General features: G+C 56.8%; 9 protein-coding genes across 24 annotated transcripts; 5 read left to right on the top strand and 4 right to left on the bottom strand.

The window, feature by feature from the left end:
* The first annotated feature begins 349 nt into the window (after positions 1-349).
* Positions 350-32,441, top strand: POU2F2 (POU class 2 homeobox 2). 10 transcript variants are annotated; one of them, XM_047077963.1, is made up of 16 exons: positions 350-373; positions 8,207-8,272; positions 8,377-8,411; positions 8,551-8,607; positions 12,313-12,429; positions 12,695-12,973; positions 25,792-25,897; positions 25,986-26,077; positions 27,679-27,840; positions 28,075-28,216; positions 28,307-28,455; positions 28,557-28,733; positions 30,008-30,074; positions 31,305-31,506; positions 31,651-31,724; positions 31,977-32,441. In XM_047077963.1, the coding sequence occupies exons 2-16, from the start codon at positions 8,215-8,217 to the stop codon at positions 32,306-32,308; spliced, it is 2,049 nt and encodes a 682-aa protein (XP_046933919.1). In that variant the 5' UTR covers positions 350-373; positions 8,207-8,214; the 3' UTR covers positions 32,309-32,441. The 10 variants fall into 10 exon arrangements, with proteins under 10 accessions (XP_046933919.1, XP_046933920.1, XP_046933917.1 ...); XM_047077964.1 differs by lacking the exon at positions 350-373 and adding an exon at positions 989-1,044 and having other exon boundaries at positions 27,727-27,840; XM_047077961.1 differs by lacking the exon at positions 350-373 and adding an exon at positions 989-1,044.
* A 9,333-nt stretch (positions 32,442-41,774) lies between these two features.
* Positions 41,775-47,289, bottom strand: ZNF574 (zinc finger protein 574). 3 transcript variants are annotated; one of them, XM_047077958.1, is made up of 2 exons: positions 47,149-47,289; positions 41,775-44,742 (listed from the first exon to the last, which is right to left on the bottom strand). In XM_047077958.1, exon 2 carries the CDS (start codon positions 44,720-44,722, stop codon positions 42,032-42,034), a length of 2,691 nt encoding a protein of 896 aa, XP_046933914.1. In that variant the 5' UTR covers positions 44,723-44,742; positions 47,149-47,289; the 3' UTR covers positions 41,775-42,031. The 3 variants fall into 3 exon arrangements, with proteins under 3 accessions (XP_046933914.1, XP_046933915.1, XP_046933916.1); XM_047077959.1 differs by lacking the exon at positions 47,149-47,289 and adding an exon at positions 45,038-45,915; XM_047077960.1 differs by lacking the exon at positions 47,149-47,289 and adding an exon at positions 45,592-45,915.
* A 4,419-nt stretch (positions 47,290-51,708) lies between these two features.
* On the top strand, positions 51,709-105,415 carry GRIK5 (glutamate ionotropic receptor kainate type subunit 5). The gene is made up of 20 exons (XM_047079165.1): positions 51,709-51,864; positions 55,347-55,475; positions 55,781-55,945; positions 58,231-58,328; positions 58,425-58,590; positions 60,569-60,747; positions 62,223-62,276; positions 62,379-62,540; positions 64,115-64,267; positions 64,665-64,769; positions 64,853-64,960; positions 72,261-72,464; positions 86,744-86,857; positions 87,054-87,163; positions 87,560-87,733; positions 97,905-98,070; positions 99,363-99,588; positions 101,380-101,508; positions 101,603-101,724; positions 104,987-105,415. The coding sequence occupies exons 2-20, from the start codon at positions 55,397-55,399 to the stop codon at positions 105,413-105,415; spliced, it is 2,943 nt and encodes a 980-aa protein (XP_046935121.1). The 5' UTR covers positions 51,709-51,864; positions 55,347-55,396.
* A 3,815-nt stretch (positions 105,416-109,230) lies between these two features.
* Positions 109,231-129,659, top strand: ATP1A3 (ATPase Na+/K+ transporting subunit alpha 3). The gene is made up of 25 exons (XM_047079100.1): positions 109,231-109,245; positions 109,940-110,162; positions 110,218-110,279; positions 114,613-114,702; positions 114,835-114,894; positions 115,019-115,222; positions 116,338-116,451; positions 116,564-116,698; positions 117,411-117,528; positions 117,669-117,937; positions 119,156-119,354; positions 119,438-119,547; positions 119,631-119,765; positions 122,146-122,338; positions 122,667-122,842; positions 122,928-123,064; positions 123,391-123,541; positions 123,647-123,815; positions 126,219-126,373; positions 126,450-126,573; positions 127,295-127,440; positions 127,947-128,077; positions 128,723-128,824; positions 129,300-129,391; positions 129,631-129,659. The coding sequence occupies exons 1-25, from the start codon at positions 109,231-109,233 to the stop codon at positions 129,657-129,659; spliced, it is 3,339 nt and encodes a 1,112-aa protein (XP_046935056.1).
* Positions 129,660-135,008: 5,349 nt separating this feature from the next.
* Positions 135,009-138,000, top strand: RABAC1 (Rab acceptor 1). Its single transcript, XM_047077957.1, has 5 exons — positions 135,009-135,177; positions 135,488-135,700; positions 135,998-136,095; positions 137,584-137,685; positions 137,767-138,000. The coding sequence occupies exons 1-5, from the start codon at positions 135,122-135,124 to the stop codon at positions 137,853-137,855; spliced, it is 558 nt and encodes a 185-aa protein (XP_046933913.1). The 5' UTR covers positions 135,009-135,121; the 3' UTR covers positions 137,856-138,000.
* A 36,060-nt stretch (positions 138,001-174,060) lies between these two features.
* Positions 174,061-178,887, top strand: ERFL (ETS repressor factor like). Its single transcript, XM_047077955.1, has 5 exons — positions 174,061-174,174; positions 177,042-177,276; positions 177,635-177,830; positions 177,949-178,066; positions 178,435-178,887. Exons 1-5 carry the CDS (start codon positions 174,108-174,110, stop codon positions 178,881-178,883), a joined length of 1,065 nt encoding a protein of 354 aa, XP_046933911.1. The 5' UTR covers positions 174,061-174,107; the 3' UTR covers positions 178,884-178,887.
* Positions 178,888-179,845: 958 nt separating this feature from the next.
* ARHGEF1 (Rho guanine nucleotide exchange factor 1) lies at positions 179,846-198,062 on the bottom strand. Of its 5 annotated transcripts, none has more exons than XM_047077952.1 (32): positions 197,902-198,008; positions 195,072-195,213; positions 193,512-193,554; positions 193,346-193,429; positions 192,773-192,886; positions 190,512-190,610; positions 190,270-190,312; positions 189,826-190,072; positions 189,361-189,390; positions 188,985-189,084; positions 188,743-188,839; positions 188,631-188,666; positions 188,360-188,497; positions 187,566-187,671; positions 187,065-187,076; positions 186,351-186,518; positions 185,923-186,068; positions 184,334-184,480; positions 183,866-183,948; positions 183,520-183,645; positions 183,316-183,430; positions 183,120-183,220; positions 182,848-182,925; positions 182,508-182,583; positions 182,260-182,427; positions 181,644-181,731; positions 181,423-181,509; positions 181,057-181,127; positions 180,882-180,968; positions 180,436-180,605; positions 180,234-180,336; positions 179,846-179,936 (listed from the first exon to the last, which is right to left on the bottom strand). In XM_047077952.1, exons 3-31 carry the CDS (start codon positions 193,539-193,541, stop codon positions 180,253-180,255), a joined length of 2,931 nt encoding a protein of 976 aa, XP_046933908.1. In that variant the 5' UTR covers positions 193,542-193,554; positions 195,072-195,213; positions 197,902-198,008; the 3' UTR covers positions 179,846-179,936; positions 180,234-180,252. The 5 variants fall into 5 exon arrangements, with proteins under 5 accessions (XP_046933908.1, XP_046933906.1, XP_046933907.1 ...); XM_047077950.1 differs by having other exon boundaries at positions 195,083-195,213; XM_047077951.1 differs by lacking the exon at positions 197,902-198,008 and adding an exon at positions 196,686-196,959 and having other exon boundaries at positions 195,083-195,213.
* A 1,124-nt stretch (positions 198,063-199,186) lies between these two features.
* On the bottom strand, positions 199,187-202,829 carry CD79A (CD79a molecule). Its single transcript, XM_047077949.1, has 5 exons — positions 202,698-202,829; positions 200,801-201,124; positions 200,437-200,555; positions 199,775-199,843; positions 199,187-199,645 (listed from the first exon to the last, which is right to left on the bottom strand). The coding sequence occupies exons 1-5, from the start codon at positions 202,774-202,776 to the stop codon at positions 199,526-199,528; spliced, it is 711 nt and encodes a 236-aa protein (XP_046933905.1). The 5' UTR covers positions 202,777-202,829; the 3' UTR covers positions 199,187-199,525.
* Positions 202,830-206,748: 3,919 nt separating this feature from the next.
* On the bottom strand, positions 206,749-214,663 carry RPS19 (ribosomal protein S19). The gene is made up of 6 exons (XM_047077948.1): positions 214,644-214,663; positions 214,102-214,172; positions 213,711-213,811; positions 208,349-208,532; positions 207,764-207,818; positions 206,749-206,811 (listed from the first exon to the last, which is right to left on the bottom strand). The coding sequence occupies exons 2-6, from the start codon at positions 214,170-214,172 to the stop codon at positions 206,785-206,787; spliced, it is 438 nt and encodes a 145-aa protein (XP_046933904.1). The 5' UTR covers positions 214,644-214,663; the 3' UTR covers positions 206,749-206,784.
* Between the last annotated feature and the right edge of the window lie 5,760 nt (positions 214,664-220,423).

The raw sequence follows: 220,423 nt of genomic DNA, 5'->3' as shown, positions 1-220,423 counted from the left end.
AGTCCTGCGCCTTTGTGTGACCCTCGCAGGTGTGCGCGCAGGGGTGGGGGTGGGGGGGGCGGGGAGGGGAGCGGAGGGAGGGGCTTCCTCCTCCGCAGCCGGCCCCTCCCTCCGGCCTATTGGCTGGGCGCTGCCGCCCTCTGGCGGGCGCGGAGGGAAATGCTGGGCCGGGAGCGCAGTTCCGTGAAAGGCCAGTGGGCAGTCTGTCAGGGGACCCGGGGCTCCCCTCGCCCAAACCGCCTGGGGCGCCCGCATTTGCCCCTGGTGGACATCTTGCCACTCTGGGCCAAGCGGCCCTTCCTCTTCGCCCTCACAGCCACTGTCCCAGGGCACCGCTTCCTTCTCAGTGGACGGACGCCTCACCTGAGGACAGGTGCGTGGCTGGGTACCTCCCTTTCCACAGCCTTGCGGGACACCCACCGCGAACGTCACTTGCTGTGCTTCTTGGCTTCAATGCTTCTTGGCTCTGGGCCCTTGGGGAAGCCACCTCAGCTCTCAGGTCCTCAATCTTTTCGTCTGTAAAATGGGGCAAATAGTGATCATCCCAAGAGATGATGCCTGTCAGGTGCACCTGTCAAGTGTGGCATTGGGAAAGACCCCAAAAAACTTCTAGCCAGGGTTTAGTGTTGTTGTTGTTGTTGTTGTTGTTGTTGTTGTTGTTGTTACGGGCCCACCCTTTCTCCCAGACCCACATGCCCTGTTCCAGATGTGTTTGCCCTGGTGGAGGCCGCTGAAGGGCTGGGGCAGCTGTTGCAGGAACCTCCTGGAGACCCAGTGGGAGGATTCAGCTCCTCGAGCCTGTTGCCCTCCACCCCACTACCCCCACTGCCCCAACACACACATGATTTGGGGTCCACCGCCTCCTGAGGTGGGCCTTGGGGCCAGAGTATTTTCCCTTCTGAAGGGGGCGGACCCTGTGGTTTCCTCCCTGGGTGACTTCCGGCTGAGAGGGCTTGGCCCCCAGAGAGGGCGGGGAGATGACACAGTTGTTCCCCCAGCCCTGCGGGGCGGGCAGCACGGTTCACTCCAGCATGGGGGCTCCAGGTAAGGGGCCTGGGGCCAGCACCCGCTGCCGGCCCTGCCCTTCCTCCTTAGCTGTCTCCTCTGCACTTTCGCTCTGTACCTCAACAGCTCCCCCGCTCCCACCCTGGGTCCCCGCCCTCAGCCCTCAGCTCTTCTTTCCCCTTCCCTTCCACTCCAGACACCTGGGGGCTTCTGTCCTCCCCCCCACCTATCTCCGCTGCAGTGTTCTGAGGGCTCTAGGGGAGGGAGGATGGAGCCCAGTGTTGGTAGCAGGCTCTTATAAGGAGGACCAGTGGGTGAGGGCTGCGAAGGGCTGGGAACACTGAGCTGCAGGGCTTTTGGTATGTGCGTTTCTGTGCGTGTATATGTGAGTGGTGGTTCTGAGTCCTCTGAGTGTGACTCATGTGTCTGTGTGTGAGGGTCTGTTGTGTGTGGCACTGTGGGCTAGCCTTGGCAATGACCTCTTGGCTCACTGCCTCACTTCATTTGTCCAGATATCACCTCCTCAGGGAGGCCTTCCCTGATCTCCCCGTCTGACTTGGCAACCAATCCCACCATTCTCAGACCCCTTGCCCTGCTCTGTCTTTTCTTTATGGCACTTATCACCACGCAAAAATGTATTATGTGTCAGCTGACTGAGTGAATGTTGTGTGCCGGGCACCCTACAAGGTGATTTGTATTTGTTGGCTCCTTTGGTGAAATGTGTCTATCTCTTCATAATGATAGCTATCTCTCAGCAGTGCTGACGGGAGAGTTAAACGAGGTAATACGTGTAAATGCTTAACACGGTGCCTGGAACACAGCAAGCGTCAGTACTTGGTGATTGTTTCATTTGCGGCCATGTAAGCATGACTGTCGGCTTGTGTCACATTTGCGAGTGTCCGTGGGGATGGGTCTTGATTTGGCATGTGCCATCCTACGCGCATCAGTGTATGTGCAGGTATCCCTGTGGCCCTTCAGCAACGTGTATTTATTGAGCACTTTCGTGTTGGGTGTTGGAAACACAACGGAAACAGGTCTGTCCTCCTGGAGTTCCCGGTGGGAGAGATGGACCTGTTGCCAGAAAGCGGAGGGAGCACAGGCAGAGGGGTCGGAGGCACGGGGAACTGTGGGAGCCCAGAAGACTTGCCCAGCTGGGCCAGTGGGGTGTCAGAGAGGGCTTCCTGGAGGAGGGGATGTCTGGGCTGAGATGTGAAGGATGAGTGGGTATGAGCAAGGCAAAGGAGGTGAGGGAGGGGGTTGACGTGGAGGGAAGACAACTTGCAGGATGGCACATGATTATTTATCGGGGTGACTCTATGTGCAATTATGTATATGTGTGGGTGCATGTGCAGTGTAGATGCAGAGCTCCGAGCTCTGCTCCACCACTGACTCCTCCCTGTCTGGGGTTGAATGGGGGCCTCGTGTGTGCTAGGTACTGAGTTAGACCCCCTACTTGGGATCTCTCACAGAACTGCCCTGCCTGGGAGGCCCGCCTGGGTTCCCTGCCTGGACATGAATGAATACACTGCGTGGCCTTGGCCAGATCACTTGGCCTGCCTGAGCTCAGGGTTTGGGAGTCCCCCCTGGCCATCTCCCAGGATGAGCTGATTCTAGGCATGTGAGTGTCTACACGTATGTGTGTATGTCTGTCTGAGTGACCTGGGTATGGATATGTATGCACACCTGTGTGTGTCTGTGTGTCTATCTGTGTATCTGTCTGTGAGTGACTCTGGATGTATGAGTGTGTGCACATCTGTGTGTATCTGAGTAACTCTGGGTGTGTGTGTGTGTGTGTGTGTGTGTGTGTGTGTATGTAAACGCAGGTGTGCATGCGCATGTCTGGGTGTGTGTTTTGCATATCTACCCGTGTCATTGTGTCTGGGCATATGTCTTCTCTACAAACATCCCGACCCAGGATCTCTGCACACCTGTCCCTGTGTGTGTCTGCATGATCTCTATCCTTGTCTGGGGCCCTGCCTGGCTGAGGCTGTGGTGTGTGTGTTCCGTGGCACAGCTGTGGGGCCACCTCTCTTGTTGTGTCTGCTGCCTGTATCTCCATCCTTCCCTCCTGACAGCTCAGAAGTGTTCACTCCCTTGAGGCCGCTCGCTCGGGGACAGACATGGGGTGGTGGTGGGGGGGGAGGTGCGGTGCTGCTCCTACGGAGGCAGGGACTGGGCCAGCTGGGCCCACAGAGGTTCCCGGCAGCGCAAACCCTGCCCACAGGGGCTCCCAGGCCACAGCCTTGATTGAAGCCGGCTGTGAAGGCAGGAGACCCAGGGGACAGGCCAAGAGGGGCCAGGAGGGGTGAGGGGCAGCCCTTGGGCCCTCTATATTTAGCCCCATTTTCGGTAAGTGCTAACGAGAAGCTGGCCCAAGTCTGCTAAAACCGGCTGGGGGAAATGCAGAGGAGAAGTGAAAGTCCGGAGAGGGAGGGGTAAGGGAGGGGTGGGGAGGGCGGAGGGGACCCAGAGTCCCAGGCCTGAGGCAGTGGGGCAAGCGAGTGTGACCCCAAGGGTGTGGGTAGCCCTGGGTGTGTCTGACCCCAGGATGGTAGGATTCAAGGGGCCCGCTAGGATTCTGCATCGCTTTTTCCTGCCTGGTCCTCTAAAGAGTTACACACTGCCAGGGATGAGAGAAGGGAGGGGTGGCTATGGCCATATAACCAAGCAGCCTTTCTGTGTGAATGAGGCTTTGAGATGGATTTTGGAAGGTGCAGGGAGCTGGAGCATATTAGAATCACCTGGTGGCGGTGGCGGTGGTGGTGGCGGTGGCGGTGGGGGCTTTTCAAAATCCAGATGCCCCGGTCTTACCTTGTCCCAGTGAAAGCAGAGTGTCTGAGTGGGAATAGGCGTCAGTATTTCTCCAGAGCCAGGAGAGAGGGGCCTGGGCCGAGGCTGGTAGCCTGTAGGATGGGCGCCTCAGTGGGCCTCTTAAGGGGATTGCCAATGTCCTGGAGTGTTAAGGCATCATTTGGCTTTGGATCTGTGGTGGAAATGGAGTCCCCTATTCATGCTTGGTGGGGATGAGTCTATGAAACCCTTTTCTCAGATTGGGCTCTGATGGGGGAGGAAAGAAAAGCGAGACAGGCTTGGGTGAAGGGCGACACTGGCCATTTTGCCGTCAGCCCAGCCAAATGCTGTGGGGGTGCCCAGCTGTGTGGGAGTCAGGGTCGGGGAAGAATTAGGGACAACTATGGAAACAGAGTGGTGGAGATTTCTCCTTAAGCCATCTTTGCCTCTTCAGCCACTGTCCCTGCAGAGGAGATGTTACCTTAAAGGTTTAGATGGGAGTTGCTTGGGGATTGGGGCTCAAGGTCAAGGTGGCAGGTGGCAGCAGGGAGAAAGGCTTGTCTGGGACAGGTTTGGGTCCTGGCCTGCCGGAGATTCTTGCATGCATTAGTGTTATTATGACACCAGCCTGGGCTCTAAGGAGTTCACAGTTTGGGGCAGGGTGAGGCCATTGCCCAGGGAGTCAGGGTGTGTTAGGGGCACGGGGTTCTCAGACAAGAGACACCAACCACCTGAGGAGGCATGGAGGACCTCACAGAGGAGGTGACGTGTGAGCTGGGACCTTAAAGAGGAGCAGGGGTTTGCTCTTAGAGAAGAAAAGGTCACCAGGTGGGGGAAGAGCAGAGCCAAAAGCCTGGAGCGATGGGGGAGATCAGGGCCTCGGGCCCCCCTTGTTCACTCGACCCGCACGTCCTGGGCTGGGCAGTGTTGGGGACCCCAAGATGAGTCAGACCTGCCCTCAAGGGGTTCCCAGTCTGATGGGGGAGACCTGTTGGGGCCCAGATGGCTACAGCCTCTAGGACAGTCACAAGGGGAGACGCTGGGCCAGCAGGAGCCAGGGTGGAGGGGGCCACCGCCATAGACGACAGAACCTGTTCAGGGTCCTGAAGGATGAGTAGGAGGTCGCCAGGTGGCCAGAGTGAGGAACAGCCTTCCAGGCAGAGGGATCAGCCCACACCAAGGCCTCAGGAAATGTGTTAAATGGCAGAGGGACAATAGAACAGAGGCAGGAACAAGTAAGAGAGAGAGGTGCAGGGAGGGACGTTCGGCCAACATTTATAACCCATTCTTCTAAGCTGGGTGATGCCAGGGACCCAGCAGTGAGTCAGACCCGGCCTGCCCGCCCTCTGGTCTGGTGGGAAAGGACTAAGACACAGAAGGTCACAGCCCTGTGGGCTCAGGGCTAGGACAGTGGGAGGGCATGACCCTGGGAGGCTGTATCATTTTCCCAGGGCTGCCATAATGGGGTACTGCAGATGGGGTGGCTTAAACAACAGAAATTCATTTTCTTGAAATCTGGAAGCTGAAAGTCCAAGGTCAAGGTGTCAGTGGGGTTGGTTTCCTCTGAGGCTTCTCTCTTTAGCTTGGGATGCCCATCTTCTTTCTCCCTGTGTCCTCACATGGTCTTTTTTCCTGCGCGTCTGTGTCCCAATATCTACCTCTCACGAGGACACCAGTCATATTGGATTAAGGCCCACCCTAATGGTCTCATTTAACTTAATTACCTCTTTAAAGACCCTATCTGGGCTTTTCTTGAGGAGATAGGGAGCTGTGGAAAGGTTCAGGGCCAGGTTGTAGGCAGGATCTCCCTGGGGAAAGATGGACGACACTAGTTGGAAGGAGGGGCCAGGAAAGGGGGTTGGGGCAGGGGTTTCAGGGATGCTAGACGGGGTGGGATGCCGGACCACACTAGCATTAGCAGTTGCCTGGAGCTGGGCCAAGTTCAGGGCCCTTTAGAGGCAGGGTTAGGCTGGACCTCTGCCTTTGATATCTCAGAGGCAGGAGTGGGGTCTCCGCGCCTGGCACCAGCACCTGCTGCGTCCTCCTGTGTCTCTCAAGATCATTATCCACTCATGCCCCTCCTAGTGCCTGGAAATAGGACCTGAGCTCCCGTGGCATCCTGGGCACCTGTTCCCCACACCTCCTTCACCAACCTATGCCTTAGTAGGACTGTGTACTCGTTTGTTTGTTTGTTTGTTTGTTTGTTTGTTTGTTTTAGCTTTTAATTTTTTTCTTTTTTGTGTGTGAAAACATACATACAATAAAGTGCTCAAATTTTAAGGGTGCAGCTTGATGAATTTTTACATATGTATAGATAGAACCACAGAGCCACCCGACAGATCATGATACGGAACATTTCCAACACTCTGCAGGCTTCCCCACACCCTTTCCCCGTCAGCATCCCCCCAAAGGTACCCATAATCTGACCTTGGTCACCTGATATCATCTGGCCTGTTTTCTGAGCTTCCCGTAACTGGAATCCTACTGTCTGTCTGCTTTTGTGTCTGATGTCTTTTCCTTGGTGTCACGCCTGCAAGATTCAGCAGTGCGTGTGATTCAAGAGCGTGTTCTTTCTCTTGCAGTGGAGTGTTTCGTTGTATGGGCATACCACATTGTGTTGATCCACTGACGGGCCCTTGGGTTGTTGCCAGTTTGGGGTCATTTCGAAAGGGTTGCTGGGTACATGTGCCCATGGGCCTGGTGGGCAGGATGCCCCTCTCTCTCACATGGGCACTCGGGAGTGGATGTGCTGGGTCCTGGGGGGGGGGGTGCCTCCCCAGCTTTCCTGAATTGTGCTTATATCGATTCACACTCCCACCAGCAGTGTGTGACCTGGCTTTTTAATCAGGAATTTTAAAGCCGAGCAGCGTTTCATGTCAAGTAACCCTCAATTGCAAAATTCCTGGACATTTTTTTTTTCAGTTGCTGAGGATGTCCTAGCTACTGTAGCTGGCCTTTTTAAAATACCTTGGGTGCAGAACCCACTTGAGTTGGACAGCCCCTTTGATAGGGTGGCATCGTGTTTTAAGGCAGGGATGTGGAGTGAGTTGTGGGGGAGACCTGCTAGTCAGATTCAGGGTCAGGAGAAAGGTCTGAGGTCAAGCTGGGAGTCAAGGTCAGATGAAGGACTCGGACCATCGGGATAGGAGTTGGGATTCAGGATGGGTAAGGGGATTGAGAACGGATAGGGCAGAAGCCCAGGTTTATGTAGGGTCTACCCGGGTTGGGTTTCCAGTCAGTGTCAGTCAGGGTGAACTTGAATAGGGGTGACAGCTGGAGATGAGGTGGGCGGAAGTCACAGTGGGGTGTTGGCGGGGCGGGGGGGGGGGGTCCAGTAGACCATAGCAGTCCTGATTAGAAGTGTGAACCCTGGAGTCATGCAGACAGGTGTCCAGTCAGGGCGCCTCTGCTGTCTCACTGGGCTCTTGGGCCCTCACTTTCCTCGTCTATAAAATGGGGGTAATATCAGCACCAACTGTTACTGTGAGCCCTGAATCATCCTTAACACTGTGCTTAGCACTGGTAAACGATCACCTTTCCATTGCCAGCATCAGAGTGTTGTGAGGACAGAGCATCGCTTTGCCTCCATTGCTTTCTGTCCCTGGTGCTAGCTTGCTGCCTGTCACCTCCTGTCATTTCCTGGGTTTATGGGACTGTAGAATGGGATTGCATTTGTACAGTGGGACACCCAGGCTGGATTGGGGTGTGCAGTTGGGATTCAAGGCTGAAGTCCAGGTGAGGCCTAGGATTAAGTCCAAGGACCAGGTCAGGGGCAGAGCCGGATGCAGTTGGAGTCAGTCGGAGTTCAGAGGTCAGAATGGGGCTGCTGGGCCCCGTGTGCCGAATGCAAGAAGGGAGGCCAGGAGCGGGAGGCCGGGTGGGAGTGAGGTGTGGACGGGAACGTTGTGGGCTGGAGGAGGGGCAGAGATCAGAAGACTCACTCCTTTGGGGACGCTGCAGTCCTTCACACCCCCAGGCCCCACTCAGAGTGGAAAACATGTCTCATCCGAAACCTGGTGAGGCAGGACGGGCGCGCCTCGGGAGGAGGCCCAAGGTTGACTCGCTCCTGTGGAACATCACCCACCTCCTCCTGGGCACCGAAGCCTTCTCACGACCACCAGCTACCTCCCACCCCGCCCCAGGCCTCACGGGAGGTGGCCCTCCCTGTGCCACCTTCTGCAGGGGTGAAAAGGATCAGGCAAGACCCCCAAGGCCTGAAGGCCCTTTCTTGTCCTGCCAGAGGAGGGCAGAGGCCCAGTAAGGAGGGCATGCCTCCTCAAAGAGGCACTTGCAAGGTGGCAGGGGGTGCGGGGGATTTGGGGAGAGGCTGGGGTGGTGCTGGAGGGGGGGCCCTGAGAGCCCTCCTGGCTTCCCCCCTCTCACCCCACTTACATGCCTCTTCTGTCCCCAGAAATAAGAATGTCTAAGCCCCTGGAGGCCGAGAAGCAAGGTCTGGACTCCCCGGCAGAGCACACAGGTGGGTGGGGAGGGGAGCAGAGAGAGCAGAAGCCCTGCGTGGTGGGGGAGCTGCGGGGATGTGGGGGGCACAGGTGACACCTCACTCTTTCCCTCTTGTTGCAGACACTGAAAGAAATGGACCAGACACTAACCATCAGGTCCGGAGGGAGTGGATGGGCAGGAGGGGTGGGGAGGGGGAGAAGGGAACAGAGGTGGCCCCTGTGGGCGAGGGGCGGGGTGTCAGAAGCTGCTTCATCTCATTCGTCCCATTCCCCCAACCCAACTTTTTCTTCACAGAACCCTCAGAATAAGACCTCCCCGTTCTCCGTGTCCCCAACTGGCCCCAGCACCAAGGTAAGCACCTATCAGAACCGCCAGGATGGGGGAACCGGGAGGGTGTCCTGTCATGGGTGGTGGTTGGTATCGGGGACGGGGTCCCACGCACCTTTGTGGGCCTGGGGCCTGAAGGGCACGGAGCCCCAATAACTCGGTGACAAGGCTCCTCTGTCTCCTTCTCACACTCAGGCTCCCGCCCCAGGCCTGTGACTCACCCAGGCTCCTTCCCCTTCCCTGGGGGGGTGGGGGTGGCCAGGGAAATCCCCCCCAGAGCCCCAGGGCGATGAACAACAGGAAGCTGAGGCCCCGCCCCCATCCCAACTTCCCTGACAGGGGCCTGCCCCACCCCAGCCCCCCAACACACACATTCAGGGGCCAGCCAATGGAGGAGGGTAAGGGGGAGGGGGGCAGACCCAGTAAGAATGGCTAAGGATGATGGGGTATCTGGACGTGGCCAGACAGAACAAATCCCTAATCCACATGGGGCCCTGCCTACTGCTGGGCATCGTTGGGCTTCCTGAGGTGTCTGGGGCCCAGGTCTCCACGCTCCAGCCTGGTGGAGGCAGCCGCAGGTCCAGAGGCCTGAAGGCAGCATGGAGGGCACGCGCGGGGGTGGTCCTTGGAAGGACTGCTGACCCTGGCCAAAGGTAGCAGAGGGATGGCATTGGGAGCCGAGAGCTACTCTGTGACCATGGGAAAATCACTGCCCACCCACCACCACCGCTGGGCTTCTCAGTTTCCTTTTCTCTAACATGGGGGCTATCGGATTGGATGGGCTCTGGGGCCCCGGGTGCAGCTTAGTGGGTGGGTATCTCGTGCTGAGTGAGTTGGACAGGGCTGAGGGGAGAAGGGGTCTGGCTCTGGCCTCCTTCCCTCTGATCTCGGGCACAGTTCTGGCCTTAGCTCTTGGAGCAGAGTGTATGTCCATTACCCCCACCCTCTCCTTCCCCAGCTGCATTTTTTGCAGCCTCTCCTAGTCCCACCGCAGCCCTGCTTCTCCATGGGGAAACCAGTGGGGCCCTGGGAAGGAAGGATTCTCGCGGCTCTTCCCCAGCCTGGACCCTGGTTCCCGGAGAAAGCCCGAGGCAGAGAGGGCTTTGGCCTCTGACTCCAGGCCTCTGTCCACACTACGTCCTGTTCTCCATCTCACTCGGCCTCTTCTGTGTTAGTCTTTCCCCAACTGCAGTGATTCATGTGCTCCCATCACGATTTCAGACACATCCATACACCGCTGTGTACCATTACTTACATCACAATTTTGTTAATTGGCTTCATTTAAAAAAATATTTTATTATGGAAAATGTGAAGCAGATAACAAAGGAGGAAAAAAAGAGAGTAGCATGAAAATAACCCCCCAGGTACCCATCGATCAGCTTCAACAATTTTCAGCTCATGAACTGGCTTGCTTTTTCAACAGCTAAATACATTTTTTTTAGCGGAAATTTCATGAATGGAAAACCAGAATCACTTGCCATGGAAATAAATACAGTGATTAAAAAAAATTTTTTTTTTATGTTTATTTATTTTTGAGAGAGAGACAGAGCGTGAGCAAAGGAGGGGCAGAGAGAGAGGGAGACACAGAATCCAAAGCAGGCTCCAGGCTCTGGGCTGTCAGCACAGAGCCCAACGCGAGGCTTGAACCCACGGACAATGAGATCATGACCTGAGCCGAAGTCGGATGCTTAACCGACTGAGCCCTCCAGGGACCCCAGTGATTTTTTTTTTTTTAAGTAATATCCACGCTCAATGTGGGGCTTGAACTCATGACCCCAAGATCAAGACTCAGTGTCTTTTGACTGAGCCAGCCAGGTGCCCAATACAATGATTATTAAAATGTACCCAGAGACTCTTGCCTGTCAGGTGTAAGCCTGAGGGCTTTCCTTCTTTCCTTAAAAAGGGAGATGAGTCATGCTGGGGACAAGGCCTTAGAGCCATCCTAGCACCTAATGGAGACTTTCTCAAGAGAACCAGAAGGAATGAATGAAAGAAACCTGAAAGAGGACCAATATTCTGACCATGTTGGTGTGGGTTGGTTTTTTTTTTTTTTTTTGGTTTTTTTTTTTTTTTAACATTTAATTAAAATGTGACATACACAGAGATCTTCAATGTATGGCTCTGTGGATTTTCACAAACTGAACACCCATGCAGCCAGCACCAGATCAAGAAGCAGAACATGACCAGACTTCCAGAGGCCCTTGATTCCCTGCCGGGGACGGCCACTGGCCTGGCTTCTAACACTCACGGTGGCTCGATGCATCTCGGCGCCCCTTAAACTTCCTGACGTTTGTATCCGTACCCTGGGACACTCCACTCACCCTCTGTTATTTGGCCTTTTCCCCGACCTCTGTCTGTCTCAGTCTGCATTCCAAATGCCACACCCCTGCCAAGCTGTTGGGTCACCTCGCAGCAGTTGCTTTCCCTCTCTGGACTCCCTTTTGCAAAATGGTGCTGGGCCATTGGGCTGAAGGATTAGGGATCATCCTTTCAGCCCGGTGTCCCCTCTGGGCCTGAGCGTGTGATTCTTCAAGGCATACCTCCTCCTACCCCCACACGTCCTTTACCAACAGCCCAATCAGGCAAGTCCACCGTGGTCTGGCTTTCTGTCTAGGAGAGGAGGGAGGCCAGGACTGTGTCGGTCTGTCCTATGCGTTTGATGCGAGAGGCATCCACATCCCACACCGAGATGAAGGAGGGGCTCAGTGGACTTCTGGGGTGGAGGCTGAAAGGTGGCAGCATCTGGGCCACATCTGGCCCTCATATGTGCTTTGCTGGTCTTGCCAGCGATTTTGGTTTGTTTTTAGGGTTTTGTTTGTTTTTTTTTTTGGTTTTGCTTTAGATTTTATCTATCTATCTATCTATCTATTTATTTTTATTTTAGAGAGAGAGAGCACAAGCAGGGGGGAGGGGCGCAGAGAGAGAGAGAGAGAGAGGGGGGAGAGAGAGAGAGAGAGAGAGAGAGAGAGAGAATCCCAAGCTGGCTCTGCACAACAGCAGAGTACCGATGGGATCATGACCTGAGCCGAAATCGGGAGTCAGACGCTCAACCCCCTGAGCCACCCAGGCGCCCTGTGTTTTTGTTCTCGATTTTAAAATGAGTGATTGGTGGGAGCAGAGCGGGAGCTGGGCAAGCTTCTCCTTCGGGAGGGCTGCACACCCTGCCTGCGTACCCCATCCTCATCTGTCCGGGTCACCCATTTGCACTGTCTGCCTGTTTCCACACTCGTTTGAATTCCAGACCCATGTTCTAAGGTGGTGATTTTTTTTTTTAATAACCTGAGACCCTTTCTTCCAGCGAAGTCTTACTCCATTAATAAGAGATGCACCTGTAGCTAACGCAGATGAGGGGTGTGGGACCCAGAACTCTACCCTTTGATGTTCCGAGTCCCCTGCTGGCACATTTCCCATTTTACAGATGGGGAAGCTGACCCCCCAGAGGGGAAAACTGCTCCCCAAAGGTGACCCTCTTCCTGTAGGGGGTTTGGGTGCAGGGAGTGTGTTAGCCTTATGTGATTGCTGAGGACACTGAGGCCAGAAAGGCGGCCTAAGACCCCCGGCCGGTCAGTACAGGGTCTTGCCTCTATACCCCGGTCCACTCCTCCTCTGCCGGCCGGCCCCAGGCTGCTGTTGCCACACACGTGCCCTCTCTTTGGTTCACAGGTGGGCATTCTCTCTGGCCTCCACTTAACATTCTGGGGTCCCGGACCCTGCCTCTCTCCCCCCCAGATCAAGGCTGAAGACCCCAGTGGCGACTCAGCCCCCGCAGCACCCCCGCCCCCCCAGCCAGCCCAGCCGCATCTGCCCCAGGCCCAACTCATGTTGACAGGCAGCCAGCTAGCCGGGGTAAGTACTCGGGGAAGCACGGGCACGTGGGCAGAGACCAGCCACCCCCCACCTGTTACAGGACCGGTGGCATGGGGTGTCCCGCCAGGACTGCGGCCGCGCTCTCGCGCCTGCCTCCTGTCCCCCTCAGTCGTCCTGCAAGACTTGTGCCCTAACCTGCTTGGCTCAGGCACTAACCCCTCTCTGCCTTCTCTGCTCCTCCCCACACCCCTCCCCGGCACCCCACCCCCCTGCCGCCCGCCCCCCCCGCCCCCCACCCCCGCAGCTCACGGCGCTGATGCCGGCTCAGCAGCAGCTCCTCCTGCAGCAAGCCCAGGCCCAGCTCCTGGCCGCAGCCGTGCAGCAGTCCAGTGCCGCCGCGGCCGCTGCCGCCGCCTCCTCCACCTCCTCCTCCTCTTCCTCCTCCTCCTCCTCTGCCTCCTCCTCGACCTCGCAGCCCCCGGCCTCCTCTGGGGGAGGCGACCTGCCGCCACCACAGCCTGCCAGCCAGCCCCCCGGGACCCCACAGCTCACCCTGTCCCAGCCCATCCAGCTCACAGCACAGGTAAGGGCAGCCCTGGGGGGGGGCCCACGGCCTCCAGCGGACGATGCGCAGAAGCCCGGCGTGCAGGGGGCCGGCCGGTCCACAGGGGCCGACCGTTGGGACCACCGGTGTGTGCCAGGCAGTTCCCAGCAACCCCAGGAAGCCTTGGGGGATGCTGCCCCCCATGTCTCGGTGGGGAAAAGCGAGGCTCAGAGGGAGAACATCCCCCGTGTGATGGAGTGTCCGGCTAAGCGCTTTCTGTGTATCTTGGTGGGGTTCGTCCTCGATTTACAGCTGAGGAAACCAGGGGACTCACCCCCGTGGAAGGGTGCCCATGTGGGCACAAAAAGGAAAGGCTGAGACTCTGAACTAGTGCCCGAAAATGTGTGCCCTGGAGGATCCAGTGAGAGACTCTCAGAACGGGGGCCTGTGGCCACTGGGTCAGGGAATGCTGTGTCCTCTCTGGCCATTCTGGAGACTTTGGGTACACACTGAATCATGAGTTAGTGGCTGTATTTGTTTCCTGCGGCTGTCATGACAAAGCCCCACAAACTGGGTGGCTCTAGGGAGAACCCCTCTTTGCTTCCTCTAGCTTCTGGAAGTACCAGAAATCCTTGGTGTTCTCATAGCTGGATCGCTCCAATCTCTGCCTCCATGGTCATATGGCCACCTTCTCTCTGTGCACGTCTGTCTCTGTGTTCACACTTCCCACCGATCACTGGATTAGGGCCCAATGACCTCATTTACTTTGATTACATCTGCAAAGACCGTGTTTCCGAATACGGTCATTTACTGGCACTGGGGGGTTAGGACTTCTGACGTATCTTTTGGGGAGCCCTGATTCAACCCATGATAGTGGCCAAAAAATTTCCCATAAGGATAGTCGGAACAGAGTAGGAGTTGAGCAGGCTTCCCCTCCTGACAGGCCTGCACTCTCCACCCCATTCACACTTGCCCCTGTCACCCATTTGTGCTGTCTGCCTGGGTTCTGTAAACATTTGAGTCTGTAGCCCGTGTTCCAGGGCAGTGAAGGTCCTGAGAAGTCCTGCAGCAAGGAACCTTGTTTGACTTCCCTCAGCCCTGTGTTTCCCACAATGGCTGCTCCTTGGGTTGCTTTTCTTTCTCTCTACCCACCCCTTTCCATGAAACCCCAGGGCGAGATGCTGTCTACACAGAGGTGTCCAGTACCCATAAGGTTATTCCCTTGACAGAGTTCAGCTTCCAGCAGGCCCGTTCCACTACTTACCAATGCTTCCAGGTGAGACGGTCCTTAACGCTGAGCTGGTATCTGCCTTCTTAGGGCTTCCTGCCTCCGGGCCTGGTTCTGTAGAGATACACACAGCAATCTGTGCCCGCTGCCCCGTGACGGCTCTTCCAAACTTAGCCTCACAATGGCTGGCTCGCCATGGTGACTGTAACTAGAGTCTGGCAGGTGCTGTACTAACGGTGACCTCCTTGAATCCACAAATCCTCATCCTGGCCGAGGTCACCCGGTGAGCACAAGGGGCAGGATAGCCCTGCAGCCAGGCCTGGGAGTCCAGGGCTCTAACCATAGGACCCGGGGCCGCTGCCTTTAGCTATTGTCCCCAGCTTTCCCGCTCTGGCCACCAGAGACCCCAGCAGCAGGAGGTCGCCTCACAGCACCTGCAGTTAGTTCTTCACGGAGCAACACCAAGGCTCGGGGCTCCTCACTAGGTCCCAAGTATCAGTGCCCCTGCTCTGTTCTCCTTTCTACCTGGAAGTCGGCTCCCTCCCTTTACCTGGACAGCTCCTCTTCAGCCTTTAAGCCTCAGCTTGGGAGTCCACACCTCCAGGAAGTTTTCCATGACTTCCCTCCCTCCAGCTGGTTTATAATCTCCTGCCTCCTGCCTCCTGCCCCCTCTGGGAGTCCCCAGCCCTTTCCTCTCCTTCTGGCCTTAATCACCAGTGCTGTGTCTGAAAATGCCTGAGGAAATATCTGTGGAAGGAACAAAGGCCACAGGGAGGGGGAGGGAGAGAGCCACCCAGTGCAAACTGGCCAAGCCATTCCCCCTTGGGAGCAGGAGGCATTCCTTCTGTTTGTAAACTCCTAGAACCACCTCCCCCAAGTTCCCTGCGACCCAAGGACCCAGCGACCCAGGCTGTAGCAAGCTAGTCCTCTGCCACCTGCTGTTCCGCCCAGTCTCTGATTCTCAAGGACGCCTCCTCTAACCGTCCTGCCAACCCCTTCCTCTGGCTCCTCCCTCCCCAGCTCTGATCTGCTCAGTCCTGTTGTCTGCAATTGCAAAGCCAGGACCAAGAGTTTGTTTTCTGGGAGTTCTGTCACCCTGTGACCTCATTTCCCCAACAGACGAATGTTTATCCCCAGTTCCAGGCACCATGCCGACCAGGAACAACCCGGAACGTGGGTACCACATTCCTCCTGTGTTACTGCCTCCCTGCATCCACAGTCATTCCACCCCTGGGCTTGACCCCTCTCCTCAGTCTATGTCTCTTGGGCCTGCCAATTCTACTTCCCATGACTGCTCAGCTCTGTCCTATGGTCATTTCACAGACATTTCCTAGCCCCCTGTGTGTCAGGCCCTGGCGGGAAGCTAAAGACTTAGAAGTGACTCAGACCCTTCCTTGCCCCCCAAAGCCTCCCGGTCTTGTAGGGAAACACACACCAATGAACCACTAAGAAATGTTTTACTTGAAAAATACTAAGAAAGTAAAAAACACCCCTAGCCCTATCACTTTAAAATTACATAATGTACTAAGGGAAAGTCCCCCATCCGTCCCTGTACCACCAGCTTCCAAAGTAGTGTCAGTTAAACAGTTTGGCAGGAACCTTCCCTGCATTTTCCTAGCTAGTACAGAGAAAGGGACAATTATAACACACTTTTATAATTTGTGTGTCCAGCGCTCAGTATGATGCTTTCCACCAAAGGGGCCACCTGGATGTTTACTGAATCAATGAGGGATGTTTTGCTGCAGCTTTTCAATCAAGGGTAGGGAAGACATCTCTCCAGGGGAGTAGTTCAGACTGTCTGGGGTAGGGGTAGACATTGATTGAAAATTTACATTAACTGTTAAAACATCATTTTGTATTTGGAAGGGAATAAAAAAATCCCTATTTTCATGATATGACTATGGCAAATAAAGCTCGACAAGATCTTTTAGGCTGGCAGGCCCTACTGAACAAAGGTTTCCCAGAGAAACCGACTGGGTGTGGTGGGAGTGTGGGAAAAGACAGGTGACCTGTGCCTGAGGGAATCAGAGAAGGCTTCTTGGAGGAGGTGGTGCCTGACCTGAGCCCGGACAAGTAGGAGTTTACCAGGTACACGGAGTGGAGAAAGCTGTTTCAGGCATGGAAGGTAAAATGAGAGAGTAGGGGGGGCTCCGGGAGGCGGGGGTGGGGGGCCGGCAGTGGAAGACAGCGCAGGATGAGCTAGGAGGGGTGTCAGCTAGACCAGACTCCCCTCCAGGTGGCTGAAGACGTAGAAGGGGATATTTGGCTCAGATCACTGAAGAGGCCCAGCCCCAAACTCTGTCTCTTTTTTCATTCTGAGGCAGGCAGAATGGGTGCCGGCACTTTTAGACTTGTTCCCACCGACCAGGGTTGAGTTAGTGTCCTCAGCCACTGCCCCCCAAGGAGGTAGGGTCAGCCCACTTGGGCCATGTGACCTGAGAATGGGGGAGGGCCAGTCCCCAAGAGGAAGAGATGGCTCCTGAGGCTTGGAGAAGGGGCAGCAGGTGCCAGGGCAGCCAAACCTGGAGGCGTGTCGTCAGTGTACCCACAGGCCCCTGGCGGCCAGGAGCTGGGCCGAGGCGTACCAGTCACTCCACAACTGGTTGGGGTCTGCTGTTGCTCATGTATCCTGGAATTTTAACAGGAGGCAGCACGGGATGTAACACACAATGTGCATGTAGGTGTTTCTTCTCCCCGTCAGATGGGTCTCAGCTTTTTGGTGTCCCGCCCCAATCTCTGGGACTTCCTGGGCTCCACGTGGCAGGGCCAACCTTTGGGGGACGGGGGCGCACAGAGAATCCCACACTAGAGACAGGCCACCTCTGTCCATATCCCTTCCCCCCAAACTTTAGGGCTTCCTGTAGGGAAGTGCCTGGAATGACAGAGTCATTCACGCATGAATGAACCAGCACTTATGAAGCACCTTGTGTATGCCAGGTGCCCGTTTGTGGCCCCAAGGGGACAGCTGTGAACAAGGCAGCAGTGGCTGCCCTTGAGGACCTTATGTTCTAGTAGGGAGCAGAGAGTAAACAGGTAAACAAACGAGCAAAACAAGACCACTTTAGAGGAAGCGTACTAAAGAAAATGAAGTGGGCTGGTGTCAGAGAGGGAGGAGGCCACTCTTAATGGGGTGGCCAGGGAAAGTTTCACTGACAGGGTGGCCTTTGAAAGCTGAGGTCTGAATGAGTCAGTCAAGAAGAAGCCATGGGGAGAACTTGGGAAAAGGCAACAGCAAATGCAAAGGTCCTGAGGTGGAAAGCAGCTTGACATCAGGGCACAGAGGAAAGTGGTATGGCTAGAGCAGAGCAAGTGAGTGGAGGACAAGTTAAGAGGTGAGGGGGAGGCAGGCGGGACCAGGTTTTGCAGGGCCTTGTAGGGCAGATCAAGGAGTTTGGAATGTTTACCAGGGAAACATTGACGGGAAGCTGTTGGGGGTTTTAAGCAGGTGGGTGGCATGACCCCACTGACCCTCTCCACAGCTCCCTCTGGCTGCCACGGGGAGAATGGACTGTGGGGGACCAGAGTAGAAGCGAGGGGCCCAGTGGGAAATCCTTGCAGCGATGCAGGTGGGAAATGAGGGTGATGATGGGGTCTGGGATGCTATTTTATACGGATAGGATAGATGAAGGATGACTCCTAGGATTTGGGCTTCAGCAATCAGATGGTGGTGAGGGAGCTTCCTGAGTTGGGGAAGACAGGGGAGGCACAGTGTGATTTGGAGGGCTGGAGTAGGGAACCAGGAGTTTCCTTTTGGACACAGCAGGGTATAAAGAGTCTATTAATCATCCAAGTGGAGACATCAGATAGGCAGACGGACATCTGAAGCTGAAGCTCGGTGGAGAGGCTGGGTGTGGACAGCTCACAGCTGCCGGGCAGAGGATGGGGTTTCCTGCCCTTGAGAGTTCATGATCCGGTGGGGTGACGTGGGGGGAGTGACATGGGGGTGCAGGGCTAGCAAACGCTTGTGCTCGGGGAGCGTGTTGTGATTTCCCAGACACCTTGCACATGCTAATATTACTCGGGCCTCAGAGCAATCCTGTAAACAGTTAGACATTATTAACCCCATTTTGTAGATGAGAAAACCGAGGCCCTGAGAAAGATGTGACTCAGTAATAATGACTACCATTTACACAGGCCCGCTTCAGTGAACAGAGATCGGGCTAAACACGCTATGTGCATTGTCACGCTGAATTCTTTTAAGAGCCCCGTGGGGTAACTGAGACTTAAACAGGGGAAGGGGTGCCCAGGGTCCCACAGTGTGTGAAGGACAGGTTTCCAGGCCTGTGCACTGTCCCCCTATATAGTTAAGGAGGCCGAGGCCCAGAAGAAAGAGCTGGCTTCCCCCGAGTCACACAGCTAGAAGCAGGCAACAGGGCTGAGACTCAGAACCCCCCGGTTCCCAGCCGGCAGGGACCCTTGCACCCCTCTGACTTCCCTCCCACCCGATGTGGGAGCTCCCGCGGCACAGTTCCGGGCAAGTGGGGGTGCAGTTTCTCCCCAGTGGCTCCCAGGACAGGTGTTCTCTGCCTTCCCACGCAGCCCACTCCACCACCGGGTGCCCTGACACGGCTCAGAGGGTCGGGAAGCCCATCCTCATGCTGAACACGACTGATGATAATGTAGTTTACGTGGTCCCCAGACACCCCCTTCCTGTCCTCCCTGCTATGGACTTGACAGCTGTCCATGTCTTGGAATGGGGTGTCCAGAACTGGCCATGGTGTGCCATCTCAGGGGTGACTGCTGAGTGAAACGCAGACACCATCCCAGGCTGGGTGGCTGCCAGAGCATGTGTGGGGGCCTGCAGTTGGGGGATGGGGAGTCTGCCCTGTGCGCTGGAGTGAGGCGCTGCACCTGGGCCCACGCGGCCCAGTTCCTTTTAAAGGCTTTCTCTCCACCTCCCTCCACCCCCAGGTGGAATTGAGTCCAAACAGGAAAATGGACAATTGCCCTCCGGTTCACCCGTGAGTCACATAAACTGTCAGTCTTTCTGCCCAACTGTGGCCAAGATCTCAGTGCGTCAAAACGCAGCCAGTCTGCTCTGAGACTCCACCGGTCTGTCCTAGGTTTTACTCATTCACTCGTTGGAAATTCACTGATGGCCTGCTGGGTGCCTGTACTAGGGTGGAGGTGATCAGAACGCAGTGATGAACAAGAAACCCAAGAAACCATCTCTTCCCTTTTCAGCGTTGGCGGGGTGTGCTAGTTTTTCTCACAGGTTAGGGACAGAGCCACTAAGTATCTTGGCCAGGGGCCCTTCCCCGGTTCTCTCCACTTCCTCTAACCTCTCTACCAGCTTGACTTGGTCGTAACACGCCCCCAAGTGGCTTCAGATTGCTCGCTGCCTGTAGATTGTGGAGAAATGGGGCCTCCTACTGGCTAACCCCAGTCCTGAGACAGCACAGCACCCAGAATCTTCTCTCTTTCTCCCATTCTGTAATTTCTTCAGTCAGCAAATGTTTAGTGAACATCTACTATGCCCGAGCGCCTTTTTGCATGGAGAATACAGTGAGGAATAAGGCAGACAAGTCTGTGCCCTCTCCAAGCTGGTGCCTGCTCATAGCTGATAATTGCTATAAAGGAAGGAAAAGAGTATGATGTAATAGACATTGAGGAGAGGAAGACTCATCAAAGCAGGTAGAGAAGGGAGGCTTCTCTCAGGAGGGGGCATTTTACAGAGACTTGAATGATGAAGAGGGGCCAGTCATGTGCAGATCAAGAAGAGGGGGTGGTGGACAGCATGTGCAAAGGCCCTGAGATGGGGATCTCTTCTGGGTTCAGTAACAGAAAGAACACTAGTGTGACTGGCTTAGAGTTAGGGAGTGAGAGTTGTGAGAGACAAGGAAGGCGGGGTCATGCAGGGTCAGGGCAAGGAGTTGAATTGTTTCAAATGTGATAAAAACCAGTAGAAGCTTTATTGTTCAATTAACATTTCAGAACAGGAACCTCCTGGAGGGGGCTGTGGATAGAATTCCAGGGAGTCCATGAACTTGGATGGGAAAAGCTTATGTCTCAATTTTTTCTATCCTCTAACTGCAAATGTTGAATTTCCTTCTATTATGAATATAGACAGCAGACCACAATAGCATTAGCAGTACTTGGACTTTGTATAAGTATTTGGACAATGGAATACAAAGATATTTCGATACACTTGTCACAGATCCCTTAAAGTAATTGTTTTCGTTCATCATCACTTTGAAATTACAGTAGTCATCAGATGTACTGCTTGACCTTGTTATTTAATGTGCTGTAAAGAAACCCAAAGATTATTATTATCTATTCAAAATGTTTGATGATTTTTTCAATACAGTTGATTTCCTATGAAATCCTATGTATTTCATTTTATGCACTTTTTATTAAAAATTTTTAATATTTATTTTTGAGAGACAGAGAGAGACAGGGTGTGAGCCAGGGAGGGGCAGAGAGGAAGGGAGACACAGAATCCGAAGCAGGCTCCAGGCTCCCGACTGTTAGCACAGAGCCCAACACGGGGCTCAAACCCACGAACCGCGAGATCATGATCTGAGCTGAAGTCGGACGCTTAACCAACTGAGCCATCCAGGCTCCCCGTTTCACGCATTTTTTTTTTAAAAAAGGAGGTTTTTTTTTTAAAAAAAAGGAGGTTTTAAGAAGGAGCCAGTAGGTTTTGTCAGACACCAAATAATTCAGAGCACAAAAAAGTTTAGAACTTTTAGCACTTGAAGGTATATCGGATGGTGGAGAGGAAGGGACGGAGAGTGTCGGGACTGATCCCTAAGTTTCTGGTCTGAGTAACAGTGAATGGGGGTGTGTTTGGGTTTTTCATTTGGACTTCTCACCATGAGACCTTTTGCAAATTGGGTGCATTTCCCCCTCCCTTTTCTTCTCCCTGCTGATTCAGAAAGAAATCTGCAGATACCTCTCTTTTAGATGTCTGGGGAGAAAGTGGGATTTTCACTGAGTCACACTAGGGAGACAGAGTAGTTAACAAATATTGCAATCAGCAAGCTAATCAGAAGAACACTGGTAATAAGACTTTATTTCTGGCTTTATTCTTGGATTCAGTTCAGTGTGCATTTAATGGGGGCTTGCCAGACTGTTGAGGGACAGGGATGCAAGAAAACTAAGACATGGCCTCTGCCTTCTCGAGTTTCAGTGTAGCAGAGGGAAAACTGTATATAAGCAAATGCATTGCAGTTTAGAGCAGGGTGGGTTCAGTTTGTGGGGCCTGATGTTTATACGAGTTACAGGGCCTTAAATTTTTTTTAATGTTTATTTATTTTTGAGACACAGAGCTCAAGTGGGGTAGGGGCAGAGGGAGGGAGGGAGACACAGAATCTGAAGCAGGCTCCAGGCTCTGAGCTGTCAGCACAGAGCCCGACATGGGGCTCGAACCCACAAACTGTGAGATCGTGACCTTAGCTGAAGTCAGACACTCAACCAACTGAGCCACCCAGGTGTACAGGGCCTTTCTGAGAAAAAGAAGACAAAATTATGAAACCAAAATTAGGTATGGGGACTGGGAAGTGTTCTTTGTAAAGGAAAGGGGCTGAATCCCAAGCTTCACTCACTTGGGGGCCAGGCCCCATGTGGAAGGGAGGCTGCCATGTGAGTTATCAGGTGGAGGAGTCTTGGAAGAGAAGGCAGAATGGACAGTTTCAAAGGACAGAGTATTGGGACTTCAAGCCCCTTAAGCCGAATTCTTAGATGACTGGCAGCTAGAGTGACAAAGCAAGAGGTCAGGAGCATTTGGGTACTCTGTCCACTTTCCGAAGCACATGGAGAAGGCAGAGGCCTTTGCAGTAGACAGGGAACTGCCTCGAACAGTCGAAACAGGAATGGTTGGATAAACAGGGATGTTGGGCAGAAGTGACTGTTCAATTGGGTCAGTGGGTGTGGGACAGCTTTATTGCTTTATGTATGCTAGGTAAATGTTCAAAACTCGAGTTACGGAAGGATTTACAGTCTTGCCAGTTTCTGGTGTAGTTTTCCAGGTATAGTCTACGCATACCCAGGGAATACCTAGATATACTTTAAAACACACACACACACACACACAGCAGCAGCACATCATACCCTCTGTCATGCCTCTTGAGCTCTCCACTCAACAGGACATCTTGGAGATTGTTCCATATCAGGACACAAAGAGTGTCCTCCTTCTTTTTCATGAATGCATAGTATTGCACCATAAAGATCCACCCTAATTCATTTATCTATTCCCCACTGCTGTGCATTCAGCTTGTTCCAACTCTTTTGCTAAAACACTGCAGGCCGCTAGGAATATCCTTCTAGAGAGATTACTTTGCACAAGTGTGAATGTATCTCTAAGATAAATTCCTAGAAGTGGAATGGGTCAAAGGGTATATGCCTTTGTAATTCTGACAGACATTGCCAAATTATCTTCTCACCAGTGACGCCTAAGAGTGTTTGCTTCCTCATACACCCTGACACAGCATGTTATGCACTGCCGTTCTCTCTGTTGATCTGATAAGAGAAAAAAAAAAAGTATCTCAGTGCAGTTGTAGCCATATTTCTCTTCTTGTGAGTGAATCTGAATGTTTTTTCATTCATTTGTATTGAATGTATTTTGTATTTGCTGGGCAATCACCAGACCTGTTGGCCAGATTACTATTGGATTGTTAGTTATTTTCTTATTGATTTGTAATCACTCTTTATATGTTGAAGAAATGAACCCATTTGTGTCAAGTTACTTATGTTTTTCCTCAGACATTAATTTCCAAAGACATTAAATTGGTCTTTGGAATAATAATAGCATTGGGAGGAATTGAGGGTCATGAGTCATCCCTCTGTTTCCCCGAAGGCAAAATAATGTCACTCTAAGTGACATAATTTTCAACTGCGCATAAAAGTTGTTGAATAAATTATGAAGCATCAGTGTTGGTTCATTCAACAAATATATGTGGAGTACTTACTGGGTGCCAGATGCTATTCTAGATGCTGAGATTATAATGATGACCAAAACCATCAAGATCACACTCTTGTGGAGCTGACTTACCAGTGAGGGAGATGCACTGTGAAAGCGTAAACAGAAAAGGAGGTACCTTGAGATAGTGATAAGTCTTATAAAGGAGGTGAAATGGAGGTAACAGGAGGTATGGTGGTGGCTGGTTTAGATTAGATGATCAAGGAGGATATCTCTGAAGAGGTGATTTTACATGAGGACCTGAGTGACAAGAAGGGTCCAGGAATATAAGAACTAGAACTGCCTGGCAGAGGGAACCTTTGCACGTGCAAAGGTCCTGAGGTAGGAAGACTAGGACAGGTTTCAGTATTAAGGACCATAGAGATCAGATGAATAGTTTTTATTGTATTGTTCCGGCTACAAGAAGCCATTGGAGTGTTGTGTATGTGTGTGTAAGGGGGTCTTGCTTTTTCTTTTGGAAATGTTCAAACCTAAAAGTAGAGAGTATGATATAAGGAACTGCATGTACCTTCACCCAGCTCAATAGATATCAACATTTTGCCAATCCTGTTTCGTCTATCTCCTCACTGGAGATGCTGGATTTTTTTTTCTCTCCCTCTTTCCCTTAAAAAAAGGGGGCACCTGGGTGGCTCAGTTGGTTAAGTGTCCAACTCTTGGTTTCGGCTCAGGTCACGATCTCACAATTTGTGAGTTCGAGCCCCACACTGGGCTCCATGCTGACAGTGTGGAAGCTGCTTGGGATTCTCTCTCTCCCTTTCTCTCTGCCCTTCCCTTGCTCGCTCGCTCTCTCTCTCTCTCAAAATAAATAAATAAGCATAAAAAGGTTTTGAAATTTTTTCATTGAAGTATAACAAATACTAAAAGTGCACAGATCACTGACACTCACAAACTGAGCACACCCATGTAACTCGCACCCAGATTGAGAACTGTATATGGCCAGCTCCCCAGGAGCCCCTGGGATGCCTTCTAACCTCCACCTCCCAAACTTCTATCATGCAAATGGAACCATACAGGATGTTCTCTATCATGTCCAACTTCTTCCACGTATCATGTTTGGGAAGTTTATAGTGCTGTGTGTTCTTATAGATTGTAGACTGCCCTTCTCGTTGTTGTTCCAGTGAATCAGTTTATTTACCTATTCAATTCTTTTTTTTTAACGTTTATTTATTTTTTGAGAGACAGAGAGAGACAGAGCATGAGCAGGGGAGGGGCAGAGAGAGAGGGAGACACAGAATCCGAAGCAGGCTCCAGGCTCTGAGCTGTCAGCACAGAGCCCGACGTGGGGCTCGAACCCACAAGCAGTGAGATCATGACCTGAGCTGAAGCCAGACGTTTAGCCAACTGAGCCACCCAGGCGCCCCAACCTATTCGATTCTTGATGGGTACTTGGGCTTTCTTCAGGTTTTGGCTATTACAGATGGTTCTGCCGTGAACATTATGATACATGTCTTCTGGTGAGCACACATATGCACTTATGGGGGCTTATACCCTGGCGTGGCACCACTGGGTCATGAGGCAGGCGTGGGCTCGGCTTTCATAAACAGTGCCAGTATTTGTCTGCTAGGGCTGTCCTACCAAATGACTACAAACTGGCTGTCTTAACAGAAATTTAGGGGCGCCTGGGTGGCTCCGTGGGTTAAGCATCGGACTCTTGATCTCAGCTCAGGTCTTGATCTCAGGGTTGTGAGTCCAAGCCCCTCATTGGGCTCCACACTGGGCGTGAAGCCTATTTAAAAACAACAACAACAACAAACCGTAGACATTATTCCACAGTTCTAGAAGCTCCGAGTCCCAAGCTAGTGTGTTGGCAGGTTGGCCAGTCTTCTCTCTGGGTCTCTTCACAGTGCCTGCCCTCTGTGCATGTTTGTCTCTGTGTCCACACTCCCCCTTACCCTATAGATACCTGTCATATCGGATTAGGACCCATCCTGAAGACTTAGTTCTACCTTGATCATCTTGACCTTTTCCTCAGCTTGTTTACTTCCTAGGACATTAAATTGGTCTTTGGAATAATAATAGCACTGGGAGGAATTGAGGGGCATGAGTCATCCCTCTGTTTCCCCGAAGGCAAAATAATGTCACTCTAAGTGACATAATTTTCAACTGCGCATAAAAGTTGTTGAGTAAATTATGAAGCATCAGTGTTGGTTTATCTGACAAATATACATGGAGCACAAATATATGTGGTTCACATATATGTGAACCCCTCCAGGGTTCTGGGGGTTAGGATTCCTACCTATCTTCTGAGGGGAGGACACAATTCAAACCATAACATTACCAAAGAATCTTCCAAAGTGGTTGAACCAATTTACTCACTCACTATTTGCTGGAGTGTTTTAAAGGTAATTCCAGACATGATTATCATTTGCCTTGAGTGTTTTAAAAAGGAGGGAAGAGTTGGTCTGATTTACATTTTTAAACGATGCTATTTGTTCTGTGGGAATGTAAGACAAGGCAAATATTTCTTCAAGAAAGAAAAGGTAAATAAAGAGCGAGCCCTCCCGGGACAGCCCAGATAGGACGCTCTGGTAGCCACGGGGTTGGGGGAAGCCTCCTGGGTGGCCTTAGCTCAGGGGCGCCATTCAGAGACCAGGTTCTATCCCTCGCTGCCCGCTGCTCGCTGCCCGCTGCCCGGAGCCAGGGCAGGCCATGCAGATGGGGCCGGGCCGGGACTCAGGCTGTCTTTCTGTCCACCCCCCTCCCTGCCAGGACATACAGCAGCTCCTCCAGCTTCAGCAGCTGGTGCTTGTGCCGGGTCACCACCTCCAGCCACCCGCTCAGTTCCTGCTGCCGCAGGCCCAGCAGAGTCAGCCAGGTAAGGTCCCACCAGGATGGGTCCCTGACGATGTTTCCACAAAACTCTCCCTCCCCCCTCACCCCGTGCATTCCCCTTGTCTCTCCAGGCCTGCTACCGACGCCAAATCTCTTCCAGCTACCTCAGCAAACCCAGGGAGCTCTTCTGACCTCCCAGCCCCGGGCCGGGCTGCCCACGCAGGTGAGAATGTCCCCCCGCGTGTGCCAGGCTGGGTGAGCAAGGGTGGGAAGGAGAGGGCCTCCTCTCCCTTTGACCCTCCCCACAACTATCAGGGCCAGGACAGGAGTCAGGAGATCTGGGGTCCAGCCCTGCTGTGCCACTGATTTGCTATGGGACCTGAGTCAAGCTGCTCTCCCTGTCTGGGTCAGCTTCTTCCTCCACAGAATGAGGGGAGTCAGCCAGGCCAGTGGCTCTTAGCCCTTTCAGACACATGGACTCCTTTGAGAAACCTGATGAATGATTTTGATCTGACCCCTGCTGTCCCAAAATGCACACGTGCCTAAGTACACAAAAAACCTATAGGCTGTGGCCTGGCCTTTCAGTTTGCTGACTGGCTTCTAGACTTTAATAATAATCCTTCATGATTCTTTACGGATTTCAACGCTCCCTCCTACCCATTTTTTTAACAGTCCTTTCAAAAAATATGAACAATTTCAGAAAGCCCCCCAAATGTACGGACTAATACAGGGCTGAGCTGCAATTCTGAAATCCAAAATGCTTGGAAGACCAAGCTGTTTTTGTAATGTGAGACCAGAAGTCATTTGGCTGCCAAACCCCTCTGGACCTAGGGCAAGGAGTATGGCTTTCCTTCCTCCCTCCTGTGTGATAGTCCTGCTTTGCTGGGGGCTGTTAATGTGTTCAATTATGGGGTGATGCCTTGACCCTGATGGGGGGGTCACCTTATTTCTGATATGTGCCCATGTAGGCTTTCTAAAATCTGCAAAATTTCTGAATTCCAAAACACATCAGGCCCCAGCATTCAGGTAATGGATCAAGGATTTTTGTGACCAACGTGGCTGCACTCACCACCTGCTTCAGATCTTTTATTTTTAGGGAAGTGAAGCATTCCAGAGAGAGAGAGAGAGAGAGCAGTTGCTTCTTTGTAAATCCCCCAGTCACCCTCCCCATCTACTTTAAAAAATACTTTCACTTTAAAAAAGTAAAAATAAAAATACTTTCACTTAATTTGTAACCTTGAACCGGATTCTCCCAATAACCCCATGGGTTCAGTAGAGCAGCCACGATTATTTCCATCCTGCAGAGGGGAAAACGGAGGCCCAGGGAGATTTTAAGAAACTTGCCTGAGTTACCCTGGAATTCGGTAGCACAGTGCTTGATTCCCTGCCTGAGAGAAGGATAAAACCATGGCCCGCATCCCACCCCCCCCCCCGGGGGGGAAAAAGCCCTGAAATAGTTCATAGTTTTTGAAAGGGGTGTTAAAAAAAAATGGGTAGGAGGGAGCGTTGAAATCCGTAAAGAATCATGAAGGATTATTATTGAAGGAGCTGGCTGCTCCTTTCTGGGAGTTTGCAGGCTGGGGGTGGGGGTATGTGCAGAGAGTTCCAGGCAGTGAGAGGACCCTAGTGGAGAAGCAGAGTGTCTCTTTGCTGGGGACTGACAATGAGTGTGGATCAGCCTCCTGGGGACAGGTAGAGGAGAGTGAGCAGGAAGAGGCTGGACGGCAGGGAGGGAGGGAGGGAGGGAGGGGGAACCGCGCAGCCGTTGCTGAGCCCCATCCCGGTCCTCGGCCCTGCATCCCACCCTCCTGCCGACCCCACCAGGCCGTGACCCGCCCCACGCTGCCCGACCCGCACCTCTCGCACCCGCAGCCCCCCAAATGCTTGGAGCCACCATCCCACCCCGAGGAGCCCAGTGACCTGGAGGAGCTGGAGCAGTTCGCCCGCACCTTCAAGCAGCGCCGCATCAAGCTGGGCTTCACGCAGGTCTGGGGCCACCGGGCAGGACGGGCTATGGGCAGAGGGTGACCGGGCCTGGCCAGGTGGTGGGTGAGGCACGGGCCACGCCTCTCTTGGGCACCCGCTACCCAACTCCTGAGCCGGGGGGCGTGGCCAGGTGGTGGGCGGGCCGAGAGGCCAAAGTCGGCTAGTGGGCGGGGCCAGGGTGTGGCCCAGAGGTCTGGCCCTGACCGCCTTCCCATTCCCTCCTCACTGGGCCAGGGTGACGTGGGCCTGGCCATGGGCAAGCTCTACGGCAACGACTTTAGCCAGACGACCATCTCCCGTTTCGAGGCCCTCAACCTGAGCTTCAAGAACATGTGCAAACTCAAGCCCCTCCTGGAGAAGTGGCTCAATGACGCAGGTTGGGATTGCGCTGGGGCTCCCAGAGCGGGCGGCCGGCTGTGCGCGCGGGAGGCGCCCTCTCATGCTCCCCGTCTCCTCCCGGACACAGAGACTATGTCTGTGGACTCAAGTCTGCCCAGTCCCAACCAGCTGAGCAGCCCCAGCCTGGGTTTCGACGGGCTCCCCGGCCGGAGACGCAAGAAGAGGACCAGCATTGAGACAAACGTCCGCTTCGCCTTAGAGAAGAGTTTTCTAGCGGTGAGACCCCGGCCTCCAGGGCGGCCCTGACGGCCGGCGGGGATGGGGGCCGAGGAGGGAGGGGGTCGGACCTGCGGTTAACGGAGCCCTTCTGCCCGCAGAACCAGAAGCCTACCTCAGAGGAGATCCTGCTGATCGCGGAGCAGCTGCACATGGAGAAGGAGGTGATCCGCGTCTGGTTCTGCAACCGGCGCCAGAAGGAAAAACGCATCAACCCCTGCAGCGCAGCCCCCATGTTGCCCAGCCCGGGGAAGCCGGCCAGCTACAGCCCCCATCTGGTACCGAGAACGCTTCTGGGGGGGTGGGGGCATAAAGCTCTGGCAGGCTCTGGGAGACCCCCGCCCCTAGGCAGGCGCTTCTGTGAAGCCAGGCCTACTTGGTGGTCCACAGTGCCTGGCACGGAGGCAGGGAGACTCACCCTTGGGGACCGTCTGTCACATGGATAAAGCATAGTCACACAGGGACACAGTTTCCAAGGAACTGCGGTCTTATGTGAGAGATGCAGGCACCCGCAGACACACACCGACATAGCCAAAAACAGTTATCACCGGGCGGGGCCTCACAGGGATGGATCCCAGGTAGGGGATGGAGGTACTCCCACACACACAGGTTCACAACCACACAGAGGCAGGCAGGGACAGCATTACATACTGAGTATACACTCAGGCCCACCGCAGCACGCAGACCCACTCGGGATCAGACACACTGGGACACCCTTTCATTGCATCTAGTGTGGAAAGGGCTGCGACACTACAGCGAGGAACAAGGGGCCCAGAGGAGCGTCCCACCCCTCCCTGGTATGGAGGAAGAAGGGACCATCCGAGCTGAGTTATAAAGGACAAGGGAGAGGTAGCCAGCCCCGTGAAGCCCAGGCAAGGGGCTGCTGTGCAAAAAGGCCTGGAAGCCTGGGTGTGCTGAGCCCAATCTGAGGAACTCCAGTGCAATTTAATGTGGTTGGAGTGGGAATGTATATGTATATGAGTAGGGGTAGGGGATAGGCGGGGGCCAGACTCCCAAGTAACATGCTGAGGAGCTCGAACTTGAACCTTAGGCGGTGAGGAGCTGAGGAAGAGTTTTGAGCTGAGGAGGGAGAGGGTCACATTAAGAATGAGGTTTCTAGAGTTGATGGAAGCATGGGACTGGAGGCACGGAGGCCAAGAAGGAGGCTGCTGGGTGGTTCCAGAAAATCAAGGCAATGTGACATCCCAACACTCTGATGCAGAGACACCCCTGGTCATCATAACCCCCCCCACACACACACACATACACGTGCACGCGTGCACTTCAGACCTGCAACTGGTTGGTGTCAGAAGAGAGGTGGGGGAACACTCTCAGTTGATGATTATTTCCTCCCTGTGGCTCAGGATCACTTAGGAAGATGCTAAGATAGATATGATGGAAAGAACTTGGCATAATACAAGCATAGCATTGTGCCCAAAGCCCCTTCTCTCCCCAGCCTGGGGGCAGATGAACGGGGGGTCTTACCGTCAGAGAGTATCATGGGGGCTGCTGGGAAAGTGGCCTAACCATGCCTTCTTTCCTCTCTCCCCAGGTCACACCCCAAGGGGGCGCCGGGACCTTGCCATTGTCCCAAGCTTCCAGCAGTCTGAGCACAACAGGTCAGGGAGGGCAGAAGCCCGTGAGGGGGCATTGGGAGGACACGGTGCAGGCACCGGTTTTTCTAGTGGCTTAGGGTGCCTGTGGGCCTCAAGGCTGAGCTTGGGGATGAGGGAGGCAGGGGGCACAGAGGGGAGAGAGTGACCTTACCCCTCCTTGCGGGAGCAGTTCAGCTTTCATCTGCTCCAGGATTTCATATGAGAAAAGCTTGGGGTTGCTAAAAGTTGAACTTGGGTTCTGTTCCTGACATTTTAAACTATGTGAACTCCAGAAGTGACTTTACCTCTCTGAGCCTCAGTTTTTTATAAAATTATTGTGAATGTATAATACCTACAAAGCTATATACGTGAATATGTACATATAAGAGTGTGTATAAGTATTTGGGTGTGTGTAATACACACACACATATACACACGGCTACTTGTGCATAAAGCCCCCCTTGCTGCCTTCCTGGGGCAGGGCATGTGTAACAGGAGCCTGGCTGGCTCAGGCAATAGAGTAGCTCTTGATCTTGGGGTCGTGAGATCGAGCCCCGCATTGGGTGTAGAGATTACTGAAATAAATAAAGTAAAAAAGGGATAAAAGAAAAAAAACGCCATATTGATTTTTCTCATGTTAAGAAATAATAAGTGGAAGTTTATAAAGTAGTAAGGGTGTGCCTGGCACTATCTAAACTCTTTAGAAAGAATATTAACTCACTTTATCTTCAGGCCCTTTTAATGAAGTAGCTTCTATTATTATGCCCATTTTCCACATCAGGGAACTGAAGACCAGAGAGGTAAAGGCACTCGTCCAAGGGTACAGGTGGGGCATAACAGTCAGGAAATTGCTGCCTTGGCTGTCTGGCCTGAGTCTGGGCTCCGAGCCCCGTCCTCCTCGGCGCGCACAGCCGCAACCCCCTGCCTGGCCCCCAGAGGGAGCCACAGGGCGTGGTCTTCAGGGCGCCCGGTTCGGTCCGCCGGAGAGGGGGAGCCGGCGCTGAGGTTCGGGGCGGGGTTCGCACCGCGTGAGCGCACTGGGCACAGGGCTCGGCTCAGTGCATGGCAGCTGCTCACACTGCGATTAGCGGTTGCTGTCACCCACCGGGGCTGTGGGCAGAGAGGGCGGGAGGCCTGTCTGTTCCTCCGGAGGAGATACGAGCTGGGCCGCAAGACGAGCCGGAGTCGACCCGGGGTCCTCTGAGGAGGACGAGTGGAAGCTCAAGTCTCCATCTCTCTGTCTCTCTCTGGCAGTTACTACCTTATCCTCAGCTGTGGGGACGCTCCACCCCAGCCGGACAGCCGGAGGGGGTGGGGGCGGGGGCGGGGCCGCGCCCCCCCTCAATTCCATCCCCTCTGTCACTCCCCCACCCCCGGCCACCACCAACAGCACAAATCCCAGCCCTCAAGGCAGCCACTCGGCTATCGGCTTGTCGGGCCTGAACCCCAGCACGGGGTAAGTGGACGGCTGCAGTTAGGGAGGCTGTGGGGAGAGAAGCAGGGTCGCCGCCACCGCTGCTTCCCGGGTGGGAGCCGCGCCCCAGTTCTGCCGCCCGGCGGGTCCCTGCCCCTGCTAACGCCTCTGCTTTGCCTCTTGCAGAAGCACAATGGTGGGGTTGAGCTCCGGGCTGAGTCCAGCCCTCATGAGCAACAACCCTTTGGCCACTATCCAAGGTGCGTGCTGCCTCATGTCACTCCCATCGCCTCCAGCCTGGCCCCCTGGGGCCTCGAGCCCCCCCCCATTGCTGCTCCAGCCATGCCATCCTGCCCCTGCTCACTGCATCGCTCGCCTCTTCATACCCATCTCACCTTTGGGGAAGGTGTGAGGGGTGCTGATGGGGATCAGTGGGGCAGATTGGAAGACGGGACGCTGCGGGCAGGATGCCAGAAGGCGCCCCCAGCCCAGCTTCTCTCTCTCCCCACCAGCCCTGGCCTCTGGTGGAACCCTGCCCCTTACCAGCCTTGACGGCAGCGGGAACCTGGTGCTGGGGGCGGCCGGCGCGGCCCCGGGGAGCCCCGGCCTGGTGACCTCGCCGCTCTTCTTGAACCACGCTGGGCTGCCCCTGCTCAGCGCCCCGCCTGGCGTGGGCCTGGTCTCGGCAGCAGCTGCGGCCGTGGCAGCCTCCATCTCCAGCAAGTCTCCAGGCCTCTCCTCGTCCTCCTCCTCGTCCTCGTCCTCCTCCTCCACTTGCAGTGAGGCGGCAGCACAGACCCCTGGAGGCCCCGGGGGCCCCGAGGCAGGGTCCAAGCCCGAGTGAGGGCCCACCTTGCCTCCCCTCCTACTCCTCTGACCCCCACCTCAGTCCCCCGCCTGGGAAGAGGGCGAGGAGGCCAGCAGTGGTGGGGCGGAGGGTCCTTGGACAGGAGTGACAAGGGAGGAAAGACCAAAAACAAAAACAAAAAACCCCAACTAACCAAAAAAAAAAAAACACACACACAAAAAAAACCCAAACAAAACACACACACAAAAAGAAAGAAGGAAAGAAAATGAAAGAAACCAACCAACAAAAAAGAAACCAAAAATAATCACAACAGAAACCAGCTGCCCCAAAGGAACCAGAGGTGAAAAACAAAAACCAAAACCAAAAATCCCCCAACAAAACCAAACCAAAAACCAGTTGCGAGCCAGACCTCAGTGTGCTCACCCTCACCGCTACGACACCAAATACGAACCCCAGCCAGGGGCAGAGAAGCCTCTGCAGGGAGGACCTCGCGCCGAGCCTCTGGCTGTGGGGCCAACCCCCAACGTTGCCTCCCCCAGTGGGGGCCAGAGAAGGCAAAAGAGAATGTGCCAGCCTCCAGCCCCAGCCCCCAGCCCTGGGCCAGTGAAGACGGGGCACAGCCTGGGGCCGATGGGGTGGGCCCAGAACCACCCGCCAAATGTTCTTTTCCAGAAGGTGAAAGAGAAAGGGCCTGAACAACCTTACACCAAATATTCAGTAGCTTCATCCAAAGGATGTACAGAATTTTTAGCGTTGCGCTCAACAGAATGTGTCCCTACCATGTGTCCCCCCTTTCCCTCGACCCCCAACTCTCCCCACCTGGGCAGGGGGTCTCGCTTTAACCTCCTCCCCTCCCCCAGCCAGGGGAGAGTTCAGGGGCAGGCCTGGGATGACTTTTCAGCCCTTGTACCTCCCCCCTTTTCCCTTTGAAGGGTGGGCTAGGCTGTTTTGCGAAGTTCTAGCTCTCACATGTCCCCCCTCAACTCTGTCACCCTCCTCTGCTCTGGAATCTACCCCCCTCCCCAGCCCAGGGGAAGGTGGAAGCTTCAGGCAAGAGGGGATGAGGTGAGGGCATTCAAGTTGTCTTTTTTTCCATCCTCGTCTGTCAGTTTCCCTGAAAAAAAAAAAAAAATTCATATTCCAGTGCCTATCCGTGGGATCCTTCACGTTCTTTGACATTGACCAGAAACCAAAAAGAGAACTCACCTCGCTCTTCCCACCCTGTGCCCCTCTGATACTGGCAGATGCCTCTTCCTCTCCCCCCCCCACACATATATATACACGCACGCACCCCAGTGGTGGGGTTCCTCGAGGTGGCATCCCCATCAGGGTCCATGTGGCGGGGACAGTGCCATGATCTGTGGTCCCCATCCGAGAGGGCGCTGTGGTGGCCACCACTCCCACAAGACTTCCCTCGAGTGTTGGCTGGACCCCTGTTTGCCCAGCCCTGGACACATCTCGACGGACAGAGGAGAGACATCGCTGGGAGCCACTTTTGCCCTCCTGCTATTGTGGAGGCCAACAAAGTTTTGAACCAAAAAAACAAAAAAAACAAAAAAAACCAAACAAACAATAAATTAAAACTAGAAAAAAAAAAGAATTTATAGATATATATATATTTAAGGGAAAGAAGACGAGGACTCTTCAAGAATAAGAAGGAGCCGCGAGGTGGAACCAAGTCCCTGCGCCAGTGGTCCAGGCCCTTGGTCCCCAAGGCGGATGGAAGGACAGACGCTTCTTTCTCTTCACAAATACCTCATGGACGTCGTCTTCGGGAAAGCCGGAGGGGGAGGCTGGGGCAGGGCCTGTCCCTCAGCCAGGGCGGATGGAAGCGGGTGGGCAGGGCTGAGAGAGGGCGGTCAGGGACAGGGGTGAAGAGCCCCAAGCTCCCTGCCCCCCAATCAACTGAAAAAGCTTTAAAACAAAACAAAAGAAAACAAAACAGGAAGAAAGGAATGAGAAAGCAAAAAGAATGGACGAAGGAAAACGAACAAACTTTCGGGCGGTTTGATTCCTCCTTTGATTTCTTTTTCTGTTCTCTTCAGTCTGTTCTCTCTCTGCTTTCCTCTCTCCCTCTTCCTTCGCTTCCCTCTCACCCCTCTCAATCCCCACCTTGCTGTGTCTCTCCTCAAACCAAAGTGTTGCTGTGAAGGACGCGAGCCATGGAAATCAGAGGCCTGGCCCCCGCCGGGCAGCGCACACGGGAGCCAGAGGGTGCCGCTGGACACTCGGAGGAGAGGCGGACGCCGCCCTGGGCCCCGAGGCCTCAGCGTTCTCCCTTTCTTTCTTGTCTCCCTTCTCCCACCCGGGAGATGAAACTGTTGGGCTGGGCCACGGAGACGGCAGAGACTCGGCTGTTTCGGGGGTCTCGGGGTGCCTTGTCTGGGCAGCGGCGGAGTGGCCGCCCCTCCCGCCCTGGCACCGCCGGGCCTGGCGTGCCATCGACCCGTCCTCGCCGGAATGTAAGCTTCTCCGCTGAACCGACTCCCTGCCCTTACCCTACCTCTGAGTGTGTCCATTTTTATTTCCTGAAGAGAAGGGACTGGCGAGAGGGCCTGGGCCCCAGCCCAAGGGTGGAGAGGGGGGCCAAGGGCTCCTGAACAGATAGGAAGGACATTTGAGCAGAGCAAAGTGAAAGGAATTACGACCAAAAACCCCTCCGAGAAGACAGGCAGCATGGAAGGCATGGTGGAGATGACTCAGACAAAAACTATGATTCTAGACCAAAAAAACAAAAACAAAAACAAAAAACACACAAAAAAAAAAAAAACCAAAAAAAAAAAAAAAAGAAAAAGAAAAAAAAAAAAAGGAAAGAAAATCCAGGACTCACCACCACCCACTTCATCCTGCTTCCTCCCCATCAAGTCCTGCCACCTGGGACCTCTCCCCCACCCCGATGTGGGGGGAGTGGGGCAGAGAGGAGAGGAGGAAGCAGGGGGCAGGGATGGGGCCGATGCCCTGACACTGGTGGAGGGACCCCTGTGCAGCCGGGGGTGGTGGGGACCCTCCCCATCCAACCCCCATAACTGGGAAAAGAAAAACAAGAAAAAAAGAAAATTCCTGGGAGGGGAAAAATAACCAAATCCCAAGCTTTAACTACAGCTGTGAAACCAAATATTGGGAAGGGGGTGGGAGGGAGGGAGGGGCAAGTGTGCCCCAGGTCTCCCCCCTGGGCCCCCCTCCCCCGAGGACTCGAGATAAGGCACCAAATACCTCATAGAACTTTAATGTTAAAAAAAGGAAACCAAATATCGTTGGCTGGGGGCCAGCCAGGGCAAGGGGCTGGGGGGCTGGAGAGAGCCAGGGTTGGGAAGGTAATGGGGGAATTCATGCCCCCCACCCCGCTCTGCCCCTTCCACTCCAGTACCCCCTGTCTCGACTCCGGGAAACAAAACTATCTCATCGTTTTTATTTTGTGGTCTGTACAGAGCCTGTGTCCGTGTGTCTGTGTGTGAGCGAGAGAGTTGGGGGGCTGGGGAACTTTATGTGGAGGATGGGGAGGGAGACCCCAAACCAGGCTCTGGGCTAGGTGAGATGTCTGAGGTGGGGGGCCAGGGGCCTGGGCTAGAAAGAGAGGAAGATGAGTGGATTGGAGAAAGGGGGAGCCTTCTGAATTTCTCTTCTCCCCAGCCCTGACCTCCTACTTGAGGGAGGGACAGAGAATGGGTCTACCCTAATGGTGGGCCTTTTGTGCCAAAAAAAAAAAACAAAAAAAAAAAGAAAAAAAAGAAATGCCAGTAACTAAAACACCTCTCTCTGTTCTCTTCTGGGAGGGTGGGGGCTGGAAATGGGAGGGAGGGGCTGGGGGTATAAGTGGGGGTGGGTGGAAATGGGGAACCCAAACCCTGTATGAGTTGAGGCTAAGATCAGGAGTGGGGGGTGGGGGAAGGGTATGAGTTTCCCAGACATCTTCTCCCTTGGGAGGGCCAAGAGAGGGTCTCCAAGCCCCTTGCCCTGGGAAGACAGGGTAAGGGATTAGCCAAGTAGGCGACTGACCTCTTGACCTGACTAATTTCCTGGCCCACCCGAATCCCAGGGTGCCTCTCTCTCCCTTTAGCCCAGGGTAGGGGGAACTGAGTGAGAGAGAGAGAGTGAGACAGACTGAGCAAGATTGAGACACGCGGGCCCCCACTGGCCTCTGAGTGGGAAAGGCAAGTGCGAGAGATAAAGGCCTCCAAGAGAAAAAAGAAACAAACCAAAGATTTAACCATTAAAAAAAAAAAAAAAAACCCACAGACAACTCCGCTACCTTTTTATACGTTGGAAAAAAAAGTGAAAAAAATTAAAAAATAAAAATTAAAAAAAATACACAAAAACTCCAAGCCGCAGTTCCTGCGTGCGGTTTGAACTTTGACCTCAGCAGTCTCCAAAGCAAGATGACGATGACAAAGGCGAAAAAAAAAAAGAAAAAATAATGTATATTTTTAAGTATTTGTCCTTGAAATGTTAGCTCCTTGTTAAACAAACACAAAAAGGAGAGCAAAATCTAGAGAGAAGTGTTGCTGGGACGGAGACAACTATTTACTATGTCTGTGACCCCTCCCTACTGCCTCCCCATCCTCTCCTCTATCCCTGCTGCCCCTCCCCCAGCCTGTCCTCCAAGCCCAGGGGCTCAGTATTTATTTATTTACATAATTGCAGGGTGACTGGGGGCCTCTCTCCACTTGTAGAGAGGGCCTTTGGATCATGGTGGGGTGGGAAAGGGGCAAGGAGTCTTTGGGGGAAAAGCAGGGGCCTGATCTTTGATCAACTCCTCTCTCTGCTAGCTCCTTTCTGGCTTCTTATCCCACTGCTGCCACCACCAGCTCCCAAATCCAAGCCTGGAATAGGGCAAGATGACCACCCACCTTGTAAAGATCTGAGTGGCTCAGCCCTTTCTGGGGTGGGTGTCTCTCACCTACTCATTCAGATGACCAGGTTGGAATGGGGAGGGGTGGAGGTGGCTAGTAGTGGGCAAGGGAGACCAGGAAGGGCATCTGGAAATTGAGTAGGCCCTGGAGGAGACCTGCCTTTCATCCGTTCTCAGCAAGTTAGCCCCACTTTCAGTTCTGTCTGACCCCTGTGTTGGTAGCCCCTCCCTCCCCATCCTGTCCCCCCCACCCTGTCTCTTCTCGTGGTAGCGGGTTAGCGTTTCAGTGTTCTTAACTCCAATCTGCTTGTTCATTGTACAATGTGCTTCTTTTAAGGCCCCATTTTTGTAACTTGAGTGTGTCATTCATCTGAACAACATCAAAAAATAAAAAAGTAAAAACTGTACAGAGAGAAACGCTGCCTGCTCTCCCTTGGTCTCCTCTGTGTTCTGGGAAGGGTGGTGGGTACATGTGTGCTATGGAGGGGAGGGCTTTACTTCTGTCCAAACAGTAAATGTTTCAGAAGGAGGGCCCAAACCAGGTTCTCACGAATCAGAAGACCTAAGTCTCAGAATTTAGGATGAATTCAAACGTCTGGATTCGTTTCTCAGTTCTGCCATTTTATAGATATGTGACTTTTCATATATAACCTTCGATGTCCTTCTCATCTGTGGGGTTTGTGGAATTAAATGAGATGATGATGTAATAAGTGCTTAGAACAGATCTCTAGCACACGGTCTTCAATAGATGAGAACTATGGGAAAGTCAGGAAACCGGTGAGTCCTCCCCCACTTCCATCCCCAGAGGACCAGCAAGACCCTTTCAAAACAGTCGACTTCGAAGTTGTCTGGTGGTCCAGGGCACGCTCTTCTTCAGAGTGACATGAACTCATTCACTCAAATTTTTGTGCCCAGCTTGACTACGTCAATTGGCAAGAACAACGGCTTCACAGGCCAGGCCACGGGCTGATCCCCACGACCTCACCACTGAAAATCAGAAACGGTGTCAACAACTGGGTTTTCTCACTGGCACCATGTCACCTTGTCATTGTTCCATCCTCTGATGTACGCTTGGCATACGGATGCTGGTATTCTGCAAACTCAACTGTAGGGGATGGGGGAGACAGGAGAAAGGAAGAATTGAAGAGGGGCTGGATCACTTGGACGAAAAGTATTAATTAGCACTGCCTCGTTTGGGCAAGACTGAAAGAATAAAAAAGCACCTCCCCGGTTCCCAAGGTAAGTCTGGAAGGATGGGGAAGTGGGATGTTGGTACAGAGGAAGGTCATTTGGTCCAGCCCCTTCCTGTAGGGTCGTGCGGTCAGAACCATACAGACTTAAGTTCCTTGTCACCCAGGCTATCCAGTGACGAGCACAGACAGCACACCTGAGAGCACTCTTTAGAGTTGAACTTGCATCCACTTGCAGCCCCGTGAATGTGCCCGGCGGCACCACATGCCCTCCCTTGTACAGTCGTACTCGGGCCTCTTGTCAGGAGCATAGCAGGCACTAGAGGACCACCATTCTGTTCCCTTGACATTTCTGCATAGGCAAGCCTTCCACATCCAACTAAAAATGGATGATTCAGGATCTTTAGAGTGATCAGCAAGTCGCCTGCATCAGAATTGGTGTTTTTATTTACGTTTAAAGATTTTACTTTTAAGTAATCTCTACACTCAATGTGTGCTTGAACTTATAACCCTGAGATCAAGAGTTGCACACTCAGGGTGTCCGGGTGGCTCAGTTGGTTAAGCGTCCGGCTCGATTTCGGCTCAGGTCGTGATCATGCGGTTCGTGGAGTTCTGTGCTCTGTCAGCACAGAGCTTGCTTGGGATTCTCTCTCTCTGCCCCTCACCCTGCGCTTTCTGTCTCTCAGAATAAATAAACTTAACAAGTCACATGCTCTACTGAGCCAGCCAGGCACCCCAGAATTGGTGTGTTTAAAATGCAGATTCCTGGATCTCATCCACCCGTTTGCTGGATCTGAATCTCTAGGGGAGGGGGGCCTGGGTGGCTCAGTCGGTTGAGCGTCTGGCTTCAGCGCGAGTCATGATCTCATCGTTCACAAGTTCGAGCCCCATGGGCTCTGTGCTGACTGACAGCCTGGAGCCTGGAGCCCACTTCGGATTGTGTCTCCCTCTTTCTCTCAAATATAAACATTAAAAAAATCAATCTCTAGGGGAATTGCCTAATAAACATTAAAGTTCAAGAACTTTTGCCTGCCCAGGGCGCCTCAGTCGTTAAGCATCGGACTTTGGCTTAGATTGTGATCTTACAGTTGGTGAGTTGGGAGTCCCACACTGGATGAGCTTGAGCCCCGCTTCGGGTAAAAACACAAGCCCCGAGTGAGCCCCACTTCTCTCTCCCTCCTCTCTGCCCCTCGCTCACTTGTGCCCCCACCAAAAAAAGAAACTTTGCCTAACTCAAAACCCAGCATCCAACAAGGGCTTGATTAGTCCACCGTTTTGTTTAATTTTTATTTATTTTTCAGAGAGAGAGAGAGCAAGAGCAGGGGAGGGGCAGAGAGAGAGGGAGACATAGAATCCAAAGCAGGCTCCGGGCTCTGAGCTGTCAGCACAGAGCTCAACGCAAGGCTCGGACTCACAAATCGAGAGATCATGACCCAAGCTAAAGTCAGAAGCTTAACCGAATGAGCCACCCAGACGTCCCATGCCACCCTTTTTAAGACAGTAGTAGTTCAACTGAGGACCATCAAGTTTCAGCAGAGTGACGGTGAACAATGAGTCTTGTTTTCATTTAGAAGCTCTGAAAAAGAACCACAATTGAGGAAGGGTGATCATCCCACAGTCACAGAGCCATTCTTCTCTGCTGAATCTTGGAGTCAACCAGCACTCTCAGGGTCCGCCCCCACCCCCACCCCCTTCCTGTCCCTTTTGACTTAACCTTATCTTTATCTGGTTTGGCAAGGATAAATCCTCCAATTGTTCTAAGCACTTATTCGATAGGACTTTCAGGATGTTGCAGCTCTTCTTGAGGAGGCAGTTTGAGAATGAACCTTTACGTGGGGATTAAAGGGGATCTAGCATGCTGGGCTAAGATGGCTTGAGTCCTTTCTGCAGGGTATGAGGTCACTCAAAGATGGTGCCCACGAGCAACACGCTCTGAAACAACTACTTAACACATAATTGCTCTTCATTAGGAGCTGTCTGGTTGTCAAACAGGTTGAACTTTTATTTTTCCTTTTTAATGTTTATTTTTGAGAGAGACCGCGTGAGCAGAGGAGGAAAAGAGAGAGAGGGAGACACAGAATCCGAAGCAGGCTCCAGGCTCTGAGCCGTCAGCACACAGCCTGACGTGGGGCTCCAACCCAGGAGCCACGAGATCATGACCTGAGCCGAAACCGGACGCTCAACTGACTGAGCCACCCAGGGGTCCCTGAACTTTTTGCAGTAAAATGAGGCTTATGTAGTAAAATCTCTATTACTGGTTACGAGATTTGGCTTCTAGCTCTGGTCTACCACCTATGTGGTCTTGATAAGTCTTCCCTCTCTCAATCTCTCGTTTTCACCTGAACATAAGACAAAACCAATGTAGGTCTCTGAGCCCAGTGCCCAGAGGCGACGGGGCTGTTGAGGGGGTGTTCAGAGTAACAGGGTCTGAGTGGACAGCTCTCAGGCCTCCCTCTTCCTGGTTTCCATACAAACGGTTTCCCTTCACCTCTCATTTATTAGGGTCCCAAATAAGAATTTTCTCCAACACAAAGACTGAAATGACTTTGGCGGGGCTTATTTTTCTTGGGCTGCGGCTCAAGCAAAGCAACTGGACATTCCCACCAGTCACCATCATCCTTCTCGACCGCCCTCTCCTAAGTAAAAGGCATTAGACTGTGGAGAAAAGCAGAAGGGTGATAAAACCAGATGAAACTAGGCTTAAATTCAAGCTCTATCCTATGTGGGTTGGATGACCTTGGGTAAATCACCTCACTGCTTCTGACTTCAGACTCCTTCCCTGCAAAATGTTCCCCTCACAAGAGGAGTATGATTATGATAAACATGTAAGTACTAGAAGTAAACTAGACGTTCAAATACCAGCCAGTCACTCAAACCACCCCTCTCCCCACGTCTACTAGTTAAGACAGAATCCCATTCTAGGTAGGTGTCAAGGCAGCTCCCCTTATGAGGCTGTCCACCCCCAGAATCGGAGTTCTCCAACTCCACAGCTGGGTCTGGTCCCAGGAGCCACCTTCTTCTGCCCTGGAGATCATACCTTTCGGACCTGCGTTTGCCCTCAGGGATCCAGTGAGACAACCAGATGGCTTTGAGGGAGATGGCTCACATCAGGCCAAGAATGGGGGTGCAGAAGGGGCAAAAAGAAATCTGAAGACTTTTCCCAATGTTCCTGCCACCAATTGAAACAGCTTCAGGCTTTTCTATGGGGCTGTGGGGACCTCTAGTGGCAAGACAGCTACGCTTCTTCCCCTGGAGCACCAGGGTGATATCCCCGCTCCCTGAGCCACACCCTTGGACTCCACGTCCTCTTTCCACTCAGCAAATGTCCACTGAGCTCCTACCACTTGCCAGGCCCTGTTCCAGGTGCTGAGAACACAGCCATAAAAGCTCAGACCCAAGAACCTGGGCTCATGGCTCCCAAATCCCACCCCACACAGCTGGGCCAGACAGAAACACATAAACGTCCAACTCAGTCTTTATTGACTGTTCCATCTTGGGACCACCAGTGCTAAAAGGTGGAAGGTGGGGGGGGGCACCTTTACGCACATCAAGGACCCCAGAGCAACCCCCTCACAAGAGAGAATAAATCCAGTTACAGAACTTACACGGCTGTTGGGAGAGATGGAGAGAGGGGCACGGTATCTACAGATTTGAGGGAATGCTGGAGGAGGTTCTTCAGCAACGGGACATGGCGGTGCTGAAGGGGGAGAAGGGACGGGGTCAGCCGCTGATCTGGACCCCCTCGGCCTCAGCCAGAGGGTAGATCTCGATGGCCTCCACCAGGGGCAGCGCCTCTGCCGCAGTCTCCATGACGGCCAGCCCCACGGCAGCCTCCGCCTCTGCCAGCTGCTGGCGCACGGCGGCCTGATGCTGCTGCTGGTGGGTCTTGCGGTGTTTCCACAGGTTGGAGAAGGAGCGGTAGCTCTTGCCACAGTCTGGGCACGAGTAGGGCCGCTCACCTGTGTGAATGCGGCGATGCTCTGCCAAGCGCATGGAGATGGCGAAGGCCTTGCCACACACCTCGCAGGCAAAGGGCCGCTCGCCTGTGTGCAGGCGCCGGTGGTCCTTCAGGTGGGTGCTCTGGCGGAAGGCCTTGCCGCAGTCCGGACACGGGTACGGCCGCTCGCCCGTGTGGATGCGCCGGTGTACCTGCAACGACGTCTCTGTACTGAACAGCTTCTTACACTCGCTACACTCCAGGCCCCGGCGTCGGGCCGGGGCCGCGGGGGCCGCGGGGGCCGCGCCCCCCAAGGCGGTCGGGGCGGCCACAGGCGTGCGAGCGGCCCGAGGGGCCCGAGGGGCAGGGGGCTCCTTAGCCAGGACCTCTCCGGGCCCGGCAGCCGCGTGCGCCGCCTCGTGCGCCTGCAAACGGGCAGCCGAGCCCACTTTCTTGCCGCAGGTGCCGCACTCGAAGCGCCGCGGGGCCTGTGCGGCAGCAGCCGCGCAGCGGTGCTCGCGGAGCCGCAGCGAGGAAGGGAAGGCGGCCCCGCAGGATGGGCAGCGGTGGGGCTGGCGCCCAGCGTGGGCCACGAGCTGGTGCACCTCCAGCAGCCGGCGCAGCAAGAAGGAGCGGGGGCACTCGCGACACTTGTAGGGGTACTCGCCCGTGTGGTGGTAGCGGTGCATGAGCAGGCGGTAGGGGCGGTGGAAACGCACCCCGCACTCCTGGCAGCGGTAGGGGAAGTGCTGGGCGTGCACCAGGCGATGCTGCCTCAGGGTGGAGCTCTGCGTGAAAGCCTTGCCACAGTCCCCGCACCGGTAGGGCCGCTCCCCCGTGTGCGTGAGCCGGTGGCGTGCCAGGTTGGCGGGCGAGTTGAAGGGCTTGGAGCAGTCCGGGCAGGGGAAGGGCCGCTCGCCCGTGTGCGTGCGCAGGTGGTTACGCACGTGAGACTTCTTCTTGAACATCTTGCCGCAGATGCCACACTTGTGTCGCCGCTCCAGCCGGTGCACGAAACGCTGGTGCCGGGTCAGCTGCAACGCCTTGCCAAATTCGCGGCTGCACAGGAGGCAGCGGTAGGTGCCTGGGGCGGCGGGCCCTCCCGGGCTCTCTTCGGTCACAGGGGGCTCCGGGGCGTCTCCGTCTCCAGTCTCTGCTGCGGCTGGCTCAGGGAAACCGATGACAGGCTCCTCTGGCGGGACTGGTGTTGTGGGCAGAGGGACACCCCCGGCCCCGTGCGTACGCCGATGATACAGGAACTTGGTGAGGTTGACAAACGTCTTTCCACACGGACACGAATGCAGAGGATTCGGGGTGTGGGCTCGCCGGTGGGCCAGGAGGAGGGCCTCGGTGCCAAAGGCCAGGCCGCAGTCCACGCACAGGAAGTGAGACTCGCTGCTGTGGTCTCCAAGGTGCTGGTCCAGACTGGAAGGGCTGGGGAACACACGACTGCACAGAGGGCACTTAAAGACACCCTCCCGGTGACTCCGCAGGTGCTGCTGTAGCTGGTGAGGGGAGAGAAAGAGCTGGTCACAGGCGGAGCAAAAGAGCTCCTGGGCGGCCGTCCCGCCCGGCTCTCCGCTGTTGTTCCTGCGGGCCTTGCGCCCCCGGCGATCGCGCCCAACGGCTTCACCGTTGCGCAGCTCGTAACTGTGGTCAGAGGACGGCAGGGGATCAGGCTGAGACGCGGGCACCTCTGCAGGGGACGGAGTCAGGGTGTCCTGCTGCAAGGCAGGCTCCTCGGCCTCCGGGGCAGGAGCAGGGAAGTGGGTGGCCTGGTGTTCCAGGAAGTCGGCCGGAAGCTGGAAGAGCTGGGAGCACTCGGAGCATTTGTAGAGGAGCAGCTCCACCTCAGTCACCACCTCAGCGGTGGTGGCAGCAGCAGAAGGGACAGCGGCCCCCTCCCCACCCTCTTCTGCCTTGCGGTATGAGTGCTCCACAGCCACGCGGGCCTGGCCCACAGGGGGCCCCAGGACAACCGGGGACCCCAGGACAACCGGGGCCGGAGGCTTGGTGGGAGTACCCCGGAGGTGCGTCTGCCGGTGGTTCAGCCAGAGCTCCTGGCTGGCGAAGAGAGCCTTGCAATCCACACACTCGTAGTGGATGGTACTAGAGCTCAGGGCAGGTGCCTTGGGTGGTGGCTCTGCTGGCACTGCCTCCTGGGGAGCCATCATCTTCAGGTGCAGCTCCTGGTGCTCCAGAAGCTGGCTGGGCGACATCAGCAGCTGCCCGCACTCTAGGCACTGGTACTGGCTCTCCTGCACCAGGGTCTGATAGAGGCCCGTGCCGGAAGCTGCCTCTGTGGCTACAGTGACTCCAGGGTCAGCCACGCCCACCAGCTCAAAGTGCTGCTGAGGCACATGGGAGTTCTGGTGCATGAGCACCTCCTCCAGGGATCCATACAGCTGGTTGCACTCAGAACAGACATAGCGGTGCTCAATGTACAGGACCGTCTCCTCCGACTCCTCAGTCATGGTGGCAGTGAGGCCCTGGGCTGTGAAAAGAGGGAGGTGGAGACAAAGCACAGCTAAACTAGCGTTTCTTCAGTCCTTCCCAGGGACGATTCCTTCCCTTCATCACCCACCGAAACCTTAGATGTACCTTACCCTCGGACTTGTTTCCGTTTTCCACTCCCACCCCCCCACCTAACAATCCTTCCTCTCCTGCACACACAAGACCAAGCGCAACACCTCCCAGCGGTCCCTTCCCAGAATCTACCCTCCTCACCTCTGAACCAACACGCATCAAACTCCACCCACCAGATCCTTATAACCTGTCCAACCCCTCACCTCCCGTGCCTCACAGCTGGCCCACAGCCACGCACATCACACAGGAGCCTGTGTCTTCTCCACTCAAACCTCCTTCCACTGACTTCCTCTTCTTACCAACTTGCTACCCCATTCCCGCTCCCAGGTGCCCGGGAGCGTCCTCACAGGCCCTGACCGTTGCCACTTCTCCCAGCCTCACTCCCCCTTTGTTCCCTCCCCCAGGTTCCTGACTTCTATTTACACCCAGAGGACTGCCACAGGGGCCCGCCACTTTCAGGGCCTTCACAGGGTACAGTCCCTCTCCTTTACCCCCAACATCTAGTATACACGGTCTCTCCCTCTGGTGCCCAGACTCCTCAAACTCTCCCTTCCCTCAATCAACTTGTCTCATGTTGGCCTAACCCATCACATTTTACACTTTTTCCCCCTTCACCACTCCCCATGATACCCAGATCCCCGACTTCAAATTTCTCTCTATATACCAAAGCCCTCTCCTACAACCCAACCCCCATCCAGATTACCCAGCCCCATTTCAAAAGCACCTAACCCTTTCTTCACACCTGGATTCTACTCACCACCCTAATTCAAGACACTCTTCACCGTAATTACCTCTTCTTTACGCTGAGACCTCACCTACAATCCTTATGTCCTCTCCGGTACCCAGATCCCCTCTTCACATTGACTTAAATGCCTCATCTTCATACACAACCACCCCAACCACTATGGGGATACCCACACCCCTCTTCATGTCAACTTCAGCTCCTCTTCTTTACAAAATGACCCACCCTAACCCATCTCAGGGATGCCCACATACCACCTTCACATCAACTTAAACCCTTCCTTACAAACCCACGCCAGGGACACCCAGACCCTCTTTCGCATTATTAACCTAGTATTTTCTTATTTGCAAAAAAGACCCCACCCTCCCTCCCTAACCCATCTAGGGACGCCCAGATCCCCTCTTCATATCAACCTAAGCCCCTCTTCTTTGCAAAAAGGCCAAACCCACCCTAACCCACTCCAGCGATAATCAGACCTCCTCTTCATTAACAACTTAGTTTCTCTGCTTTGCAGAAAGATCTCTGCAGAAAGATAACGCAATCCAGGAATATCCAGACTACCTCTCACAGAGCCTTAAAACTTTCACGCATACTTTTCCTACTACCCAAAACCCCTTTAGAAATACTCATACCCTATCTTACTATTACAACGAATCCCTCCAGCCCCCAACCCAGAGGATAGCCAAACCCCTCTTCCTTACACCCAGAACCCTCTCACCAGCTTATTACCCCGGGGATACCCAGACCCCCAACTTCTTGTCAGCCTAACATCTCATTCTCATTCCAGAGATACCAAGACCCTCCCCCATCCAGCACACCGATACCCAATTCCTATTCTTCATCTGACCGAATTCCCTACTTTTCAAAACATTACCTCTACCCAACCTATCCTGGGGACACCCACCCTTTTTACATAACATAACCCTATGCACAGAGACTCCTCTCAGCCCATTCCAGTGGTATCCACCCCCCTTTGATTTAACTCCTTTTCACGTTAACGTAACCCCATTCTCCACACTCGGACCTCGCCCTCAACTCTAAATCTCCCCTCCAAGGATATCCATTTGCTACCATCTTTTCACACCAAATCCCTGTCACTGGTCTGATTCCTTACAAGCATAACTAGGTTTTCTCTTTATGTTAACTTCATTACCTCTTTCCTCACGCCCTACCCCCCTCCCCGGACACCCAGGCCGCCTCTAACCTTCCACCCCACCCCCCTCCGGTCCTAGACGGCCCGCGGCCAGACCGTGGCCCCGATGAGCCTTGGAGCCTCTCCTAGAGGCAGCCCAAACGCCTCCCTTCCCACCCAGGCCCCTCCCAGCCCCTCGCCCGAGCCTCGCCCCTCCTCACTGGGACCGTCACACGACTCTAGCCCCTTTTACCACCCCCGCCCCCGGCCCGGCCCCCGCCCCGCCGCCCGCGCGCCCGGCCGGCCGTTGGTGCCGCTCCGCCCTCCCCGCCCGGCGCGCGTCCCCTCCGGCCCTCAGTGCGCAGGCGGGGTGGCACGGGGAGGCCAGGAGGGGGGGAGGGGGAGCCAGGCCGGCTTTCCGCGCGCCCGCCCGCACTCACCCGCCTCCGCCGTCTCGCACGCCCCGGGCCCAGGCCCGGGCCGCAACTCCCCTCGCGCGGCCACCCTAGCGCTGCGCCCTCTCTAGCTCCCGCCGTAGCCTCTCGTCTGCTCCGCAGCCTCGCTCTCGCCCCCAATCGCCCTCAGCAACGCCCCGCCTACCTTCCTTCTCGGCCGCTCCGCGAACGGCCGAACGCGCCCAATCAGCGCCTGACTGGCTCCTGCCGTTCGACCAATCGACGCTCACGTCTCTGAGCCTTGGGCCAATAGTATGGATCGTCGGGATCCTTCGCTGTGCCCAACCAATCCTCTAGCGATGTTCCCTCACCGGCCAGCCCCGGGGTTGATAGTGCCCGCCCCCTTAAGCCCCCTGGAGGATGCGCCTCCTCCAGCTCCTCGTCGACTCCGCCTGACGCCTGAAGGAGGGAGGGCCGCGCGGTGACGTCAGGCGGCGGAGCGAGACTGCGGGCGCCATCTTGGGGGCGCCGGGCTGGAGTCGGGTCGGGGTCGAGTAGGGAAGTCGGAAAAATTGAGGCACACGACACCCAGAGGGTGGGGGTGGGGGAACTGTGGCACTGGAACCGCGGCGGAGCGAACGGAGAAAGTGAAGCATCATCAGTCAGCGCGAAATGGGGAGGGGAAACTGCAGCAGCGAGCACATGGAGTAAAAAGGGAAACTGAGGCTCCAGACTCGCTTCATTAAAAAGAGGAACGGAAGCAACAAGAAGGAAGGGGAGAGAAGCCGGCGGACTCTTGAGGAAGGGGGGAAGGGAAATGTCAAAGGAGAAGCGAGGAGCGAGGGAATCTGAGGGAACAAGGAAAACCTGAAGGAGAGGGGAGGAAATGGGGAAAAACGAAAAGCAAAGAGAGTTTCATTTAAGAAACGGGGAGTGTGGGCGGGGTGGGGGGAGAAAACCTGAAGGACGACTAGGATGAAAACCTGCAGAAAGTGACCCTGTAGGAGACGGACTCTGCTTCCTTCCAAGGTGCCTTCCTTCTGCGCTGACCCAGGGGTTCTGGCCATCACTACTCTCCCCCTTTGGCCAACCTCAGGGCGTTGGCCTCGCACTGTTACGTTCTAGAGCTACCCTCTGAACCAACCCATGGACAGGAGCTTCAAGAGATTCTCTGTACTAACTGCTTCCCCACCCCCACCCCCACCCCATTTCTCAGAGGAGTAAACTAAGTCTCGAGGAGTTGGTCATTACCTTCCTGAAGCTAAAAGCTACTGAGGGACTCCCAAGCACTGAGTAGGACCTAGGTGTGACTTCTCAGTCATCACCTTTGTGGTGTCCTTCGGTTGATTTCTAACTGGCTGTCCTAGCTTTCCACTAAATTGAAATCCCTAACACCAAGCCAATATAATTATACCAAGCTGTCTGGATTGAAATCCTGACCCTGCCATTTCCAGCTGTTGTCTTGGACAAGCTAAATCCCCTGTGCCTCTGTTTCCTCATCTGTGAAATGAAGGCCCTAACCCCTGCCTCATGGTTGTGGGGCACAGAGTAAAAGCTGTGTGGGAATTGTTTTCATTAGGACCTCAAGAAGCCCAGAGAAGTTAAGTAGCTTGCCTGTCCTTTGGAGGAGACAGAGCCAGGGTTCCAACCCAGGAGTTGACTCCTGGTCTATGCTCTTGGTTCCCCCCCACCCCCCAGGCTCTATTGCCTGGCAGGTGGATGTCCTGTCCTGCGGGGCATGTTGAATGGATGAATGCAAGAAGCAGAAGAAAGAAGTTGGTGGGAATGTGTGAGCTCCAAAGCTGGTAATCTGCGTTTGCCATCAGGGTGAAATCCCCTGGGGTGGGAGCCAGAGAACCTGGAAGTTAGCCTCAGGCTTTGATAGGCCCCGTGCACCTGGGCAGGTTCTCACTCCTGCCAAAGCCCCCTTTTCTGCCTGAAAATGCAAGGGTCCAGCTTGGCGTGTCAGGCCCCTTTCTGCTCAGACCTTCTGCTTGGACTTTCCAGTTTATCTGGGTTGACTAGGATCTTTCTCTTCTGATGATACATGAGCAGGCTGAGCCCTGGGTCAGTCTTTGTGCAGGTGGTGGCATGGGACTAGATTTCTGGGGTAGGTTTATTTTACAGAGGATAGGCATTCTTTTTGGGGGGGCCCCTGCATAAACAAAGGCCTATAGGCTGGCATGAGTCTGGGCTTTCAGGCTTAGCTGGAGCTGAGGGTGGGTGTTGGGGGACCATGGGTGTTGCCCACGTAGGGTGAGGAAGTGTATGCAAAGTTGGTGGTCCTTCAGGATGCCGTATATGTGTCAGACGTATGTCAGGGATGCTCCATATGGGATGAGGGCTTCCTATGCTCAGCTGGTGTAAGGGTTGCCATGTGCTCTGTGTGTGTGTGTGTGTGTGTGTGTGTGTGAGAAAGGCATATGGTCACGTGTGCTGGGGGGCTGCACGTGAGTGTGTCAGTGTCTCCTCCCCATCACGAGCATTGGGGGTGGTGGTGAGTCACGGGCTCAGCCTTCAGCGCCAACTGTCATGTTCCTTCCCCCCAAATTTCACCCCCCCACCCAGCCGTGCACCACCCACCCCCACTCCGAGATCTGTGTCACTGCTTCTGTCTTCCATCCCCCTGTCCTGCTCAGCTCCCTCTGAGATGCTGCAGTGGGCTCCCTGGAAGGGAGTCTCCCACTTCTGGCTCTGCCCTCCAGTTCCTTGCCCTTTCCCACTGCCTCTCTGCTCAAGTGGTAGCTAGAGAAGGAAGGCCTCTTCGCCCCACCCGCTCATGTCTTGGGTGCATCACGTCTCTATGCATTATAGAGAATTCCCATACTTGCCGCCCCATCTCTTCTCCTCCATGGGGCTATTTCTACTTCTGGGGGCTTCTCCCTTGTCTCCAGGAGTTGGCTGCTCACGCCTTAGGGGACCTCTTGTGTCCACACGTCCTTGTGTTTACGGGTTCCTGGTATCTGTACCCACCCATCCCCATTTCTGTGACCTTCTCCCACTTTGCTTGGCCCGCCTCCCTGTCTCTATGATATGCATTCTTGTTTCCATTTCTGCGGGCCTCTCCTCCTGTCTGTGGCCTTCTCCTGTCCCCGTGGACCACTTCCTATGTCCAGGGAGTGCTTTCTGTTCTCATGGGCCTCTCTCTATCTTCCTGGGGGACTCTCTCTCTGTCCACCAGCTGCCCTCATCTCTGAGGTCCGTCGCTGTCTCTGGTCTGCTCCCATGCCTCCATAGGCTTTTTTCTTTTTTATCTGGGCTTTTCCCCTGTTCTTGTCCTTGTGGGGTTTGTGGACCTTGGCCCACCTCTGTGAGTTTTGATGGCTGTCTTGCTTTTCCTCTGCATTTTTCTTCATCTCTGTAGCCCTCTCCCCCCAGCTCCATGGCCTTCTCCTCAGGTCTCCCTGCCTCTCATCTCCGTGAGCTCCTGGGCAGGGCGGTGGCATGGTGGTGGAGGGGGTGGCCCGGGGTGGGCCCTCCATCCAATGCAGCGCCTTCCCCTCATCAGCATTCTCCTCGCAGGCCCCCCAGCCCCGACCAATACGGTCTCCCCCTCCCCCCCCACTCCCTTCCCTCCTCTTTCTCCGCCTGCTGCCCTCCCTTCCTCCTGCCCGCCCTCCTCCCTGCCTCCCTCCCTCCCTCCCTCCCTCCCTCCCTCATCTCTCTCCCCCCCGCCCCGCGCTCCAGGACCCAGCGCGGGCGGCGGGCGGGCAGGCAGGCAGGCAGGCAGGCGGCGGCCTCGGAGGGGAGAAGGAGAGGTGGTGGCGGCGGCGGCGGCGGCGGCGGCGGAGGTGGTGGTGGTGGTGGTAGTGTTGGCGGCAGTGGCGGTGGCAGCAGTGGCGGTGGCGGCGGTGGCCGGCAGCAGGGAGGCAGGCCCAGCTGGGGACCCAGAGCCGGCGGCTGCGCCTCGCAGGGGACCAGGAGTCCGTGGCCAGGCCCTCCCACTGAGGCCCTGCACCGGGCGCCCCCGGGACACCCCACCCTCCTCTGCCTTCCTTTTCCACCTGCTCCTCTCCATCCTTCCCTCCCTCCTCCTCTCCCTCCTCCCCATCTCTCCACCTCACCGCCTGCCCCCTTCTTGGCTCTCCGGGTCTCCCAACACCCCGTCCTCCCCAGCCCCTCCACCCCTCGGCTTCTCTCCGCCCCTAGCATGCTTTTCCCGTGGGGGCTGAGGGCTTGAGGACTCCAGGCCCTTGCCTCATCCAGGGCAGGGCCAAGGCTCCAGGGGGGAGGGGGGAAGGGGTGGCCCCCTCCCCCCAATCAAGCCCTCCCCTCCCCCACTCCTCCTGATGGCCGGCTTCCTTGTCTCCAGCCAGTCCTCGCCCCCCGTGGCCCCCCCAGGCCGGCCCGGCTAGGGGAGGGGGCGGGGGCCCTTTCCTGGGCCGGCTTCCCCCTCCCCCGGCTTTGCCTGTGCCCCCCTCCCTTCCGTTTTCACCTTCCTCTCCTCCTTTCCTCCCTCCTTCCCCTCCATTTGCTCCTTCTCCCTCTCCTCTCTCCCCTTCTCTCCTCCATTTTCTCCTTTCCCCTTCCTCCCTTCCCTGGCCCGCCCTCTCCTCTTCCACCTGTCCTTCCTCCCCACTCCGGGGAGCCCCCGTTTTGGATTAGTTGGGGGCCACTGCCGGAGGCGGGGGAGGGGGCCCCGTGGACTGCCCTCTCCCCCCCCCCCCCGCCCCCGGCCACACCACCACCCAGCGCCAGAGCATCTCCCCGTTGTCTTTCTCGGGCCTCGAGGGAGCCCAGCCCTCCGTCCCACCAGGATCCGTGAGTGTCTGCAGGGCGGGGGTTGGGCTCGGGCCAGCCTGGGTCCTGGAAGGCTGGGCTCACGACCGTCTGGTGGGGCCCCCACCTCCCCCTGCCCCCCTCCACGAGCAGGGGCCTGCCCTGTGCCTCCCCCGTCTCCCAACCTCTGTTCACCTCAGCCTCTCTTCACCCTTCTTCTGGGTGCACAGCTCAGCTTGTCCCCAGCCCCTGGGGTCCTGAGGGGCTGCCTGGCTCTTACTTGCGGGCTCACTCCTTCTCTGGGACTCCTGGCCAGTCTCCGCCCCTGCTTTCTCCAGCCGCGGTCCCACGGCGACCGGTGACCGGCTCTGTTCTCCCTCTGTTTCCGCCTCTCTTCTTTCCTCATCCTTTCTGCCTGCCATCCCTGTCCCATCCGCTGTCCGTCTCCTGGAAATGTCTTTCCTTTTTTTTCCATCTCCATTTCGTGTGTCTCTCAGGCCTCTCTCTGACTCTGTCCAACTTCTGTCTCCTTTGCTGTTAGCCTAACTCTTTCTTGTTGTGTCTCTGTTGATTCTCTCTCTCTCTCTCTCTCTCTCTCTCTCTCTCCCCCTTTTTCAAAACTCCCCTGCATCTCGTCTGGCTCTTTTGGAAGCACCCACAGGTTTGGCCCTCTATCCACTTCTCTCCATCCACGCTTTGCTCTGCCTGTGCCCCTGCTCCCCTGTCCTCCTCTGCCCCTGCACTTGGAGCCTGTCTTCCTGTTCACTTTTCTGCTTTCCTCCCCCAGATCCACTCTGGGCCTGGCTCCTTTCTCCTCAGCCGCAGCCACTCCGTGGTCTACTTTGTCTTTTCCTTGGTGGTCTCACTCACCCCCCATCCTCTGCTCACTTCTACGTCCTGGCCTGGCCTTTTTGTCCTCATCCCTCCCCATGCCTCGGGCCTTGTGGGCTCTGGGATTGACCACCTCCTCAAGACACCCTGGCGGGTGCATCTCTGTGTGGACTGGCCCCCTTATGTGGGCACTCACCCTGTCCCTGCCTGTGCCCCTCGCTCTTCCTCCCTGCCTCCATTTCCCTCCCTGGCCCTCACTGCCCCTTCTAGTGTGTGTCTGCCCCACTCGCCCCTCCCTCTTCTCTAGGTCTGCTGCGTGGCTCCTGCATACATTTTCTCCGGCTCTCTTTCCAACTAGCTCTCTCCCTTTGCAGAGTTTTGCGGATTTTTCCCCTTCCTGCAGTCTTTGCACCTGTTGTGTTCTTGTGTGTTTGCCCTCTCCCTCACCCCACTTGTCTCACCGATTTGCCTTCTCACCTTGGTGATGTCTTGCCTTCCTGTCTGTCTGCCTCCCCTGGCAGGGCCCCTCACTCGGCTCCTTCTGCCTGGTTGGCTGCTATGCTTCCACCTTTATTTGGCTTTGCCTAAGTGTCTGGGCCTGTGGGGCTCAGGCCTGCCCGATTCCCTGCCTCTGCTACCTCGCGCTCTCTGTCTTGTCTCCGTTTCCTTTGGTGTCTCACTTCTAGGCGCCCTGCGTGGGTCCTTCTCTCTCATTTAGCCCCAGGTACCTCTTTTTGGTCTGTCTGTCTTTCTGTCTGGGCCTTCCCGTATGTCTTTGTCCATGTGCTGTCCCAGACGCTGGCCCTACACTCTGTGTTTCTGCTCCCACCCATGTCTGCCACCTGTGGGACCCTGCCCTCTGGTCCCTGTCTCTCCCTCCGTCTTCCCTGTCTCTAGTCTCTGTTCCCTGGTTTGTCCCCAGAAGCCCCTGATGTCTCGGGATGACCCCCCTTCAACTCTTGCCTCTCTCCAAGCCCCGCCCTCCACAATCCTCCCCCTGAGAGTTCTTCCTGGTCCCCCAACTTCCCTTGCTCCTCCACCCTTGAAGTCTTCACTGTAGATCCGGATTACCATCTGCAGCCCCCAGCCTGTCCACCATGCCCTCCCACCCCTCAGCCTGCCTTTCCCAGAGGCCCTGAGAGAGGGAGCTGCTCAAGGTCACGTGGGAGTCAGGGGCAGAGCAGAGACTGTTGGCTCTCCTGCTGCCATGGCCTAGGTTTTCCTGGCCACCAGGATGGTCCAAAATCTTGCACTGTGCCTCTACCCTCCCCTGACAGGTTTCATTCTGCTGTCTCACTACCTTAAGCCCTCCATCCATGGGGATCAGGTGGGGTGCAACGAGACCCCTAGGCTCACCTCACAGCACTCTGGGCCTCACAGTGATGCTCTCTCCTGGAAGCCCAACGCCCCTTCTCTTGGGGCACGGCTCTCGGCCAGGAGAAGCCGTGCATCCAGCCAAACTCATCCCTGCCTGGGGGGTGCCCCATAGAAGGCTGGGGTACCTGGAGGACTCTAACTCACTGGTGTTGGAGCCGTCTGGGAAGCAAAGATGCACTGTCTCCCCCTAATCCTCAGCTCCCCTGAGCAGGGTGGGGGGCTGTAGTCTGGCACCTGCTTTGGCAGACAGCAGCCTCCCTGCCTTACTCTTCCCTTCCAGCTCTCTCTGGTGGCATCTCAAGTGGGCTTGTGTCCTCTCTCCGTTCTCTGTATTTCCTGTTCTATTCTGTGTCTCTCTTATGCCTTGATTTCCCTCTCTGCTGCCTGCCCTATGCTCCTCTCCCCACCCTGACCTTCCTCCGTCTCCATGGCTCCCTGCCTTCCTGCCTCATCCTTCCTCCTTGCTCCTAGTCTGTCCTTCCCTACCCAGAAACTCCGTTGTCCTCTTCATCTCTGTCCCCGCTGTCTTCTTGTCTTCTTGTTCCCTTGTATTTTTGTCTGTTTTTTTCTCTTTCTCCTTTCCTGGGTGTCTTTGTATTTTCTTTCTCTAAGCCTCTCTTCCTATTTCTGTCTCCCTGTTTCTGTCTTCTCTTTCTTTACTTTTTTTCTTTCTTTTTTTTTTTTTTTAGCTCCTTAGCTGCCTCGGGTCCATCCATCTGTCTCCATCTGTGTGTCTCCACGTGTGTCTCTGTCTCTCTCCATCATTCCCTCTCTCCTCAAGTTTCCTTAACTCCCGGATACTCTCCCCTCCAGACCCCGGATGTCCAGGCCACTCTCCCCACGGGATTGTGGGAACCAGGGACGTCAGGAAAGTGGCAAGTGAGGCCTGGGATGGGGTTGCCTAGCAACCACCGCATCCTCTCCAGCCAGTTTCTGTTGCCTAGTAACCGCTGCCTGCCCAGAGACAGGGGCGGGACTGGGTGGGGGGTGGCACTTCCTGGTTTCCTACTGGGGTGGGGATGGTCCCTGGAATTTGCTCTTACTTGAGATCCCTCCCATTTTGGTAGCTGTGAATGTCCTCTAGCCATGCCTGTCCCACTCAGTGCCGTGAGCTCCTCCCCGGTAGTGCTCCTCAGAGCCTGAGCTTCCTTCGTATCAATGCCTTTGGTGTTGTCAGCTTCTGACAAGGGCAGGGCCTTTCAGCGCTCACTCACAATGTCCCGGGGTCTCCGGTCACCACCCCATCTAGCAGTCCTCCAAAGGGCTCTGAGGCCCCCACCTCAGCAATCTCCCCATGGGTGGGGGGCTCCCTGCAGGTGGCGAGTGGGGGCCGCGGCAGCTGCGTCCCCATGAGGAGGGGAGGAAGATGCCGGCTGAGCTGCTGCTGCTGCTGATTGTTGCCTTCGCCAGCCCCAGCTGCCAGGTGCTCTCATCACTGCGCATGGGTGAGGCCCTACAGCCCCTGCCCCGCCTCTGCAGAGACCCTCCCAAGCCTGCCCATCCCTCAGGACCCGGGAATCTGGGCTTCAGGTCTCAGCTTTCCTCGGCGACAGGGAACAGCAGCCCCCAGCGCCTTCTCCCCCCGCCCGGACCCAGCAGTCCAGATCTCCAGCTGTGTCCAACCTTAGATTCAGGAGTCTAGACCCATATCAGCATCCCCACCCCTACCTTAGAGCCCAGGAGTCCAGGACCCCAGCCTCTCCTTTCTCAGGACCCAGGAGTCTGGTCCCCAACCCCCGTGTCCCCTCAGCTGCAATCCTGGACGACCAGACAGTGTGTGGCCGCGGCGAACGTCTGGCCCTGGCTCTGGCCCGGGAGCAGATCAACGGGATCATCGAAGTCCCAGCCAAGGCCCGGGTGGAAGTAGACATCTTTGAGCTTCAGCGGGACAGCCAGTACGAGACCACGGACACCAGTGAGCAGGGCCACAGGGGGCGTGGGGTGAGGCAGGGCAGGCTGGTAGCCCTCGGTCTGTCCCTCAGCTCCTGGCCTCCTCAGCTTGCTTGCTTTGTCTCCTTCTAGCTCCACCTGCCCCTTCCTTCATGTCTGCTCTGCTTTTTCCTTTCCAGAGATGGTGCTGCCGAGCACGGGGAGGTAGGGAGGGTGCCAGCCCCGCTCCTGCCTTGTAAGAGCTGAGAGCCTCATTTGAAAGATAAACTCATGGCTGGCTGGGGACACAGTGCCCAGAGCTGAGTAATGAGGGGCCTGGACAGTGAGGCCAGGGGGCCTCAGGGGCAGGAACAGTGAAGGCATTCTGGAGAGGGCTAAACCAAAGTTCTGAGGTCTGAAAGGCAAGCAGGATATAGAAAAAGTGGCATTGCTCAAAGTATGCCCTGTAGAACAGCAGCCACATAGTAGGGGTGTATACGTATTTGTTGGATACTGACAGACTGAGCAAATGTTAATGGGTATCTCTTGAACAAATGTGTTGGGGTCGTATACCTCAGGAGATGCTGTCTGCAATGTGTCTTAGATTGGTTTTCTTTCTTACAGGCCTCATCAGAGCCTTTGTTATATTCACGTGTGTTTCATATTAGCGAGAGGGAGAATGGGGTACAGTGTTTCTTGTACTTTTCTGACTGGCGCAGCACAGAACACAAACTGGGAGAAGCTGGGATGGAGGGTGAGGAGGTAGATGGTGTTCCAGGCATATGCTATAGTCTGGAGCTGGAGCAGAGGAGGGGGATATATGGAGCCAAAGAACAGGGTGTGGGGTTGAGCCTGTCCTGGCTACCTGGACTCAGGACATGCTTGGTGAGATCATGAGAGACTTTGGGGCTGAAGTGTGACAGCAGTGGGAGGTGAGGCTGGGCAGAATGGCGGGCCAGTTCAAAGAGGCGACAGTGGCAGGCTAAAAGATGTCACCTTCACCTGTAGGCAGAAGGGGGCCACCAATGGGTTTAGGTCAGGGAGCGGGCTTCTGGAAGGTGAATCTGGAGGCTAGATTTGGGTGATCATGCCTGAGTTGGCATGCCTGAGTTGAGAGCCCTAAAAAGTAGGGCAGGGGAGAGAAGGGGAAAGATATGAGAAAATTTGAGGACAAAAGAGACAGGACTTGGTGACTAATTTGTCTATTGAGAGAAGGATTAAAGGCAAGGATTGTTTCTAGATATTTGGTCTGCACAAACGGGGCCTTCAGTAATGTGGAAGGCACAGAAGAATCAAGTTTAGAGGAAGGTAAGGCATTTAGTTAGGATGCTTTTAGTTGGATGTGGCAGGAACCCACTCAGTCTGCCTTAAGGGAAAAAGAGAATTTATCAGCTTATAATACGAAAAGGCCTAAGGACTAATTTCAGGCATGGCTAAATCCAGGTACTCAAATGATGTCCCAGGACTATTTCAGGCATGGTTAGATCCAGGCGTTCATATCATGTCCCAGGAAGCTCTCTGTCTTCATCCGTGGGTCCTGTTTTCCTCTAAGTTGGGTTCGTTTTCAGGAATACCCTCCCTAACTGGTGGCAAGACGGCCCCAGTAGCTCAAAGCTTACATCTTACCTGTTTAGCAAACTACGTAATAATTGTAGCAGAAACCTGGGGAAGGCTCTTGATGGCCTGCTTTGAGCCCGTCCCCATCTCTGAACCAATCACTGTGGCCAGGACAGTGTGGTTCTGTGATCCTGGCTTGGGTGCCAGCCAGTCCTGGGAAACATATGGTTCCCTGAGGAGAAGTTAGGGTTTTGCCATGAGAATGGGCACCGGGCAGGCAGAAAAAACAGCTTCTGCCTCCCAGTCTTTGAGACGCGCGCAAGTTCAAGGGGAAAAAAGAGAAAAAAAAAAAAAAAAAAAACAACACAGAAGAAAGAGGAGCAAACGAAAGCCACAGGAGAGCGGTGTTTGGGATGTGGGGTGGAGAGGGGCCCTCGCTGTGGTTGTGGGGTGGAGGGGCTGTGAGGCGTTGTTGGAAAGGAGGAGTGAGTGAGACAGAGGCTGAGGAGCCGGGCGTTAGCTTTGCAGCCAGGAGGTCCCTGGTTTTTCCTCTTTGTTCTTTCTTTGTTTCTCTCATGGTCTAACCCATCCCTCTTGCCATTTCTCCCCATTTGTCTCTGTCTTGTCCACTGCAGCGGGTGGGACCGGGGATTGGTCCTCTGGGTCCGGGGCGGCCAAGGGGGATCGGGCAGCTCTAAGGATCGGATGTGCTCCCGGGCCAGGTGGGGACAGAGAGGAAGGTCCCTGACCGCGGTCTCTTCCCACCCCTCGCAGTGTGTCAGATCCTGCCCAAGGGGGTCGTGTCCGTCCTGGGGCCCTCGTCCAGCCCTGCGTCTGCCTCCACCGTGAGCCATATCTGTGGAGAGAAGGAGGTGAGCAGAGTGTGGGACAGGGCAGGGGTGGGTCCCTGGGAGGCGAGGCTGGGGAGGAGGCCGCAGGATAGAAGCAAAGCCTCCTTCTTTGTCCAGATCCCCCACATCAAGGTGGGTCCCGAGGAGACACCCCGCCTGCAGTACCTGCGCTTCGCGTCCGTCAGCCTGTACCCCAGTAACGAGGACGTCAGCCTGGCCGTCTCCCGAATCCTCAAGTCCTTCAACTACCCCTCGGCCAGCCTCATCTGCGCCAAGGCCGAGTGTGAGGGAGAACTGGGTGTTTTGTTTTTATTCCCCCAAACTCCCCTGCCCGAGAGATCTGGTCTCCCGCACGGCACAGGCTCCCCTGGTCCCCACCATCCTTCCCCGTCAGGAACCCAGACCCCCCCCCACCTCCCCCGAGAGACCATTTAGTCAACAGATAGTAACTAGCACCTATGTGCCAGGCCCCTGCGAGGCCCTGGCGGTTCTGCACTAGGTGTGGTCCCGGATTGGACTCCAGGGTCCGTGGGGGATGCTGTGGCCGAGCGGTTGTGATGCAGAGTGATCCATACTCTGTCAGCGGGCAGGCGGGGTGCCGTCGGAGCACGTAGAAGGGAATCCTACCCGGGTCTGAAAGTTCAGATCCCGTGTCCCCGAGAAAGGGGCCTCTAAGCTGGACCTAAAGGCTGGGGAGGAGTTGGGGTCAGGAAGAGGGGAGGGTGTGGCAGGGCAGGGGCCGAGGGCCCAGGGAACGTGGCCGCTTTGAGAGGCTCAAGGATGCTTCCAGGGAGCCCGGTGCCCAGTGTGGGAACAGGGGAGCAGCGCGTGCAGGAAGCATGACCACGCAGGGCCCTGCACCTCTGCCCGAGGATGATGGCGGTGGTGCAAGTTTCCCACGCAGGGCGGGGCGGGGGACAGGCCGGGTGTGTGTCGCAGGAAGAGCGCTGGCTGCAGCAGAGAGAACTGACTGGAGAATGCCACGAGCTATGGCCGGGAGGCCAGAGACAGGCAGAAAGAAGGGGCACTGGTTAGGTATCTGGTGGTGGTGGCAGGCCGGAGAGGCCAGGATGGGTTTGAGGACCCACGAGGGAAGGGAGAGGGCGCCGTCGCTGTGGTGACTGGGTTCCGCCTGAGGAGGAGGAGGAGGAGGACAGAACGGTTAGGTGGAGGTGCAGTTGGGGTCGAGGCGTCTCGGAGACCATCAAGTGGAGATGTCCGGCAGGCCGGTGGGTTTGTGGGTGGGGTGCACAGCTGGAAAAAGAGTGAGGGCCGTGCTCAGTAACTTCCAGGAGAAACTCTTCTTTCAAAAGGTATTTACTGAACACCTGCCACGGCCCAGACCTTGTTCTGGGTCCTGGGGCTAGAGCGGTGCGTGTGCGAGCCAGGCCAGAACCCCTGTCCTTGTCAGGCCTGCTGTCTTGTGGGAGAAGCTAGGAAGTAGTAAGTCCTCCCATTCGAGATGGGATGGTGATCACCTCCTCGAGGTGGTGATGTTTGGGTAAGAGATCTGAAGGTGGAGAGGGAGGGAGCCGCATGGGGGTCCAGGGAGAAGAGGGAACAGCTAGTGTAAAGGCCACAGGGCAGGAGCGTGGCCGTGGCGTGTGCGAGACAGGTCAAGGGGATGGCGAGGGGTGGGTGGGTGGAGTGGGGCCCGGGGGCTGTGAGGATGCGGGCCTCCACTCTCAATGGGCCAGAGCTGTTAGACGGTTTGGGGCAGAGGAGGCACACATCTGTTCTACACGCTTGTGACTGCTGTGACGGGGACGGACGTGGGGACAAGTGTGGCTGTCATAACAGGTGAGGGAAGGCAGTGGCTTAGGCCAGGGTGGTGGCGGTGGTGCGGCACGTGGGGTCTGCTGCACTCTGCAGATAGAGCCTGGGTGGGTTGGGCGCATCTGGGAGACAGAAAGAGAGGGAGAGGGGGAGAGAGGGAGAGGGAGGGAGGAGGCCGGGCTGCTGTCCGGGTTTGGGCCTGAGTGGCTGGCAGGCAGGTGGTGGCTTGGGTGAGAGGAGTGGAAATGTGGCTTGCGTGAGTGAAGTTTGAGATCCCCGTCACACGTCCCAGCGGCGGAAAGGTGGCAGGGGACAGGTGTGTGGAGGTCGAGCACAGGGTCCACGGGCCCAGTATCCCAAGAGAGCCAACCACGCTCTGGGCAGTACAGCCCTCGTCCCCTCCTGGGCTCCCCTACACTGGAGGAGGAGGAAGTCACCCTGGGACACTTACAGGGACCCTAACCCGGGCCCTCCTGCTCCCCCAGGCCTCTTGCGGTTGGAGGAGCTAGTGCGTGGCTTCCTCATCTCCAAGGAGACGCTGTCAGTGAGGATGCTGGATGACAGCCGGGACCCCACGCCGCTGCTCAAGGAGATCCGCGATGACAAGGTGTCCACCATCATCATTGATGCCAATGCGTCCATCTCCCACCTCATCCTCCGTAAAGTGAGTCCCCCAGTCTCTGTCTCTCTACAGGGTCGGGGCAGAAGCATTGGGTGACAGAGCAAGTCGCCCAATGCCCACGGGCCTCAGGGGTCACACGGTAGAGACCCGCTTCCTACGAGCGGATGATAATCGTGAGGTTTGTCTCAGCTTGGCCACTTCGCGGTCGCACCGGTGGTCGGGCCTTGGACAGTCACCTCCCCTCTCTGTGCTCAGTCGCTGCCTCGGTGGGTTGCCCTGAGGGGTAGTGAGTGGATGGTGGGGAAGCACTTGGGACAGACAGGTCCTGGCCCAGAGTAGATGCTGGTGCGGGGAGCTCCCTGTCATCTGCACTGAGTGCCCGTCCTGCCGCGTGGAGGCACTTTGCACGGACTCTTTAATTTGGCTCCCACCCAGGCTGCGGGGCAGGCGTGATGACCATTTTGTGGATTAAGAGGCTGGAGTTAAACAGGCTGGCTCAAGGGCGCCCGGGAGGGGGTAGCACCGGGGCCTGCCACACACCCTCCAGCAGTGACCCACATTCATTAATCATTCATTGCTTCCCTGCTCTTAATTCGTCCTCGTAATCTAATCTGTATTATTTATTTTTCTCCAGTTTTCTTTTTTCTTTTTTTTTAAATTAAAACCATATGTCACTACTGATTGTAGTGTACAGGAAGAAGCGTGGACAGAATCCATAGGGCCCTTGAGGCAAGAAGTTTTAGAGAAAAGGTTTCGTGTTCGGAAGGCAGGCAGGCCTGGGCTGGGGTCCCGCGAGCCGAGCCGAGGGACCCGTGGTCACTCTCCTCTCGTGGAATGGGCTGTGAGCCTCACGATAACAGCTCCTGCCACTCGGCCGATGCTGGCTGGTGCCATGTAATGTTCTAATGACCGTAGCGGGGACAGGCTCGGACACCGTGGCAGGAGAGGCCTTCTAGTTTTGTTTGCCTCAAGGACTGTGAAGAAAGGGGCTCCAAACAGGCATTTTGAGATTCCAGTCGGTTGCCTTTCGCTGCGATGTGCTTGTAAAGATGGCGGGGGGGGGGGGGGTTATCTGGCCTGTGACCAAGCTGGGCCCCACATAGTAGCAGCCCCAACTTGGCTTTGCGGCAGCGCGGGGAGAAGCTTAAAGTTGAGGTTACCCTCCCGGCCTGTCCTGTTTCTAAGGCGTCCCTTTGCCTGTCTGTCTCCAGAAGGCAGTCTTGTAAGTGCCCTCCAGGGGGATGCAGGCATCTGGGGGTGCCATTCTCTCCTCCAATAAGGCCTTCCTTCCACCCAGGTCGCCTGTCCACTGGTGCAGCATCAGGGAGCAGGGTCTCCCTCTGCCCCCGCGCGGCTCCTTCTCCCTGTCTCCGTCTCTGGGTGTCTGTTACTGTGTTTCCCATGGGTGTCTTCACTAGGCCTGTCTCTAAATCTCTCTTCCTCTCTTGGCGTCTCCTCGCTTCTGCCTGTGGGCCTCCGCCCCTCCTGTCGCCTCTGTGCCGCCCCATGTCCTCCAGGCTTCAGAGCTGGGAATGACCTCAGCGTTTTACAAATACATCCTCACCACCATGGTGCGTACCCCAACGCGGCCCCTCCGGCCCCCACCCCCCTCCCAGGGTGTCTGCCCCATGTGGGGCCTGGCCCCAGGCCTCACCCTTTCTTCTTGGCCCCAGGACTTCCCCATCCTGCACCTGGACGGGATCGTGGAGGACACCTCCAACATCCTGGGCTTCTCCATGTTTAACACCTCACATCCCTTCTACCCCGAGTTTGTGCGCAGCCTCAACATGTCCTGGAGGGAGAACTGTGAAGCCAGCACCTATCCAGGTCCCGCGGTGAGCACTTCTTCTGTACTTTGGTGAGATGGTGCCAGAACCCTCCAGCGCCCCCACTCACTTTCCAAGTACCTACTGTGAGGCCTCACATTGTGGCCCCAAGATAAGTCTGATCTGTTTCCTCCTCTGTACCTCCCAGGCTGCCCCAGCCACACTGGCCTCCTCCAGGTGCCTCTATGGCCCTAGCACATGCCCACCCCAGGGCCTTTGCACTTGCTCCTCCCACTGCTTCATATGTGCTTCCCCAGAGAACTAGCGACTCACTCCCTCATTGCCAAGTCATTGCTCAAACATTCCCTCAGTTATAAGACCTTCCTTGGTCCCCACCATAAAAACGAGAAACTCCCTGCTAATCAGCTCCCTTCCGTACTGTATTTTTCTGCACAGTACCTGTCCTTGCATATCTAATTCTCTATGTTTTGCTTAGATACAGATACGGATATCTAGACCGTAAGTTCCATGAGTGCAGGGTTTTCTTTCTGTTTTCTTTGTCTTTGTATCACCAGCACCTAAATCAGCCTGGCCCAGGGTAGGTGTCCAATAATATATGTTGAATAAACGCAAACATACAAAAGGTACACACTTAGGTGTATTCGTTCACAGACGTTTAGTCCTGTGCCAAGATACCAAGGCACTCCTACCGCATAGAAACGCACGTGGACACTGAGCCATGCAGTCAGGCGGTGCAGACATAACGTGGGTAGAGGTACATTTGAGTGTGCCCCTGCAGCTGTCTACACAACACAGATATTCAGACCTTCACACCAACCTAGCGAAGACACTCCCGCAAACACACACACACACACACACACACACACACAGATGCCCCATGTCCTCAGTCACAGCTCGGTGCCCAATTTGTATCAAGCGTTCACTGTGTGCCGGGCAGTTTTGAACTCTGACACGTATTACCTTCTTTGGTGCCCACGTTAGCCTGTGGAGGCAGAGATGACAATCATCCCCATCTTACACGGGAGGACACTGGGGTTCCGAGCAGGGTGGGGACTTGGGCCTCCCGTAGGAAATAGGAGAGCCGGGTCTCCAGCTCAGAGCCGCCTGCTTCCCAGGCGCAGGCTCACAGCCCTTATGCTCGCCTGCCTCCTAGATGCCACGCCCACCCTGGCACTTTGCGTGTAGACAAACAGGCACTTTCGTCCAGCCCCCACACACGTGCGCCCAGCCATAATCAGGCTGTGGCCCTCTTCCCACACCCTGCATCCTGCGTCAGCCACGCTGATGCGGATTCCCGGGCACACCCTGAGGCCCACCAGCATCCCCCTGTGGAGGTGACGCGGCTGGCCATCCAGCCCGTCCCCAAACAGGCGCAGGGCTGCATGATTCAGGAGGAGCTATTCCCACAAAGCTACGGGCAGCATGCACGTTTTTCCCGCTGCCACCTGACTCCCTGAGAAAGACACTCAGGGGCCGGTCCTCACTGCCGACCTGCACCGTGTCATGCTCCTGGAGAGACGGGAGTTGTCTGAGGGCTTGTGGGTAGCACCACGGGGGCGTTGGGGCCCCCTGCCTGAGCTGCCTCTTCCTCATCCTCGCTCTACCTCTGCCCCCCACCCCAGCTGTCGGCGGCCCTGATGTTTGACGCCGTGCACGTGGTGGTGAGTGCCGTCCGGGAGCTGAACCGCAGCCAAGAGATCGGTGTGAAGCCGCTGGCCTGTACGTCGGCCAATATTTGGCCCCATGGGACCAGCCTCATGAACTACCTGCGCATGGTGAGCGGGGAGCGGGGAGGGCCGAGGGGGCAGGGCCGTCCTTCTCAGGCTGGGACACTAACTGTGTCCACCCTGTGGCCCCTCTGCCCTCTCCCCCGCTACCAACCCCACCCACCTCCTGCTGTCTGTCTCTGGGCCTCTTCCTCCTCCTCTCCTCCATCTCTCCCCTCTGGACCTCCCTCTCCCTGTCTGCACTGCCCTCCCCCTGCATCTTTGTCCCATCTCCTTTCTTTTGCTGGCGTGTTGTCTTTCTCGTTTAACCGCGGTCCTTCCTGGTCCCTCTCCCTCTCTTCTTCTTCTCTGTCTCCTTCTTCTGTGTCTCCATCTCTCTGGGCTTCTCCCGCCCTATGTCTGGGCCCCTGCCACCCCTCCCTCTGCCCGCCTCCCGCCCTGCTAGGTAGAGTATGACGGGCTGACCGGGCGGGTCGAGTTCAACAGCAAAGGGCAGAGGACCAACTACACCCTGCGCATCCTGGAGAAGTCCCGGCAAGGCCACCGTGAGGTGAGCAGACCCGGGGACGCTCCAGAGTCCTGATGGGGTGGGGGCAGGGCCGGCGTGTGCTGATGGTACCTTCTCTGCCCCAGATCGGGGTATGGTACTCTAACCGGACCCTGGCCATGAACGCCACCACCCTGGACATCAACCTGTCGCAGACACTGGCCAACAAGACACTGGTGGTCACGACCATTCTGGTGAGTGGCCCTGGGGGGGGGCAGTAGGTGGAGGGGCCTTTCCTGAGCAGTGCCCCAGCCCAGTCCTAGTGAAGGAGGAGGATCCCTTGGCTCACACCGCACACAGACCAGCAGGGAATGTGACCCATGCACCCAGCAATCCTGATTGTGGCCAAGGTGTCACCGGCCTAATCGCTGCTGAAACACGGGAGGGCACAGGCTCCGCCAGCTGGCTGTCGCACGGCAGAGATAGGAATGACTGCGGTCGTGGGGATTCCACGAGGCTGCACAGGTAGGGCGCCTCACACAGTGTCTGGCCCCCAGAAGTCACGGTCGCTAGAGTGGTCATTTTGCCACACTTGCCAACTGAGTGTGTTGACACGTGACAACTTAATATCCATCTTGAAGATGTGGAAACCAGGGCTCTGAGTGGTGAGGCACCTTGCCCCGGGTCCCATAGCAGGTACGTGGCAGAGCCAGGGCGGAAGTCACGTCCCTGAGGCTCCAGAGCGTGATCCGTAGCCGCCGGGCTCTGCGTCTCCAGTCCTTTTGTACTTGAGCACCAGCCAAGGACGTGGTCCTGTAGCCCCCATGGGTGCTGCTTCTGTGCTTAGCAGATCAGAGACCGGGGCGGGGGGGGGGGGGGGGGGGCGGGGCTTTGTGCGTCAGCGACAATTTACAGAGCACCCTGTTCTGCACCAGCCGCTGTGCTGGGCCCTGTCCAGGCACTGCTCTGTAAACCTCTCGGCTGCTCCATGAGGTTTGTCTTATTTTCCTCATTTTGAAGGTAAGGAAACAGGTCACAGGACAAATCCCAGCTGGAGCCGAGCGACCTGCTCGGAGCCTGTGCCCCCTCTCCCACACCCTGCCACCTCCCGCTGGGCACAGTGGGCCACCGGGGGGTCCAGCAGGGGGTGAGGCACAGGACCTAGTGAGCTGGAGGCGGCCCAGAGCAGCTGGGCCTGGAGGCTGGTGTGCCAGGCAGCCGTGCCCTTCAGAGCAGCCAAGTCCCTGGCCTGCTGGCACGTGCCATCTATGAGAGCCCCTCAGTAAGCCCGCGAGCTGGGCCGGCTCCTAGCCGTGGACGCGGAGGCTGAGAGGATTACCACAGGTTCCGCAGGACATCAGAGGCCCCCTCGAGCAGCGCGGCGCAGAGCTGTTCTCTCTGCCCCTAGGGGACTCCTGATCTAATGTGGACCTCGTGTCCCCCTGGAGAAGGGCCAGTGAGCCTGCTGGGGAGGGACAGATGGCCCGCAGACGGGAAACCAGACACTTTGTAACAGCCTCACTGAGGGGCCCTGAGGGCCAGGCTGGGCTGGCTGGGAGAAGTCACACCTCCCTGCGTGGGGGAGTGTGGTCAGATCCAGAGGCTTCCTGGGGCCAGAAGAGACAGGGTCCTAGGTGGGAAGCAGGGACAGAGGTCAGGGAGGGGATGTCAGGAGAGCTGAGCCATGACCCTGGAGGCCTCATCTCTCTCTCATACTTGTCTCCCCTTTTGTCCAAGAGCCAGTGTTGTTTTCTTGCTGACACTTAGGCTTCTCTTGATGGATTCATTCATTCATTCACCATTCATTCATTCATTCCACAAATAGTTACTGAAGTTACTGTGCACCAGACCTTACACAAATGCCGGAAGCACATGAATAGTCACAGATGGTCTTGTGGTTTCCTTACTCTTGGGTGGCACTGGGGGAGGGGATCCCAGTCTGATGGAGGAGACAGACCTGGACATAATAATTCCAACACAGAATAATGAGGGGACCCCCCTCCCCCCGAAGAAAGAAGGAACTGATTCAGCTTCAGAAGGTTTGAGGAAAACGTCACAAAAGAGGTGGCCTTAGACAGGGCTTCAGAAGCTGTGAAGGCGGTGCACCTGGGTGGTTCAGCCGGTTAAGCGTGCGACTTTGTCTCAGGTCATGATCTCACGGTTTGTGGGTTCGAGCCCCGAGCTGGGCTCTGTATTGACAGTGCAGATCCTGCTTGGGATTCTGTGTTCTTCTCTCTTTCTCTCTGTCTCACTCTCTGAAAAATAAACAAACATCTAAAAAAAAAACAAAAAGAAGCTGTATAGGAGTGGGGAGCACACAGAGGGAAGGGCCGGACATCCCCAGAAGCATGAGCTATAGGAGCAGGGGGCCTTAGGAAATGTTTGCCGGACTGGATGTGGAGGTGGTGGCCTCATGTGCACAGCTGGGCCTGCCCATTTGTTCACCGGTGTTTTCTGACTTGTATTCCCGCAACAGGGGCTGTGGGGAGGGAGGGGGAGCTGATGTGGGGGTTGAGGCTGGCAGAGGGGCTGGGTGTGAGGGAGCAGGGAGAGCAGGGGGAGGTCGAGGTGGAGGGGAGGCTGTCCGGGGGTGAGGCCTCACTGCTCCGGAGCCGAGAGGGTGGCTGGTACCACGATTGAGAGAGGCCCCACAGGGAAGCTAGGGTGCAAAAGAAGGGCCAAGGTGGGGCACCTGGGGGGCTCAGTCAGTTAAGTGTCTGACTCGGTTTCAGTTCAGGTCATGATCTCACGGTTTGTGAGTTCGAGTCCTGCATCGGGCTTTGTGCTGACAGTGTGGAGCCTTCTCCCTCTCTCCCTCTCTCTCTGCCCTTCTTGCACTTTCGTGCTCTCTCTCTCTCTCAAAATACTAAACTTTAAAGGAAAAATAAATAAATAAAAATAAAATTAACAAAAAGGCCCAATGAGGCAAGGCTGTGCAGGGCTCTCCCTCAGCCTCCAGCCCCTCTCCCTCCTGCAGAGTTTTCCCAGAACACTTGGTGGACCCTGTGATGGTCTTCGTCAAGCTGGGACATTTCATCCTTCTCTTTGGTGACTCTGGGGTCGGTCAGCCCTCACTCTCCTCCTGACTTCACCCCCTACCGCTTCAGGTAGTCTATACCTTCATCTATAAAATGGGTCTAATAATCCCACCTTGAAGGCCTGTGGGAGGATTGCATGAGGTAAGAAAGCCGCCTGCTTTCCCAGCATGAAAGGCATGCTCTCCTTGCATCCTTGATGAGATAGCACCCGCCATGGCTGATATCTCAGTGCTGTGCCAATTCTTGGCTTCTGTTAGTCTTCCCGACAGCCCTGAGCTCGGTACCCTTCTGACCCTCATGCCCACCATATTGTGGTTTTCATTTCCATTTCCCATTTCCCTAACAGGCAGGTTGACCACCTTTTTTGCGGTTTGTTGGCTATTTGACAATTGTCTTCTTTTTAAATGTCTATTTATTTATTTTGAATGGGGGGGAGGAGGAGGGAGGCAGGGAGGGGGAGAATCCCAAGCAGGCCCCGAGCCGTCACGGGGCTTGATCTCACAAACTGTGAGGTAATGACCTGAGCCAAAATCACGAGTTGGACACAACCAACTGAGCCACCCAGGCGCCCCAACAGTCTTCTTTTGGAAAGTCCCCCATCCAAGTCTTTTTTTGTTTTTAATTTAAAAAAAATGGGGATATATGACCTTTTTACTGATTTGTGAGTCATTTCTATTTTCTGGATACAAGTTCTCACCAGATACGTGTAGTGCAGATATCTTCCCCTTTGTGGCTTGCCTCTTCACTTTCAATCTTCTGGTGAAAGGGGAAGATTTTTAATTTTACTAAAGTCCATTTATCCATGTTTTCTGTTCCTTTTTGATTAATGCTTTTAGAAGTTATCATTTTTTTTTACTGTTTGTTTATATTTGAGAGAGAGTGTGTGTGTGTGAATAGGGAAGGGGTAGAGAGAGAGGGAGACACAGAATCCAAAGCAGGCTCCAGGCTCCGAGCTGTCAGCACAGAGCCTGACGCGGGGCTCAGACTCACGAGCCATGAGATCATGATTTGAGCCGAAGGCAGACGCTTAACCTACTAAGCCACCTAGTTGCCCCGATGCTTTTAGAATTTAAGAATTCTTTGCCTACCCCAAGGTCATGAAGATAGTCTTCTATTCGTTTTCTAAAAACTTAATCATTTTACCTTGTACGATTAGAGCTACAATCCACATGAATTTGATTTTTATGTACCATGTGAGGCAAGGGCTCAGAATATTTATTTCACGTGGATGTTCAATTGAGCAGCACATTTATTAAAGATGACCATTCTTTCTCCTTCACCAGTCTCACCTTTGTGATAAAGCATCTTCTTTTTTAATAGTAAAGATTTTACTATTTTTAAGTAATCTCTACACCCAATGTGGGGCTTGAACTCACAACCTCGAGATCCAGAATTGCACACTCTGCCCACCGAGCCAACCAGGTGCCCCTCAAGTATCTCTTTATGTGTGGGTTTCCAAGCTCCCTGTTCTATTGTCAGTTTGTCTATCTTTGGTCCCATACTACATTGTTTCAAATACCATAGCTTTAAAGCTTATTTTATTTATTTATTTTTTTAAATGTTTATTTATTTATTTATTTATTTATTTATTTATTTATTAATTTTTGAGAGAGAGAGCACGGGCAGGAGAGGGGCAGAGAGAGAGGGAGACACAGAATCTGAAGCAGGCTCGAGGTTCTGAGCTGTCAGCACAGAGCTCGATGCAGGACTTGAACCCACAAACTGCAAGGTTGTGACCTGAGCTGAAGTCGGATGCTTAATTGAGCCACCTAGGTGCCCCATCAAATACCATGGCTGTAAATTAAGTATTAATTAATACCCAATAGGGTCAATTCTCCAGTTTCTTCTTTAGGATTGCTCTGGCTTTTCCTGACCATTTGTGTTTCTGTATACATTTAGATATCCTACTTCAAAAAATTTTAATATTTTAATATTTAGTATTACATTTTTTAATTAAAACAATTCATCATATCAAGGAAGACACACAAGTTAATACAAACCTATGTAAAATAGAATCCAAACAGCACATGCGGGTGGGGAGTGAAAAGCCAGGCTCCTTCTCCCTCCAGGCGCCCATTTTTTCCCTCAGAGGCCACATCCTTCCAGAAGCTTCTATGCATGTACAAGCACTCAGTCTTTCCTTCACAAAGAGTAGCATATTGTACACGTTGTTCTGTGGCTTTTTTTTTTCTCTTAATATATCCGATAGAACTTGTTATTTTAGTAGTTGCCTAGGAGTCTTTGATGACATCAATAATCTTTTTAACCTGTCCCAAATTAGGCTGTTGCAGTCTTTGTTCCCACCGGGAGCTGTGCTGCCATGATTCTGTCGGGCGTACATTTTATGTACAGATGCGCAGCCATTTGTGGGATGGATTCTCAGAATCAGACTTAGCACCAGCCCACTGTCTGCAGTACTTCCGCAGAAGGCTCTGAACAAGTCTGAAAACCCTGAATGAGCGGCTCCATAAGACCCTTGCTTCTGATGGTCTGGGGCTCCCTGCTGAGTCCTAGATCATTGTTTTCTGATCTTGACTTCTGTTCACAGGCCCCAGTCTCTGTTTCTGACCTTATTAAGCTCAGACCCTGATCCTGAGACCTTGAACCCAGATCACCACCCAAGCGCCTCAGCCTTGAATTTGGAGATCAGCTGAGCCCTGGTGGAAGGAACAAGGGCTTCACTGAACGTGCCCGGGAACCGGGTTTTGAGCCCCGGCTTCGCCCCACCTTCCCTCCCCACTGCCCTGCTTCACCGCCGCGTAGCCTTGGACAAGACACATGACCTCCCTGAGCTTCCCTGCTCTGTATATCGAAAGAGCTTGGGGAGAACCTCCCAGCTCTAATGCTGGGTCCGGCCTGGGTCCTCCGTCTGTCTGGCTTCTCCCATGCCGCTCTCTGGTTCTGTCCACCTTGGTTCTGTCTTGCACGGGGCTTAAGAGCAGACCTCTGGAGTCAGACCAGCTTGTCCGTCTTGGCCGCTTACTACTTCACTTCTTGGGACCTCAGTGTCCTCATCTCTAAAACAGAGGTAATAATATCGACTTCCCACGCCGACAGAATAGCTGTCACACAGCAAGCCTGCAAGAAATTCTAGCTACCGCTGCTATTATTAGGATTATCTCACATTCCTACTCCCAGTTCCACAGTTTTGGGCTTGGAAAGGCAGCTTCGTTGGAGAGTGAGAAGCACTGATTTCCCTCCATCCCACTACCCCCCAGCTGTGGGGCTTGGTGTGGTCCCGGAATCCAGAGCCTATAATAAGACCTGGCCTCATCGTCCCTGTCGCCGTGTAACCAGTCGCCTCACTTGACCTCTGTGAGCCTCAGTTTCCACATGTGTAAAATGAGTCTGATGATGCCTCCGGTGTGAGGTCAGTGCCAGGAGTTAAAGCGATTCTTTCCTGCGAGCACATGAAGTGCAGGGGCTGGGCACATAGCAGGGATTCCGTGGGAGGTAACCATTGTGGAGATTCTTGCCAAGACCTCCCCTCCCCCCCACCTACCCCTGCCGCTGTGTCCTGAGTCCTAACTTCCTTTGTGCCTAAGTCTGAAGTGACACTATACAAACACCCGTTCAGACAATAACCGTGTCAAGATAAGATTCCCTTTTTGCTGACATCATCTTCATATGCCTCGTCTTACTAGCCCTTTGGCACATTTCCTCTGCCTTTGTGCTTATTTGGTGCACTGGGGGTCAGTAAGGTGTGCTGGAACCCCTCAGAAATAAGCATCAAGGTAGCAAACCTCTGCACAGTCTCAGGTTATTTGTTTAGCCTGCAAAGCATCACAAGGATTGGTATTTGAATGTGTGTGGCTGTTAACCTTTGTAATCAGGACGTTTTACAAAACAGCCGAGGTTTCCAACATTCTTGACATTGGGCCATCTGGCATCTCAGGCCTGCTTCCCTGGTGGTGGTGGTGGTGGTGGTGTCGGCTGGAGCTAAGTCCTGGTGGCCCTCTGATCCCGTGCTAGCTCATCAAGTCAGTTCAGTGGGTCGCTACTGGTCGTGTAGGAAAGCGAGGTAGAGCAGGACAGAAAATAATCAGGGTGTGCTGCCCTTAGTCACTAAGGGTATGGACCATTTCAAGGAACAAAGTCTATTTAAGTGCCTGTGTGCGCGCACGCATGTGTGGTTCGCATTGGAAGGTAAAATGTATTTCTTACTGTGAGGTCCTAGTCAGAAATCTGAAAGCCCCTGTTCCAGTTTGGCACAATCTCCCAACAGTGTGATTCACTCTTAGGTTACTAACGCGCCTCCCCTGGTAGGCATTTGAGTTTGAGACGATTGAGCATCAGGTTGGCTGGTGGAGATTAAAACAGCTCCCCGTGATCTGCCAGAGGGGAAGCCCCCAGCGTCTGTGGCCCTAGCTTCCAGGCCCACTCCGCACCCTGAGCGTTTGTGCGCAAGGAACGGAGGCGGTGACTCCATCCCGCAGCGCGGTGGATTCCTGATCCGCGCTCCCCCAGCAGCCGCTGGACGCCCGGGCCCTGACCTCGCTTCTCTGCTGCTTCCCAGGAGAACCCGTACGTCATGCGGCGGCCAAACTTCCAGGCCCTGTCCGGGAACGAGCGCTTCGAGGGCTTCTGCGTGGACATGCTGCGGGAGCTGGCTGAGCTGCTGCGCTTCCGCTACCGCCTACGGCTGGTGGAAGACGGGCTGTACGGGGCGCCGGAGCCCAACGGCTCCTGGACGGGCATGGTCGGCGAGCTCATCAACCGGGTACGGCCGGGCCGGGTCTGGGGAAGGGGCGTGGCCCAGGTGGGTGTGGGGAGGCCACCAGCCAGTGGCACTTCAGCCACTGGCGCCTAACAAGAGGTGCGCCGTGTTGCTGTGCCTGGTGAGCACCATGGGGCAGGCGCGGTGTGGGGGATGAGAGGCGATGTGTCACCTCCAGTGGCCTGCTTTGCCTTGCCAGATGCTCCCCTAACGCCACCTTGGCTTAGCTGGCTCTCAGAGATGTTTTGGGTGCACAAAAAGAGACATGGAGCTGGAATCGGACAAAGACTGAGGGGGTCGAGAGGGGCTTCCTACAGGTGGCAGGGCTGGGCCAGGAGGACAGGGGTAGCGCTCGCTGGTGCACTGTGCCCCGCACCTGCTGGGAGGGCCTCACACATGGCAGACATCAGGGCTGCCTGTTGAACTCATTTATTGAGCACCTACTGTGTGCCTTGCACCATGCTGGGCGTAGGCTATAGCAGTAAGCACAGTGGACCTGCCTGGACCCTGCTCTCAAAAGCTTAGGGTGTCCTTAGGATGCAGGAACGCAGATGACCACAAGACAGCCTTTGGGGCTGTGACGGAGAAAATTCAGAGAAGGGACCCAGAGGAGGCTTCCGACCCAGCCAGGCATCCAGGGAGGCCTTCCCAGAAGAGGTGACACCCAAGCAGATTCCCAAGGTGTGTGAGGCAGTCAGCAAGGTGAGGGGATATGGGAAGAAGGGAATGTGTTCAGAGAAGAGGAAATGGCATTTATAGAAGGGGAGTCAGGGTGAGAGAGAATGGGGTCCCCTGGAAGGGCCTTGAGTGTGGGTGGGATTTGGATGAAGGGGAGGAGGGGAGAGAGGCAGGGGTGTGGGAGGTGGTAGGCAAGGGTGCTGTGGAAAGAGTATTTTGTTGGAGTCAGACCAGTCTGGGTTTGAATCCTCAGGTGAGTTGTCTCTCTTTCGTGAACCTCTGTTTTTCCCTGCCTAGGATGGGGATAAGGAGGCCTCATGGGTCTGTCATGAGGGTTTTGGGAAACAGGGACAGTACCGCACGTGTTGTTTGTCAGAGGCAGGAGGACTCAATATGTGGTCCCTCCTTGTATTTATTCTAGGCAGGAGAAACCATGTAGGTGAACACCTGGGGGCAGGACTGTGTCCTGGGAGACAGGCCCCAGGCTTGCGGCTCGCCTAGGGCAGGTGCACAGAGCAGGGACCTGTGGCCACGAATAGTCACGGAAGCCTTGACATTGGACTTGGCTGAGGACATCCAGGATCCTCACCCTCCTGTCTCCTCCATCCCATAATTCACTGCATCCAAACCCCTGAATGTCACCAAGGTAGACTTGAGAAGGCCACTTTGCTTAACAAGGGCATTTATTCCTCAGGGCACTGATTTTCAAAAGCTGTTTTGACTGCAGAACCTTTTTTCCCAATTGAAAGCACTCTCAGAACCCTTGGACAAAGCCGAATAACTCTGGTGGAGGCAGAGTGGGGGTGTCCCTGGAGTCCTGGTGGCTAGGTCTCTCCCCGCCTCACCCCAGGGGCAGGCCCGAGGCACTGCCCCACAGCTGCTAGCCTGTTTGAAAGCTTCTGTCCTGGGTGGGTTTGAAGGGCCTGAGGCCAGAAACTGAGAAGACAGGGGGCAAGGAGAGCTGGTGGCCCAGCTCCCACCAGACTGGCCTGCTTCCCCATGACCTCCATTTCCACATCCTGGTCCTCAGTCATGTAGGCTCAGAACCATTCATTCATCGGTGTCCCCAGAAATAAGCAGATTCTAGGAGAGTAGCCCCTGACTTAACCCCCAGGGCCTCAGGCCTACCTGAGGGGAGGAGGCTTTGGCCTGATGGTGTCATCTGGGGCAAGCATAAGACAGAGGCCAGGAGCTTTTCTGATGGGCTGCTGTGATTGTGGTCCCGAGTCCTGTTTGAATCGTGGCTTTGCGGCCTATTAGTGGTGTGACCTCGGGGAAGTTACTCAACTTCTCTGTAACATCATTTCTTCAACAGTATGATTGAGGAAATAATAGTCACTAGTACGCACAGCTGTCACAAGCATGAAACGAGTTATTCCTGGGGCTTAGAATAGGGCCTGGCAGGTAGTGGGTACTATAATTATGTGCTCTATTCTGTATTCTTTTTCTTTTTAAATTTTTTATGTTTATTTTATTTTTGAGAGAGAGAGAGAGCACGCAAGCGGGGGAGGGCAGAGAGAGAGGGAGACACAGAATCTGAAGCAGGCTCCAGACTCTGAGCTGTCAGCACAGAGCCCGATGTGGGGCTCGAACTCACCAACCGTGAGATTATGACCAGAGCTGAAGTTGGGCGCTCAACCGACTGAGCCACCTAGGCACCTTTCTATTCTCTATTCTTATTAACGTTCTTCCTACCAGCCTGGCCAGCACGTGCATACATTCACGTGTTTGTTCTCAAACCAGCTAGCATATACCTGGGCCTACTGTGTGCCAGGCCTGTGCTGTACCCTGGGGATACAGTGGCCAGGCCTGGCGTTGCTATTACTGAGCAGGTTAAGAGTTGGGCCGTCAGTAGGAGGTTCCTGGTATGTGTCCCCAAGGTTTCAACTGGCTCAAGTGAGGAAACCGAATCACTCGGGCTGGGGGGTCAGCAGGATGGCCTGCAGGGGGGGAGGGGGATGGCAAAGGGGGGACAGGGGGAGGGCTCGGTGACTGCCTGGGGCGGCGGACGTAGGAGAGAGGACTGAGCCTCTCTGTTGCTGGGCAGCTGGGTGACGGCGGTGACATTTAGGGAGAGAACACTGGAGGAGGAGCAGGCTGGGAACACGAAGGGTGGGCGGGGCTTGGCCCTGCAGAGGCTCAGCTGCCTGCCTGCCTGCCGTGGGATGGCCAAGTACACGGAGATTCGTGCGGTACTCGGGTTCTCCCGGCCGCAGCCGCAGCAGCAGCCTCTGTTGACTCCACACCACACGCCGGAGGCTTTTCAAGTGTTACTTAATGATCCTAACAATCCCTGTCCTCCCACTGCTGCTCTGGGGCTCAGAGGCGAAGGGATTTCCACACCGCCCTCCCCTCCCACGGGGCTGCAGCCAGGTGCCTCCGACCTCGGGTCCTTCCCAGACACCCAGCAGGTACTTGGAAAGCTCAGAGTGGACAGGATGATGCCCACGCACGCTGGCTTTCTGAACTGTATTAACCCCACCCCATGAGGAGGGCCTGGTCTCAGCCCAGTTTTCTCTAATGGAGAGTGAGGCACCAAGGTCCCATGTCTAGGCCACACGGCTAGTGACCGGCAGAGCCAGGGCTGGCCCCCAACAGGCTGGCCCAGAACTGATGAGTGACTTCCAGATGGAAGCCAGCCCGGGGCACCGGAATCTTCCCAGTCACCCCACCTGTCCCCAGGCCAGTCTTGAATTCCGGTCCGTTTATTCCACCCAGTGGCCACTGCTGGAATTGGCCTTCTCCCTGGCCTCACTGTCGTGGCCGTGAGTTCAGGCCCCGGCCCCTCGGTTCCTCACTGGCCTCTTGGCCTCCCAGCTCTCTCCCTTCTGGTTTGTCCCCCAGTAGGATCTTCTACAATGCCAGTCTGACCTGTCACTCACACGTTGTAGCCATAGTGCCCCACACCATAAAGTCTGTGCCCGCAGGCCCCGCCCTCAAGGGCAAAGCAGATATCTTAGGTTGGTCCAGGGAAGCAGACTCTGATGTGGAGATTAGCAGGCAGGAGGCCCCCTTGGAAACCAGCCTTGTGAGGGAGTGAAGGAGCCGGCCTGGGCAGAGTTAAGACTCTGCAGTTACGACTGGCCCTGTGGGGGCGGAGCTGGAGCTCTGGAGCCGGAATGGCCTCAAAGACAGCCCCCGAGGTGAGGGGCAGGACTTTATATGCCCCTCCGGCCTGTCATTGGAAGGGGCTGTCCTCAGGGAGGGTCAGTGCCTTGGGCGAGGAAGCTCTTCCACCCACAGAGCTGAGAGGGATCAGCCACCAGCACCCTTGGCAGCTGGGGCAGTGAGTGCCCCATCCTGAGGGACGGTCGGGGTGGCCTCCGTGGAGACCCCCTACGGCCAGGAGCTAGTTACAGGTCAGGCGGAGCCAGCCTCAGGTGCCCACGTGATCCCTGCGCAACAGGTCGCCTCTCTGAACTCAGTGTCCTCTCTTGAAATGGAGATGAAATTACTGCTGTCACAGAGTCTTGTGGGGAGTGGGTGAGGGAGAGTACAAGGTCCCAGAGCAGAGCCTGGATCACGGGGCCTTGCGGGTAAGGAGTTTGGATGTTATTTTCTGTTTTCTTTTCTTCTTCCTTTTGATATTTATTTTTAAGAGAGAGAGCGTGTGCGCACATGTGCGAGCAAGGGAAGGCCAGAGAGACAGGGAGACAGAGAATTCCAAGCAGGCTCTGTGCTGTCAGTGCAGAGCCCGATGTGGGGCTCAAACTCACGAGCTGTGAGATCATGACCTGAGCCAAAGTCAAGACTCAGGCGCTTAACCGACTGAGCCACCCGGGTGCCCCCTGGATGTTATTTTCATTGTGTGTGAAGCCAGTGGAAGGATTGACGCAGGAAATGTGATGTGATCTCATTTGTTTCTGCTTTATTTGTTGAGGTAAAATTCGTATCACGTAAAATGAACCATGTTAACGTGTATAACTCAGCGGCATTTAGTATATTCACAATGTTGTACAACCACCACCTCTTCCTAGTGCTGAAACATTTTTGTGACCCCCAGAGAAAACCCCATACCCATGAAGCAGTCAGCTCCCATTCCCCCTTTCCCCAGCTCCCAACAACCACCAGTCTGCTAACCCCTGCCACCAATCTCTCTGTCTCCCTGGATTTACTTATTCTAAATATTTCATGTAAATGGAGTCATCCAGTATGTGGCCTTTTTTTGTGTGGCTTCTTTCACTCAGCGCCACGTGTTCAAGGTTCAAAAATGTTGTAGCATGGATCAGGACCATATATTCCTGTGTAGGGCTGAATAATGTTCCATTGTACGGACATATGACCTTAATTTTCGAATCATTTAAAAATGATCGCTCCGGCTGCTCTCTTGAGAAAGAGCGTAATGGGAGAAGAGTAGACCCAGGATGGTCCATTTAGAAGTCCACTGGAGGGTTCAGAAGGCAGAAAGAAGGTGGCTTATACTCCAGTGCTGGCCATGTTGGGTGTGCTCACGAGGGAAAGAGTCAAGGGTGACTGCGGGATGTGGCCTAAGCAGCTGGGTGGGTGGTGAGTCTGGTTTCCCCCATGGGGAGGACGTGGGAGGAGCTGTTTGGTGGATTTGGGGAAATAAGAGTTGTCTCTGGGCATGGGTTGTTGGAGGTGACTCTCTGAAATTCAAGAGGAGAAATACGGATTTCATTGTGCAGCTGAGCATGAATTATTTAACTCATCCCCTGTTTGGGTGGTTTCCAGTTTTTGCTAGTGTAGACAATGCCACCATCAACTGGGCTGTGGATCTGTGGGTGTCTTCCTGGAGGATAAACTCCAAACAGCGGAAGCGCCGGGTCAGAGAGCGTGAACGATGTTGTTTAAGCGGAGACTGCCAGATGGATGTTCGAAAACGTTCCGCCAATTTGTATTCCCACCAGAAGTGCACGAGAATGTCAGATTTCCCACACTTTTGCCAGCAAGAGGTATTATCAATCTTTAAAAAAACAAAAAAACAAAAACAAACCCAAAAAACCTCTGCCGATCAGAAAGGCCAAAAATAATACCTAAATGTTTCGACCTAAACAGAGTGTTACATAGCTGTATACTAATCCCCATGTGGAGAGACTGTGATTTAGCGAAGCATTTTTTTTTTTTTGTATTTAGTTGTTTTCAGGTATTTTTATTTGTCTTTATGCACCCAAGCACGGTCTGCATTGCAGCTGATTAGAACTGATTCTCTGAATAGAATGACTAGGTAAAAGAGGAGGTCCCTTCGTATGGCTTTTGTTCTATATTATCCAGCCGCTTTCCGGAAAAGCTTACAGCAGTTTCTATACAGGCTCCCCCTCCCACAGAGGGTTGTGATTGGCTTTTAGATAGACAACCCACACCCTTGCCCCGATGCCTGCTGTCATTTTAATTAATTAATTAAAGTTTTTAACGTTTATTACTTTTGAGAGAGAAAGAGCGAGCTTTGTGAGCCGGGGAGGGGCAGAGAGAGGGAGACACAGAATCCGAAGCAGGCTCCAGGCTCTGAGCCGTCAGCACAGAGCCTGACGCGGGGCTCAAACTCACAAACCGCGAGATCATGACCTGAGCCGAAGTCAGACCCTTAACCGACTGAGCCACTCAGGTGTCCCCCACCATCATTTTTATAGATGGCGGATCACTTTGATTTTTCCTGGTGGACCGCAGCAGGCCTTATGTGGTCAGGTGATAGATGGAGTCTGAGCCAAGCTCCACTCAGAATGGGTCCGATAGGTCCTCAGACCCACCCTGTGTTTTCCATGGTCCCACTCGTATAATTGCAGCCAGCGGAATCCCACACTGGCTCACTGACCCGTGGAGTCGGGGCCGTTACCGTAAAAGAACCGAGCGGAAGCCCCTAGAATTCCCCGTCCTTCCCAGGATAGTAATCCAAAAGCAATTCTACGTCCTTTGGGGGAATTGCAGAGATTAGTGCCGCCGTTAACGGCTTGAAAGAAGCAGAGGTAGTGATCTCATCCCCAGTCACCTGGCCGGTTCGGCCTGTGCGGGAGGCAGATGGATCTTGGACAAGGACTGTGGATTATTGTAAATGTAATCAGGCGGTGACTCCGATTGCGGTGGCCGGACCAAATTAAGTAGCTTTGCTGGAGGAAGTCAACACAGCCCTTGGCAGCTGGTGTGAGCTACTGACCTGGCAAATGCTTTTTTTCTCCATAACGCTTTCTGAGGTCCACCAGGAGTCTTCAGTCTTGCCTCCGGGTGATACCTGTTTCCTTGCTTTCTGCCATCACATAGGCCACAGAGAACTTGATGTTGACAGTGCACCCGGGGTCACGCTTGTCCGCTCCACTGGCAATATTACACCGATCAGATCTCGTGAGCAGGAAATCGCATTTAAGGGGGTTGGCAGTCAACGTGCTGTTGACATCAGCCGGTCAGGATCCAATCTGGAGACAAAAATAGCACCAGGTACTTGAATGGAATCCCAACAGCTACTTGAACAGAGAGGATCTGGTGTAAAGAATTGTTACCTGAATGTAAAGTTGTTAACCAGATAACTGGAAGGGTAGAAAGCGAACTAAGGGATCACAGGGTGGCAGGAAGTAGCCACCGTCCTGAGGGCCTAAGGGGACAGGGGAAGAAGTTGGAAAGATTAACACTTAGAAACTCAGCCAAAGGGCCCCACGGAGCTGAAACTCAGACTTCTGAGGAGGGGGTGCTGTTTGTCTGGTACTGGTGACGTCGGGTGGGGTTGGGGATTTGGGGATAAGTTGTGTGCTGGTTCAGCCCGTTTACTAGAAACCCACACGGCTTTTCATTTTGAGGGAGGCCCAGAGCACGCGAAGACCGCTGCAGGTGCCAGCTGTGTGCAAGCTGATCTACCACCTGGGCCTGATGACCCAGCAGATCAGGGACGTGCAGAGTGCTGGTGGCAAATAGGGACACTGGCACCTGGAGGTGACTCACGGTGCAGACCTCTGGGGTTTGGGAGCGGGTTGTGCCCTCTTCTGCAGATTAACTGTTCTCCTTTTGAGAAAGTGCTCGTTAGTGGGCCCTCCTCGAGGCTGAACGGTGCGTGACCCTGCGGCCCGAGTGCTCTCGTGACCTGGCTGTCATCATTTCTGCATCAGTCAGGGTCCTCCCAGGACACAGGTTGTCCCAGAGAGTCATTCACTAGGAACCAAGTTGTTAACTAGGTAACTACGAGGGTAAAAGTTGAATTCCAAGGCAGGCCTCAGCAAACTTTTTCCTGTCAGGGGCCAGATAGGAAGTCTTTTTGGCTTTCAGACCATACTGTCACAACTACTCAACTCTTGTGCCAGATGGAAAGCAGTCATAGGCAATAAATACCTAAACAGTTGGGCCTGGGAGTGTTCCAATAAAACTTTATTCACAAAATCAGGCAGATGGACCGGACTTGGCCTGAGGGCCGCAGTTTGCACACCCTTGCTCTCCAGGTGTCGTGGAGGTTGCAAGGTGGGAAATGGCTGCTTCCCTAGCTCTGAAGGAACTCTTCTTTAGAGAGAAGAACCGAAACTGCTGGAAGCTTAAGAGGCAGGTGCTTGCTGGCTGGCGCTGGCTTCCCCGAATGGAGCTTGGTGAGGCCGGTGAGGCCGGTTCTACAAATGCAGGGAAGCCACAAACTGGATTAAATGCTGCCCTGGGAGGATCCACTGAGAGCAAGCCCAAAGGAGCGGGCAGGTCCCTTCTTCCTCCAGCCTTGCAGCGTCCCGCTATCGCCCCCTATTGGCAGAGTCTGACAGAGAGCTGATGGCAAAACAGAAACAGCTGGGATAGAGGGCTTTTGGGGCTGGGGGACAATCACGAATGCTTTGGTTGGTTGGCCTGTGGGCATTTAGACAGCCCTATCTATCCCATCATTTCTACAGGTGGCTCATCCTTTGGATTTCTCCGGATTTCATTCCAGAGATTAAATGTCAGGGTCCCCTTGTGGAGGAAAATCTTCTTTAGGAAATCAGTGACTGTGCTAGGAAATTGAGGGTGAGGAGGAAGAGGTAGGAAAGGGGCTTCCAAAGGCTCTGAGAGGACCTTAGAAGGAGCTTGCAGTTTAAGGATGGGTCTGTCCTCCAGAGTGAAACCCAGATCTGACCACCTAGCCCCACCCCAAGTATCTCCACGGACTTCCTTAGCCCCCCAAGACGCCCACTTCCCCTCTCGCCCCTGTGGTCTGTTCTCACGGTGACCAGATCACGTCATCCGCCTGCTCACACCCTCGAGGTAACGTCCTCTGTTGCCCTTGGAGTAGCGTCCAGCCCCCATCCCATGCCTGCCCGGCCCAGCAGGGCTCTGTTCCCTGCTTTGCTGCATTGCCGGCCCCTCCCAGGGGCTCTGGCCACCCTGGACACTGCAAGTCCCTTCCCATCTCGGGGGCTATATGTGCTTGTCCCTCAGCCTGGAACTCTCTCCCTAGTTCTTCTCGGGCCTCGCCCCACACTTCCTCCCCGTTTGTACTCCAGACCTCCCCGCAGTGGGGAGTGCATCCAAACCAGCGTCTCCCAGCAGGCTCGATCACGTTGCCCTGCTTTGTCTTCATAGCACCTGACATTATCGGTTTACATTCACCGCTGGATTCCCAAAGCTGGAATCGTGCTTGGTCGGTGGTGGGTGTTCTGCAAACATTTGTCAAGTAGGCAAATGAATGGATGGACAGACAGAATGGGCAGCGTGGCTGCCGCGGGAGGTACACGGAGCAAGATGGCGGGTGTCTAAGTCTGTGCTCCTGTCACGGGATACCACAGATGGGGTGGCTTGTAAACAACAGACATTTATTTCTGTCAGTTTGGGAGGCTGAGCAGTCCTAGATCAAGGTGCTGGCGGAGTTGATGTCTGGTGAGGGCCCTCTTCCTGGCTCATAGCCATCTTGCGGTGCCTCGTATGGTGGAAGGGGCGAGGGAGCTCTCTGGATGGAATGGGATAAGGGCACTGACTCCACCCTCGTGCCCCCCTCACCTCCTAAAGGCCCCACCTCCTCACACCATCATGTTAGGGGTTAAGATTTCAACATGCGAATTTGTGGGGGGAACACAAACATTCAATATATAGCAGGGGGTGAGGCTGGTGAGGTAGTGAGGGGCTGGGTGGGGCAGGGCCTCAGGGGCCCGGGTGAGGAGTTTGGATGGCAGAGGAAGGAGAATGAGAGTTGTTGCTGGGTTTAAGCAGGACTGCTGTGACCAGGCTGTAGTTTCTGGGGTCCCTTGAGCCGTTGGCTGGACTTTCCAGTCGTGAGATGCTGGCATCTGGGCAGGAGGAGGGAAGCGATTCCAGAGGTGTTAGGGGTACAGAATCAGGACAGCTTGGGACAGAAGTGAGGGGTGGGGGGTGTGAAGGGGACCCCAGGCAGAAGCCTGGGACAACGCTGGGGACAGGGTGGGGGCCGAGTTTGCTGTGTGTTCACAAGAAGTTCAAGGACCTGCTCACTCTAGTCATTTGCAAAGCACCCATCTCCTGAGCTCCCTGGGACCAGAGAGGAGTTGCACACCTGGACCCTGTCCTGAGATGCCCCCGGCCATGGAGGGTGGGGACAGCGGACAGGTGACACTCCTCAGAGGGGGACCAGTTCTGAATCCTGGGGTCAGCTACATCCAGGTACTTACCCTTACTATGTCTCTGTTTCTTCAATGGTGGGAAGGACAGGGTCCCTCTGGGGACTATTCTGTGGAGGGGACGCCCCAAAATGGTGGCCATGGGGTACATGCTGTGTAAGTGTGAGCCTTTAGACCCATGTGCGGCTCCATGAAACACGGAAGGAGAGCTATCTCTGCTTGGGAGGCTCTGGGAGGCTCCCTGAGGAGGGGTGACATTCCCAGGCTCTCAGCAGAGGAGACAACGATGCATCCAGCTGGCCCTGCTTTTGCAGGTTTGGTAGCAGAAGCCGAAAAGCAAACAGATCTTTTCCAAACTGAGCTCAATGCTGTGATAGATCAAGGGGGGCCTGGCATGTGGGGAGCCCATAGAAGGTGCCGCAGAGGAGGGAGGGAGCAAGGGGACCCTGTAGGAGTGGGTGGGTCCAGTTCTGCAGGGCAGAGTGGGGTGCCTCGGGCGGAGAAAGTGGTGTATTCAGGGATACAGAGGCCAGAGAGCAGCTGGCGCGAGAGGGAGCCAGAGGCCCAGGGATATGGTGGGAACTTGAGCAGCCCTGGGTGCCGTCCAGAGAGGCGAGGCTTGGCCAAGCTCCAACAGTATTTGTTGGGAAGCTCCATGTAGGTTGTGCCTAACCAGATAGGCAAGGAGCTTGTAATTTAGTAGGAAAGACAGTCCGTTAATAAGCAAATGGCAGGCTCATCTTCACTAGTGCTAAGCAGGATATAAAGCACGATATAGAGCGTCCAACTTCCGCTCGGGTCATGATCTCATGGTTCGTGGGTTCAAGTCCCGAGTCAGGCTGTGCGCTGATAGTGCACAGCCTGCTTCAGATCCTCTGTCTCTCTCTGTCCCTTCTCTGTGTGCTCAATCTGTCTTTCTCTCTCTAAAATAAATAAACATTAAAACAAAAAAAAACCAGGGTAATGGGTAAAATGAGAAAGAGGACCCGGGGTGGAGATGAGTGCGATCTGGATGCCACTATGGGGAGGGCTGAAAGAGTGAGGTATGAACTAAGCCTCGAATATTGAGGAAGAGCTACAGAGCACATGCAAAGGCCCTGAGGAGGGGAATGAAACTGCATTTTGAAGAACAAAAGGCAGCCATTGTAGCTGGAACCGAGTGGGTGAGGGGAAAGGGCATGAGGTGAGGCCAGCATGCAGGTGGGTCTCACATCACCTGGGGCCTCTTGGCTGGAAAAGGGCTTTATTTTAGGTGCAGTGTGAAGCCACCCAAGAGTTTTAAATAGGACTTTCCCTTTGGACTGTGGTATTCTTTTTTCTTTTTTTTTAATTTGTTGAACATTTATTTATTATTGAGAGACAGAGAGAGATGGAGCATGAGCACGGGAGGGGCAGAGAAGGGGGGAGACACAGAGTCGGAATGTGAGCTGTCAGCACAGAGCCCAACGTGGGGCTCGAACTCACAAACCGCAAGATCATGACCTGAGCCGAAGTCAGATGCCTAACCGACGGAGCCACCCAGGCACCCCTTGGACTGTGGTGTTCTGAGTGGTGGCTGGGGGGCTGGTGAGCTGGCTAATGAGGTTGTCAGGAGAGACACATCGATGGTGGGGGCCTGGAGGGGGGGGATGGAGAGAAGTGGACAGATCTGAGTTGTGTTTTGCAGCAGAACCACTGCTCTTGCTGCTAGAGGAGACGTGGAGAATTCGGGAAAGGGAAGGAGCAGGTTTGGCCTTGGTGTGAGCCTTAGGTGAGGTCTCCAAGTGGGTGAGGAGGCTAGTGAGCAGAGCAAGGGATGGGACAGAAAGGAGCTGGGAGCCCGTTAGGGAGGAAGTGGGGTCCTGGCACCTGACCCAGGGACCACCAGTGCCCTCCTGAGCCCATCCGAGAAGCCACTGCCTCCTGCCTTCTGAAATGGAGACTCGGGCCCCCCGTGGAGGGCCCTCCCAGGGCACACCTCCCATGGGCACCTGTAAGTAATAGGATTCCTGTGTGAGCTGACGTTGTTCCTGGCAGTTCACATATTAGTCAGAAGAGTGGTCGGGGCGCCTGGGTGGCGCAGTCGGTTAAGCGTCCGACTTCAGCCAGGTCACGATCTCGCGGTCCGTGAGTTCGAGCCCCGCGTCGGGCTCTGGGCTGATGGCTCAGAGCCTGGAGCCTGTTTCCGATTCTGTGTCTCCCTCTGTCTCTGCCCCTCCCCCGTTCATGCTCTGTCTCTCTCTGTCCCAAAAATAAATAAATGTTGAAAAAAAAAAATTTTTTTTTTAAAAAAAAAAAGAAGAGTGGCAAGTGCATAAGGAGGGGCAAAATGCTCCTTATTGTCCCCATCGAGGAATTCCCCCAATCCAGCCAGGTTTTGGGTCCCTGCCACACTTTGCCGCCTCTGGATTCTGCTCTGGGGCTGTGCCCTCTCCCTGCCCTCAAGTCACCCTGAGGCTGGTGCCATCTCCCTCCCCGCCCCAGTTCTGTCCAGACCTGTATTACCTCGTGTGTGCCCAGTCTCAGCCCCTCCTGGGTGAGTGTGTGTCTCCTCCTGGGCCAGTCTCCTGGGACCTCTGCTCTTATTTCAGCCCTGCGGGTGGTCTCTGCTTGAATTTGGAGCCAATTCAAAGTTGAGGCCTGGGGGAGAGTCAGTATGCCTGGAAGGGATATCCTGGGAGCCGGGTCCCAATCCCAGGACCAGGAGAGCCGTGTGAGACATCTTGCCCAACCCTCATCCCCATTTTGCAGATGAGCAAACTGAGGCCCCGAGACGTGGAAGCCCCTGCCCGAGGTCACCCAGCGAACTCAGGGCAGAGCCGGGGCTCCCCATTCCCGCACCGGGCCCTTCCCAGCGCCCTGCCTTTCCTGCTCCGTCATGTATGTACGCATGTGAGGGCCGCGTGTGCCAGTGTGTGCCCCGCGCCTCCCGGGGAGGCCCTTCCGCCGTGTGTCTCCGCCCCTCCCCGCACCGTGGACAGGGCATGAGTCCGTCCGCCTGCACCTGTGTGGGTGGTGCGTCCCTGGGTCAGCCTGTGTCTTAGCACGTGTGTGTGGACGTGGTGTGGTGTGCACACGTCAGTGGTGGCAGAGACACGACCGTGCACAGTGCTCACGGGTGCCATGCGTGTGTATGTCTGTGTGGCGGGGAGGGTGTGCGGAGCGCTGGGTTTTTCCCCAGTCTTGTGTCCAGCCCAGAGCTGAAGGCCGGCCGAGTCCTCTTGAGCTGGAGCAAAGTGAGCCTTTCGGATCAGGGTTTCTGGACGTGCCAGCCAGACCCTAACCCAAACTCTTCTGCGCGTCCCACCCCACCCGCTCCCCACCCTCGCCACCTCAGACCCGGACCCCTGGCGCCCCTCCCCCACTCGAAACCACGTGCAGCTCCCCCCAAGGTCATTCCCTCCGTGGAGCTGGGCGCTGGTCCTGTGTCTGGGGGGGCGCCTTCATGCACACGCGTAGGTCGCCAGTGCCTGCCGGTGGCAGGAGAGTAGAGGTCCCACCTCTGCGTTAAGGTCCCCAGCTCCTGCCTTTGCTGACTGGTACCTTTGCCTCTCTGAGACTCAGTTTCTCCATCTATAAAATGGGGCTAGCAGTGGCCCTCTGGGAGCTGTTGGAAGGAGGATTCAAGGTAATCTATAGAAAGTGTTACCTAGTGTGGAGCCTGGTGCAGAGTCAGTACATAGTACGTGCTCCGAGTTGTTGACTCTGAAGACAGAAGTGGAAACCAAGGCCTGACAAGGGCCCTGAACGGGTCACCATCCGGGCGTCTCAACACCAATGCCAGGCTGTCTCCAGGACCTGGGTGGTGGGGGAGGTGGGAGATATGCGGGTCGGTGGGGGGTGTTGTTAAAGCAAGGCCTTAGCAATGAACGTGACAGGATGGGTAGGGGCGGCTGGGCCGGGAAGGGGCCTCGGGAGCCTCTTCCGGCAGACGTGAGATGACAGGGTTCCAGTTTTGGGCCCAGGGTGCCATTCTGGACCTGGTGTAGGCTCCTGGCCCCTCTGTCTTCATCCTTTCTCTTTGCCGGTCTCTCAGCTTCTGCTGATCTCTCTCTCGAGAGCTCTCTCGGGGCGTTTCTCCCTAACTGCCCGTCTGTCTCCCTGGCCCACCCCTCTGCCCCCGCCCTGCTTCCCCTCCAGCAGAAGGCAGACCTGGCTGTGGCCGCATTCACCATCACAGCCGAGCGGGAGAAGGTCATCGACTTCTCCAAACCCTTCATGACCCTGGGGATCAGCATCCTCTACCGAGTGCACATGGTAGGGCTCCCCTGGAGACGCGGAGGCTGTGGGGCAGGGGCCTGGTGGTGGGCACGACACCTGTGTCCCCAAGGGCAGCAGAGGCTGCGGGCTGGACCTTGATGGGCCACTCGGGCTCACGGGCGCCTGGCGAGGCGGGGGCTGGGGACGCAGCTGAGGTCAGGGCGGCTCCGGGCCTCACTCCCTCCCCCCACAGGGCCGCAAGCCTGGCTACTTCTCCTTCCTGGACCCCTTCTCCCCTGCCGTGTGGCTCTTCATGCTTCTCGCCTACCTGGCCGTCAGCTGCGTCCTGTTCCTGGCCGCCAGGTGAGTCCACTGCCTGCTGCCCGTGAAAAGGAGGCGGGGAAGAGGCGTGGGCTGGGGCCTCCGTGACTGACCTGCACGTTCTGTCTGGGCCTCTCCCCTCCCCCCCACTTCCATTTTCTCTCTCTCTCTCTCTCTCTCTCTCTCTTTCTCCCTCTGTGTCTCTCTATACATCTCTTTCTGCCTTTTCTGTGTGTGTCTCTCTCTGTGTTTCTTTCTTCCTCTTCCCTCTGTGTGTATCTCTTTCTGTTTCTCTCTGTCTCTCTTTTCCCTCCTTTTTCTCACTGCCTCCCCCCCCCATCTCTTCACATCATGGTGTCTTTGTCGCTTTCCTCTGTTTCTCTCCTTTTTTTCTCTGCCTGGGCTCCATCCACCCCTCGCCCCCGTGTCTCTTCACAGGCTGAGCCCCTACGAGTGGTATAACCCACACCCGTGCCTGCGGGCACGCCCCCACATCCTGGAGAACCAGTACACGTTGGGCAACAGCCTCTGGTTCCCTGTAGGGGGCTTCATGCAACAAGGCTCGGAGATCATGCCCCGGGCGCTGTCCACACGCTGCGTCAGCGGAGTCTGGTAAGAGGCCTTCTGTCTGTCCCAACCTGGGTGGGGAGGGCCCCTTCCAAGCCTGGGAGGATTCTGGTCCCCTTCCGGCAACTGTGTGGCGGGGAATGGGGTGGAGAGAGCTGAGCCCCAGCTCTGCCCGCTACTAGCCGTATGACCTTGCGTAGGCCACATCTTCTCTCCATGCCTCAGTCTCCTCATCTGAAAACTGGGGATAAAAATCCCCACGCCGCAGGATTCAGTTGGGCTGTTGCAGAAAAGTACTTCTTCTGACGTGAGAATTATAACTGGAACAGCATACGCGTGGCTATTGCTGACTCGTACACGCGCAGGCAGTCACAGAGACTTGGGGCAGCCTGCACGGTCCAGGGACACATACTCCTTGGGGAGTCCCTTGGGGACCCCAGTAACCTGGACAGAGCCTATTTAGCCCCCATCACAAGCTCCAAGAAGTCACATGTCAGAGACCAGACACTGTCACCTGTGTCTGGACCACGGTTTTTTAAATGTCTGTTTATTTTTGAAAGAGAGAGAGAGCCGGGGAGGGGCAGAAAGAGAGAGGGAGACACAGAATCCGAAGCAGGCTCCAGGCTCCGAGCTGTCAGCACAGAGCCTGACACGGGGCTTGAACTCACAAGCTCATGACCTGAGCTGAAGTTGGACATTTAACTGACTGAGCCACCCAGGTTTTTTAAACATTTGAATTAGTTAGCAACATTTTAAAATTGGGCAAATCCACTCACAAATCCAGACTTCTCACTCTTCTTGAAAATTCAGGAGCACCGGATAGGCCAGCATCTTCCTGGTCTTACGCATGAGAGGGCTGAGACCTCGTACTCCTCCCGAGGCAGGGCCAGGCCGAGCGGGCTCTCTCCCCTGAGCCACTCACCCCGGTGCCACCTGAGCCCAGCCTCCTCCCCAGGCCCTTCTGGAAGAGCGTTTCTTCCTCCCCTCCTCCCTGTCAGTTAGAATTCACGCATCGACAGTCATTCACCAGATGCTTCTCAGGCCCCTCCTTGTGCCAGGCACTCAGGTGAAGAATCCGGCCTCGAGAGGCAGAGGAACCCAGAATAAATAGCTAAGCAAATAAACAGACACAGGAACGTCCCATTTTGTTCCAGGAACAAGTGAATCCCAAAGACATTGTCTCATTCAAAACTTGTTCCCGACTAACCTTTAATGGGTGCAGGTTTTTCTGTCCCAACTGAGTGGGACGAACTACCACAGAGCAAGTTGTTGGCAGTTAGCTTGGCCCACTGTCTTTGACCCTTTTGGGTCTCGATGACATTTTTTGGGAATGGCATCATTTCAAGTGTTACATACCCTATATTAGTTTCCGATCGCTGCTGCAACAGGTTACACAGGCTTAGTGGTTTCAAACAACATAAACCCATAAACATCATATGGGTCTGGAGGTGAGTAATCGGAAATCTCACTGGGCTAAAGTCCAGGTTTTGGCAGGGCTGGGTCCTTCTGGAGGCCCAGGGCAGAATCCATTTCTTTGCCTGTTTCAGTTTTTAGAAGCCACCTTCACTCCTTGGCTTGTGGCCTCTTTCTCTGTCTTTAAAGCCAGTAGCATTGCATCCTCGTATCTCTCTCTGTGGCTCTAACCTCCTTCTTCCACTTATAAGAACTCTTGTGATACCACTGGGCCCACCCAGATAATTCAGGAGAATCTCCCCCAACTCACATTCCTTAACTTGATCATCTCTGCAAAGATCTTTTTACCCTATAAGGGGACAATACCTCATGAGTTCCAGGGCTTAGGATGTAGACATCTCTGGGGGCGGGGCGAGACGAGGAGCTTTCTTCTGCCTCCCACATACCCCACCTGCAACCTACCGACATTGTCAATGTCACATACGTATCAACATGCATGCAAACTACTAAATGAAACAAACGGCACCGTGAGAGAGAACAGCAGGGAACGTGGTCACTCCGGGAAGCCCCTTTGAGGAGGGGACACCTAGGCTGAGTCCTAAAGGCTAAAACAGAGGTGTCCACGCCCAGGAGAGGGAAGAACATTCCAGACAGGCCAGAGACCTGATGTGACAGAGACGGCCACATCCTCAGGCCAGGTGGCGGACCGGTGACCTCCTCTCTGCAGGCCCTCCCTTCTGCTCCTGGGTCAGGGACCTCTTCAGCTGGGCGTTCTCTGCCTGTACCCATCACCGTCACCCTGGAAGCTCCCAGTCACGCCCCCTCTCACTGGAGACTTTGACCCCAAGCTCACTCTCGTCTTCACTCTCAGCCCTCCCACACATTCGCTCGGTGAGTGGATGTTTCAACAGATGTTTGTTAGTTTTCAAATGTGACCCCAGCACAGTGACTCGGCAGTCCGGGGCCAGTATCCTAGGGGACTTGGTTGCCGGAGGGCCCTGAACCCACCTCCTGAGCCCCTCATCTTCAGTGTGCATTGGGGTCCCAGCCTCCTACAGCCACACCCAAGGCCTCGTCATCATTCAGGACAGCTCTGCCTCAATTAATTAATTATTTTATTAATTAATTTATTATTAATTTTATTTTATTAATATTTTAATATTATATTATAATTATATATTATATATAATTATATATAATTATATGTTATGTTATTAATAATTTATTTATTATTAATTATTTAATTATTTTGAGAGAGAGTGTGAGTGGGGGAAGGGCAGAGAGAGAGGGGGGACAGAGGATACAGAGTGGGCTCCACAATGACCGCGCAGAGCCCGATGTGGGGCTCGAACTACAAGGTCATGACCTGAGCCAAAGTCAGACACTCAAATGACTGAGCCACCCAGGCGCCCTTCAAAATCCATGTTTTTGAGGTTATGCCTGACCTCAGCCCCATCCTCTTGGGCTCCCCCTTGGTCACTCTCGCAAAGTGGTCCTTGGGGCTCCCTCTTTCCTGTTCCCTGAACCCTGCGTACTTTCAGGTCCATCCACCTCAGGTAGGCTCCTAGGCCATGTCTTCAGCCACTCATTTGCTGTTTTCCTCAACTCCTCCTCAAGGCGTCCTGTCCTCAGAGTCCTCCTGGCAACCTCAGATCTAGCCAGCAGCTTGGCTCTCCCTCCCCTGGCCCCACCAGGGTCACATAGGACCCCCTTACTGACGCATCCAGTACATGCATATAGGCTACCCTCCTTCTAGAAACTCCTTGCTTCCAGGCTGTGGTGGCCCTCTGGTTCCCTCCTCCCGCTTTGGATCCTCTGTTTCATTTCGCAGGGGCCGGGGGGGGGGGGTGGGGGTGGTGACCACCCTCGCCATCTCTCACAAGGAGCTCCTCATTCCACACCAGTGACGTGACAGTACCTGCAGACCCAGCGCCCTCATTTTACGACAAACATTTTGTAACATTTGCTTTCCTACCCTGATGAAATTCAAGGGTAATATATCTCCTTACACACCTACGTACACATGTGATTTGAAACAAATCGGTAATACGCACCCTAATTGCAATACAAAGGGGGGAAAGGGGAGTGATCTATGATAGAGTAATAGGATAGTGATGCATAAATGCTTGGGCGGGGCTGTGCTAGAAGACAGAACGCGGGAGTCAGGTGGCTGCATTCGCTTGTAATGGGTACATTGGAAATTACGAGAAGGGAGACCATTTAATAGAATCATGTGGACACCTGAGACTTGACGATTTGAGCTATTCGGTAAATGAGTGTGTTTGCACAAACACAAATCACCATGCACGTGGCGATTTACTAACACAACCGTTCCAAGAGTCTTGATTCGGTGACTCAGATACCGTGAGCAGGGCTGCTGTGTCAGAGGCCTGAGCTCCAAACCGGTGAGGGGTTCTTGGCAAACTTTCAAACACAAGAACATCTGGTTGTTCCTCAATCTGAACAATGCATGCGTTTCTAGATATTTCGGTTTCTGTTATAACCATGCAGACATTTTTTTGGCTTTTGTCTACCAAGGAGTGAGGGGCAGAGAGTCGGGTACTGGATTTTCCCTGTTGTTTAGACTGGACTGCATTGCTGGACACCTGCCCCCACCCAACAACACCAGGAGCCACTAGGGTGTCCAACACCTAACCACGCGTCTTCCTCAGACGCCTCCCAGGGGGCTCTCCACTCTGTACGCTCCGAGGCCTTCTCATCCAGCCCTGGTTCCCCTTGCATTTTGTAACTGATGCTTACCAAGTCCTCACCTCCAGACCCTCCCCATGTGTGCTCTACAGGCATCCCCAAAATAGCTTGTCCAAAATGGAGTGCACATCCTTGCTTCCAATTCAGGCTCCCCATCTGTGTCCCCCTGCTCTGTCCCAGTGAGCGCCCCCCCCCCGCCCCTACCCAGTCATTATCACCAGTCAGCCACGCTGTATCCTTGGGGTCAAGGTGGTACCTGCTATGTATTAGGCACTGAACAGTTTTGTCTTGAGTGAATGACATTGGCCCTTGCAGTGGGTTTGAAGGGACTTGGTTTCTGGAGAGTTGTGTCAGACCCTGGGTCTTTGCATGTCGGGTTTTGATTTTCTTTTGCGGGAGGCTGTATTATTCATCCCTCTGTCCTCTATTCCACCCCCACCCCAGGGCCTAGCACAGCGCTGTACGTGTGTGCTCAGCAGAGGTTAGCTGCCGTGTTTGTTACTATCTGCTGGAGGGGGTGAGTGGGTCTGGGAGGCTCTCCCAGCCTCTCCCTGTCTTCATGGCCCACAGATCTGGACTATCTGCAGGGAGCCCGGCCACGCCCACCTGCCAGGCAGGAGGCCAGAAAGGGTCAGGGTAAGACAAGTGCTTGCTCTTGGGCTCCATAGCAAGGCCAGTGGGTGCCTCTTCTCCCAAGTCACCAAGATAGTGAGCGCACACACGCACGGTGCTCCTTCTGTGTCAGATGTGGCTCGCTCTTCCCACAGCCCTGTGAGGGGCAGCCTGTGACTGTCTTAGCTCACAGGTGAGTCCAAAGTCACACGGCCAGGCAGTGATAGACCCAGGATTTGGGGATTTTCCAGAGATCTTTCTGTTATTGATTTCTTGTTCAGTTCCGTTGTGGTCAGAATATTCTCTGTAGGATTTTCATCCTTTGAAATTTATTGAGACTTGTTTCATGGCTCAGCATATGGTCTATCCTGGTAAGTGTTCTGTGTGCATTTGCATAGAACGTGCTGTCAGTGGGCGCAGTGTGCTATAAATGGCAATTAGGGCCAGTAGGTTGATAGCGTTGTTCAAGGCTTCTATATCCATACCGATTTTCTGTCTGCCTGTTCTATCAATTATTGAGAGAGGGGTGTTGCAGTCTCCACCTGTAATTGTGGAGAAATAGTGTCTATTTCTCTTTTCAGTTCTAACAGTTTTTGCTTCATGAATGTTGAAGCTCTGTAATTAGGTACATAAATATTTAGGATTGTTATGTTGTCTTGATTAATTGATCCCTTTGTCATTGTATAATGCCCCCTCTTTATTCCTGGTAATATGCCTGCTGTGAAGTTACCTGTATTTGATATTAACATAGCTACCCCAGCTTCTTCATGCTTAGTGTTGGTGTAGCATATCTTTTCCCATCCCTTCACTTCCAACCTACCTGGATCATTTTATGTATGTATGTATGTATGTATGTATATTTTTTAGGGGGAGAGAGAGAGGGCACATGAGTGGGGGAGGGGGAGAGGGAAAGTGAGAGAATTCTAAGCAGGCTCTGCACTGTCATTACAGAGCCTAATGCAGGGCTCAAACCCACAAACCATGAGATCATGACCTGAGCTGAAATCAAGAGTCAGACTCTTCACTGACTGAGCCACCCAGATGCCCCAGATCATTATATTTAAAGTGGTTTCTTTTTTTTGTTTGTTTAGTTTATTTATATTTGAGAGAGAGTGAGCCAGCGTGCCTGGGTGCACACAGCAGAGGAGGGGCAGAGAGAGAGAGAGAGAGACAGAGAGAGAGAGAAAATCCCAAGCAGACTCCACACTTAGCACAAAGCCCAATGAGAGGCTTAATCCCACGAACCACAATATCATGATCTGAGCTGAAATCAAGAGTCAGATGGGGCTCCGGGGAGGCTCAGTCGGTTAAGCATCCGACTTTGGCTCAGGTCATGATCTCACAGTTTGTGGGTTCGAGCCCCTCTGAGCTGTTTGCACAGAGCCTGGAGCCTGCTTCGGACGCTGTGTCTCCTCTCTCTGCCCCTCCCATGGTCATGCTCTGTCTCTCTCTGTCTCTCAATAATAAATAAATGTTAAAAAAAAAAAAAAGAGCCAGACGCTTATCCCACTGAACCACCCAGGCACCCCTAAAGTGAGTTTCTTATAGGCAGCATGTACTTAGGTCTTGGAGCAGGGGTTGGCAAACTTTGTCAGTATTGGGCCAAATAGTATATAGTTTAGGCTTTGTTGGCCATCCGGTCTCTGTCACAACTAATCAGCTCTGACTGTATTGTGAAAGCAGCCATAGACGATACATAAACGAATGAGTGTGGCTGTGTTCCAATAAAACTTTATTTATGGACATTGACACTGAAAATAGAATTTTATATGTCACGTGTCTTGAAGTAATACTCTTCAATTTATTTTTAAACATTTAAAAATGTGAAAACCATTCTTAGCCTGCAGGCTGGACAAAAGCCGATAGCAAGACAGATTTGGCCTGTGGGCCATCGTTTGCCAGCCCTTGGTTGGGACCATTTACCTTTAATGTAATGACTGTGATGGTTGGGTTTGAATCTGCCAACTTGCTATTTATTTGTAATTTGTTCCATCTCTTTTGATTCCTTTTTCCCTCTTTTCCTACCTTCTTTTGGATTTATTGAGATATTTAGGATTCTGTTTCATGTCTACCATTGAAGCATACTTCAATAGCATACTTCTTTTTAAATTTTTCTTAGTAGCTGCTTTGGGTTTACGATATGCATCTTTAATTGATTACAAAATACTTTCAAGTAACATTGTACGACTTCACATAAGATGGAGATCCTTATGACAGTATGCTCCCATCTCTCCTCCTATCCTTTGAGCTATTCTTGTCATATAGATTACTTCTACTTGTCTTACGAGCCTCATAATATATTAGGAGTGTATGTGTGTGTATTTGCTTAAACAGTAAATGTCTTTTTTTATGTTTATTTATTTATTTAAAAAATTGTTAACTTTTATTCATTTTTGAGAGACACAGAGAGACAGAGCATGAGCAGGAGAGGGGCAGAGAGAGAGGGAGACACAGAATCCAAAGCAGGCTCCAGGCTCTGAGCTGTCAGCACAGAGCCCGATGTGGGGCTCAAACTCACAAACTGCGAGATCATGACCTGAGTTGAAGTTGGAGACCTAACTGAGCTACCTGGGCACCCCTGGAACTTGCAAGTCTTGATTTCGGGTTTGTGAGTTTGAGCCCCACATTGGGTGTAGAGATTACTTAAAAATAAAATCTTTAAAAAAATAAAGAGGGGGTGCCTGGGTGGCTCAGTCAGTTAAGCGTCTGACTTAGGCTCAGGTCATGATCTCATGGTTCGTGGACTTGATCCCCATGTCAGGTTCTGTGCTGACAGCTCAGAGCCTGGAGCCTGCTTCGGAGTCTGTGTCTCCCTCTCTCTCCGCCTCTCCCCTGCTCACAATCTGTCTCTTTCTCTCTCAAAAGTAGATAAACATTTAAAATTTTTTAAATAAAAAAAAATACCAGATATACAAAGGTACAGGAAACTGTGAGAGAGAAGTCACTCGTTTGAAACAGACCCAGAATTGGCAGAATGATGGAACTAGCAGATGAGGGTATTAAAGAGCTGTTATAGGTATATTCAGAATGCTCAAGGATATAAAGAAAAACCTGAGTGTAATGCAGAGAGAAATATAAAAAAGGAGCAAGTGGAACTTGTAGAGATGAAATATACAACATTTGAATGGGAAATTTTACTGGAATGGTTTATACAGATCAGACACTGCAGCAGAAGAGAAAAGAGAATTGGAAGACAGCAATAGAATAGAATAGACAGAATAGAATCCAAATGGAATTCACAGTGGGAAAAATGACTGACAATGGGCACAAAGTCTAAGTGGCCTGAGGAATAAAATAGCAAGTGGTCTTACATAAGTGATTGAAGTTCCATAAGGAGAGGAGAAAAAGGGAGTAACAGGAAAAAAAAAATATTTGAAGAAGTAATGGTGAAAACTTTTTCAAATTTGATGAGAATTATAAACTTGCAGATCTAAGAAACTCTATAAAACCCATGTAGGATAAACACACATACACACAAAGCACTTCAAGGCGCATTATAATCAACTGCTGAAAACCCGTGGTAAAGAGAGAGTCTTAATGCAGCCAGAAGGCGGGGGGGGGGGGGGGGGGGCGGACGACACATGCAAGAATCAAATAACAGTGACAACAGACTTCTTGTCAGAGAGTATGCAAGCCAGGAGACAATGCACAAATGTGCTGAAAGGGAAAAACAACCTGTCAATCTAGTATTCTATATCCATCAAAAAGATCCTTCGAAGATCCACTAACAAATGTTTCATACAAACAAAAGCTGGGAGAATTAATTGCCAGCAGGCCTGCGCTTCAAGAAATGTTATTTTGGGGACGGGGGTGCCTGGATGGCTCAGTCAGAAGAGTGTGCAACTCTTGATCTTGGGTTGTGAGTTCGAGCCCCACGTTGGGTATGGAAATTACTTAAAAATAAAATCTTTCTGGGGCGCCTGCATGGGTCAGTCAGTTAAGCTTCCCACTTCGGCTCAGGTCATGATCTCATGGTTGGTGAGTTCGAGCCCCTGTCGGGCTCTGTGCTGACAGCTCAGAGCCTGGAGCCTGCTTCGGATTCAGTGTCTGCTTCTCTCTTTGCCCCTCCCCACTCACACTCTGTCTCTGTCTCTCAAAAAATAAATAAATGTTTAAAATTTTTTTAAATGAAAATGAAATCTTTTTTAAAAGCAAAGGAAAAGTTATGGGAAGTTCTTCAGGTAAAATTTCTTCCATCTAATGCTAGATGGAAACTTGGATGCACATGGAGCAACAAAGAATACCAGAAATAGTAGATGTGTGGGTAAATATAAAAGACATATTCCTCATTTTAAAAATCTCTTCATTAAAAAAATTTTTTTACGTTTATTTATTTTTGAGAGAGACAGAGTGTGAGTGGGGGAGGGGCAGAGAGAGAGGGAGACACAGAATCCCAAGCAGACTCCAGGCTCTGAGCTGTCAGCACAAAGCCCCACCCAGGGCTCGAGCTCACAAACCGTGAGATCATGACCTGAGCCGAAGTCAGTTGCTTAATCGACTGAGCCACCCAGGCACCCCTATCTGGTAATTTTTTATTGGATAACAGACATTTTGAATTTTACATTGTTTTACGTTGTTGAATGTATTACTTTAAAGAGTCTTGGACATTCTCTGGCGGGCAGTTAAATTCCTTGTGGATAATTTTGATCCTTTCCAGGCCTGTTTTTTAAAGCTGTTAGAGATCTGGCATAGTCTTTATTCTAGGGCTGACTTAACTCTGTTTGTAATATGTTGTCCTTTGGGGTCTCTACTGAATGTCTCATCTGTTCGGTCAGATCTCGCTCCTCAGGCTGGAGAGATCTCAAAAGGTTCCCAGCCCTGTGCAAACCCTGGGAATTGTTCTGTCTTTGAAAGCGGTTCTTCTCTGGCCCCTTAGAGTTCCACCCTATCTGTACACAGATTGATATTCAGCCAGAGACTCAAGGGGACTCTGTGCACATTTCTGGAATCCTTTCTCTCTGTGCAGCTCCCTCTTCTTAGGTTCCCTGTCCCACAAATTTTAGCCATCTTGGCCTCTCTGGTCTCCACCTCTGCAACTCATGAGATTGCCAGACTGTTTGGGTTTCCCTTTCTGGCACCTCACTCTATAAACTAAATTCAGCCAGACAGCCTGGGCAACGATAAGTCTCACTTCGTTGCTTTTTTTTCCTCAGGGATTACAGTCCTGTGATGCCTATTGTCCTACGTCTTTAAATAGTTTTCTATATTCTGTCTAATTTTCTAGTTGTTGATGGTGGGAGGGTATTTTCAGGATATCTTATTCTCTTAGATCTGAAAGTGGAAATCTCTGGAAGCAGTATTAAACCCAGGGAGTCTGGCTCTAGAATCGGTGCTTCCAGCCTTCCCACTAGTCAGCAGTCACTGAGCCTTCTAGATGCTGAGGTCATTAAGAGTGGCACCACCAACAGGGTGCGTGGCCACAGTGGGAGGGTGGCCGGGGGCGAAGGCCTCCAGACTGTAGCTCGCTCCTTCTCCCCCTCAGGTGGGCCTTCACCTTGATCATCATCTCTTCCTACACGGCCAACCTGGCTGCCTTCCTCACCGTGCAGCGCATGGAGGTGCCCGTGGAGTCAGCTGATGACCTGGCAGACCAGACCAACATTGAGTATGGCACCATCCATGCTGGCTCCACCATGACCTTCTTTCAGGTGGGGGCCTTTGAAGTTGCCCGGGCTAGGTGTTGGTATCCCCATCGTGCATAGCTGCCCAGGGTGGGGCTGGGCAGGGCCTCCTGGGTCAGAGGGATTGATTGTCATGACAGTCAGGGAAGCTGAGAAGCAGAAGACACACTTGTGGGGTCACAGGGAGTGTTGCTGTCTGGCTGGAGAAACTGGACTTTCCCCCCAGGGAACAGAAGGGAGGCAGATACGGGAGCTAATGTTGTATCAGTGCTAGATGGGCCAAATGGGGTCATGGAGGCTGCTAGAAGGGTCAGGCCTGGGGAAATGGGCCAGCAGAGAGGAAGGCAAGGCCCTTCAAGATGAAAGGTGTGCGTCCCTGTGTATTATGGGGTGGTGGGAAAGAATCAAAGGAAAGCAAGCCCGGCAAGGAGGCTTGAGTGACCGTAGAGGCCCTAAATGCCAAGATAGGGCTGAGATTAGGACCTGGAAGTGGGGAGGTGGGAATAGTTACTGGGCAGGGGTGACCTGTTTAGAGCTGAAAGTTCCCTCTGGGGCAAACAGGGGTAGACTAATGGTCTGAGGGAGGCTGGGGCTGGGCAGGGGCCACTGGTTGAAGCATGAAGGAGAGGAGGTCTCGCTGGTGGGTTGTGGGACCAGTTTGCAGCTGGGAAAAATAGAAAAGTAGGTTTGGGAGGTGGCTGAGCCCTGGGGAGGGGCCTGTGGGGCACACAGGAAGAGCAGCGTCTGAACATCAGATCAGAGAAGGAAGGCGTGTGTCAGGAGTAGTGACGGGGGTGGTCATCCCCAGCTTGGCCTCCACAGGCCTCTCCCTCGGGGCTCTATCTGGGGCATGGTGGGGCATTCGCCAGAAGGTTCCTGCAGGGCCTAAAGGAAGTAAATGGTCCTATTTGGCATGCTGCAGGTCTCCCCGACCCAGGCTGGGCCCTGGGTAAATTTGCGGTTGAGCTTCTGTGCATTAGGCCTGGGAGCGCTCGGAAGACAGGGCTGGGTGTCAGGCTGAGCCAGGCCCAGGGGTGCAAGAGAGAAGAGGGGCTAAAGAATAGACCATGGCTCCTTCTTCCCAAGCCTTCTGTCCTCAGGGCCCTCGCTGGCCTGGTGGGCGTGCAGATGGCTTGGACCTGACCTTGCGCAATCTGTCTTGTCCCTCTCCTCTGACTTTGGCTCTTCCTGCCTTCCTCTGGTCTCCTCACTCTTTCCAGTTGAGAGAGACTTCCTGGAGGGCAGGGGACAGGTTCAGGGGAAATGCAAGGGGTGGAAAGACCCTCACCTGACTTCCCCATGTCCCCCCCTCCTCCCAGAACTCACGGTACCAGACGTACCAGCGTATGTGGAACTACATGCAGTCGAAGCAGCCCAGTGTGTTTGTCAAGAGCACCGAAGAAGGCATCGCGCGTGTTCTCAACTCCCGCTACGCCTTCCTGCTCGAGTCCACCATGAACGAGTACCACCGGCGTCTCAACTGCAACCTCACCCAGATCGGGGGCCTCCTCGACACCAAGGGCTACGGCATCGGCATGCCACTGGGTATGGCAGCCTTGGGGCTGGGGAATGTGGAGGGGGCCCTGGGTATCCGAAACCAAGCCACGTGAGCCGGCCCGGGACTGGGCCATGCCCTCCCTGTGGCAGGCCGGGTATGTTGTGCGTGGCCTTGGGCGGATGTCACCGCCATTCTGAGCCTCTGCATTCAACCCGCAAACACGGGCCTGGCAGCAGTCAGTTCCAGCCCTCCATGGCTGTTGGGAGAATCCCGTGTGACTGTGCACAGCCCAGTACTTGCAGGCCATGACACTTGCCCCCTTCCCCTTTGGCCCGAGGACCCCTTGAGGGGGAAGACCTGGGTTTATGTACCTTACAGTCTCTGCACGGAGCCCACAGCCCAGCTCAGAGCAGGTGCTCAGAATATAGATGATGGAAGGGACGGGGGGCAGGGATGGGTCTGCCTGGGAGACTTGGACATGCTTTTTCAGGGCTCAGTGCTGGAAACCCAGCAATTTTATCACCAAATCTTGACATTTTGACCTTTAAATCCATCTATCAGCTGATGACTGCTGTGTTAGTTATCTATTACTGCATAACAAATGACCTCCAGTCTTAGCAGCTTCCCTGTGCCAGGGAAGCACGTAGCCCGGTGCTTCGGGGGGACGGGCTCTGGAGTCACACCAACCTGGATTCAAATCCCAGCTCCACACCAGCCCCCCGACTCCGTGCATGACCTTAGGCAGGAATGTCACCTGCCTGGTCCAGAAAATGGGGGTGGTAATACCAGGTAATACCAGGATCACGAGGGACTTGAATTAATGTCCGTTAACCAAGGGTCTACAAACCCGGCACATCGTAGGGGCTGCTGAATACTAATGACTCCACCTGCCCATGTCCCCAGTTTCTGGCACCTGGGAAATGCTGAAGAGGTGTGGTGACTGAGGAAATGACAGGACGGGACACGTGTGGGGTGTTTGGGACGGAAGGATGGTTTGAGGAGAGGATCCGAGGGTAGGGAGGAGAGAGGTGGCTGGAGATTCATTCACTGAGCAGATTGCCTGATGCCCTACTGTGTGTGGCATGCACTGTGCTGGAAGACCACAGCAGGGGGCCGCGAAGCCCCCAGCCTCCTGTCTTCGACCAGGGGCGCAGACGGCAAGGACACAATAAACACGCAGCTTTATAAAGTGATGTCAGGTGGTGATAACTGCTCTGAGGTGAAGTAAGGGGAAGGGACTGACAGGGAGGGGGTGCTTGGTGCCATTTTAAGTGAAGGTGATTGGAGAAGACCCCTTGAGGAGGCACCATGCGAGCAGAGGCCTGAGTGACAGGAGGGAAGGAACGTTCCAGGCAGAGATCCTGAGGTGGAACTGTGCCTGGAGGACTCGAGGCACAGCCGGGAGGCCGGTGTGGCTGGCACAGAGAGCCTCGGGGGCAGCAGGAGCCTCAGGTGGCGGGGCCAGTGGACCCCAGATCTCGAGGCCGAGGGAAGGACCTGGTGCTTTCTGCGTCGGGAAGCCATTGGAGAATTTTGAGCACGAGAGAGGCGAGCTCTATGACTGTTTCTGAAGTTGTCCCTCTGGCTGGTGGGGGGAGGTGAGGGGCACGGCAGGGAGGGGACGGTGACAAATGTGACATGAGGCCTAGTGGGGGCCCAGCCCAGGGTGGTGGCAGCGGAGGTGGCAAGCAGTGGTCAGACTTGAAGGTAGAGGGGGAAGAGCCCCGGGGATGCGGCGGAGGCAGGAGGAAGGGTCGTGCTGAGGGGGCAGTTGGGGGTTGGGCGGGCAGGGCTCCGGGGCCCCGACGGCCAGTCCACCCCTTGTCCGTCCGGTGCAGGCTCCCCGTTCCGGGATGAGATCACCCTGGCCATCCTGCAGCTTCAGGAGAACAACCGGCTGGAGATCCTGAAGCGCAAGTGGTGGGAGGGGGGCCGGTGCCCCAAGGAGGAGGATCATCGAGCTAAAGGTCAGCTCCCCCACACCCCACGCCCATCCCGAAGCCCTCTAAAGCCCCCGTGCCCACGCAGCCCCCACCCTGTGACTTCCCCCTCGACCCCCAGGTCTGGGCATGGAGAACATTGGTGGCATTTTTGTCGTGCTCATCTGTGGCCTCATCATTGCCGTCTTCGTGGCGGTCATGGAATTCATATGGTCCACACGGAGGTCGGCAGAGTCCGAAGAGGTGAGGAGGCTGGCAGAGGGCGTGGGGGAGAAAGGGGGTGTCAGGGGCGGAGGGGCATGGAGACTGTGGCATTGGTAGCCTTCCTGGAGGGGGTCTAGGAGCAGTGAGGGGCCAGGAGCAGGTCGCAGAGAGGGTCCGAGAGCCCCCAGGGGCAAAGGGGGTCCGAGGAGAGGTGCGTATGGACAGAAGGGAGAGGGAAGCCGGGCGTGAGGAAAGCCAGAGGAGGGAAAGCGGGCATGGGCAGAGGTGAGGATGCAGGGGAAAGAAGGGCTGGGGAGAAGGAGTGGGGAGGGGCAGGGGGTAAAGCAAGGAGAACTGAGAAGTGACAAAAAGGCAGCGGGTGCGGCTGGAAGACAGCGGGCTTGCTGGCTGGTCCCAGCTCCACGGGGCCGGTGCTGCCCAGTGACACTCCTCCATTTCCACTCATGCCCCTTCGCTCCCTCACGGGTCCACCTCCGCCTCTCCAGGCCCCAGCCCCCTCCCCCTCCTCACCTTGGCTGTTGACCTTACTTCCACTTCCCTGAGAAAAGCGGAGGAGTTAGAGGAGAGCATACAGACCTCTCCACATCCAGGCACCTGTCTTTCTCCACTCGCCCTGTCGGTTACTCCGAGGGAATACCCATAATTCCAGCTGAGGCACCCTCCCCTGTGCCCCCATCTCCTCTCTCGCCCCCCCAAGGACATCCCTCAGCGGTTCTTTGCTCCCTCCGCCCACCATCAGTTTCCTCCTCTCTGTTGGATCAAGGCTGTCAGGATACAGACGTGCTATCAGCTTTCCCATCTTCCAGAAATTTCTCTTGACCCCGCTTCCCTTCCTGGCCACCACCCCCACGCCTCCCCTAACCGTAGAACCTTGAAAGAGTGTCTTTCTGCTGCATCAGTTCCTGTGCTGCATCTAGTCTCCGACACACTCCCATCCACATCCCCACTGAAGCTGCTTGTCACCAGTGACCCAGGCCCAAATCCAGCCCAGGTCTCAGGCCTCGTCTTACGTGAGGTAGTGATGGGCTTTGGCACAGCTGAGCTCTCGCCTCAAAACCCTCTCTTCATGCTTACGCCCCCCCCTTTCTCCTTCCTCTGTGGCCCGTCCTTTGTTGAGGGGTTCTAGGGCTCCGTCCTGGACTCTTCTGTGTCTTCCTCCACCCCTTGGTGACCCCATCCAGCCAAATGGTTTGTAAGACCACCGCTATACTGATGACCTTTATTAGCTGTCTATTACCACGTAACATTCCTAAGATTCAGCAGCTCAAAACAGCAAACTTACATCAGTTTACAGAGCAGCTTAGCCGGGTGGTTCTGGCTGCCAAGGTCTCTGATGAGGTCATGGTCATGATGTTGGCCGAAGGCTCGCCTGGACCCAGAGGGTCCACTTCCAAGGTGGCGTATTGTCTCCAAATGTACTTGCAGGATTTTGATTTATGGAGGTGACTAAGTGATGACACGGAGAGGCCAATGCCACCAAAAGAAGATTTTTGTTACATTTTCCAGGAGGGGGTGATGCCACCCACGTAGGGCCACAGGGGAAGCACCGGGTTTTGGTCAGGAACCGGAGCTGAAAGCCTAGGCCACAGACGGCACTGGGGCACCTGGCAGGCCAAACAGCTTAGAACTGGCTAGTGTGGATAATGTCGGTGGGCTCAGGGCTAGAGGGTGGTCTGTAGCTGTGTGTACCTGGTCCTGGGTGATTTAGGGCAGCCTGGTGTGAGAGTCAGCTTAAGCTGGAGGGTGGGGGTACAAGCTGGGATCGGTTGGTTTGCATATGAGAGGTGGGCTCTCAGCCCTCTGCTATCCCTAAGAATCTAGCTGTGGAAAGGCCCCTCTCTCCCTGACCAGCAAGGTTTTCTCTGTGTCAAAACATCCTAGGATAGAATAAAGAACATGGGGAACATACACACTCAATGGCAGCTGACAGGAGGCCTCAGTCCCTCCCACAGGGACCTCTCCGTAGGGCTCCTTGGGTGTCTTCACGCCGTGGCGGCTGGGCTGGCTTGCCCCAGAGCAAGTGATCCAAGGGCCAACCCAGCAGAAGCCACCAGCCGTATTCTGTTGGTCACACAGCAGCCCTGATATAAAGGCAGAGGGGACCACACAAGGTGGGAACACTGGAGGGCAGGACTCTAGGGAGCGCCTGCCATAACCCCCAGTGAGCATCCCTCACAGGGACTTCTCCCTGGACCCAGGGTCTGTGAACTCTGATCTTCCCATGGATATCTGTCAGGTAACCCACTTAACATCACATGGCCAAGGCAGAGCTCCTGCCCACGCACCAGGCAATGTTGTCATTCTCCTTGCTCAGACCAAGATGTGATTACCCTTGGCTCTCCCCTCTGTCTCATGCCTCCCTTGGATCTATCGGCTCCACCTTCAAAATACACCCAGAATCCAGCCCCTTCTCACCTCCTTGGCCACTGCCACTCAGCCCGCCCTTGCCCTCCTCCGTCTGTTCTCAGCACAGCACCAGGGAGATCCTGTGTACAGCAGTCCTCTACTTAAAGCTCCCCAGTGCCTCCCACCTGACTCAGAATAAAAGCCGGACCCTTACAGTGGCCTGTGGGCCCCATTGCTCTTCGACCTTGTCTTCTCTCTCCCCTGGGAACCTCACTCCAGCAACCCTGCCCCTGCTTGTGGTTCCTCCCACAAACCACCCGGTTCCCTTTCGGCACCTTTGCCCTGCACAGCCTTGCAGTCTTACTGAAGGTCTTCCGGGTGCGTCTTCCCTAATATCCTACTCCAGATGCAGTATCGCTCCCCACCTCTTGCCAATTTTATTCTCCCCAGCACTCATCACGGGCTAACATACTCCCTGCATTTACATTTTTGTTAGTTTTGTCTCTGCTCGCTGGAATACAACCTCCACGAGGGCAGGGACTTCCTGTTTTGGTCCCTGCACACAGCAGGCGCTCAGTAAATAGGTCTTGCCATAGTTGGTAGCATGAGTTAGAGGCAGAAGATGGAAAACAAGCAGGAGGGAGTCAGAGACTTTGGAATGACAAGAAAGGGAAAGACAGGGGCCTGGATAGGAGGCGAGGGCAGGCTCAGGGAGAAACCCGAGGACGGAAGCAGAGAGGCTGAGAGGTGAGACAGCACGCGAAAAGCGGAGGCTAAGAGGGGAGGGGAGGGGAGGAGTGGAGCCCGGGGGCGCAGGGTGAGGGGGGTCGAGGCAGAGAAGGGAAAGAGGACGCAGAAGCCAGGCGAGGGGGCGGCGGCGAGGAGAGCGAGCGACGGACCGTGACCACCGCGCCCCGCCCTGCGCCGCCCACAGGTGTCGGTGTGCCAGGAGATGCTGCAGGAGCTGCGGCACGCGGTGTCCTGCCGCAAGACGTCGCGTTCCCGCCGGCGCCGGCGCCCAGGCGGCGCGAGCCGGGCCCTGCTGTCGCTGCGCGCGGTCCGCGAGATGCGCCTCAGCAACGGCAAGCTCTACTCGGCCGGCGCGGGCGGGGATGCGGGCGGCGCGCACGGGGGCCCCCAGCGCCTCCTGGACGACCCGGGGCCGCCCGGCGGGGCCCGGCCCCCCGCGCCCACGCCCTGCACCCACGTGCGCGTCTGCCAGGAGTGTCGGCGCATCCAGGCGCTGCGGGCGTCCGGGGCCGGCGCGCCCCCGCGTGGCCTAGGCGCCCCCGCCGAAGCCACCAGCCCGCCCCGGCCGCGGCCAGGCCCCGCAGGCCCCCGCGAGCTGGCCGAACACGAGTGACCACGGGCGGAGCCGGGCTGGCGGCGGGACTGACCGCAGGGACGGAGCCCGGGCCGCCCCCGCTTCCCCAGCGGGCGAGGGTCGGGACTTGTGCCCCGGTGCTCCGGACGCCGCGATTTTGCCTTCGGCTCACGGTGTCGTCCGAGGCCCGGCTCCGGAGCCTTCCTGCGCCCCCTAGTGGACTTGCCAGAGGGTGCCGCGGACCCCGCACTGCGCCCCCGCCCCCCACTGCGGACAGGAGGAGCGCAGGAATCGAGGACTCCGGGGGCCGGGGACTGCGGGGCCGTTCCGGAAGCGGAAAGCAGTCCGCGAGGAGAGCCCCATCCTGGGACTGCTCAGGCTCCCCAAGACTTGACACAGCCCTCCCCACTTCTGGAGAACGGGAGGGCCTCTGGGCATATGGGTGTTCCCTGGCGCCCCTCAACTCTTCTCTTTCTCTCTTTTTTTTGGGGAGAAACCTCGGAATTTCTATGAGACACCCCCCCAGGGAGGAGGTCAGTTGGGCCCCCGTCCCTCCCCCTGCCACACCCCAGGCCCTGTTGGAATAAAAAAAGAACAAAACCCCAAAAACTGGGGATACCTGGGTCTCATTTCCTGGAGGTATGAGGGCATTAAAGGCTCGGGCTCCCCAGGGAGTCTGCTGAGAACCACACACTGGATGGTCACTCCTGGACTCTCTCCACCCTTGGGCCCTGCCCTCAGCCAGCAGGTTAGCCCAGGTCCTGGCAGCTGGCCCCTCTCCACTGACCTTCTCTCAGGACAGAAGGAGGCTGCGACAGAGACCCTGAGACAGATGGAGAGAGATGCAGGGATCTGGAGAGGAGGAGACACCAGGGAACGGAGACACAGAAAGACAGAAACCAGATGGGGTTGGGGGAAGGGGAGGGTGAGTGAACTGCTCAGTGTGACCCTGCCTGGGGTGGCCACGCAAGTGGCAGGTGTGTGCTTGGGCCAGGGTGATTTGGTAACTTGTTAATTGTGTGCCTGTGTGTGTACATACGTCCGTGGGGCCATCTCCACCTGTCTGTGACTGTGACCCTGTGTTTCGGCTGAAAATGTACCTCCCCAGTCCCCAGGAGAGGAAGTGAGAAATCCCAGTAGACTGGGGGTGGCTGAAGGACTGGTTGAGCAGGGGAGAGGGGTGGGTCTGCTTTCTGTCTCCGCCTTCCCCCGCCCCGCTGGAGGTTTCCACTGGAAACTGCAGCTGAGAAAGGACGAGTGAAGGTCACACAGCGAGAGCCATAACGAGGCCGAGTAGAAGGGGGAGAGATGGAGAGGTGGGGTGAGGAAAAGATGGGGCAGGGGTGGGGGAGAGGGAGAGCTGGGGAAAGACAAGGAGGGGGGTAGAGAGGGAGGAGTAGAGAGTCGGGCAAAGGCGGGGAGAGACAGAGACAAACCGTGATGAGGTGAGGTAGAATGGAGAAGGGGACGAGAGGGATGAGACAGACGGAGAGACAGATGAAGCAGGAAAGTTAAGAGACCCTAGGGAACTGGGGCTGAGAGGAGAGATGAGGTGGGACAGAGACAGGCTGGAGACTAGAAGCCAAAGACAACTAGTTGGAGACAGGAGGGGGCCGGAGCGGTGAGGGAAGCCAGACTGAGTGGGACAGCGTGGGGGAGAGGAGAGGATGGGCCCTCCTCTCGGGCACGCTGCCGGAAGCCGGGAGCTGTCCGTTCAGCACCGGCCGGCGCGACTGTAGCGCACTGCCCTGTCTCCCTTGCAGGGCCTGCCTGCCTTCTCGGTCCTTGGGGAGGCCACACCCAGGAGACCCCGCCTGACACACAGGACCCCCCCCCAGTCTCCACCTGGACCCTTCTGTGCCCCTGGCACTTGTGTGTGTGCCCCTCCGGGACAGGTGTGGGGGCGAGCTGGTCTCAGTGTCTCTGTTGGTCCGCACATCAACTGCACAGACTTTAATCAATGTCTCTGCCCTTGGGCCGAACTCTGTGTGTTGAGGTGACTAGAATATGATTTCTGGTCTCTCCACTTCTCGATCCCAATACCATGCAGCTGATCTCTAAGGTCTCTCCCCATTTCCGAGTCCTCCCACTTGTCCCCATTTCTGTTCCAAGTATCTCCTGGGTCTTTATCTCTGAGTCTCCCCAGTTTGCCAAATGTGTCTCTGCCTGGCTCTCTATGTCCCTGTGTCTCTCTGTCACCTTCACTGAGCAATTCTGTTGCTCTGTTTCCCTCCATCTGTTTTCTCATCTGACTTTGCTGGCCTCTCTGTCTTTGTCAGTCAGTCTGTCTGTATCGGCCTCTATCTGTTCCTGAACTGTGTCTATTTCTTCTTAAGTCTCTCCTTATGTTTCTCTCACTGAGCTCCCCTGTCCCTGTCCATCCCTGTGACCTTCCTAAGTCTTCCCTCCTCCCCCTCAACTTCCGCAGAGCCTCGCGCTGGGAGCACGGTGCACAGTCATCAGTCTCACCAGGCTAGTGTCTGAGGAGGGAGTGCATAAGGGGGGGACATAGCCTGTATCTGGGGTGTCATGTGGGGGGGCCAAGGTCTCCCCCAGCACAACTGGAGAATGGAGGAGAGAGCCTAGAATCTCCAGGGATCCAAACACCCTATTAGGCATCTCTGTCCCTGTCCCCCCATCCCTTTCCCCATGGTCCAGGCCCATCCCTGCCAGAAACAGGCAAGGTGTGTAGGGGGGGAGGGATGATATGGGTCCTCCCCCCACCACACACGCCCCCAGGAAGGGGGCAGAATTGCAGAGGGGACCTGGGTGCCAACCACCTGGGCTAGAAGATGTGGCTCCCCCCCCTTCCCCAGTCTCCATGGAGACAGGCCAGGTCTGCAGGCCCAGCCTCCTTTGCTGCATATTCGGCCTCCCTATTACCATGGCAACAAGGGACAGCAGGGAGGGATGGGGATGGGTCAGAGTACAGGATTGGGCCGAGGCTCTGGGTGCTGGGGAAAGCCAAAGAAGATGACTCCCTACGCCGCTTTTACTCTCTGGCCCTGTCTCCTCGTCCACGCTTGTCTCTCTTCGGCTTTGAATATCTGTCTCTCTGTTTCTATCTTTTTGTGTGTGTCTCACTCTAGCCTTTATTTTAGCCTTTCACATATTTCCCTGACCAGGTCCGTAACCTTCACTACCCACCCACCCCCCATACACACCAGGCTCACTCTGTGCCCCTTGCCTGTGTCCCCCACACATCCACTCCCACTTTCCGAGAAAACTACAGGGACAAGCTTTCCCTTGCTCTCTGCCCCTTCGACAGGCCCTAGGGAAAGTGTGGGGTGTTCCTCATAGAGCAAGGGGTGGGGGTGAAAGGCTGTGACACTCCTTAGGCTTCAGTGGGTGACTGATGGGGTGTTGTGTGTGTGTGTGTGTGTGTGTGGCAGGCCAAGGTGTGTGTGCTAGCCAAGCCTGTGTGTGTGCATACCGAGATGGGATGTGTGTGGCATGTGGGTGGGGGCATTGGGTTGTGTTTGCAGGTACAGCAGAGGTGTATGTGATCGCACTATACTATATGATGTGTGTAGTGTGGGAAGTGTGTGGGATGGTGTCGCGTGATCTATTTCTGTGAATTGTGCTGTGTGTCACTCTGTGTGCACCTTTTTGCCTGTCATTCACAATTAGCAACGCTTTGGCAATTGTGCCCTGTGGGCTTTTGCTCGCTGGGGGGGGGGGGGGGCGTGTGTGCTGATGTGTGTGCTGTTGTGTGATTCTGCAGCAGTGTCCACAACAAAGGCTCGTGTGGTGTGTGAGGCTGCGTAAGGCCTATGTGTGTGCAATGGTGCCGAGTGTGGATATGTGTTGGTCTATGGATTTACGGGTTTCGTGGTTGTCGGTCCCTACGTGAAATGGTACGGGGCCAGGTATGGTCGAGTGTGTGATAGGCATGTCTGTGATGTAGTGTTCTGAGGGTGTGTGTTAATCTACGTGGCACTTTATGACTGTGATTGTGATTCTGTTTTGTGATGGGAGGGCGTGTGTTTTATTTCCACGCGTTGGTGAATCTCTAGGGTTGTGTGATGGGGTGGTGTAGTAGGCACGTGAGGGTACAAGCTGGTGTGTTCTGGAATGTGATTGTGAAGCTGGGGGGGGGTTGTGTGTCCTCCCCATCTGGGCTATCTAGGTGACAGTTATGGATGAGTACGAGGCTTGGTGGGGGCCTCTGGCTGTGACGTGTCTGCCGTGGACCCGTGCAGTTGTGTGTCGGGGCAAAGGGTGAGGGGGTCTCAGTGTGAGGTCTTCCTTGCCTCCTAAGCTCCCTCAAGCTCCCCCTCCTGAACAGCACCCCCACACGGTTTCCAGCCCCCCGCCCCCGCCTCACTGCGGAGGGAGGGGTTCTGGGCCCCCTGCCTTATCGTGGCGGTTTGCGGGGCTTTCCCCCCACCCGGTGTGTCCACCTCCCACAGCGCAGCCCTCTTCCTGGTGGCAACACCCCCACCGTGAGGGGGTTTTCGGGACTCTCTCTCCCTCAGCGCCCCCTCCTCGGAAGCGCCACCCCCCACCGCGAGGGTCTCCAAGCCCCTCATTGCGGGGTCTCCGGGATCCCCCCTTCCGCAGCGCTCCCCCTCCTCGGCGGTGCCGCCACTTTGCGGAGGCTGGGGGGCGGGGAGGACAGCTGCAGTACCGGGGGCGGGGCCGCGGGCCATCCGTCAGGGCGGCGGCGCCCCTGATTGGCCGGCTCCGGCCCCCCCGCGGGCGCGGGCATATGAGGAGGCGGAGGCGGCGGCCGCCGCAGACTCAGTGCGGGAGGGCTGCCGGCCGGACGGACGCGCGGACCGAGGCGCGGGCGCTGCAGAGGCCCCCCAGCCCGAGCCCGCGCCTGAGCCCGCCCTGAGGCCTCTGCCCCGGCCCCCGCCCCGCCCGCCCGCCCCTCTCCCCCGGAGCCGCCAAGATGGGGGTAGGTGCTCGGGCCGGCCGGGCCGTGCGTGTGTGCGACATTGTGGGTCCAGTGTCATTGGGTGTCTGCGGGGGGGGGGGGAGGGAGGGGGGAGGCTGGGGCTCCGGGACCCCTGCGCTCCGCGGCCAGGTCTGCGTGACCCGGCCCGTCCGTCTGGTGTGCCCCGGTTGAGCGTGTGCACTGGGCCGCCTGGGGCCGCGGGGTCTGTGGCGTATGTTGGCGTGTCTTTGTGTGCGGGGTCCGAGGGGCACCGACCGGCCCTCGGCATCTCTGCCTGACCTGGTGTGGTGGCATGCTCCATCGTACGTGTGCGTGTGCGTGTGCGCGTGTGTGAGCTCCTGGCTCTGTCAGGTCCTGCCAGCACCGTCTGCCGGCGATCCGGCGGCCCCAGGTTGTGTCTGTCTGCAGTCGTGTCTGGGTGTGTCTGAGAGCTGGTGTTTGTGTCTGGGGGTGTTGAAACCCCTCCGCTTCCCTGGCCGGGTGGGGACAGGCCCAGGCTGTGGGATGAACACCAGATGACCTCTCTTTCTCCTTCCAGGCCTGGATGGGGGGGCTCCGCAGTGCGGCGCGTGGCCTGGGGCTGTGGTGTGTGTCCAGCCCCTAATCTGGGGAAGCTGATATGGGGGGGCTGGGAGAAGCAGGAGAGCCATGGCAGGGAGACTGAGTGCCTGGCTGAGGGCGCATGTGTGCAAAGGTGGAGGGTGGGGGGTGGGGGGAGTGTATCGTGCATGTCTGGCTATGCCCTTGCCTCTGTGTCCGTGTGTCCTTGTCTGTCTGTGAGTCTCTCCAGCAGATGCCGCCTCCTTCCCTGGCTGACCACCTGATCCCCTCTGCAGCCCTGGATTCCTCCCTGCGTGTCTGGGGCGGGGCCATGTGGGGGAGAGTGGGAGAAGGAGGAGCGTGGGCTGGGCTGGGTAGGATGAAGACAGAGGGTCCGGATGGGAGAGACTAATGGAGAGGGAGTATGAGGGATGGGGAGAAAGATGGCGGATGAAGGCTGATGGGCCCAAGGATGGAGGTGGGGGTGGGGCTGCAAATCTGTGACTTGGGGTGGGCGAGGGGGATGGAGAAGAATTGGATGGGGAGAGGACTGGGAGAGAGAAGGGGGGAGGTGAGAGTCAGTGATGGCTTCCAGGTAAGTGGAATGGAAGGAGGGGAACTGTGGGCAGATTAGGGGAGAGGACTGAGGCTGCGTGCCCCAGAGAAGGAAGGGAGGCATTAGGAAAAGAAGGGGACAGAAGAGAGGCTCTTTAGACATTGGAGGCAGAGAGGCAGAAACATATGGAAAGAGCGAAAGAAACAGGCAGAGACAGAGAGAGATGCTCCGAAAGAGCCAGAGAGAAAGAGACGTAGACACAGAGACAAAGACATGGTCAGAGAGACATGCAGAGACATGGGTGAGACAAAGACATGGAGAGGCATACAGAGACAAAGAGAGAAACTGAGTCTGACGTTAAGAGACCCAAGGACAGACATTTCCTACCCAGACATGACCAAAGTCAGCTTGAAGGATGGGAGGAGGAGGCAGAAAGCAAAAGGGGAAGTGGAGGAAGAGATGCTCAGAGATGAAGGCCCCAGACACCCTTTTCGGGGGGGGGGGGGAGGCTGGCCAAGGTGCAGAAGCTGCGTGAGCTAAAGGGTGTCAGGGGGAGGCGGACAGCGGAAAACGGTGAGGAGACGCAGAGACTGGCTGCGGCGAGACAGGCGTGTCCCCCACCCTCAGAGGCGCTCCCGCCCCGCAGTGCGCCCATCTGGGCCTCCTGCCTTGACTGGGAAAGCCTCGGCTCCCCCTCCAGCAGATGGAAGCCCGCCCCCAAGGGAGTCTGGTCATAGCAAGGGCAAGCAGGAGCCAAGGCTCGCCTGCCAGCGACTGGGGTGTCCCCACCCCCCTCCTCCCTCAGACCCAGGAGTCCTGCCCCCAACCCCTCCTCCCTCAGATCCAGACTCCAGCCCTGCACCCCCTCCTCCCTCAGACCCAGGAGTCCAGGCCCCCAGCCCCTCCTCCCTCAGACCCAGGAGTCCAGGCCCCCAGCCCCTCCTCCCTCAGACCCAGGAGTCCAGGCCTCCAGCCCCTCCTCCCTCAGACCCAGGAGTCCAGGCCCCCAGCCCCTCCTCCCTCAGACCCAGGAATCCAGGCCCCCAGCCCCTCCTCCCTCAGACCCAGGAATCCAGGCCCCCAGCCCCTCCTCCCTCAGACCTAGGAGTCCAGGCCCCCAGCCCCTCTTCCCTCAGACCCAGGGGTCCAGGCCCCCAGCCCCTCCTCCCTCAGACCCAGAATCCAGACCCCCAGCCCCTCCTTCCTCAGACTCAGGGGTCCAGGGTCCCCAGCCCCTCCTTCCTCCAAATATTTTCTCCCAGCTTTTCCTGAGGTTTCAGGGGTGGGCTGCTGGTTTTCTCCCCAACTCCTGCCAGGACCCCATCTCTCTCCTCTCCTGTGTCCTCCCCCTCATTTCTCTACCTTGACCCCGTGACCTTCTGTCCCACCTCTCTCCATCCGTGGGTCCACCCCTGTGGGGAGGTAAGACCCCTCCTGGCTCCGGGAATGGAGATGTGCCCTCCCTGTCCCCCAGGCCTCTGTGCTTTTGAGTCAGACGCAGTGCTGCTGCAGGGCTGGCCCGGGGCCAAGCCTCCCTCCCACCCCCCGAAACTCTCTCAGAGGCTCCTGGGCCTCCAGGCCGCAGTAACCCCCAGGCTCAGCCTCTGGGTCTGGGGGCAGACGGCAGGCAGCTCAGCCCTCTACAAGGTCACGAGGGGATTAGCGCTGAGCTGCCTGAGCCTGGGATCCCAGCTTGGCTCTGGGCCCGCAGGATCCGTCAGCAGCCCTCTTCCAGCACCTGGCCCGGCCCCGCCTCTCCTGCCGGCCTCCAGGGACACTGCCTTCTCCATTCGCCCGGGCTCCCGGACTAGAACCTCACTCACCCCCTCACACTGCATCCAGTTCAAGCCAGGCCTGGGGCTTTTGCGTCCTGCCCTTCTGCACCCCAGATCGTAGCCACCTCCTAGTCTGTCCTCCAGAGACCTGACCTTGCCCATCGCCTGTACAGAGCTGTCCGTGGCTCCCACCGACCCCCAAGAGGGAGGCCAGGGCCCACAGAGCTTGTCAGTTAAGGCCCTCAGGACTGGCTGTATATCCAGCCGGCCACCATCCCTGTGCATAGCAGCCTGCTTCCGGGGCTTTTGTCCCAGCTGTGACCCAACACCTGCACCTTTCCTCTCCATTCCTGCCAAGCCTGTGAGGCCTCTTGAGATTTGCTGGGTCCTTTGAGAGACAGAGGCCGAGACATCCATGGAGCTGGGGAAAGGAGCCCAGGAAAAGAGCCGGGTAGAGAAGACAGGGAGAATGACATAGTGGGGAGATCTGGAGCTGGAAGGACAGAGATGCCATGACAGACCCGAAAGAGACAGACGGGAAGGTTGCAGAGTGGGATGGTGAGAGGTAGACAGACAAGGTGGTTGAAAAAGGAGATAGGGAGCGACACGCCCAGCATTCCAGAGAAGAAGACAGCTCAAGAGATGAAGACAGAGACACAAGAAGGAGAGGAACAGAAATAAGGACGGAGAACGACACAGAGACAGAAAATACTGATACACAGAGACCTTCTGAGATCCCACAACACTTCGACTTGGAGAGATACGAGAACCCAGAGAGAGACTCAGCCAGGCTCGGGGAGAGATGGTTCAAGAGACAGAAACGGACATTATATGAGACAGAGAGACATAAAGAGCCAGAGATCAGACAGACAGACAAAACTATACAGAGACACACGCCAAGAGACTCAGAGGAAGAGAGACGGGTGACATGAAGTGACAAGGGAGACAGATCAGGGAAAGAAACAGCCACAGAGAGACGGATGGAAATATGAAGAGGCAGGAGACAGACAAAGGAGAGCAATAAGACAAGAGAGGCACAGAGACCTGGAGAGACAGACCCAGAGACAGAGACAGACAGACGTAGCAAGAGATGGACGCTCGGGGAGTTTGGACAGGCCCAGAGAGAGGGGGAAAGACCCGCAGGAGTAGGCACAGAAACAGAGAGAAGCCCAGACAGACCCAGACGGAGACCCTGGGGGGCAGAGGCCCAGAGATAACATGGAGTCAGATGGTGAGGCCAGTTGCAAGAGACAAGACCCACGGTTCTGAGAGACACCCCCACAGAGACACAGGGCAGAGACAGGGAGGTGCAGGTGAGCCCTGGGAGACAGACTGAGACCCCCAGACCCGTACAGAAGCAGGCAGGGGTGAGAGTGGGGCACGGAGGGCCGGTGTCCCCCTTGTAACCCCTTCTCGCCCGCAGTCTGGTGGCTCTGACAGCTATCGTGTCGCCACCTCGCAGGACAAGAAAGATGACAAGGGCTCGCCCAAGAAGAGCAAGGGCACCAAAGACCGCAGGGACCTGGATGACCTCAAGAAGGAGGTGGCTATGGTAAGCCCCACCCTTTGTGCCCGCGCACCCTCCCAGACAGGAGATCCAGGCCGGGGATGGGCCTGAGGCTGTCAGGTCCTGCTCCTCCCCGGAGAGGCTCTCACCGCCTCCCCACAAACTCTCGTTCCCCAGACAGAGCACAAGATGTCCGTGGAAGAGGTCTGCCGGAAATACAACACAGACTGCGTGCAGGTGCGGCTGGGCCTGAGGGGGGAGGGGGCTGGGGGCCAGGACCCCTGGGTGCCTGGGGTACTCGTGCAGGTGGGGGTGCCAGGGTTGCTCAGGGAGGGTTCTGTGTGAATCCTGTGTCCCCCAGGGTCTGACCCACAGCAAAGCCCAGGAGATCCTGGCCCGGGATGGGCCTAATGCGCTCACACCACCACCCACCACCCCAGAATGGGTCAAGTTCTGCCGCCAGCTCTTCGGGGGCTTCTCAATCCTGCTGTGGATCGGAGCCATCCTCTGCTTCCTGGCCTATGGCATCCAGGCCGGCACAGAGGACGATCCCTCTGGCGACAACGTGAGTGCCCTCCCCCCGGCCCTGCGCAAGGGCCTATGCATTTAGGGGCACACATCCTACCCTGCCTCTCCCACCCCTCCAGACTTCTCAGAGCCCAGTCTCCAACTCTTTTCCCATCTGACTTTCATCATCACTCGGTGAGGGAACCAGAGAAGGAATGAGGAAAACCGAGGCTCAGAAAAGCCAGGTAACTTGTCTAAGGTCACACAGCCAGATGCGTGAGCTGAGGTGCTATCCTAAGGCTTTGTGATCTCAGTGGCCTTGGGGACAGGCTCCACCAGGTGGTCATGGCCTGAAAGATACCCCAAAAAGTGAGTACACCCATGTAGAGAGCCAGGCATGCCTACCTGCTGGTCTGTCGTGACCCATCACCCAACACAGGGGACACACAGCAGGGGCCACAGTCTCAATAGACACTGTGCCCATAAACACAGAGCCACACACTGGCTACGTAGAGATCCTCGCACACGCACATGCACGCACACGCGTGCACAGTATGCCTGCAAACACATGTAAAGTCAACACAGTCACGCCTGGACAGAGATTCAAACACACCTGCCTAGGACAGACACACAGGCACACAGACACACAGACGTAGACTGACAGACACAGGACTAAATGAATAAATAAACAAACAAATAAATAAATAAAACTTAAAAAAAAAAAAAGGTGAAACCTACAGGCAGATAGACACAGAGTCTCAGACCTAGGCAGACAGAGAGAGACAGAAAGAGATCTACATACAAAGTCTCAAACACAGCGCCGTGAATTTAAAGCCAGGCATGCAGACAGTCGGACAGACGGACACACTGACCTAAACACCGACAGACACGTGGATGGATAATAGCATACACTCAGACTCTCTAACATAGGCGGAAAGATAGATGGACACGCAAAACAGAGACACGGACTGACCCATAGACTCAAACACACCCATGTGCAGAAAGAGGGTCTCAAACACGAACGGGCCGACAGACACACGGACCACGCAGCCTGCGGCCAGACGCACAAACACAGACCCTTCCCCCTCCCCCCACTGACTCATCGTTCCCTTCCCGGATTCTGCACATGTCAAGGCGAGTGGCTGTGGGGTGTGACCCTGTGTCTCCCCACAGCTGTACCTGGGCATCGTGCTGGCAGCCGTGGTCATCATCACCGGCTGCTTCTCCTACTACCAGGAGGCCAAGAGCTCCAAGATCATGGAGTCCTTCAAGAACATGGTTCCCCAGGTGAGTGGAGCCCAGGAAGGGGCCAGCGGGGAGTCGGAATGCGGGGGTGAGGTGTGCCATACAACCCCAGGCAGAGAGCCGGGATGCTGACTCTTCTCCCTTCTGCCCCCAGCAAGCCCTGGTGATCCGGGAGGGTGAGAAGATGCAGGTGAATGCTGAGGAGGTGGTGGTCGGGGACCTGGTGGAGATCAAGGGTGGAGACCGAGTCCCGGCCGACCTGCGAATCATCTCAGCCCACGGTTGCAAGGTGGGCCTGTCCTCCCTGGAGCGGCTCAAGTGTCCGGGATCCCAGCCCCTCCCCCCGCAGACCCAGGAGTCCTGCCCCGAGCCCCCTCCTCCGTCAGACGCAGGGGTCAAGCCCCTAGCCCACTCCTCCCTCAGACCCAGGAGTCCAGGCCCTCAGCCCCTCCTCCCTCAGACTCAGAGAAGTCCAGACCCCCAGCTCCTCCTCCCTCAGACCTGGGGGTCCAGACCCGCAGCTCCTCCTCCCTTAGACCCAGGATTCCTGCCTCCAGTTCCTTCCTCCTTCAGACCTAAGAGTCCAGGCCCCTAGCCCCTCCCCCCTCAGACTCGGGGGTCAAGCCCCTAGCCCATTCCTCCCTCAGACCCAGGAGTCTTGCCCCCAGCCCACTCCTCCCTCAGATCTAAGAGTCGAGGCCCCCAGCCCCTCCTTCCTCAGACTCAGGGGTCAAGCCCACATCCCCTCCTCCTGCAGGACCCAGGAGTCCAGGCCCCTGGTCGCCACCCCTCAGACCCATCAATATCTTAGACCTTGGCAAGAAACCTCTGCTTCCCTCCTTCAAGAGCCCAACCTCTAGCCCCCCAGACACCACTCACCCGCCCAGGTTTCCCGGCTTCTAGCTGTGACCTCCAGGGATACGGGCTTCGGCCCCGGTGTCCTCTGGACAAATGCTCCCTGATCCCAGGGCTGAGCCCTTTTTCCTTTCACCCACCCCCAGGTGGACAACTCCTCCCTGACTGGCGAATCAGAGCCCCAGACCCGCTCTCCCGACTGCACACACGACAACCCCTTGGAGACTCGGAACATCACCTTCTTTTCCACCAACTGCGTGGAAGGTGAGGCAGGGTGTGCCGGGGGCTCCCAGCTTGGGGCAGGGCTGGGCCACACGGAGGGCTGTGCATCTGGGATTCGGGGTTCCTCTGAACTTCACCGAGACCCCATCCCCACCTCAGCCTAACCCCCTCTGACCCCACAGGCACGGCTCGAGGTGTGGTGGTGGCCACGGGTGACCGCACTGTCATGGGCCGCATTGCCACCCTGGCTTCGGGGCTGGAGGTGGGCAAGACGCCCATCGCCATTGAGATAGAGCACTTCATCCAGCTCATCACCGGCGTGGCTGTCTTCCTGGGCGTCTCTTTCTTCATCCTGTCCCTCATCCTCGGATACACCTGGCTTGAGGCTGTCATCTTCCTCATCGGCATCATCGTGGCCAATGTGCCGGAGGGCCTGCTGGCCACTGTCACTGTAAGGCCCGGACTCCCACGTCTGAGGGAAGAGGGGGGCGGGGGGCCTGATTGCAATTTTCCTGGTGAGGACAGGTTGCACACCGAGGGCCCAGCCTCCTAGATCTTGGACGACGGGGCCTGGGGACTCAGAAAGCCCGCCTCACAAAACAAGCGCACAAGAATCTTGAGACACATTGCAAGGCACAAGGGGCTCGCGGTCCTGGCCCTTTTTAAATTCACGTACAAAATTAAGAAGTACGCTTTCACGGTAAAAAGTCTAAAGGATACACGGAAATAGTTAAAAAAGAAAGCGGTTCCCCCACCCTCCCGCTGCCCAGCAGGTGCGGGCATATGACAGCGTGTGGGTAAATGCTGTTTTCAGGGTGCATAGAAGGGACTGTGCCAGGAATCCTGATCTGCTCCTTGATTCTTTTACTTTTTTTTTTTAACACTTATTTATTTTTGAGAGACAGGGAAAGTGCAGGGGAGGGGCAGAGAGGGAGAGAGGGAGACAGGATCCGAAGCAGGCTCTGCGCTGTCAGCAGAGAGCCCGACGCGGGGCTCGAACTCACGAACCGCGAGATCATGGCCTGAGCCGAAGTCGGACGCTCAACCGACTGAGCCACCCAGGCGCCCCAATTCTTTTACTTAATATATCCTGGAGCATTTTCCATATTAGCGTGTTCAAAGCTAGGGTAGGTCAAAGGCTTTTTATAGACATGGCGTGCGCATACCTGGGGGCGCGCGTACAGACGCACAGGCTGCTGAATCAGCATGCACCTGTGTCAGCCATACCCAGATCGAGTTCCCCAGAAACCCCCTCAAGACCTTATTCGGCTTCCCCCTGCACCCCCCACCAGCCCAAAGGTAACCCCTACCCCGGCTTCTAAGCAGTGTAGTTTTTGTATTTCATATCGACGGAATGATTTGGCGTTTGTTCATTTTTGAGAGACAGAGCATGAACGGGGGAGGGGCAGAGAGAGAGAGGGAGACACAGAATCCGAAGCGGGCGCCAGGCTCCGAGCGGTCAGCACAGAGCCCGACGCGGGGCTCGAACTCACGGGCCGCGAGATCATGGCCCGAGCCGAAGTCGGACGCTTCACTGACGCTTAACTCTTCCACGGGCCATCCCGGATTGTCTCTGGGCCGGGCGGGTGGGTTGTTGGTGCTCACGTTGCCGGTCCAGCCCTGCGGCCGGCCTCTACCTGTAACTTGCCGGCCCTTGGACGTCCCCTAGGTGTGTCTGACGCTGACCGCCAAGCGCATGGCTCGGAAAAACTGCCTTGTGAAAAACCTGGAGGCCGTGGAGACCCTGGGCTCCACATCCACCATTTGCTCGGACAAGACGGGGACCCTCACCCAGAACCGCATGACGGTTGCCCACATGTGGTTTGACAACCAGATCCATGAGGCTGACACCACTGAGGACCAGTCAGGTGAGAGTGGGGCCCAGGCAGGGACCGGGGGGGGGGGGTCTGGCCCCCGAGACGCCGTGACCTGTGACACATGCCTCCTTCAGGGACCTCGTTCGACAAGAGCTCGCACACCTGGGTAGCCCTGTCCCACATCGCCGGACTCTGCAATCGTGCCGTCTTCAAGGGAGGTCAGGACAACATCCCCGTGCTCAAGGTGGGTCCAGCTGCCCGCCTCGCCTCGGCCCTGCCCACGCCCACCGCCCGCTGCTCCGCGCTCACAGCCCTCTTTTCCCCTAGAGGGACGTGGCCGGGGATGCCTCAGAGTCTGCCCTGCTCAAGTGCATCGAGTTGTCCTCCGGCTCCGTGAAGCTGATGCGTGAACGGAACAAGAAAGTGGCCGAGATTCCCTTCAATTCTACCAACAAATACCAGGTACTCTGGGCCGCCCGGGAGAGCGAGCCTGGGCCGCAGTCTCTAATGCCTATAGGTGGTCACCCCTGCCCCGCTGCCCCCTCGTTTTGGACCAGTTACTAACCTCCCAGAGCCTTGGTTTCACCGTCTGTAAAATGGGAATGATAGTATCGACCTGGTTAGGTAAGGAACAGGCAGACCCAAGAGTGAGAGTAAGGTCTCTGCCAGAGTGGGAGGCAGAGGAATGGAGGTCATCCTGCAGCAGGGAGTGAGTGCCGGCCAGAGATCTCTCATTCATTCAACAAATCCATTTTTTTGAGCAGCCACCGCATGTCAGGCACATACGTTTTAGGTGCTGGTACCTGTGGCAGTGAGTGAAGCAGGAGAGTCTCCCCTCACATGGAACTTATACTCTAGTGCTAGAAGACAGACGATGACAAAGGCAGGAGGAGATACAGAATATGCCAGCTGCGGGTGTCTGGGGGAAGACTGTGCTAGGCAGTGGGCCCAGCATGTGCAAAGGCCCTGAGGCAGGGGTTTCCTGATGTGTCTGAACAACAGCCAGGCAGCCAGGATGATGGAGCGGTGAGCCAGGGCAGTGGGTGCCTGGTCAGGTCCCAATGGGCTTGTGGGCCGTGGGGAGGACTCAACTGTGACTCTAAGAGGGACATGAGCCACGGGGGGGCTCTGAACAGAGGAGAGATGGGACCTGACTCATGTTTTTTAAAAGAATTTCATTGAGGGGCGCCTGGGTGGCTCAGTCGGTTAAGCGTCCGACTTCAGCTCAGGTCGTGATCTCACGGTTCATGAGTTCGAGCCCCGTGTCGGGCTCTGTGCTGACAGCTCGGAGCCCGGAGCCTGCTTCGGATTCTGTGTCCCTCTCTCGCTCTGCCCCTCCCCTGCTCATGCTCTGACTCTCTCTCTCAAGAATAAATAAACATAAAAAAAAATGTTTTTTAAAGCGTTTCATCGAGGTATAACTCACATACCGTAGGCCACCCACGTAAAGTCTGTAATTCCGCATTTTGGTATATTCACAGATAAGTGGAATCAACTACACGACCACGGAACATTTTATCACCTCGAAAGGAGGCCCCATCACTCCTTAGCTATTGCCCGTCCCCCCCCGCCCACGTCCCCCATCTCCCCGATCCCTAAGCAACCACTAACCTACTTTCTGTCTCTTCTGTGTTGACCTATCCTGGACATCTCATAGGAACAGAATCGTATGACACGTGGCCTTTTGTGACTGGCGTCTTTCACTTAGTGTAGCGTTCTCGGGGTCCGTCCGCGTTGTAGTGGGTGTGCAAGCAGACCTCTGCGCGGCGGGATAATGTTGCATCGTCTAGATACTCCCCATTTGGTTCATCCCGTTCCCCTGCTGATGGGCATACGAGTTGTTCGCCCCCCTCAGCTACTGTGTCTGACGCTGTTGGGAATGTTCACACATGCGTTTCTGTGCGGACGTACAGACCTTGCCTGTGCCTCGGGAATGGCTGGCCCAGATGGGACCCCTACATTGAGCCTTTTAGGGGACTGCCAGACCTTTTGGCAAAGTGGCTGCACCGTTTTCCACTGACTCACACTTTGTGGGTTTTTTTCTTTTAATTTTTTTTAATGTTTATTTTTGAGAAACAGAGAGAGAAATAGAGCGTGAGCAGGGGAGGGGCTGAGAGCGAGGGAGACACGGAATCCGAAGCAGACTCCACGCTCTGAGCTGTCAGCACAGAGCCCGACGCGGGGCTCGAACCCACAAACCGCGAGATCGTGACCTGAGCCAAAGTTGGACGCTTATCCGACTGAGCCACCCAGATGCCCCTGCCTCACGTTTTTTAAAGGAGCCTCCTGGCTGCCTTGGGGAGGCGACATGAAGGGCTGGGGTGGGCAGACACAGAGACTCAGTGTGGAGGCTGCTGTGATATTCCCTAGGAGAGATGGGGGGTGGCCGGAGGGGGAGGTCAGGGGGGAGGTGAGGAGAGGTCAGAATCTGGGTGTATCTGAGAGGTGAGCTGAGCAGATTTGGTGACAGGTCAGATGTGGGGTGAGAGGGAGCTGGGTGAGGCAGGGAGAGAGACACATCCTATGGGTGGCTGAGATTTCTGTGAGAGAGACCCATGGGCAGAAATATCTGTGAGATGGAGAGACAGACATGGGCAGGGGTGAGCCGAGATCTCTGTGGGAGACTCCAAGAGCCAGATGGAGCTCTCGGGTAGAGAGATTTGGGCAGTGCCTTCCGAGGGAGCCCCAGCTGTGGTCTGTCCTACCACCCGTGGCTCTGAGCTGGAGGGGGGTTGGAGGTGGAGAGGGGAGTCCTCTCCCCCAGCTGGGGGCGGGCAGCTTCTGGTCCTGAGACGTCCCGGCACGCTCACCCTCCACCCTCCGTCCTCCGCCCTATCCACAGCTCTCCATCCACGAGACCGAGGACCCCAACGACAACCGATACCTGCTGGTGATGAAGGGCGCCCCCGAGCGCATCCTGGACCGCTGCTCCACCATCCTGCTGCAGGGCAAGGAACAGCCACTGGACGAGGAGATGAAGGAGGCCTTCCAGAATGCCTACCTCGAGCTCGGCGGCCTGGGCGAACGAGTGCTCGGTGCGCTCCACGGGTGGGGCTGAGTTGGGGCAGGGGCTGGGCCAGCTCTGGGGGGCCCTTGAGGGTGTGGAGGGGTGTGATGCCGCCCAGAGCCTGGCTCAGAACAGCACCTCCCAGAATGCACCATGAATGAATGAATGAATGAATGAGTGAATGAATGAATGAATGAATGAGAGGGGAAGGCATCTTCAGGCAATAAATGTTGACAGACTCTCCCGCCGGCTGGGACTGTCCAGACTGTGGGGACCCTGATGGCTGGGAGCTGTGGGCGGGAAGCACGGCGGTCCGAGGCTGGAGCCCTCACACCCCCCACCCGTCCTGCCATCAGGTTTCTGCCATTACTACCTGCCCGAGGAGCAGTTTCCCAAGGGCTTTGCCTTTGACTGTGACGATGTGAACTTTACCACGGACAACCTCTGCTTCGTCGGCCTCATGTCCATGATCGACCCGCCCCGGGCCGCTGTCCCCGACGCAGTGGGCAAGTGCCGCAGCGCCGGCATCAAGGTGTGGCCTGGGGCAGCCGGGGAGGCGGGGCCGGGGCCCCAGGGGCCGGCAGGGAGGCTGGACCGTCTCCACGCCATGCCCACAGGTCATCATGGTCACGGGTGATCACCCCATCACGGCAAAGGCCATCGCCAAGGGCGTGGGCATCATCTCCGAGGGCAACGAGACTGTGGAGGACATCGCTGCCCGGCTCAACATTCCCGTCAGCCAGGTCAACCCCCGGTGAGCCCGCCCCTGCCGGCTCAGGCTTCTGCCCCCACCTGGCCTCCCACTGGGACCGCCTGTGCCCCTTCCTCCTGGGTCTCCCCTGTTGACACGGCTCCTGGGTCCTGCTCCCCCTCCACACGTGAGGACGGACAGCTTGGTGCAGGGCCGCGTCCCAGCTTTCCTGCTCACAGGCAGTGTGACCCTGAGCAAGTCAGTTATACTCCCTGAGGCTCGGTTTCAGAACCTGGTCCTCTGCCTCTCCTGTGTGGTGTGGGTTGGGTTGGCCTGGCTGTCCGTCCGCTAATCCCCATGAGTCCTGAGCAGCTCTCTGCTCTCCCCAGGGATGCCAAGGCCTGTGTGATCCATGGCACTGACCTCAAGGACTTCACCTCTGAGCAAATCGATGAGATCCTGCAGAACCACACGGAGATCGTCTTCGCCCGCACGTCCCCCCAACAGAAGCTCATCATCGTGGAGGGCTGTCAGAGACAGGTGGGCTCAGCCTGAAGTCCCTCAGGGGCCAGGACTTCTGGTCCCTGATGAGGAGGGGGCTGGGGCCAGGCCCCTGGGCGTCATCCTCACTCTCTGTCCCTCCAGGGAGCAATCGTGGCCGTGACTGGCGATGGCGTGAACGACTCCCCTGCCCTGAAGAAGGCAGACATCGGTGTGGCCATGGGCATTGCCGGCTCTGACGTGTCCAAGCAGGCAGCGGACATGATTCTGCTGGACGACAACTTTGCCTCCATCGTCACAGGTGTAGAAGAGGGTGAGTTGGCCGGGGTGGTCCTGGAGACTGGGTTTCCTGCATGAGGTCAGAGAAGGGCAAGAGGGACCCATTCAGCTGCAGCCGAATGATGGTGGGGAGACACCAGAATCCTCCTGAGTCCCGGTGAAGCCTCAGCTTGTCCCTTCAACCCCGTGGGGTTGGGGGCTCCCTGGTGGCGGGGCTGTGCTGACGCACTTCTGGGTCCCAGCATCACCCAGCGCAGGCCCAGTTGGGTGGGTGATGTAGACGTGGAAGCATTTTTAAAATACCTTTAAATGCAAGGATGGGGAAGCAGAGGGTCCTTCGGGAGCCCTGTGGAGCCCCCTCCCCCAGCCCGGGGTCAGGGAGCAAGGAAGCTTCCCAGAGTGGACAGGGATCACTATACGGAGCCCCAAGGGCTGAGTTGGAATGTTCACGTAGAGTAATGGCAGGGAAGGGAGTTTTGGGCCGAGGAACAGAATGCACACAGGCGAGGCGGTGTGAGGGAGCGTGTGTGGGGCCGGGCCTGGTGTCCAGGGTGGGGGACACTGAGGGGCCTCAGTGTGGCCACAGATGGGGCTTGTTCACAGTTAATTTTATTCCGATCACCAGAGGCATTCCTGATAATTATAGGAAATGAAGAGAAGCATTAAGCAGAAAATTAGAATCACCCATAACCTCACCATCCAGAAATAGTCACTATTCATGCTGTGGTGCATTTTCTTGCAGTTTCTCTCTCACATTTGAAACATTCCCCAATGCGAAAAATAATGCATGATCAAGGGGAATCTAAACAGTAAAGCTGCGCCTAAAGTGACAAATGCCCTTATCCCTTGTCTCCTTTGTCCCAGAAGATGCCACGGTTACCCCTTTCTTATTCCCCAAGTCGTCTGTGTGTTCACAGTGCGCACATCTGTGGATACACCGTTCACACTTTCCAGGCATTTACTGGGCTGGACAGACAGTGTGAGCAGAGCAGACGTGATTGGTCCCTCCCCTCAAGGAGGTGGGAGCGGCAGCTTTTAACAAATTAGCAAACAGATTGTAACATAACAAACCTAGCTGTAAATTGTGACAAGCCCTAAGGAGCAACCCAGCGGGGGGATGCTATGTATCAAGGGTCCTGCCTAGATTGGAGGCAGGGGGCAAGGGAGGCCTCTCTGAGGTGGAAAAAAAACCCCACAAAGTTTAACTTCCAGTAGGGGAAATTCCAGGCAGACCGCACAGCAGAGCAAAGAGCCTGGTCACCATCCACGACAGCTCATGGCCAATCTTGTTTTGTCTCAGCATACACACTGGATCATGTTGAAGCATATTTATTTATTTGTTTATTTATTTATTTATTTTTTTTTTTTTGAGAGAGACACAGAGCATGAGCAGGGGAGGGGCAGAGAGAGAGAGGGAGACAGAGAATCCGAAGCAGGCTCCAGGCTCCGAGCTGTCAGCACAGAGCCCGACACGGGGCTTGAACCCACGAACTGTGAGATCATGACCTGAGCCGAAGTCCGACATTTAACCGACTGAGCCACCCAGTTGCCCCATCTATTTGTTTATCTATCTATGTATTTATTTTGAGAGAGACAGAAAGTATCAGTGGGGGAGGGGCTGAGATAGAGGGAGAGAGAGAGGATCTCACATAGGCTCTCCGCACCGTCAGCGCAGAGCCTGACGTGGGGCTTGATCTCACGAATCGCGAGATCGTGACCTGAGCCAAAGTCAGACACTCAACTCACTGAGCCACCCAGGGGCCCCGCGTCGAAGCACATTTCAATCATCATCCCCTCCATCGATACTTCAGGATGAGACACCAGACGTTTGGGGAGAGCAGAGCATGTGTGGCAGGAATAAAGCCCCGTTAGGGTTTCGTCGCGTCCCCTCCAGCCCGTATCTCCCTTCCTAAAAATAAGCACTATAGATTAGTTTTAAACCTCATCTAAATGGAGTCGTGCCGCATGAACGCGTTTGTGTTACGTTTCACTCAACGTAACGTCTGTGAAATTCATCCACGGAGTTGGGTGTGTCTGCGGCTGGTTCCTTTTTCTTGCTGAGTGGTGTTCTGTTGTGTGGATGGACCGTAATTGGTTTATCCACTCCTATGCTGATGGGCATTGGGGTCGGTTCAAGGTTTTGGCTATGGTGGTAACGCTATGGTGGACCTTCCTGCACTTTTTGGTGGATGTAAACACTTATTTAAACCTAGGAGTAGGATTACCAGTGGGGGGAGGGGTGGTTAGCTTTAATACAAACTGCCAAACAGTTCTCCAAAGTGGCTATATTTCGAGAATGTTTGAACAGGGCGTCATGGCTGGATGTCTCCATGGGAAGGTGGGCAGGTGGGAGGGTAGATTGGAAAGGACTCGGGGACCAGGCAGGGAAGGGGCAAAGGGCCAGGGTGCCCGGGATCTGAGCCTGCCCCTTCCTCAGGCCGCCTGATTTTCGACAACCTGAAGAAGTCCATCGCCTATACCCTGACCAGCAACATTCCTGAGATCACACCCTTCTTACTGTTCATCATGGCCAACATCCCGCTGCCTCTGGGCACCATCACCATCCTCTGCATCGACCTGGGCACTGACATGGTGAGCCCCAGCCACTCTCTGGGCCCCGGGAAGGGAGGGTCCCCCACTCCCGGCTCATGTGGCCCTGCCTGCCCAGGTCCCTGCCATCTCCTTGGCATACGAGGCTGCGGAGAGTGACATCATGAAGAGACAGCCCAGGAACCCACGCACGGACAAGCTGGTCAATGAGAGGCTCATCAGCATGGCCTACGGGCAGATTGGTGAGGACTTGGGGACCGCACCTCATTTATGGCTGGATGTGCAGGGCCTAGAGCCTGGCCCAGAACGAGCACTCTGAAACCCTGTGTTGGATGAGTGGGGAGAGAGTAGGACTTGGTGCTGGAGGTTTGGAAGGAGTGACTTACAGATGGGTGCTGGTCACCAAGGTGGGGCCGGCACACCTGGAGGACAGGCGTGGGGGTGCATCTGAGGAGCACATGGGACACGGAGTGGCAGGTCAGGGTTGGCCCCAGGCTGGCCACTGCAGAGCCCGCTGCCCCTCCCACCTCCTCCTCAACCTGCTGCTGGAGGTGATGTGTGCAGAGCCTTTGGAAGTGCTGAGCTCCCCATTGCTAGGAGAGTTCCAGAAAGCAGAGGCTTCATGGTGGTGGTCAGAGGCCTGGGGAGATCACTCCTGCACTGAGGAGGCTGTTAGACTGAAACGCGGGCCTTCTCAGGGATTCCCTGATGATCAGGTGGCCTGGCTCTGGTGGGAGAGAGCCTCCAGGTGAGACCCTTCCCTGAGGCTCCAGTCCCAGGTGCCCACCACCAGGTGGCGCCCTCGGGTTGCCATCCGGGAGCCCAGCCTCAGATGAGGCTGGGCGGTGGGTTCCGAGGAGGCTTCACCGACCTCCCAGTGGGAGTCTCACGGGGTCTCATAGGTGCCCTGGACTGGCTGCCGGCCCCTCCCTGAGCTTCTCCTCATCTCCTCCCCACCCCCAGGAATGATCCAGGCTCTCGGGGGCTTCTTTTCCTACTTTGTGATCCTGGCAGAAAATGGCTTCTTGCCCAGCAACCTGGTGGGCATCCGGCTGAACTGGGATGACCGAACCGTCAATGACCTGGAGGACAGTTACGGGCAGCAGTGGGTGAGTGAGCGGGCCCCACAGCATGGGGGCCTCCCGGTCAGCGCTCAGCGCCCCTGCCCACGACAGGAGCCCGGGGCCGGCTGTCCCAGCCACGCAGGGCTGCTCCTTAGGACGGCCCCTCTGCCCCAGGGGCGCGGTGAAGGCCTCTGCCGGGTGCTGGGAGCCCCCTGGCACCCTTGGCTCAGCCCACCGAGGTCCTCGCGTCCCCTGGCCATGCTCTGCCCCACCAGGCGGGACGCCTTCGCCGCCTTCTTCTCCGTCCCTGTGTATCCCTTCAAAGCCTGGCTGGTGTCCGTTGTCCCGGGAGCCCCGCAGGGTCTCCGGTTCCTGGTGGACAACTGAGGCCACGATTAACTTCTCTCCTTCCCCGTACAGCCCCTGCTCTTCCCGCAGGGCCACGAGCCAAAGTGGGGAGGCCCCACCTGGACAGAGTCGCTGCTTGCCCTGGGGCCCGGGCAGGGGGCACGTGGGCCCCGGGCGCTGACCGCTTGTCACCGCTCTTGCAGACATACGAGCAGAGGAAGGTGGTGGAGTTCACGTGCCACACGGCCTTCTTCGTGAGCATCGTGGTCGTGCAGTGGGCCGACCTGATCATCTGCAAGACCCGGAGGAACTCCGTCTTCCAGCAGGGCATGAAGTGAGGGCTGGCCGCCCGAGGCCCTGTTCTCTGTCCCCTCTGTGTGTCTGTCTGTGCCTCCCCTCGTGCGCCGTGTCTCAGCTTTGGCCTCTGAGCGATTTTCTCTCAAGTGGTCCGTCTGTCTCGGATTCTCTCTCAGTCTGCCTCTACGTGTGTGTCCGGGGGCGGGAGTGTCGCGGGCTCTACCTCTCCGCGCCTGTGTGCGTGTCTGTTGCTCTCTCTGTCTCTCTGCCTTGATTTTTTTTTTTTTTTTTTTAGTTTTTTTAATGTTTATTTATTTTTGAGAGAGAGGGAGAGAGAGACAGAGCGCGAGCAGGGGAGGGGCAGAGAGACGGGGAGACACAGAATCTGAAACAGGCTCCAGGCGCTGAGCTGTCAGCACAGAGCCCGATGCGGGGCTGAAATTCACAAACCTTGAGATCATGGCCTGAGCCGAAGCCGGACGCTCAACCGACTGAGCCACGCAGGCGCCCCGTCTCTGTCTTGATCTTCCTGTGCTGCCGTCTCTCTGCCTCTGTCTCTTCTCGTCTGTGTCTCTGTGTGACTCCGGGTCTGCCTGTCTCCGTCTGCCTTTGGGTGTGCCTGTCCCTGTGGGATTGGGGGCTGGGTTAGGTTCTCTGGGCCCAGCCTTACCTGTGCCTCCAGGAACAAGATCCTCATCTTCGGGTTGTTTGAGGAGACGGCCCTCGCTGCCTTCTTGTCCTACTGCCCAGGCATGGACGTGGCCCTCCGCATGTACCCTCTCAAGTGAGTGCCCCTCCCTCCCACAACCCTGCTCCAGGAGCCTCTGAGGAGCCTCCCCTGCAGGACATCCTCACAAGCCCCACCTCTCCTGGTGTCTCTCTGGGCCCCACCTCTGTGCCCCCCATCACAGTCCCTGTTCTTTTTATTATTATTGTTATTGTTAAGATTTTATTATCTTTAAATCATCTCTGCACCCAACGTGGGACTCAAACTCACAACCCTGAGATCAAGAGTCACACGCTCCACCGACTGAGCCCGCCAGGCTCGCCACAGGCCCTGTTCTGGTGCCACTGAACCTGCCCCCTGAGGACGTCCTCACAGGGGGCAGCCTGCAGGCCCCGGCCAGGGCACCCCTCGCCTGTGGGCCCAAAGGGCAAGGGGGATCCCCCCAGGGTGGCATTCCTGTTCTCCAGACTCTGCAGCTGTGTCCCCCATTATGACCCCTCACCAAGGCCCTCCTGCCCTCCCCTCTCCGCAGGCCCAGCTGGTGGTTCTGTGCCTTCCCCTACAGTTTCCTCATCTTCGTCTACGATGAGATCCGCAAACTCATCCTGCGCAGGAACCCCGGGGGTGAGGGGGCCCAGTGGGTGGAGGGGGGAGGCTGGGGGGCAGGGGGGCAGGTGGAGGCGAGGTGGGCGGAGCCCTGTGCTGACCTCTCTCTGTGTCTCCCCCACCTCCCTCTGTGCTGCCCCTCCGCCCCTTCCCCACTTCTCTCTCCCTGGCTCTCTGGTCTCCCTCCTCTCCGTCTCTGTCTCTCTCCTGTGCCCGTCTCCATGTCTCTCTCTGTTTCTTTCTTTCTTTGTCTCCAGGTTGGGTGGAGAAGGAAACCTACTACTGACCTCACCCCCCCCACATCGCCCATTTCTTCCCTGCCCCCCAAGCCCAGGACAGCCCCCACCAGTCCCCCCATTTTGTATTCTGGGGGAGGGGCCCTCTCTCCCCGTGGCCCCACCTTGACCCTCACCCCCTCAACTTACCTCCCGCCTCCCGCCCTCTCTCCCCTCTGGCTGGCTTCTCTCCCCATCCCCCCCACTCCCCCCTCTCTTTTCTGTGTCTCTGTTCCTCTCCCTCTCCTCGTCCCTTCCTCCCTGCCCCCACCCAGCCCCCTCCCTGGGCTCTTTTTTACTCCCCCTCACCCCTGGCTGATGCCATCTCTGGTTCTGGACAATTATCAAATATATCAGTGGGGAGAGAGAAGTGTGTGTTGTACTTGCTTTCTGGCCCCGGGGTGTGGGCGGGCGCTGGCACCTGTTGCTGGGTGATTCAGGAAGCTTCAGGAATTTTGCCTGGCACGAGCTTGGGAGCCACAGAATCTCGGAGTCCAAGAGTCATGGGGTTTTAGACCCAACCAAGGTTAGAGTGAGAACAGCTTGAATTGGCCAGGCAATGGGATTATGGGATCAGAACAGGGAAGATGAAGGGAGTCTCGAAAGCCTCTCGTATCAGAGTAGATGGGGAAGGGACGGGGCAATGCCGGTGACAAGGACAACGACCACGATGGTGATGATGGTGATCCGTTGAGTGCCCGCTCTGTATTCTGCCCTCTTCTAAGCACTCTGTGTGCATCAGCTCATTCAGTCCTCACAAGGTGTGAGACACAGAGAGGGAAAATGACTTGCTCAAGGTCACACAGCTGAGAGGTGACAAATCTGGGATCTGAACCTAAGATGTCCAACCTCTAAGTGCTGTGCTATTCTCTCACTCTTTTTATTGAGATAAGTTTTCTGTGAAGTGCAAAAATCTTAACTCTTAAGGGCACAGCTCGATGATTTAAAAATTACACTGCAGGGCGCCTGGGCGGCTCAGTCAGTTGAGCATCCAACTCTTGATTTTGGCTCAAGTCATGATTCCAGGGTCATGAGATCGAGCCCCATGTGGGGCTCTGCTCTGAGCGTGGAGTCCGCTTAAGATTCTCTTCCCTCCCCACCCACCCCCCCCCCCGCTACTCTCTCCCACTCTCTCTCTCTCTTTCTAAAATAAAATTAAAAAAAAAAAATTACATTGCATAACCACCACCCGGATCAAGGTTACGTTACATTTCCATCCACCCAGAAAGTTCCTGCCCCTTTCTAGTCAGCAGCCCCCACACTTGTTCTTGGGCTTTTATAAATGAAATCTTACAAACATGTTGTCTTACGTGTCTGCCTTCTTGTCCTGAACACATTGTCCCATGTATCTGTAACTTTGAGAGCCACTAGAAATAGGAACATTGTAACAGTGTCTTCTGATGAGGACACATGTACGCATCTCTGTTGTACAGGGTACAGGCTTAGGAGTGGGGTTGCTGACCATGGCACAGACTATGTTTACCTTTTTTTTTTTTTTAATGTTTGTTTATTTTTGAGAAAGAGAGGGAGACACAGAATCCCAAGCAGGCACTGTGCTGTCAGTGCAGGGCCCGATCTGGGACTTGAACCTACGAACTGTGGGATCATGACCTGAGCCGAAAGCAAGAGTCAGACGCTCAACACAGCCCAGAGATGTGAGTCAGAGGAGGGCCTGGGGCCAGATCAGGGCCCACCTGCCTCCCGGCACAGGTGTCTGGGTGACCAGGATGCCGAGACCCCACGTGAGTGTGTGCCCAGGCCCACTGCACCAATGACATTTTCCTACATGAGCGCATAGTGGTCTTTTCTGTAAAAGGGAAAATGGTCTTCAGATTTGTTTCAGTTAGCCAAAACAGATACGAATGTAAGTCTTTCGGAGAAGTCAAGTCGTGTGACATGAGCTCTTGGAGAGCGGGGGATACTCTTCACTTTACGCCATTTTGGCTTTTGAGAGGTTTTATAGGAACGCTCCATTTTGGATAGTAGGGGAAACCCGTACTCCCATAGACGGCTGCGCAATCTGAGGCCCGGAGAGGGCAGGGACTTCCTTGAAGTCACACAGCAGGGATATAACCCAGGTTCCTGATCGTCTGTGCTAAGGCCCTCCTACACTCGCAGCTCCACTCCCTGCAGAGATCCAAGAGGCAGAAAGGAGGCTTCAGACTGGAGGGAACACAGGGCTAGGGCCCGTCTCCCACCGCCTTTTCAGGGGCCCCTTTATCTCCCTCCATCCCCCTAATTCAGGACCCACCCCGTCATGGCCCCCTCTCCCCACTATCTCCCCCCATGTCCCTGCCTCAGGGGCCCTCCCATCTCTCACACTCTCTGCCTTAGGGCCTCCTCCCCCACATCGCCCCTGTGCCAAGGCCCCATCTCCTGACTCAAAGTCCCCCCACCCCTCTGAGGGCCACTCCCCACAATGCCTCTGGACACCACTGTCCACGGCCCATGCTGTTCGACACTTTCGCTAAAGAAACCCAACAGTTTGGGGCGCCTGGGTGGCGCAGTCGGTTAAGCGTCCGACTTCAGCCAGGTCACGATCTCGCGGTCTGTGAGTTCGAGCCCCGCGTCGGGCTCTGGGCTGATGGCTCGGAGCCTGGAGCCTGTTTCCGATTCTGTGTCTCCCTCTCTCTCTGCCCCTCCCCCGTTCATGCTCTGTCTCTCTCTGTCCCAAAAATAAATAAACGTTGAAAAAAAAAATTAAAAAAAAAAAAAAAGAAACCCAACAGCTCTCGTAACAAAAGTCAAACCCAAATTTCTCAAGGTTGGCCGTGGGAGGAGGCCTCTGGACCTCTGTCTCCGACTGTCCCCGAGATCCATGTCCCTCTCGAGGGCGCCCCTGCTTACCCCCGCTGCCCCCATGGCTTTGAACTCGGGTGCCACTTCCCCCATTAACGCACTGGGCTGACCGTGCCTTAACAGTCCTCCTTTGTAGCCGGACCCAAGGGGGACGCCTCAACAAGATTGGGCTGCAGGCCTGGGGCTGACAAAGGGAGGGATGAACGGTGACCGGCCAATCTGACCTTCCAAGTACAGCTCATTGGCTCCTTCAGCTTCAGCTCGGGACCTCCCCGCAACAGGGGCCCTTCCGGCTTATTGCTCACCAGCCCCTTTGGCAGGGGCCGTCTCCCCAGCCCATGGAAACACCCTCCAGCAGGCCTCCAAGTCCAAACCAAAAGGGACAGTGGATCTTAGGAGACAGTGGAGTTAACAGTCACCTGGATATTCTGGCTGGATATTCTTCGTCAGGTCCACCCAGCCCTGAAACTCCACGTAAGGGAGCCCACAATTCCCCGTATTTCCACGCACATTTCCTGAGGCCCTTCTGGTGTGCGCCTTTAGAACTCTGGCCATGAACCCACCCTCACTCAGGAGCAGGGGCAAAGGCTGAGAGGGAGCTGTGGCTGTGGGAACTAGGGGAAAGGAAGGGCCACGTCTCAGACACCAGCCACACCTTGGGACATCCAAGGGGCCTGCAGCTTCTAATACGCGACTGTTAAATTTAGGAAGGCAAGGGGTGCCTGGCTGGCTCAGTTGGCAAAACATGCGACTCTTGATCCCGGGGTTGTGAGTTCAAGCCCCAATGTTGGGTATAAAGGTTACTTTTGGGGGCGCCTGGGTGGCTCAACTGGTTAAGCGTCCGACTTCGGCTCAGGTCATGATCTCACGGTCCGTGAGTTCGAGCCCCATGTCGGGCTTGGAGCCTGGAGGCTGTTTCGGATTCTGTGTCTCCCTCTTTCTCTGCCCCTCCCCCCCTCAAAAATAAATAAACATTAAAAAAAATTTGAGGGGTGTCTGAGTGGCTCAGTCGGTTAAGTGTCCAGCTCTTGGTTTCGGCTCAGGTCATGATCTCACAGTCCGTGGGATCGAGCCCTGCGTCGGGCTCTGCACTGACATGGCAGGGCCTGCCTGGGATTCTGTCTCTCCCTCTCTCTTTGCCCCTCCCCTGCCCTCACTCTCTTTCTCAAAATCAATAAACTTTAAAAAAATTTTGAGGGGCGCCTGGGTGGCTCAGTCGGTTAAGCATCCGACTTCGGCTCAGGTCACCATCTCACAGTCTGTGAGTTCGAGCCCTGCGTCGGGCTCTGGGCTGATGGCTCAGAGCCTGGAGCCTGCTTCCATTCTGTGTCTCCCCCTCTCTCTGCCCCTCCCCCGTTCATGCTCTGTCTCTCTCTGTCTCAAAAATAAATAAAAACGCTAAAAAAAATTTTTTTTGAGAAGGCTTACCTCTAGAAATAATCAAAACATTTATGATAATGTAGTGGCAGTAACATTGGCTACCGTTTATTGAAGTGAATAAAGTGTCAAGACTCTTTCAAGCACTGTATATGGGCCATTTAACTGAATCATCATAACCCCATGAGTGAGTGTGGTACTATTAGGATCTCCACTGCCCTGATGAAGTCACTGAGGTTCAAGGTCGACACAGCCTAGACTTTCATCTCTGACTCCAGAATCCCGGGTCTTTCAGTTATAACAATTCCCTCTTTTATTTATTTAACATTTTTTTTAAGTTTATTTATTTTGAGAGAGACGGAGCACGTGAGCGGGGGAGGGGCAGAGACAGAGAACCCCAAGCAGGCTCTGCACTTCCAGCACAGAGCCCGATGTGAAAGCTCGAACCCACCAACCGTGACATCATGACCTGAGCTGAAGTCTAGAGCCAGAGCCAACTGAGCAACCCAGGCGCCCCAACAACTCCCTCTTTTAAAAATTCTCAACCCTTTCCCAACTCCCCTCTCCTATGGGAGAGGAGGGGGCGTCCCAAGGTCCCTAGTCCTAACCCATTCATCCCTGGGAGCTCAAGGGTTGGGGGGCGGGGGGGGGGGGCTTTGCCCTCCATCTCAGATACCCACTCCAGCGACCGTGGCCCTCTCGCCAGTCTCTGCCTCCAGGAAAGAAATAGATTCCCACGAATTGTCTAGTCTCTCCGTTCAAAATGCGGTCCATGGACCAGTAGCATCCGCGTTACCTAGGAACTCGTTGGAGATGCACATTAACGGGCCCCACCCTGGATCTGCGGAGTCAGAACACGTGAGTGTCTTATCAAGCCCTCTGGGTGTTTTGTATGCACTCTAGAGTCAGGACGACAGTTCTCCACGATCCCCATCGTACCCTGCAGGGGACACGCCTGCTTCTGCTTCTGCCTTTCGATCTCCCGGAACGCCCCGACTCCTGAAGACCCACCTTCCCCAAGCCGAACGCCCCGCTTCTAAAACTACAACTCCCACGATGCCCAGAGGCGCTCCGCCGCTTTACGCGACTGCACCTCCCAAGGTGTTTCGCGAGCCAGACCCTCCCGGGCGTCATCAGGACTACAACTCCCACAATACTCGGCGGCAGAACCACCGCCCCGGCGGCTCCGGAACGGCGCCACGTCTGCTCCGCTGGGTGGGGCAGAGCTCGCGCGGGGCCGCTGGGGTCTGCAGAGCCCCGGGCTCGTTACAGCGGCCCTACCCCTCACGACACAGACATGGCGGCCGAGAAGGACCCGCAGAAGGATGCCGAGCCGGAAGGGCTGAGCGCCTCGTGAGCAAGCTGGCTCTAGCCCGCCCCTGACCGAAACCCGGGAGCCCTGGCCCCCCGCCCCCTCCTCCTCGGGTCCCAGAAATCCGGGCCCCAGACACTAGAGTCTGGGCCCCTGGTGTCCTCTTCGAGGACTCTGGAGTCTGGGCCCTCGGCCCCTCCTCCCAAGATCCAGAAGTCTTGGACCTTTACCCCGTAGCACCTCAGAGTCCAGCCCTCCCCCCCCCCACTCGGCCCCCTTATTGCTCGGGGGTAGGGGATTGGGGGTCCAGGCTCCATCCCGGTCTACCGCTGACCCGGCCCCGTCCACTAGGACCCTGCTGCCGAAACTGATCCCATCGGGCGCGGGCCGTGAGTGGCTGGAGAGGCGCCGCGCGACCATCCGGCCCTGGGGCTCCTTCGTGGACCAGCGGCGCTTCTCGCGGCCCCGCAACCTGGGCGAGCTGTGCCAGCGCCTCGTACGCAACGTGGAATACTACCAGAGCAACTATGTGTTCGTGTTCCTGGGCCTGATCCTGTACTGTGTGTGAGTGCCTCTCCCGCCCCGCACTTAACCCCACCGGCCGGGCCTCGCCCCCCCCCTCCCAGAGCACTGCCCACCCCGCACCCCCACCCCACCCCCGGTCGGCCCCGCCCTCCGCGTCCAGTCCCTCTTCTCACTGGCCAGGCCCCTACGGCCCCGTCAGCCTGGCAGGGACACAGTGTGACCAGATGTGACCTGGTCTCAAGGGCGTAGCCTGCCATCCACCGGTGTAGGTGGTCAAGGTTCCCTTGGTTGGCTCATTCCCAGCTGCCTGACCCATGCTTCCCTACCCTCCTCCAGGGTGACGTCCCCCATGCTGCTGGTGGCTCTGGCTGTCTTCTTTGGTGCCTGTTACATCCTCTATCTGCGCACGTTGCAGTCCAAGTTTGTGCTTTTTGGTGAGAAATCCCCTGCCCAGGCGGTTCCCTGATCCTTCAAATCCTGTTCTTGGACCATAAGCCTTAGACCCCTAACCCTAGTCTGCTCAAGCCTAGATCTACACCAGATCCCTCAAACTCGACCCATCTCAGACACACCAGATACTCACACCCAGTCTCAGACAGCCGCCCCCCCCTCCCCGCCCCGCCGCGTTGGTACTCCTCAGCCTGGAGATACCCCAGAACCTACTCTTCACCCTGTCCCTCAAACCTACTTTTCCTCCTCCATCCTCCACCTCCCTGCAGAAAGCATTAGCTGCAAGTACCCACATTGGACACCAGGTGGCGACCTTACACCGGCCTAGATCTGTGTCCCTGCCCTTTCCGGCTTCCTGGGGTGGGGCCAGAAAGATCTTGGGACTGCTCAGAGAGGGAAGCTGAGGTTTGTGGCTCATGTGGTCCCAGACTGGCCCTAGGCACCACTGGGAAGAAAGAGGGGCCTGAGTCTCCACTCGGGGGAAGCTCACGGTTCCGAGTGGTGAAAAGGGAGAGCTGGGTTCAAACGGGAAGACCTAAGAGAAAGTCCCTCAGGGGTTTGCACGTTCCGTCCATGACAGGGGTGAGCTGGCTGAGGGTCATGTCAGGCACACACAGGGCATGGAGGGAGTGCCTGGAGCACAGCCATGACCCCGCTGCCACGGAGGCACAGAGACCTGATCTTCCGCTGTGCCGCGAGAAGCCAGAAATCTATATTACTATGTGAAATCATTCAGTTTCTCCATCAGCCATAAACCAGATTCTTGGGGAACTTTGTACAGACACAAGAAACACGCCCACAGGGACGCCTGGGTGGCTCAATCATTTGGGTGTCTGACTCTTGATTTGGGCGTAGGTCATGATCTTGTGGTTCGTGAGTTCAGGCCCCACATCGGGCTCCATGCTGGCAGTGTGGGGCCTGCTTGGGATTCTCTCCCTCTCTCTGCTCCTCCTGCACTCTGTCTCTCAAAATGAATAAATAAACTTTTGGGGCGCCTGGGCGGCTCAGTCGGTTAAGTGTCTGACTTCGGCTCAGGTCATGAACTCAGGTTCGTGGGTTCGAGCCCCACGTCAGGCTCTGTGCTGACAGCTCAGAGCCTGGAGCCTGCTTTGGATTCTGTGTCTCCCTCTTTCTCTGCCCTCCCCCACTTGCACTCTGTTTCTTTTCTCTCTCAAAAATAAATAAACATTTAAAAAAAAAAAAAGGAGAGCGATAGTCTGGGGAAGGGGGAGCCTGGGGGCTCCCTAGCAGGAGTGTGGCTGAAGGGCAGTGAACAGCAGGGAGAGGGCAGGGAGGGAGGTGTTCTTGTGGGAACATCAGAGAAATGGGTGAGGCCAGGGCTGGAGGGGCCCTTGACATGAGGAGTTTGGATGATCCTGAGGCTCCCGGAGCTTGTGACACCAGACTGGCGTGGGGGGCACCAGGAGTTACCGGGGAGAGGGCACGAGTGTCCAATGCCGTCTGTCCCCCAGGCCGAGAGGTGAGCCCAGCCCATCAGTACGCTCTGGCCGGGGCCGTCTCCTTTCCCTTCTTCTGGCTGGCTGGTGCAGGCTCTGCCGTCTTCTGGGTCCTGGGTGAGTACAGGGTCCGGGGAGCCGGGGTGGGCGGTGGGGGCAGGTGAGGAGTGAGGCCCTGATCTGCGCATTTTCCTGCAGGAGCCACCCTCGTGGTCATCGGCTCCCATGCCGCCTTCCACCAGACCGAGGCCGGGGATGGGGAGGAGCTGCAGATGGAACCAGTGTGAGGTGTCTGAGGACCCGCCGGCCCCCCGAGGCAGCTGCCTCGTCCCTGGTCACCCCTGCCCCGCACGGCCCTGCACTCCTGGCCGGAGCCCCCTTACAGGCCCAGGGAGGGATTCCAGCTTCGGAAATAAAGCTGTTACAGTCGTCCTTCGGCCTATACTCCCCGGGCTCTTCTGTGGGCCCGTGCGGGGGGTGTTGGGGAGACTGCAGAGACCAAGAAGGAGGGGGCCCCTGGCTGGGGCGTTGGGGGATTCATCAAGCAAGATAAACCACTAAACTATGATAGGACCGCAAATGGTGGTGAGTGCTGGGGAGGGGCGGAGAGTGAGCCAGCCAGGGGTACCCCAGACCACGCCCCCCGCCCCGCCCCGTTCAGTGATTTGCTAGGAGGACTCGGTGTATAGCTGGAGCTACAGCTGTAATTCTTTATCGTGGAAGGTGACAAAGCGAAGAGAAAAGGCACTTGGGGCAGAATCCAGAGAAATCCCGGCCCCAGCTTCCCAGAGTCCTCTCTCAGGGGACTCCCACACGCTGTGCTCGGTTCCTCCAGCGGCGAGTTGTGACAGCGGGTGTGGATGTCTGCCAGGGAGGCTCATTAGAGACTCTGCCCAGGCTTTCTGCTGGGGGGCGGCCACACGAGCACCCTCCGTCTAGCGTGTACCGGAAGCCCAGACTCCCAGAAGGAAAGCAGGCGTTCGGCATAAACAGTACCCTCGGCACAGTGTAGACACAGTGAGTCACTCTTATCGAGGACCGGGGGGAAGCCTTCTGGAATCCCAGTTCCCAGACACCAGCCCGGGGCCAGCTATGCAAGCAGCCCTCTGCAAGGACAGCCTACCGTGTTAACACTTTCCTGCATAAAGAAAGTTCTGGAGACGAGTCACAGGTTGAGGAAGGCCTCCCCCAGGTGACGCTGAGTGAAGGCAGCTGCAGATCCTTAAGAAAATGCTCTGGGCAGAGGGAGAAGCGAGTCAAAGGTCTGGAGGCAGCAGCGAGCCTGGGGGTCCTGGGGGTGCAGCCAGGAGGCCCACGTGGTGGGGGCAGCGGGAAACTGGCCGGCTTCGGTGAGGGCTGTGGTTTTACCCTGAGTGAGGTTGCGAGTGACGCAGCCTGCGTTTCGTCGTAACATGAATACCTTCCGCCACCTGGGAGCACTGACACAAGAGGACCGCGCCCGGCAGGGGAAACACCAGGCAGATGTGACAGCAAAGCGGGGCTACCACACAGGGCTGGTCTGGGAGGGCTCTCCGAGGAGGTGACCTTTCAGTGAGCCTCGAGGGGACATGGAGGCAGCCCCGGGAAGAGCTGTGGGTGGGGTGGCCTGAGCAGAGCCACGGTCCCAGACCTTACAGCGCGGCCCCCTGGCCTCTCCAACCTCGAGTGTCGCCCCCCAAACTCCACCCACTCACCATTCCGTCAGCAGGTGTTTTATCGAGGGCCCACTGCGTACCCCGCGTTGTTCTGGAATCATTCCGTCACACGAGGCACCAGCCACATGTGACTAGTGAGCACTTGAAAGAAACGTGGCTGGTCTGAATTGAGATGTGCTGTGAGTATAAAATCCACATCAGGTTCCAAAGACTTAGCAGGAAAGGGTATAAAATGTCTTAATTATTTTCTATCCTGGCTATATGTCGGAAGGACAATATGTTGCAGAGACGAGGTAAATGTATTATTTTCACTTTTTTCCTTGCTTTTTAAAATGTGATTAAGTAGATGGGGCGTCTGGGTGGCTCAGTCCGGTCGAGCATCTGACTCGTGATCTCAGCTCAGGTCTTGATCTCGGGGTCATGAATTCAAGCCCCACATTGGTCTCCGTGCTGGGCATGAAACCTACTTTAAGAAAAAGGTGATTGAGTAGAAAATATAAAGTTACATTGGGGCTCGTATCCTGGGTTTACTGGACACGCCGGCTGACATGCTGGGGAAACAGCAGCACCACAAACAGACGAGGCCCTGCCCTCCGGGGCTCATGTTCAGTGGGAGAGGCGCTCCATACACAAACCAAACACCCAGCAGACAGGAAACTCAGCAAGTGATCAGCTTGTGAAACCAATAAAACCGGACTGGGCGAGGCTAGAGAGTCCTTGTGGAAGGAGAGGGCTCACTTAGCGTAGGGAGGCAGGGCCCTGCTGGGCACCAGGAAGAGATGGCTCCTTGGAGGTCTGGAGGAACAGTATTCTGGCCAGAGAGGACAGCAAGTGCAAAGGCCCTGGGGTGGGACCTGCTCAGTGACAAGGCAGCGCTTGTGACTGGGTGAAGGGAGTGAGGAGAATAGCTGTAGGAGATGACGGTGGGGAGGTTGTTGGAGCCAGATCATGCAGGATCTGCAAGCCGTAGAGAAGGTCTTTGGATTTCAGCTTAAGGTAATGTGGGCTCTAGAAGGGTTTTGAACACTGGGGGGACAGGGTCAGGTGTGAGTTTTAGAAATATCCCTTTGGGGTCATGTGGGGGATGGGCTAGAGGGAATGGGGCCGGGGAGGATGAGCCAGGGACGTGGAGGGGAGAGGAGGGACAGGGAAGACAGGTTCAGGACAAGGAGCTCCGTGACGGGCCTGCGTGGGAGCTGAGTGGGAGGGAGCAGGCAAGGATGACCCCCAGGCTTCAGTTTCCAGCAAGACAGGGAGACCAGGGGGCCTGGGTGTCTGGGTCCACATTGGTCCCAGTCAGTCACCGGGGGGCGTGCTTCCAGTGGCCGCCACCAGAGGGCGGAAAAGTGCTTCCTGTAGACTTTCTCCAGGGAGGGAGCCAGAGATGGGCTTCTGGGAGATGAAACCTGGGAGCCAGGAGGGGAGGCAGCACCCCCCCCCCCAACACCCCCCCGGGTCTACTCCAAGGCCAGGCTCCCAATCCCAGGTCTGGGGTGGTAGATGGTGTTTTGTTTGCTGATCGAGATGCCTGTGCTCCTGGGGGAGACAGTCTTCAAGCCCACGGGGTCGGTGGCCACCTCGTCCAGTTTATGTTGCTGAGCCTGGAGGGAATGTGGTCAGGCTGCCTTGTTTGGACATGACGAGGTCAGGGGCCCAAGGGCCGAGACAGAGATCACTGTGGCAAGTCAGCAGCCTGGGGTTGGCGGGTTATGGTTGGGGTTGGGAGGTTGAGAGCCCAGAGGTTAGACCAGCCCAGAGGTCGAGGACCAGGTGGGGGGGTGGGGGCGGGGAATGACTGATTACAGGTCCCTAATTCTGATGTTGGGTTATTGAGATGCCTCAGACCAGAAGTTTCCATCCGGATGGTCAAGCCTGTTCCCCAGACATGCCTCCTGAATGACCTTGCGTTGAGAGGTTTGGATTGGGGCAACAAAAACCAGGAGGGCTCGGTGTCTCACCAAGGGGACAAAGGACTGGTCGTCCATTTTGGTGACGGATCCTGGGAGTCCAGCTGGCTGTCCGGGAGTGACAAATTGGGAATGTGGCTGTCGACTTCATGATTAAAGAGCCCGTGGGTCCAGGTTTGGCATGACAGGAACAAGGGATCTAGTCTCGTGATGAGTGACGGGGCCAGGGAGTGCCTAAACCTCATTTTAGGTTTCAGATGGGACACCTTGTTGTCTCAGTTGCGGAGACAGTTTCTAGTTTGGAGTAATAGAAAACTGGGGACGGGGCACCTGGGTGGCCCAGTCGGTTAAGCATCCGACTCTTGATTTCGGCTAAGGTCATGACCCCAGGGTCTTGGGGTCAAGCCCTGAGTGGGGGGCTGAGCTGAGTGTGGAGACTGCTTAAGATTCTCTCCCTCTCCCTCTGCTCCTCCCCCACTAGTTTTCTCTCTCTCTCTCTCTCTCTCTCTCTCAAATTGAAAAAAAAAAAAGAAATTTGGGATCTTTTATCAGCTTTGAGGTGATCATTTATCTAGCTTTGGATGATAGAAAAGGGGTGTGGGTGTCTAGGTGGCTAATTTGGGGGGATGACCCTGAGAGTCCAGGACCCTTGCTTGGGATGACAATGTAGGGTGTCCCCTTGGCTGGAGGTGAACTGATTGGGGTCTGTTGTCCCCTTGAAGCAGCAGAGACAGGCCACGCTGTCTAGTTTAGAGCAGGAAGAGCCCGGGGGTCCTGCTGTGTAACTTGGGACAACAGAGTTTGGGGGGTGGTCTCGTGGCCATGTGCAGTGATAGTGACTGGGGAGTCACATTTTTTAGTTTGGGGAATGTCTGCTTGTCTAGTTTGGGGTTAAGAACACAGTGCGTCTAGTTCTCAAATGTTAAGTGACAGATTAGGGACTCTTTTGTCTGGTTGGGAGTGACCGGGACTGGAGTTGTCTGAGATGGGGGTTTTTGTCAGGATTGGGGTGATGGAGCTGGGATGCTAAGATCTAGTTTGGGGAGACAGTATGTAGTTGCTAGGCTGAGACACCAACATTAAAATTTTTTTTAATGTTTCTTTATTTATTTTAATTTTTTTAATGTTTATTTATTTTAATTTTTTTAACGTTTATTTATTTTAGAGAGAGACAGACAGACTGCGAGCAGGGGAGGGGCAGAGAGAGAGGGAGACACAGAATCCGAAGCAGGCTCCAGGCTCTGAGCTGTCAGCACAGAGCCGATGCGGGGCTCGAACTCACGAACCGTGAGATCATGACCTGAACGAAGTGGGATGCTTAACCGACCGGGCCACCCAGGTGCCCAAGACACCGACATTTTAAGGTTTGGGATGCCAGACTGAGCATTCAGGGACTAGTTTGGAGCAACAGAAATCGGGGATCAGGTGTGCTCCATCAGGGTGTCTGAGGCTTGCAGTCTGGTCATCTCATTTGGGGTATCAGACACAGAGTCCAATTGTCCAGTTTGGGGTTATAGAGACCGCCGAGGGACTGGTTATCTGGTTTGGGTTGATGACAATGGGGTTCGGGGCTTTGGTTTGGGGTGAGAGATATTGGGGTCCACTTGATTAGTTTGAAACGGCAGACACTGCAGGTCTGGTCACCTCGTTGGAGTGACGGACTGACTGGGGTCTGTTGTTTGGCTTGGAAGGCAGAGCTTAGGGACGTGGTTGTCATGATTGGGATTTTGGAGGACCCTGGGCTTTCTTTGTCTCACGGGGAGGCCAGATCCTGGGGATCTGGATGTTGGGACATACAAAGTGGGGGTTCATTTGCCTAGATTGGGGTGGCAGAGACTAGGGTTCTGGGAGTAGGACTTGGCTTGGAGTGACAGAGCCTAGGAGGCCAGCTGTCTAGTTCAGGATGACAGAGATTAAGAATCCACTTTGGGACGGAGTGTCTGGGGTTCTCGGGTCTAGTTCGGCATGAGTGGAATGAGGGGTCTGTTCCGTTCAGGGTCCCGTTCAGGCAGATGAGTCTGCCTGACCAGATGAAGGTTAAAGGGGATGAGGGTCCCCATCTCTAGCGTGAGGTGACACTTCTTGCACCTAGGTGTTCGATATTGAATGACAGAGGGACCCTTGCCTTGTTCGGGGTAGCAGAGTCTTGGGTCAGCTGCCTGGTGCTGTGGGTCAGAGAACGGGTTCCAGGAGTATTTGATAGAGACTGAAAGCTTGGTTGTTGTAGGGAAGAAAGCGGGGGGCGCCTGGGTGGCTCAGTGGGTTAAGCGTCTGACTTCAGCTCGGGTCATGATCTCCCAGTCCATGAGTTCGAGCCCCACATCGGGCTCTGCGCTGACAGCTCAGAGCCTGGAACCTGCTTTGGCATCTGCGTCCCCCTCTCTTTCTGCCCCTCCCCTGCCTGCTCTCTGCCCCCCCCCAAGACAATAAATAAACATTAAAAATAATTAATAAAAAATAAAAGAAAGCAGGGTCCTAGGGACCCTTTGGGTTGACAGACTCTGGACGTCTGGCTGCCTAGTTTTGTGGGACAAAGATGAGGGTCCCTGAGATATTTGGGATGCCAGATGGGGGTCTGGTTATCTAGCGTCGAGCGACAAACCGGAGGTACTAATGAGCATTTGGGGCAAGGAGACTGGAGGTTTGGCTGTCTACTTTTATAGGACAGAGGCTGGGGTCCCAGGATATCTTGGGGTAACAAACCAGTTAAGACTGGAGGTTTGGCTGTGTAGTCTGGGTGGGGGACTGGGGCTCAGATTGCTAACTTGTGAAGGCAGTTGAAGCGACAGACTTTATTTCCCCCATTGTCACATTTGAGGTGACAGAAACTATAGGTCTAGTCGTCTTGAGAGGGTGACAGAAACTATGGGTCTTGTTTTCTAGTACAGGGCGACAATGACTGAGCGGGCCTTTTGTCCAGTTTGGGTTGAGAGCGATTTGGATTCTGTTGTCCAGTTGGGGGAGACAGAGGCTGGGATCAACTGTCTAGGTTGGGGTGATGAGACCAGATGTCGGGGGCCCTGTTTTGGGGCGACGTCAGTGGGGGATTCAGTCGCTCAGTTCCAGGTGACAGAGACTGGTGTCCTTGGGGCCCATTTGTGTGAACACCAGTTCAGTTTAGGTTCAGAAACTGTGAGGCCCGTCACCTTGCTTGGGGTGACGGGTTGGAGTTCCCCTGATCTATCTGGGGGTGACGGGATGGGGTAGCAGAGACTGGGGGTTCCGGTGGGTAGTTTGAAGGAACCGGGATGGTGTCTGTTTGTCTCTTACGGATGACAGAATAGGGGTACCTGGTTGAGGGTCTCAGAGGCTGGTACGTACTTTGGGGTAACAGATGAGGAGCTCAGTGGTCTAGTCCGGGGGAGCATAAAGTGGGGATCTGATGGCACGATTTGAGATGATGCTCGTTGCGGACACGTTTCATAACAAGGGCCCGGTGCTCTGGGGGCGGTAGGACTGGGGAGCGGGAGCCCCGTTTCACATGACAGAGGGCCTGGTGTGGGGTCTCAGGCCAGGAGTCCAGCTGTGTGGCGCGTGGCCACATGGGAGGCAGCTGACTGGCTTGGGGCAGAGGCTGGACGTGTGGTTGTACAACTGGGGGTGCAGAGACTGAGGACTGCCCTTCTCAGTTTGGGGTGGCAGGAACTGTCATTCCAGTCTCCTAGTTCGGGGTGCAGGGCCCTGGGGCCTTCCAAATGCGGCCGAGTCTGGGATGCTGATACCTGAGTGTTCCTGTGGTGATGGAGTCAGGGCTTTCCTGCACCCAGGTGCGGGGCTCCCTGGATAAACGTACACTTGTGAGTGAACGTGGCCAAGGGCGTGGAGCCCTGTTAGGGAGTTACTGAAGCTGGGAGTCTGGGCACTTGGAACCTGGGAGTTCGGAGGTCAGGACTCCAGGACCCGGGATCCACTGGAGGGATGCTTGATTGGGTTTGGGGGTGTCTGTGACACAGAGTCAATGGCTCTCAAGGCTGGGGGCACCCCCACACGTGAGTGTGGGGGTGACGGACACTGGGACAGAGGTAGCCAATGTGGGGAAAGTTGAGGCTGGGGCCCGGATGCCAGGCTGAGGGGTCTCTGAGGCTGTGGCACAATGAGCTGTGGGGCTTTCTGACTGAGGGGGCGTGAGAGAGCCTTGACTGTCTTAATCAGACACAACAGGGTCCCAAGGGTCAAAGTGTAGTTCAGGGGCAAATGGTTATGGCGGTCAAGATTCATGGTTGCAGGTGAGAAAAACCGGGGACCCGGATCCCTCCTTTGGGGAGGTGGGATGCTGGGTTTCAGATACCGAAATTGGGGTGACCAGAGTCCCTCCTGCCAAGTTCTGGGTGACTGTGAGCCCATGTTCCTGATTTGGGGGGTCGCAAGCCAGGCTCTGAATCTGTGATAGCGCAGGCTCAGGTGGGGACAGCAGGTGGTTCCTGAGGCCTGCCTCGGCATGACTGTGGGGTCTCAATGCCTGTGGAGCTCTGCCTGTCAAGTTTGGGGTGAGCGCCTCTGGAGACCCAGCGGTCCAACTGAGAGTGACGGGTGGCAGTAGCCGACACGAGCCATTCAGATGTCTAGCTTGGGGGTGCCTACTATATGTCGTCCAGATGTTGAGGTTGGGATGACCAACTGGGAGTCCAAGATGTATGTGACAGCTGGGACTCTGATGCCAAGTTTGGCAGTGACTCCCTAGGCCAACTGTGGTTGACCGTGTCATCAGATGCCTCCCTGGGGGGAGTTGTCATTCTTGTGTATCAGAAACCTAGTTTTGAATTAAAAATTTTTTTTCTTAATGTTTATTCATATTTGAGAGACAGAGAGCGAGCAGGGGAGGGGCAGAGAGAGGGGGAGACACAGAATCCGCGGCAGACTCCAGGCTCCGAGCTGTCAGCACAGAGCCCGACGCGGGGCTTGAACTCATGGAGTGTGAGATCATGACCTGAGCCGAAGTTGGGTGCTTAACCGACTGAGTCACCCAGGCGCCCCGACAGGAGCCTAGTTTTGGAGGGGCATTTGAGAGGGGGGACTAAGTGCCTAGTTTGGGGGTTACTAATGAAGATTTCCTAATACTTACACATGATTTGGGGCTCGCTGAGCCTCAAGGCCTAGTTGCCAGGGTTTGAGGTAACTGTCACTGGGGTTCCTTGTACCTGGTTTCGGAGTGAGGGAGTTTGGGGTTTTGTTGCCTAGTCTGGGGGTGTCTGAGGCTCATCACCCAGGTACCTACATAGGGGTGACTGACAGGGAGCCTCTGACTTTGGGGAGCCTAGATGCCTTGATTAGGGGTGGCTTGATGTGGGGATCTTGATACCTGGTTCAGGGGTGAACTAACCTTGGGGCTCAGATGCTGAGTTTAGGGTTAACCACCTAGAAGGGTCCTAATACTTACTTTATTTTGGGGGTGATGACACTAGGGTCCCAGCTGCCCCTTTGAGAGGAGCTCAGTGTTCGGGGCCTGTCGAAGCTGTGCTGATAAAGAGGTTGGAGGTTACTGTCTGTGGGGGATCCTGAGGCTCATTTAATGGTGATGATAGGATCTAGTTGACAAATTTGGGGGTGACTGTGGATCCCCGATGCCACAGTGGTGGGTAATTGGTCTGAGACCCAGAAGCCTGGTCTGGGGAATAAAGGCTAGTTTGGGGGCACTTGACCATGGGGGTCCACATCCCTAGTTTGGCGGGGGGCACTGAGTCTAGAGATACAGAATTTTGTTTTGGGGTGGGGGCTATACTTGTTTCCTGTGGTTTAGAACAGCAGAAATGTATTCTCTCGGAGTTCTGGAGGCCAGAAGTCCAAAGTCACGGTGTCAGCAGGGTCACACTCCCTCTGAGGGCTCTAGGGGCGGATCCTTCTTTGCCTCATCCAGCTCCTTTGGCTGCTGGCCCTCCTGGGCTCACGACCGCAAGCCCTCCTGCCTCAGGCTTTGCCTGCCGTCTCTTCTCTCCGTCCATGTTTCCTCTTCTGTTCCCTGCCCCCCTCTTGTTTATTTTTGAGAGAGAGAGCAGGGGAGGTGCAGAGAGAGGGGGGGACAGAGGATCCAAAGCAGGCTCTGTAATGGCAGCAGGGAGCCCAACTTGGGGCTCGAACTCACAAACCATGAGATCATGACCCAGGCCAAAGTTGGACGCTCAACCAACTGAGCCTCTTCTGTCTCTTAATAAGGACATTCATCATTGGATTTAGGACCCACCCAGGTAATCCAGGATGATCTCATCTCAAGATCTTTCACTTAATCACATCTGCAAAGACCCTTTTCCCCGGTAAGGTCACATTAGCAGGTGCTGGGGTTAGAACATGGACCTATCTTTGTTGGGGGGGGGGGGGGAGCTACCATCAACCCACTACAGGGGTGCTTGAGACAGGCACCCTAAATTCTGAGTTTGAGTCGCTCTGATTGTGGGGTTCCTAGAGTTTGGTTTAGGATGATGGACCTTGAGGGTCAGCTCCAGATAACTGATTTGGGGATTCTTGACTTGATTTGCCTACTTTGGAAGGATAAGAGTCTATGAGGTTCTAATGGTTAGTAAAGGGGTAACTGAAGTTTGGGGTCCAAAGGTGTAATTTGGGGATCGCGAAGCTTCAGTGTCACAGAGTCTATCATTGGGGTGTCTGAGGTTGGGGGGCTAGCTGACTAGTTGGTGGCTTAACTTACTGAAACGTTCCTAACCCTTATAAATGGGGGTGAGCCCTGAAGGGAAGAAACTTAGGTGTATATTTTAAGGGCAGCCGATACCAAGTTGGGAAGCATCTGGAACTCCGGATAGTTGTTCAAATGGCTGGTTGTTCGAATGTCTAGGTCAGGGTCACCAATGACTGGGTCCAATGCAACATTTGGGGTGATGGTAGAGACCTGAATGACTAACACCCAGGTGATTTACTGGGGGGGGGGTCCTCATCCTGGGGTAATGGAAATGAGTCTGGGGAGCCAGATGCCTGGTGTGGGGCAGTCTTAAACTGGCAGCCCAGATCCCAAGTTGGGATTGATTGAGTCGGGGATCAAGATGGCGGTTGCTCGGTTTAGGGGTGACTGAGTGTCAGTCTCATTTCCTAGTTTGTGTTGAGAATGGGGGAGGGTCACATGCTGAACGTTGTAGCAGCAGCTGAAGGCCCATGTGTCCAGATCATGATTTATCCTGGGTCCTCACGTTTGCTTAGGGTTCAGTAAGGAAAGTCTAGTTTAGGTGTGCCAACTTTGGGGCTTCTGATGCCTAACTTTGGGGTACTGAGTCTGGGAGAATATTTATTTTGGGGGTGACTTGTGGAGTTACTGGTGCTCATTTTGGGGTGACTGAGCTAAGGCCCATCTCCTTTATCCTATCATTTTCCTGGGCTGGAGGTCTGGGGTGAATGGGACTGGGGCCCAGAATCCTCATTTTGGGGTGTTTGGGGCTAGGTTAGTACAGTCCTTGTTTTGGAGTCTGGGTTACTATTCATGAGGCCTGGGGTGACTCAGCTCAAAGTAGAGGTCTGCCCGGAGGGGTCTTCAGCCTGCATGGGGACTTCTGAAGGAGGGTGGGGTTCACATACCCGGTCTGTGGGTATCTAGGGGAATCTGAGACTGGGGCCCAGGAATGCTAAAGACTTGGCCACTGTCTCTGAGGTCTCCAGCCCCAGTGCTGACGCCAACGCCGGGTCCCTCCTGTGGGTGTTCAAGGGGACAGTCCATTTTGGGGGTGACCGATTTGGGGGTGACACGCCTGGAATACGTGGGCTAAGAGGCTCCGGCGGGGTGGGAGCGGGGGGCGCTGCGGCGCAGAGCCCGGCTGCGGGCCCCCGGGGCTGGCTGCGGCGGGGGGTTCCCGCGGGAAGCAGAGCGCGGCGGGGCAGCCGGCGGCGGGAGGGCGAGCGCCGGAGTGACAGGAGAGGAAGAAAAATGGGCCGAGAAATCAGAGTGGACGCGCGGGGGGCGCGAGTCCGGGAGCGGGCGGTGGCGGCGGCGGGCGGGGGCCGCGCCTCTGCCTCGAGGGACGCCGCCCGCGCGCCTTGCTGCGCCCCCCGCCCTGGAGGCCGGGGCCGGAGAGCCGACCCTCTCCCCTGATTCCAGTCCTGCCCGCCCCCACCTTGTTCCCGTCCCCACCCTTCCCGCATTCCAGGTCCCCCCTCCACAGTTCCTCCCTCCTCCAGGGAGTTGTATTTACTTTCTCCTCGTGCTAACCCACCCCACAGCCTTCTTCTCCCCCCTCCGCCTGATTTCTATCTCGGTCGCCCGCGTTCTAAACTCTGCCTCAGCTACCGATCCCCCTTCCCCTCCGCGTCCCGGCCCCCCTCCTCCATTTCTAACTCAGTCCCTACATTCCAACTCCCTCTTGCTTCAGGGCCCCCCCACCCCCAGGATCCCCCCCACCCCCAGGATCCCCCCCACCCCCTGCAAAGGTTTGGACGGAAATGGGGCGCGCGGCGGCGGCGGGGGAGGGGCGGCGGGGGAGGGGCGGGGCGGGGGCGGCGGCCAATGGAGCGGGAAGCAGGACAAATGAGGCCCGGCCCGCGCGGCCGACAGGCCCCTCCATCTTCCCATTAGCGCCTAATGGCCCCCCCGCCGCCGCCTGATGAAGATTTATCGGCCCCGGAGCCCCCGCCCCCTCCGCCCCTCCGCCCTCCGGCCTCCCCTCGCCCGCCCGGCCTCCCCCCGCCCGCCGCCCAGACACCTGATGAAGCCGTCAGCGGGGCGGGCGGGGCTGCGGGAGCCTGACCCCGGGACGGCCGGGCAGGGGGCTGGACCAGGCGGCCCCGAGAAAGTTGCGGAGACGCGGAGTCAGGGACCCGGGGAGGGAGCCGAGGGAAGGGTCCCACCACAGCCCTGGGAACCCCCACCCCACCCCACGCCACCCCACCCCCAGCAGTGAATCAGCCCCTTGATCTCTGCCCGAGAGCCGGGGAGGGTGTGGGAGCCGAGGCTTCAGCAGTCAAGGTCTTCAGGAGGATGGAGCTGGGGTGGGGGGCGCAGAAGCAGGGCTCCGAGGGAGAGTGGGCTCGAGATTCGAACTTCTGGGTCCTGAGAGAGGAGAAGGTTGGGGACCAGGACTCCTGGGTCCCGCGAGGCAGCGGGGGCTGGGAGCCCGGACTCCTGGGCCCTAGGCTGGGAGCTTGGCACTGGGGTGGGGTGGGTGGGGTGGGGGGGCTGGGTTGGGAGGCCCCTGATTGATTTCTGTTTACCGGCTGTCCCCGCGGGCGGAAGAGCGAATCGCGCCCCATCCATCAACAGGCTCGCAGCCTCCCTAATAAAAACATTTTACTCCTAAATGATCTCGAACTAATTAACTCAAAGTGTTAATTAAAGTTTGCGCAGACAGCATTGTCATCAGGGAGGGCGGTGGATCCATCTTCCTGAGAGAGAGACAGGGTTGGGGGGGGGCGCATCTGGAGAAGAAGGGAGAGCCCCCCATCCCCCTCCCACACTCCTCTCGGTCCACTGGCCGTCCCCACCTGTCCTGGCAGCCTCCCCTGGCTTCATCCTGTGCATCTCTGTTGCTCTCTTTACCTGCCTGAGACTCCCCCACCTCTGTCACTATGTGGGTCTCTGTCCCTGAGTGTTTATGTCTTTTTGTTCCCGTCTCTTGCTCTTTCCCCAGAACACGGTCGCCCATGTTGCTCCTACTTCCCATGAATGTGTCACCTTTATCATGTGTCTGTATGTGCCTTGGGGTTACGTGTGTGTGTCAGAATCTGTATGTGGACACGCCTATGTCAGAGGATACACGTGTGGATGTGTGTATCAGAGCGTGTGTGTGTGTGTGCGTGCACATGTGTGTTGGAGCCCAGAGGCGTGTGTGTGGACGCGTGAATGTTCATGTCCGGGCATGCACAGGTATGCACGAACCCAGGGCTTGTGTGTGTGTCTGGATGTGTGTGACCGGTGCCAGGCTGTGGGACTCCAGCAGGGAGTCCCTGAGACCGCGCTTGAGGAGCTCTGTGGGTCCCTTGGGACAGGGCCTGGGTCTCCTTCCTGTTTCCCTCCAACACGGGCAGGAAGGAGCAGAGCTGCAGGTACACTAGGTAAGCGGGTGGCCAGGTGCGAATCCCACCGTGAACTCGTGCACACGTGCATGGGCAGCCCCTCCCTCTGCCTCCGGGACGGCCCATCTCCCCTTCCCCCTCTTCCATAGCCGGCAGCTGGCAGGGCCAGGGAGCTGGGGCCAGGACAGGCCACTAGGCCATGGGCATCCGTGGGGTGGCTGGCTGGGCGGCCCCGGTGTGAGCTCATACATCAGGGCTGACAGGCTCCGAAAGCCCCGGAATTAAAACCTAAATCGAATATTGATCACCCGCTCCGGCCGTGGCGCCCACTACGCCCCCCCCCCAGCTCCCCGCGCTTGCTCCCTGCTCCCCTGCTCTCAAGCGGCACCACTGTCCTGTCTTTCTCTCTGTCTTTTTTTTTTTTTTTTTGCCTCTTCTCTCCCCTGCTTCTCCTCACCCCAGCCCTGCTCCTTCTGATGACTGGTCTCTGCCCCCAGCAGGTGCCCTCGCAACCAGAGACAGGGAAGGAAATACGCAGAGACTGAGAGAGATAGAGAGATACGGGGATGCACAGAACAGACCTGGATACGAAACAGTTAAATGCAGACCCCAAGTCAGACCCAGAGCAAACAACACATAGACACAAATCCAAGCAGACAGACAGATGGACACAGGCACACACGGGCACCCGCAGATAAAGTCACACATAGTCCCACCCTTAAAATCACAGACACTCGCACATAGAGAAAGTTACACTCAGACACAGACAGGCAGACAGACATCCGCAGGCCCATGGAGTTACAGCCACACACTCCCTGCCCCCCTATTTCTATCCATCCTGACATAACAGCCACCCCCTTGGACTCACCCAGCCCAGATGCCACCCCATTCCTGGATCTAGAACCCACACAGAGAGGAGGCTCTCAGACCTCACCCCTCCTGCCCCAAACCAACACCGAGCAGCCCCTCCATGCCCCAGGGTCCTGAGCTGGTCCAAGAAGGGAACTGGAGAGGCGGACCCCAGAGGGGGCAAAAAGGGCTCCCCCCCCCCCCGAGAGTGACAGGGACAGAGCCGAGGTCATGCTGCTCAGGCTGGTCGAGGGATCTGAAGTCCCCTCTCAGACCACCTGTGGGATGGAGGCTGGACAGGGGGAAGAACTTCACTGGACCATGTGGGCTGGGGCCCCACCGAGTGGGCAGGGGCGCTGCCCCAGCCCCCACCCCCACCCCCACCCTCAAGGCTTCCCAGCTGGGGCGGGCGGCGGTGGAGGCGGGCGGTGGCGGCTGCCGGGGAGAAGATGAATCTTTCATGAGTGATTTGCGGCCGCCTCTTCTCGTCCCGTGTTGTTTAATGTTTCAATTTGGGCGAAAGCAAAACATTCAATCAGGCGGATTAAGTGCGTAATGCGTCTCATCGCTCAATCTGTCGCCTCCGCCGGGCAGCCCGCCGGGTGGGGGGGGGATTAGGAGGGGGTGACGGGCAAAGACCCTGGCCAGGGGAGCCCCTTCCCCAGCTTCACTCCTAAGCCGTGCCTTGGGAAGCCCCTCAGCCTGGAACCCCCACTGGGCCACAGTCTCCCCCAATCCCGGGTTCAGCCTCATCCCCCCCCCCACATCCCACTTTCTGTTCCATCTCAGGGTGACCAGTTGGCTTTGGGGGCCTGGCTTCTCTGTACCTCTCTGTCCACCTGCCCCACTCTCTCTGTCTCTCCATGAGTGTCTGCCTGTCTCTGTCTGGGTCTGGACCTCCTTATCTGTCTATCTACCTGTCTTCTCTCTGCCTGTTCCTTGGGTTTCCTCTTCCTTACATCTCCATTCTCTAGAGCTATCTGCCATCCCCCGTCACACTGTCCTATCTAAATGGCTCCTGTCTGTCTCTCCTACTATCTGCACCCAAGTCTCCACACCAGCCCAGCTTTTTTCTCTGTCCAACATTAGTCTGTACCTCCTCTGTCCCCACCCCTGATTCTGCCCGTCTTCACGTCGTCTCTCTCTCCCTTTCATCCGAGATCTCAATCCTCTGCCTGCCCAACCCTTGCTCCTCTGTCTGCCTACACCTCTGTCCCTGTTCGTCTCTGTCCCTGTGTTCAACTCTCTGTCCATATCTCTCTGTCCCTGTCTTTCTGTCTCTGCTCCCCTGTGGATCTGTCCCTCTGCTTTCCTTGACCTTGTCGGCTCCCTGTCCCTGTCCGGCCCCATCTCCACGTCCACTAGGGGGCAGCAGGCACAGGCTTTTCTGGTGGGGAGGCTGACAGGAGGGCTGAGGACCTTCCCGGCCAGTCCCACTACCTCTGTGGGGACCGTCCTGTTCGGCAGTGTCCATGCCAACCGGCCCCTCCTCCTCAGACCCAAAAGTCTGGGCCCCCAGCCCCTCCTCCCTCAGACTCAGAAGTCGGGGTCCCCAGCCATCTTCTCTCTCAGAACCCAGGGGTCCTATTTTCCAGCCCCTTCTCTCCTCTCTTCAGGCAGCCTGTGAGCTGCTGGGGGAGGGGTTGGGGGGGGGATGGAGACTTCACTGAGGGACTGGCAGGCACTAGCCAGAAATGTTGTCACCACGGCCTGGGCCTGCCGCTGAGACCCATGGGGCTGCAAGGCCAGGGACTCACAGTGTGTGCAGGCACAGAGATAGGGACACACACAGACGGGTCCCGGGAAACACACAAATCATCAGATCCAGTCACAGCAAGGGCACACACACACCCCGACCTGAAACACAACCCCAGGCCGACTCCAGGAGCCTGGATCACACCTCAGGGAAGCTCATGGACGCACAACACACACTCACACTCTGCCTCAACCAGCAGTTTGGGACTGAGACGCACACACCATTCAGAGTGACTTGGGGGGACAGCACAGGCCGGGCAGCAGGCTCTACCCATCTCGGCATGCGTCCTCGGCCCTGGGACCTCTGCCCCACCCCTTCTCATCTGGTCCCTTGTCCCTAACCTCAGTGGAGCTCCCCCCCCGCCCGGCTCCCTAACTTCCCCTTCCCGGCTCTCACTTTCTGTGTCTCTTCCCTCTCTGTTTCCCCTGCCTCTCTTGCCATTTTCCCCTTTCTCTGAATTTGTCTTTGTCCACGTCTTCGCGCCTCTGTGGCAAGTCTCTAACATCTGGGCTTCTCTCAGAGACACTCTGTCTCTCTGTCATGCTTTCCCAGCCCCCTTCTCTCTGAGTCTCTCTCGGAACGTCTCTCTCAGTCTCTGTCGCCCCCTGGTAACTGTGGGCTTTCCGGCCTCTCGGTTTGTCTCCGTGTCTCTGCACATCTCTCTGCCCCCGTCTCTCCGGCCCCCCCCCCCCGCGCCGTCAGTCCTCTCCCTATGTCTCTGTCTCTGTCTCTCTGTCCATCCGTCTCTCTCCCCCCCGGCCCCTCCCGCCCTCCCCCCTCTCCCTCTGTCTCACTCTTCGCCTCTCTCTTTTCTCTCTCAAGTGTTTTCAATTTTATTCTGAGTGGAATTAACTACCCCTGATGTCAAATTGCCGCCGAAATCGATAATAATATCTTTACAAAAGAGGATATTCTTCTCTCGGAGAACGGCCTCTGAAAAATGGAAAATTTAGTCGAAATTGATTCATTACTTGACACTTTATAGAACGGCTGCGTATTGATCGCACCTGTCATGTCCCATCTCCCCTAATCGAAGCTGAAGGCCGGCTCCGATGCCTGCTATTTTTCATAATTCCACCGCAGCCGACAGCTCCACAAACACCGCCGCTCGCCCGGCCTCCGCCTCCCCGCGCCGGCCGCCACCGCGCGCGCCCTCGGCCTGGCCCCGGCCTCGCGGGCCGCGCCTGCAGGCCGGCCCTCCGCACCCATCTGGCCGCCGGTCGCTGCCGCCCTCCGTCGGCCCGCCCCTCCCGCGGCCCCTCTCCTGCTGTCTGTCCGTCCTCTCCGCCCAACCCCGAGCCCCAAGCCTGCCAGTCCTTCTTCAGGGACCACCCCCCTCCTGCCCCGTCTGTCCTTCTGTCTCCTCGACACCCCGCTCCTGTCCGTCCGTCTGACCCCCCCCCCACCCCCGGCCCCCTATGACCACGCCCTGGCCGGCTGCTTCCCTCTGCTCTCCGGCCGGCCTCCTGCGTGGTGGTCTGTCCGTCCTCCCCCATCCCCTGCCGGCGTTCCTCTACCACCTTCCAGGGGGTGGGGGTGGGCAGCGGTGGGGGAGGGGCGGGGATGCTGTCTGCTCCCCTCCCCCCCCCCAGCAGACTTGCCTCCCCTGGGCTCTGGATTCCTTCCCACTCCCCAACACCTCGGGTGAGGCCTGGCCCGGTTTCAGTCCCCCTCCCCCGCCCTCCTTTCCACACCCCTCTTTACCGCCTTTCTCCTCTTCCCTTCCCTCCCTCCCTGGGTCTCCCCAGGTCCCTGAACGACAGGCTCTGCCCTCACTGGGGACCCAGAGAGGAATCGGACACAGGCCCTGCCCTCAGGGAGCCTCGAGCCAGGGTTTGCGGGTGGGGGACGTCAGCCTGCGCAGAGAAAGTGCTGGCAGACTGGGCGGGGCTGTGTCCTTCAAAGCCGGGGACCGGAGTCTAATACGTGCAGGTGGAGTGGGGGTGTATACAGCAGGTGATGTAGCCAGCTTGGTGGTTAGGAAAACAGGCTCCCCCTCCCCCAACTCCCCCCACCTCCCACCAAGCTCCACTGGCTCGGGTCCCACTTCCAACACTAACTAGCTGTACAACAGGGGGCAAGTGACTTCTGTGCCTCGGTTTCCTCATCAGTAAAATGGAGAGAATGCTAGTGACCGCAGCCACCTCACAGGGCTGTTACTGACCGAAGTCAACGAGTTCATCTCTGTGCAGAGTTTGGTCCCGTGCCCGGCCCCAAGCAATCACCATTATCATTGTAATTCTGCACGGACCCTGTTCAGTCCACCCTGCTCTTGAACTCCTGAGGTTCAGGGAGAGCCGTGCAGGGGGAGGGTCAGGAGGTGGATTCTTGAGGCGGGTGACCCGCTGAAACCCATCCTGGCTCCACTCTCGGTCGCCTTTAGTGGGTATTTCCTGTACCCAGAGACCCCCTCGCAAGCGTTAGTCCCAACAGAGGGGCCTTCTCACTCCTTGGGGGTTCAAAAGAGTCTAATGGGCGTTACAGACCCCAGAGGTGTCCTCGCCTTCGCGGGTAATAGATTCAGTCCACTGGCTGTTGCTGGCTGGCGAGGGTGTCCTCTCTCTCTTTTCCAGGGGGCATTAAACACCCTGAGGGTGTGCTCTCTCAGTAGGGTGTTAACTACAGTCGTCTGCTATTGCAGCCTCCCTGGGGATGTTAACTACAGTTTAATGGTCCCCCTCCTGCGAGACGCTTCCTTCGGTCCGGTAGGTGTTGGCAATACTGCTAACGAGCGACGGTGAGCCTAGGTGGCTGTCACGCCCCTCCCTGGGAAGGCCGTCCGGTCAGAACTCTCCCTTCGATTGGGTTCCTGCGGGCCTACAGGACGCGGCACACTCACTCCGGCATCCTCCTCACGGATCCCCGCCAACCGCCTGGGGCTCAGAGAGGGAACGCTGACTGTCCAAAGATGCACAGCCCAAAAGGTGTCACAGAAATCAGGAAGGTGTTCTCCCGGGCTGGGGGGGGGGGAGGGGGGTGATTCTGAGCGGTCAGACGGGTGTGTGCGTGCCTGCCTCTGGGCATGACTGTTCAGCCTATCTGGTCCTGGCCACCAAGGGCATCAGAGCTCTCCTGGGGGTGGGTGGGGGTGGGGGGTGGCGGTCAGCCATAACCTCCGATTGGGCAATGCGAGCCCCTCACAGGTGTTACCTACAGTGGGACGCCCTGGGTTGCCCTCGCCAATCCCAGAGGCCGGGATTAGAGACAAAGAGATATTTAGAGATAAAGAGTATGAAAGCCCTCTTGGCTGGTGCTCTTTGCTGTCTTATGGGTGGCTGTCACTAACATTCCAAGGATGTTCTACTATTTTCCAGAAGGGTGCTGCGTGCAGTGTAATAAGTGTTGCCTCCCCACAGCGGTGGGCTCTCTAACTGAAGGGTGTAACATACAGTTAATGGAGTTCTTGCTGCTCAGGTGTCCCTTCTCTCTTCCCAGGTGTTCCTTCGTGCATTTAATGGTCATTAAGTACGTTCCAGTAGGTGTTCTCGATGTCCTGACAGTGTTCTAGCTTTCCTGAAACACCTGGAGGGTGTTGTTTCTCCCCTGAATGGCATCACGTGCAGACGAGGAGTCCTACCTCCCAGGGGGTGTTCTGGAACCTCCTCCTTGGCATTCAGAGCCACGGACCACGAAGTTGCTGGGTGGGTGTTCTCCTCAGTCGGCTGGAGGTCACAGACACCCCAGAGGTTCAAGTCCGGCCGGTGAGCTATCTTCAGGGATGCTGTACACAGTCCAGAGTGGTTCTAGACACTCGGGAGGACCGGTGGCTTTCCAGAGGGGTCTCCGGAATGGCCTAATGAAGGGGTGGAGACGCCCAGTGCAGGGGCTTCCTGCTGGCTCCCTGGAAGAGCGTGGGTCCACGTGGAAACAAATGAGGGGATTCTCGTTTTCTAGAGGAACGTTTAGTATTTTTAATATGATCGTTCCAAAGTAGTGACGTTCATGGCAAGTGGTTGATTTCGTGCTTGACCCAGGGGGAAGCGCTCCCTCCCACCCCGTCCTGCTGCTCCCCTCCCTCGGAGGTAGCTGTCGTGATCGCCCTGCATCGCAGCTGGGCCAAGTGAGGCTCGCGCTTACTAGCTCACGTTGAGATGCTGAGTAACTTGCCCAAGTGCCTGGCGAGCGGTGGTGGGGCTGGAGCCTGCTGCAGTTCTCTCAGATCCTCTCGCTCCATCCTTCCGTCTCACTCCCACCCCCCACCCCCTCTGGCCTCCCTGCCCAGGGGCCACTGGGGCTGGTGAGATCTTGCATAGCTGCCCTGGCCGGGGCATATTCATCTGGGGACTGTTGTTTTGCCCCGAGACCCTCTCCCTCTTGAGGCAGGTGACTCCAAGGGCTGCTGTTCCCCTGAGAAAGGGTCACTGGCGCTTGGGGGCGGGGCAGAGCCTGACCTGAGAATGGGAGAGAAAAGTGGGGGGGGGGGGGTGCAGAAGCAGTGAGGGGAAGGAGGGGAAGGGGAGAGTGGATGACGAAGGCCATGGTCAGGCTAGGCCAGGGAGTCTGGAGGGGAGCTGAACTCTGGGGCTGGGGGCTGCTGCTCTCGGAGGCCTGAGGCCATGGCTCTTGTTATTTCAGCGGGAGCAGATCCGGCCCTTCCCTGTCCCTGCAGGTGTGAGTGAGCTTCTGACAAGGCGTGGGGCGTGTGAAGGGGATGTCAGCCTGCCTGCCCCGGGGTTCTGTGCTTGTCAGTGTGTCTATCCAGATGCCCTGGGCTTGTGTGTCACCCAAGCTTTGTGTGTTCAGAGGTGGAGCGTGACCGTGTGTCGCCATGGTTCTGTGTGTGTCTGTGTGTGCAGTTTGTGGGTCAGTGATTCAGGGTCCATCTGTTTGTGTATGTACTTCTCTGTGTGTGTCTGAGTGCCCAAGTGCCCACTAGGCTGTGTATCCTGCGTGTGTTTGCACTGTGTTACTGTCTCCGCGCGTCCCCATGTCCGGGTGCCTGTGTGTCTGTGTGTCCGGGTCCGTTTCGAGCGTCCAGCAGGGGTCCTGGCCGCGTAGTTGCTCCCTGCACCTCCTGCCCGCCGGTCGGTTCGTCCGCGCGTCCTCCTCGGGAGGGGCGGGGCGGGGAGGGGAGAGAAAGGGGAGGGGGGTCTCTCCACCCACCCCGCCCCCACCCCCACTCCCTCAGTCCCGGGATCGAACCTTATTTAGAGTCGCGATTCGACATCTGTTTTCAAATTTGATCAGCTCTGAACTTTATTTTCCGAGTTTGAGGAAAATTATATTCCATCGATCGCGCTCCCGCCCCCTCCCCCGCAGCGCCCGCCGCCGCCGCCTCCATATATCTGCGCGCCGAGCCGGCCGGGCGGCCGCGAGGGCGGAGGCGCGCGGCGCGCCGCGGAGGAGCAGAGGGAGGAGAAGGAGGAGGAGGAGGAGGAGGAGGAGGAGGAAGCAGCGCAGGAGGCTCAGGAGGACGGCCGGCCGCCCGCGCCCCCGCGCCCCCGCCCCGCGCCGCCGCCCCGTCCCCGGCGGCCCGCGTCTCCGGCTCTCGGCGCGCCTCTCTCCCGCGCGTCTCTCTCCGCGTCTCGCGGTCTCTGCTCGGCCCCCCTCTCCGCGTCCCCGGCTGTCCCTCCGTCTCCGGGTCTCTCCGTCCGGGTCTCGCAGTGACTCTCGCTCCCGCTCCGTCCCCCGGGGCCCCCGGGCCTCGCCCCCAGCCCGGCCCCGCCCCCCGCCCCGGAGCCCGCTCCCCAGGACGCCGCCGGGGCCATGGCTGCGGGATCCGAACTTTAAACACTTCTCGCCGGACCGGAGCGGAGGCGCAAACCCCGGAAAGTGAGTGAGCGCCGCGGGCCGGCGCGGGGGCGGGGATGGGGGGCGGGGCGGGGCGCGGGAGGTGCTCCCGAGGGACCGTCGGAGCCCGGCCGCCGAGCCCGGGGCGGGGAAGACGGGAGGGGTCGGCGGCCCCGGGCGGAGGCGGCCCGGGGTGGGGGTGGGGGCAGCGCCCAGCTCTGGGGGTGGGGTGGGGGGGTGGGGGAGAGGGCTGGAGGTGCGCGCACGGGACAGGGGCGGCGGAGTGCGTGAGAGCGCTAGAGACGGGGGCCGGCAGAGACTGGGGTCTATTTGGGAACCGGGGCCGCCGGGCACACCTGAGGGGGTTCTGGACGTGCGGGGCTAGAATCCTGGGAGGTTTTAGAGACCAGGACTGAGGGCTTGAAATTTGGGACCCGGGGGTTCAGAGCCAAGAGACTGGCTATTTGGGGTTGAGAGCTGACAGTTTGAGGCTGGAGTCAGTATGGGGCGTGGACCTTTGGGGCTGTGGTCAGTATGAAGGTTTAGCTGGGGGTGGTGGTGGTGCTGGGAGGTCTGGATTTGGAGCTGGAGTTCAAGGCTGAGGGTCTGCACACTTAGCTCTGGATATTTGGTGGAAGGGGGTCATTTGGGCCAATAAATGGGTCTGCACACTTTGGGGCTGGGAGCTCCTGACCTTCCAGGGACTGTGTCCTTCTGGGGACAGGTGGCCAGTATGCTGCACGCCTTTGCTGTCTGTCATTCCACCACCGTCCCAGGGCCATGCTGGGCCACCTCTGCCATCTCCTCCGTGGCTGGGTCTCTCCTGACTGTGTCTCTGTCTCTTCCAGCATCTCTGGCTCTACCTCTAACTCCAAGAATCTGTCTCTGACTCTTTATCTCTGTCTTTTGGAGCATCTCTCTCTTCCTCCTTGGGTCCAACTCTCGGACGATCTCAGAATCTCTGTGCCTCTCTCTCCCCAGGTCTTTCTCAGTGTCTCTCTGTCTCTGCCTTTCTCTGTCTCTTGCTATCTCTCTGTCTCTGCCTCTCCCAGCATCTCTGTCTCTGTCTCCCCCTCGCTGGTTTCCGCTCAGATTAAGCCGGGGACCTAATTCCAGGCCCAGGATCGAATTTTCTGGCAACAAAGGGAAATAGCGAATCGATCGGTCGCTCCGGAGATTAAGAGACAAGCGGCGCGCGGATCTATCACGGCTAAACGGCCCCCCCGCCCGCTCCCCCTGCCCGGCCGGCCCGCCGAGGCCCAGACGCGCTCCGCATCGCCAAGCAGCCTCAGGAGCCCGGCTGCCCGGCAGGCCCGGCCGGCCTCGCTGAGCCCAGAGCTGACTGCGTGAGCTAACTGCGCGCCCTGCCAGGGGCCGAAGCCGCGGGAGGGATCCCAGCGCCAGCCCTGGCCCCTGGGGAGGGGAGGAGAGGGAAGGAGGTGAAACCAAGGCAGTGAATCACCCTGAAGAGCCATGCTGCGCGCACCTGTGGCCGCAGGTAACACCTTTCACTCACACCTGTGTATCAACACACCCGTCACGTTAGCGTGTCCCCTTCAGTTCCCCACATCTGGACCTCCAGGTAACATTAGTCTCCTTATACCTGTCCCCTGCAGGTAACCTGTTCTCTTCATCTGTCCCTGTAGGTGTCACCTATTTCCTGTCACCTGCTTTTACAGGTAACACGTGTCCCTTGCAACCTGCCCCACAGATGCCTATGATCTCTCGGTGACACGTGTCCTCCCTTACCTGCTTCTCCAGGTAACACCTGTTCTCCAAAATCGGCCCCTTCCATTCGAATCCCTGCCTCTGTCCCACGCATGCCACATCGTCCCTTTCCTACCTGCACCCCCCCATTCCCTGAAGCTCTAAACACACTTATTAAACACACTTCTCACACATTCCTGTTCACTTCTGTGTCTCAAACAGTACCTGTCCACCATATCTTCTCTCTCCGCCCCCCGCCCCCCCCCCCACACTCTCCGTCCTTCGCACATAAGCACTCATCCTCTTAACCTGCCCCCTCCCACCTCTCCCGTCCCATACTCCTCCCTTCCAATGCTAACCTGGCCCACCCTCGTACCTGTCCTTCCAGAAGCACTTCCCACTCACGTGTCACCTGAGAACACACCTGCTTCCCACCACGCTCCCTGCCTGCACCTAACGCCCCCACACTCCGTCTCCCATCCTTTGGCCCAAAGATACCTACTTCCCGCTGTCTTTGCCACTTGTCAGTTCAGGTGACTCACCCCAGACGGCAGGTGCACCCACCTACCCGCACCTGTCTCCTAATCGGCACGGCTTGATTGCTCACACGTGCAGTGGGCCCTGGGCACCCTTCCTCGTGTGCCTCCCCCCTGCCATGATGTCTCCTACGAGCCCTTGTCCTGAAAGTCACCCCTCCCCCCTCCACACTTGCTGCTCACGTTGCATCTGTCTCCTCCTATCTCTCTGTCTCTGCTTCTCTTTTGTCTCTCACACCACCACCTTATACGTACACAGGTTTGGACGGGGAATCTGACCTTGGCCTCGGTCAGCTACCTGTTGCCCCACACCGTCCCTCGGGCACTACCTACTTCTCTTCCTCCCCCACAGAACTAATTCCCCATGTTTCCCACATCCCCCCTTCCTTGCTGCACGACGTCACCCCAGCGTCTCTCCACACCTGCCCCTTCCTCACCTGTCTGCCGGAGCATCACCGGCTCCAATGTCCTGTCCACTCACTCCTGCAGCAAACACGTACCGAGGCTTCCACACCTGTCGCCTCCCTGATCTCTCTCTGCTTTTCATCTCTTCAAGTGGGTCTCTGCCATACCCCTGGCATCCGCAGGGGTTAGGGTACACTCTTGCCCCACAGACGTGAACCAGGTTCGAGTCCCCTTCTCTCCTTCCCTCTCACTGACGTCCACGTAGCTCTTGTCCCCTCACAGCTTTTTCTTTTTTTATTATTTTTTTATTTAAATAAACATTTTATTTATTTTTGAGAGAGACCGAGCACGAGTGGGGGAGGGGCAGAGAGAGAGGGAGACACAGAATCCGAAGCAGGCTCCGGGCTCTGAGCGGTCAGCACAGAGCCCGACGCGGGGCTCGAACTCATGAACCGTGAGGTCATGACCTGAGCCGAAGTCGGAAGCTTAACCGACTGAGCCACCCAGGCGCCCTGCTTTTTCTTTAAAAAAAAAAAAAAAAAAAAAATTTTTTAAGTAATCTCCATGCCCAGTGTGGGGCTTGAACTCATGACCTTGAGATCAAGAGTCTTATGCTGTGCTGACTGAGCCAGCCAGGCCACCCCCCTTCACGACTTTTACAGACATTGGGTACATACCCCAACACCTCTCAGCCACCTTGTCTCAGCTGTGCTCGTCTTCACTACCTGCTCGTGCGACCTGTCACCACCCCCCCCCCATCCCACCCCGGCACCTTGAGAGCCTAACCTTCAGATCCCTCGCACCTGTCTCCAGCCTGCTCCCCTCTGGAGATACCTGTCCCTTTTCACAGGACATGTCACCGGCCATCTAGCCCCTCAGGGAACACCTTCCTCGATGAGCTTAAGTAACACCTGTAGCATTTGCTGACCACATAACACTGTTCCCAGGGGTTCCCACACCTGCCCTCTGCATCGTACAGACTCCCTTAAGGCAGAGGTTCTCTGACTTCAGTGTGCAGGGGAAACACGTGGAGGGGCCGCTGGCACATACCGCTCCGGGCCTCGCCCCAGAGACCCTGGTGCGGCAGGTCTGGGGTAGAGCCTGAGACTTGCATTTCTAGCAAGCTCCAGGTGCTCCTGGCCCGCGGACCGCTCCTTGAGTAGCACCTGCCTGCTCGGAACATGTTCCCAGCTCCTGCCCGGTTTCTTTGCGTTTTGGTTTTGTTTTGTTTTAGACCTTAATCTCTGCACCCAGCACGGGGCTCGAACCCACAACCCTGAGATCAAGACTTGCACGCTCTACTGACTGAGGCAGCCAGGAGCCCCAGCCAGCCACTGCTTATTCAGACTGTCTCGGTGACTGGCAGTGTCCTCCGTTCCTTCTAGCCACAGTCTCGTTTCCTCCTCACGAGGCCCCCCCGGGAGGCAGGTCCTTATTCTTATCCCCAATTTACGGAGAAGGAAACTGAGCCCCGAGAAACGGAGTAGTTTCTCTGAGGTCTCAGAAACCGGCAGTTCTTGGAGGCCATCTGACTTCAGTCATCCAGGTGTCCTTACCTCCCCCACCTGCCTAGCAGGTGACCTGCTTCCTCCACAGAGGCACCTGTCCGCCCTGTCACTTTGGCAACCCTTGTTCCTCCGTGACCCAGCAGCCCTCCTGCTCCCCGGCCTCGCGTTCTCCCCCCACTCCTGCCATCGGTCGTGTCCCATCTCCCTGCTCGTACACCTGTCTCTTGACACCCACTCCCCGGGGCCGAGCTGGTCACTCACATCCTCACTCCCTCCCACCGTCCAAGCTGCCCGGAGCCAGCCCAGCTCCTCCCAACGCGCTCCTGTCTCCTCAGACACCCCTTGCCCTGCAGAACTACCCATCTCTGCACACCCGTCTTCCCCAGCCTGGTGCCTCTCTGCCCGCCCTCCCTCTGTGTGCGTCCTCTCTGTCTCCCGAATCTGAGTCTCTGTCTCTCTGTGTATCTCTGTCTCTCTCTTCCTCCCTCCCTGTCTCTTTGTTCGCTGTGTTTCTCCACCTCCATCTGTCTCTGTGTCTCTGTATCTTCTCTCTTTATAGGGTCTGATTCTTGTTCTCTGTGTCCTGCATTCTCTGTCTCTTTCTCATTCTCTGTCTCCTCCCACCTCTTCTTTCCCTCTCCTTTGTTCTCTCCTCCGAAAGTACAGGTTTTGGGGGCTTGAAGTCCTGACCCACGTTTGAGTCCAGGCCTCCCCACTCACCCTTGTGGGACTTTGGCCAAGTTACTTTTCCTGTCTGAGCCTCAGTTTCCGCATCTGTGAAACGGGCATCACGGCACTTGCTACCTCCCAGGTCGTGTGGTGAGGATGGGGTGGTGAGGGAGGCAAGAGGACCTGGGCCAGATGGGGGCTGATCTTCCCTCCATGGCCTCCTCTCTGCTCCCATCTCTTCCCAAGGGCTGCTGCCCCACCTGGATGTTGGTGGGAGTATGTGTGGTGGGGGAACGGAGAGAGAGATGGGCAGAGGCGTCCGGGCCAGGGCTTGGGCATGGGACCCGGTGTGGGGCTGGGGACAGGGATCGATCCGCCTCGGCGGCAGTGCGCGGGCCAGGATTGCATCTTGTCACAATAATTTATTGCTCTCATCCCGTCTGATCGATGGAGCTGAATTAGCACCGTGCGATGCCCCTGGAGCCCCGAGCCTCCCCCAGCCTGGCCGGACCCCGGCCCTTCTCTGGCCCTCGTGGGACCCCCTGCAGCCCAGGCACCCAGCTCCCATGGGCCCAGGACCTGCACTTGGCCCCAGGCTCTGGGGCCCTGCCCTCTGTTTCCTGCTTGCCTGTCCCCCTGTGCCTCTCTTCCCTTTTTGCCTCTATGTTTGCCTTCCTGGGTCTTTGACCCCATTTATCTGTTCCTCATTTTCTCTGACCCTCAGTCACTCACTTCTCCCCCATTTTTGTTCCTCATCTGTTTCTCTGTCCCCCTCTGTTCCTGTGTCTCAGTCCCCCATCTGTCTGTCCCCCTGCTTCATCCCTCAGTCTTCCTGTCCCCCCCCCCATCTCTGTGCCCCTGACCCCACGTCTCGCTGTACCACCTTCATCACTGCCCCTTGGTCTCTGGCTTTCTGTCCCTTTGACTCCCTGTCTGTCCCTCTGTTTCTCTGCCTCCTTTTAATAGGAGTTTCACTTAAGCCCCGTTTCCTGAGCACATACTTGGTGCCAAGCCCCACGAACAGGACACAGGGTGCCCCCGCCCCTGCCTCTTGGCCATCACGGTCCAGAGGGGCCCTCTTGGACTTCGGCCACTGGGATTAGCTGGCCACACTTGCCTTCAGCTGTCTGTTCCTCCACCCCTCCGGCACTGCCAGATCACAGCCCTTGCCCCTGCACCTCTGTCACTGTCTCTGATACAAGGCAGTTGGCGGGGGGGCGGGGGAGGGTGGTGCTGGGGTGTAGGGATGAGACAGGGGAGGGAGCTGGAACTGAGGAGTCTAGGGAAGAGGTTGGGGTTCAGGATGAGGCAGGAGGTGGGACCTGGCCAGGTGGAGGTGAGGAGGAGGGGCAGGGTGGGTTTTGGAGTTGGGGTGGGAGCCAGGAGCTGGGTCAGCCCCCGGGGATGCTGGGCCCCCCCCCCAAGACCACAGCTGGGCCTTGTGCTGGCCATGAGCCCACACTTGTGCCTTCCCCTTGCTCCCGCCTCCTCTGCCCCTGTAGCCCCTGCAGCCTCTGCCCTCCTTGCCCACTCCTTTGCCTCCGTCCTAATCCCTCAATTTTCCGCATCTCTGCCCCTCCTCTCCTTTCTCCCTGACGGGGTCCCTCCTTGGAACAGCTCTCTTCCCGACCTCTGTCTCCCTAATTCACTTTGTCCAAGCGGCTCTGACTCGCTCCCCTTTTCCAGGTTTCCCTAACTCGTCCCCTTCTGTCCCCCTCTGTCTCCCGGTAGGTGTTGCTTTCTGCTTGTCTCTGTCCCCCACTCTCCCTCTCTGGGTGTCTCCCCCCTCCCTCTACCCGTCCCCCACGCTTCCTCCATCTCTTGGGGTCTCTGAAGGGGAAGGCAGGGGGTAGGGAAGCAGCCTGAGCTCTGGGTCCACATCCGCGGTGGCGCCTCCCGCCCTCCCCTCCCCTCCCCCAGTGCTGTTTGGTAGGCGGGGTGCGTGGCACTGCGGCTCCCACCTCCCCGGGGACGCTCCCCCCCAACTGACACGGTTCCGCGTGCTGGCCACAGCCCCAGGGATGTTCGTGCAGAGACTGGGACTCAGGGAACGAGAGAGAAGGAGACAGACAGACAGACCCAGAGACACCAGCGAGAGGGAGAGAGAGGGGGAGAGGGTGGGTGTGAGGTCTCTGGTGCTGCCATGGCTTGGTGCCTCTCGCCTTCCCCAAATCGCGTCTCAGACACACCTTCTCCGGGCCGGAAGGCCGGTGCCTCGTCTGTCTGCCCGCCCGTCCTCCTGTCTCACAACAGAGAGTCCGGTGTGTGTGTATGTGCGTGGGCACACGCGCAAGCTAGCGTAACTCTGTGTGTGTGTGTGTGTGACACGGTGGGGGGTGGGGGCGGGCTTGACGGTTCATGTGGCTGTGACTTGTGTTGCAGCGCGTGCAGATGTGACCTGCGGAGACCTGTGCGTTCCAGGGCAGCGGGTACTAAGCGTGGGAGCGGGAGCCCATGGGGGCTGGGAGACGCCCTCTGAGCCGTGTCTGTGAGCCCGTGCGTGCCTAGTGCGTGTGACGCTCCTCTGCGGGCATCTGGTGTGACTGCCCACGATTCCGGAGTGGTGCGGAGTCTGAACTTTCCAAGTCTGCTGGCCTGTCTCGGTGACCGGGACGGCCCACGCCTCTGCAGGCGAGGAGACCAGAAGGCTTAGTCCAAGGGAGGCATGGTGGGGGGGGGGGGGCGAGCGGGCACCACCCCAGGAGCCGGGCTGGCGAGTGTGGGCGTGGGACACGGTGAAGGAGTAGCTGTGGGCTGTGGTCACAGCTCCCACTCACCCCCCCCACCCCCACCTCCACCCCCACCCGCGTCAAAACCGGCCGCGTGAGCCTGGGTGGCGGTGCGTTTTGTGTTAAGGAGGTGCCGTCGTGTCTCCTAGCCTGTGGGCTTGTGTCCGAGTCCGAGGCCGGACGTGAAACGATCCTGCGTGTGCCCCGAAGAGTGTCGAAGGCCCTGTGCGCTTGTGGTTGCGTGTCTACGTGTGCCCGTCTGGCTGGTGCGCGTGTGCTCTCCACGTGGGAGCCGACGCCCCAGCACGCGTGAAGCCGTGTGTGTGTGTGTGTGTGATGACGCGCGGGCACAGACGTGTGCTCCGCGCTGCCCTGTGTGTGTCGCGTATATTCCGTGGGTCTCTGTCATGGGGGCCTGCATGCTCCTGCCCCTCCGTTTTTGTTTTTTTTTTTTTAACTTTTTAATTTTTTTTTTTGAACATTTATTTTTGAAAGACAGAGTGCAAGCAGGGGAGAGGCATCATGAGAGAGGGAGACACTGAATCCAAAGCAGGCTCCAGGCTCTGAGCCGTCAGCACAGAGCCCGACGCAGGGCTCGAACCCACAGGCCGTGAGATCATGACCTGAGCCAAAGTCAGATGCTTAACCGACCGAGCCGCTCAGGCGCCCCGTCTGTCCCTGCGCGTTTCGTGTGCCCGTGTGGAGATGCGCTAGCTCTCAAATGAGCCAGCCTGTTGTGGGGATGACGGCGTGTGGCCTGGAGAGAAGCAGCCAGGGGCGTGTTTGTGTGCGAACGTACGTACACGTGCGCTCACGCACCCCAGACGCAGAGACGCCCCCGCCCGGGGGCAGGCTGAAGCATTTGGTTGATGCGGGCAGGGGTGGGAGTGGGGGTGACCTTGGGGGTGGGGGGGGCGGGCAAGTCCAGGCAGGAAAGCCCCCCCGTCCCCTTCCTGGCCCAGTCCTCCTCGGGACAGCCGCAGAGGCCCCCTTGGTGCCTGCGGTGAGACCGCCTTCGGGCCCGTGTGCGCACAGATGTGGGCAGATGCGTGTGCGAGCACGCGCGCAGGTAGCGTGCGACAGCGGGCGGCTGGGCCGTGTGTGACCGGAGGGGACAGGGCGCACGGTGCGCGACGCGTGCCTACCGGTGGGGGCCTGGAGAGGGTGGTGCGAGAGTCTGCCGTGTGTCCGCCGTGTGCCCAGATGTGTCCCGCGTGGGTGTGTGGCCTAGGGAGGGGCGTGTCCCCGGCGCGGGTGCAGACGGAGGGTCAGGGTGTATACGCGTGTGTGTCTAGCTGTGAGGTGTGTGCCTGTTGGCGTGTGTGTGCGTGTGCGCGTGTGGGGGCGGCAGCGGGAGAAGGGTCTTGGGCCGCGTCTCTCTCCTCTTTAGACAGAGCCCCGGAGAAGATATGAAATTTAAAAAAAAAATCAATTTTCATTCCACTTGTGCAGATTGTGTTAAGGGGAGGGGGTGCTGGGTGAGGGATGAAGGGGCGGGGGGGGGGGGGGGTGAGGCCCGAGGCGGCTCCCGAGGCGGCCGGAGCAGCTTAGAGAAATCAAAACAACTGGTTAAACCCCAGCCCAGGGGGCCGGGGTGCTGGGGGGGCGGTGGTGAGGAGACCAGAGGCGAGGAGAGATGTGGAGAGACAGAGACGCCCAGAGACAGAGAGAGACAGAGACGCCCTAAGACAGAGACAAGAACCGCAGACCCTGAGACTCTTGGAGCTCCAGGCGGAGAGAGGGATGGAACAACAAAGACCTCTGTGAGACGGACCCCGCCAGCCCGTGGGCCTGAGGCCGGGAGCCCCATCTCTAGAGAGACAGAGGCAGACGTAGGCCTGAGAGGGTGCCCGCTTTATACACGCAGACACGCGCTGGAGAAGTGCGGGGTGGGGGGCGGGTGGACAGATAGCCGGACAGACGGCGGCTTGACCTCCGAGTGCCCGCCTCGCCGCGACACAGCCCGTCACCCAGTTGGCCTCTGGGTGTGAGCGTGCTGCTGGGCGGGCTGGTCCGTGTGCGTGTGGTGTGTGCGCGCGCGCGCGCGCGTGTGTGTGTGTGCGTGCGGTCTCATGGTGGCTGTTTCGGTGCCGCGTGTGCATCTGTGTCACCATGTGTGTGACACAGGGTCTCTGGTGCTGGTGCGTGTGGCACTGTGTGCAGCTGTTGCGTCCCTCGTGTGTGTCCCTTGTGTCCCTGGCTTGGCTGTGCTGGTGTGTGTGCCCGGGTGGGTGTGGTGCCATGTCCGTGCATGCTCGTAGGTCTGCGTGTCTGTGTGCGATTGTGTCAGTGTGTTTCTGTCCATGGTTGTGTGTCTCCGCTTCCGGGTGGGATCAAGGTGGTGTGTGTATCCCTAGACAACCGTGTGTTCCTCTGTGAATATCTGTGAGCGTCGTGATTGTGTGTGTTTGTGTGTGTGTGTGTGTGTGTGTGTGTGTGTGGTGGTCACGGGGCGTGTGGCTGTTTTGACCTGCGTGTCTGTGTGTTGCGTATGACACGGGTGGGGGGGGTGCTGAGGGTGCCGTGTGGGTCTGTGTGAAGTGTGCCTGGTCCGGATTGTGGGTCTGTGTGACTGCTTGGCGAGGAGGGGAGAGGCAGCGTCTTGCCTGCCCAGCCCCTCTCCCCACACTGCTGCACGCACACGCACAAGCACACACACATTCAGTGCCGTGGCTGCAGGCGGTGGAGATGGGGGGCGGGGGGGGGGAGGAAGCAAAATAAAATTAAAAATTAAAGCTGGCCCGGAGTCCCCATCCGCACGGCGCGGACCGGCGGGGCGGGGCGGGGGTTTGCAGCGGCTCCCCCTCCACAGCTACCGGGTCTGGGGCCGGCTGTCCGTCTGTCCAGCGTCCTAACCGGGCCCCTGCCTGGCCCCGCAGCCCCGGCCCCGCAGGCCCCGCTCCTTCCACCGGTCGATCGGCGATCAATGGGGCCAGGGGGGCGCCAGGGGCAGGGCGAGATCAAAGGGACCCCAAGAGACGGACAGTGGGACGGAAACAGAGATGCGGAGACAGAGATGGAGACAGAGACGAGACGGAGAGACAAAGATGTGGGGAGGACAGACGTGGAGAGACGTGGGGACCCAGAGAGAGACGCGGGGACCCTGAGACGTGGTGCTGTGGACCCTCTCTGTCAGGGCAGGGACCCGGTCCCTGTGGGCCTGACCGGACAGAGACGGGGACAGAGAAGGGGCAGGCAGAGATGGCGAGACGGCAGAGATGCGTGAGAGATGCGGGGGGGAGCGTGGGAGCAGGGCCCGGAGCGCCGATCCCACGGCTCCTCGTTATAACGTGTCCGGAGGAGGCGGCGGGGAGTTGAAAGCGTCGGGAAGAGAAATCAAAACCAACACGGAAATGAGAGGGGCCAGTGGGGGTGGGGGCGGGGGCGGAGGCAGGAGGGAGGGGGACCCGGAGAGGCAGAGCGAGCGGGAGGTGGGAGAGAGGTGGCCGGCGAGGTGCGGAGCCGGAGCCGGGAGGGAGATGGGGAGACTGAGGCGGGACGGGCTGGGGGCCGAGCCGGGGTGGTGGCACAGCTGGGGAGAGGGGAGAGCCGGCGGAAGAAGGGACGGAGGGGATGAGGCGCGGGGAAGCCAGAGATGGGAGAGACCCGAGGGAGGTGGGGGGGGGCACAGGGGTTGGGGAGAGGGGGTGGGAAAGGATGGGAGGAGACCCCCTGGGTTGAGGAAGACAAGGAAAGAGAGAAGAGAGATGGAAAAAAGGAAAAGAGATGAGGAGGAGACAGAGAAGGGGAGAGAGAGGAGTGTGGGAGGGGGGGCGGGGGGGGAAGAGACAGGGAGGGAGAGCAACAGAGAAAGTTGGGGAGATTGGATGGGAGACAGAGGGGACATGGGGGTGTGGGGGCAAAGTGGCCGCAGGAAGGGGGGACCCTGAGGAGGCAGATGAGGTGGCCGGGGGCCTGAGTGATGGAGAGGACCGTGTGGGAGAGACGCAGTGGACACCGGGTGGCAGGGGGGCCGCCTGGGTGCCCGTGGGGACCCGGCAGGTCTGGAGGGAATGGGCCATCTGCCAACTCTTGTCTGCCGTCCAAGGGGTGAGGTGGGGCTTGTGGGGAGCAGAGCGGCCGTGCGGGGTCTTTGGGGAGAGCGGTGTCTGCGGGGAAGGCTGTCTTATAAGAGCACGTCGTGGGGGTGGGGTATTTGAGGGGGGTGTCTGAACGAGGAGGTCTGAGAAAAGTGCTCTCTCTGAAAGGTGGGGTCTCAAAGGGAGGAGCGGTGAGGGGCTGAAAAGTATCTAAGGGGGAGGATGTGCCCGAGGGCTGGGTGTCTGAGAGGAACAGATGTCCAAGGGTCTGGGGGCGCGTGGGGGGGTGTCTGTGTAGTGGGGTATCCGCGGGGGAGAGGCTGTCAGAAGGGTAAAGGTTCTGAGAGACGGGTGAGGAGGGGGGAGGGGGTATTTGAGGAGAGGGGTATCTGAAGGAGTAAGGGGTCTGAGAGAGAGGACCTGAGAGGGGAGGCATGTCCAAGGAGGAAGGGGTGTCTGAAAGAGGAGGCATATTCAAGGGGGAAAATATGTCTGAGGGAGGAGGCAGATAGGGGCACAGGTGTCTGAGGGGGGGGACATATCCAAGGAGGAAGTGGTATCTGAGGGGTGCTGTTTGGGAGAGGCAGATTTTAGGGGAAGGAGTGTCTAAGGGGGTTGTCTCGAGGGGAGGCATATCCGAGGAAGAAGGGTATCTGAGGGGGGCCTCCCGGAGGGAGTCAGATCTAAGAGGAAGGGGTGTCTGGGGGGCGGCTGGGGGGTGAGGGGAGGCAGATAAGGGGAAGGGGTGTCTGGGGGGCTGTGGGGTGAGGGGAGGCAGATCTAAGGGGAAGAGGTGTCTGGGGGGGCTGTCTGGGGGAAAGGGATCTGAGGGGGGCTGTGGGGTGGGGGGAGGTAGATCTAAGGGGAAGGGGTGTCTGGGGGGGCTGTGGGGTGAGGGGAGGTAGATCTAAGGGGAAGGGGTGTCTGGGGGGGCTGTCTGGGGGAAAGGGATCTGAGGGTGGCTGTGGGGTGGGGGGAGGTAGATCTAAGGGGAAGGGGTGTCTGGGGGGGCTGTCTGGGGGAAAGGGATCTGAGGGTGGCTGTGGGGTGGGGGGAGGTAGATCTAAGGGGAAGGGGTGTCTGGGGGGGCTGTGGGGTGGGGGAGGCAGATCTAAGGGGAAGGGGTGTCTGGGGGGGCTGTCTGGGGGGAAGGGGATCTGAGGGGGGCTGTGGGGTGGGGGGAGGTAGATCTAAGGGGAAGGGGTGTCTGGGGGGGCTGTGGGGTGAGGGGAGGCAGATCTAAGGGGAAGGGGTGTCTGGGGGGGGCTGTGGGGTGGGGGAGGCAGATCTAAGGGGAAGGGGTGTCTGGGGGGGCTGTCTGGGGGAAGGGGATCTGAGGGGGGCTGTGGGGTGGGGGGAGGTAGATCTAAGGGGAAGGGGTATCTGGGGGGGGCTGTGGGGTGAGGGGAGGCAGATCTAAGGGGAAGAGGTGTCTGGGGGGGCTGTCTGGGGGAAAGGGATCTGAGGGGGGCTGTGGGGTGGAGGGAGGTAGATCTAAGGGGAAGGGGTGTCTGGGGGGGCTGTGGGGTGAGGGGAGGTAGATCTAAGGGGAAGGGGTGTCTGGGGGGGCTGTGGGGTGAGGGGAGGTAGATCTAAGGGGAAGGGGTGTCTGGGGGGGCTGTCTGGGGGAAAGGGATCTGAGGGTGGCTGTGGGGGTGGGGGGAGGTAGATCTAAGGGGAAGGGGTGTCTGGGGGGGCTGTGGGGTGGGGGAGGCAGATCTAAGGGGAAGGGGTGTCTGGGGGGGGCTGTGGGGTGGGGGGAGGTAGATCTAAGGGGAAGGGGTGTCTGGGGGGGCTGTCTGGGGGAAGGGGATCTGAGGGGGGCTGTGGGGTGGGGGGAGGTAGATCTAAGGGGAAGGGGTGTCTGGGGGGGCTGTCTGGGGGAAAGGGATCTGAGGGGGGCTGTGGGGTGGGGGGAGGTAGATCTAAGGGGAAGGGGTGTCTGGGGGGGCTGTGGGGTGAGGGGAGGCAGATCTAAGGGGAAGGGGTGTCTGGGGGGGCTGTCTGGGGGGAAGGGGATCTGAGGGGGGCTGTGGGGTGGGGGGAGGTAGATCTAAGGGGAAGGGGTGTCTGGGGGGGCTGTGGGGTGAGGGGAGGCAGATCTAAGGGGAAGGGGTGTCTGGGGGGGCTGTGGGGTGAGGGGAGGCAGATCTAAGGGGAAGGGGTGTCTGGGGGGGCTGTGGGGTGAGGGGAGGCAGATCTAAGGGGAAGGGGTGTCTGGGGGGGCTGTGGGGTGAGGGGAGGCAGATCTAAGGGGAAGGGGTGTCTGGGGGGGCTGTCTGGGGGAAGGGGATCTGAGGGGGGCTGTGGGGTGGGGGGAGGCAGATCTAAGGGGAAGGGGTGTCTGGGGGGGCTGTCTGGGGGAAGGGGATCTGAGGGGGGCTGTGGGGTGAGGGGAGGTAGATCTAAGGGGAAGGGGTGTCTGGGGGGGCTGTGGGGTGGGGGAGGCAGATCTAAGGGGAAGGGGTGTCTGAGGGGGCTGACCAGGTTGGGGGAGGCAGGTGCAAGTGGTAGGGGTCTGAGGTCAGGGAGGCGCATCTGTGGGATCCCTCCTTCAGGGTGCTGGGGTCTGCTCTGCGGGGGGGGGGGGCCCTCTCTGGGCCGGCGGGTGAAAGCTGGGGACCGCTTGGGAGCTAGATGAGCCAGCCCGGGGTGGGGGGGGTCCACTGGGCGGGCCAGGGGGTGGGGGCGAGGTTCAGAGCGAGACAAATCTGGGGCGGCCAGATAGACAGAGACCCAGAGACGCTGAGACGGATGAGAGGTCAGGCACGAGCCGGCCGGAGAGGCGGCGGCGGCGGCAAAGCTGGTGCGGGGCGGGCGGGTGGCGTGGCCAGCCAGCGAGTGTGAGTGAGCCAGCGAGTGGGAGCAGCGCGGAGGGAGGCTGGGGGCGACGTGGGTAGTGACTGAGGCACAGGGTGAGGGCGAGGCTGCGGGAGGAGAGGCTGGGAGGCAGGGTCCGTGGGACGTGGGTGGAGAGGGTGGCGGGTGGCGGGCCGGGAGGGCCCGTGGGGAGCGCCCGCCCCACTGACCCCTGTCTGTCTCTCCTGCCTGTCCCCCGCCTGTCCCCGTGTGTCTGTCCCGGCCTCTCTGCAGGGCTGGCTCCACCATGGACTGTAGCTGCGTCTCCGACCTTCTCTTCGCCCCGCCCGCCCTGCCGGCTCTCTGGACCCCCGGTAACTGGCCCGGACCTCCTGCCCCTCCCAGCCAGCTGGCTCCTCCTTTCTGCACCTCTTCCTGTCCTCCCTCCTCTGTCCGGGTCTGTCACGGTCCCCTGAATGCAACCCCCTAATGAGAAACTTGGCTAGAAACTTCACAGCCAGATGTCCCTGCCACCTGCCTACTGGGACGTGAGGGTCTTTGGAGGGTAGGGGAGGTGTTGGGGTCCGAGAGGGGTAGGCTCCTGGGATCCGAGGTGCTGGGGTCTCGGCCTGCTCCCACCCAGGACCTTGGGCAGAGAGGCAGGTACTGGAGACGCCCGGGCAGTGATGGAGCAGGGCGGGGGCCAGAGGGGGCACCAGGCCAGGCGCGGGTGTGCAAACGGACAGGGGCTGCCTGGCCAGGGGGACGTGGAGCACGGTCCAGCCAGCCGGAGCCCTGGGACAGAGGACGGCCTGCTCAGAAGCGGACACTCAGAGCTGGGGATGTGGACAGTAAGACCGGCTTGGACGTGCATTTAAGCCCAAGTCACACGCCCCACAGATGGGGAGTGCGCGTGTGTGCGCGTGTGTGCGCGTGTAGACTGGGACTCTGTGCCTGCTAGTTTGGGGGCTCGGAGTGTGTCCTTGCGTCACACGTCAGTGCTTCTGGAAGAAGTGGTCGCACTGGGAGAGTGTATGTGCAACGTCTGTCTTTGTGTAAGCTGGCGAGCCTGCTCGTGCGCGTGCACACACACACACACACACACACACACACCCCTACCTGAGCGTCTCTGGGCTGGGTGGGGGGGTTTCTTTGGGACATCGGGCACAGCATGTCTGCGTTTTAGGATTGGGGGTGTCTGTGGGCTTGCCAAGCACGTACCTGCCTCGGGGGTGAGGCGCTCTCGACCATTACTTCCCGGTGCGTGTCATGGTCCGGGACGGAGGTCTCGGTGCACTTCGGGCTGCGTGGGGGGGTGGGTGCCCCCCAGGCCTCTGTGTCGGTGTGTGCGCGGTGGGGGGAGGGGTCCTTACATCCGTGGGTCACTGTGACTGAACTTGGGGGGGGGGGGTCTGTCACAGTGTGTCTGCAGACTGAAGTTGCGGGTCCTCTCTAGTTGTGCGTTGTGGGTCCCGGCAGATCCAGTCCGTCTGAGGAAATGTGTTTGAGGGCACGTGGTGGTTCCGGACTGGGTCGTGTATCTGCAGGTGTGGGCCAGTTGTGCCCTGTCCTCTCGGGGTCGCGCGTGCGCGCGTGTGTGTGCGCGCGCGTGTGAGATGCAGTAGCGGGTGTGGAATGGGCCGGACCTCACGAACTGATTGAGCCCCATCACCCGAAGTAAGAAAGACCCAGAACGGGGTTGAGAGAAAAATTCTCCCTTCGGGGAGGAAACCGCCTGGCCTCCCGAGCCCTCGGCAGGAAGGCATTAGCGCCGATTCTCACGCACCAGCACCAGGCAGCCTGGGTGGGAGCCCGCTGCTCCTTGCCTCCTACCGCTGAAATTCTATTAAGCCAGAGAGGGCAAGGACCTACCCTGGGGCCACACAGCAAGTAGGTAGCTTAGCGTTGTCTTCCTCCCCAACCTTGGTTCTCTGTATGCTGATCCTGCCTGCTGTTCTCAGGCCTGGGCCCGGAGGTCTCTGAGGAGGGAGGGAGGACAGAGGATGTGGCCCAGGGTCGAGCACAGAAGCGGGCCCGGGGCCTCGTGGATGGGAGGGGAGATTCAGGGGTGGGCGAGACCCTCCCCTTTCCATCCAGCTTATTTGGCACATTCGGACAGCAGGGTGCAGGCCACTCGTGTGTGTGAAGCGTGTGCCGAGGGGCGAGCCCTGGGTGTTACAGAGCGCGGGTGCCTGCGTCTCGTGGGTTCGGGAGGCCGCTCTGCAGGCGTGGTCTCAGCCCGCGTGCGCCTGTCAGGCTGACACACGCGTTCCGAGGCCGCACCCGCCAGTTCTGCCACACTGTGTGCGATTTGGGCCTTTGGCGTCCTGTGCGTCTCCCGTCATGGCCGCGTTGTTAGTGGGTCTTGGTTCCGAGGGGCCGGAGACGTACGATTGTGTGTTGGGACGGACGTGTGATGCCGGGTATCTGGCGTGTCCGCCGTGGTGGCACGTCGTGGGCGAGGTGTCGTGCCCCAGCAGGAGCGCCGCCCTCGGGGCCGCCTGTGTCCCACGGTGTAGCTGGGCATCCCTGGAGTGTGAGGGGACGGCTGTGTGCCTGCTGCAGGTTTACGCTTATGCACACTGCTCTAGGACCGACAGAGCCAGGTGTGGGAGGGGATGTGGCACGTGAGAGTAGAAGTACACGGACGGGTGCAAAGACACACGGGCACGCGGGCCTGGCCGCCCCAGGGCGGGGTCAGCGGAGGGCTTCAGGGAGAGATGGAGCAGGGGCAAGGGACAGGGAGGGGGTCATGCAGCAAGGGGTCATGGGTGTTCCAGAGAGCAGGAGCGACTGGGGGCTTCTCAGGGCAGGGCTGGAGGGGGCAGCGGGAGGAGGGCTGTCCCCGTGTCGGGGGTGCCCTTCCCCTGCAAGCTGCCCCCTCCATTTCCTCCCCACGGTCGAGGCGGCAGGAAACTGATCCCTCCCACCTCCACCCCGGGGGCGCTGAACCTGGCAGACTTCAAGTGCCAAGGTCGAGGATGAGGCTAGAGGTGCCACCCCGGGGTCCCCGGACAACGGAGTTCTTGCCTCTTTGGCCAGATGGGGGACTAGACATCAGCTGGGGTAGAGAGTAGGAATTGGGTCCCTAAAGACATCAAGGGGTGGGTAGCTAGCTGTTCATCAGAGGCTGGGAGTCGGGGGAAGACCGGATGCCTCTCGGTTCCGGAGTCCAAGTAGGACCGGGAGCCCTGGCCTCGGTGTCCTGACCCGGGGCCACTCCCCTGCCTCCTGTCCCCAGGGTTTGCCTTCCCAGATTGGGCCTACAAGCCGGAGTCGTCCCCTGGCTCGAGGCAGATCCAGCTGTGGCACTTTATCCTGGAGCTGCTGCAGAAGGAGGAATACCAGGGTGTCATCGCCTGGCAGGGGGACTACGGGGAATTCGTCATCAAGGACCCTGACGAGGTGGCTCGGCTCTGGGGCATCCGCAAGTGCAAGCCCCACATGAATTATGACAAGCTGAGCCGGGCCCTGCGGTGAGGAGGGGTGGGGAGAGGCCGGCTGGCACCTTGCCCCTTCTCCCCTCCCTGTCCCTCCCGACCCCCACCCCCTGGGGCTTGCCCTCAGTCTCCTGGGGCAGAATCCCTCGGATCCCAGCGCGCAGTAGCATCCCAGCGCGCAGTAGCTACCGTGACTACTTGTGAGCGGACGGGAAGCAAGGAGGAAGGCCGGAAGCCAGCGTCCCAGCCTGCTTCACCCTTTCCTTGCCTTGTGACCTTGCTGAAGGGACTTCTGTGAGCCTCCGTTCCCCCAAACTGTAGTGCTCTGTGCACCGTGCCTGGCACAGAACGTGAGTTAGGGGCCCTGCCCAGCATTCCCTCATTCTCTCTCTAGCTACTACTACAACAAGCGGATTCTCCACAAGACCAAAGGGAAGAGGTTCACCTACAAGTTCAACTTCAGCAAAGTCGTGCTGGTCAACTACCCGCTGTTGGATGTGGCAGCAGCCACCACGGGCTCCCCACTCTTGCTGACCCCTGGTCCCTTTGGGGGGACCCCTGGGCCAGATGCTCCTCCCCTTACCCCTGAGGTGAGTTAGGGACACTGAGGTCCCAGCACTGGGTGTCTGGTGCCCCCCTCGCCAGCCATCAACCCCTGGGGACGGGGCAGCCACTCTGAGCGGTGCTGCCTCCCCCCTCCCCCTCTAGACCCTGCAGACCCTGTTCTCTGCCCCTCGCCTGGGAGAGCCAGGGGCCCGGGCGCCCCTGTTCACCCCTGAGACAGACAAACTGCGTCTGGACAGCCCTTTCCCGTTTCTGGGCTCCGGTAAGAGCCTGCGGGTGCTGGGGGGGGGGGAATGCTGCACGTGTTTGAGGGGAAAGGATGGGCAAAGATGGGGAGAGACAGGATGCAGGAAGGAGACCCGGGGCGAGGTTGTGTGTGTGCACGTTTTAAAAGCCACAGGAGGATTCGTGGAAGGCAGGGAGGAGGGAAACTAGAGAGGGAACAGCCGGGGAGAAGGGCTTTCAGGGCGCCAAAGGAATGGGGAGACCTGGGGAGAGCTGGGGGCAACCACAGGGCGGGGGGCGGCAGATGTCACGTGGGAGAGAGGGGGAGAACCGGGTGGAACACTGCAGGCAGCCCCGGCAGTGGAGGTGTGCCCGGCCTGATCCTCTGTCCCCTGTACTCACCAGGTGCCACTGGCTATTCCAAGCCCCCTGGCCTGCTGGGTCCTTATGGCCGCGCCTTCCCAGAGTACCCCTGGAACTTTAACCCGTACCTCACCGGCCCCTTCCCCAAGCTGCCCCCCTCTCTCTACCCCCCACACTTCTACCCCAACCCTCTGGCCGGTCCCCTGGGCCACCTGCCCTCAGCAGGGGCAGGGGGAGGCCCCACAGCTTCACCCCTGCTGGCTGCGACGGGGGAGGGCCTGGGCCCTGAGCGCCCCTCGGGCCTGGCAGCCGCCCCTCGCCTGGCACTGCCCGGAGCTGGGGGTCCAGAGGCTGCGCTGGGTGGGAAGGAGGACAGCGACTCGGAGCTGGAGATCACTGATGTCAGCGGCTGCAGCTCTGACAGCGAGGGCGACGAGGGCCTCCCTGTGCCCCCCAAGGCCAAGGCGAGCAAAGGGGGGATCGGCAGCTGAACCATTGTGGGGTAAAGGATTCTGCCAGGGTGGGGGCTTGGGGGGGGGCAGCCTCTGCCCTGGTCCAGTGTGCCCTCCATGTCCTGGCCAAGGCCCTGCCCTCGGCCCCTCCTAGGACCGGCCACATGGTCACCCACCTTCTTTCCTAACCCTGGGTTGGGGTCTCACCTCCCCCTTCAGAGGGGGAGGGGACACAATGGTCTCCAGCCTCTTTCCCAGGCTCCGGTTTGAGGGGGCTCCCCGCCTGGCCCCACTCCGAAAGTGCAATATGGCGCCCAGCCTCTCCTGCCCGCCCACCCCTGTGCTGTGACCTGCGTGTTTGTTCGGCCATGTCTGCTCTTGTGCCAGCCCCAGTCCTGACCCCCTCCCGACACAGGCCCCCTGGGGACAGGGAGCTCAGAGCAATAACCCCGCCCCCAGCCCCTGCCCAGGAGGGCCCCCTCCCCACAACCCCCAACAGCCACCTCCAGAGAGTTTACTACAAAAATAAAAGAACGGAAAGGAGTGTGAGATGTGGGGGAGCCCAGTGTCATGGGTGACGGCGGGGGCTCAGGGTGTGGGAGGAGTGGCCTTGGGAGTCTCTGTTAAAGCACAGGAATCAATGAATGAAGAACTGGAGAAGAAGGGGATGTGAGACAACCCAGGAGGGTCCAGAAGCCACTCCAGAGCCCCCACCCCACCCTCACACACACACAGACCTCTCCTTAGGTAATATATATTAAAAAATAAACCTCCAATTCAGGGTATAAAAACAGAGCAAAGGCACTTGGGGGTGGGGGGATGGAGGGGTGGCCCAAGCCCAGGCAATACAGAGCTGGCCCGGGGAATGGGAGGTCACTGTGGGTCCGCCCTGGAATGAAGCCCTGAGTCCCCCAAGCAGAAGGCAGGAGGGAGAGAAGGCCAAGGCCAATGGGAGGTTGGGGGGAGGCAGTGATCCCAGCTGGGCCCCCCAGGCACGCCTGGCTCCCTCTCCTCAGGCCCTTGGGGTTGGAGATGCTGCGGCAGCTGTGCGGTGGGGGCGGGTGGCCCTCAGTCTTGCGGAAGGCCTGGGGGCTGGAGGAGAAGGGAAGCGGAGAGATGAAGACAGCAGCAGAGAAAAGGCAGGGAGAGGGTGTGGAGTTGGGAGGACAGAGGTGGGGGGCAAAGAGAAGAGGGAGGGAAGGGAGAGGATGGGCAGGGAGGGGACAGAAGAGCCCGAGAAGCAGAAACTGATGGCCAGGAGGTGGCACGGGGAGATGCAGCGAGACCAAGGGAGAGAGATGGACGGGGCTGTGGACAAGGGAGCCCTGAAATGCCCACTCTGGTCCCTCCCCTCGGGGCAGTGTTGGGGCCTCTGGTTCCCCCACTCACCTGCCTGGGGCAGGAAGCCTCAGGTACAGCCAGGCTGGGGGACAGGGTTTTCCCCAAGCTGAGACAGGAGGAGTCGTACACGACAGAATTCCTCTTCCACCTCCTGGTTGGGGGGGACGGGGGCAGAAAGGTCATCAATGAGTGAGGTCCCTCCACCGAGCCCCATCCTCCCCCCACTCTGACCCTCCCCCCAGGCCACCACCTCCAGCTGTTTAATGGTCTCCTCCAGGCTGAGCAGCTTCTCCTGAATTTCCTGGGTCTGGGTCTGTGTCGGGCTCGGGGGGCCGCCCCCCGGGACCCCATCCCCTTCACGGGGAGGCCCCGCCCCACTATCTTCCTCCAAGGGAAACAGGAGTTGCTTCAGGGACAGCACTGGCCAGGGACAAGAGGACAGAGTCAGAGGCAGGACTGGCAAAGAGGGGAGGTGGGGTGCAGAGGTGAGCCTATAGCTAGAGCTGGGGCAGGGTGGGAGGGCATGGAAGATGGCGTCCGGGGAGAGGTTGAATTGAAAGGTCAAGGAAGGGACAGAGGCTGCAGAAGGAGGGGCTCGGCCCCCTGAGGGTGGTGGTATAGGCCTGGCATGCAGGCCCGGGCAGGAGGTGAGCTGGAAAGCCGGGCTGGCAGCAGGACGGGACGGCACAGGGCTACCTTTCTCAAGGGCCTTGGCTGCCAGCTGGCCTTCAGGGCCAGGTCTGCAGTAGGGCAGGAGGGTGCTGAAGATTCTCTCCATGCGGCCTGGGTGGGGGAGCAGGGAGGGGGCTCAGTTCCGGCTGGGTATCCTCGGCAATCCTGCCCCCTTCCAGCACCCCCCGAAAAGGCTCACCGTCAGCTGGGGGCATCTCTCGGCCACCACAGTTGCCATTGTCCGAGCTGCTGAGCAGGGGTTCCCGGGTGCTGTGGGGAGAAGTACTGGGTGACCCCACAGCCCTGGGGGCAGCAGGGAGACAACAGCAGGGAGACAACAGCAGGGGACAGGGAGGTTCAGAGACAAAGAGAAATTGAGGCTGGACGATGGAGACAGAGGGACCTGGAGAGGAGCCAGATGGGCTGTGACGGGGTGGTAGGTGTGCATGCACGTGCGCACACACACACACACACACACACACAGGGCTAGAGCTCAGGTTCTGGGGGCACAGAAAGAGGTCTCCCCCAGCTCCTCAGCCCTCCAATTTCCTCCCAGGCCCCTCACCTGCTTGGGCTGGGCCGGGGTTTGGGGCGAGAGGCAGGGGCAGGGACCTTCAAGGATCCAGCGGTCTCCGTGATGAGGGCACACCAGCTGGGGAGACAGGCCCCGGGGCAGTCAGAGCCCCCCAGACCCTGTGTCAGGGCCTCCCACCGCCAGCCCTGCCCCTGGAGACCCGGGGCCTGGACCTCCTCTTCCACCCAAGCTTAGAACCCAGACCCCCTCACTTCTTCCGTTCCGACACGGTCTGGGCCACCAGCTCGTAGATCTGAGCCTCTTGGTCCCAGGTAAAAATGACATAGAAGGCTTTGTGATCTGCAGGAAGATGGAGGGGGGGTTCGGAGCCAGGGTCACCCCACCTTGTGCCTCCCCTGAGCCTGGGCAAGCCCCTGACTGCGGTGGCCTCGGACGCCCCAGCTCAGTCCGTCCCTCCCTCTCACTCCCCCTATCCATCAGGCAGCCAGTCCCCAGTCTAGCTCTACACACAAACCCCCGGAGCCCCTGGTGCAGCTTCCCGGCAGCACACGTGCAAACCCCTCCTCCCTGGGCTCCCGCCCCCACCGCTGCTCCCCCATCATCCCCAAGAAGCAGCCATGGTGTCTTTTCAAACGCCGGTCAGAGCTGGCCGCTCCTGTGCGGGCACGTGTAGCTCTAAGATCTACAACCCGGCCCGGCCCCCCCCCCCCCCCCCCCGCCATGGCGAGCTGGGGGCCTCTCACACCGCCCCCTTCTCAACCTCCGCAGTGGCCTCCCAAGTGCTAGAACGTGCGTTCCCCAGCTCTCTAGAGGGTCACCTCCCATTCCACGGGCGGGTGTGCCCGGGGCCGCCGGGCCAGGCCTCACCGGTGGCCACCTCGCGGGTCATGGCGGACGTGAGCCGCAGCACGGGCCGCAGCATGGTCTTGCCGTCGGGGGTGGGCGTCAGCGTCCGGCTGTGTGACTTGAGCAGCAGCCGCTCGTCCTGGCGCTGGAGCAGTAGCAGCAGGTCGTCCAGCAGGAGCACGTGGACCTCTGCAGGGCAAGGCCGGAGCTCAGTGGCCTCCCCGCTCTGAGTGCCCCACCCCCGGGCCCCACTCGGCGCCAGCACCCACCTACAGCCTTGTCCTTCGTCACCCGCCACGTCAGCGGGCCCTCGTGGACCAGCTTCCTCCTGGTGATATCTAGGTTCTGGAGGCAGGAAGGAGTCATGGTCAATGCAGGCGAGGGCAGGGGAGGGTCGGGATGATTCACAGGGCCAGGGTCGTAGTCGGGGATCATCAGGAGGGGCAACCCGCTGGGAATGAGGAGGGGTGCCGGGCGCAGGGCACAGGGGTGGCTCTCGCTCCCTGGGTGCATTATGGGAGACTCCCCGGGGCCAGAGGGTCAGGGCTGGCTGAGGGCAGGGGAAGGCAAGGGAGAGGAGAGGAGGGGAGGCCAGGGAGGCAGAGCCACCTTGAACTCGTTCAGCATGGGGTCGCTGCTCTGCCGCAGGTGGGACAAATCCAGGCGCTTCTGATAATCCTTGAGCCGCTGGGGCAGGGAAGGGAGAGTCACGGGGACAACCCAAGGGCTGGGGCTGACCGACAGTGACCCCGAGGGGGACAAGCCAAGGGCTGGGCCCGACCTCCCAAGAAGTGGCCCCGGGGAGGACGAGACAAAGGCCGGGCCAACCTCTGCACACATTCGTCCCAGTGCCCTGGGCCCAGGGCCACACGCGGGCTCACCAGCAGGTCCTCCATGTCGCGCACAGCTTGGTTGACGTGGTGCAGAATTTCCCGGCAGCACTCAGCCGCCCGCTCCACTTTCTCCCGTTCGGCCAGCTCTTCTGTGGCAGAGGAGAGACCGGCTCCGGTGAGCTCCAGCCCCGGAAGCTCGGGTCCCACGGCCACGAGGGAGATGGGAGAGCAGGGCCAGCGGTACCTGTGTTCTGCCCGATGCTCTGCAGGAGCAGGGGGTACTTGGTCAGGCGCTGCATCTCCGTGGGGATCATGTCCTTCAGCTGCAGGCGGCGGCACCGTGGGCGGCTCTCGGCCTCCTGAGGGGAGAGTAGCGTGGAGGCGGCTCACCTCGGGGACTGGGACACCAGCCCCCTCCGGGGCCCCGGGGTCCAGGCTTCCCCCTTACCTGCACAAAGGCGCAGAACCGAGGCTCCTTGCGCTGTTTGGCTTTGAGCTGCTCTAAGGCAAATGACTGGTGGCTGCAGAAGCGGGAGGAGATTTTCTGGAACCAGGAGCCTTCGGCACCATCAAACTATAGTGAGATTCAGGCCAGGGAGGGTGTCTCAGGTAGGATTGGAGAGAGCAGGGTCTCACGTGGGAATAGCGGCCTAGACAGGAGGACAGGGCTAGGGGCCCAGACCCCCGGGTCTTGATGGAGGGGAGGCTTGAGAGCTGGCCTCCTCGGGCCTGGATTCCAGGTCCCTGGCTGGGAGGAGGGGCTCCCGGGGGGGGCAGGGGCTGGGCACCCTCACCCGGGCCAGCAGTACATCTCCGATCTCCTCAATGAGGTAGCCACTATCCTGCCTCCGCTTCATCAGTTGATCGAGGAACTGGGCTGTGGAGCGCGGTGAGGAAAGGGGGTGCTCTGTCAGGGCCCTGTGAGGACCTCCGTCAGGGTGCAAGGCTGTATGCAGAGCCGGTCAGGAGACGGTGGTGGCTGGGCTGCAGGGCGTCTGCCTGACCCTTGGGGCCAACGGGCTGTCCCCCACCCCCACCCTGGGGCCAACGGGCTGTCCCCCACCCCCACCCCACCCCCACGCTTATTGATGTGCCCCGTGGAATGTGAGCTCTGGGGGTCTGGGGCTGTCCCCACTGCTAGAAAAGAAGCTGGCCGGGGTAGGGACTCAGGGAGACGTGCTGGGCTCCAGGTCTAGCCGCCAAGGCCTTGAAGGAGGGGGCCCACGGTGGGGCGCACTGTGGGGCTGCTGCCCTGCACTCACAATGCACCTCGATGAGCTCGTCCAGGCTGGGGAAGATGTACTGTAGCTCCTCCAGGGGGAAGAAGCCTCCTTCTGCCATGGGCTGGTAGAAGAGGTCGTGCAGCACCCGGAGCATGCGCACATGGGCCGCCTCGGTCACCAGCAGCTCTGGTGGGGGGCAAAGAACAGGCAGCATGGCTGGGGAGAGTGCAAACTACGGGGTGCAGTCTCAAGGGCAGGTTGGGAGAGGGGGACGAGGACGACTCTCTCTGGACAGTCATTTGCCCCTGAAATAGCCACTGAGGGTTCCTTAGCCCATCACTGCTTTTCCTCAGCTGCAGCAGCCAGCCAGGCTGTGGCCACGGCTCCCAGTTTGCCTGGCACCGATGCATTTCCCGGCGCGTGGGGTTTTCAGTGCCAAAGCCAGGAAACTCCCAGGCAAACTGGGATGATGTGGTCACACCACCACCAGCAAGCCTGCAGCTGTGTTTCGCGTCTAAAGGTCCAGTGAGTCTCTCAGCCTTGGTTTCTGGAACAACAACAACCCCTCAAACACACGCTGATAGCCTTGGATTCAGGGACCCCGCCCCCAGAGGGACCATATGCTTGGATTTCAGGGGCCCCAGGAGTTCCTGGAGACCGAATGTACAATTCCACATTATTCGTATTTTTCTGACTAGAGAAAGTGCTGTGCTGTCTGCTACGGTAGCCACTAGCCACATATGGGCCTTCGAAATTTAATTAAAATGAGATGAAATACAAAATTCACTTCTCAGTTGCACTGGTCACATTTCAAGGGCTTAAGAGCCATTATGTGGCTGGTGGTAACCATGCTGGACAGCACAGATGTTGAGTGTTTTCATGATTCCGGAAAACGCTATCGGATGGCGCTGCTTTACGTTTGGATCACGTCCCTAGTAGGATCTGTAATACAAAAAGGATTCACCTAACTGCCCTAAAAATTCCAAACAAGTACCTTTCTTACTAAGTAACTTGTAAATGAACTTCCAAACCAGAGCTTCCAAAAAGGTCTTCTACTTTTGCCAACCCCCCCTCCGCACAATTTGAAATCACAGAAAAGAATCGAGACAGAAACGATACTCCCATCATCTCTCCGCCCAGAAGCAAGCACTGATGTATTATCTTCTGAAACTTGCCCATTTCGCCCCTAAACGGTTAAGATCACAGTAGTAACCGTCACATCGGAACGTTCTTACCCAGCCCCACACCCACGCTAAACATCACGTGAAACATCTCCGCTTCGTGACAGTCTTTTGGGGTAGGACCATTACTATCCGTGTTTCCCAAATAAGGAAACAAGGATTTGCACTAGAAATACAACTTTCTGTACCATTTCCAGCTCCTGCCTGCACTGTCCCGCACTACCAAAAACTCTCTGCGAACGTCAGTTTGACGGGCTGACAGCCACAGTCCTGTTCCACGAGTGGCTGTTCTACAATTTACATAATGAATGGCCCTCGATGGGAACAGGCCAGCTTGCAGTTCGGCCTGTTGTCGTTGACCCCCGGGTGGACATCTCCCCGCACCTGTCTCTTCGGCAGAACTGGGCTGTGTGGCCGGCCACAGGGGGTGCAGGGAGGGGTACTCACCACTGATAACCTCCTGCCGCTTCACCTGGCTCTTGGGCAGGCTGTGCAGGGTGCCTGGGGGGACGAGCTCCCGCCAGCCAGGGGGCTCTTCTGGTTCCAGCTCTAGTCCAGACCGACCTGGGTCCCCTTCATCTCCAGGCTCAGGGCTGTGGGACAGAGGCCTTGTTAGGGCCCTGGCTTGGGGCATCCCAGGGAGAAGACCTCCATTCCTAGTGTCCAACCCCCCCTCTGTGGCCTTGGCATTCAATGCCTCCAAAGTAGCCCATATGCCCCCAGATCTCTAGAAAGAAGAGTCCCACACCTTTCTTGTGACCTTGGTGACCTTAGCATCCAAAACCCAGTTCTCTGTCACTCTGGCAACAACCCCGCCCCCACCATCCTTCTGACTCTCCAGGCTGCCTCAGTGGATGGGGGGAGGAATGACCTACGTGGCTCGTCGGGCAGGGCCAAGCACGGCCGTGGCAGAGCTGGGGTCCATGTCCACGTCACTCCGGGAGCGGCCCCCACCCCGGCCCTTAGCCCCGAGGCTGCCCCGGGAAGGCCGGCGGCGGTCACTCACCCGCAGGCTCTCCGAGCGCCCCAGACGCCCCGAAAGCCTGGACCCCGAGGCCAAGGACAGAGTCAGCCAGAGGCCAGTACAGAGACAGGGAGAGACCAAGACAGGGACAGAGATGGGGAGAGACCAAGACAGGGACAGAAGGGGAGAGGCGAGGACAGGGACAGAGGTGGGGAGATACCAGGTCAGGGACAGACAGAGAGACCAGGACAGGGACAGACGGACGGGGGTAGGGGAGACCAGGACAGAGATTGAACATGCAACAGAAGAGAGGAGAGAGTCAGAAGGAGCAGTGGGACTTCGGGGTGCTGGGGCAGTGGGGGTGGTCAGGAGGGGTAGGGAGGGAAACCCAGTATGGAGCACAGGACTGACCCCTCCCTTCCCTGAGGCAGGGGGATGGTGGGGGCAGAACTGGGAGTGAGGTGGGGAAGGGGGTTTTAATACTTAGCTCTTCTGCTGGGAGGGTGATGTCCCCACCCACCCCTTGCAGGGTGAAGGGGAGGGGGTGGCCCATGGGGAGAGGGGAGGGGCTGGGAGAAGTGGGGGAGGGGCTAGCCCTCCCCCAACCCAGGGCCCAGGCACCCACCTCTTCCACTTTCTGGGGAGAGAGGGGCACAGGGTCAGAGGTGGACCCAAATGGAACCCAACTCACCTCCCCCACCCACCAAAGGGTCCCCAAAGCAGCGGCACAAGGACAGGCAGGGGGCAGAGCCTGCCCCCCAACTGTGAGGGGGACAGGGCCCCCAGGCATGGAGCACACAGGGTGGGGGATGGAGGACAGGGCACCGGGAGGCAGGAGCAAGGCGCTGGGCGCTGGGCGGTGGCTTAGAAGAGGAGGGAAGGGCTGAAAACCTGAAGGGGCTCGGAACGCAAGAAGAGGAAGTGGGAGGAGGAGATGAAAAAAGAGGAAGCCGGAGAAGGAAAGAGAAGGAGGAAAATGGAAAAAGGGAGGAGCAGGGCAGAGTGGAGATGGTTCGGGGACAGCAGGTGCAGATGGCAGCGCGACCCGGCACACGCACACGCCTCCCCCCTGGTAAGCCTGGTCCTGCTCCCAGCAACCCCTCCCCCCGCACCCGGCCCCGGGCACCTCTCTGTCTCAGCACCCTCCTCCGTGTTCTCCGGGGGCACCACGGGCTCCAGGCTGGCCGGGCCCTGCGGGGGCGGGTCCCCCAGCTCTGGTGGGGCATCAACACCTGTGCGGGCAGCGGGGGAGAGCGAGGCTGGCTGCCAGGCCCTCGTGGCAAGACCCATGCTCTGGGGGCCTCCGTGACCCCCGGGGAACGGGGGATGGGGGCTAAAACCACCCAATGCCTGCCAGACACCAGAGGCTGCCCTGCGCTTCAGGGGGGGACGGACGGATGGAAATGGAAAGGCCTCTGAGAACACGGCTGTGGGCAGCTGGGGCCGGGGGGGGGGGGGGCGGAGGCGGTGAAGAAAACACTGAAGCAGGGGAGACCGGGTGCTCTGCATGATGCCTCCGCGTCCATTCCCTCTCCGAGCCTCAGCCGGGACTTACGGGAAGGGGGGGGGGGTCCCATTTAGGAACGAGGAGCCTGAGTCTCAGACAGAGGAGTGACTCCCGAGATACAACACAACTAAGCCGCAGAGCCAGGATCTGAACCCAGGCCCAGCCAAGCAGCTGTCTCAGATCCGTGGGGGTGACTGACAGTGTACTGAGAGGGTCCTGGGAAATGCCGCTGTGGGGGGCTGACGGGAAACGTAGTCCAAGCAGGTGGGAAACGCATCACCTGGAGAGCGGTGGGAGCCTGAGAGGAAAGCTGTGGAATGGGTGAACTGAGGGAAGGGGGTGGTTTTATTAACAAGACTGGTGACCAGGAGCAGGGGGCGGGGCAGTCTCTCTGAGAGACCCAGGAAACTCACCTGGCTCCCGGTCAGGACTGTCCCCAGACAGAGGGTGCAGAGAAACTCCAGCGATGTCCTGCCCGGCAGCTCCAGTGTTCCGGTCCCGGGAGGGCACCCCCAGGCCTCCCTTCCTTTCTGTAAGGCCTGGCTTCTCAGCTGGGAAAACATCCAGGAGAAGGTGGAAATGAGAGCCCAGTGACTCTAACCCACACAGCAGCCTGTGCCCCAGCTCCATCCTACTGCCCCCCACCCCCTCCCCGAGGCCCCCAGCTAGCTTCAGGACCATTACCATCAGCCTCGACTTTGAGGTGTCGGAAATCTGGGGCTGAAATGAAAAGACGGGACCGTGAGGCGGGGGCGGTGTGGGGGAAGTCAGGGAGGGCCGGGGCCAGCCACCTCACCCTGAGGCTCTCCCCGATTCCAGCGGGCAGCATCCAGGAAGATGCTCAGGCCTTTCTTCGTCTTGGTTGGCTCATCTGACCGCCGATTCCCTATCATCTAAGGGAAGGAGGAGAGTGGAGAGGGGGCTGTGCATTTCTGAGACCCCAACAAAGCTGAATCAGACCCCAGGAGGCCAGAGTCACGGGGCTCCCCAGGAGTCCCTGGGGAGGAAAGGGCCAGGTTTGGGCGCTCAGGGAAGCACCTTTTTTCGGAAGAAATTCCTCCCTGACTTCTTGTCCCCGCTCTTGGTCCGCACCCCAAGGTGGCGCATGTACAGGCTGATGGCGTTGACCACAGCGGCACTGTGGGAAGGGGATGGTGAGGGCCCCGACACGTGCACAGATGCGCACACGCCCATGGCCGCAGGGACACCGCCATCCCCAAGCCTTCCCCTCCACGTTCGCTCCCCACCCCAACCCCACAACAGCTTCCAAGTGAGTGTCTGAGGAAGGGGGAGAGGGCTCCGGAGGACAGGGCCAGGGATGCCGTTCCATGCCCAGGCCCCCAGACCCCTGGTCCTCCTCCCTGGGTCCCAGGGGGCTAAATGCCTCTCCTGCTGTCCTCTCTGCTTCCATCACCTCTTTTCCTCATCAGTCGAGATGGTGTGTCTGTAAAAAAGAAGAAAGAAGTTTGTGATAAACTTGCTAGGCCTGGGTCCCTGCCTACCCGGCACAAATGTCTGGGTTGCTGTCCCCTTAGACGCTGGGACAGGAGAGAAAGAAGAGGCAGAGAGGGAGAGTGCCAAGGCTGAGGGGAAGGAGGATCACAGCAGGGAGGAGTGTCTCTTTCGAGGGCACCAAGGGCAGCCGGGAGCTGCAAGGACAGGACCCAAGCGCCAGGCCCACACGCAAGGCTGTGGAAAGACCCGGAAACTAGGAGGGTGCCCCAGAGCTGGGAAGAGAGGACACAAAACCAGACAACCAGACGGATTAAAATGCCAGGGCCAGGGGACCCAGAGCCCAAACGTTAAGGAACGAACCGTGAAGTTGCAGGGACCACCCCCCCCACCCCACCAGTCTGGACGGGGCACGGGCCCCACTCACTGCATCTCTTCCAGGTGGGTCAGCAGCCGCTCGGCCAGGTGCCGCTCCCGGGCCTCAAAGCTGGCACGGTCCCGCCCCACCCAGGCCTCCAGCTGGGTCAGGTCGTGCTCCCAGGGCGTCATGCCCATGAGCCGCTTGGAGCGGAAGTCCTCCAGCAGCTGGCTGACGGTGGCCTGCTGGCTCTGCACCACCTCCTGCACAAACTGCCGCTGGAGGTCCTCGGAGAGGAGGTCGGGCCGTGTGCGGTCTGTGTAGGGACACAGGCAGGGGGCTGGAGGGCAGTTCCACCCACCCTTGGGCTGCAGCGACCAGGGGGAAGGGGAGGAGGAATCTCTACTGTCCCCGTGAGCAGAAAGGGCGGCCTCCCTCCCTGGGACTCCCCAGATACCCCAGCCCCCGGCTACCAACCTCTCCCCCACCCACAGTCCCCTTTTCTCTCCTTACCAAGTTCAAAGGCAACAGTGGGAGGGACTGGCACCCGCAAAACCTGCTCGGGACAGAGAACAGAGAACGGAATGAAGGAGAAGACTGGGCAGTGGTGGGGTCACGGGACCGCAGCCCAGGTGCCCACTGGGAATGACGGTCTGAGGGGAGGGAGCGGCGGAGGGTGGGCCAGGGTGGCACAGTCTCCCCAGGACCAAGGAATGGGGGGGGAGGGGCTGGAGCCCCCCGAAGGTGTTTCTCACCGCGGTCTTTTCCAGGAAGCTGTGGCAGAAGTCGAGGAAGGCCTTTCTGGCCTCCTTAGGGCCCAGTGAACCCAGCATGTCCGCGTGCAGGCAGCAGAGCTGGGGAGACAGACTGTCACTCGTCTTCTTCCCCCTCCCCAAACCATATTCTCCCTCAAAAAGCCTGGGGCTCAAACCTTCTGCTAGTGCTCCCTGATTTCCATCACCCCTCCCCCCCCCCAGGCCCTTGCCTCTCTTGGCCTCCCTGGGGCCACCAAGAGCATTTGCTAATTTTCTGTCCCATGAAATGGCTCTCTCCGGTTCTGTCTCCTGGCATCACCTGCTACACTAAGACAGCTAGGGGCGCGTACCAGATGCTGCTCTAAACCCTTTAACCATGTTAACCTGGTCAACGTTATCCCATTTTACAGATAAGAAAACTGAGCTCAAGAAGCTTGCTCAAGGTCACACAGCTAGTAAGTGGCAAAGTTGGGATCAGAATCCAGGCAGCCTATTCCACTACACCCCACTGCCTAGGAACACCATGAGCAGGGCGCCCGGGGGGCTTAGTCAGTTAAGCATCCGGCTCTTGATTTCAGCTCAGGTCATGATCCTCAGGGTGGTGAGATTAAGCCCAGAGCTGGGCTCCGTGAGCTGGGTGTGGAGCATGCTTGAGATTCTCTCCCTCTCCCTCTGCCCCTCCCCCTGCTCTGCTGGTGGGTGCTCTAGCTCTAAAAAAAAAAAAAAAAAGCCACAATACCACGAGACTTGAGGATGTGTGTGTGTGTGTGTGTGTGAGGTTCTGACTCGCCTGTGCCCCAGACAAGGCCTAGTGCACAGTGGGGCTGAGTAAATAAACAGGTGGACAAGCGGGCTCTCTCATTCATTTACCGCTCTTTTCCTGAGGCTGGCTGTGTGTCAGCCCCATGCTGGGTGATGCTGGCAGGGCACTGGAAACTCCAACCCGACTCCTGGGGTCTCTCGTCCGGTAAGGGACATGGTCTCTGCGCTAAGGACTTGCCCCAGCAGGGGCAAGAATCTATTTCTCTGCTGTAACCATTTCCAACAAATCTGCGTCTGCACACCCCCAAACTCCAGGAGAGGCCAACAGGAAGCAGCCCACGGGACCGCAACTCTTTCTTGGCCGCTTTCCCAGCTGATGAGGTGAGGGAGCAGCAGGAGGACAGATTCCAGATGCTGGGGTGGGGGGGGGGCATCTGGGTCACCTCAGCCAAGCCCCTGGCCCTTGCCAGGCCTCAGTTTCCACATCTGTAAAAGGCCATGGCAGTGAGCACCACCCTGGGCTGAGTTCCAAGAGCTCAGGTTCTAGAAACCCCAGGTTCAGTAGGGGGACACCCTTGCCTGGAGGGCCAGAGCCTCCATTCACAGGCAAGGGGCAGCTACTTTTCTGGAGAGAAGGCACCTTCCCGATTCCTGTCGATCTCGGAAGCCACAGGATCAGTCAATGCGCCCTCCCTTCTGCATCCCCCAGGCATCCTGCCCTGGCATTTCTATCAGTCTCTGGTTTCCAGAGGGACCTACTATGCATTTCCAGTGCAGTCCAGTGCTCTAGGCTACCCCCTAACTGCAGCCTGTGCTGGGTTGCCCTGGGTCATCTCGGGAGGAGATCCTTGCCTGGAGCCCCCTCCAGCCCGAGCGGTGGCCTCTTCCTTTCTAAATCACCCACTGGTTCTCTGGACTCTGCATGTTTCCGGACGGCATGGTTCTCTGGGCATCCACCACCGCCCAGGTAATTTCTGTCTGGTATCTGTGGATCATCAACTGCATTCTCTCTGCCTCGTGGGCTGCTTGTGGTGGCTTCTTATTTCTGGACCGGGGCCTCCTGTGCCACCTGGACCTGGGAAGGCTAGTGGCTTTCTCCCATGCACCAGCCCTGAATGACTGGTGGCACCTGCCGAGGCCACAGAGGGGGATCCACTTGCAGGGTCAGTGGGAAAGGTCGCGGTCACTGCCACGGGCTGGGAAGGCGGGGGTGGGGCACGGTCTCTGCCAGCTTCAGGATTCCCTGCTGCCCTCCGGGTGCCCCTGCTGGGTGTACTCTCCCGCCTGCACCTGCTGCTCACGGAGACGGACACGGGGCACCTGCAATCTTGTCGGGATCATGCGGCTAGTTCTCTGGCTCTCTGTTTCTAGATCTTGTGCTGTGTATTCTGGATCTGTTTTCCAAACCCTCCCAGCTCATCTTCACTAGTCCATCTCTCTGAGCGCTGTGGCCTGTCCCGGCCCCACCCCTCCCTCTGCCCACCCAGCCTTGCCCTCACCAGGGGTCCCGGCTCAAACTGCAGGGCGACGTGCTGCAAGAAGGCCATGAGGTGGGCAGGCCGCCGCTTCACCTGCTCCAGACTCTGGAACTGGCTGTTTTGCTCCTCTGCATTCTGAGGGTGGGGATGGGGGTGAGACGGTGGGGAGAAGGGGAGCCTTGGGCTTGACCCGTCCCCCACCCACACCACCACGGGCAGTGGTGTCTACGCTGTAAGGGTGGTGGCCAGCGCTGGTGTCGGGGACAGGGGATGAGATCTAATGTTATGCATGTGGGTGACAAGGACAGGCATTAGGAGACAGAGTAGGGGTCTGTGCCGCAATTAAGGAAGATGGTGACAAAAACCAGGGTGAGAGTAAAAAGGGTGAAAGTCTGTGCTCTAATGGGGCATCAGGGATGGGGTAGTAGGGGACGGCAAAGGTGGTACCCAGAAGATTAGAGAAAGAGGGGCGAGCGGCGAGAGGAGGCAGGGGGCAGCATCCAACGATGGACCTAAGGAGGGAGGGGACCCTGAAGATGGGACTTGAGGGCTGGGGCCTAGGGAGACTGGGACAGAAGCTTTTCCACCCCTCACCGTCTCCAGCTCATTCTCAAAATCTTCGTCTTCAGCCCCGATGATGCTGACTGGCACCAGGCCAGGCCGCGGTGGTCCCGGGGCCTGTGGAAGAGGGATGGCTTCAGCTCACAGTGCTCCTCACTTCAGTCCCCCAGTCCTCTCACCCCAGGCTCTCTCCACTCACCAGCCCGCGGGCAATGTCGTCTGCCTCCATGGGCTCCACAGGGCTGAGGAAGAGGAGGGGCCACGGTTAGGGGGGGCAGGAGGCAGCAGCACAGGCACAGGGCGGTTACTCACAGATTCCTGGCCCAGGTGTGAAGGTGAGTAAACAGCACCCCCCCCCCCAATCCCGGCGTCCGCAGCTCAATGGGGCCTCTGTGTGGCGACAAAGAGCCCTTCAGAGGCCAGCCAGGGCGGGGAGCCCAAGGACAGGGAGCCTTGGAATGGGGGGGAGAGATGGGGGCCCAGGAGCCTGGGTCCATGAGAGAGCTGTGGACATGAGAGCCTGTAATTTGGGGTCCCTCATGGAGGAGGGGCCGGGGGGCCTGGACTCCTGGGTCTGAGGGAGGAGGGGGCTGCAGGCTGGGTCCTAGGGAGGCAGGGCCTGGAGCCAAGCAGAGCTGGGAAGGTTGAAAGGGCGGTAGAAGGGAGATAACTGGGGTGTGGGGGGCTCTCCTCCATCTGACGGGCCTGGGGCAGGATGTTGCCTCTGAACCCACCAGCCCCACTTCCTGTGACAGGAAATCTAATGGCAGATCCCCCAACCCCCAACTCGCTCTACATTAGAAAACAAAACTGAACCTCCTTCCCCAAACCCAGCAGTTTCTTTCCCTCAGGGACCCGGTATCTTCCCCAGCTTCCAATCCCAAAAAGCAAGGGACAGTCCTCAGCCAGTCCATCCCCAAGGGGTGTCGGTCTCCCTCACCCCGCATCAGTCTGTCTGGTCGGCCCTCCTGCCCCAGCCAGCTCTCCCTGGCTGGCTGTCCTGCGAATGTGCCTCAGGTCTTTGCCTCTCTTCTCCCTGTCTCCCTTTCCTCCCTCCCTTCCGGCCCGACTCGCTTCCCCACCATCTCTGCCTCCCTTCCGAGTCAGCCACCTCCCCCTAACACTGCTTCTGCTGCTCCCTGCCTGTCCCCTGTGTCTCTGCCTGTCTTCCCACGTCTGGCTCTGCAGCCACCTCCCCAAGTCCTCTCCGAGTCACTGTGTCAGATGCTGTCTCTCGTCTCTCTCTCTCCCATCTCTTGCTGTCTCTCCCATCTTGTCTCCCTTAGAGTCTCCACTTCTCCCTGTGTCTTCCCACCGCCATCTTCTGTGTCCTTAATTAGGCTGACTAATGCCACTCGAGCCCGTGTCAGGCGGGAAGGAGCTGTGGAAACAGGGTGGGGTGGACCAGCAGGGCTGTGGGGGGGGCCTCTCCCAAAGCTATTTATAACCCCGGTCGCCTCAGACCCAGCCTTCTCCCTCCTCCACAGGCCTCCTCCCTGGCACTCAATAAACGGTGGCTATGATTTTGATTAGGCTCATCAGACGGCGACGCTTTCTGGAGTCTTCAAGTGCTGTCCTGTGGGTTCCCCAAGGCCCGCATCGTTTTTATTCTTTTCCATAGAGTGTATCTGTCCAACTTCAAGTTTGGGTTCACTTAAGATTTGAGCACCGTTTAAACTTCACTTAAATACATTTGTAAACCAAGGCAAAAAGAAAAAAAAAAAAAGTAGTGCTTATTTACGACAAAAGCTAAACTTACCTAGCACTTACAGTGTGCTAGGCATCGCTCTCAGTGCTTCTCACATACGAACTCAACGCTCACAACCACAAGCACCCCATGCGATTAGTATTCCCGTTCGAGATGGAAAACCTTCACCAGGCCACCAGCTGCAACTTCTGGGCTGGAAAACATGACCACGCACATGGAACGTCCATGCTCATCCCACTTGGGGGGGGGGGGGGCGGGGCGGGGGAAGGTTCAACAGAGGCAGGGAGGTTCCAAAAGGGCAAAGGAAAGGACCCACATTATGTGAGCAAATGCTCAGTGCCAGGCAGACCCCGAATCATGCACTAGATGCTCGTGACCTACTTCATTCCTCATCACGCTAACATGAAATAATAGCTAACACCTGATCTGCACTTAAGGGCCACTGAGTATGTGCCAGGTACAACATAACTGTTTTATAGGTATTAACTCATTGAATCCCCTAAATGACCCCTGGAGTTCAGTTTTATAACTATCCCCCTTTTACAGAAGAGGAAACTGAGGCACAGCTCATAAGGGACAGCGCCAGGATTCAGACCCACGTAGTCTGGCTCCAGAGTTTATGCATTTATCAGAATGTGCTGCTTCAGAGCATGGGGAAACCCCACCCCAACCTTAAGAAACTAAAATCTGAACCGAAGCTGAGACCTATCGGGTCTCTTTATGGTGTCTGGGAAAGTCAGAGGTATGTGGGCACTGTGACCCGGGCAGGAGCGCAAGCTGCTGCTGAGGCTGCTTCACAGGGACTTAGGGCTCAGAGAGGACGCTGGCAGGGAAGGTGAGGGGTTGGCTGCTTAGGAGATACAGGGTGAGGGGCTGCCACAAAGGGCACTTATAGGTTGAAGCCGCCAGATGGATCTCTAGGCAACTGACAAGGCCTAAGGTCCAGCAGAGGGGACGCTGTGTGCATGGGACTGGGGGTGGTGCTGGTTGGGGAAGGTTTAGAAGGTTCTTAGAGATAAGGGTCCTAAAGCAAAGCAGACATGGGTCGGGGACCACATGGGCGCCTGGATTCTGTGCAAGGTTTGGGGTCTATAAAGACATTGCATGGATGACCCTGGTCTCCAAGAACCTCTGGGAGGGAGCCTTTAAGAACCTAAAATAGAGTATTCAAATTAAGTCCATGAAGGGCCCTTGGAATGTATAAGGCCCCAGATTCTATTTGACACATGGTGGGTCTACACGGATCTGGGGATCACACAGAATCATGATTCCATATGTAAAATAGCCAGTTCCTGGGACCTATGTAAGGTAAAAAGGGAACCAGGATTCTATAGGAGCCTGTGGTAGTCCCAAGACCTAGGATCTACAGGGCCCAGGATTCTAGGAGGTACTAATGACTGATCTATTAAGAAGCCTGCATCTATTAAGAAGCCCGAGTTTCCATGGGGGGGGGGGGGGGGCTAGCAGAAAGCTGGTGAGCCTGTAGGGCCTTGTAATTTATATGGAACGTGGCGGATCCATAACAGCCCCAAATCCTATGTGGGACGTGGCGGGTCTATACGGGCCCCAAATCCTACAGGGGACGTGGCGGTATGCACGGCCAGGGATGCTGGGGCGGACCTGCGGAGTCAGGGTTTGACGCCTGACAGGGGCCGCGTCCCTCACCTGCTCCTGGTCGTTGGAGTATCCACCGCAGCCGCCAGAACCGAAGTCTCGGCGCGCCGGTCCCCCACCCCCAACTCCGAGTCGCTCTAGCTGTCCCCAAATCTACCTTTGCTTCCAGCTCCACTCCTCCCGCCAGCCACTCTAGCCCAGCTCCTGCCAGGCTACTGCCCAGGCGACTCTACTCCTCCCGCCGGCCGCTCTAGCTCTTCACTGCGCCACGCTGGCCAGACAGGGCCGCTCTGGCCTGCCTTGGAGGACTGGCGTTTCCGTATCTCGACTGCTCCTGTCACTCTACCCTGCCCCGCCCCCAGGCCGACTAGAAAGTGGTTCCAGCCCCCTGGCCAAGGCTCAATTCGAGAGCTCCGAGTCACCCGTGGCCCTTAGCCTCCGGACTGGGCTCCCCACCCTATCTTGCCTTTCTAACTCCGGAACCAGCTGAATTCCCAAGGTGTACGTTAATTTTTCCCCGCATCCCCCACTCCCCACCCCCCGCCCCGGCCGCACGCTTTCTGCTGGGGCTGTAATGCAAAAATCCTGTGTTCCAGCGTACCTCTCCCGCAGATACCTTTCCAGTGTAACCTGGAAAAAGTAATTACCTCTTTCCGAGCCTCAGTCTTCCCACCTGTACAATGGGGGGAAGGTCTCTAGCTCTGTCCCCTACAACCCATGTCTCAGGGTATAACCAATGGCCCAGAAAAAGAGCTTTCCAAAACTGCTTTCAAACGGCGCTCTGCAACTTTCAGCTTCACCGCGGCCTACGGCGTGGTTACGGACGTTTTTCTTTTTAAGTGGCCCTAAAGCATGTGGAGTCGGAGGAAGGTGCTTGAAACACCTGCAAGTTCAAATCCCAACTCCACTCGGTCTCACGGTGTGTGTACCCTGGGATGAGTCGGTGCCGCTCCCCGAGCCTCAGTTTCCCCAGCAGTGCAATGGGAGTGGTCATCCGTCCTCGGCTACACAATTGGGAGGCCTTGACTCCGGCCTCGCACCCCTCACCCCCACTTACTGGGCATTCGGCAGGCATGAGCTCTCTCTCCTCTCTTTGCCCCCTTTGACAGATGGGAAAACTGAGGCCCGGGGAGGGGCGGCCGCTGGCTCTGTGGGGCGCAGCGAAGGCCCCTCCACTGCCGGCAGCGCCCCGGCCCCCTCCCTCCTCCTCCCCACTTCCCCCGGCAGCCGAGGGGCGGGAGGCCGGGCGGGGCCAGGGACGGTGTACCTGGTGTCCGCGCGGGGAGGCGACCGGCGGGGCGCCCGAGGTCGGGCTCGGCGATCCCGGGCCCTGTGTCCCGGCTCCCGCTTCCTGACTCTGGCGGGGCAGGAAGTTGGGGCGTTTTTCCGGAGGCCCCCGCCCCGCCGCCCCTCCCCGCTTCCTGCCCGCGCCCCGCGCCCGCCCGGCACCTCCGCTTCCTTCCCCTTCTTGCCGCTCGCCCGGCCCCTCCTTCCCCCCCCCTCGGCCGGGGACCCGCGGGCCCCAACCCCGCCCCGGCCCCGCCCGGCCCCTCCCGGCTTTGTCCGTCTGTCCATCCGCAGGGCGTCAGCCCCACGTTTCTCGCCCCTGCCGGGTGTCCGCCATCGCCTCCCCTGCTTTCCGTCCGGGTCTCTCGGTCTTCCTCTCTTTTATTTGCCTCGCTGTGCGTGTTTCTTTACGTGCCCCTCTCTGCCACTTTCTCTCCGTTGGGGTCTTTTCCTCCCGCTCCCTCCTGCCCCCCCCCCACCGCTTCCCCTCGTTGTCCCTCCCCTCTGTCACTTCTCCCTCAGAGCCCTTCTCTTCCCACCTCCGGGTCTCTGTATCTCTCTGCATCTCTCTGCATCGCCACCTCAGTCATTTCCCCCACTGTTGCTTTCCTTAGAGTCTCGGGGTCGGCCTCTCCGGGTCCATTTTTTCATGGACACTTCTTTCCTTTCTCTCTCTCCCTGCTTTCCCTCTGTCCCAGTACCTCTGCCTCTCCCTGATTCCCTGTCCACTCCTTGTTTTTCTCTTCACTTGCTCTCTCTCCATCACTATCTCTCTGTGTCTCGGCCTGTCTCTCCTCTCCCAGAAACCCTGTGTCCCTCTGCTTCTGTCATTCGCACCCCCCCCCCAGGGCTCCCAGCATCCCCAAGTCAGAGCCACAGATTACAAATCCCCCTGCTTGGACTCCACTGCCAGAGAACAGGTACGGCCTGGCTGTGATCAGAGTCCGAGTCTGGTACCGGCCCCACCAGACAGGCCCCTGTGTTTGTGAGACTTAAATAGGCAGAAATGAATATGGTCACCTGGCTCCTTCCTGTGTCTCTTCCCTGCTCTGGGATGTAGCCTGGGCAAGATGCTCCCCCAGACACTTCCTGTTTCTCTCACCTGGCAGCCAAGGCTGGCTACCTGGTCCCAGGTGTGGACAATGGGTAGGGGCTGGGGTCCCAGGATCCTGGGTCTGAGGAAGGAGGAGGCCAGAGGCCTGGACTCCTGGGTCCCACCAGAGGAGGGGGGCATCCCCATGAGATCCATGACTCCTGCCAAGGTCTGCAGTTGGGAAGGATTTATTATCACTAAGTGGCCATGACAGAGCAGGGAGGGGGAGGTGACACTAACGAGGCTCTACGATCAGCTCCCCTGGAGGCAGCGATTAAGGGCTCATTACCCGCTGGGTGTAGGGGGAGGCTGGGCCCCTGGGCAGCAGGAGAACTGAATTGGGGTGTGGGGAGGGGATGAGGACAGTCGAGAGGGAAGAAGAGTGGATGCCCCCAAGGGGGAAGTTGAGTCAGGACACTCCCAGGGGAAGATTTTGTGAAAAGAGAACAGGAAGTGGTGGGGTGGGGGGCACAGGGGCCGGCAGCACAGCTGGTTGGCACAGCCCTCAGGGTCAAGGCTTCTCCAGCTGGACGTCCCCGTCTCCGATGTGGAGGCTGCCCACATCCTGGTAGGTGCCCTGGAGGCCCCGGGAGATGTCCTCGTACATGGAGCAGTCATCAAGGTTCAGGCCCTGGGGTGGACACATGGTGGCGGGCCTCAGCGCCCTGATGGCCGAGCCCCTGCCCCCTGATGACCCTAGGGAGGACCCCACGAGAACCCCCAGGCACCTGCCCCCAACTTGTCCCCACCCACCACTCACCTCATAAAGGTTTTCGTCTTCATAGTCATCCTGGACGTCCACCCCGAACTTCAAATTCTGCCATCGTTTCTGGGGGTGGGGTGGATAATTGGGAGCCTCAGTGAGGGGGGTTGTGGGAGAATGTTTTCAGACCCTCCTGGGTGCCAGGAGGGGGTAAGGGGCACGCCAAAACCACATAGCGGGGGAGTGGCAGGTGTCCCTGGGTCCAAGCCAGTGTCCCGGCTGTCTCCACTGTCCTTCCACAAATAACAGCAATCACAGTAAATGGCAGTGGCTGCCCGTGGCCTCAAGAGGGGCTGGTGCAGGTCAGAGGCCCCTGGGGGAACACGCAGCCCCCATCTTCCCTGGAGGGAGGGCCACTGCACTCCCGGTTGGGGGTGGGGGTAGAGTGAGACACCATGACTGGGGGGGGGTGGCGGGGAGAGGGAGGTACACCTGGGGAGGTGGTGGGGGGAGGCGGGGTTGAGAATGTCCTGGGGTAGGGAGGTTGAGGACAGCCCTGAGGGGAGACTGAGGCCAGATACCCCTCTTGGCCCCCTCACTCTTTAAACTCCCGTCATGGTACTAATTCATTTACCCCCTCAGCACTGTGAGGGTGCTGTCAGTCTCCCATTTTAGCAGGTGACCTCAGACTCAGAGGGCCCTGGTCCCCGGGGGCTCACCCTGAACAGCAGCAGTGTCCCAGGCACCACAGCACAGAAGAGCAGGATGATGCCCTCGGCCGTGATGATGTTGTTCTTGGTGCCCTCTCCCATGTCCAGGAAAGGTCTGGAGAGTGGCTCTGTGAGGAGGGGTGCTGCTCAGAGCGCTGCTGCCCCCTGCCCCCACACCCCTGGCCTCCCAGCACCCCCCCCCCCGCAACGCCAGACCACTGAAGCCCCCACTCCACACATGAGGAGATCTGGCAGTGCGGGCCAGGATATGCCCATGGTGGGGGCACTGGCTCTGTCCCCCACCTCCCAGGCAGGGTGGCAGCGGTGGGGGGGGAGGGGAGACCCCCAGAGCCCAGCCAGGGCTGCCACTCACCGCGCACGCGGAGGTAGGTGCCGCAGGACTGCAGGAAGTTGAGGACTTTGCTGTTGGGGCCTTTCTCCTCCACCTGGCACCTGTACATGCCCATGTGGCTCTTGTTCACGGTGCTGATGGTCAGCTCGCCGTTGGGGCCTTCGCCGTGGCTCCAGAATATATCGGGCCACGTGGCATTGCCTTGGAGGACACGCCACCACGTGACGTTGAGGGTGCTGTTCGGCCCGCTGCCGTTGTGCAGACACTGGAGGTGGACGGTGTCCCCCAGGCTCACGGTCACTGATGGTGGGCCCCCATCCACCCACAGGGCCTGGCAGCCGGGGCCTGCGGAGAGGCGGAGGAGTCAGGGACTGTGGATGGGGACACAGGCCCCAGCCCCGGCCCCTGCGGGCAGCTGCCTGTGTGTGTGTGTGTGTGTGTGTGTGTGTGTGTGTGTCGTGGGGCTTGAGGACACTCCAGCAGGGCGGGGGTGGGGTGGGGTGGGGTGGGAAGAGGGCACACGGTGTTGTCATTGGAGTAAGGCTGTGGGTTAGAGTGAATACGCTTGCTGGGGGACTGAGGCTGTACCTAGGGCAGCGGAGGGAGGGCACACCTGTGGACGATGAGGGCACCCTGGGGGAGGAGGGGAGGACACACCCCTGCGGGTCCCCACTCACTTCTCCAGCACTCCCTCTTGCCCCCCTCCCCATGCTCTGTGCTTTGGCCCCACTGAATTCACTGGCATTTGGATATTTGGTTCCCTAGTGGCAGAGGTGCCCCTGCCCAGGCAGCTCCCTCCAGAATCAGTTTGGGCATCACCTCCTCCTGAAGGCCCTCCTGGTCCTCCTTCCACCACCCCCCCAGCCCTGCCCCACCCCTGCCACTTTATCTTGTGTAATCTTCACAAAACCCTCAGAGGTAGGTTCTCTCATCCCAGTTTACAGGTGGGACAGCGGAGGCCCGGGGAGGGCAAATCTGTTGCCTGGCATCATCAGGGCAGGGAGGGGGAGTGGCTGGGGTTTTTAAAGCCTGAGCCTCCCGGGCCTCTTCCTGCCAGTCTTTGGGCCTGCCTTGCCCTGCACCCTCACGCCCACCCATTATTCTCTGTAACTTTCCTGTGTCAACCTTGAGGTTCAGGAGCGAGTTCAGTTGATGGCTGGGCTGGGGATTAGGGTAGGGACTCAGCATCGTGGTTGTCAAAAGGAAGCCAGGGGCGGCCTCAGCTCCCGGCCCCACGGGCCAGCCCACAGCTGTCTTCTGAAGGGAGGAGGTGGGAGGTGAGGAAGAGAGGAGGAGGAAGAGGGGGGAAAAGAGGCAGCCACCTCAGGGTCATGGGCTACAGTCCCCAGCCCGGCTCCCAGTGTAACCTGGGTGGTCACAGCCCCACCAGCTGGCATTGCCGGGGCGGGGTGGGGGGGGCAGTACAGCTGGGAGGACAGTGTCAACGAGGAACCCCTCCCCTAGCATTGAAAAGGGCCTCCCAGCCCATCGGGGGTGACCGAGACTCAAGGCAGAGAAGGAGAAAGCTGTTTCTCCCCCCTGAAGCTGAGCCCTACCCCCAAGTGCCCTTCCTGCCCCCAGCTCTGGAGCTCAGTCAAGGGCGACCTTAGTTCCTTATTTTGACCTGTGGGGGAGATGAGGGGGTGGGGAAGTCATCTTGCACCCCTGTCTCCTTCCATGTGGCCGTGGACGGCCCTTCAACTTCGCCGAGCCCCCTCCGGCCTCCCCTCGGACCTGCGGCCTACTTGGGACAGTCAAGCAGACAGATGCAGTTTCTTTAGGGGCCTTCCCAGCACTGCCCCCCCCCCACCTGCCGGTTCCTCTCCCCCCACTCCTAGTGCCCTTCTCTCTGCCCGAGCCCTCTCTCCAGCCTCCAGTCCTCCCCCGGCCCCCCAGCACCAGCCTGTTAGCCACGTACCCAGACCAACAGCGGAGATTAGGAAGAGGAGAAAGATAGTAGCACTCGGCACTTGGGGGACTCCGGGACCCCCAGGCATCTCTCCCAGTGGGTTGGTTAGTCTGGGCTGCAGCAGTCCTGGGGTACCAGATTCCACCTCACTGGCCCCAAGCCCCGCCCCACTTCCTGCCCAGCCCCGCCGGAGATGGGCTCCAATGGCCCCACTGCTGGGCCCTTCGGCTGTGGGCCCAGGGGCAGCCCCTGCCGGTGTGCTTCAGGCCCCGAGTGGAGAGAAACCGCTCCCTGCACCTGTGGCCGCAATTCCCCCGAGGGGAGGCTGCTGGGTTGGGGAAAGAGACCAGTTCACAGCCTGGCTCGGCCACTGGCCAGCCCGGGGAAGGAAGCCTGAGGGAGTCAGAGTTGGAGGTGCCTGCTGCGTGCAGGCGGTCTGTCCTGTCGGGGTGGTGGTTCTGAGCCCGGTCTCCGTTCAGTCACTGGCCTTAGGCAAAGCTGAGCCTCTCTCTGAGCCTCCACGTCTTCACCTCTTGAGGTTGGAATCCAGGATTTAAAGGGGCTGTGCATGCACAGCTCTGAACATAGGGCCTAGCCCATAGCAGGTGCTCAGTAGATGTTGGTTGCTCTTAATGTTCATGAAAATAAATGGGGGCAGGCTGATCGGCTCTACGACTAGGTGGTGGCTTTCTAAGTCTTGGCATTAAAAGCAAAAAAAAAATTTTTTTTAATGGTTATTTATTTTTGAGAGAGAGAGAGAGTCAGAGCTCGAGCAGGGGAGAGGCAGAGAGAGAGGGAGGCACAGAATACGAAGCAGGCTCCAGGCTCTGAGCTGTCAGCACAGAGCCCGATGTGGGGCCCCAACCCACAAACTACAAGATAATGACCTGAGCTGAAGTCGGATGCTTAACCGACTGAGCCAGCCAGGTGCCCCCTGGGCCTTGGCATTTAAAACAATTTTTTTTTTTAAAAGTAATCTCTACATCCAACTTGATGGGGCTCGAACTCACAACCCTGAGATCAAGAGTTGCATGCTCTATTGACAGAGCCAGCCGACAGCCCTAGCCTTGGCGTTTTTAATCTCAGCAATGAGAACAAGAATATCTCCCTGCTGTTGTGAGATGAGCTGATGTCCCCAGCACCCAAGGAGTTAGAGCCATGATGGGCTCTTGACATGAGTCAGCCTCCCCACAAGTAGGTAAGGTAGGTCACCCCCCCCCCCATTTTACAGAGGAGAAAACTGAGGCCCAGAGAGGAGATGCCATCACTTACCCTGTGTAGTACAATTTGGGAGTAGTGGAGCAGAGATTCAAAGTCACTTACGTGGGCCCACGTACCTTTGAGCATCATTTTAGGTCACGTGGAAGGAAAAGGAGGTCTGAGGAGTGGGGGTGGGGAATTACAGGAGGTTGTTGAGATGTTTGTGAGCCGTTAGGGGACAGTCACACATGCACCTAAGGAGACACATAGGGAAAACATTTATTGCAGGGAGATTTTTGGTAGCAGAAGCTGGGAAACAGAAAGCCCATTTACAGGAGAATGGGACGCATACATTGTGGTGTAGGCAGCCGGTAGAGTAATACTCAGCAGGAGAAAAGGCAGAGCTCTGCTTGTCAACACGGCTGCGTCTCAGAAATGACATGAAAATGACAACATGTAGCATGAAACAGTTGACTTGTTTTCAAAAGCACCCTAACTGGGTGCTGTTAGGGACACGTGCATCTGTAGTCAATTAGGGAACCCATGCAGGTGAGTGACACCCAGTTCCTGAGAGGGGGTTCCCTTTGGGGCAAGCGAGGAGGGCTGTGACCTCAGAGGGCTGGTACAGAGGCTTGGTCTGTCCCAGTTTTAGGTCTTGTGTTACTTCTTAAGCTGGGTAGGAGGTACGTGGGTCTTTCTTACACTAATAGGTATACTGTTTTGATTGCTTAAAGCATTTCATAACTTATAAATGAAAATGGAATTGTCACCCACACAGAGCATGGGCCTCCGGAGTTCATGTTTGAATCTCAGTTCTGTTTCAATCTCAGCTCTGCCAACTGACTGGTGGTCTGAACCTCAGTTTCTTCTCCTGTAATCACCCCGCTTGTCCCCCTTGTGAGGCTACAAGAATACTACAGTGAGCTTATCACAGTTCCTAGGACACAGTTCCGCTTCTCTGGCCTGGGGCCCTCCCCCTTCCCTCCAGGGACCCAGGTGTTCTGCTGTGACCCTCCGTGTGTAGCAGGTCACCAGCCCCTCTCTTTAGCTCCTCCTTATGATCCTCGCCCCCCCCCCCGCCCCCCCTCAAGAAACCTGGACAGACGCTGCAGCCCTGTAATTCACCTCCTGCATCTGCTGAGGCAGTTTCCAGGCCCTCGACTGCCCCCCAGTGGCTGGAGGCGCAGCTACTGGATTGCAGGCCTTTGAGGCCAAACTGGACTGTTTGGGCACGTCCACACCCCGCTTACCTCGTTGCCCCATTTCCTGTACTTCTGAGGCGGGCAATGCACCGTAGTGGCTGGAGCCCAGCTGCCCGGGTTCAAATTCCGGCTTTGCCACCCCCCTATAGTACATAGGCAAATTACCCACCCTGCGACTCTCACTAGATCTAAAATGTGGGGGCTTTTGGGCACCTTCAGCAGGTTGCCTTGTGTGTTAGGTGATACAAAGTGCCTTTGCATGTGGTAGGCTGTTTATTCAGTACAAGTCTTCCAGCACTTTTTTTTAAACGTTTATTATTGAAAGAGAGAGAGCGTGAGCAGAGGAGGGACAGAGAGAGAGGGAGACACAGAATCTGAAGCAGGCTCCAGGCCCTGAGCTGTCAGCACAGAGCCCTCGAACTCACAGACCGTGAGATCATGACCTGAGCTGAAATTGGACGCTTAACCGAGCCCCCCAGGCACCCCCAGCACTGACTTCTAAGCTGGGAGGGAGGCCAGCTTCATTTCCCACCCGGTGAGGGACTCTGCTTTGCTGTTCTCTGGTAACTGTTTGTCTGCTTGGTGTGATGTTCTGAGCCATGGCACAATCTACCTATATGGTACCTCCCCAGATCCCTCAAGAATAAGAAACTAAGTTGGGGCACCGGGGTCGCTCAGTCTGTTGGGCGTCCGACTTCGACTCAGGTCATGAACTCAGGCCTTTGAGTTGGAGCCCGCATTGGGCTCTGTGTTGACAGCTTGGAGCCTGCTTCTAATGGTCTCCCTCTCTCTGCCCCTCCCCCACTCGCACTATGTCTCTTCCAAAGCCAGCTCAGGCTCAGCATCTTAGCACTCCCCAGGTAGGAGGTGGGTTTGGTCCCACGGGGGCCACTTTTCCAGGCTGTTTTCTGGGGCCTGGCACATACCCACTTGGTGCCCTTCGTATCCCCTGCCCCTACCAGGGGCCCAATCATAGGCAGGCTCCTGCCCCATTCATGCCTGAGAGCCAATCACCTTGCAGGACTGAAGAGGCAGTGCCCCTCTACCTCTGCTCAGGTGCCTCTCGCACCTCTCCACTAGGAGGATGGTGGGTGTGGGTGGGAAAGGGCACTGGGTCCCAACTCTGGGGCAGGTACGACCAACTCCAGAAAGGCCCAAGGCAATGGATCTCTAGAGAGCAAAGGTTCAGGCAGGGTCAGTGGTCTGTTTGCCAACGAATGGTGCACACCAAGTCACCTTGGTCTGGAGGCACTCAAGGAGGCACCAGGAATGAAGGCCGGCTGCCCCAGCCCTGCTTTGTTGCAGGAAGGGACAGAATGCAGTCTCTGTAGCCCAGGCCCCAGCTGGGGCCACTGCCTGAAAGCCACTCCTTTTCAGTTTCTCATCTTACTGAGAATTGCAAAGGCAGGATGTGGGGGAGGTGCAAGGGCCTCTAGTCCTGGCCCCACCCAACCACCAGTCCAGCTAGGGCACCAGGCCCACCGGGGGTGGAACTGCTTGAACCGGGAAGGCTGGGCCTTAGGCTTTAGTGGCTGTTGGTATCAGTCACTAGGGATCCCTAGTCCCCCTCTTTCATGAGGAAAGGGAAGCTCAATATGCCTCCCTCATGCCCCCAAAGGGAAGAGCAACAGCAGCCAATCAAGAGACTCGGACCAGGATTACGAATGAGGCAATTTATTAACCCAGCATTTGTTCTAATGCTTCTTGTTGGCAGCTGCCACCTGTGGGAAAAGACAGGAGAGTAATTAAGATCGGCCGTGGGGTCTGTGTTCCGGCGCTTTGGAGCAGCTACCCCCCACCCGAGGGATGCCAGGCACCTGGATTTGTGGTCTGACAGGTGTTCATCCAATCTAATCCTTACAGCCTCGGGCATTTCCCCATTTTACAGAAGTGTCAACGGGGACTAAAAGAAAGGGAGTGGCGGGGCAGGATTCCAACACCTGCCCACTGCTCTGCTATCCACACTGTCTATGCCCTGCCCTGCGCAGAAAAGATCACTGGCTCCTTCCAGGCAACCCCCGGACTCCCAGGGGGCTGACACCTTCTACTCTTTTTCGACACTTGACTAAGTGATTGAGCCCTCCAAGGCTCCTAGGAGACCTGAGTCAATGACACAGAAAGAAAAAACCCAACAATGGGTTCATGCCTGGCCCTGGGGGCTCTCCCTGCTGTAGCCCACTGAGCCCTCACCACTACCCTATGGAGGCTGGCAAGAGTAGACCATTATACAGATGGGAATGGCTCCAGGCGAACAGACTCTGCCCCAAGGTGTCCAGCCAGTCAGGGATCTGGATGGAGACCCTTGTTCTGAGCTGGCTTGCCTCCCCCACTCTCTCCACAGCCATCCCGGCTGATGTCAGTGAGCATGAAGAATGAGGAAACATTGCAGCTAGAGTCCTGAGAAGGCTGACTGGGCAAAGGGGAGTTGTGTGCAGAAACCTGTCCTGCGCGAGAAACAATTCCAGCTGCACGCCAGGCCTGGGGTCCCGACACCCACATTTCTAACCAGCTCTAGCAGGAAGTCAGTCAGAAACGTTCTTTCTCCTGCCCCTGACCCCACCAGCCTGGGCTGTGCCCTCTGGGGTAGGAAATTCTGACCTGACAAATCCCAGGCTCTGGAAACGCCCAGGCAGTGACTAAGAGACCCAGTCCCGGCCCACACCCAGACCTCACCTGTCCGGCGATTCTGTCCAGATCTCTCTGTCCCTGAGGTGTCAGTTTGCGTCCCCTGCGGGAGAAGGGTCATGCAGCCCCCCATGAGTGAAGGCTCTCAACCATGTCACTGCCAGGCCCACCCTGGATGTAAGCCAGGCTTCCCAAGAAGGCACCTGGCCATGGGACCACATGACACCAGCCAAGTCCCACTGAGGGCCCCAGTCAGCTGCATTCTAACGAGCTGGGGGCAGGGGTGGGAGCCCCCCTGGGAGCTGCCAGGGTGTCGTTTGTGCAAGCATTAGATCAAAAGCCCCGAAAAATCAATTGGGAAAAGTTAACGAGCAGGCTAATGAAAGCGGACAGTCGCTAAATTACCTTCCTGGAGCTTGGGGTAGTCAGCCAGAGAGGTCGGGGTGAGGCCCCTCACTGTTCGCTTTTCTGCAGAATCCCCTGCCCGCCTGAGGGGCAGGTGCAGACGGCAGGACAGACCTGGCACCTCTCCACACGGGGGAAGGATGGCTCTAGACAACTTCATTACAGGTGATCTGACCCCAAGTCTCCTCCATCACCCCTGTCCCAGCCATTCCCCCCAACCCCGCTTACCCATCTTGGTCCTTTTCCACCATTTTCAGCCCCTCTAGGGCTTGGAGGACCCTGCGGGCCACGCTCTTGGAGCCTCTGCTAAAGTGGCTGGGCATGACCCCATTTCTCTGACGTCCTCCGTAGATCTTGGTCATGGAGCCGACTCCAGCGCCGCCCCGGAGGTACAGGTGCCGTGCTGTGGAAGCTGGGTGGGGTGTGCGTGAGATGTGAGGATCCTTCTCAAGCAAAGTAGAGTCCTCTCTACAGCGGAAGCAGGCTGAGGGAAGGGCCTCGCTCAAGGTCACACACATGAACTGTGTGCGTAGCAGCTAATTCCTCCCATTGTATAGCCCGGAAAACTGAGAATACACAGACTAAGGACTGGGCCCCCACCCCAGCTATCCCACCCACAGCCAAGCTGCCCTACACCCCGGGCCCAGCTGAGGAGACTGGACAGGCTGCCACAGCTGAGATGCCGTGAGCCTGGGCCCAGGGTCCTATGGGCAGAGCCTGGCAAGTGCTTAAGCCGTGACTTTCCACCTCCAGACCCAGGCCTGAGGGGCAGGAGTACGAGCAGGGATATGTCGCCACCTGAGCGCAGCTCCCTAAGCCCCTTGGCCCTGGAGAACTCAGGGTCAGAGCCGACACCCCATGCAGTGACGTTCCCAACCCTGAATGGGCATCACCCCTTCCGCAACCACAGGATTCTTATCCGGCTTGGACAAGTCCCCCATCCCTCACTGTTCTGTTCAACAGGGCCATTTGCCCACCAGGCCCCGTGCCATCTGCTTTTCATGCTCCCCCATGAGGCAGTAAGATGACCTTACGACCTGGCCTGATGGTGTGTGGCCTCGGTAAGTCACCCACCCTCACCTGAGAGCTGCACGGGTGTCCAGTGCTATTCTCCTTCACAGAAAAGCAAACAGGCTCCAGAAGGTACTCACTGGCCTCATGTCACATAGCACGGAGGGACAGACTGTTCTGGCTTTCTATCTCAGGGGGCCACTGAAATTTGAGGGAACTAGGGCTTGAGATGCAAGGACTCCAGGTCATTCCAGGGCTGCCAGCAATCAGTACATAATGGTTTTGCCCAAGTGACTACTTTTAGTCCCTACAGATCAGAGGGAAAAATCAGGATTCCTTCCTCCAGGAACTACTTACTCCTAACAACCAGGTGCCAGGCCACATCCATGACTTTGTGGGGTTCTGAGCTGGGGGTGGGTGGAACTTACCACCTAAAGTGGGCTACTCCTCCCAAAGAAGTTCTTCCACACCACTTGTCCCCACCCAGACCCCTCCTGCCCTGTAAGATGGTCTTCAGATACAGTCATGGGCTTCTGGGGGCCCCGGCATGGCTGAAACCCTCACCATCTTTATCAGGACCACTGTACAACCTCTCCCTGGTTTCACTGCTTCCAGCTTTTGCTCACTTTAAAACTGTTCTCCTTGGGGGGCGCCTGGGTGGCTCAGTCAGTTGAGCATCTGACTTCGGCTCAGATCATGATCTCACAGCCTGTGAGTTCGAGCCCCGCATCGGGCTCTGTGGTGACAGCTCAGAGCCTGGAGGCTGCTTCGGATTCTGTGCCTCCCTCTCTCTGCCCCTCCCCCACTCATGCTCTCACATGCTCTCTCAAAAATAAACAAACATTAAAAAAAATTTTTTTTAAACAGTTCTCCTTGGTTCTTCCTACCTCCACACCACCTCCAGGATCAAAACTCCCCTTCCAGTGATATCACCGGAAAAGTCCAGACTTCCAGACCAGCTCACATGCCCAACAGCTACCACCATTCCTCCTGTGCCAAGCCATGCTTTGGCTTGGGTGGAGATGTGCTCTCCCACCTGGGCACTACAGGGCTGAGGAAAGCAGAATAGCCTCAGGAAGGGGTCAGTGGAATACTCCCAAGCACACAGATGCCCAGGAGAAGCCTGGTCAGGCTAGGACCAATGCTCAGCCTAGTCCCAATCCGGGCTCTGTATAAAAAGAGATGGCCAACCCCTGAGCTGTCTGGCAACACAGGGTGTGAATCCCAACACTGCTCCTCTCAGCCGAGTCCACCCCCTATTTGGGCGGTCTGGGCCTGGGCCACGGGACTCAAGGGGAAGCCTACTCAAATCCTGAGGATTGAGTGGCAGAGAATAAGCTCCAGTAAAGTCCAACTATTAGTTTCTTCAAGGAGGAGGTGAAGGGGCTGCTGTAAATTTTTCCTTAAGCTGCAAAAAACTAACTGGTGTGGTGTCAGATAGAAGGTACCCCCCACCCCAGTTCTTGGTAATTATTTTCCTGACCTATTAAAAGGGAAAGAATATTAATGCTACAAGTCGGAAAGCATTACAGTCAAAATAACAGAATTCTACAAAATAATTGGCCTTTTCTCACCCCACCCTGCTGAGACCCAGGCCCCAATCCTTCTGAAGTGGAGCTGTAACATCACCAATCAGGCCATCCTAGGTGCTGCTTAGGAGGTGACAGCAAGCCAGGTGTGGTCACGAATGGCTTCTCAAGTCCCTCTAAGACTTTCTGTTCCTCTTGGAAATCCTGCCCCAAGTGTCCAGGAGTCACTCCCCACCTCAAAGTATAAAGGAGGGACCAGTAGCATCCTCCCACCCAAGGGGCCACCAGGCGGAGAGGGTCACAATGCTCTTGAACACCTGGTATACCAAAGTTTCACAAATGTCTTTGCAGCGCAGCATCTTTTTTTTTTTTTTAAGTTTATTTATATTGTGGGGGGCAGGGAAGGGAGAGGGGGAGAGGGAGGGAGAGAGAGGGAGAGAGAGAGAGAATCCCAGGCAGGCTCTGCACTGTCAGCATGCAGGGCCTGAACTAACTGTGAGAACATGACCTGAGCTGAAGTTGGATGCTCAACTGAGCCACCCAGGTGCCCCTACAGCTCAGCATCTGTTCTTTGCCAAGCTTCTAAGGAAAGAACCCGGATATTGTCACCCCTTAACTTGTTCCTGCAATGTCTCCAAGGCCTTGATCTTTCCAATAACAGCATATGTGACTGCCCAGCCCTATGCACTGATCAGAGAAGACCAGGTCCCATCCACAATGATTTCATTTGAGACATTCAGATGTCCCAATTCAGGAGTCACTCACTGCTGGACAAGACACAATGGACTCCCACCTCCCTCCCAAGCAAGACCTTCTGACAATGAAGAAACCAGGGGGCTTGTCCAAGGCCACAAGGCAACACCCCCTCCCCTCACAAAGCCCTACAGTGGTCTTTCCTTGACATCACAATGCAGGGAAGGAGAAAATGCAAATACAGCACAGACTCGGGTCTGCCAAGCTTGGAGTCAGCGTGTCATGCTCTCCTAGGGTCACTTCACCTGTCTGTACCTGTTTCCTCTTTGGTAATTGAGTATCTCCAGTGACTTGCCCAGAGTATGAGCTAACCCCAACTAGGTGGGAGCACTCTAGGCCGGTAAACTTCTCCAGTAAAGGGTCAAAATAAATATTTTTGGCTTTGGAGGCCACCAGTCCGTCACAATTGCAACTCTGCCTCTGGTGTACATGGAAACAAATGGGCGTGGCAGTGTCCCAACAAAAATGTGCACAACAGACCTTGGTCTAGAATCACTATGCTATGCCACTAAGGCAGCTGGGGAAATGAGGTCAAAAAGGGAGTTTTGGAAACCTTGAGTAAGGGAGATCAGGATGACAGGTAGAGGATGCACACTCGGTGTGAGTTGTCAGAGAAGGGGCCAGGAAACAGTCTAAGGCTCATCTAGGTGTACTGCCCAGGGTGGTCTCAATCTCATTTCACATTAATCTCTCCCCATCTACAAAAATACAACAAGCATAAAACAGAAAACCACCAGTACTATCTAGGAAGTTTTCAACAGGGCAGATTAAACAAAATATGTAGATTTACCTGACCACATAGGAAAAGCCAGTAGACTTTCTCCTCATCTTAAATCCAAAGCTGCCTTGACCAACTGATTCTTGGGGCGTTGCCAAAGAACATTCAGGATCAGGCAGCCTTGCTTCCCAAGATGGGTGGATGGGGTGGTGGCCTCATCCAGGCCCCATCACTAATGTGTGCCTGGGGAAATCAAGCCAGCTTCCCTTCCCCAGCCCTTTTTTCTTCCTAAAAGCACAGTGGGGATCCCCGCTATATGCTACCCACCCTACCCACCTGTGAGTTGACCTTTTAATCCTCAGGGGTCTGAGGCTGTGGCCAAGTCATGTTGGCCTCTGCCCGTCCAGGGCCTGAAACAGAGTGGACCTCATGGACATCTGATGCACAAGGGCAACACCAATCTACAAAATACATCATATTCCAAAGTGCCAAAGGGACTTGGTACCAAGGCCAACTCTTCTCAAAGTCACCCTGAAGCTTTCTTTATTTCTAAACTGTGCTTCCCACCTACTTCCCGTCTGGAGACAGTCTTTGGCCAGGATGGAGCCCCTAGGTCAGAGATCGAAGGTTAAAAGATTGCAGAAGCTGAGGGTCCTTAATGAAGGCCTGTGCAGAGGTTGCTGCCTTGAACAACCTAGCACTGACCACCCCTCCATCCCTAAGTTAGGCCTTCATGGAGTGACAGCCGGGAGAAACTTGAAATGTCAAGGACAGGTGAAAATTAGCACTGTGCCATTGGGCACTACACTGAAGTCACTCCTTCCAACTTATCACTGGTAGACTAATAAGAGAGGGGACTGACAAATGGTTACAGAGTGATCATAAGGCTTTGTTTTGGGTACTTGGGACTTACCAAGATTTAGAGCAAGGAGTGACCCGGCCAGATCCCAACCACTTAAAAGAAATGGTCTCTCTAGAGAGACAAGGAGAAAACCAGCCTATGGATCTGAACGATAAAAACGGGACACCTGACTTTTCTTGAGGAACTACTCTGCCACAGGGGCATTGTACAGGTTTTAACTGTCATAAGCTCATTAGATTCCCACTACAATCCTGCGTTGTTAACAATCGTTAGCCTCGTTTCAGAGAGGACACAAAGGGGAACAGGCAGATGGAGGCCACACAGTTAAGTGGCAGAGAGAAATCTGAACTGGGGAGAGTCTTGACTCCACGAACATGCAAGAGTCAGTAAACGCTTTCCTCTAAAACAAACTACCTCTAAGTAAACTATGAACATTCACTTGACCCTGGGTTTCCCTAGAGTTTCAGAGGAAGCCACAGGTCCTCACATCAACTGCTTACAAACGAAAACAGACTCAGATAATGAAGTTACTGAGCGTCACACAAGCACATAGCGATAGCCTAGTGCTTCTCTCACACTGTAGGTCAACTATAATTTAAAGAGTTTCTCTCCTCTTGCAATCTTGGGAGAGCTCACAGAGAGAACAGGGAGGTATGGTTTGTGCCAGGGGTCACCCAGCACCCCCCCCCCCATTACCCAGAGGCCCCAGTTCCTCACCAGCTCGTGTGTAGAACCAGTTCTCATCGTAGGGAGCAAGCTCTTTATGCTTGGCCAGCTTGACAGTGTCCACCCATTCAGGGACTTTCAGCTTCCCAGACCTGGGACCAACGTTGAGAAAGTGACGATCCAGGAGTCTCCCCAAACTCCAGCCCCCAAATCCCCTCTGCTCAACCCAAGAAGTATAGGTTACCAGGAGCTCCACGTGTCCCAAAATATAAAAAAACCAGAAACGCAGCCACAACCCAAACCCAGGCCTCAGGCAGAAAAGCAGACTCCACACGGAGACCTCACACAAGCCTCCCGGTACCCGAGAAGAGAAACAACGTCCGCGGAGGAGTCAGGCAAAGACCACAGCCCCCATCCACCGAGCCCGAGGCCTCACACTCACTTTTTGAGGAAGGCTGCCAGAGCTCTGACGAACTCCTGCTGGTTCACGTCTTTTACAGTAACTCCAGGCATCTACGAGAAAAAGAGCAAGCATGTGAACTTGGCACTGGTGGAGACGGCTGACAGGGGCCAGGGCCTTGCCCCCACGCGACCGCAGCCGCCGCTCTCCCGTTCCTTCCCGAGGCCCTACTTCAGATACGGGCCCTAAAGGCCCCGGCGCCTGTGGGTGCTAGACTTCACCGCCGCTCACGGTCTCTGCGCGTCGCACGAGCACGGCCTGGCGCCGTGGTGGAGACGCTAGATGACCCCAGCCCCTGATTCTGGGGACCCCCTCCTTGCATCCCCGCCGCCCGCCTGGCCCAGTCTCGGTCCCCGGACCTCGCAAACCGGGCATGTCCGGGCCTGCCGCTCGCACGTGGCTGCGGCTCCAGGGGGCGGGGCGGCCCCACACGGTCTCCCCGGGGGCCCCAGGCACGCACTCCCGACTGGGGAGTCGGGCCCCTGACGCCCCGCGCCCAGCCCGAGCAGGAGCACCCGTCTTACCGTGCGGCCTCCGCGCTGCCAGCCAGGGGAAAGGGAGCAACGGGGTTTCCCGGGCGCACAAGTCGGGCGTCGGGTATCGCGAGAAGTGCGAGCTCTCGCGAGAGCGAGGCCAGAAGAGCCGCCCCGCCTCTCTGAGGGCGAATGCGGCTTCGAGCTGGGAGGGCGTGTGGTGTGGAGGCGGGCACGCAAAGGGGAAAGCCTAGGGGGCGGGGGTGGAGGCCTGGGTCCTGCCCGCCCTTTCCTCTCCCGGAGTGTAATCGAGCGCCGGTCCTGAGCTGTGGGGTGGGACGGCTTCGTTTGCGTCGATCGCGGCGGAAGAAACAGCGGCGGAGGAGACTGTGGCGGCGGCAGTTGGGCATTTGGATGGGCAGGAAAGGGGGATCCGGCCACGGCCCGTGCCCCCGCGGGACGACCCCCTTTGTGGGTGGAAGTGGCTTTTCGGGCCGGAAGTGGGGGGTAGTAAGGGCGGAACTGTGATGGGGAACCCTGCGGTAGTGCAAAGAGGAAATGTGTTCCATCACCAGTCCCCGCGAGAGCAGAAGGAGCCGCACCACCCTTCTTAGGGCGGAAACTGCTTCATCATGGCCCAGGCTACCGCAGTGGGAAGGAGGAACTACAGGCGGGGAGGAGATCAGGGCAGGGACAAAGAGGTGGAGGCGGGACCTTCGGAGAAGTTAGTGCAGCTCTGCCTCCTAGTGCTTGAGTCTGTTCGCTCAGCAGTTTAGGTTTCTTTTGCTCACTTGCCTCACTGACCCGTGTGGCTTTAGGCAGTCCACTTGCCCTTTCAAGGCTTCAGACTCTCAGTTAAGAAAAAGAAAATACAGGGGTGCCTGGGTGGCTCAGCCGGTTAAGAGTCTGACTTCAGTTCAGGTCATGATCTCACAGTCCGTGAGTTTGAGCCCCACGCGGGTGCTCTGTGCTGACCGCTCGGAGCCTGGACCCTGCTTCAGATTCTGTGTCTCGGTCACTCTCTGCCCCTCCCCTGCTCATGCTCTCTCTCTCTGTCTCAAAAATAAAAACATTTTTTAAAAAGATTTTTAAAAAGAAAAAGCAAACACAATTTAGATGGAAACACCAAAATCCCGGCGTTTTGCGCCTTTTAAGTGTTCTTGTACATGGTGTTATCACATTAATTCTATCAACAAATATTTTTTGTGTGCCTACTCTGTGCCAGGCACAGGTAAACGTTATGTAGTGTTACATGCGTGATTTGGTTCAATCCTTGAAAGGTCCAACGACCAAGAACAGGAGGGACACACTTGTCTGATAAAATGGTTAACTTGCTGCAAAAGGAAACATTTAAATGCGTGTTGCTATTTTCTTATGTTGAAAAGACAGAGTTTAAAAATCAGAGCGAATAATATTATTTTTTTGACAGTGATATACTGTGTACACAAAATGCCTTAGTTATTAGTAAGCCAATGTGTTACACCAATACCTGTTAAAACAAATAAAAGTTAAAACCAAATATCTTAGTTGATTCAGACTGCTATAACAAAATACCATGGATGGTGACTCATAAACAACAGAAATTTATTTCTCATAGTTTTGGAGGCTGGGAAAAGTCCAAAATCAAGGTGCCAGGCGTTCCCGTGTCTGGTGAGGGCCCACTTCCAGGTCCATAGACAATTATTTTTTGCATGCCCTTACTTGAGTGAGGGAGCTCTTTGGGGAATTTTTTATTAGGACACTAATCCCATTCATGAGGGCTCCACCCTCATGATGTGAATCACCTTCCAAAGGCACACCTCCAAATACCATCACAAGTGGAAACTAGGTTTCAAGATAGGAAATTGGGGGGAGGGGCGACATAAGCACTAAGTCTACAACACAAACCCTGTTTCTAGCATGATAACATCTTGTGTTTACGTTAGGAGCTTCACATTCAGGTAGAATGGTGTCGAAACCTATCTTACACTGTCTTGAAAACTTAAGAATAGTTTTAGTATCTCAAATTCCATGCCCCCCACCCCGAATCAAAATATGTATGAATATGTAGTTGTATGTAGGTGTAACTATAAGTGTCCATATATTAGGTAACTTATGTTCTCCTTTTATACATTTTTGATGTACATTTCTAATATCAGTGCTGAATCATTTAAGGTTAGTCCACTTGAGTCAATTTACTAAAGAGTTCTTTAAAAAAAGCTTTCCAGAAGAACTGTAGGTAAAATTTATATTAAGCAGAGGTTTGAGGGACTCAAGGCAAAGCAGGTCCTATATAATGGAGTCAACATCATACCTTGGCTGAGAAGCAGACACAGGGTCCTGTTTGTTTGGAAATTATAGGGTTAAGATAAATGTGCAATGTTATCTCCAGAAATCCCTCCTCTGAAGCCCTGGACCTGGGTGAAAATCATGGCTACGTCTCTGTGTCAAAGTGATCCCCCAGGCAAGAGTGAGATGTCCCGTTCTCACTATTGCTATGATTTCAAAGAGCAAACTTTCTGACAGTCTATGATTTTAGATAACATGGTTTCTCAGCACTGTGTCCTTGGTGTTAATTTTTACAGGTTCATAACCTTAACAACTCTGTAAGGTGGTTGGTAGGCAACTGGATTTTAGAGCGTCAAGTAGTTTGGCCAAGCTCATGTAAATGTAAAGCCCAAACTGGATTTGAATCCATAACTGGTGACTGCTTAACCTCTTTCAATAACTCTATAGACAGAAAATTTAAAAATGATTCAGAGTTGTGGTGCATTCAGACAATAGAATGCCATTCAGTGCTAAAAAGAAAGGAACTATCAGGCCATGCAAAGGCATGGAGCAAACTTAGATTCATATTACTAAGTGAAAGAAGGCAATCTGAAAAGGCAAACTGTATGATTCCAACTATACAACATTCTGGGGGAAAAAAGCAAAATTATGGAAACAGTAAAAAGATCATTGGTTGCCAGGGGTCGATGGGGATAAGGACGATGGGAATAAGGATAGGTGGAGTACAGAGAAATTTTAGGGCAGTGAAACAATTCTGTTTGATACTATAATGGTGGATACGGGTCATTATACATTTGTCCAAACCCGTAAAGTGTACAATACCAAGAACAAACCATAATGTAAACTATGGGCTTTGGGTGATACTGACATGTCAATGTAGGCTCCTCAGTTTTTAACAAATGTACCACTCTGGTGTGGGATGGTGATAGTGGGGGAGGCTGTGCTTGTACGGGGGCAGGGAGACCACAGGAACACTTACAGTCTGCTCAATTTTACTGTGAACGTAAAACTGCTCTAAAAAAAACTCTGTTAAAAAAAAATTGGTTTGAGGACAGGAAGTTGTTCATATTGTGGTGAGGGGAGAGGCAACATTAGAGTTTATCAACTTTGTAGGAAAAAAAAAATTCCTAAGGAATCAGACAGAATGTATTTAGTTATTTATTCTGAGTTCCCAGAGAGGAACTCCCTGAGAGTTCCTGAGAATAAGTACTGCTCCCTGAGAGTACTAAGAGGGGGAGGCATAGAGGCACAAAGCCAGACGCAGCTCAGGGTGATCAGGCCTGTGGTTGTAGGAATGTAGGGAACTTGGCCCGATCTGTTTATAGGAGACATTAAGTCAGATGAAAAGGAGGAATCTTGCTTTTGGGGAGAGCTCAGGATGTCATTAGGGCCCAGGCAGGGTATGGGTTATAGGACTGTGTTTCTGAGAACATATGTTGGGGGCTGCAGAGCCAGCTACACAAGGGGCTGGGGGAGCAGAATGAGGCCTGCATGGACCAGGTAATGAGGGTCTGAGTAGAAACTGGATGGGGTGGGTGATAAGATGTCGGTTCTACACTGAACAAGGACTGTGGTCACGTGTGGACCAGGTTCACGTAGGGCTGAAGTGAAGGGAGGAGCATCGATTCTCAAAAGGCAGAATGTGAAATGAACTTCTGAAGTAATACGTGGGTGACTGGTGGGATGGGGCAATCTTGTTTGGACAGAGGGATGGCGCCTCAGATTTGGAACCTCATTGGTTATTTCTGCAGAACGTCAGGGTGGTACACAAAAGGCGCTTAGAAGGGGGATGAATTATGCACTACCCTATTGGACCTGGGTGGCACCTTTCCTCGCCTTGCCATGGGAAGTGGGAAAGTGGCAGCACATGGAACAGTGCTCACAGCCCACTGACTCTAATCTCTAAGTGCTGCTCACAGGCCAGGAACCCACTGGCTCCCTACAACCACAGCAGACGAAGACGGCTGCACCCAAAGAGGCAGTGACAGAGAGGAGCAGGAACAATTCTGAAATCTGCCCTTTTCCCCAGGGCTCGCTCCTGCAGAGTCTCCACCCTCTCCCTCAGGCACCAATGGGGAAGCCCTAACAATGTGATAGACAAAGTGGCCTAGCCAATGGTGTGAAAAGCCCTAAGGATCTGGCTGGGAGGGGAGGTGGACTGCAGAGAAATAAGAAGGGCCAGGGAAGAGTGGCCTGCCCCTAGCTCCTTCGCCCAGTCCTCTCTTTCCCCACCTTCTCATGTCATCCCTTAACCCCACATTGTACTTTCCCATTTACTCTTCCCAGCTGTGTGACCTTGGTGTACTGGGACCTTTGGTCAGCCCTGAGTAGCAGGGTCTCAGGCATCTTTCCTGTTGCAACGCTTCCCTTCTCCGAGACTATGTGGGCTTGGTCATCTGTCACTTGAGAGAGCAGGGCCCAGCAAGGCTTAGGCAGGTCTATTAAGGAGCAATCATATATCTAAGTTATAACAAGGGGAGGGAAGGAAAGTGTGAAGCAGGCTTTCCTCCTTTGATTAGCTTGTGTTGAGTCCTGAGAAGTGTTGTAGATTTGTTACCCTGTAATGTTAGGCAGTAGAAGCAGCCCATCTTTTCAAGGCTCCAGACACAAAAGAACAAGCAGTGACTGAATGCCATCACCAGCAATCATCTTGGATAAAAAGAGGAGTGTAAGTGGCCTCAGGAAAAAGAATCAGTGATCAGGCCTGTCCCTTGCGCTTTCTGTCTGCTGCTTCTACGAGTGGAGACGGGGATGGGGATCTCCAGGTGTTCATATCTTTGGAATAGCTCAAGAGGTCTTCATGTGTGGAATGGTTCGAGGAGAAGGACTTGACAGCAGAGGACAAAGAAACATGCAGGTACGACCTGCTTATTATCTAAGGATACCTTGAGTAGAAAAATAAAAGACTTTCTGAAAACCCTTGGGCTCATGCCTGTCTGCTGGAGTCCTGAATCTTTCACTCTGTTTTATAAAAATTACCTAATTGATTTAGGGCTTGGCAAGGAGAAGGAAACTTCCTCCTTTATTTGCCTAGAAATTTTCCCTAAAATAGTTGGGCAAGTTACTTTCTCTCTTTAAACTTGTTCTTGGGGCACCTGGGTAGCTCATTTGGTTAAGCGTCCAACTCTTGATTTCGGCTCAGGTCATGATCTCATAGTTTGTGAGTTCAAGCCCTGCATCATCAGACTGTGTGCTGACATAACTGAGCCTGCTTGGGATTCTCTGTCTCCCTCTCTCTCTCTCTGCCTCTCCCCTGCTCATGCTCTATTTCTCTCTCTCAAAATAAACTTTAAAAAAATAAATAAAAAATAAACGTGTTCTTTATTTGTAAAATGGGAGTAATCATGCATGGCTTACAGAGTTGCTGTGAGCATGTATGTGAATCACATACAGTGGGGTACCTAATAAATGGTAATAATGTTCTCTTACCTTTCATAGGTCCTTCAAAATGTAGACACATGAATCTCCCTAGTTCAGATAAAGCCCTTGAAAAAGGCTAACTTGATTCTTCCTATTCTCATTGGCCTCAGTTTCCCCATTTAAAAAATGTTACATTATGTTAG

This window comes from Lynx rufus, unplaced genomic scaffold, assembly GCF_022079265.1.
Source record: "Lynx rufus isolate CCGP_SWC_20201006 ecotype Redwood Valley unplaced genomic scaffold, mLynRuf1.p SCAF_16, whole genome shotgun sequence".
In the NCBI taxonomy this organism is placed as follows: Eukaryota; Metazoa; Chordata; class Mammalia; order Carnivora; family Felidae; genus Lynx; species Lynx rufus.
This window is presented reverse-complemented; position numbering and strand designations above follow the sequence as displayed.

Coding starts and splice junctions, on each gene's coding strand:
- POU2F2 (XM_047077961.1), top strand. Junction 31,507..31,650: donor GGCCTGAACCCCAGCACGGG/GTAAGTGGACGG, acceptor TGCCTCTTGCAG/AAGCACAATGGTGGGGTTGA. Junction 31,725..31,976: donor CCCTTTGGCCACTATCCAAG/GTGCGTGCTGCC, acceptor TCTCCCCACCAG/CCCTGGCCTCTGGTGGAACC.
- ZNF574 (XM_047077958.1), bottom strand. CDS start 44,722: ATGACTGAGGAGTCGGAGGAGACGGTCCTGTACATTGAGCACCGCTAT.
- GRIK5 (XM_047079165.1), top strand. CDS start 55,397: ATGCCGGCTGAGCTGCTGCTGCTGCTGATTGTTGCCTTCGCCAGCCCC. Junction 62,277..62,378: donor AATACATCCTCACCACCATG/GTGCGTACCCCA, acceptor TCTTGGCCCCAG/GACTTCCCCATCCTGCACCT. Junction 87,734..97,904: donor CGCTGCGTCAGCGGAGTCTG/GTAAGAGGCCTT, acceptor TCTCCCCCTCAG/GTGGGCCTTCACCTTGATCA.
- ATP1A3 (XM_047079100.1), top strand. Junction 110,163..110,217: donor GGACGGACGCGCGGACCGAG/GCGCGGGCGCTG, acceptor GCCCGCCCTGAG/GCCTCTGCCCCGGCCCCCGC. Junction 126,374..126,449: donor TCGACCTGGGCACTGACATG/GTGAGCCCCAGC, acceptor CTGCCTGCCCAG/GTCCCTGCCATCTCCTTGGC.
- RABAC1 (XM_047077957.1), top strand. CDS start 135,122: ATGGCGGCCGAGAAGGACCCGCAGAAGGATGCCGAGCCGGAAGGGCTG. Junction 135,701..135,997: donor GGCCTGATCCTGTACTGTGT/GTGAGTGCCTCT, acceptor ACCCTCCTCCAG/GGTGACGTCCCCCATGCTGC. Junction 137,686..137,766: donor TGCCGTCTTCTGGGTCCTGG/GTGAGTACAGGG, acceptor ATTTTCCTGCAG/GAGCCACCCTCGTGGTCATC.
- ERFL (XM_047077955.1), top strand. CDS start 174,108: ATGGACTGTAGCTGCGTCTCCGACCTTCTCTTCGCCCCGCCCGCCCTG. Junction 174,175..177,041: donor GCCGGCTCTCTGGACCCCCG/GTAACTGGCCCG, acceptor TCCTGTCCCCAG/GGTTTGCCTTCCCAGATTGG. Junction 177,831..177,948: donor CTCCTCCCCTTACCCCTGAG/GTGAGTTAGGGA, acceptor CTCCCCCTCTAG/ACCCTGCAGACCCTGTTCTC.
- ARHGEF1 (XM_047077950.1), bottom strand. Junction 190,073..190,269: donor CACTGTTGCCTTTGAACTTG/GTAAGGAGAGAA, acceptor GTCCCTACACAG/ACCGCACACGGCCCGACCTC. Junction 182,428..182,507: donor GACGAAGGACAAGGCTGTAG/GTGGGTGCTGGC, acceptor CTTGCCCTGCAG/AGGTCCACGTGCTCCTGCTG.
- CD79A (XM_047077949.1), bottom strand. CDS start 202,776: ATGCCTGGGGGTCCCGGAGTCCCCCAAGTGCCGAGTGCTACTATCTTT. Junction 201,125..202,697: donor AATCTCCGCTGTTGGTCTGG/GTACGTGGCTAA, acceptor GCCTCTCCGCAG/GCCCCGGCTGCCAGGCCCTG. Junction 199,844..200,436: donor GGACACTGCTGCTGTTCAGG/GTGAGCCCCCGG, acceptor CCCCACCCCCAG/AAACGATGGCAGAATTTGAA.
- RPS19 (XM_047077948.1), bottom strand. CDS start 214,172: ATGCCTGGAGTTACTGTAAAAGACGTGAACCAGCAGGAGTTCGTCAGA. Junction 207,819..208,348: donor GTGGAAAAGGACCAAGATGG/GTAAGCGGGGTT, acceptor CTTCTCCCGCAG/GGGACGCAAACTGACACCTC. Junction 206,812..207,763: donor TGGACAGAATCGCCGGACAG/GTGAGGTCTGGG, acceptor CTTTTCCCACAG/GTGGCAGCTGCCAACAAGAA.